The sequence below is a fragment of the Aulonocara sp. 'chitande type north' Nkhata Bay genome, linkage group LG7, assembly GCF_057382095.1.
Source record: "Aulonocara sp. 'chitande type north' Nkhata Bay isolate Kocher_YH1m ecotype deep benthic linkage group LG7, A_spYH_male_GT1.1, whole genome shotgun sequence".
Classification (NCBI taxonomy): Eukaryota; Metazoa; Chordata; class Actinopteri; order Cichliformes; family Cichlidae; genus Aulonocara; species Aulonocara sp. 'chitande type north' Nkhata Bay.
This window is the reverse complement of record NC_141350.1, coordinates 39081483-39369840: the sequence shown is the minus strand read 5'-3', so window position 1 is coordinate 39369840 and position 288358 is coordinate 39081483. Positions and strand designations below refer to the sequence as shown.

General features: G+C 39.2%; 6 protein-coding genes, 1 long non-coding RNA gene and 1 pseudogene across 16 annotated transcripts; 5 read left to right on the top strand and 3 right to left on the bottom strand.

Annotated features, from left to right (window-relative positions):
* Window positions 1–19040: 19040 nt before the first annotated feature.
* Window positions 19041–19756, top strand: LOC147325700 (uncharacterized; annotated as a pseudogene).
* A 58654-nt stretch (window positions 19757–78410) lies between these two features.
* epha5 (EPH receptor A5) lies at window positions 78411–143319 on the top strand. 3 transcript variants are annotated; one of them, XM_086300324.1, is made up of 19 exons: window positions 78411–78692; window positions 83514–83578; window positions 91489–92209; window positions 108797–108952; window positions 109069–109407; window positions 117794–117918; window positions 118966–119055; window positions 119233–119302; window positions 119457–119559; window positions 123126–123193; window positions 123772–123897; window positions 124521–124706; window positions 126046–126107; window positions 130885–130952; window positions 131048–131189; window positions 132428–132577; window positions 134905–135098; window positions 136102–136266; window positions 137786–143319. In XM_086300324.1, the coding sequence occupies exons 1-19, from the start codon at window positions 78593–78595 to the stop codon at window positions 137895–137897; spliced, it is 3042 nt and encodes a 1013-aa protein (XP_086156450.1). In that variant the 5' UTR covers window positions 78411–78592; the 3' UTR covers window positions 137898–143319. The 3 variants fall into 3 exon arrangements, with proteins under 3 accessions (XP_086156450.1, XP_086156452.1, XP_086156453.1); XM_086300326.1 differs by lacking the exons at window positions 108797–108952; window positions 109069–109407; XM_086300327.1 differs by lacking the exons at window positions 108797–108952; window positions 109069–109407; window positions 137786–143319 and having other exon boundaries at window positions 136102–136270.
* A 1421-nt stretch (window positions 143320–144740) lies between these two features.
* Window positions 144741–149650, bottom strand: LOC147325698 (uncharacterized). 3 transcript variants are annotated; one of them, XR_015130374.1, is made up of 8 exons: window positions 148838–149650; window positions 148545–148674; window positions 146921–147052; window positions 146704–146803; window positions 146526–146585; window positions 146345–146435; window positions 146021–146178; window positions 144741–145354 (listed from the first exon to the last, which is right to left on the bottom strand). It is a non-coding gene; the product is annotated as an uncharacterized LOC147325698 (long non-coding RNA). The 3 variants fall into 3 exon arrangements; XR_015130375.1 differs by having other exon boundaries at window positions 144742–145354; window positions 148550–149650; XR_015130373.1 differs by having other exon boundaries at window positions 144746–145354; window positions 148545–149649.
* A 20292-nt stretch (window positions 149651–169942) lies between these two features.
* LOC147325697 (heat shock protein 30-like) lies at window positions 169943–170794 on the top strand. Its single transcript, XM_086302501.1, has one exon. The coding sequence runs from the start codon at window positions 170056–170058 to the stop codon at window positions 170698–170700; it is 645 nt and encodes a 214-aa protein (XP_086158627.1). The 5' UTR covers window positions 169943–170055; the 3' UTR covers window positions 170701–170794.
* A 1135-nt stretch (window positions 170795–171929) lies between these two features.
* On the top strand, window positions 171930–173577 carry LOC147325696 (heat shock protein 30-like). Its single transcript, XM_086302500.1, has one exon. The coding sequence runs from the start codon at window positions 172379–172381 to the stop codon at window positions 173015–173017; it is 639 nt and encodes a 212-aa protein (XP_086158626.1). The 5' UTR covers window positions 171930–172378; the 3' UTR covers window positions 173018–173577.
* An 812-nt stretch (window positions 173578–174389) lies between these two features.
* Window positions 174390–175145, bottom strand: LOC147325695 (heat shock protein 30-like). Its single transcript, XM_086302499.1, has one exon. The coding sequence runs from the start codon at window positions 175047–175049 to the stop codon at window positions 174405–174407; it is 645 nt and encodes a 214-aa protein (XP_086158625.1). The 5' UTR covers window positions 175050–175145; the 3' UTR covers window positions 174390–174404.
* Window positions 175146–175958: 813 nt separating this feature from the next.
* Window positions 175959–180375, bottom strand: LOC147325694 (N-acetyllactosaminide beta-1,3-N-acetylglucosaminyltransferase 2). 3 transcript variants are annotated; one of them, XM_086300321.1, is made up of 4 exons: window positions 180275–180375; window positions 179684–179934; window positions 179388–179408; window positions 175959–179155 (listed from the first exon to the last, which is right to left on the bottom strand). In XM_086300321.1, the coding sequence occupies exon 4, from the start codon at window positions 179124–179126 to the stop codon at window positions 177783–177785; it is 1344 nt and encodes a 447-aa protein (XP_086156447.1). In that variant the 5' UTR covers window positions 179127–179155; window positions 179388–179408; window positions 179684–179934; window positions 180275–180375; the 3' UTR covers window positions 175959–177782. The 3 variants fall into 3 exon arrangements, with proteins under 3 accessions (XP_086156447.1, XP_086156448.1, XP_086156449.1); XM_086300322.1 differs by lacking the exon at window positions 180275–180375 and having other exon boundaries at window positions 179684–179975; XM_086300323.1 differs by lacking the exon at window positions 179388–179408 and having other exon boundaries at window positions 175960–179155.
* Window positions 180376–180450: 75 nt separating this feature from the next.
* smad2 (SMAD family member 2) lies at window positions 180451–199405 on the top strand. 4 transcript variants are annotated; one of them, XM_086300319.1, is made up of 11 exons: window positions 180451–180611; window positions 183817–184281; window positions 188949–189038; window positions 190977–191170; window positions 191463–191597; window positions 191776–191838; window positions 192032–192085; window positions 192195–192407; window positions 192821–192958; window positions 194371–194515; window positions 195762–199405. In XM_086300319.1, exons 2-11 carry the CDS (start codon window positions 184031–184033, stop codon window positions 195883–195885), a joined length of 1407 nt encoding a protein of 468 aa, XP_086156445.1. In that variant the 5' UTR covers window positions 180451–180611; window positions 183817–184030; the 3' UTR covers window positions 195886–199405. The 4 variants fall into 4 exon arrangements, with proteins under 4 accessions (XP_086156445.1, XP_086156442.1, XP_086156446.1 ...); XM_086300316.1 differs by having other exon boundaries at window positions 191776–191850; XM_086300318.1 differs by having other exon boundaries at window positions 180452–180569; window positions 191776–191850.
* Window positions 199406–288358: the final 88953 nt, after the last annotated feature.

Below are 288358 nucleotides of genomic sequence, written 5' to 3'. Positions count from 1 at the left end.
GCTGGAAACAAACCTGATCTGCTGGTAACAGGATACAAGTTTTAGGTAGAAACATGTCTCCAGTAAAAATAAACAACTGACCAGCAGGCAGTAGAAAGATAAACAACTGGAAAAGATGTATGCGTGTTCAAACATTCAGACCCTGACACCAAAATTTCACACTCTATACACATTCATCCTTTACTCTGCTTACATTGTAACAGAACATATGTGTATACACAGACACACACAAATGAATGTGTGTTCACAACACACAGGAGTTCTACACTAAATACACATCATGTACTTTCATAACACTGGCAGAAACAAGCGTTACAACTCCACTAAGCAAACAAGGTATGTGCAGTTATCTTGACAGAAATAAAAAAGAAGAAGAAAAATCATCATATGCAGGCATGTATTCAAGGACAGGTACAATACACACTTTTGTGGTGTAACTCACTTATTCTCGGCAGCACTCTCACTCGCACACATATATACTTTTCTATATCTCTTTCATATTCCATAGGGGCTGGAGTTAATCCTCAACACAGGAGGTGTCATCACCTCACTGAGACTGTTGGATCCTGCTGACACACCTCAAGCGTAAGTCGAGATGAATTAATGTCATTTAGTTCCCTTCACAGTCAAACACTGGCATGCACTGTAATACTTTAAACTCACATATGCCTTAAACACGAAGTCAAATATTTGAACGGAATTGAATTCACTGTTTTTGTCAGCGCTCATATGTGCTGGGCTGTCATCTCCAATATTACAGCCGTTAGCTCACATGCTATTTGTTCACGTTCAGACTGTTTACATATTAATACGTCTGAAGAAGTATGATTAGTGGGAGTCCCTGAAACCTATTTGTGTTTGAGGAGTGTGGGGGGAAGAGGAACAGGAGCCTTTTGAGCTCTTTCTGTCTACCTCTCTCTGCATGTTTCCCCTCAGTTATTCTCTCTCTGTAAATATTCATTAGAGCTCTTTGTAACACTTAGTTCAGCTTTCTTTCCCTGATGCATAACCCTAAACACTGCTGCATGTGATACATGCTGATGAAGGTGACATCGTTTCAAAAAAGTTTTGATCCACTTTTGGGAAACAGTTGAGATTTTTCTTTAATCTGCAGAGATGGCAAAGTAGGTAGGATCATTTGCTTTTTTTCTGTATTATTTTAAGTGCAGACATATGATTTCCACTGGTGTGTGATATTCTAAAGGTTCTTCTGAGTCACTGATCAAACTCAAATTTAGGTTGTTCAGAGTTTGATGGTTGTCATATCTCAGTTTTTTGTTGTCCTCTGACAGAGTCTGAAAGGCGTTTCTCTGTCTGTATTGAATTATCTTGCCTTTTAAAAATCACTGGGATAAAAAAAAGAATATGAAAATTATATGAACGGCACAGGTTTAATATTTGGATATTTAAGAGACAGAGTTAGTCTTAACCAAAAGTGAATAGACGCTTATTAAGAAATACAGCTTTGGCTTAGTAATTTCCCTCATTTATACCTTGTCCTCCTAGGTGGCATGCTGGTAACACAATGTGCAGCATACATGTAAAATTGTTCTCTATTGTTTTGCAAGGAGTTTATTATTGTCATGGTCCGGGTGTGTGCCAGTGTGTCTCCCTCCGAGCCGGCGTCTCCACCCCTGGGAGGGGCCTCAGTGTTTTTGCTGATCGCTTACACCTGTGGGTAATTTAGCTGGGGACTCAATCTCTCTTCGCCAGATTCTCTGCTAACATCAGTCAGTGCAGGCCACCACCATAATTCCCTACGTATTTTGTGAATCTCCTTGCCTCACTGTATGTTTGTCTTTTGTGCGCCTCTCTCTTAGCTACACCTAACTGCCAACCCCTGCCGAAGAGCTCCTACTTGGATGCTGGACCATCTGGCAGTCCCACAGGCTATTACCCGAATCACCTACCTGCCTCTCTGCCTCCATGCCAGGAGTTTTTGGATTACACATCCGGACTACTCACCCCTTTACGTCATCTCCGACCACCTGTGGCAAGTACGCAGTACGAAGGAGGATTCTGAACCAACAACATATTCATATGTCTCCTTATCCGTATCTGAACATCTGCACTCTGTTACAGTGACCCCGACCTTTTCCTGGATCTAATGTGACTTGCTTTCCAGTCCAATCCCCGGAATAGCTGTCCCCTCTGACCCGGACCAGATTGTTACTTAGTTTCAGTGGTGGAACGTCGTACTTGTCTAACTCACCTTTTTGTTTATGAATATTTGTGGAATCATTAAACATTATTCTTAAAATCTTCTTACGAGCTGTTCGGCGTCCTGCATTTGAGTCCTGTCACTCGTCTAAGACGGTCTCGGCCGTAACAATTATGTACCAAGAGCAGGTTTTACACTCTTTTCAGTTCCCTGTGGAGATTGTTGTAATTATAATGGGGCAAAAGAAAGTAGATGGTTGTGGGAAGCTGCTGTTCTATGTCACTCTGCAAACTACAACTTTATTAATAAAATCAATATGACTCAAACCATATTTTAGCACAAATCCAAAACTGTACTATATTACTGTGACATTAAAAACATTTAACATGGCAGCTTGAGTCAAGGGATAAACTGTCAGTTGCAGCATTTACTGCTTCACTGTGAAAGAGTTTGAAAACGTCATCATAAAGAAGAAACCTCCACAGTGCTTTGTGCAACAGGGTTAACGCTTTGTGTAAGCACCTTCCACCTCAGGCTGACCATTACAATAAGCCTTATTATCCCTATCAGAGAGGGAAGAAACACAAACATACATATGTAGGCACTTTTTTGATCATCACTAATAAACGATAGTAATGGAACATGTATGAAGTTATTTCTTGCCTTTGAAGTGATTCATGGATTTGCATCATTTTGTTTATTTGATATAACTTTGTGCATTTTTGCTCAGCTCCCATTGTGATAAGATGACATCTTTCACTTGAAACTACGACACACATTTTTTGGGTGTGTAGAAAAATGTATGTTTGAAAAACTGGTTTCAACGTGTTTGCTCTTTTAAAAAAACAACTTATTGATCATCTAGTGAAAATAATAAGAAATGATGAGTCAGAAAACACCACATAATTATGGTGCAAAGATTTGAGTGTAAAGTGTAATGACATATGCTGATTGATTAAATGCAGAGCACATGCCTCAGGAATAAATCATTTCAATGAAAAGATGAATAATGTCATCACGTATTCTGTTTCAGAGGACATAATCTCCTTGACCTGTAAGACCCAAGACTGGTAGAAAATGAAATGAGTGGGGAAATGATCAAGACAGAGTGGAATTAAAGAAGAAACGGATTATATTTTAAATTAGAGATTAATCATTTACAGAAAATGTCAATCTCTGCAAAAAGTGTCATGGTCCTGCATATTGGACGCACGGCTCTGAGTTTCTTAGACTTTTAAATTCTTGTTTATTATAAAATAAAAGCTGTGGCACATTTTCAAATTCAGATTCAGCCATGCCTCATTACCCTTCCCTAGTTACCTTGTGCATTTATAGGGCTGGTCTCCCTGCGTCCTCAGCTGCATCATATTGTGTTGCTGATTTGTAGTTCCTAGTGTGTTCTGTTCTGAGTTTTCTTTGGATTTGGACCACAATAAAGGCTCAACTTTTGCTCTGACAAGTTAGACTCAAAAGTCTTCATTTGGGTCCCACCTCCATACCTCCACCTCATGGTAAAAAAGACAGTTGATGATTTCAAATGAATATTAGTATAGCTGAAACAAACTGTCACATTTTAAAAATGGACTCATGCAATTAAATTACAGAAATAAATTGTGCTGTGTTTAAAAAAGCACATATGCTGCTTCCTGCTGTCTGTGTAAACAGTTGTTATCCTGACTTAGTGGTTAGGAGTTTGGCTTCTGCAGCTAATACCAGCTGGTAATTTAGAGAGAGATGGATAATTAGAAAAGACAGAGTTGTAGTTGCATGTGTATGCCTGTAAACTTGTAGTTCTGGCTTTCAGTTTCACTTGCAACACTGGGTCAGTCAGGTATATTGTAGGGGAATACATACAAAAGTGGTGCACAATAGGTGTACAGGTTTTCTGTTGGGTTTAATGGAGCAGCCAAACAAGGTTCTTTCCATGTGTGGCTACTATTTTTCAAACTGTGGAGAGTTTCAATTTATACAGCAGATAACATTGTAAGAACACCCCTTTGCAATAATAAATCTATTAGTAAATGCCATCACTTGTTCTTTGATGTTTCATTTTCAAAATACCTTGGGAAAAATGTTTCTCTCCTCCTCTTTTCTTGTTTCTCCTCCTGCAACCTCAAGTCTCGAAGTATTACTAAAATACATTTTATCATTACATCACCTTTCTCACTATCTTTTTTTCTCTCCTTCCTTTGTGGTTGTGCTGGTGATGACGTTTATCATTTATTTTACCCCACACGTCCCCATGTGCTTCACATGTAAGGGATTATCATCATCCCTTACATGTGAAACTCTCAAGATTTAATCCTATCAGGACTTCCCTTCTGCACTGCATGCAAATTCACCACTTGCCTTTGCACATGTTGTGTAGTCAAAAGTAAATTGTGTTTTTGTGCCAGGCAAGCACAGTTACTCTGAGAAATTAACATAAATAAATTTCAAATAGGATGGAAGCAGTGAATTGATTTCTTGGAAGGGAAGTGGGTATCATGAATAATGACTTAGCAGGGGCTAGTCCTTGAAGTCCCTGATGGAAACCAGGCCAATGTTTTGTATGCCTTGTACACTAAATACACTGGCTCTTTCTGACATCTAGTGGTGACATTATCAGTTGCACTGATGGTAGTTAGTATTCCTATTTGTAGGCTGAATGAATGACAATGGATAGATGGATAAATTCATCTTGGATGGTTGATACCTGATGCAAAGCTCCAATATTAGAAAGGAAAACACATTTTCATCTCCTCTCAAAATGGAAACTTTTGGCTAATATAATCAAGCAAATTACAAGAGATACCCCTCTCTGAAATTTAGTTATGACGTACCATTATTAAAATTTAATTTGTACTACTTGTGCTGTAGCTTATGATATCCCCAGTTAAACCATTGACTAAGGAGCAGGGATATCTTGGAATAATAATAAAAGTATGCACAGTATAACCTTAATAACAGTAAATTCTACTCTTGGTGAGCAGTAGACAGTTCATCCAGTTCACAGACTTGGACAAAGAACCTTAAGCCATACTTGACTGAAGAAATTTTTAGAAAGAAATATTTTCTCTGCTAAATAAAGGTAAATGTTTTTTATTGTCCCATATTAGATCTTCGTAAATCCTTGGTGGGGAAAGATCTTCAGTGAGCTGGTAAATTAATTTGTTACATCTTCCCTCCATACTTACCTTAGATCCTGTTATCTAAAGCATGAACAAAAAGCATCGTGCAAAAGAATTTGTGGTGACAGAAAAGCAGGGTAAGAAATCTTAAATCTCCAGTGATACAATATTGGATGAAACTCAATTGGTGTCATAATACTTTGATATGGACTAAATTTATTTAGCATATCGTTTCAAGCTTGGCAGCAGGGCTACTTAAATTACATCAGTGTAACTCACTAGAGAAGACAGCAGTGTAATTAAAGACCGGTGCTCACTGCTTCAAGGGACATTTTAGCAAAAAATTACAAAATGTGCTCTTTGTAGGACGGTGGCCTGAAACAAGAATAAAACGGTGCTTGTGTTCGCGTGCGTGCACTCTTTTATTCTTGTTTCAGGCCACTGTCCTACAAAGAGCAAGGTGTGCCTTGTCAGGGTTCATTTCTGGAATTTCTTCTTAATGGGGCTGGGATCATCAGTTGTGTTGTGCAAAAGTCAAGTTGGCACACAGCTGACAGCCCTATTTGACAACTGTTAGAATTCATATTATAACAAGAACCAGTCACTTAAGAAAAGAGAAATAACAGTCCATCATCACTTTAAGAACTGAAGGTCAGTCAGTCTGGAAAAGTGCTAAAACTTTGAATATGTTCCCAAGTGCTGTCGCAAAAACCATCTAGTGTTAAACGACAAAACTAACTCACATGACTCATATGAGTGGCTCACCAGCCTCAGACATCGCAAGTTAACAGCACCTCAGATTAGAGCCCAGATAAATGCCACACAGAGGTCCAGTAGGTTCAGAGGAGACTTTGAGAATCAGGCCTTTATGGTCAAATAGCTGCTAAGAAACCACTGCAAAAGAAAAACAACAAGCAGTTGACATTTGTTTGGGCCAAGAAACACTGTGCTAGATGGTCTGGCCTCCACAGTCACCTGACCTAAACCCAATCAAGATGGTTCAGGATGAGATGGAATGCAGAGTAAGGGCAAAAGGGTCAACAAGGGCTCAGCATCTCTGGGAACGCCTTCAAGACTGTTGGAAAACCATTTCATGAAGCTCATCGAGAGAATGTATGCAAAACAGTAATCAAAGCAAAGGGTGGCTATTTTGAAGAATCTGATTACTACATAATTGCAAATGTGTTCATTCATACTTTTCATACTTTTGATGCCTTCAGTCAGACTCTACAATGTAAATAGTCATGAAAACAATGAAAAAACATTAAATGAGAAGGTGTGTCCAAACCTTTGACTGGTCGTGTTTGTGTGTGCATGTGTGTGCATGTGTGTGTTTATATATTTTAATTTAATTGAAACAATTTTGCTTTTTAGTCTTTAGTCAAAAACAAAACTGATGTTACTGTTTAGATATGATAATCATTACCTGCCAAGACAAACATGTTTTCATTTGATATATGTTAATTATAAGGCAGCTTTGACAACTTTACATTGGGATTTGCATGGTAAAAACTATTATGATAAATAGACAATTCTTCACTGAACAAAGCATCAAATAACATTAAAATTGCACCTCCTTATTTATAGCCCAAATACAACAGAATCATTATTCTGCCAGAAGGGGGTGCTGGTAGTTCTTCAGTGACCCAAGAAATTCCCTGATCAGGCACATTCATCTGCTACTTCAAGAAGTGGCACATTAGTGACACAAAAGAGTTTGTTTGTTTTTTAATACAGATGTTTCAAAAGTCTTTCTCACTTGGTAATTTTCATTTGGACCTCAATTTATAATAGCAGACAAGATTTAATAATGTGATTGTCTTCTAATGGAAATTTAGTATCCTAGCATCCTGACAATAGAATTAAATTAGTTTGCGGTTTTTAATTTATTTATTTATTAGAATGAAAACATTTTTCATAATCCATTCCCACTGTAAATGTAATCACTCAAATGCATTCATATTGCCCTTCCATCCAGTGGGACTATCATTCAGTTGAAATTCAGTGGTGTTTGCAACATTTCTATGTGTGAATTCAAAGAATGTAATACTACCATATCCTGTGATTGTTTTATTGCATCTTTTAATCAGTTTGACTTTTCTATTCTGACTTATAGTAATTAGGGGAAAAAAGTGCTAGTCAAATGCACATTTCACTGAAATGAGAAATGTGTGACACATGTATCCAACACTGGAGACACACCATTTCATTGCAATGAATCTCACTGGACTGAGCTAATTAATGAATGCAATTAGTATTTAATGGTCAGGTCAGTGGCTGATCTTCTAAAGGACTTGAATGGACCATTATCAGCATGTGTATGGTCTTAGGAGGATGCTTCAATGTTGTCTCAAAGTGGTAATAATGCATTTTTATATATAAAAAACCCCATTAAGAACTCTCTATGAAATGAAGTTATGGTCAAAGCCCACAAAATTGTCCATGAAATCTAATCTAACAGCTCCTGAACAGCCTAAGATTTTCAATCGTGTTCGATTTTTTTCACAATAATTACTGGTCTTTGGCACCTTTTCTTTTCAGGCATATTCTGCCAGAACAAATAAAACACAAACTGTATTCATCTTTTGGCTGATTAGATCACCTTTCAGGACTGCGTGGTTGACGTCTTCTGTACTCTTAGTTTTTTACTGGTTTACACCAACACATCAATAAAATTATCTTATGTTATACTACTGATTGAAACACTCCGCTTTTCCTATTTGTTACAGTGGGGCAAAAAAGTATTTAGTCAGCCACCGATTGTGCAAGTTCCCCCACCTAAAATGATGATAGAGGTCAGTAATTTGCACCAGAGGTACACTTCAACTTTGAGAGACAGAATGTGAAAAAAAAAAAAAATCCATGAATCCACATGGTAGGATTTGTAAAGAATTTATTCGTAAATCAGGGTGGAAAATAAGTATTTGGTCAATAACAAAAATACAACTCAATACTTTGTAACATAACCTTTGTTGGCAATAACAGAGGTCAAACGTTTACTATAGGTCTTTACCAGGTTTGCACACACAGTAGCTGGTATTTTGGCCCATTCCTCCATGCAGATCTTCTCGAGAGCAGTGATGTTTTGGGGCTGTCGCCGAGCAACACGGACTTTTAACTCCCGCCACAGATTTTCTATGGGGTTGAGGTCTGGAGACTGGCTAGGCCACTCCAGGACTTTCAAATGCTTCTTACGGAGCCACTCCTTTGTTGCCCGGGCGGTGTGTTTTGGATCATTGTCATGTTGGAAGACCCAGCCTCGTTTCATCTTCAAAGTTCTCACTGATGGAAGGAGGTTTTGGCTCAAAATCTCACGATACATGGCCCCATTCATTCTGTCCTTAACACGGATCAGTCGTCCTGTCCCCTTGGCAGAAAAACAGCCCCATAGCATGATGTTTCCACCCCCATGCTTCACAGTAGGTATGGTGTTCTTGGGATGCAACTCAGTATTCTTCTTCCTCCAAACACGACGAGTTGAGTTTATACCAAAAAGTTCTAATTTGGTTTCATCTGACCACATGACATTCTCCCAATCCTCTGCTGTATCATCCATGTGCTCTCTGGCAAACTTCAGACGGGCCTGGACATGCACTGGCTTCAGCAGCGGAACACGTATTGGCACTGCGGGATTTGATTCCCTGCCGTTGTAGTGTGTTACTGATGGTGACCTTTGTTACTTTGGTCCCAGCTCTCTGCAGGTCATTCACCAGGTCCCCCCGTGTGGTTCTGGGATCAAAGCTCACCGTTCTCATGATCATTTTGACCCCACGGGATGAGATCTTGCGTGGAGCCTCAGATCGAGGGAGATTATCAGTGGTCTTGTATGTCTTCCATTTTCTGATGATTGCTCCCACGGTTGATTTTTTCACACCAAGCTGCTTGCCTATTGTAGATTCACTCTTTCCAGTCTGGTGCAGGTCTACGATACTTTTCCTGGTGTCCTTCGAAAGCTCTTTGGTCTTGGCTATGGCGGAGTTTGGAGTCTGACTGTTTGAGGCTGTGGACAGGTGTCTTTTATACAGATGATGAGTTCAAACAGGTGCCATTCATACAGGTAACGAGTGGGGGACAGAAAAGCTTCTTACAGAAGACGTTACAGGTCTGTGAGAGCCAGAGATTTTCCTTGTTTGAGGTGACCAAATACTTATTTTCCACCCTAATTTACGAATAAATTCTTTACAAATCCTACCATGTGAATTCATGGATTTTTTTTTCACATTCTGTCTCTCACAGTTGAAGTGTACCTCTGGTGCAAATTACTGACCTCTGTCATCATTTTAAGTGGGGGAACTTGCACAATCGGTGGCTGACTAAATACTTTTTTGCCCCACTGTATATTAGCAATGTTTATGTTAATAGGTGAGCATACATGTTTTTATTACTAATTTTAGAAATTAGCAGTGCCCATTTTACAGCTAATGCCATTTTGCAAATCAAACAAAAAAGAAATATAAGACATTTGAATGTAAATTGTATTCTTATAGATGCATTTTTATTTTTGTTGTTGAGTGTGCGTGTGCGTGTGTTTGTATTTGTGTGTGAAAGTCTTCCCATGTGTTTATGGTTTCAAGTGACAGTTAAAAGGCAGAGTGAAGAGGCCCATCTGGAGAAGTGAAACATGAGCCATTATTTCACTCTCTTTGTCAATGTGTGTGAGTGTGTGTGTCAGCATGTGCATGAGCGACTGTCTGTTACTGACAATTCGGGTCAGTTATTGGCCAGTTAACATGTTGTCTTACACACTTAAGCAAAAACTGTATGAACACCTGCACAGCCTTACAAACATTTGCTTTGCTGCTCTACACCATAGACAAAGTTTCCATCCAAGTCTGAAGATGAAGAAAAACAGGCCATTCATCAGGAGACATGGGATATGGGACTGAGACATTGGTGAGCTCTGGAGACAGAGATGCATGATAAATGAAGAAAACCTGTTATATTATCTAACTATTAATATACCTTTGATAGGATATGTTCCTACCTGCTCATCCACCCTACTATCCTGAGGGGTTGGAAGATAATTATGTCTTACTGATGGACAATGTGATTGGGAGTGGAGGATCACATGAAAGAATATGGGGAGAGCACAGAAAAAGAAATTCAACCCTTTTGGGTATCGGGACATTAATGACTACTGTGGTCACTCAGAGCCAGATACCACTCTAATATAATGTAATCTACCTGGACACTAATCAGACTACGGTCTCATCATCAGTTGATGAGCCTGTCAGCATGAACTCTTAATGGAGTTGACCCAGAAAGGAAGAAATCTTTGTAGAACATCATTAACGGTGGATGAACAAAGTTTTGTAGTCTGGAGTTAAGTTTAGTTTCACACTTGTACATGCCATTTCTTCAAATTGTTAGTGGCATTTTTAACAGGCAAAAGTTTAACATCGTCTTGTGTGTGCACTGTCCAGTATCTGCAGTGGAATTACATTTCATTTTTACATGATAGCAGTATACTGCAATCTTCCAGTGTTACAAAATGTAATACAATAAAACAGCTCAGTCCAACTGCTGCTTCATTGCCAGGCGATTTATGGTCTCCATCCAAATGATCCAGGTGATCTCTAAAATGCTGGTAAAATAAAAATTAAAAAAACTAAGGCAATATCAAAGTTCTTTTAAGTGCCACTTGACTGAAGGTCGGGTAGCTTAAGAGCAGAATTACTAAGTTAAAAAAAAAAAAGTTGAATGGCATTGGCTTCATACCAGTAGATATGGCTTCATCTCTTTGCAATCTCCTCCAAGACCATCAGTTACTGACCGACCAAATATGCACACAAGTACACTTATAAGGTTTTGGGGCTCTAGTGACAAGAAGTGCAGGTTAGTTATATATTTCCAAGGCCAGTATTTGCAATCAGCACATTTCTGATGTAAGCATGTGTGTTGAACAGATAACAGCACAATGCAACATCATCATTTATCACTATCCAGGTGTTTTCTGTCATCTGGGAAATGCCTGTCAGCTCTCTGGAGTATGATCACATTGTGCACAGACACAAAAGACCCAAAACCTCAATTATGAATCTTCTTAATTAGATGTGACCAAAAATAAGCTAATAAAATGTCTGTTGTCTGTTTTGCTGTTTATTTATATAGTTAGAACTGAATTAGGTGGTAAAGAAAGTTGTCTTTTAGTGCCTGAATTTGTAGCATGACTCAAAAACAGCCCATGGTGAATTATAAGTTGATTGGCGGCAAGCACCATCAACCCTGATTTGTGTGCGTGTGTAACACATTGTAAAGTGTTTTGAAGAACCACTGAGTTTAAAAAGGAGCTTTATATTACAACAACATTAATTTGAACAATGATAGGCAGAAAAAATATATTGTTAAAGTTCTGATGTAGAAGACAATAGAGAATATAAATGATGATGTTTTATATGCACATTATGCAGTTTAATGTGTCTTACATGGCATTTTCTATATACTGTATCAAACTTTGTCACCGTTTTTAACATATATAATTGGTGAACAAAACACTATTTTGTTATTTTGGCAAGACAGTGGCATGTATCAATAATGATGTGTCTTTTAAATAAAGAGCGTTTTTGAAAAAGAAAATACACAATAGAGAAGCAATTACATGCGGGTCCACTTCAGCTTTCCAGATAGTAAAAACACAAAGAAAAAGGCATTATTTCACTGTGACTGAGCATCTGTTATGGTGAATACAGGCCTATTTAATGAACACTGATCAGTGTCCAGAAGCAATTAACATGTTCCCAAAGAGAGATGGAGAGCCTTACACAGGATGGGGAAATTGAGAGCTCATAGGCAATTGCCAAGCCTGCAGAAGGAGGCAACACTCACCTGAGACACAGCACAACGTTCTATGGTGGAAATTCACAGTTTTCTTCACAGAAGCAGATAGAGAGGCAGGGACGGGGACAAAAAAGGATGAAACAAAGGGAGGAGAAATCGTCCCCAGATGGCAGGGCATACGGTGAGATGTGTAGAAGACAAAGCTGGCATGCTGATGTGACTTGGAGAGGAATAAAGGGACAAGGGATTTGTGTGTGTGTGTGTGTATCTGTGTGTGAGTGTGTGCTGGTGATTTAATCACTCCTCAGAGAATCATTATTCGCTGTTGCACAATAAATGATGATCTCCACGGGAAGAAAAAAAAATCACAGAGTTTACAATTACGAATAATGCATCTAAAAGGTATAATATATAATATCTGTTCAACTTATTGATGAAATAAACGGTGTAGAAGTTATAAATTTTCTTTTAAAGTGTTTATAGCAGCCTGTAGAGGGCAATCACAGTCTATTCTTTATACATTTGTTCAAACTGACAAATTCTTGCACATATAAAACTGAGAGGCAAGTGTTAAGGTGAAAGACTCAAACGTTTGTCTAGACAGTTCTCTAAATCAGCAATGTTTCCAGAGAAAAACCAGTGGAGAAAAGTCATGGACTGGAGATGTTATTATTCTTACTTTTCACCTTACAGTTTTCCTTTGTTGACCCAATTATTCTTCAGCCAGCAACCCTGTTTATTACCCACTCGTGCAGGATGTATTTATCAGTTGATGATGTCCTGCTGTTCTGTAAACAGAATATTTATAGACTGAACATTGATTTAACAACTGGGTAATTAATAACAGTGGTTGACTGCCGTGCTCTTAGGTGTTCTGGTTTGATAATTAGAAACAGATCTTGAGACCTGAAGAGAGAGGAATATTTATCATCACCAGATCCCCTACTTAGCTTAGTAAGACCTTTATCTAAATATAGGTCAGGTGTGTGTGAGGCCACTATTATCTGCCAGTCGAAAAAGGATACACGGCTCAATTTCCATGGTTCATACAAAATGTCTTGTGGTGTCAAAGAGGCCAGAAGACAATTAAAGTCAATTACTGATTAGCACAGGGAATTGGTAGAAATGTAGACACCCCAGACTGTGTTATGAAAAAAAAGATATGCACATTAGAAAAAGATAAGAGAGAACAGCTGTTTTGCTGTTTGTTTCTTGTATTGTTGACTTTAGTAGCAATGTTGCTCAGACATACAGTGACAGTAATGTCTGTAATGATTTGATGCTCTTAATGAGTAGCACTAACAACAAGTCTTGGTACCAACCCTCCAATTTGAGAGCTGTTTGTTTAACAAAATTGCACACCAGATGGAAGAACATGCGATTCACAGTGCAGGTCTCGCACACATATATTGCTGGTGCATATCAGCACGATAGTCCAACATCAGTCTACACTGGAAATGAGCAGAGAAAATTCCTAAAAGTCCCACTTGAAAATTTCAACCTATCGCATATTTCAGTTTGTGACTAATATGAACAGCGCTGAGATTCTGAACAGCTGTGCTTGCAGGCTGATGTAAAGCTAATATTTTCTGACAAACCCAGATGGTTTCACACCTGTTTCTGCAACCATGACAGATTTTATTTTCATGCCGTATTTGAATGGACAACACGTTGTAATTCTAATCTCAATATTAAACAAGCCCCAGTCAAGGTTTCATTTTTACAATGGGAAAGCAAAAGATGAGAAGACGGAATTTCATTGTTGATGTGGGCCACTGTACGTATGACATTAAAGTGTGGCTAGATGTGAAGATGTTTCCATAGGCAGAAAATCAACATGTATTCTGTCAAACTGAGCAGCTGTGAACATCATGCAAACTGTTCAAAGACATTTACAAATCATGAAGACCAGTATGTGAACAAAAATGGTGGGCAGGGGGTTTGTGGCTGTACAGTATTTGTGTTTCTGTTCAATTCATGAGACATCTGGCATCCCTAAACCCCCCACCCTCTAGTGCAACATACCACACACACACACACCAAGACCTGAATAATGAGGTGTCATGTCTCCCTCACACCCTGGGACCTCCATTCATGCCTCATCCATTCATGTCATCTTCCAAATCCGTCTCTTGTGCACCAACTCTTCCGTGTTATACACTCATTCTCTTCTTTTAACGCACATGCATACACACACACATACTCACAGTGTCAGGATGGAGGTCAGGTCATTGTGATGAGAGATGAGGCTTCTATTGAGAATAATTACAGTTGAGAGTTGGATGCTCCCTGGCCTCTTCAGTATGAACAGCTCCTATTGGTCAGTCTGGCCCATGTCTAGCCTACCAGCTGCCCTGTTTGTTTCGGGTGGTGGGAATGATTATTATGAATGATGAAGATATTATTTATCATAGCAGTTAATTTGACAGCAGGGCTGGCTCTGGCTGCTTTGCTACAATGGCTGACATTGTTGAGGTGGTCATTATTCATTTTGTTCATCTGTCTTTCAGTCTAGTATGAAAACACTGATGTGAAGTACAAATAATGCAGACTTGACAACAGTCATTTTGTCTTCTTGCTGCTCAAAAGTGATTTTTTTAGGCTTATTTTTACTTTCCACAGTTCAATAATGATAGGTTTGTAGCTTGAACCCATCCGCTGGAACGTTGAAGACAATATAATTACACTGCAAAGCAAGACACAAGTAGGCAAGCTTCTTCATGTTTCTCGTGCACGGGAGAGAACCGGACAGGCACCGTTCCTTCGCTTGACCCCAGTTGCTCTCGTCCGTTCTCCCGTACCACTGTTCTTTTATTGAGGTTACATGAATATGCATAAGTTCATTAACATATGACGTCTACATACACACAAAGAGTACCTTGCCTGTGTGTGTGTGTGTGTGTGTGTGTGTGTGTGTGTGTGTGTGTGTGTGTGTGGACTGCTGATCAAAGGGTCAAACATCCTTGGTCAGGAAGAGGGTAGCCTCCCCCTCACCCTAGATGGTTCATCCTAGATAACACGGTGAGGAAGTCCTGCAGTTCATCTAAACAAAGAGCACTTAGACTAGAACAGACGCAACTACGTTAATCCTACCATAAAACAATAAGACACGGTATGACCTCTCATGCTCCCAAAGTGCTGTCTAATACACACAAAGTTTGCAGACTATCAAGGATCAAAACCTCTACCAATCTACAACTAATTACAAAACTCTAAGCATATATAAGTAAATATTTCTAAGCATAAATGACAATCAACAATACAAATCTAACAAATAACAAGACATTTGTTAAGCAGACTGAGACAGCAATTAGAAATATATTATTTCTCTGTTGTATTAGAAGCTATTCCAAATATATATAGCCTTTTGTGACTGAATAACAAGCTGATGTGAATAAATCAGATACACTGTTGTACTAAATTGTGATGGAGAGACGTAAATGTATATCAATGAAATCTCATGTTCTGGTGTTTTATGACATATAATAAAATATAACTTTTAGAATGTAAAATGTAACTTTTAGAAAATGTTTATGAGCAAAAATGTGTGAAAAATGTTGCAATAAACTTTTAGAATGGTGTTGAAAGTTTAAGCGTTTATCATAAACACAGAAAAGTTACATTATTAAAGGAATAAAGTGTCATCAAAACCCACAAAACCTGCTTTGACGCACGTCTCATTGCTACCTTCAGTGATTAAATATTCAGTTTTTTCAACATCAAAAATTCACAAAGAAAGCACAAATAATATATCAAAACTATGTCAACAGTGAGTAAGAAGCCATTAGATCTCAGCATTTTCTCCATCAGAAAGGGTTTTTTTTTTACCCATTTTCTTTTTAAGTATCAAAACTGTTTACGTTTAAGAGTTAAGACTTTGGCTCACTGACTAAGAAAGCCGAAGTGTGTGTGTGTGTGTGTCACAAGTGACACGGTGTCACTATAGTTAGGTCATCATGTTTAGGCTCATTCACTCCAAAATTATTTAGGCCAAATCTTTCAAATGGTGTCACTGCATACACATTTTCAATTCATTTCAATCACACAAATGCAGAAATAATTATTTGCAGTATTTTATCTGATTTATTATGAGAATGTCATGCCTTTGGTGCTTAACTTAAATGTACCAAAAACATTTTTCCTGTTTTGCCTTCACAAGTCATTATATGTTTTGTCTATCCACATTCACTCTGATCCACATACTGAACACATAAAAGTGGTGAGCATACTGCATGCCTCGACTGTACATTTAATTCAGTTAGTTGTGAAGCTCAGATGAGCACAGACCTTTTAGATATTACATTCCTACTTCTTGAATACTATATTCAGCCACAGCTTCCACCTGGTGCATCTCTATTTTATATAGTTCTACAATATGACAACCTGCCAAAGTATCTTTGTCACTAGTTTGCTTGGAGTTATTTTTTTTCATTAAATCAAGCAAAAAAGGTTGTTTTCTTTACCCTCTTTGTTATGCCCTTTAGCTAAATATAGATATCTTTTTATTAGATACATATTCTTCAAATAATGCTCCCTTTCATAAAATTAGGATAATTTAAAAAACATGTATTATAGCTCTATTATGTAGAAAAAAACAAGTCTTCTTTCCAGTTGTTTGTTATTGCAAAACCAACATAACATTAGGGATGTTAGTGGAATTAATTTCTTAGTCGACTAAATGGGGTGGGGGGGGGGTGGACTAACCAACTGGTAAAATAGTAAGTTAAATTTGAAAACAGTTAAAAAAAATATATATCCCCATTTCAAAATGTAATGTGATCTCATTGGCTTACGCAGTGATGATGTCATAAGGACACCTTTAGAATCTTAAATCCTTTTAAGTTTTTGCATAAAGAGGAGTGAGAAGCAGCAATTTTTAATTCGTTTCTTCGCAGCAGTTGTGTTCGCAACCTTCAAACGTTCACCAGAGAAACATTTGGAAACCTTTTCAGAGTCATCGTATACAAACTCCAACATGTATCCAAGACAACCCGAACAAAGACAAAAAGATTATGCCACCTCTCCTTCCTGGCGTGGCTGGCCAATTTTCCCAAATGGCATCTTATCCCTCCAAAAGGCATTACAGGAAAGTAGGAAGGAAACTATCATCTCCAGAACAAAATTAAACAAACTGAAGACAAGAAACTTCAACTGGAGGAGAAGTGCAGACAAATCGAAAACCAAAATAAACACCTGGAAGAAAGACCGCAACACCAGCCTGACATTAAAATTATTAATGAGAGCTGGGGAATAAAGTTTGGTCAAGCCCGAGAGCAGATTGTGTTCCTGATTAAAGAAAACAAGCAAAAGAGCGCTGAACTAAAAGAAATGTCCGACCAGCTTCAAGACAGGAAAGCTACTATTGAAAGATCCAATGGGATCTCCAATACAGGGAGTGCAGAATTATTAGGCAAATGAGTATTTTGTCCACATCATCCTCTTCATGCATGTTGTCTTACTCCAAGCTGTATAGGCTCGAAAGCCTACTACCAATTAAGCATATTAGGTGATGTGCATCTCTGTAATGAGAAGGGGTGTGGTCTAATTACATCAACACCCTATATCAGGTGTGCATAATTATTAGGCAACGTCCTTTCCTTTGGCAAAATGGGTCAAAAGAAGGACTTGACAGGCTCAGAAAAGTCAAAAATAGTGAGATATCTTGCAGAGGGATGCAGCAGTCTCAAAATTGCAAAGCTTCTGAAGCGTGATCATCGAACAATCAAGCGTTTCATTCAAAATAGTCAACAGGGTCGCAAGAAGCGTGTGGAAAAACCAAGGCGCAAAATAACTGCCCATGAACTGAGAAAAGTCAAGCGTGCAGCTGCCAAGATGCCACTTGCCACTAGTTTGGCCATATTTCAGAGCTGCAACATCACTGGAGTGCCCAAAAGCACAAGGTGTGCAATACTCAGAGACATGGCCAAGGTAAGAAAGGCTGAAAGACGACCACCACTGAACAAGACACACAAGCTGAAACGTCAAGACTGGGCCAAGAAATATCTCAAGACTGGTTTTTCTAAGGTTTTATGGACTGATGAAATGAGAGTGAGTCTTGATGGGCCAGATGGATGGGCCTGTGGCTGGATTGGTAAAGGGCAGAGAGCTCCAGTCCGACTCAGACGCCAGCAAGGTGGAGGTGGAGTACTGGTTTGGGCTGGTATCATCAAAGATGAGCTTGTGGGGCCTTTTCGGGTTGAGGATGGAGTCAAGCTCAACTCCCAGTCCTACTGCCAGTTTCTGGAAGACACCTTCTTCAAGCAGTGGTACAGGAAGAAGTCTGCATCCTTCAAGAAAAACATGATTTTCATGCAGGACAATGCTCCATCACACGCGTCCAAGTACTCCATAGCGTGGCTGGCAAGAAAGGGTATAAAAGAAGAAAAACTAATGACATGGCCTCCTTGTTCACCTGATCTGAACCCCATTGAGAACCTGTGGTCCATCATCAAATGTGAGATTTACAAGGAGGGAAAACAGTACACCTCTCTGAACAGTGTCTGGGAGGCTGTGGTTGCTGCTGCACGCAATGTTGATGGTGAACAGATCAAAACACTGACAGAATCCATGGATGGCAGGCTTTTGAGTGTCCTTGCAAAGAAAGGTGGCTATATTGGTCGCTGATTTGTTTTTCTTTTGTTTTTGAATGTCAGAAATGTATATTTGTGAATGTGGAGATGTTATATTGGTTTCACTGGTAAAAATAAATAATTGAAATGGGTATATATTTGTTTTTTGTTAAGTTGCCTAATAATTATGCACAGTAATAGTCACCTGCACACACAGATATTCCCTTAAAATAGCTAAAACTAAAAACAAACTAAAAACTACTTCCAAAAACATTCAGCTTTGATATTAATGAGTTTTTTGGCTTCATTGAGAACATGGTTGTTGTTCAATAATAAAATTATTCCTCAAAAATACAACTTGCCTAATAATTCTGCACTCCCTGTACATGGAACAAAAGAATCGAGTCCTCCAAGGAAAACTTGATGAAGCTGTGGAAAAAACTAAAGAGATCCTCCAACAGAAGGAAAAACAGGATATCAAGCAAAGAGACATGCAGTGTCAAAAGCATGGAGGAAAAATACAAAATGCTGAAAATAAGGTTGGATTAAACAGTGCGCAAAAATCAAGACCTTCTTCAAGAGAAAGAGGAACAGCAAGAAAGACTGAAAGAAGAAGAACCTGTTCTCCAGAACTTTTTTATAGTAAAAATCTGAAACTGCAAGAATTTTGTAATGACTTGAAGAACAAAACAACTAAACTGGAAGGAGAAAAGGAAAAACTGGAAAAACGATGCTCACAGATGGAGAAAAGGATCAATCTAATGGCGAGAAACAACTCAGAGGTCATTAAGGGGATATTATTGTCCTTCAACAACTTGAAGCACGAACATACTGAAATGCAGGTGCAAAAGTAACAACAAGACAAAATACATGAAGACCTGCAGTGTACGCTCCAAGAAATCCAGAGAAGAAATCAGCAGTTAGAAGACATGCACAAAGAAGTACAACAGAGTAATGCAGACCTGCACAATGCAAAGCTAACACATGAGGCAACATCCAAAGAACTGAAAGAAAAGCTTGAAGAAAAACGAGCAACATTAGAAGAAGTGGAACAACGATGCGAGAAACTTGAGAAGCAAAACGCAGAAACAATCGATGAGTTGAAAATCCTCATCCTGGAGAATAAAGCGCTCATATGAAAAAGAAGAAAAAATGCTTCCACTTGCTCCGGAGGAAGAACACTGCTGCTTCCTTACCTGATGTAGCCTCGTCTTCCTCCCCCTCTGTTCACCCCCCAACCAGTCCCGGCAGTTGACCGCCCCCTCCTGAGCCTGGTTCTGCCAGAGGTTTCTGCCTGTTTAAAGGAGTTAAACAGGACCAGTGTTGCCAACTCCTCAGTAAGGAAAATCGCTATTGGCTTTCCTAAAAGTCGCTAGAAGTCGCTAAATGACGTCATCGCCTAATTTGCATAATTGGTCATGCTAATCTAATTGTAACCTATGTTGTTGGAGAGAGAAATAACATCGTGGAAGAGACATAAAGTGAGTAAAAAAAGTTTTAAATGCATTTAGAGTTTATTTAGAACTACAAATTAAATTTCTTTTAGCAATTATTGTTTTTTTTAATGTCACAATTCCAACCCTGCTCCTTTACCCGGGCTTGGACCGGCAAGTGACCCAAAATAGGCACTCTGGTGGAGTTACTTTGTGTGTGTGTGTTTATAAGTAGTTTTAAACCTTGTGATCCACAAAACAGCATAAGTATGCTGCCCTCACGACACGTGACCCTGTGAGGTTAGACAGCTAGCGAACAAATAGAAGAGGTCTTCCACACAAGGCTTGACTTTCTTGTTTTTATGTAACTAGAACATGAGAAAAAATGAAAATGAATCGCTGGTTAACACACATCTTAATAACAACTTGCCGATTAGCCTAGCTTAACATGTACATTACATCAGCATACAGTTCGCTCCATGTAAACACACATAACGACTGTCTCTACACATGTCAATACTCACAAAGACGAACGTTTTCCGAGGTGCGAACGTGTAGAGCACTCTTAGCGTGAACATGAACTAGTCCCTATTTAATAACTGCCGGAGCACTTTTTCACGACATCATAAACGAAAGGGTACATCAAAGATAGGTTAGTGAACAGAGCGCTCCCTCGCTCCATTTCCGCACATAGGATACAAAGATCTCTTGTGGCAATGATGTCTCACTCTGAGCTTATTTATCACTCTGCTTATGTGGCTCAATCAGCACACACACCAACCGCTGACTTTTGACTCAAGGGCATAACACTCCCCGCTTGATATACACACATTATATCACAATAAACATCAATACAACATATTCAAACATCATCTAGCATTGAAGAATATTCATTCAGTCTCTGCAAGCAAAACAACAATCTCTGAAACTGGTCTGAGAAACATTTTAACAGTCCCATCTTTTACAGTCCGCACTTCCACTTTTCGGACCTTCTTGTCGCTGCTGGGGAATGTTTTTACTATTAGTCCCATGGGCCATTCGTTCTTGCTGGCTTGGGGGTCCTTTAGCAGGACCACATCTCCTATTTTGACATTAGGTCTAGTCTCTGTCCATTTTGCACGACCTTGTAAGGTGGATAAATACTCTCCCTTCCACCTTTTCCAAAAAGTGTCAGCGAGGAGTTGAACATGTTTCCATTGTTTCCCAAACAGCTGCCCTGATGAGAAGTTCCCAAGTGGGGCGGACACAGCACTCATCTTCTGCGTTAGTAGCACTGCTGGAGTGAGTACTGCAGGACTGTCAGGGTCGGTGGATATGGGAACAAGAGGCCTTGCATTAATAATTGCCATCACCTCGGCCATGAAGGTGCACAACACTTCATGAGTAAGACGTGTTTGTTCAGTTCGTAACAACATTGCATCCAGAATGCGCCTGGCAACGCCTATAAGGCGCTCCCACGAGCCTCCCATATGAGACACATGAGGGGGATTGAAAGTCCAAACACACCCTCTCTCTTGCAGGTACTTTCCTACTGCTTTGTTTCCTGAGTTTAGGTCTAATTCCTTACAAGCGCCCACAAAATTCGTGCCTCTGTCCGAGCGCAGAAACTTGGCCGGGCCCCGAATAGAGAAGAGCCTTCTTAATGCATTGATAAAACTATCAGCAGACATAGTCTCTATCAGTTCGATATGCACAGCCCTAGTTGACATGCATGTGAATAACACAGCCCAACGTTTGTTCTGGGAACAACCACCTCTTGTACGACGCGTCACAATAGTCCATGGCCCAAATACATCTAGGCCTACAGTGGTAAAGGGTGGTTCAGGGGTGACTCGGTCTGCAGGCAAGTCTGCCATTTTCTGGATCTGCATTTTGCCTCGCAACTTGCGACATGTGACACACCGATGAATGACAGATGACACAAGCCGCTTCCCTCCAATTATCCAGTACCCAGCACCACGGATAGCTCCTTCAGTTATGTGTCTTCCTTGATGAGCCACTCGTTCATGATAGGGAGTTACAATTAGCATGGCGATGTGGCTGGTAGATGGGATAATCAGAGGGTGCTTTTCATTCTCTGTGAGATTGGCAGCGGAAAGACGTCCACCGACTCGTAAGAGACTGTCTTTGTCCACTACAGGATTGAGCTTTTTGAGTGCATCAAATATGCCACTGACCTTCCTTCCTTCTTTAATGTTTTCAAGCGTCCCTTTGTAAGCTTCTTGTTGGACGGCTCGAATAATGACTGCTTGGGCTCGGGTGAGTTCTTGGACGCTCGGTGTCTCACTGAAACCTTTCCATCCCCTTTGTCCACTTGTCTTTTGTGCAAAGGATGTAACTACATGAATGAGTCTGGCTATGACTCTGCAAAGAGTGATCCAGTTTGAGTACTTTTTGAAACGGTCAGAACCCAACTGTGGCTCTGCTACAGTAGTTTTCATTACTTTTATTTCCGGATGTATCTCTCTGTCTTTTTCAGGTTCGATGAGCGTGAAAGGACCAGTGTGTGGTTCTGTGTGTGGGTCAGAGTACAGAAAGGGTGGACCTGAGAACCAGGTACTGTTCTGCAGGTCTGCTGCTGGAATGAACCGAGTGGCCTGGTCAGCTGGATTTAACTCACTTGGTACATAATGCCATTGACTCGGATGGGTGGATGCTCTAATGCGCGTAACCCTGTTGGCAACATACATGTAGAATCGTCTGGAGGTGTTGTGTATGTACCCCAACACAATCCTACTGTCTGTGTAAAAAGTCACATTGTCTACTTTAATGTCTAACTCGTCTCTGATGAGTTCAAACATTTCCACCGCGAGCACAGCAGCACATAGTTCCAGGCGTGGTACAGTGTGTGCGGGGCGGGGTGCGAGTTTAGACTTCCCCATTACAAACCCAGTATGACACTGTCCTTCACTGTCAACTGTACGCAGATAGACTACTGCACCTATAGCGACAGTGGAGGCATCACAGAAAATGCAAAGTTCTTTCACTTTCGTTGTGCTTAACGTACCTGGGCTGTAGCACCTTGGTATTTGGAGGTTCTCAAGGGCTTGCAAAGAGTCTTTCCATAAGTCCCACCTCTCCTGTTTCTCAGGGGGTAAGAGTGTGTCCCAGTCTTTTCCATCAGATGACAGTTCCCTGAGTAATACTTTGCCCTGCATTATTATGGGAGCAGCAAATCCCAAAGGGTCATAGAGGCTATTAACTGTCGACAATACTCCCCTCCGTGTGAATGGTTTGCTCTCATTTGACACCTGGTAAGTGAAGCTGTCAGATTGTAGGTTCCAACAGAGTCCCAAGCTTCTCTGAACTGGAAGAGGGTCTACTCCTAGGTCTAAATCTTTCAGGTCCTTTGCACGATCCTCAACAGGGAAAGCTTCCATGACTTGACTGCAGTTTGATGCTACCTTGTGGAGGCGCAAGTTAGACTCTGCCAACATGTTTTGCGTTCTTGTGAGCAGGTTGATTGCTTCCTCTGGCGTGGCGACTGATGTGAGACCATCGTCAACATAAAACTGACGCTCAACAAACTGTCTTGCATCAGATCCGTGTTCTCGTTCTCCCTGCTGTGCTGCCTGTCTCATGCAGTAGATGGCAACAGCGGGTGACGGGCTGTTTCCAAACACGTGGACCTTCATTCTAAACTCAACTATGCTCTTTGTAATGTCATTGTCCTCATACCACAGATAACGCAAATAATCTCTGTGGTCTTCGCACACAACGAAGCAGTAAAACATTTGCTGCACATCGGCTGTCAGGGCTATGGGCTCTTTGCGGAAGCGCAACAGCACTCCCAATAGGGAGTTGTTCAAATCAGGTCCGCCAAGAAGCACTTGATTGAGCGAAATTCCATCACATTCTGCACTTGAATCAAACACGACTCGTATTTGTTGTGGCTTCTGTGGGTGGTATACCCCAAACGTGGGCAGATACCAATGTTCTTTACTTAGTGGCAGAGGAGGGGCAGGCTCGGCTTGGTCGTTATCCAACATTTTCTCCATGAATTGGATGTAGTGATCTTTCATTTCTGGTCTCTTTTCCAAAGTCTTTCGGAGAGAGCAGAGGCGTTTTAGGGCTTGTTCTCTGTTGTCAGGGAGCCTCCTTCTCTGTGAGCGAAAGGGTAAAGGTGCAACCCAGCTGTTCTCTTGGTTTTGATAAACTTCACTGTCCATTATTGTCAGGAATGCTCTGTCGTCGATAGACATGGCTTGTTTGTTATCACCCTCAGATCTAACAAACACAGAGTGTCCCAAATTGTCTGTGATGCAGGTTGCATTCATAGTGACCCCATAATTCTCTTTAACGTGAATTGTGTTTGGGCAAGGCTCAAAATAGGATGCACGTCCATTATCTAAGGTGTGTGTTTTATAGACATTGACCTCTGACTGACTGTGCACTTTTCCTAGACACACCTCCCCCACAATAACCCAACCCAGGTCTAGCCTTTGGGCGTATGGTGCATCATTGGGTCCGTTGATTTGCTCACGTACCTTATGGACCCTGATGACGTCCCTTCCAAGGAGTAAAAGGATTGGGGCGTGGTGGTCGACAGGTGGGATGTTATCTGTCACTGGAAGAAGATGTGGGTGATGCTGGGCAATCTCTGGAGAGGGTATTTCAGATCTATTGTCCGGCACAGAGTCACATTCAATTAAAGGGGGTAGCTGGATGTTGACTTCTCCATCCAAAGACTCGAGGAAGAAGTTTACAGCTCTCCTACCTGAGGTTTGTTCTCTGCCAGAGCAAGTCTTTAAGGTGTATGGAGTGGGTTTGGCATTGATTTTGAAAAGGCTGAAAAACTCTGACTTAACCAGTGACCTGTTGGACTGATCATCTATTACTGCATACATTTTTATAGCTCTCTCTTTTTGGCCTGCGGGATACACTTTGACCAAACTGATCTTAGAACATGAACGTGGGCTATCACCTTGGCCACATACCTCTGTGCACTTCGACTCAACTGAAGGTGAGCTCTCGATTTGTTCTTCATTGTCGTTGTTTCCTGGTGTAGTACTCTTAGGGGCAAGAGTAGGACCAGGATGCATTGCAGATAAGTGTTTGAGGCTGTCACATTCAATACACTTAACCATTGCTTTACAGTTTTTTGCAATGTGTTGGACAGACCCACAGCATCTGTAGCATATGTGGTGCTCTTTGAGATAGGCTTGTCTTTCTTCAATAGGTTTGTCTCTAAAGAGCTTACACTTTTTGAGTGGATGTGGTTTTTTGTGGATTGGGCACTGGCGATCCGGTTCCTCCATTTTCTTTGGACTGAGATTATTCTGGTCCGGCTCTGCCGTAATGTCCATTTTGTGTGCTGACACAGTAGGTTTGCGACTATATGACCTCAGTTTTTCTGTGGGAGAAGGGACATGGGTGTTGGCCTTGGACATAGCAAAGCTTGGGTCATTCCTCATTTTCGCTTGCCGCTGGACAAATTGTGTGAAAACTGAGAAAGGAGGAAATGACACACTATGAGTCTCCTTGTACTGTGTTCCTACAGTTGTCCACTTTTCCTGTAGGTTGAAGGGAAGTTTTTCCACTATTTGCCTGACTCCTCTAGCTGTGTCCAGGTAAGCAAGTCCTGGGAGCGCGCCATCTTGTTTAGCACACTGAAGCTCCAATAAGATGTCACTAAGTTCCTGCAGCTTAACATTGTCTTTGTTTGTGAGTTTGGGAAAGTCCTCTACCTTTTTTAAGAGTGCGTCCTCAATAGCCTCAGGTGAGCCGTAGCACTCTTCAAGGCGTTGCCAGACCATCTTCGCACCTGCAGCAGGATTGAGGGTGTGTACAGCACGAATGCGCTTAGCCTGTTCGGATGATGTTGGACCCAACCATTTTGTTAGCAAGTCTAATTCCTCTCTTGGAGACAAATTTAGGTCTTTGGTTGCGCTGATGAATGAGGTTTTCCATGCCCAATAGTTTTCAGGTTTGTCATCAAATTGCAAAAGACCTGTGCTAACTAGTTCTTTGCGAATTAGGTATTTTGCAAACTGTTGCATTTCACTTGATTCAGGTACGCAGTTGTTAAGGTTGGGGGTGTGCTTTGTGGAGTTGGACCAGTACGTGTCGACTACACATGTGTTCACTGTTTGCTCCTGTTTCCTTTCTCTATTTACAGGTGGTGTTTTCGTCTGAGTGTTGGTTATAAAAGGATTAGTTATTTGTGTACTGTCTTGTGCATCTACTTCATTGCAATTTCCTTTAGGAGGCTGTGCTGAGTCGTGCTGAGTGTCTGGGTAGAGTAACTCACATTGTTGTTGAACATATTCGTTAGTGCGGTGCACTGTACTGATGGGCTCAGCTTCCTCACAAAGTTCTCCGTAGAGCTCCCCGCTCTGAATCTCTGCTTCTTCATAGGCTGAGGCCTCTGCTTCAGCTGCGGCTATTGCTTTTTGGCACTGGAGGACATGTAGATGAGCATCCAGTTCAGCTCTCTGTTTCATTGCATTAGCTTCCTTTTCAGCGAAGGCCAGTTGAGCTCGTGCTGCTTGAGCTTTGGCGTAGGCCCTTGCAGCTGCAGAAGCTGTTGATGAGGATGTCCGTTGAGAACGCCTTGTCGAGGTTCTGGATTGCTGCGACTTGGTGTCGAATGGTTGAGACCGTTGCTGCGTTGTAGCTGGTTGAGTGGCAACGTCTGGTTGCTGTTCACCACCGGCTGCTTCGTCTAGCTCTTCAGCAGCGTAGTCTTTTAGGTAATTTCTTCCTGAGCGTAGACTCATGTTGCTTAAAGTAGCTCTGTATGTTTGAACCCGCTGAGTAGGCGTCTTTTCCTTCGTCTTTTTACTATGCTGCCCTCACGACACGTGACCCTGTGAGGTTAGACAGCTAGCGAACAAATAGAAGAGGTCTTCCACACAAGGCTTGACTTTCTTGTTTTTATGTAACTAGAACATGAGAAAAAATGAAAATGAATCGCTGGTTAACACACATCTTAATAACAACTTGCCGATTAGCCTAGCTTAACATGTACATTACATCAGCATACAGTTCGCTCCATGTAAACACACATAACGACTGTCTCTACACATGTCAATACTCACAAAGACGAACATTTTCCGAGGTGCGAACGTGTAGAGCACTCTTAGCGTGAACATGAACTAGTCCCTATTTAATAACTGCCGGAGCACTTTTTCACGACATCATAAACGAAAGGGTACATCAAAGATAGGTTAGTGAACAGAACGCTCCCTCGCTCCATTTCCGCACATAGGATACAAAGATCTCTTGTGGCAATGATGTCTCACTCTGAGCTTATTTATCACTCTGCTTATGTGGCTCAATCAGCACACACACCAACCGCTGACTTTTGACTCAAGGGCATAACAATAAGAGTAAAAGAGTAAAAGAAGAACTAACTGCGTTACAGCACCCGCTGCTTGTTGAGAGTAAAAGAGATACGCGCTTTCACGTCTTTTTTTAGCGGGTCTGAAAACTCGCTAAATATAGCGACAAAGTCGCTAAGTTGGCAATACTGAACAGGACTGCTCCTCCCCACTGTCACCTAGTGCTTGCTCAGAGAGGGATTGTTGGGGGTTTCGCTCCTCTTTCTCTTTTGGTTTTTACCTCATTTTACCTTGTTCCTCTATTTACTTGTTTCTTTGTTTAACTTTATTTTTTTCCAACTTATCTAACAAAATAATAAACCAACCTTAATTGATCTTTTGAGTATTGTGAGAAAACTCATAAATGGTGAACTAAAAACCCTGGAAAATGGTTTGAAACACAGAAATTGTTTCAGCTGAAACCGGCGAAGTCATACGTGCCTGCCTGTGCCTTTTGCTCATCAATAATAGCCATGCTTTTGGGTCCTTACCATGACAAGGACACGTGTGGACTCATATACACACCAGCACGTACAAGGTGCCATGTATCTTCTTTTCTATAACCTGGTTACCTGCTGGCTTCATATTGCTGATGACTGCTTTAGAACAGAACACTGCAAAGATCTCTCATCACTGTATGTGTCTCTTGCTCCATTACGGTCCATATTAGATCATAGGCTATAATCTAAAAAGTCTAGATTTTTGTTAATTTTTTTTATTTTAAACAGATAAAAAGCAAAATGGTGAAAATGGTAATAAAGACGGCAGGAAGTAGAATGTGCGAATGAAGATGTGAATTACAGATAAAGGGAAGAAGGCAGCAAATGCAGGTGTAGGAGGGTTCATAGCTCTGATGGCAACGATGAAATTTATTCAGTGAGTATGTAAATAGTGTGAAGTATAATGCTATTAGCTGTGATTATATTAGGCAGCTATTCCAGAACGAATTCGCACCCAGCTGCTATCACAGATGTTAGAGGAGAGTAGAGGAGACCTTTGACCAATCTTTTAATGAAACAGTTTATTTACAGTTGCAGGGAGAAAAACTTAAATATGCTATAACATACAACTTACTTAACACTGTTGTACATTTTCATGACCTCACCCTATACCTGCCAGTAAACACTACAATAGAACCTTTCAGAACAAACTAGTGATGGGATTTCCAGCTCTTAAGCTTTAATTAATTTATTATTAACAACAATATAAAATTATGCACAAAAGGAATTACTAATGTAAAAAAAAGTGGCTTTATTTATATATGTTTATATATAAATATATATGGTGGCCCCTAGAGACAAAGCACGTACCAACTCCAAAACACATTTCTAGCGTTAACTGAACTTCCAAAACAGAGCTACCTAGATCACTTAAATTACACAATTGAAAGCATATGTGTATTGTTTGTGTATTTATACACAAGCATTCATTTATAGTCAAATAATTTTAAAAAAAATGTTCATTTACCTGTTACTACCACACACCAAATCCAGTCGTTGGTACTTCCTGGCTTGTGTAGCCACTAGGTAGCAAAAGCTCAACACTGGGCCTAGCATCCTGGAGCACTTCTGTTGTCTTTTATACGTGTTTTGGAGTTTTTACGTATTTTGGAGTTTGTACGTGCTTTGGAGTTTTTACGTGTTTTGGAGTTTTTACGTGCTTTGTCTCTAGGAGCCACCGTAAATATACTTTTATTTATTCACTCCACATAAAATGTAATAAATAAATCATATAATACAAAAACCAGCTATTCACATTTCAACTTTTAACTATTTAAATTTTCAGCTTTTTCCTTTTAAACAAATTAAAAGTGAAACAACACAAAACACTGCAAACCACAACACAATTAAATATAAATTCAAATATGAAAACAAAAAGAAGATGCACATTCTCTGTCATATGGGCCCGCATGAATAAACTTTCTGAATCCTTTATCATCCGCAACTGAAAATAGTTGTGGATGATTACTATACCTTTCTAATGTGACGTTGTTGTCCCTGGCTCGCTTTCTCTGTCTCTCCCTCCGGCTCTGTTCCTGTGCTACTGCGACTGTAACTACCGTCCTCCCCCTCTTCCCAGCGCAAGCACAAGGCTCGCGTGCAGAGTGAAGCGGGGAAAAAAGTGCGAGAGGGAGGGTGAGAGAAAGAAAAAAAAAAAACCCCACGGCTGGCGTCGTTCACGTCAAAGACCCGGCTCTAAGAGCCATTTCGTTCGCAACCGACACATCACAAGTCCAAACCAGTGGCTGAGTTTCTGCAGAACTTACAGTTAATGCTCACCAAAAGACACCGGGAATGCCAGCCATACCGTCAATTTTTTTTGATCCCACAACCAGAGATGGGCAGTAACACGTTACAAGTAATGCGTTACTGTAATCAGATTACTTTTTTCAAGTAATGAGTAAAGTAAGGGATTACTATTGCAAAAAAGGTAATTAAATTACTGTTACTTTCCCGTAAGCATGTTGTGTTACTGCGTTACTAAAACCGTGATTTTTTTGCGAGTGTCTCATGACAATGATGTAAGCGAGTGCGACGTTCGTGACAACAGCTGTGTGCAGATCAACAATGGATAATATATCGAGTGCAGGAGAAAGTATGACCGTGCAGCGTTTAAAGCGTGGAAGTACTGACCTTACTTTGAGTTTGATTCTGTAAAAAGTGACAAAAACATTACTGTCCGCTGTTCACTGCGTGGGAAGAAAACTTCGTTTTTACAGCGAAAAACCCCCTGAACATCCGAGCAAGCACCGACAGTATACTGCCACGGGAATGTGAAACTCACAGATTCTTCCACTGACCGCTGCGGCACACCTGCACCAGGGCAAACCTCCGCCTGCCCCACTCGTGCTATACAGGTGAAACTAGAGCAACAGGACTGCTGAGTCTTTGATTTTATTTATTTTCTGCTGTGTTTTACTTGCATTTATTTGAAAGACTGAGTGTAAACACAAAAAACTATTTTATTTTATATGCTGGAATGTGCAGAAAATAGGTTTAAATGTTAAACAAATTTCTTCCAGTCAGAGAATGTTGCATATAATTTAATGTTTGCTTCATGCGTAAAGTTAAAAGACTAAAACTAATAAAACAAGTTTCAAAAAGAGACTTTTTCATTTGATTACATTTTATATGATGGATTATGCAGAAAAATAGAACTGGGCTGAAAGATCTATTGCTTTATTACCTATTCAGGTTGTAAATCATGTTTTTTAAAGTAATGAAGTAACTAATTACTTTTGAAAATAAGTAATCAGTAAAGTAACAGGATTACTGTTTCAGTAATTAGTTACTGATTACTTTTTTAAAGTAATTTGACCAACACTGCCCACAGCACAGAAGCTGTTTCAGACCAAATCTGTGGGTTGTGGTACAGGAAATGCTGAGCAGTCCAAAGACAAAAAGCTGTGATGCAACTACAAATTTCAATCACTTTGAAAACAGTACTGCAGATTTAATTTAATGGTAAGGGTCCCCAAATTGTCAACCAGTTTCTTATTTTTGTCCTGCACCAATGCATTTGGAGGTTTAGTGCAACCATGAAGCGATACCAGAATTTCAAGGCAGCCAGATATTGCAAATTGTCCGTTTTTGCATTTCCCAGATTTAATAGGTCTAATTGTAATCCTTTCTGTCTATTTGAGAGAAATTTTACAATGATTTTGTTTCATTTGCTCAGAAGGGAAACACTGGTGTCCAGTTTTTAAGCAAGCTAAGATCTCCCCTTTTTTGGAAGTAGTGACAAAACTGCCCTTGTGCAGCTCAGTGATATTGTCCCAGAGCCCAGTGAGTCTCATGCAAGTCTTTTTCTTACACAGATCAAAATCATTTGTAGAACTCTGCAGGAAGTCCTTTGAATCCCGCTGGACGGTGACAATAAGCTGCTGGACACCAACAGACATCTGCTCAAAAAAAGGAGTGACTCTATGGAAGGCTTCTGAGATCCATTCAAGTTGACTGGTTCATCCAATATGATAACTAATTAAAGTAAAATTTTCACATTCACTGTAGATCTGTATGGTCTCCTTCACTGTGCTAGATTAGTTGTTATGGCTATCAGGAAGCTTCGGGTGTGTCACCAAATTATGACTTGTTTTCTAACTTAAACCCATATATAGCTGGAACTATGTTGTTAATAGAAGATGCTCTGTCTATCTCTTTAATTAAAGATCCCTTTAAAGCTTCCTTTCCTACTGTTGGTCTTATTGTCAAGCAATAATCGTATCTTTCTACTACCTGTGTTCTATTCCTTATTGGTCTTTCTTAAATTGTGTCTAATCTGGCTGTCTTTCCATTACTTTCTGTGACTTTGACCCATGTCTGTTCTTTAATATGTGGGTTAAATTTTATAAGTAAGGTTATTTTCTGCTATGACAGAAGACAAATTGGTAAAAGAAAGTAGGTGGGTTTCCTCAACTGTTTAATTTTTGTTAACTATAAGTCAGTGATCCAATTCCAGTCCCCAGCTACTTTTATTAGTTGGGGATTGGAATTAGATGAGAAGATGATAGCCACACCTGCCCTGAGGTTTGTACAAAAACTTTAAATAAAAATAAATCCTTTCCAAGCCTTTTCCAAGTCAACAGCATAATTATGAGAGCTGTGTGTTTCTTGTAGGAATAATATGTCTATGTTTATAGTTTTTATCTGTTTAGCTACGATCGCTTGCTTAATTCCATCTCGGTTTGGTCATTTTTGTTAACCAAAATCCTTTCTATTTGCCAAGGTGCTTATAACCTACCATCTTTTGACTTTTTGTACAGAGTTTGAGTCTGCGAAACATGTTTAAAACCTTGCTGATCTACTTTAACAAGTAACATTATTGATCATCTTGTGATACAATGTCTGAAAACTGTCTGTTTGCTCTAACTTTCTCTCTGTACCACTGGAGTTTGGCCTACCACCAACTCTACACATTCACCATCCACCACTGAAATAAAAGCACTAAAATGCAGGACTATATGAGGTAGTGATACATTTGTACTGTATTTATCACAAATACAGACAATATCCAGAAGAATGCTCACAGGATCTTTGACGGATACATCTTTGAGAAATCTCTGTAAATGGAAAGGATTTGGCCTGTAAACTCCAGATACCCATCTGTGAAATATATGTGTAATCTTAGCTAATATTTAATCTGCTAAAGATCTTTTCACTCATCTTTTCGCATATCATTTTGATCACTTAATAACACAAAGGGAAGCAAAATAAAACACAATGCAGATGAGACAAGAGACTATCAAAATAAAACAGGAAACCAACAAAGAGATAAAGACTGAGACAAACACAAAGGGAGAATTAACAGAGACACGACCAGTGTTGGGACTAACGCGTTATTAAGTAACGCGTTACAGTAACTACGTTATTATTGTGGTAACGAGCACGGTAACTAGTTATTATGCCAAAATCAGGAACGCGTTACTCGTTACTGGGATTTAGATAGGGTCGTTACTCGTTACTTCGTGTGGTGGCTATCGCGGAGCTTCCACAGATTCAGTAACATTAGCAAGTGGTGGAGGCCAGCAGGTGGATGAAGGGAAAGGGACGCAGAAGGAAAAGAGACCCGAGGCGGCCGCCGGTCCAAGTGTGAACTGAACTTCAGGTAAGAAGTTATGACCTGCAGTCTCTCTGGGTCAGATATAAACCAAGTTTAGGTGGAGTTTATTTTCGTTGTGCTGACTTTTTCCGTACTGCGTGCTAGCTAGCATGACGGAGTTTCTATACAGCTGGGTGGTGCTATGAAGTTAATGATGTTGAACTTTATTTTGTTCATAAGTTATTAGAGTTGCCAACCGTCCCGTCTGGTATTCAGAGAAAATATTACGCGTTTCGTATTGAGGTGAAAAGGAACAGTTTGTCCCGTAATTCAGCTACAATGAAAAAGACACAAAGCTGGAGTTACTCTGTGTCTTTGCTGCACAGCTGCCTCTTCTTTCATTCTCCCCCTCCCTCTCCTGTTTCTACTTCAATCATGAAAACTGATCAATGATCAGCTGATCGTCTTTTCTCTCTTGTTTGTTTATCGCTCACTTTGGGCCGAAAGAGGAAACCAGCGAATGTCGCGCTAAACAACAGCAGCACGTTTAAGCTTGATCAGCTATTGTTAGAATTTATTTAATATTAATTTCTAGTATCAGCTGATGTTTGCTGGAGCCACAGCTGCAAAAAAGCTGCTGGTCATGATGTCGGTTTGGTTATGTGATGAGAGGGAAACATGAAGATGAAACCAGGAGATGTCCTTACTGAATCATCAGAGCTGAACAGGTGATGGAGAAACAGGTTTACCTTTTAGGTGACATGAATGAGTTGAAGGGAAGTTATGAACTGTTTCTGAGAGACAAATAACACCAGGATCCTTTTTTAGGTAGCTGACAGCTGGTAACTGTGCAGGGGCGGGTCTAGCAAAGTGTTGCCAGGGGGGCAGGTAGGGCATTAACAGGGAGAGGTGGGCACAAAGAAATACTTTTCTATCTTATTCTCATTTAAAATGTCTCGCTTTTAAAAAATAATTATCTGAATCTTACAACAAACGATTGATAGATTGATGCATATATACCATCAAAACAGTGTACATCACTGTCACAACAGCGTTTGTTTTCATTCAAAGGCTTTATGATTTTTCCTATAATGGTGGGCTAGTCAAAATGCCTGGGCCAATTTTCTGTCCCAGTCCAGCCCTGTATGCAGCTCATCTGCAGTCTGGTGTTGCCTACATCTTCCTATTCAGAAGGCAGAATTTCCCAGTTCTGAGTACAATCGAAAGCACCACGACTGCAGTTTTTGTGTTGGATGTAAAAGGCACACATGACGCTGTGACGTAGGCTAGAATCATGGCAGCAGTCAATGACGGTCCAGGCGTGGGATTTCTCTCGTGGAAATATGCACATTATCTTTTCCTTTCTATTGGTAGGTGGCACAGTGCAGTTGTGGCAAGTAAGCAAGCTAGAAGACTGGCAAAGTTATGGAAGCAAGAGAATTCTGAGTAAAACCAAAGTTACTTTCCCTAGTAACTAGTTACTTTGAAAGTAACGAGTAACTTGAAGTAACTGAGTTACTTTTGAGAGAAGTAACTAGTAATGTAACTAAGTTACTATTTTAAAGTAACTTACCCAACACTGGACACGACTGACTACATAAATAAAGTACAAAGGGACCAGACAGACCGAGACATGACTGGGGAAACAGACTGAGAAGACAATTCAAAAGTTAAAAACCACTATCATAAATCTTTAAAAACAGTTAAAGAAAAATACAAAACTAAGGATACTCTTAACTAAGACTACAAAACTGCAACTGAAAACACTGGGCCAGGCTCAGGACCATGGTTATGGCGATAGGGCTTTGGAGCGTGATGTCACGGGGGTGGGCGTGGAAAGGATTTTGGCCCGATCCGCCATTTTGGGGGTCTAGCGCAAGTGAAAAGGGAGCGAAGGCACACACAACAGCCATGGTTCGTATTTGCTGTGTGGTCGGCTGCAGTGTTCGATCACACGACCGGCAAGAGAATAAGGTTGAAAATGGTTTATCTTTTCATTCTTTCCCAACCTGGAAGCAACATGAGGCAGCTCGTGTATCGGATGTTACCAAATGAAGGCGTCTAGCCTGGATAGCAGCTGTGAGACGAGCTGATATCCTGTTCTCTTCCATCTCCAAATATCTGTTGGTGCTCCAGACATTTTCATTCCGGTAAGTTCTAAATATGTTCATATCACTCTTTATAGCCTATTAGTTTTATTTTCTATGCACTCTGAGGTCATAGCAAATTAGAACAAACATCCTACTGAGTGATTTTGCAGAACTACCTTCTATTTATAGAGTTGCTAATTATTTGGCATTATTGCAGCAAACCAGCCAATGAAATGGATGAAACATCATGACTGGGTTCCAGCGCTACACAAGGGACCTGCTTCAAACATACCACCATGCCAATCAGATTACTTCTTCCATGTAAGGGTGAAGAGGTGACCCTCCTGGATAAGATGGTGAAGGTTTGCTGAGTTTTGGTGAACAGTGTGATAATAAAACCAGGGAAAATGAAACCTGCTCCTGTTAAATATTCTTAAGTATTGTGCTGTTAAAATTGCTGTATTTTTTCAAAAGATACAGTAAATAAAGTAATGTTAGTAGTGGGTGATGTCATGTAAACACTCGTGATTTTGTGTAAACATTTTGTCCTTTATAAACTATAAATGACATGGATTCTACACTGTAACTGATGTGATGTTCTATAAAGTGGTTTTAATTAAAAAAAAGAGGCAAAAATTAGTTTGTTTCTTTATTCAACTTTTGAAACGTGGTACTCAGTCAGTACATATTCAGTAAATGCAAATTATTTACACGGCAGTGCACTACAGGCATAAATCTAGACCCCTAGATAAAACATTATGGGTCATTCCCACAACCCACAGCTTTACTGTGTTCCAGCAAAGTATCCAATAGCAGTGACAACTCCTCCACAGTAGCAGGTGGGATTTTTCTGTTTTGAGGATGGCAATACGGATGGTCTGTTTATGTTTTGATCAAGAGCCTTTTTTTGGGCAGCTGAAGAGGAGAAGTCTATCTTATGGCCAACCTCTGGCTGTATCTTGGTCATATTACCCAGCAAAACCCAGTATACAGGTTTATCTGTAACAGTCCTTGTGCCACGGATCAACACTGTTGCTCCTACATTAAACAGAAGAGCAGGTACAGTACATGGGTGCAGGTCTCCGCGACTCTGGCCATACAGGTGCGGTGGGCGGCTTCAACCTTCCCTGTGATGCTCACAGTGACCCATGGCTGCAATGCTGGTTCATTCAGTCTTTGAGAGTGCAGGACCTGAAACACACACAGACAAAGTTCATTTAAAGACAAGAACTATGAGCCATGGCTGACGTAAATGTGTTTTATCTACTTTATCATAAATGTAACAAAGTGTTTAGAAAGTTAGCACATACATGTAATTTTTCATTTTTTTATGTATCCATCTATAGAACTCTGCATGTTATATTCTAAATCTGCCTGTTCTCTGTCAGAAACCTGCCTGCCGAAAATGAACCTAAAGTATGTAATCAAATCAAATCAAATCAAATCACTTTTATTGTCACATCACATGTGCAGGCACACTGGCACAGCACATGCGAGTGAAATTCTTGTGTGCGAGCCCCACAAGCAACAGAGATGTGCAAACACAACAACACAAACGAGCAAAATACAAGAATGGCCAACCTGAAACTAATAAATATATGTACAATATATAATAGTGTATGCATTTCTGGATGTGTATACTAAATATTTTCCTACGTGTGTGTGTGTGTGTGTGTGTGTGTGTGTGTGTATACACATTTTTACAAATTAAATAGTAAAAAAATAAAATAATAATAATAATAATAATAATAATAATAATAATAATAATAAAATATATGAAATATACAGAGTTGAATATGTGCAAAACAAGTGGCATTTATATACAGTATGGAGTGCATAATGTTGAAGTTCCAGTAGTGAAGCTGAGGTGTCTATGACGTGTTCAGCAGTCTGATGGCCTGATGGAAAAAGCTGTCTCTCAGTCTGCTGGTACGGGACCGGATGCTGCAGAACCTCCTTCCTGATGGAAGCAGTCTGAACAGTTTATGGCTGGGGTGACTGGAGTCCTTGATGATCCTCCCCGCTTTCCTCAGGCAGCGCTTCCTGTAGATGTCTTGGAGGGAGGGAAGCTCACCTCCAATTATCCGTTCAGAGCACCGCACTACTCGCTGGAGAGCTTTGCAGTTGTAGGCGGTGCTGTTGCCATACCAGGTGGTGATGCATCCAGTGAGGATGCTCTCAATGGCACAGTGATAGAAGGTCCTGAGGATGCGGGGGCTCATGCCGAATCTTTTCAGTCTCCTGAGAAAGAAGAGGCGCTGCTGCGCCTTCTTCACTGTTTTGTTTGTGTGTACTGACCACGTAAGATCCTCAGCCAGATGTACTCCAAGGAACCGGAAGCTGCTCACTCTCTCCACAGCAGCGCCGCTGATGGTGATGGGGGTGTGTACTTCTCTGCACCTCCGGAAGTCCACTATCAACTCCTTTGTCTTTGCGACGTTGAGGGTGAGATGGTTGTCTTGACACCAGTGGGTCAGGGTGCTGACCTCCTCCCTGTAAGCCGTCTCATCACCGTTGGTGATAAGACCCACCACTGTAGTGTCGTCCGCAAACTTCACAATGATGTTGGAGCTGTTAGTGGCTGTGCAGTCGTAGGTGTAGAGTGAGTACAGGAGAGGGCTCAGTACACACCCCTGTGGAGCACCAGTGTTCAGTGTGATGGGGGATGAGGTGATGCTGCCCAGTCTGACCACCTGGCGTCTGTCAGACAGGAAGCTAAGGATCCAGCTGCAGAGGGAGCTGCTCAGTCCTAGATCCTGCAGTTTCCTGTCCAGCTTCGAGGGAACGATGGTATTGAATGCTGAGCTGTAATCTACAAACAGCATCCTCACATACGTGTCTCTCTTCTCCAGGTGTGACAGGGCAGTGTGTAGTGTCAGGGCTATGGCATCATCAGTGGACCTGTTGTGGCGGTATGCAAACTGTAGAGGGTCCAGTGAGTCGGGTAGTGCAGAGCAGATGAAGTCCCTGACCAGCTTCTCGAAGCATTTGCTTACGATGGGGGTCAGGGCTACAGGTCGCCAGTCGTTCAATGAGGAGATGGTGGAGGATTTGGGTACAGGGACGATGGTGGCCATTTTGAAGCAGGCTGAGACTACAGACAGAGAGAGGGAAAGGTTGAAGATGTGTGTGAACACTCCAGCCAGCTGAGCCGCGCATGACCTGAGGACGCGGCCGGGAATCCCGTCCAGACCAGTAGCTTTGCGTGCGTTCACCTTCCTGAAGCACTTCCGCACATCCTCCTCAGACACAGTGTGCGCACTGACGTCATCCGCGGTGCGCACACTGTCCGGTCTCATGGTGTTCGCTGTGTCGAATCTAGCGTAGAATACGTTTAGATCCTCACATAGAGAGGCCGTGGTCTGCGGTGTGCTGGTTTTCCCTCTAAAGTCTGTGATCGTGTTTAGTCCCTGCCACATACTCCGAGGGTTGTCAAACTGTTGCTCCACCCTGTCCCTGTACTCACGTTTGGCTGCTTTGATCGTCTTCCGGAGTTGGTAATGTGCGTGTTTGTAGTCCGATGTGTTCGCGGAGGCAAAGGCGGTGTTCCGTGCCGCGCGAACATCTCCGTTAATCCAGGGTTTTTGATTTGGGAAGGATTTGACTGTTCTGGATGGGACGACATCTTCCACGCATTTCCTGATAAATCCACAGACTGAGTCTGTGTATTCATCAATGTCTCTGGCGGCCACGTGAAACATTTCCCAGTCCGCGTGATCAAAACAGTCCCGCAGCGCAGACTCCGATTGGTCCGTCCAACAGTGCACCGCCCTCCAGGTTGGAGCTTCCTGTTTCAGCTTCTGCCTGTAGGCGGGCAGGAGCAGGATGGAGCAGTGATCTGATTGGCCGAATGGGGCGCGGGGGAGGGCTTTGTACGCATCCCGGAAAGAGGTGTAACAGTGGTCGAGTAGCCGGTTTCCACGTGTGTTGAAAAGGATGTGTTGATGGAGTTTTGGTGAGACTTTCTTCAGGTTTCCCTTATTAAAGTCTCCGGCTGTGATAAACGCTGCCTCTGGGTGTGCGGTTTCCTCGCTGCTGATCGCGCTGTACAGTTCCCTGAGTGCACGGTCAGTGTCGGCTTGTGGGGGAATGTAAACAGCCGTAATAATCACTGCTGTAAATTCCCTCGGTAGCCAGAATGGCCGGCACTTAATCATCAGGTACTCCAGGTCCGGTGAGCAGAAGGATTTGACCGGGTGCACGTTCGCATAATCACACCAGCTGTTGTTGATCATGAAACACACACCACCGCCTCTGCTTTTCCCAGTAAGATCCTGTGACCTGTCCGCGCGGTGCACAGAGAACCCCGGCAGTTGTATTGCGGAGTCCGGTACTTTGTCCGATAGCCAGGTTTCTGTGAGGCAGATCACGCAGCAGTCCAGCATCTCTCGCTGGAATGAGATCCGTGCCCGAAGCTCGCACAGCTTGTTCTCCAGAGACTGCATATTAGCCAGTAATAAACTGGGTAACGGTGGTCTGTAAGTGCGCCGTCTCAGTCGAACCAGAACGCCAGATCTTCTCCCTCTGCGTCGGCGTTTGCGGCCTCCAGGGCCAGAGAACAAAGGCGTCTCAGGTGAGATGAATGGGGGGTCTGCAAACGGAGCGTCCGTGTTGCAAAACTTGAACTCCGGAAAGTTATAAGAAAGACCGTCTTTTATGTCCAGTAAGGTTTGTCGGTCGTACACAAGGAGACAAGTGCTGCTCGTGAAAAAATAAAGGAAAAGTAAAATTAAACACGCAAGGATGCAAGGATGTAATCACTTTCAAGATGGAGAAAGCATAAAGTGACAATTATGAATCACTTAATATGATAAGGAGATTCTGCAGGTCATTAATCAATGTATAAAAGTAAAATAAAATTTATTTTTAGTCACACAGGATACAAACATGGAAGCAAGATGCATAATTAGGATTATTTATAATAAATATGAATAAATTAGTGCAATTTCTTTAACCATAAAGAATAACTAAATTCTTCAGGACAATGTCACATCAATGCACTGAACTCACTATGTTATCCACCTAACAGCCTCCACATGTTCTCACTGTAATTTCCCCTCATGAATGAATTTATGCTGCACTAATCTGAATGTTTGCAGGGAAATCAAACGCATTTCACACGCAGTACTCAAGCTGATTTACCTTTGCTTGAATGACGACTTGTACGCGCTGACTCCACAGACAAGGTACGAAAATATGTCAGGCTACATCAATAGCGGTTGGTCTTCAGGGTTTCTACTCCACGGCCCTATTTCATACGGGTCCACATTTCCAATGCACGTTATTTTCTGCAAGTACCGCTGCTTCGCCTCTGGACGCAATCGGTCTCTATACAGTTCATTCTCTTTTGAGCTGCTTTTAAGCATCTTTCTTGTCGTCTTCGTTCCAACACAGTGTGTTTGTTTTGATTCGTAGACCCCGAAAATGGCGCTGCGCTCCCATAATGCATTGCGCCGTGACGTCAACTCCAAAGCCCTATACTGAAGGAAAAATACTCCTGTAGCAAAAACATCAGACTGCTGTATGAACATAAAAACACAATAAATAATGAGTTCCAAAATATATTTTTTTTCTCTTGAAATGATAATCATAAATTCCGAGCAAGACACATTTCATCCCTTCTCCATTTCGTTAAAGGTAGTTGGTATATTGGTTGTTCTCACAAGCTGACAAGCTTACTTTGCTTTGTACTTCTCCTGCAAAGGTCAATCCTATGAGACCTTGACTGAGCTGGTTTAGGAGGGGTTTAATGCCCAAAGCATACAGCATCCCAGATAGAGGGCAACCTCTCTGAACAGGAACCGGTCAGCTAAGTCCTCCCCCACCTTTAGCCAAACAGTGGCACGTGAATACAACACATTAATCCAAGAAATAAAAGCTTTTCTAAAACAAAGTCTTCAAATGTTCTGAACAATGATCACTCTATCAAATGCTTTTTCTCCTGGAGTTTGGACAGATCAATAATGTCCCAGATAAAAAACAAGTTGTCCATTATAGTCTCTTCCCTTGTGCAGCTCAGAGTTAAGGTTTCAGAAATCAAGCAGTCTACAGTATAAGATAAAGCTCATACAAATGCTTATAAAGAATTCAGAATTTGTTTTAAAATTGTGCAGGAAGTCGATTAACCCCAGACAATCAGCAGCAGTTATTTCGAGTTATTTCGTGTGTTCACTTGGTAAAATGTTATAATCTGTGTTTTGTGTACAACCAATGATGATCAAGCTAGATTGTCTTGTCTCTTGTACTTAGTCTTCAATGACTCCAGAAGTCAGAGCAAAAAAAAAAAAAGAAGAAAAAAGCCATGGGCCAGTTAGCTAAATAAACCAATGGATAATATTGCTGCATTAACTAAACTATTATTGTATGCTTAACTGACATAAAATCTGTCTTGCCTGGCAGCCATCAAACTCCTTTAAGAGACATTTACATGTATATACTGTCTATAATGTGAGACCATTTTCTGCAATGATGGTGGATATCAGGGAACCTAAATGTCAACATCATCAAATATACAGTTGAAACCAGATATTTACACACTCTTCAGATAAAAACAGATACACTTTTTTAATTATAACATCAAATCAGACTAAATGTTTATTTTTTTTTAGATTGATAAATATAAAAAACATATTTGTTAAATTTAAGAGTAAAGAGAGAAACTCTGTATTTCTTAATTGCAAATTGCACCCAAATTGTATTCAAAATTGAGCCACACTTTTGGAGCTCCACAGTTCTTTTACTGGTGTTTTGATTGATATCTCATGATTTTCCCATGTCAAAGAAACAGGCTCTGTGTTTTGCCTTATATGCATCCACAGGTGTGCCACCAATTTACTCACATGGACTCTACTAACCTATCAGAATGGAATCGTCGTTTTCTTATTAATTAACAATAAACTAAGTTTATATGTACTCCTAAATTTGATGAAAGTGATAAAAAATAGACAGCTCTGTCTCTCTTTATTCTGACATTTAACTAATTCAAAAGATATTTCAATATTTATTTATCTAAAACAAAACAAGTTTACTCTAAATTGATGTTTAACCGAAAAAAAATGTTTTTATGTTTTTTCCCTAAAGTGTATGTAAATATTCAACTGTGAATATACTGCTGTGTGTTGAAATTCCTCTTGTTTTGCATAGAAATATACTGAACAACATACAAAGAATAATATATAAAATAACATCTCCCTGAGTTTTTTCTTTGAAAGAAGCTCCTTATGTCCATTGTTGTATATCAGTACATTACTGAAACCGATTTAGAGGGCTTTGTTTAGCCATGGAGGGTAACAACTGAAAATATGAAATAAACACATATGTAAGCTAAGAGTGTCTAAAAAAAAAAAAACAGCATTGTTGCTTGTTTTTTCATTTCGCCATTTGTTGATTCACTCCAAGAGCAAGTAACGTAATATGGGTCAAGTGATCAGTTTGATATCAATCTTTTGCGATACACCGTCATGTTTACATTATTTGTACAGTACCAATGATTTGCTTTGGTACCTGGTCAAACTTAAGCTCTCCTCTGTCTGCCTGGCTCCGCTTCTCCTACAGCAAACTCGCAGGCAGCAGCTTCTCCCCCCTCGCTCACATGTGTAAGTGCTGTGCTCAGTGGCCTAGTGCCTGAGCTCGGATCATACCAAAATTAGGAGGAATTTACGACTGTACGCTATGTGCTTCGAATATTGTGTGTAGTTTTTGTTTTATACAGTTGTCAGTCAGGCATCTAACTATGAAAAAAATTGCACTCCAAACAACTCCGGGCTTCTCATAAAATGACTCGGGCTTAAGCTCAGTAAGCCGCCCCCCCAATTTGAACACCAAATTCAAAACATGTCATACTACTCGAGCTTGCATAAATAGTGTTGTATTTTTGTATTTAACTATGAAAGACACCCCCAGTTCAATAAGGCAGACCTGAAATCATCTGGCTGCTTTCCTGGCTTTTAGTCTATTCACTCCCTCTTTTCCATGCTTTCAAACTCTATATAAATACTTCATTACTTCATTACTCTAGTCCAATCATTTTCTTGCCTGCCTTCTGGGAGCCAATCAGCCTCTATTCTGCACGATTTAAATTTCAGTGCTCATCACTGTCAGCATCATCAACACCAATGTCTAGGCTCCAGAGGATACTGTTCTAACTCCTGCTAGGATCCTGTTCTGCTATGATGGGTCACCTAAGCCTAATAGCCAAATAACTTAATTGAATTCTGTATCTGAATAAATCATGTTCAGTTCTACCAAATGGCCTCTCCTTATTGAAATGTTTTCATGGTCACGAATGTGTGTGTGAATATGTGATTGGGTAAATGACACTTGCAGGACAGTACGCTTGAGTGCTCAGCTGAGTAGAAGGGACACTAATAAGCAGTGTTGGTCAAGTTACTTGAAAAAAGTAATCAGTAACTAATTACTGATTACTTCCCCCAAAAAGTAATCCTGTTACTTTACTGATTACTTATTTTCAAAAGTAATTAATTACTTAGTTACTTTTTAAAAACACGATTTACAATCTGAATAGGTGATAAAGCGATAGAGCTTTCAGCCCAATTTTACTTTTTCTACATAATCCATCATACAAAATGTAATCAAATGGAAAAGTCTCTTTTTAAAACTTGTTTTATCAGTTTTAATCTTTTAACTTTATGCATCAAGCAAAAATTTAATTATATGCAACATTCTCTGACTTGAAGAAATTTGTTTAACATTTAAACCTATTTTCTGCACATTCCAGCACATAAAATAAAATATTTTTTGTGTTTACACTCAGTCTTTCAAATAGATGCAAGTAAAACACAGCAGAAAAGAAATAACATCAAAGACTAGCGGTCCTTTTGCTCTATTTTCACCTGTAAAGCAGGAGTAGGGTAGGCGGAGGTTTACCCTGGTGCAGGTGTGCCGCAGCGGTCAGTGGAAGAATCCGTGAGTTTCTCTGTGAATTTCTCATTACGTCGTAGCGCACTCGGTGCTTGTTTAGGGTTTTTTTTTCGCTGTACAAAGAAGTTTTCTTCCCACACACAACGGACACTAATGTTTTTGTCACTTTTTATGGAATCAAACAACGTCGCACTTGCTAACGTCATTGTCATGAGACATTCTCGCAAAAAAATCACGGTTTTAGTAACGCAGTAACGCAGCGTTCCTACGGGAAAGTAACGGTAATCTAATTACCGTTTTTGCAATAGTAATCCCTTACTTTAATCGTTACTTGAAAAAAGTAATCAGATTACAGTAACGCGTTACTGCCCATCTCTGCTAATAAGTACCACTCTGATTACAATTTACAGTTCATCAAGAAGCAGGTGTAAAGAATGAAAGTCAGAAAAAACATGCAGTCCAGATGTCCCAAGTCATCAGCTCCACACACTCACCAACAACCTTCATGCACTCACTCACATTCCCAGCATGCAGTGCAGTAAGGAGAGGAGAAGAGAGATTTATGTAACTTCCCATGCATGCGACCGAGGATTTATTAAAGTCAGATAAACCTCATGCAGAATGTATGAGTGTGAAAGTTTTTTATTGTGTCCATGCTACATAAAAACTGACTGTGTGCTTGCATCTCTTTGAAGAAAAGACGCTCTTCCCTATGGGTAACTGCATGTGTGTTTGCATCTTTGTTCTTATGTGTGTGTGTACTTAATGCAAACGCCCATCTTTTTATAACAAGAGCCTGTAAAATTGTATCCGCACATAAGTCTGCAGAGCCAGATTTGGTGTGTCTACGTGTGTGTGCATGTGCGTTGGTGCACCCTCACCACAGCTTCCATGCTCTCTTATCCCCCTCAGTTACTGCGTTGAGGTATCCTTGCTCTCTGTATTGTGATGTTTTTATCTGTGTGTGATTGCTACAGTTCCCCTCAGCCAAAACACACAGCTCTCTGTAGGCACACACAGTGCCAGCTTTAGCCGCCCTCTAAGGAGTTTACGTCAATAAAATATGAACATGAACTCCGCCATACACACAATCTAACAAACACTAACGCTAACCCGACGACTGTACACACACCGAGGCATGCCTTAGCCTGTGCGTTTACACTGCTGTGAACATCAACACTAAGTGGAAGTTTGCACGCAAACATGGCGGCCACGGGAGTTACCTCAGGCCAGCTGCTCTGTCATCTGGTGAATCAAGCGGCCCTCTGTATTCCTGATCTCTTAAGACCTTTGCATCACTCCCAAGCAAGGAAGACAAAAGGGGAGGAATGAGGTAGAGGTATGGCTAGGAGGAGGGAGCGTTTTTCTTTTTTCACATGGGAATGAGGGTTGGTGTGGGAAATTTAGTGCATCAAGTTCACGCTTGATTATGTGAGCAAAGTTTTCCTAATATAAGTGTTATCAAATTGTTAAAGGGATCATTGTTTTCAGTGACTTGCAGTGATTAGGACTGCTCTGGTGACCTGTCCAGGGTGTACCCCACCTCTTGCCCCATGTCAACAAAAACAGGCTCCAGCTTCTGCTGGGACTCTAAATTAGATAAGAAGTTAAGAAAATTGATGGTTGGATGGATGCAAACATATGTGATCCTGTCAAAGAACAATGCCCCCGACTAAGCGGAGCTCCTAATTCTGTTCATTTTCACAAGATAGACTGTCTCAGAGGTCCTGCTGCATGAATCTCCAATGCTGGGATTACATTTGCTTACAGATGTACACTGCTGAAGACACCACAGTAGTTCTTTTTTAAGGACCAAATACTAGCCTCTCACCCACCCTGTGATGATGAAATTTACATCACAGGGACTCAAGCAGACCATAACATACTCAAGGATATGGCGATGGTGAGAAGTCCAGGAGAAGATGAGAGGTTTTCTTTACAAATACAAATACTGCTGGGCTGATTACTCTACTGGTATACACATTAAACATACTTACTGCACAAGCATCAATGAATTTCAAATACAAATACAGAAGAACATGGTCCGCACAGTTGATTGTGTTTGCTTAGAACCCACGGCCAAGTCAGAACCCATGTGCGATATTTATTTTACACCTTAAACTTACAATCTGTCTTTCTCAGACCTATTTAAAGGAAACTTTAACGGCTCACACTTCACATGCATGACTGCGATCTGAAGGAGAATTTAAGGCTTCAAGTCAATTTTTTATGTATTAGAAAAACTGTGAATTTGATTTTGACTTCAAAGCATCTCTGAGTTTAAACTGATTTGTAAATAACACACCCAACACAACAAACTTTGAAGCACAGAAATACTTTGCCTTACTCAAGTTTGTGGCTCTTTGTCCTGTAACAATTCTGTCAAACTTTGCTAATTAGTATTGACAAAGAGAACTGGATTTGTATTAATGAAGGTGTTATCACTTCGGATCCAGACTATTGAGGTATTTAATGGTCTGGCTGGAGTGTCATGAAGCGTGGACTGACGTCATGTCGTGCATGCAGGCTTTTGTGAGGAACAGTTGTCCAGCTACATGTAAGATTTAATAAGACACTAAACTTTTTGCTCCTTAAAGTTATTATTGGTCAAGTTTTTAATAACAGCCACATTCCTTCGTACCTTCTCTTCCCTTCTCTTTTCTTTCTGTCTGTCTTTCTTTCTTTATTTCTTCCTCTGAATGGACAAGGGAGCTCATTAAAGCCATTCTTTATCATTTAATGAAGCCATTGGATTAGAGGTGATGCTTTGACCAGTCAAAGGGGAGAAATGAGAGGTGAGGAGAGCAGAGAGTAAAAGAAAATCAATTGCTGGTAGAAACAATTCAACAAGCATTTGGCTGTGTATCAGTGTATTTACAGTTTCCAGATTATTTTAATCTTCATCATGTACGATTATTGCACTTCTTATTCCCCCATTATGTACAAAGTTCTTATTAACCTTCCTTACCACTTTTTTATGTACCATGATTATACTACACATTACATCCCTTCTGCCAAAATTATTCAAAACAAATTGCTTCAAATACACTTTAAATACTGTAGCATAATACACTGAATACAACTTACATTAATATATTGAGTAAAACTGTAACAGTTAAACAAAACTCTTACTTCCAAATACATCAAAGGTGAACTTTACTATATATATTAGAATCTCTCCTTTAGACATATGCTCAATCTTTAACATTGCAGATGAGGTGGAAAATTAGATCTTAATAGAAAGGACAGAGTTGTTGCTAGTTGCTTCTAAGGAGGTGAGGTAGAGGCCAGGTATCTGATCTGATTTTCATATTCAGGCCACATAAGAAAGAGTTTTAATATTCGGTTTGAAGAAGAGTGAGACTTCAGGCTTTGTCCTGATGTCGATCCTTGGAGGGATAAAAACATCAATGAGGTGTTCGAGCTTTAAAGTGTGGATGCAAGCTGCGGTATATCTTCCTGACTCCATCCAAGGAGACTGTTCTGTGTACACGTAGCTGTGTCAATATTGAGATATCTCAGCCTAAAGAAACAAGAGAGCAGGCAAACTCTAGCCTGCCCATGATTGCTTTCACTGTATTTTCTGCTATTTCATCTCTCATTTACTACCTTCTCTATCCATTCTTCTCTCTATTGCATTTTCAATCTGTGTCACTGTAGCTAACCCCATATCGCTGATCATTCTTCTTTCTGCCATTCTACACCCGAGCCTTTCCCCTTTTCTTTTTACTGGGTTTTTTCCACTTCTGATTGTTTATGTCTGACATTCAACTCTTTCATGTTTTTTCTGGTGCACTCTGTTCTTGCCTGGCTTTCACTTTTTACTATTATCTTCCTTCCTCTGTTCTTTTCTGTTTTGTACAAGGAGATGCACAAGTTCATCATCCTACAAGTAACCTAAAATGATTTCTACAGAAATTTCTTGGATCCATTAGCAATCAAATTTCAGTGAGTTAGCTGAAACCAGTAGGTTTTGAACAAGCTCTTGCCAAAATTCAAGATAAAAGCGAAACAATCTTTTCTTTTTTTTTTTGCCTGTCCCGTTTGTATCTTTAGCCATCAGAATTGTTGTCTGAAGGCCAACAAAGATGCCAAGTGGATTTACTTTACCAAGTGGATCATCATGGCCTTGCCATATTGGTCCATTTGGTTGACCTTTATTATAATTATGTATTTGTTTTATTTTCGTTTTTTAAAAGATGGGACAGACATGACTGGGGGATAGGACAGGGAGAAAGAATGAAAGAAAGAGAGGGAGAGAAAGAAAACCAAAGGGGAGAAGAGACGGTGAGAAGGGGGGGAAGAAAGAAAAAAAAACAAAAAAAAAAAAACACCTGGGTCACCTGTATGGAGAAAAAAAAACAGAAGAGAAAGCAAACAACAAAGAGCAACATAATAAAAAAAACGGCACCATCACAATAAACTAGCTAGCAGTAGATATCAGTAGATACTAAATAATAAACGATATTGTGCAGCACGCAAGATAGACAGCGTACAATGTGCTTTGAGGCAGCAGCCAAGAAAGCTGTAGTCCGCGTCTGTGAATACCCATGTGTGCATACCTGTGTGGATCAGCATGCTTGCATTCCAAAGGTTTCTCCATGTAACGATCTGCTAGGGAGTGTGGGGAGCCACAGCCCCGTCCTCCAGGGTATGAAGCAGGTATGGAGGAGATCAGAACTCCAGACATCCAGAGGCCCCCAGAACACAAGAGACCAAGGAAGACCAACAGAGGGGCAGCCGCGCCACTGTCCCAGTAAGAGCTGAGGAGAGTCCCAGATGAGGGCTCACTCAGCAGCCGCAGAGCAGAAGCCAGGGGCACCCCACCTCCGAAGTGGCCCGAGTGAGCCCCAGGCTCCAGGCCCCGATAAGCGGCTGCCAAGGAGTGAGCCCGGACGCCCACCCCCAGACACAAAGAGCCACCAACGCACCGACACCTGAGGGAGTCCGCCACTGGCAGGGGAAGTGGTGGTGGGTGGAGATAGGCCTCCAAACCTTGGAGGGCCTGAGATGTCCCCAGAGAGGTGGCGTCTGATACCCAACCTGACATATAGACACAGACATACAGGCACACACAGATACAAACATTCATTCCCGCCCTCATGCTCTCATATGCACTTCACACTCAACCGACGTGGAGACAGACATAAAGAGACGCTGTACACACGATCACACTCCCCAAGCGTACTCTACGAACTGGGTCTAGGTACCCTTGCCCCTGGAGGGGGAACTGCACCCAGACCCAGGTGGTGTTACCCTTTTCCCTGCGGTGGGGAGAGGCAGACCGCCCCGACTCCGCAGCAGTAGGGAGGCCCCACACTCCAGACCGCAGTCGGACGGCCAACTCCTCCTTGCCCCCCCGCTCCAGCAGGTCGCAGAGATAATAATAATTCTGCACTCCCTGTAGTCAACAGGGTCGCAAGAAGCGTGTGGAAAAACCAAGGCGCAAAATAACTGCCCATGAACTGAGAAAAGTCAAGCGTGCAGCTGCCAAGATGCCACTTGCCACCAGTTTGGCCATATTTCAGAGCTGCAACATCACTGGAGTGCCCAAAAGCACAAGGTGTGCAATACTCAGAGACATGGCCAAGGTAAGAAAGGCTGAAAGACGACCACCACTGAACAAGACACACAAGCTGAAACGTCAAGACTGGGCCAAGAAATATCTCAAGACTGGTTTTTCTAAGGTTTATGGACTGATGAAATGAGAGTGAGTCTTGATGGGCCAGATGGATGGGCCCGTGGCTGGATTGGTAAAGGGCAGAGAGCTCCAGTCCGACTCAGACGCCAGCAAGGTGGAGGTGGAGTACTGGTTTGGGCTGGTATCATCAAAGATGAGCTTGTGGGGCCTTTTCGGGTTGAGGATGGAGTCAAGCTCAACTCCCAGTCCTACTGCCAGTTTCTAGAAGACACCTTCTTCAAGCAGTAGTACAGGAAGAAGTCTGCATCCTTCAAGAAAAACATGATTTTCATGCAGGACAATGCTCCATCACACGCGTCCAAGTACTCCACAGCGTGTCTGACAAGAAAGGGCATAAAAGAAGAAAAACTAATGACATGGCCTCCTTGTTCACCTGATCTGAACCCCATTGAGAACCTGTGGTCCATCATCAAATGTAAGATTTACAAGGAGGGAAAACAGTACACCTCTCTGAACAGTGTCTGGGAGGCTGTGGTTGCTGCTGCACGCAATGTTGATGGTGAACAGATCAAAACACTGACAGAATCCATGGATGGCAGGCTTTTGAGTGTCCTTGCAAAGAAAGGTGGCTATATTGGTCGCTGATTTGTTTTTGTTTTGTTTTTGAATGTCAGAAATGTATATTTGTGAATGTGGAGATGTTATATTGGTGTCACTGGTAAAAATAAATAATTGAAATGGGTATATATTTGTTTTTTGTTAAGTTGCCTAATAATTCTGCACAGTAATAGTCACCTGCACACACAGATATCCCCCTAAAATAGCTAAAACTAAAAACAAACTAAAAACTACTTCCAAAAACATTCAGCTTTGATATTAATGAGTTTTTTGGGTTCATTGAGAACATGGTTGTTGTTCAATAATAAAATTATTCCTCAAAAATACAACTTGCCTAATAATTCTGCACTCCCTGTATTTTGAATGAAACGCTTGATTGTTCGATGATCACGTTTCAGAAGCTTTGCAATTTTGAGACTGCTGCATCCCTCTGCAAGATATCTCACTATTTTTGACTTTCCTGAGCCTGTCAAGTCCTTCTTTTGACCCATTTTGCCAAAGGAAAGGAAGTTGCCTAATAATTATGCACACCTGATATAGGGTGTTGATGTCATTAGACCACACCCCTTCTCATTACAGAGATGCACATCACCTAATATGCTTAATTGGTAGTAGGCTTTCGAGCCTATACAGCTTGGAGTAAGACAACATGCATGAAGAGGATGATGTGGACAAAATACTCATTTGCCTAATAATTCTGCACTCCCTGTACAGGCACACACAGATACAAACATCCATTCCCACCCTCATGCTCTCATATGCAATTACTCAGCACTCACCCAACGTGGGGACAGACATAAAGAGACACTGTACATACATTCACACTCCCCAAGCGTACTCTAAGCCCCGGGTCTATGTACCCTTGCCCCTGGAGGGGGAAACTGCACCCAGACCCAGGTGGTGTTACCCTTTTCCCTGGGGTGGGGAGAAGCAGACCGCCCCGACTCGGCAGCAGCAGGGAGGCCCCACAGAGAACGGGGGTGTGTGAAGACTCCAAACCTCCCTCCACCCGCTCTTATGTAGTGTTGATGCATGTGTGTTCTAAGGTGCCTTTAAAACCCAGGAGGGCATGGAGCTACCTGCCAGAGAGCAGCAGGTAAGCGCATAGCCCCTCCTGATAGCCCTCAATGTCTACGTGTATTTAAAATTGAGAGGTGGGCAACGACGCCAGGGGTGAGGTGTACACCCTGATGGTCTTTTGGATTCCGTGTAGCGTGCCCAGCACCAAGGTCCTATATGTATGTGTTATGAGAGTGTGAGTAATGTGAATGTCTAAGTTGTGGGATAAAATTGAGGCACAGGCAGCCAGAAGGGGACAGAGGGGGGGGGGGGATGCCTCCCCTGCACCTTGGTGACACATCTTTACCCCAAGGCCCTGCATGTGTGGGTGATTGTGGTGGAGCGGGAAGGGGGAGGAAGCTGGAGATGGGGAGGGAAGGAAGGGAGGGGCAAGTGACCCCTCCCTGGGGCCAGCTCCCGCGCTGACCCCAGTAGGCACCCCCATACTCTGCAACCTGCCAGGGAAAAGGGGGCCCAGGCCCCTCCCGACCAGGACCCAGTACAGCAGTGCCGCCCGGCCCCACAGAGCCCGGGAGAGTCCACCCAACCCCACCACAGAGAAAACTGCACCCACCCCATCTTCCAAACTGCACAAGACAATAGACGCCCAGGCTGAGATCTTCCTCCACCTCTCCTGTATCTCCCCCTCCTGCAGAGTGAGTTCCTGAAGAGAAGAGAGCTCCTGCAAGATGTAACAACCTCCCCCACCAGTTGAAGAGCCCCCCAGGTGGCTTGATGCACCGGCGGCACCCTGCGCCAGGACTGGGGCCCCATACACCCACCCGCCCACAACCCCGGCAACACACCAACCAGGACCCAAGCCCCCGAGGCCCAGCCAGGGCCCCAGCCCAGAGACGGAGCACCCCCAGAACCCCGCCTGCCCTGGACACACCCAGAGACAGCCAGGCTCCCAGGTCAGTAACCCACGTCCGTCAGCACAGACCCTCCCCTAGCCCCGCTGCACGCAGCCACGAGGAAACCGTCACCTAAGAGCCAACAGAGCCCTTAACAGGCCATGACCGCAACCCCGGGTTGAGCCCTCCAAGGAAGACGCTTCTGGGGAATCCCCTGACGCCCCAAGCCTGTCCCTATCCCCACACCAATCACAACAGCGAAGGTGGGACCAAACTATGACCCCCCACCCCCACTAGGTGATGGAGCTGATCAAAGGAGCCCAGAGCAATTGATGTGGTGGCAGAGGCTGTATCAAGACTAATGTAATCTAATAGATAATTTCTATATTGACTGGAATCAAGATTATTTTTATTTTTCCAGTTCATGAGGACTGTTTTCTTGGCTATGCATAGGGCAGTGAAAACCATATGGGCGATATTCTTTTCTGTAGTGACATTATCTAAGCTGCCCAACAAACACACTAAAGGGGAAGTTGGAATGTTACATTTCAGACACTTTGATAAGTCTTCACATATCTCGCGCCAAAACTTCTGAACTGGTGGACAGAACCAAAGAGCGTGCATATAATTGTGAAACAATCTAAGGGAAATCTGTTTATGATGAAACTATTATCTCTGAGCACTTTGTTACATAAACAGCAAATTAATGCCTTCAGTGTTGCTATTAAGACACATTATAACTTTTAACAGCTTAAAAAATTTGAGTAAAACAAATGTTTTTTTTAAATAGTCCAAAAATGTCAAAGCAAACAAGCAGAATTTTAATCAAAACTAACTGAAAGTTAAAACTATTTCTTACCACCTACAACAGAGAGATGTAAATTACACACTGACATGAGTTAGGTGGAATAGACTGATCATTGATTAAATTTTCACACCGCCCTTATGCAACAGTCTGGCTGCATAATATTAACTTGATAATGGCATGATCAACAGCACTCATGTGTCAGGAGCATAACTGAGAGCTGGGTATGACAATTTCTACCCTGTCTTGTTATCTTGCAAAGTGTGTCACAGCCACCATGTCACACCTCAAAGGGCCCAAACAGATGGACAGCTTAACATTTTTATACACATTCTCTCACCTTGTTTGACAATGTAATGACAACCCATACAACACATAGCTGCTTTCATGATCCCAGATATCTACAGTATGTGTGGCTGTCTGATTCTGTCCAATCTGCTATAATAAGGCTTTGCTGTGTTGTCTGATATTATTCCCTACAAAGTTAGGCTGCATGTCAAGGGACTATGATAGGAAGACTTATATACCATACAGTATGACCCTGGTTTCATCTGGGATAAGGTTAGTAAGATTTATCTCTTCTTTTTTTGGTCAGTATTGTTTAAGAAAATACTTTGCCACTGATGAACCCAAGATATATTATTTGTAATAAGGTTATGGCAGACATGGATAATACAAGCAAAGGCTAGAATGTAGGATCTTTTGGCAATGGGTCTGAAATTGTCCTTAATCCTTTTGGTTGAAGCTTGAGTCAGTATGTGTGTAAGACAAACAACCAAAAGACAAAAAAAACATAGGCCAATTTATTACAGGCCCTATAGAAGGTCAGAGTACCCGCAGTGGTTGAAATTATGTGTGCCCTTCACTCTGGTGGATAATGAGTTCATACATTGATATTTTTAGTTATGTCACATCAAATGGTGTCGTCACAGAATGAAAAGCCAAATAACTGACAGGTAGAAAAGTGCAAATGTTAAAAAAAGAAGAAAATATCCTTAAATGATTATATGATCATTGTTCTCACCTCCCCTCTTTCTACTTCCTACCACTCCTGTTCGCCCTTCCTTTTTGCACTTTGGTTCTTCCCGCTGATCTACTTTTCTGTTTCTCCTCCCTTTCACTTCTCTCCCAAAGTCTGTGCTCTCTCTCTCCGCTCCTTCACTCCCCTTGAGTCTCCCTCTTTCTCCTCTCTACTGTCTTTCCTTTTTCACCCCCACCCCCAATCTATAGGGATAGAGACTCAGTAGAATTACCATCCTCTTGATCTATAATTACCACACAACTCTCTCTACCCCTGGCTCCCTTTCTCCTTGCTTACTTGCCAGACAGTCTCAGATTGTACACAGGATACATGCATCATTGTTGAGCATATGTATGACAAGTGTGTGATAGAATAACCAACATATTGAATAAACAAGAACGAATACATGATGTCTGCCATCACATCTTTTAATTTTCATAAAAGCTCACAAGGTAATGTTCTGTGCACAGGGAGCCTAATTGTCTAATTGCATATCCAACTGTGCAGGTCTTATATCTATGGCAATGTTTTGTGCCTTTTCCTTATTTAACTAACGACTTCTAATGATAGCTTGTTATCTTAGTGTAACTTTAGTTACTGCCCTTGGGGTATTGGGGAGATCATTGAGTAAAATTTTGAATGCACACTTACCTGCCATGGTGGTGTTTGTTCTAGAAAATATTTTTAAGAGAAATGTAGCCATTCACCCACAACCCAGAGAGACCAGGGAGCGCTACCACAACAAGAAGCTAGCTTGCCAAAAATGTCTTGTGGTGTGTGTGAAGTCCAGCTCTAATTCACTTTCTTTTTATAAGGGAGAGGACTTTAGTGTTTCAGTCATATAGTTTTGTCACAGCTGTATTGCCAAACTTCAAACATTCAGCAATACAGTGGCCTGGAGACCATAATATTGCCAAAATTATTGCAACCATGCAATAAACTTGCAGACTCATTGCCTTTCATTGCCAGTCATTTCATATCTTCAAAGCAGCGTTGGTGTTTTCACGCCGGTGGTTAAACAACAGTAAGTGCCATCAGTCTTTTATCAGTTTATGACTGAATAGAGTCAAGTTAGCACATACACACTATCTGCTTGGAATGATGATCCTTATAAAGTTGCCTTATAGTAGGCCACCTGTGCAATCGCCTTGTGGTCAAAAGCGGTAACTCGCAGATTGAGTGAGCAACATCTGGAAAAGTACTGTTGGCAGGTTAGATGCCACAACTACTTCCAAGAAAAACTAAATGCAATCACTGCTCAACTACTAATTTTCCTCAGTCACAAGGAGGTTGCCATCCTGTTTTTTCTCTAGTGTGACTAGGCCCTAAAAACATCTGCAAAACCAAAAGTAAGCTATAAGTGAAGAAGCCAAACAGAAATAGAAGCAGCACACAAACCACTGGCTAGAGGTTCATACTGTTGATCTGCTTACTTGCCTATTTGTACATTGCCAATTTAAAATAATTCTCATGAATATCAGCTACAACTTTGTAAAGAATCAAAATTATGCTGAGAGATAACTTAAAAAAATCTACTAAACACTTAGTAAACATAACTGAGTCGTTATTGTCAATATTAAAAGAAATTTAGCAAATAAACTTTAACGAGCTAACAATGTGCCATTATTATGAAGTGTTACTATGTGTAGCATTTTGTTCTGTTTTAGACATATATAACCACTGCACTTTTGAAAATTGTGGTCATTAGGCCTGCAGACTCTCTGTTGGAGGACTTTATAATGCTCTCAACACTTAACACTAGTTGGTAGTGATGTGCGATACCACTGATTTCCTTTCCGATCCAATACCAAGTAAAATTCAGGGTGGTATCAACGATACTGATCCGATACCGATACTTTGTACAAAAACTTATTTTATTTACTGTATCTCAAATTTAAGTGCCATAATGATTAAAGGACAACAGATTACTTGTTCTTATCACTTAATAATGCAGAGTTCATCATATAGAAATAAAAAAACTGAAGTTGTGCGCTATTTGAACACCTTGCTTGCCTGCAGCACTAAAGGACTCCATGAGAGACGTCTGTCTCGCCCTAGCAGCACCTGTCCCTCTCCTCCTCTTCAGTTCGCCTCAACATAGGCTTTTCGTATTCTGTGATATGATTGACTCTGAGGTGTTTGACAAGGTTAGTGGTGTTGCCACAACACCTCACTTTTTTGCCACATGTATCGCAAACCAGCTCAGCTGTTTGTGGAGGTAAAATACATGACTCCAATTACGCTCAGCCATTGTTGTGAGTGCGCATGCCAAGGGGCTGCAGACATTTATGCAGCCGTATTTCGCACATTACTATGAAAGGCGGAAGAGGAAGTAGTTCCTTCGAATGTAGACAATCTGAATGATATGGTTACTTTCCACTGTGTTCATGTTAATGGTAAACTACAAATTTACCCTAAATTACTAAAATATCGATATTTTAATGTGAGAATCTATTCTAAAACATAAATGACTGGTATCGGAGGAATCGATATTTCAGGATCGATCCGCACATCACTACTAGTTGGTCTGGAATAGCACTTAATGTAGCAGACTCTCCATACAAGTGTGCAAACGGAGAGGGAGCGGGTTGGGGGAAGGCATGGGAATGCGTTGAGATTGAGTCTCTGTGTGCCTTTGATACCTAGTGAGATGGAACGTAATGGTGTCAGCCTAGTCTAAGTCCACATACAGAAGACTATATCTTTCATTCTGACAAGTCTGCAGTAAATGTTCACCTTTTCATCCACGATAGTGATGAACAGTGGGGATCACAGTGTTAGCTGGGCAATTCATTCATTCATTCATTCTATACCTATTACTATGTGGACTGAAATGTTTCTTGGGATGAAACTGTGTAAATCCCTGAAGTCAGAATCCTATTGACCCTACCGGTTCTCTGACTTTTACTTCACTAACATAATTAGGTAATTTTAAGCTGTCTTGTTTTATTGTTTTTTTTGTTTTGTTTTTTTTTTTTCTCGTTCTTTAGCCGTCAGAATTGTTGTGTGAAGACCAACAAGGATACCCAATGGATTTGCTTTGCCAAATGGATCATCATGGCCTTGCCGTATAGGTCCATTTGATCAACCTTTGTTGTTATTATTTATTTTATTTTATTTTCAGTTGTTACAGACGGAACAGACATTACTGAGGGATAGGAAAGGGAGAAAGCAAGATGAAGGAAAAGAAAAACAGAAGGGAAGAGGGACAGTGAGAAAAGGCACTTAAAAAGAGAAAGAAGAGGGGAAAAAATCTCCTGGATCACCTGTTGAGAGAAAAAGAAGAGAAAACAAGCAAAAAAAAAACTGAGCAACATACTAAACACAACACCATCACGTTAATCTAGCTAAGTGTAAACAGCAGTAAATACTAAATATTGAATGTTGTTGTGTAGCAAGCAGGACCGACAGCGCACAATGTGCTTGGAAATAGCAGCCAAGAAAGGTGTAGTTTATGTCTATGAACAGTGAACACCCGTGTGCACACCTGTGTGGATCAGCACACTTGTATTCAAAAGGTTTCCCCATGTAATGGTCTGCTAGAGCAGCGGTCTCCAACCTTTTTTGCGCCACGGACCGGTTTATGCCCGACAATATTTTCACGGACCGGCCTTTAAGGTGTCGCGGATAAATACAACAAAATAAAACTAGTACAGGTACCAAAAAAAAGAAGATTTATTTATAACACATGTTATAAACCCCCGGGCCTCGGACCGGTACCGGTCCGAGGCCCGGGGGTTGGGGACTGCTGTGCTAGAGGATGTAGAGATCCTGTCTTGTCTCGTTTTATTGTACTAATATTTTGTTTTTAAAAATTAATTAGAGTGTAAACCTTTTATTTATTTTTTTAGTGTATTTCTACCTTCTTTGAGTTTGAATACTGAAATATGCAGTAATAGTGGGAATGCCATGCAGTACAGGTTTCGTGCCATGCACCATAACCATTTTAATGGTAGTTATCAGCCATGACCAAAATCTTTTCCTTACCTTGAATGAACATTTTAGTTCCCCTGTCATAAATGTTATAATTTTATAATTATGTTTTTTCAAAACTGTCAAATATTTCTGTCCCATTACTATGAATGTGCATGAAGAAATTTAGACTTCTCACTCTCACTCACTCCTCATACGGATATACACTGAGACATTCAGCCAATATTTTAGGGAAGGAGAAAATGAGTAAACACAGGTTTGTCTGATATAATACTTAACTCTGCAACTGGTACTCGGAACACTGGGAATCACAGCATTAAATGGAATATAAACTCAACTGAATCAGTCAGTCCTTTATATGATGAAATCAAAGATGTGTGAAGCAATGACCCAGTATACTAGCCCTACCATCTATAGCAGATTTGAGTGCATAGTGGGTTCCTGTTCTTAACTAGCATTAACAAGTCATCTAAAAAATGAGTCAGTTATCCAGTTGTTTAACTACGATGAAATTAATAAGGCAGTAGATGAGGCAGTGAGGGTAAACACAGTTTGTAACCTACACTTCTATTCTCCTCAACATCTATTATTCATTGGCCAAGATGATTCTTTCATGAGGCAAGCTAGTTGCACATAATTCATAACGCAGGCTGTGGAAACTAGGACAGAGTGAGATACAGGCAAAGAGGGGGGAAATGGGTAGAGGAGGGGGGGAAGGATGAGGGGGCTGAGTGAGAAAGAGGGTGACGAAAAGGATGAAGACAGAGGGTGTCAGGATGAGGAGGTGAGAGAGAAGAAGAGAGGCAACAGGATCTGGGTTTACAGAAATGTGGGGAAACATGCCGCATAGCCTGTTCCAGTTCACCACAGAGAAAGAAAAAGATGGAATTTGGAAGATTGAAATACAGGAGAAGAAGAGCAACAGAGAGATAGGGATGAGGGGGGGGGGGGGGGGGGGAAGGAGGAAGAGAGCTTAAAAGAGGGGAGGAGGTTGCGTCTAGCTGATGTGACAGACATCTTTATCAGGCAAAGGGGGGGTGGAGCCTAGAGTAAAAAGAGAAGTTTATCATTGGTGCTTCGTTTTACCAAAGCAAAGGGGCAATACATTTGTTTGAGCTTAACTGCTGTGGTGGTGAGACAAATGGATTTCCTGTGGATTTTTCTCCACAGAATCTATACCAAGGAGAAGCCATCTTGTGATCTAATAGTCATGAAAACTCCATTATTATTCTTAACTTGACAATAGGTTGCTCAGGAGAAATTCTCCTTAATGCAGTTGCATTTAATTTTCGTCTTTAGAAAGCTTTGCTAGCAAAGCTTCTCTAACACATCTGACGTAAAACAGTTCAATCTTCCACTTGTGGTCAGTGCTGTCTGAATCTCCAAGAAAGAGGAAGATGAGAGACGTAAATGAAGAAAGAGACAGGTGTAATTATCTGATTGAAGAACGAGACGAAAGTTTAGCCCACTTCGCTTTGGTCTGGTATTAGGAGCAAAAAAAGATCAGAATTCAAACAGCCCTGTGTGTGTATGTGTGTTTGAGGAAGAGACGGATGACAGGCAAAAACAGAGAGAGAGGGAGATCACAGAGAGTGTGCACTTTTTCCCCTGCTATATAGCTCTGAGCCATGTACACAGCAGAAAGTCACGACCCCAAAGTACATGCATGATCTGAATTCCAATGACTTTTTAGACTGAGACAGAGCAGCTGTGACAGTGTGTGTGCATCTTTGCTTGTTGGGTGGAAGCACACCAGGAATAGTATTCTTGTTCAGAACCTACAAGAAGAATGCACTGAGGTGGTGGTGGGGGAACCACAGCACGACTAAGCAAACTGACGGACGCATTGCAGAGCATTTTTACTATACTGGAGGCTCGGTCATGTGTCACTTGAGAATTCCTAGAGGAGCTGAGGAAAAAGGAACAGAATGCTAAATTGTGGCAATGACATACCACCATGGTAGCATACACACACACACACACACACACACACACACACACACACACACACACACACACACACACACACACACGGAAAGCTAATCACTGTGCAACCTTCTGCTTTATAAAGCAGAAAGTTGCACAGTGATTAGCAAAACAACTGGGAAAAAAAAATTGACTTTAGAAATTTACACAGACAGACATGCTAGAATATGTTTTTAAAATGAGTTTAGAAAACTATAGGAAACACCATTATGACGTGTTTTTGAGCCAGCTAAAATCTGTGTTTCAAATCCTTATTATCTTTCAAACACTGGTAAACTGAGTTATCTATGATTAAAGTCCTTCTACATGCAAATTTTACCACTTGGTACCTATCTTGGAAAGCATTCCAGGCACTTTTTATTATATTTAATTTTTTATTTTATTTGATGTCTAATGTATTAATTTTTTAATTTGTAGTCTTCTGCGGGTGTTATTTAGATAGTCCTTCTTTATTTACAAAACAAATGCACCGTTTTTATTGCTGCCTCCATGTGGCCAATAAAAAAATTATAAATAAGTACACAGTTTTCTAAACATCCTTCTTATTGTTAAATCTTATATTAACTTAGATGTTGTTCTGGGTTCTTTTGTGACTTCGTGGATGAGTCATCAGTCAATTTTGGAGTAATTTTGATAGGCTGGCCCCTCCAGGGAAGATCCACCACTGTTCCCATTTTTTTTCCATTTGTGGATAATGGTTCTCACTGTGGTTCACTGCAGGCCCAAAGCCTTAGATGTCAATGGCTTTATTTTGCATCTGTTATTGAGTGTCTTTAGCATGTGGCATGATGTGTTTCTTTCCGATATCCTACTAGCCTACTTCACTTTGTCAGAAAGTTTCTATTTAACCCTTGTATGGTGTTCGGGTCTGTGAGACCCGTGTTCAGTTTCTTTCAAAAGAAAAATTAAACAATTAATTATTTTTTCACGTGTAAATGTGTTGTGTCTTTCCACTCACTCCACTTGATTATAACTGATTTATTTATAACATTTTATATAAAAGAAAAACGAGAAGCACATTAATTCATAAATGTGATCTAACAAAGGTAAAGGGAAAAAATTAACCATGTTTGCTGTTCATATGTCTTGTAATTGGGATGAAGTAAACATCTGTTGAGTAATTTAACATAAAATTGTTTGATAGTGTTAATTTGGAAAGCCAAAACTCTAGCGGGTCCACCAGACCCATGAACACTGGCTGAGTAACAAAAATACGAACACCACACAAGGGTTAAGCGATTTCTTGATTCAACAGGTTTGTCAAATAACAAAAAAATCGGGAAGAGGGCAAATACATTTTCACAGCACTGTATGTCAGTTTTCTACCTGTGTCAATGTATGTTAATAATGTTATGTTTTTTCCCCAATCCTAACCTGGTATGTCTATGTGAGAATAAACAAATACTCATTCATATATTTGATCACTGTTGTTTCTCTTTAATACAGTGATGTACTTTGTCTCTCATATTACAGTGTATGTTACACGCAAAGTAAATCTGTAAGGCCATCAACACATTGCAAAAAAAGAAAAATTACAATCAATACCCTTAAAGGCAGTGAAGTAATCTTTAAGCATGTAGAGTACTGAAAGCAGTTACATATTTTGATACGCTCCAATCTGAATTAAAAGCAGTGATTTTATTGAAAGTCAAAAAAAGGTCTGGCAGGAGTGATGTAATGCCCGTTGGTGTGTCATTTACTTGGATATGTATACTTACCATTTATAAAAAAAGTAATTTACTCTAATTCACAGTTCATCTATAAGAGAGGTAGAAAGGGTCATCTTGCGTCGCAGATCATTGGAAAGCGGGGTCACCCAAGGTCAGAAGCAAAATATATTCCAACTTGATTTCTTAAGTATGTTATTTAAGAAGTAATATTTCTTTTTCACTTCACCTAAAACCCCTGGATAAGCACTCAGCAGAAACTTTAGAAGGCCTTGGATAGGAACACACCCATCTGAAATCAATAGTGTGAGACAGTGCCACCTTTAAAGATCAATAGTATCACTTAATGGAAGTGTTGGGTTTTGTCATTGTATTTTGTAATTTCTCATTATATGCAAAGAAAAAAGAATATGCCCCTAAAATTTTAGTAGGTCAAAATGATGCAAAACTATTAGAGACTTATTTCTTTTAGGTAGAACAATTAATTGCTGTCTGTCTGATATATTTGATATATACAGTTTTTGAGACTTCTACATCATTAGTGGGATTGTTTTCCCCAAAATCCTAATTAAATTGCACAAAACATTTTTAGGCAATTTAGGCTAAAAATTGCTACATCCAGCTTTTAGGCAAAGCCAGATGTAGCTAATATGTTGCAAATAAATTTTTTTTTAAACAAATTTGTCAGATGGTTAGTATATATATTTAAAATATATATACATATATGTTTCTGACAGTTATTTTATACTTCAGGCTTTAAGGTGTTAAGAAAAAAGACAGATAGACAAATAGTGAGCTCACCTGGATTTAAAAATTGCATTGTCCATTACACTTTCTGTGGCCAACATCTAATAATACCAAAGTTCACTTAGATTAATTTAACGATGTGTTAGATGATATTGGCTGACTTCCAAAACCAGGTCATGTCTTCAACTTGAGGGAACACTTTTAATGCCACATCCCATGTCAACAGAAGGTATTTACAGAACCTTGATCACTTTTGTGTAAACTAATTTGCAAATATATTTACAAGCTGATAGTAAATACAGTGCATGATTAGGTTGTTCGAGAGTTAAAAGATTCATGGAATGAATGTTGTAAATTACAATTCCAGAAAAATAGAAAATCCCAGTCAGAACCCCCCTTTTATCCATACCTCAGAGAAATGACACACTGGTATTGATTTTCTGCAGAAAGGAAAAAGAGGATATGGCAAATCACAATATAATATTTAAAGCTCCAGAAGAGTTGATTCGCTTGTTTTTACCACAGAATCTTATTCTGCAGCTATAAATAAATAGCAAAAACACATTTTGGTGTTGCTGGGGTGTGATTTGTCCAGTCGGTAGCAAGCAGCTAATAGATCTTTAGAGTCAACATGATTTTTTCAAACTGAAAAAAAAAACCCAACAAAAAGATGTAGAAATAATCATATACTCTTCTGTCTTCCTCATAAGACTAGAAAAGATTCTCACATTGTTCTCACTTTATGTCTACAGCAATGCACACACAGTAATAATTTAGAACTCATTTATTTGACAGGTTTGAGTTTAACTTGTGGCATTGTCTGCTTGTTTCCTCCGTCTTTAATGTCTCGGTCTCTTCTTTTTTTAACACTGTGAGGCGGTAGGTTGACAGCCCCTGTAAGAAAATGCCATGTAGCATTTCAAATGATTGCTTAGTTATTGGAAATACCTGTCTGTCTCTGTATGTGTCTTTGAAAGCGGCATGGGTATTATGCATATGTCAATGAGTGCATGTAAATGTATCTGTGTGTCTAAGCGTGCTAATTGTAATTAGTCGTTTCCTGTATCAGGCTGTTTGCAGTTTGAAGCTCAGGCTCTGCCAAGTGCCCCAAGGGTGTGTGTGTGTGTGTGAGTGTGTGTTTGTGTGTGAGTGTGTGCGCGTGAATGTATTTGACACTGGTGGGTCTTTGTTTGTATTGGGGTCAACTGACATCACACTTCCTCTGCACTAGTATTCCCTGTCTGGCAGTCTGTGCTTCTGTGTGAGTTTGTGTAGATATTACCACTGGCAGAGTCACAAAACCCTTAATAAAGCTGTCACCAACCCAGTGACTTCCCCCCTCCTTGCTACTTTGCACTACTTTGCTGTATGATTCTTTTATGTCTTCTTTCTCTTGAAATGAATCACAAAACCGAAATTGTGTTCTCTTGCACTTCCCCCACCCCTTTCTGTCTTCTTATATGTTTATTTATTTTTGTCTTTGTTTTTTAAGTTGTTACATCTCTCTTTCTCCATTGTTGAATTTTCCTAGTGATTTCCTCCCCTTATCTTTTTTTCTTTCCTTCACCTCTTTTTAGGAATGGAGGGTTTGCAGAGTTTAAAATGTGTGTTGTTAGGAACAGGGCCTGTCTGTGTACCACTGGGTTAAAAGCCTCTTCCCCCCAAATGGTGAGCGAGAGCTGCCTCACCAGGATAAACAGCATTTAGCTACCAGACTGTAAATGGCATTTAAGGGAACCTGCTGTATATACATGTAGCTATACATGTACATAGGGTTGGGAATTAGTAAGAATTTAGTGATTCCAGTTCCATTATCGATATCACATATCAATTCAATTTCTTATCGGTTCAATTCTGTTATTTAATTACTCTCAGGAAAAAGTAATTAATTATACTATTCTTTACATTAGTTTTGTGTTACCTGTTGAAGTTCAGGATCTAGCTGCCGTGCTAAGATTAGCATTCCCTCGGCTTTGATATTAGTATGGATTCTTGGCTAGCTTAGCATTTGCATGCCGTCTGCACACATGCTTGCAAAGAGCCTAAGCTGTGTTAGCAGAATAATGCTGCACCGTCCTTTTGTGGAATAAAAATATGTCCATATCCACGCTGTAGACTGCTCTGCTGTTGCCCTACTCTGACACACTAACTGAAATCAGCTGATTGTAGCTGAAGTGCAAGTAGAATCCATAAGCGGTATTGATACTCAGGCACAGGGACGTGCAGAGAGGTTTAAAGGGGCGGGTGCTCAAAGTTAAAAAGGGGCACATTGAACCAGGCTGAATAACAACAACACACATTCATCAAGAATCTAATATGGGAAGGGCAGGGCTGTGTTGATCTGAGACTGTAGACATTAAAAAGTCCACAGGAGAAATGGTAGCTGATTAAACAAGTGTCATGAGATAATAACAAAATGCAAAGATTGGTGACAGCGCTTAGAACCATAAGGCAACGAAAAACTGTGACATAAACTCGGCTCTGCCTGTGAATCACTCTTTGCTTCTCTTCTTCCTTCCTTCCCATCATTTCATATATCACTCTCCACTTGCTGTCTATCTGAGAACAAGGCACAACTTGCTATTGCAATAAACTATAATCTAATTATCCACACCTAACAACTCTTGCACTTAATCTATAATAAAATGATGACAGAAAAATGTTATAGCCCTGCCTTTAGTAGCCTCATACAGCTCCTACTGTTTCCTCCTCATGTCCTTACCAGCCATGTCTGGACAATGTTATATCATGAGTAATATTTTTTTAAATCCAGCTAAATAAAACACACACATGCACACACAGTGACATTTTAGACCTTCTTCAGAATACTGTATATACTATGGGCATCCTTACATTATTATTCATTACTAGAGCTACAATAATAAAGCAATGAGGAGCAATATGAAATAATGTATTTATGATGATTCCATTTGTTTCACTATCCACTCTGTGCAGGGCAAAGCTTATTACATTTTTAAACTGTAGAGATACAATCATTTTACTGCTGTAAAATCCAACTTTTGTCTTATTTAAAATATAAATCTAATATAATCTGCTTCTTAATGTATGTTCTTTAAAATACAGCGTGTGTTTTTTAATATATTATAATTATAATAATTATTATGTGGACATGCATATTAGATCGTTTTTTAGTGAAATATAATCCCTCCAGAAAGGCAGGAAATGCCCAGAAACTTACTTTAAAACTAAATATGTTCCCTAAAACGGTGACAGAGCTACAGACCCATGACAGCCTTACACAGGTAGCCAGCAGCTGTGACCAGCACTACTTGTGCAGTTAATAAAAGGACAGGTAATGTTTGTCACGCTGTTGCACACACAGCACGCTCATTTGTTTCAGTTCGTCAAACTGCCACAAGACAACTTACCAACGTGTACGTAATAAGCTAATACTCCTGTGTGCTACACACTACAGTGTACGCTGTACACCTACTTACTGGTTTTGTCGCATCAGTCTGTCTCTGAGTTAACTTGTGTTTCTCCTACAGCTCTGGACCGCAAAAAATGCGCGTGCTCTTTGTGAGCTCGTTCCCGGCTCGTAACCAGCGCGTTCTGCCGTCGAGGGCGATCATTGGTTAAATGTGATCATGTGACTGATGCAAGCCAGATCCTTTTATTTAGCAAAACTATGATTAATAGTTAAATATTATTGTTGAGGGGCACAGACAGGACTCCGCACGCACACACACATAAAAAAAAAATAAAATAAAAATAATTTTTTTTAAAGTTGCCTCAACAAAAGGGCACTTTGGGCACTCATCAGGAAAGGGGCGGGTGCTCAAGCCCCTCTAGCCCCCCCCCCCCTCTGCACGTCCCTGCTCAGGAAGATCGATGCCTCAGAATTTGACTACTGGGAACTGATTCTCTACAAGAGTCAGTCCTCGATTCCCATAACTGCCCATAACTATTCACTGAAATAAACCAAAATATACATAAACACCTTCCCACACAGAAATATCTAACAGAGCTGTCATAGTGCTGGAACTAAGTAGATGAGGCAACTACCAGGGGTGCTTTGTGCCACAGAAGGAGGTTCTGCTCTCTTTCTTTTTAGCCTATACTTCTTTGAAGTTCCAATTTCCCTCTCCTCATGTTTACTAGTTGTGTATGCTGTATGTGAGAGAGGAAAACACAAGAAATTCAAGCAGTAAATGTCGTGATATTCATTATGTTATGTTACAGTTAAAGTCTCAACTCATCTAATGCAGTACTTTCCCAGCCAATAAAATGCATATATACTTTGTAAACAGGCACTGGACTACAGAAAGTAGACTTTTTTAAACTGACGTTCCAAAGAACTGTGGATATAAAGCAAAGATACTGCCTTTATGATGTCTAATGGAAACTTGAATACTGATCTTTATGAGATTCTTTTATGCAATAAGAGGACTTCAAATTAAAAAGCTAGCACTTTGGAATTTGTGTATTTTCGCTCAAATTATGATGTAATTATATTTACCTTCAAAAACTTACCAGGCGATACACTAGAATTAGGGAATAAGAAATAACTGCAGTGTAAATAGTTTTAAGTATTGTGGATTGTGATGTTTTTATGATTTATTCTGGGGGAAAGGATTGGAAAAACAAGCTTATAAGCCACTTCTTTTATGTAAGTATTAGCTGGATATCAGGCACAGGTCCCTAAAGATTTGCAAAAAGCGTGTTAAAACTTGATTCTATTGTGCATTATACAGTTTTTTTTAGAACAAGTACTCCATCACTTTGTGGAAGGAGGAGACAACTTAAATTTTTTTTTTCCGTTCTTCAATTTTTTTATATGATGTTATTTTTAATATATTTTAATTATTTTCAAATTGTATATATTTCAAAAAAAATTACCATATTATGAGTCTTATCAATTTGCGATTGTCTGCTTCAAAAACCATTGACATTTATAAGGTTTTATCAGTGTACAATCAGAAATCTGTCGCTTCAGCATTTTTTGGCCACAGTGCCTGCAGTACATGAAAAACACATAAAGCCATCAGGTCTTTTTTTACGTCTCTTTTTATTGCTATCCTATATGTCTGTCTGCAAGCTGGTCTCCCAGCTCCACTGTAGTGTTGCCAGCTGTGCAATTGCTCCCCTGACAGGTAAATCATGAGGCCTGATGAAACAAGCTAGCAATGTAATGTCAGCTTTTTAAATAAAAAATGTGTTTTGCCTCCCAAATTCTTGCTCTTCACATAAAATATGAGTACTGTAATGTGTTATGACCATGGCACAGACAACATCAACCATGAGATTTCTTATGGTGTTGACCTTCAGGAATCCTTGGCATGGTCAATAAACCAGACATTCAACACAATAGACATTTAGTGTTTTCACCTTAGAGGATAATGTAATAACTCTCACTTTATATGTAATACGTATTAAGTTTAATATGAAAAATGCTGCCAGATTTTGGCTTCTGAAATAACTTTTTTTGATCCCTAACAGTTTGTTCAACTACTGGATTCATTATAAAGCCAGTCCTTGCCAAAGGATGTAAATTTGAGGGTAATAAACGAGCTATTAACCAAAACTGATTTATTTTTGCATCGTTACACTATGAAGATCAAGTGAGCCCATCTACAAGATGTTATTTAGAGAACCTCTGCAGTGTCTACCAGCTGTGCCAGCTCTTTCCTGGCAGGCAGCATATTCACAAAACCATCTGTGTATGCAGGCATCAGAGAGCAACACCAGCGGAGTATATATGTCCTCCTTTAAAGTGACATTGTACCTCTGCTTTATCCACAGATATGAAGAGCAAATGCTTTAATCATGCTTCTCAAAGAAGTTATCTGGTGATACACTGAACCCATCCATCTATATTTTATTTTCCTTTTTTAAAGAACAGATATTTTAACATCATTTTATGAAATAACGTGCAGTCAACGGGAATAAAATACAGCCATTCTCCTTCTTTCTTATTTCTAGCAATGCAAGGTTGGCTAAAACATGCAAAACTGTAAGACAAAAGATTTTTTTTCTTTTTCTTTTCTTTTTCTTTTTTAATAGCAAGGTAGGAAGTGATTCTGCTGAGAAAGATTGCCCCTGACCTGGCTATAGTGCCCTTAATTACTAGCATTTTATACTGCATAGACGCACAAAGAATCATTTCTGCAAAGTATGGAAAAATATTGGTCCCTTGTGAAAATGAGGGACACCCTGGATATAAGACCATAGTAAAATCCCAAAGTGTGACAAATTGTAGTCAGTTGCACTAGGGGGGAGTCTCTAGTCTGAATAGCACAACCACATACCTTGTCAAATTTGTATTTTAAAGAAAATTTCATGGGTTACTTCTTCTCAGAAAGATTTGTTGTAAAAGCATTTTATTCATATACGTACAAATGCAAAATACAGTGTTATTATTAACTGCAAGACACCACAGTCACTGAAGAGCTCTGGCTCTAACCCCATTTCTGCTGGTAAAAAAAATGTATATTTTGTGTAGTGTATTTAATGCTCATATGCCTCACTTCAAAAAAAAAAGGGGGGGGGGGGAATAGGCATTAAACAGGCTTTTGAAGTTTATTGGTAATCAGTAATTTTTTTCTGTTTGGTTGATTCAGTTTTTTCTTTTCTTTTTATCGTTTTGTGCTTCGTTTATGTTTTTTTTTTAATATATATATATAAATCTTACCAGCTGTTTAGGTTATATTAAAGACATTTTAATTCAACAGCCATTTTCAAGAGTCTAGACCATATATATCAAATATAGATATTTAAGTCTACATGTATAAGATTTATTTCATTTATTAAATGTAACAGGAAAGCAGGAGTAATATATGGTAATTCTCCAGGGAACGTCTTTCATGTTACCTCATTTATATGCATCTACGCATGCCAGCAAGTTTATTTCTGCTCTATAGGGGCTCATTCCTGAAACATTCAGATTTAACATTACGTGTACATGTGTAACCAAGGGGTTGATACTTGTTTCTGTCTTAGTTGGTGGTAGTAGAACGGAAGCAGTACAAATGTGAATATTCTAGTGAACCTTTGTGATCCAATCCCACATGTGACTGACACTAGCTGGAGCAAAGCCATAAATGTTTCCCATTACCAATTGTTAGAATATTAACTTCTGGTTAGAGGGTCGGAATGAATCTGCTATTAATGCAGATATTATTCATAATTAATGAAAATGCTAATAGCAATCTCTGCAGTTCCATTTAACTGTGCTCTTATTTAAGGCCTGTGTCAATGTAGTTACCCAAAATTCAAATTAATAATTAGTCATTGAAAAACAAGTCAGGAAACCAGGACCATGGCACGTGCTGTATTGATGGTGTTGCCATAATCCCCTTCCATATTGGACATAACCCCACTAACACCTGCTGACATCTGGTTTCTGTTGTCGTGGGGAAGAGAACAGTCAGCATTCTTTCCCAGGTCAATTGATTCTTCTGTGGTCAAAGGTATTCATGGGCTACGCCCCCAATAAGCAATAATGGAAACATAAAATTAGGGTCGACACAATTTCCACCCCTATTCCAGTGTAACGCTGTGATGCAATTTCAAGAGGCGACTCTCTGTTATCTCATTTACCCTTTTGAAGCTCATTTGAGAGTGATTTGTTGCTTTCTGTTCGCTATCACTTCCACACTGCACTATTTCATCTGTCTGGTATGGCAAAAGAAAAGAAGCAGCATCATTTTTTTGGGGGTTTTTTTTAGTGTTTTGTATTATTGTAGGGTCTACCTTACAATATAAAGCACCTTGAGGTGACTGTTGTTATGATTTGGCGCTGCATAAATGAAATAAAATTCAACTGAATCATTTTCAGAAATTCATTCACAATTAATCTTTAATCTACTCAAGTTTTTAAAACTGGCATTAGTTATTTTTAAGTTTGTACAATATAAACATAAAACACACCCATGATAGGATATGGGAATATACGTAATATACGTACGTATAAGAGGTTTGCTGAACACATTTTTGTTGTCTTATTGTTGTTCCGTAGATGGATCAATGCTATTAATACTGCAGTATGGGAACCCAGTGGCAATTGTCTGAAAACGCAGCCTGTGGGCATAACAGTTAAAGCTTTGGGGCTTCTGATGAAAACAGTGGATGTCTGGATAATGGATAACTGATATCCGGGGCAGCACTTCCTGTTCCGTGCACTGCTTCCTGCCTGTGATTTAAAGGTTGCATTCACGCCAATGCATTACATTAATGTTTGCCTGAATGCAGCTTATTCCCTCTCAGACATGCCTGGATACTTCTACATGCCTAAAAGCTAACAGCAAATTAAAAGAGAGAAAGAAAGAACTTGTCCTATGGGTACTGTAATGCTAGCGCCTCTGACTTCATATTGTTTAAACAGCAGCATTCAGTCATGAACACACGTTTTGTCACTGATATAATGTTCAAATATATGATCGCACATGATTCTGTTAGTGGCAAGATTTTCTGTGTGTTTCTATATCAGAAAATCTGACCCTCAGGTAGCAGCTGATAAATTGTGTACATTGTATTTTGGTGGAAATGTGCAAAAGGAACAGAGATAAGAGATGGACATAAAATGAAAGAGAGACGGCAGCCTTTTGTTAACGCCACTGAGCTGGACTTACAATTGATTGGATTACCCTGGATTCTGTGTGTGTGTGTGTGTGTGTGTGTGTGTGTGTGTGTGTGTGTGTGTGTGTGTGTGTGTGTGTGTGTGTGAGCCTACATCATCTATACTTCTGAAGGCTTCATGTCTATGCAAAGCTCAAACAATGGGGTGCGATTTAGAAGTCATTTACTTTTTACATTTCCCGTTTCTTTCAGAAGTAATTGAATTTCTATATCTTTGGTCTTGCTTTCATAATTCTAAATTCTTAACTGATTACAGAAACACAGAGGTTTCGAGACATTGCTTATGGTTATGTTTTTTAATAGAATCTTTGGAGGACCACGTTTGAAGTGTGGTGATATGACAATGAAGTGTAGGAAGGGAAAAGAAGTGAGAAAGTTTACCACCAGAACAAAGTAAAGAGAAAGAGAGTAAGAGTATAACATAGGATGTATTGGAGAAAAAGCTGTGGGAGAGGAAAGCAAAGTGACAGAAAAGTGCATGGACTGATGTGGGGTAAGACTGACTGAAAAGAGAGGGAAAGAGGGGGTAGACTGGAAAAGACAAAAAGGATGAAATAGATAAAAGAGGATAGGGGAGCTGGGTGTGCCTCTGGGAAATGGAGAAAAGCCATAGTAAAAATATACCAAAATACTGAGGGGTGAGGGAGTGGGGGTTGTGTTATGTAACTTCAAAATGGTAGCTCTGATTTTTAAAATAATCTGAATTCTGAAGCACCCTCATGTATCCTCCAAGCTGATTTTTGTATAATCAGAACAAAGACACTGTGTCCTGTGACTTAGACTGCATGAAGTTGAGGTGAACTGAAGCCTCCCAAAATTTAAGGGTAAAAACAAATGAAGAAACAAACAAACAACAAAAGGAACCTTCACAATGAAATCTTTTACCATCTACTGCTTCTGACTGCTTTATGGAACGTGGTACACAATAACTTGTATGTATTACATAATGCACATGTTTTATATTCATACCACATTATGCATCTGGCCACTTCTCCCAGCATTCGTTCCCTGTATGCAGCCAGAAGGACTCACCCGCACTACGGCCTGACCACTCTTGCTTTGCATCTGCTCTGGAAGCGATTGGGAATGACATCTACTCAGCCACCAAGTGGTAGGCCATCACAGAGCGGGGTCAGTGGATGCTGAGGCTCACTGTGTGCCTGCAAAGTCAGTGCAGACATCAAAACTTAATGTGGCCTTCAGATTAGCTCAAGAAGAGTAAGAACAATAGTAAAAACCTCACCAGAGAGAATGCTGTGAAAGTATTTCTCAAAGTGTGGCTGGTTGCTAATTTCTTCCTGTGCATTAGCCCTGGTAGTTTGGAGGACAATGCCGTAGCTCCCACCTCCTTCTGTCTCCTGTGCTTTTTCAGCAATACGGGTGTTTCCAGAGTACTCCAGACTTTGGAAAATCTCTCTGAACTTCAAAGTTTTGCTCCCCTCCATCCCGTGATCATTTGCTTCATCAAGCTTCACCTGTAAACACAGGATAAATAACATAGACATATATAATGATTGCTGTGAAATCAAGTCTTACATAGGTTATATTTTTTCAACATACAGTGTTGTTGCTTTCCTTTTTTGTTTCACTTTTAGTCTTACTGCATTGTAAGACTTACACCAATACCAAGACCATAAATCAAAGTACTGTCTTTATTTAGTGTTTATGCAACAGCTCATCTTACAGTAAATCCTTGAGCCCTTTTTTCTCTTCAGTCTTCACTAGGAATAAGTTCTTCCTCAGCCTCTACATACACTTTTTAATATAAAGTATATATTCTGTAGGTCCTGAGTTAGGAGATAAAAAGTGTGAAAAGAGAGCAGTAGGATTTGGAGCAGCATGCAGAGGGGAGCAGCCAAAATAGAGGGAGAATATCAGCAGCCCTGCCTGCCAGCCTCACTGAGCTGCTAAGCAGGGCTTAACGATGCCCAGGGGGTTGTGTATGTGTGCGTATGTGCATGTCAGTGTGAGTGTGTGTGTGTACATTTTTTGTGCGCTTTCCTTCTTTATAAGCCCAAACAAGAGCTCCATGTTTCGGGGTCAAAGAGAGGCCAGAGAATTTGAAATGTATAACTTTGTTTGAGGGCAGATAACTACTCAAGCAGTTAGTAAACTATGAAAGGCAATGTAGGTTGTTTTATTTGCATCAAAAGTGCAGAAAGAAGAAGCTCTGTTATTCCTTATTTCTCCCTACACTGGAGTCCATTTGTGGTGCTTGAAGGTCGCTTGACAGTTGGATACTTAACTGTCTTTTAGACAGCACGGTGCCATAAGGAAACATCTGTCAGACCTGCCCGCTCTTTCTACAGAGTCATGATGATGTTGTCAGCTTCTTTTTCTTACCTGACAGCAAGGAGGTTCACCGTGAGAGTTGAACAACTAATGATGTTGACACTATCTCCCAGATTGTTTGTCCTCTCCTGAATGAACAGTCAACCTGAGCAACCCGTTGGAGCTACCAGTGCATCAGTTAGGACAGGTCTCTTCCTCTATGGAACCTGTAGCAGACCTGGGGGTGTAATATGAAAAAAGATTAATGGGTTAGGGAGCTATGGTGAGACTAAACCCAGAATATTCTCTTTTCACATGACTCCAGCAGTAATGTATGTTGTACCTCACCTGTTCAGGTGGAGGTTATTTTCAGTTTTAAAATTAATTCAACAGTAAAACGTGCCAACTTTAGAAAATTATATTTGCAAGCCTGTTGAGTTGTACATTTGTGAGGCCGTAAATGGAAGTAATACAATTACAGCAGTGCAAATGTGTGTTTGACAGGGGAATTAACATGCATTCAGTAGATGAACAGAATAAATATTTCTGATTGGTCTGCACTGTGCTGATGTTCCACATTAGAAAACTGATACATATTAGTTAAGTTGTAGAAGTAAATCTAGCCATTTTCTTAACAACTGATCCAACTTCAGATTGTAGGCAAGCCACCAGGCTATTGCAGGGCTAACACAGAGACACAAACAACCATTCACACTTGCATTCACACATATGGCCAATTTAGAATTACCGGTTAAACTAACGTGTATGTTTTTGGACTATGAGAGTATCCAGAGTTTTCAGACTGAACCCGAGCAGACACAGGGAAAACATCAAACTCCACACAGAACAGCCCAAGCTGGACTCAAACCCAGGACATTCTTGCTATAAAACATTGCTAACCACTTCTCAGAAGCAACAGAAAACCAACTTCCAAATTTACAACATTTTTTTTCCAGCCCTGTGACCAATTCCTCAGAGGTTGATCAGTCCATATTGTGCAGAGGACAATAACATAAAAAAATACCTTGGTTAACAAATAAATTGCGGATTCACCATTGTAACTATAACTTTGGGATCTAATTTACTTACTTACTACTTTGTTGAGCCAGCTAATGCAAAGAAAACCTGTCTATTTTCAGCTTGCTTAGCAGTGTACCCTTCTGCAGTTGGGAAAGACAAAGTTTAGCTGTTAACATGATGGTGCCTCTTTTTCATGGTAGGTGCTCGAGTGTGCCAGCATGCACAACAGAAGGCCTCTGGAACTTTGCCAAAAAAGGCAGCCAAAATTCATGATAGTAACTAGAAATACTCTTGCTGTTGTGAAAAGTAAAAATGTTCATCATTCTCTTCTTGAGCCCTAAACAGAAACATTTCTATTCTCTTACAGTTTCTACACATCATGGTGGGAATGTTCTAGAAGGAATACTGTAATAAAGTTGAAATATCCCTTTAAAGCCAAATGTGTTGTAGTGTTTCACTATTTAATGTCATGGTATTCTGAAAAATCCCAGAGTTCCCTTCAACAAGGGGCCAGCTGGTCAAGTCCAAAAGCTGATTATTTGGGGAACTGGGTGATAATACTGTATGTGTGTGCATGAATCTTTGTGTTGGGGTTAAAATACACAGTAATGTCATGTTTGTATATAACGTGCATGCATTTATAAACTTATTTTTTTATGGTTACACCCTGGGAAAAACACATCAACATTATATGTTCTTCATATTAGTAATATGGCGAGAATAAAAGAAATCACTGCAATTATAGGACTGCATGTTCATATGGGTAAAAGGCATTTGGTTACATACGGACAGCTTAAAAGGTTGAAAAGCTTAGATTCCTTCCAACCGGATTACTGTAAATACTAGAAATATTATGCCAAATGGTCCGGCAGTAAATATGTACAAAAAAGAAGACCTGCTAGAGTCAGCTATTTAGTTGTAAAGTGAGGTCTTCTCAGCTGGAAGGCCAGGCCAGTCTCGACTCCCTAGGCTTGCAACAAAGGTGTTTAATGTGCACTGTGCCAACAAGACGCTCACTGCAACAAGTGTGTGTGTGTGTGTGTGTGTGTGTGTGTGTGTGTGTGTGTGTGTGTGTGTGTGTGTGTGTGTGTGTGTGTGTGTGTGTGTGTGTGTGCGAGAGAGAGAGAGAGCGGAGGAGACAGGCAAACCTCTACAGTATTTACAGTGTGTGTGTGTGTGTGTTGCACTGACCCTCTCTGACCTTGCTTTCCCTTTCCCTCCCCTACTGTCATGAGTGAGCAGACACAAAATCCCAGCTGACTATTCAGCCCCCAAGGTACCATCACATCTGATTGCACCAAGCCACTGGTTTTGGAAAATGCTTCATGGTGCTCTACCATGTAGTGATAAAAAAGACATTCTGCCACCAATGAACAAAATGGGAAATGGTTGTGGTTTTCAGATGAATGGCATGCCTATTTATTTATTTATTTTAGCATGTGTATTTACTAATATGTGTAATTTGAACTTACTGGCCATACTGTTATTAAAGAAAACTTCACAAGACATCAAAAGGACAATATCTGCAATTTGTTGTGAAGCAGTATTGTCTTTTTCTATATCTTTAACTGGCCATATATACATTTGCTAATAGGAAAAGCACAGATACTCAGAGTCACATAGAGAGTTATTACTCTGCCATGCAGAGCCCAGCCTGTCACAGGCCGCAAAACAGCTCTGATGAACTGTACACTGCCTGTCTGGCACGAAATGGAAGACACACAGAGTCAACAAATGGATGGTGAACTTAGTGGTGTATTTAGCAACTAAAAGGACAGAGCTAGTAGAGACCCACAAAACATAAATGTTGGAATGAATGCTGCATCCCCCAAAAGAAAAAAAATATATACAAATTCTTTTTTATTATTATTATTATTTTCATGGCTAATCTAATCTTGTTTGAGGATCTTAGTCTGAGTGCAGCTGTTGTATCCTAAAACTGATACATCTGGAGAATGCCTACCACTTCCTGCATCGTCTATTTTAGGGAATTCCACCTGTCCATCCTTGCTTTTATATAACTCCATTATTGCTGACCTAAAAATATCTAAAAGTGAAACCTCACTCTTTCCACCCATTTACCAAACAGGCGTAGAACAACAAAAATGCATTCTCAACCAACAAAAATGGGAAGATTCATCTGATGGTAAGGCTCCTTGCGGGGTGAATTTTTCTTACACTTTCCTCCGCAGACCTTTTATAGAATTAAACCGACACCTCTAGGAGACAACAACAGTTTCTGGCATCCCAGAACCACCTCCACACCCGCTGTCACTGCTGATCAGACCCCTACACGTCTACAATACACTACCACCTTGGAATTACACCTACAGTTGCATTTGTGCTTGGCAAACAATTTTTTCACATATTTAAAAGGATGCAATATTTAAAATCCGAGGTTGTTCAATTTCTGTAGCAAAAACAAAACGTGGGGCCCTGTGCGCCTATCAGCGAGGTCACTGAGTATCTTGATGTGTTTCCAAGTTGGGGTGAGAGAGAAATCAATACCTGTGTCTATCCATGTGTTATATATGCGTAGATCTGTGTGCATACACAAGGAATGTAGGAGGTGTCAGCAGGGTAACACATGTGAATAACACCACGAATTGCTTAGTGATTAAAGAATGTAATTTCACCACAGAGAACGAGAGAGAGGAAGAAAAAGTGAAAAGCAAAACACATACAGAAAACACAAATAAGTAACAGAGATAAAAATACAAAGAGATACGGCATTAATTGGTCTAAATGGATAAAGGTAACAGAGAAAATGTAGAAGATGGTCACAAAGGAAAGGAAAGCTCACATCACAGAATCAACATACAACTTCTTAAAGTCTCACATTCAAAAATTATGAACTGATTTTAGGCAGTTTGAGGAATTATAATCTTACAACACAGATTATAAGAAACTAAAACTCAAATACACCAAAGCACATTTAACTGGAAAGCAAGACAATTGTACCGAGATGGCTGATGGTGCACTTTTTGTTTGTGTGTTTTTAGTTGGAGCAAATAAACTCAATAAAAAATATTATGAAAAATGAAAAAAGTATTTGGAGACTGTTCCAGTTTGTCTTAGTACACTGAATTGACATTAAAAGATAAGATAAAAGATAAAAGTAAACTGAAAGCCTTGAATTAAACCTCTTAAGAAAGAAGTCTTCATCTAGATGGGATAATCAGTGATTACACAATTAGTATACCTGTAGACTCATACTTTAGGTTTATGTAAAACTAAGTTGTATATTTCTATTAAAAATCGGGGTTACAAAGTAGTTTCTTTCTTCTTTTTTAAAAAAATATTTAATTAATTTTTTTTTACTGCTAAAAGCGTTGCAGAACACAGAAGAAATAAGAAGAAGACAGGGGTGAGAAACCATCAGTTAAAGAACCCTCAACATTGATGGATACAACATAGATGTATAGCTCTTTGTCAAGAACTGTGTTGCATGCCAAGCATGAAAAAAAATATAGTGTTAAAAATATTTTCTTCCGCAGATCCAATCCAGAGTCAACGAGTGTGGAGGATCCTATCCCAGCTATCACAGGACTAGAAGCAGTCACTGGTCTAACACAGGGCTACCACAGAGCGAGACAGACCATCATTGTCAGCTGTCTGTAGCCTGAAAATGATCTATAAAGTCCACAAACCACAGTGATTATATGAGACACAGGGGCTGGAAATGCTGCCCAGAGGCAATATTTATTGGAAATCCACATCCTGTTCACTACTACAGAAGATGTTAATACTACAATAACTGTATTACCAGTAAATTATCCTACTAAATAAGGGTTGCTTTTGCTTTTACAGTCTGTTGTTCCCTGACGTGATACACCAAGAACTACTGAAAGATAATAAAGCAAACACTGCTGCAGCAGCAGTCAAATAATGCGTCTTTAAACATTCTCTCAGTAGTTAAAACGGCAGTTGTTGCGTTATAAACATGTTGTCAAAAACTGAATACAAGCACTGATAACCCACATAACTGAAAGCAATGCAGCTGGACTGAAACAACGGGGATATGTTTTTTTTTTTCTTTTTAAAAAACACCTCAAAGTACCTGCGCTCTGTTCTTTACAAATCCAATTTTGTAGCAAGTCTCAATCGTGCAGAAACGCAGAGCAGGAGAGGGCAACTTAATACGAACGGTAAGTAATGCTTTTACGGTCAACAGAGGTAGTAATGAGTGAGGGGTAATCGATTATTGGAGAAATGAGTTCAGCGGCAGTGGGGTTCACCTGTGGAGGGTCTGTGATTGGAGAGACTGAGCTTCACTCCGCCTCCCGACGCGCTGCCCGCCTTCCCAAAACCAGAGCGCACTCGGCTCCTCATTGCCTCCTTCTTGCCGCCGCATAACATGATCCCCATCTTTCTGAGCGGACTCATAACGCGACAGATGGTTTCACTACGCTTTCCCCTTCTGTTCTGACCGAAACTGCTGTTGTTTAAGAAAAAAATCTTGTTGCTGGTTTTGGGGTTTTTTGGATGCGCCATGCAATCTCGTTGGTGGAGTTGTGGCATTCGGTTGGTGACATGGACATGGATTTGGAGCCTGGCATTTCTTGGAGCGTGGTGCATTCCCGCAAACGAAGGTAAACTAAAACAGGAAGGATTTAGGGTTACTGACAGCGCTGTTTGGTTAGGCTTTAACGGGCGCCGAAAAGCGGTTAAAGGTCTGCTCGTACCACAGCTGGTGCCCAGACCATCGGTCTCAGACTCCTTGGCTGGTCTATTCGTTTCTGGAGCCGTTTGACGGCAGAAAGAGGTCGTATATAATATTAATACAAACAGATTATCTTTATGACAGCTGTGTGCCCCGTGTGTGCAATGACTCTGTGTTCCCAAACTGTAAAGGGTCGAATAAAAAAAGACCTTTGGACAGAACATGTCTCTTTCTGATAACCATTCCTCTGAGGACATGGCAGCGCCAACAGACGCACAGTGCGCTGCAAAAATCTCCGTATCACTCTTTAGCATTTTTGTCTTTAGCGTGTAAGGTGCTCACCATAGACTGGACGAAGAATGCAAATTCACATTTTTATTTTTGTATTTATTTATTTTCTCTCTCGGTAGTTACTGTAAAACGACTCTAAAATTAAATTGACCGCTTGGCTTCCCACTTATTAAAATGCTGACGTTTAGGTGTGACAATAACTTAATTTCCCTGAAAACTCATTTAGTTTGGGCTTGCCTTGTTCCTTTATAGGTTTGTTCATGTTTGGTTCTTTCAGCACTTATCATGTCAGATTAATCTGTGACCGCTCATAAATTTCCTCAGTTCCACAGTATATTGCAAAATACCTGCAATATTCTTATCATCTGAACAAATGCACACCTACACTGTCCTACTAAATGTGAAAAGTGGGCAACTGTAAAGTGGCATAAAATAAGGATAAATATTTGACAATGTAGGCACAAAAAACTGAGTAAGAAGTGTAAAATAGTCTGCCAAATACTGTTCCCACGCCATTGTCTGCATGAGCAGCATTTTAATAGCTCCAGATGAATACCATTGTTTGGAGCTATTAGACAGCATTATCCGGGAAAGAGAGCACATTCATCAAGCAGCATATTCTCCACATGGCAGATTTATTTGGTAAAAGTTTATATTCACCAAAGTTCTCAATATTTGGCCACAGGACACTGAGGGGTCCTGGAGCGTTTAGCAGGGCGTCATTGGCCAGCACATGAAAAGTTCACAAAGATTGTTTATATTATATCTTTCTTTCTTTTCTTTCTTTTTTATTGAATCCAGGAAATCATGATGTTTCGTGTTCAATCTATGAATATATCCTTAATGTGATAAGGTGCACTGTTTCATTAAATAATGAAAATATGCATGTGGTTAAAATACACCTACATTTATTCGTCATTAGTATCAAAACCTGCTGTCAAAATACTTGAATACCCCCCTTTTTTAAGCCAAAGCCTTTTTAAAGCCAAGCTTCAGGATGGAGTCAATGAAGTGAGTGAAGGGGAAATAAAAAAACATGCCAGCATTTGATCTTTCACATCTGGCATATACGCAGACATTTGTTTTCTTTGTTGTCTTCAACTATCAAGTTAAAACCTGTTCATCTCATTCTAATTTGCAGAGAAAAGATATTAAACTTTTACTTAACCAAACACCAGAAATGAAGCTGTTCAACACCCAGCCAGTCAAGAACCATTTACCAGAGGTTAACCATTTAAAACCAACGTTAGATTCATTTGACAGATATTTGCATTGCAAAGGATAATCACCATAGCACTGCATGCATAATTGGAGAGGTGAGTGAAGCCCATAATTAAACTAGCCTCTTCTCTCATTTGACTAATTAATTGTAATTAGTTAAAAAAAAAATACAATTAAGGAATTTATTTTTTGCTTGTGTAGACAAATTTGAAAAATATTTGGGTATTTTGGCCACTTGCCCATCTCAGGTTTTGTTTTGAAAAAGAGGAAGTTCTTATCTGACAGCATGCTACTAACCTCATGTAAATGTTTGGTTTTCACTTATTCGCCAGTCTCACTAAGTACATTTAAATGACTTACTTACTAAATCAGGATACAATTGTTCAAAAATTAAAATAAATAAAAAGGAAGTTGTGCACATTACCATATTGAAAATTCCGTCTCTTGAAACTAATCAGCTCATTTTTAAAAAACTAATGAAATTCAGAGTACATCCCAGAGCCTCACATCTGTTACATTATTACTGTGTTTGATTAATCATGATGTGTGACACGAGGAAGATATGGGGTTTTGGGAGCCTAAACGGATTTTAAAAGCTTTCACTTTACTTTTTGTTGGCTGTGGCATTGATCAAATGGAAATGGTGAATCTGGAGTAATTACACCAAATGGCTTGAAAGAAAGAATATTTGTCTGCCTCTCTCTGTGTGGGAGGAGAAAACAGACCATTAATCCCAGAGAACTCTCAGCTAACACGTAAATTGTCAAAATCAAACATCACAAGGTACACACAGCGAAAAAAGAAAAAAAGATGAGGGGACTGCATTAATTAAAATTGCGCATTTCATATGTGCAGGTAAAAGTAACAGGTAAGATATGGTTACACACGAGACTGTTAAAGATAACTTAGGTCAAGGAGTAAAACTGCATAGTTTCAGTGTAACTGAAAATAAATGTCCTTTGTCTAACAGCAACAACACTTAACTTGAGGAGAATTTTATCAGTATTTCCAATGTTAAAAATCCGCATCCTTCAAAGGATTTAAAATATGTATCCTTGAAGTAATGTCACTCAAGACTTTAAATCACTACATTCATTTAGCTGAGATGACTTTTAATAATAAGTGCTATAGATCATTGTCATAGCCGAGCTCTAACTTGTTAGGTGGTTTAATCCTTAGAGAGAACAAGAGAGGGAAAGAGGTAACATATCCCTTATGATCTAGTTCAGTATCACTTATCTCTTCTTTATGGCCTAATTAGTTGTCTAATCGCCTCCTAAGGACATCTTTTATTATTCTCTGTAGAACAGTGAAGACAGTAAGACAGGAGGTGTGTCTACGTCTGTGTGTTTGTGTGGTGCTCGGGGTTGCAGAACGTCTGTGTCTGAGATATTGAGCAACGCTGCATACACCAGTACACCTTGTGATGCAGATTATTTATGGATGCCTATCATTTTGTTTACATTAGGGCAGGGTTCATGTGTAGTTTGGTTGTTTTATGACAGCACATGTAACTGTAAATGTTACACTCAACAGCTGGTCAGAAAGTCACCAATGTTTCTGAAATTGTGTTTTTGGATAGTTGGCTGATTTTTTTTTTTTTTACATACATTAATGGTTGGTTTGTGTAAATGTTACATGTGAAAACCTGTTTTAAAGAACAGCAGAAGTTTTACCTTATCCAAGATTTTTAGGAGGTTAAGTCTTAAAGATTTGTTTTTACCAACCTGGCTAAGCTGTGATGGGTTAAAGAAAAATGTCTCCTAATGCATAGTGTGTCCACCAGTCCCCTGCTAGACTCAAATGCAATTTCTGTTTTTCACTTCCAGTCTTATTTTTTGTTGTTCATCATCAGATTTCATGTTTACAACATAGATGCAAAAAGATTTCTTATGAAGTTAAACATGTGACAGAGCTTAACCAAAATAGAATAAAGGCTTCAATTTAGACATGAACTACTTAGTCATAAAAACAGGTAGAGAGACGCGGCAAGGAGAAGTATCCCCTTTGTCTGCTGTTGTAGGTAGATACAGATAATGTTTGCTTCAGTTAGCAATATTTTCTAATGTCTATCTCTTAATCTGCTTCAAGTATAAAAGCTTGTCTATGGGTCACTTGGTTGGACTTTTCTTTTATTGTTTGAGTACACATTGTATCAAACAAAGAACAAGCTAAATGTTATCGTAGAGGAGATAAAGAAAACTGAACTCTGCTTTAACAGAATATGAGCTCAGTTTATGACAGCATACGGTGTTGTAAACTGTGTCACATCATTAATATACTACGTGTTAACCTGCTTTGTTCTCGCCCAGTCATGTGGCCACAATGATTTAGTCAGATTCTGCACCTGGGTGTTAACATCTGCCTATCTCAGCCATATCCAGTATGTTTATAATGAGAGCTTAGGTTCAGTAAACATCTAATATTTTCCAGATGTTGACATGTGCTTTTGTTGAGATAAAACTAACAAGCCACTAAAGAGAATATTGTTTAGTGCCTCCAAATATGTCAAAAAACTGAGATGACAATTGCCTTCACGAGAGGCTCTTTTGTCAAGACCTGTTGTGCATTTGATGCGGAAGAAGCATGTGAAGGCACACACGCAACTTGCGAGATTCCGCTGTTACCAGTCTTGCACAAGAGTTGATGGAAACACACTTTAAGGATTTGAAGTGATCAAGTAATTGCACTTGACAGCTTTCAGCCGGGAAGCTGAGCAGGGAGGTTTTCCTTTTTTTTAATGGATTAGTTTGAGTTTGAGTTGTGTTGCAGACACTGAATTGTGCGTACAAAGTTGTGTGGGAGTTTTTGGTTAGCAAGATCCCACATTCTCATTCACGCACACATTCTAATTCAATAGATTTTATATGTGGAATTATTTTTGACAAATGAATGTGGATAGAAATCCTTTGACTTGGGCAAATATTTGCTCTGATGAATGAATCTGTAATAGGTATAATGTCTGGCTTCTATTTTCTTAAGCATTTCTTTGTGACTAAGGTGTCATCAGTTCTTAGCACATCCAGTTGAGTCTATTCACCAATCAGGCTTTGTGATGCAGCAAGCCCTGGCCTTCATTAGCTGAATATGTGTAAATCATTTTATCTTGGTGACTTGGTATAATAAGGGAGGGGTAAACAAAGTGAGGATTTATATTTCTTCTTCCTTTTGCATTTCTAATGAATCAGCTTGTTGCTCATCTTTACTAACAATTCTTTGTATTCCCAACCTTCAACAGTGAACCTGCTGGATTCCCGCTCTGTGATGGGAGACCTGGGATGGGTGGCCTACCCTAAGAATGGGGTGAGTATACCTCTTTCTAAGATGTATCGAAAAGGTGTTGATTTATAAAAGTGTGGGTGAGATTAGACAAATACTAAATCTCCATTTTTACAGATGCTGCAGTCAGCTGTTAGCAATTATGATGTTTTTGATTCATGATTAGTGATCTTTTTTTTCTTACCCATTAGGAAAGTAAACTCATTTGTGTGTAAATCAAAAGACACTTATAATTATAGTTTACACTGAAGCATACTGTAAGTTATTCTTTTGTTTTATCAAGGTGAAAGATCATTTTATTTCCAAGAACTTTCAGTTCATTATCAGGGTAAATTGAATTCATGAATAATATATCGAAAGTCACCATGGAATATTTTATTCTCAAGCCAGGAGTTGACTTTCCATTTCCAAGTATTCCCAAGGTGAAGGCTAATTAGAGAATGACTTACTAGACTTACTAAATTGTTATTTCATGGTATTATATAGTGTATTTTAATGAGGAAAAATGGTGCTTTAAAAATGATTAATGTCTTTTCGATTTTCAATACTACCTTAGAACATCAGACATTAAGCTACAACTGAGTCTGTCATACTTACGTGAAAAATGGAAGTGTGGAACATCTGGGGGTTTACAGTGCCGTGGCTTATTTAAACAGAAATGTTTTGTGCATCGATTTGATCCACATTAAAAATCTCCTACTGGCAAATCTTCTCTGAAAAGATGCAGCTATACACACCGTACCAATAGTGCTGACCATAGCATTTTCTTAGCTTTGAGTATTCAAATCACAGCCCACTCTGTGGCGGTATGTAGATGGGAAAGATAGTGCTGACAAAAGCAGCCGTATGTGCAATCATATTAATGAAGATTTCATTATGGCGTGCGGGTTTTTAACAGTACAGCTGCATAAATAACTACGTTTAGGGGAGATGGAGAGAGGAAATAAAGGACTTCATTAGACAATCCAAGGATCCCTTAACGATGTCTTAATTAGTTGTTATGTTTATATTCAGCTGCTTTTTAAGACGACTCGTTTTGGGGGGTTGTCTAACAAAGACACACCAAACATGTCTTTATTTCCCAGTTGGCCATTATAACGTGTTCAGTGTTGGTACAACAGCACACTATTTGCAGTCTTGGACTTTTTTTCACACAAGCACACACTTTCACACTTCAAATTTTGGCTAAATAAGTACTTGAAAAGGCACGAAAGTTATTTATTTAATGATTTTTTTTAAGTCTCATGTTCCAGATGGCTTGATTTATTCCTGGTTTTCTCCTCTTCCCTTCATCCCCATCATTGCCTTTACTTCCATTCTTCCATGTCCCTGAACATGTGCAAGACTCCTCATCTCCAATTTCTTCTTATTCTTGTCCTCTACTTGCCTTTGACTCTTACTCTTCTCTTTGCTTCCTTTGGCATTGTTTTTTTTTAAAGTAAAGATTTGACAGTTTTTTAAACTTGAATTTAAACAAAAGGGATTAAAATAAGAGCTTTAAATGTGTCTTAAAATGTGATGGATGACCTTGAAAAACTTGGACAGATTTCAGAGAATGCAGTAACACCAAACACAGCATAATTACTGTAACAGATAAATGTCTTGAAGTAGGAGAGTGAAACACTCTAGTGATTTACATGGTAGCTTGAAATTGGATACTTGGAGTGGAAAATCATGAATACTGTGTTATAAAATCCTGTTTCTAAAAGCTGGTTTGTGTTTACGATGAGTTCCTTGAACTTTGTTGTTTAGAGTTGTTGTTTCTTCGCTTCTTTATCCACATCTTTTCTCTATACACAAGCTCAACATTAACCGAAGTTTAAAAAGACCTCTGGAAGTTGCTGTTTCTAATCTAATTTGGAAGTCTAAGTGGAAAAAAATCACCAGGCCTCGCTGGCTGGTACCCAGAGTTATTTTTGTTTATTGAGACTTGGATCTTTATTCTGGCAATATGGAAAGAGAAGTAGGGAGAACTGGATATATAGAACGATAAAATGGGATTTTTCCAGATGAAGATATGCATGAGAAGCATGAGAAACCAGTATTTCTTTGATCTCGAGAACAGAATGCTTTCATCTTAAACTATTTTTGATAGAGGAGAAAGTTCCCGAAATAAGGACAATAGCAATTGGAAATTGGAAATCTAAAAGGTAAAATATAGTAGCTTTATTTTCACTGGGATGTAATCATAGGTAGAGAGCGGATGATAAGGCAATTATTGAACTTGTTGTGGTGTTGTGTGTTCATGTGAATGGGGGAAAGACCAAAACAGCTTTTTAAAACAGGCTGTAAACATGCTACTTTTTTCTGCTTATTTTACCCTAAGTTCTATTAGGATTGACTTGAGGCCAAGCCTCATCTGGCCAGTGAAGAAACTGCACTATTTGGTTTCATTTTTCAGCACCAGAGACTGACAATTGTTTGCACATGAAAAGACTGAGCAAGAAATGCTGTCGTAATTGAGGCTAAACATGGAGGAGTTTTGATTCATCAACATTTGAACTTTTTTTCAATGTTGATATCAACTGTATATCTCCCTATTGCCAGTGGAGGAGCATTTACTGATAGTTTGGATATGACTTTTATGTTTAATTAATTATGTTTAGATGTTTAGGGTCATATAATAAATTCTAGTTATGTGCTCTACATAAAAAAAGACCACCACGCACAGTGCTGTTCAAATATCTTGGGCCACCAATTCTTTATGTTTTGCTAGGAAAATGGGGAGCGTGTGCAGGGTTTTATTGAAATGTGCAAACATACATGCATTATATATAATGCAAAAGCAGAGTTTGTACAATTCTAATGAGCTGGAAAGTCAATATTTAGTATGACCACCTTTATTCTTCAATACAGCCTCAGGCAAGTTCCCTTGTAATTTCTTTAAGTAGTCTGCAAGAATAGTTCTTCTGGGTTCTTGAAGGACATTTTAAAAGTCCTCTCATGCTTTCCAGATAGTATTGATATTTCTTTGTTGATAATTCCACACAATTTTGACAAGATCTCCAACACCGCTGGCAGAAATGCAGCCTCAAACTATGACAGAGCTTCCACCATGTTAGACACTCACTGTTGTACCTCTCTTCTGACCTCGTTCTTACGTGTTGACTGTGATTTGAGTCATTTTTTTATAATTTGGATTCATCACTCCATCAGACCCATTTCTACGTAATTCAGCCCAGTTCCTTTGTAATTTAGCATTCTTCAACCATTTCTCCCTGTTTCCCTTCCTTAAGAATGGCTTCTCTACAGCCACCCCCGGGAAGGGCCTTGTTCCATATTTCTTAAGGACTTTCAAATACTGTTCATCTGCTGTTGTTTCCTCTAGTTCTTGTTTTACTGTTACTATTTTATGCCTGTCAGACTGTGTTATTGTTGACATTTTTCATAGCTTTAACTAAATAAATTAGAAATTTGTGTGTTTTTGCAACAGGGTGCTTGTAAGAAAGTGTCTAAAGGTAGAATTTAAAGTTAATTCTTTGCTAAATGATCTGTTATGTGTGGACAAAACACTGGTCTATTCCTCCAGATAGGGACCTTTTTTGCCTGAATGATTCATAGGTGAGATTTAAGTGGCTAAAAAAAACCAACAACAAAAAAAAATCTCTGACAGTGGTTAAATACAAGAACTGGACTGAAAATGTGTGAAAAGGTATCCATTTTCCAAATAAAAACTTTCAGAAAGCCTGGAGAACAATTGCTCAAGACCACTTTAAAAAAATTACAAGAACCTCAGACTCCTTGGAAGCAAAATATAAAGGCAGGAGGGGTGGTTTCAGACTTTTGAATAGGACTGTAACTTTGGCACATAATAATTAGAGAAACTGGCCAAGATATTTGTGGTATCCTCGACATAATTAACTGCTATTTAAGTATATTTATTACACCCAAAATTACTGATACCTTTTATAATTGGCTTGTTATAGTGACAAAATACTTCATTTGTTTATGTGTTTTGCAGTCTTATGAAATTATAAACAGCTTCAGTACTTGGAACTCTGAAGTTCATGATTCAGAACTTTTCAGTTTCTAACAACACACTGTACAATTAATCTTTTACGTTTAACTGCTCACTGATTAGGTAATCAGAGAGTCATTCAACTCTACCATACAGTTTCATTTATGAGGTGAAATTTAAAAAAAGCAAAACCAGACTAAATTGATGTAATCACTGATTCCCTTGGCTGAACAGCCAGTTAGAGAGCTCTTTTTCATCAGCTGTATCCACTGATTCACTGTGCTCAATTGACCGAAGATAAAGACAGGCTAACGCCAAAAGTACCGAACAGACTTCAAGAACTGTGGCTGAGCACAGATGCTAAATGATATCCCAATGACAGCTTACAGCAGGCTTGTTTTGTGCAGCAGATTATATACTATTTAGCTGATTTTCTTTCCAGTTACAGTAGAAAGATGAAAGGAAGACAAGGTGAGTTAGAAAGAAAAGAAAGCGGACAAGTTGAAGTGAATGGGGAAGCCAAATAAGTGTTGCAGTGTTGCAAGAAAGACAAAGTAGTTTGAAAAAATTAGAGAGGTTAACTGAAATCAGGGAAATATTGGAAGATGAGAAGTCAGAGGAGGAAGAAGGCAACCTGCATTCACTTTGTTAGACTTTAAGATTGTATAATTAAAGTAAGAATAAAGGACACAAAGGGAAAACGATGATAGACATGGGTGAAAAAAAATAAATCAGGGGAATGAGAGAGGAGGCCATAGATGGAAAGAGGTGTGTGTGTGTGTGTGTGTGTGTGTGTGTGTGTGTGTGTGTGTGGGGGGGGGGAGTAGTGGCACTGGTAGTGTTAAGAAGAAAAAGGGCCAGTTCTATTACAGTGTCATGATGGTCAGCAGTAATGGGTGATAATAATAAGTTGGTTACAGCGTTGTAGACTTGCAGCCGGAAAGGCACTCAGCACAACCACAGGGGGTCTTCAGACTAGATGTGACACACAAAAATACACATATAACAGTCCAAAAAACCCCAAAACTAAACACACACACTAATGAGGAGCTAGAAGGATGCCTATAGGGGAGTTGTTTTTTTTTTTAGTTTGGAGCAAAGTGGAGATGAAATGACACACAAATGAAAGAGATCTTAATCTCTTTAGACTGAGTGTTGGGACCATTTGCACTCCTACAGGAATAGCAGCTTTTCCAAATTGGCAAAAAAATTCCAAGTCATGCAGATAGTTGTGCTTTAGTGTGACAAAGTAATGACATATATGTGCTTCTCAAAACCCTGCTGCTTGACAAAATATATTGTTGTTAGCTTACCATTAGCTTTGTGAAAATAGATTGAAAACCAATGTAACATAAAGTTGTCCTGATTGATGTAATTGGTCACAGTTGTTTCTGAGGTACTAGGATATTGTCTAAGTCTTCTGAAAAACATGACCTGGTAAATCTACTAGTTTACTGTCGGTGGGGATAGAAAATCATTCCCCTTTCACATCATGAAGAGGCAGTCTGCACACAAAGTTAGGTCTATGCACTGAATCGAGAGGTTATTTCTGGAGTGATTGAGAAGGAAGAAAGTAAAGTTGAAATAGATCTAGCATTAGGTGAGTTTATTGTGTGATTAACTTTTAGACTGACTGTTTCAATACATTCCCTCACATTATGAATGTGGTTCTGCAACTGCAACCTTACTGCTGTGCTGTTCTGTGCACAGATCAAAGTGTGTTCCTCCAGTAGGTGCAACTAAAAAGTCTTAGAGCAGTCTGTTTCTACATCAGCGGCATTTTTTGGAAAGCCAAAGGATGAACCTTGGTAACATTTTGTTACTCATTTTAGTGGCTGTTTGCTTGTAAATGGGTTATGCTAAATAATTGTTTGATTATTCACTTTAAAGTGTTAGCTCAAGTATCATATCCTATTTACATTAGTAATTAAACTCTATAAATACAGTTGAGCTACAAAGTGGGAGGACTCCCAATTGCAACAATGGCAACACCACTTCCAAGCACACATGCCGAACCAATTTGTTCAAGGCAGAGTGAGAGGAGGTCGTCTGTTCAACTCCCCGCTGGGATACCAATAATGACGCTGTGTGGATCTGTGTGTGTGTGTATGTGTTAAGCTGTGTAAATCTCAGAGCAGGCTTGTGGATCTGTGCGATCTAACAAGTAAGAGGCTTAATGTCTGTACTGGGACTGACTGGGCTGAGGTCTGGTGGAGATGGGGACTGGCACACAATTAAAAACAGATATCTTTGAATAGTTTGCACTCCATATATGTGAAGACCCGCATTAGCATAATACACTCAAACCACCAATCAAGACCTAGGTCTAAGCCGAACTCAGGAACAAAGTTTAAATCCTCAAACAGCGTTTTAGTAAATCGCATAAGATGATTCGCTTTCCAACAATTTCAGGAAGACTAAAAGTGAAATTGCTTGTTACAAAGATAAAGGTGCAAGACTATTAACACACTGCGTGTGCACACAATATCTATAAATACTTAAATGTCTGCATCCATTATCAAATGATTCTGAAACTGAATAATTACAATCAGAAAACAAAAGAGACAAAACAAAAGAGACACACTTAATCAGGGAAAGTGTAAAAAAAAAAAGACAGCTGGAGAACGAGACAGGGAGAAGAGAGCGAAAAGATAAAGACAGAGGGTTGTATACAATGGATCAGCAAGGATAGATTAATATGGGCTATTAAGCCATAACACCAGATCATAGTCTGGTCCCTCTGGCCATATTACAGTGACATGATGAAGCGCCTATATTAGTCATGAGAGAGGGCTAGTGATGCAGATAATAGCCATCTCCCACGAGACCTGCAGAGGGAATTAATGCTGCTGTCTGACACACGCACACATGCATGGATGCATATGCTCACACACACTTGAATGCTGACAAGGTAATTTGCATATATGCACATGCAGAAATGGATTCACACAGACACACACATTCTCCTTTAGAGATATGGTGCTACAGATGAACACACAGGTGCAGGTTAAATCCTCTTTTTTTTTTTTTTGCTGACAAGAACGCCACCCCTCACTCATGGTAAATGCATATGTACCCTTTAACACGATCTCATTCCTTTCTCTCTATTGCAGTAGGAGGAAATGAGGTGGAAGTGATGAGGATTATTTTGCTATCTATACCTTGACACACACACACTAACATGCATGCACACACACACAAACACACCGTTAAAATTTCCACACCAGCGTTAATCCTTTCAGAAAAGCATTTCTGTTGCTCATTCTTAAAGTATTACCACGGTGTCAGATTCTCTGTATGAGTATAATTTCACATTTTTAAACAATACAGGCAACATACTAGAATTTACTGTTTACTTCATTGTTATATGTAGAATTATAAGCATGCTTAATTAGACAAGTTTGTCCTAGTAGACTGAAAATGTTATGATGTAATACTGTAAGTGTGTTACTAAGGATGACTTATGGTTTTGAAAAAAAAAGTGTTTTATACTTTATACATTTTGGTAATATTGTACTGTGTGTTACACTCTTACATTTTTAGAATAAGATGGTACATTATTAATATTAATATTAAGTTTAAGTTTAAGACTAAACTGTAGTTGGGCTGACTGTTGGTAACTGTTAATGGATTAATTTAAAAAATCAGAATGCTAAAAACTACCGATATAAATTTGAGTTTTAAAATACGATTATCCCCACACACCTATTAAATTGATGTTGTGACTCTTTGGAGGTTCAAGCAGTGACCATAGTAAAGTAATATTCACACATTGATGCATTAGCTACTAAATATTCTTGTATATAACAAATTTAAAGCCATTTCATCAAAACATTTTTCTGTACTTTAAGCATGTTGTAAAATTGACTTTAGTGATGTTTTGAATGCAGGATGTGCATGGGAATATTAAGCATTTAATCATTTGAAAGGAACAAGGTCTTTCCACTAATATTTTGGGTTTTTTTTTCTTTTTCAGTGGGAGGAGATTGGGGAAGTAGACGAGAACTATGCTCCCATCCACACCTACCAAGTATGCCGTGTGATGGAGCAAAACCAGAACAACTGGCTCCACACCAACTGGATCCTGACTGAGGGTGCCCAGCGGGTATTTATTGAGCTCAAGTTCACCCTGAGAGACTGCAACAGCCTGCCAGGGGGTGTCGGGACCTGCAAGGAGACTTTTAATATGTATTACTATGAAACAGATGGGGACGAAGAAGAGATGGAGGAAGGAGAGATGAGAGATGGTACCAGGATGACAGAAGAGGAAGACAGGGCAATGAAGGAGAGCAGGTACATCAAAATTGATACCATAGCAGCTGATGAGAGCTTCACTGAGCTGGACCTTGGGGATCGTGTGATGAAGCTTAACACTGAAGTCCGCGATTTAGGTCCTCTGACCCGGAAAGGCTTCTACTTGGCATTTCAGGATTTAGGGGCCTGCATTGCTTTAGTCTCAGTGAGGGTTTTCTACAAACGCTGCCCATTCTTGGTGAAGAGCTTGGCTGAGTTCCCTGACACAATCCCAGGCTCAGAAGCCTCACAGCTGGTAGAGGTAGTGGGCCGCTGTGTCAATAACTCCCTGCCTTTATACGAGCCTCCCAGGATGCATTGCAGCACAGAGGGAGAGTGGCTGGTGCCCATTGGGAAGTGTGTTTGCCAGCCGGGATTTGAGGAAATCAACGGATCTTGTCAAGGTGAGAGGGTAAAGTTTGTTGTGAAATTGAGCTAATAAGATCATTTTGAATAAATCAGCAGCTTTTAAGATGATTAATTGAAGTTAAAGATCCAGTTTCTTAATCTGTCTAGTCATCACATTATTTTGTTACCTTTTTAGGGCTGTGGGTGCACATACATGTTTGTTTGTTTTGGTTGCTGTCTTCATCCTGTGTGTATTTTCATATCCATGCACATGTTTATTTTTAGTATAGTGTGCTTGAGTGTGTGCATGGATCTGTTTATTCTTTTAGCAAGAGTGCTTCTTACGCTGTTGCTGCGTGAGTCTGTGAGTGTTTCTTTCTAGCTTAGTGGAGGGTATTCCCCTGTGGCCTGCAGCACTTTGCTGCTCTCATACTGTTCTGCTCCAGCTCGTGCCCAAACATTCCCACCACTGACCTTAACTGCTATTTCCATGGGTACCTAGGGTCTATGTATTTTTCTCTCCTTTCAACCTCTTCAGTCTTCCCCTACGCTGCCTTTAAATTACTCAATTATTTGCACGCTAAACTCCACTTATGCAACTGAGAGTAGCTTTGAACGGCATGGTGGACTTTAAGAAGAAGAAATTTCAGAGAACATTCGTTACAATGGCACGACGCTATGTGATACAGTAAAGTGAAATGTGTGATTTGGTCACTCTTTGTGCTTTTTATTTTCACACAGTCTTCTCCCAAGTAAGTACCAGTCTCTAGTGATTAAATACATGATTTGTTTGTGAGCTACTGATGTGGAAGTTTTATTCTTTAGCTTTTCTGATTTAGATATGTGCATGTGGAAACTGGATTGAATGTTAAAGGAGGGTGATTGGCAGATGACAATATGTGAAAGAGGTCTAATAGTAGGGTTTTTTTTCTTTCAGAACCAAAAGAGAACTAAGCTTTGATTAGTTCTCAATAATCAAATGGTAAAAAAGTGAACCATCTCTCCAGTAGCTCTACAGTAGCTTCACTTTGTCAGATATGAAATATCTGTGGGGAGATCATTAGGAAATAGCTGTCAGTAGACCACTGGCCTGCCTGAAGTCATTCTCCCACAGACTGTACAGACAGCCAGACTACTGTTACGGTTACAGGCTGAGAAGGCAAAAAAAAAAAAAAAGTTCCAGAACAGCATTTTTGTGATCATGAATATTAAGAACCAATTACTGTCTCAGTATTATTAAAATAAAAGGATCATCTTTGAAGCTATACTGCTGTGTACTACTGCATGAATACTGACTGGAATGCACATGCAAAAGATAAAAGAATGGCTCTACAGTACTGTGATTACCACTCATTAGCTTGCCACCTAATTATACACAGCTAATTATGCTTTACAGACTTCTGCCATTTGATAACTTTTGATTTGACCACTTGTGTCAGCTGAAGCCTGGAGAATATTCAAAATTACTGTACACTGTAAGTACAGCAGTTTCGCTGAAAAATGACGCAGACTTTTTGTGACTTCTTGTGCCTCGTTAACATATTTTACATGTTTTGATGCTTGACTCAAGGACTTAAATTTTTTAACACCTACTTGCACATTTACTTCTGTTTTCGTTGTTGGTCACGCTAACGCTTTTAGTTTATTAAACAGACTGCAGCTGTGTTTTTGCATGCTAACAATGCTGCTGTTGGCATTCAAGTCGGTTCTAAAAACTTGATGGATTGTTAAATAATGATGTGAAGACTTGACTCAGGATCTGCTGAGTGGTGTAGTCTTGATTCCTTAGTACCGTCTATAGGCAAATATTAGCATGCTAACTAAGAAAGAAACATTATAAGCCTTGGGTTAAACGGGCCCTCACCAAACATGAGCTTGTACTTTTTTTGTCTTGTGAGGTCTCTGGTACGAGGCCTGGCTACAAAGGGTTTGTCATCAAAGTACTTTGCTGCACCTTATGCTGGAGGGAAGCTCCCAAACTTCTGTAGCCTTGTGCACTTTCTCTACATGCTATGCATATTCACATTCATCATTCTGCAAGTAAAACAAAATGCAAAACAAAGGAAAACTTTTTTGATGACTTTTTTAAAGTAACAGGACAGTGACATCATTACAGAGTATTAAAATACAAAAAAAAAAGAAAGAAAGAAAGAAATCTATGAATTCCAAAAGGTTTCCACCCAAAATGGCTTGGCAAGCATATAACTGCAAAGGGATTTGCAAATGCATGAAGCTTGCCTGGACAGCACAAAAGATTAAAACGGTACTTCGGTGGTGTAGACTGAGCTATAAAGAGAACAGTCAAAAAGCAGCACTCCCTTTGTGCACTTTTGTAAAGGGTTGTGAGGTGTTATTTTGATGTCACTGTAATAAAATCTGACCCTGCCTTGTCTTGCAGCTAACTGCCTCCACGGGCTCTTTCTTTCTGCCTTCTTGTGCCAGAACAAAGTTACAGGGTTTACCTGGTTTTCATGGTGTCTTTCCAAGCTCCAAGGAGTGTTCTGAATTCTTAGGAGATGAAGTTGTGTGATATGCAAATTTTTGCCATTAGTTAAACCTTCTGGAATAAAAACAAATCTCGGGAGCTCGCAGTAATATCATTTATCTCTTTTTTTTCGCAAATTGTAGTCCATATTTACAGCAAGCTGAAGTGAAGTGAGTAGAAAAGATTCCTCACTATTAATTAGGCTACAGGGGGATGTTTTTCGTCTTTACAGTTTTGTATACAGATGAAACTGTTAGAGTGACACGTACCCTTTGAAAATGTCTACAGAGAGAAACATGGCAGGGTTTCCTCAGTAGCAGGTTTGTAACCATATGTGTTCTCTGCCTTAGTAAACACTTTTTCATGTGTATTTCAGTCAGTCACATTGGAGTGTAAAGTGTTGATTTCTGTTTTTCAGACACTGAAAGAATTCCTGGACTCCATACTGCTAGAAGTCATATTTGGTGTCTTTTTATGGACAGCACAGGAGTAGTTTCTAGCTAAGAAATGGTTGTCGTACAGATCTGTTGAGCTGGATTTTTAGAACCTTAATTTTAATTGTATGCTCTTTCAGTGGATATGTGCTATTAAAAACGAATAGCACTTTTTAAAGAGAGATGCCTCATTGGTAAAAACTACATTTTATGTGTAGACAGTGAATCAATGGATTGAAGGTCAGAGGACACTACAGTGAGTGAGAAGATGTGTAAACCCTGGCTGTATTGGCAGTGTGTGTGCTGCTTAGTAGAGCATGATTTAATGTTGCCTTTGTGAATGTAGGACAAAACTCATTATGGACAGCTCTTCATCCTCCTTTTTGTCTTTATCTTTCTCACCTCTCTTGCTCTATCTCATTCACACGTCCATTTTTTTCTCACTCCTTTGGTGTGTGTCTTTCTCTGTACCTTGGTTTGTCCATTACCCGGTCATTTTGCTCTTGCATTTCTTAAACCCTTCATATGTCTGCTTCTTTTTCTTCTTTGACTGCCTATCATTCATTGTTTCTCCATCCTACTTTTTTCTTTTTCAGGTTCTGCTATCCAGTGCATTTGCACTCTCCTGCTCTTGCAGCTGTCTTTGACTCTTCCCTCACTTTTTTCCTCAGTTTAAAAGATCTGCCTCTTTCACTATCAACACATCACACAACTGTCTTTACTCTGCATCTGGGAGATACATACACACAGCACCCACACATATACTTTTCTCTCAAAAGTTCATCTCTATTTGTGGAAATAACTCAGTCACCAAACAATTGTAGCATGTAAAGGAGAATCTGAGCTCTTAGGGATTTATGAAAATGGTGCATCATCCCTGTGGAGCAGCAACTGTGTGGCCATGCACTGCTGGATTTGTTGCAGTTTATTTATTGTTCCATTCTGCTACCGTCCAACTTTGTGCTACGTTTGACAGCACACTTAATATCATTAAATTATGCATCATCGTGCATCATAAAATCCAGTTTTTTTGTTTTGCTTCTGCACAAAAAAATGAAAAATACATATAAATACATATATATATATATGTATACACTCTATAAATAAATGTCTTGTAAAAGAACAAATTTTGTCAGATACTCATACATATGGTATATCATAATAAATATGAATGTACATTCAGCCTTTTTGCTGCTATCCTGCAGCTTTGTAAGCCTAATAGGACTGAAGGGAGGAGGGCAGCACATCCATGGGTAGATGGTTTGATGGATAGACAGAGTGATGAGAAGAGTACAGAGAGAAGTGAAGGCAAAACAAGGGGACACAAGATAAATTGGAGATTTCTCACCACAGGGTGTGAGGGCATGGAGACAAAGAGATGGATGAGTGTTGTTCCAGGGGTGATGGGGATAGAGAATGGATAACTGTGGATAGAAATGGCAGATGGATGAAGAGAGAGAAAAGAAGGAAGAGGGTGTAGACTGACTTAGTCTTTAAAATGAGGCCTGTTTGATTGAATACTAGAGAGAATAGAAAGAAACACTGGAAGAATGCTTGAATTAAGGGTTAACTAAATAAGAGCTAAATAGAAAGGCAAATATATTAGCTTTGTCAGGACATGTCACACAAATCGGGTTAGTAAAATTAACATTTTCCTTTTTTACATCAACTCAGCCCTCAGATGGGTTAAGAATAAACCCAATTTATATTTAAATTATTTAGTCTACAAAATGTCAGAAAACAAAAATTACAAAAAAGTTACACAACCTTAGAGTCTGCGGTCTTGTTTACAAAAGATACTATTTTATATGAGAGTAACCATACAAAAAAGAGGAGGCATTAAATTCTCACATTTGAGCCGGTTGGCTATTGGAATATACAATGTAGCAAAATATTTTTGATGTGCATTAACAATGTTTAACATTGAAAACGTTACATAAACAAATGTTTAAATTGGTGCATTAATGGCCTTGTCTTGCTGCATTACCATATTGAAATGGCAATGGAAACTGAATTTATTTTTCAGAACAAGTCCCAAGAAAGTTTGACATCATCAGAACAGTTTGAGAAGCCTCCATGCTAAACCACTATCAGAGCAAAGGCCTGCAGAGGCTAATTGGACGGCCTCAACCTAAATATGTAGATATGTTGGCATAACTTATTGATCTGTCAGTCTTATATAAGATTTGTTTATTTGTTTATTTATAAGGAACCCCATTAGCTTCCACAACAGTGGTTGCTAGTCTTCCTGGGGCCCAAGCCATCAAATATCTCCAAATAAAATGTTACAACAATTAGATCTACAGTAAAGTTTTACAATACTGAAATGTAAACATGTGAATATTAAAAATTATATAAAAGCAGAAAACCAAAACAAAACACTCAAACAAAATACACAATTTCCATTACAAGTGATATTACCCTCTACAATTTTTACAAATACATTAAAAACTGCCTAAATAGGCTTTTAGGTGATTTTTAAAATTATGAATTGAAGCCAATTCTCTTATTGCCTCAGGCAACTTATTCCACTGAAACGATGCTCTGAATATAACAGAGTTTTTCAAAAAGTTACTTTTAACACGAGGAATTACTAAATTGTGGTTGGTTGAGAATCGTGTGGCATGATTATGAATTTCATCTGGATACTGCAACTGAGCACAAAAAAAGGGTGGTGTGTTTAACAGTATTGTTTTCTTTAAAAATACAAGTAAGCCATAGTATAATTTAGCTTGTACAGAAAGCCAAGAAAGATGATCAAAAGTCCAGTCACCAATATGGTGGACACATACTTGAAAACACAATCATGATTGAATTGTTGATGAGAGATGTTGAAATGGTGGAATAAGGCCTGAAATATATTTGAATAAATTGTTTTTGGAGTGAAATTCATATAGGAAGAAATTCATCTACAGCTGCAATGATTAGAGATTGACTGGAATGTTGGCTGCATTGAAAGTAAATAATGGAATAATGGTATATGTGAGAGTAAAATGATGAAGTGGAATGATGCAATAAATATTGAAAGAAGCGTGCAGTGATAGAATAAGGGCTAGATTCAATGTGGAGAAAAGGGAATTCAGGATGACCAGGATGTTGGATGTTGAAAAAAAAAGAGCTAAATGCTTTGGATTCAGAATGAGGGGAAAAAGGTGGACTGAAGCAGGATTGAGCCTTTGTGATGTTTGGATTTGGGCTACACTGATTTCACATGACAAAAGAAGAAAGACTTAGAGGTACAATACGGGCAGCAATGTTGGGGGAGAGAGAAAGGGATGTCGGGGGAGGGGATGAGGAGAAAGACAGCAGATACGGGATGCAAATTAAAACAAGTGTGACTACTGGTATCCTTAATTAACAGAATTACTTGTAATAAAGAAAAAAAACCTGGTTGTGACTGGAAGGATATTGCATCTTCAGGATACATCTCAACATTTTTTAATATTTTGTTTGGAGATAGTTGTCTAAGTGTCAGGGGTAGAGTTGGATTTCCCTTGACGATTCTTTGTTTCAGTGCCATGGCTCCCCTGATGTTCCTCTGTGTTTGCCTGCCTGTCAGACGTCACTGCAGCATATGTCAAACTTGATCTGGCCACAGTCGTGATGCTGCCATCAAAAACAGTCTCACTGGCGTAGTAATGTGAAGAAGCTTTCTGCCTTCTCCCTCTAGGGATTTATGGGGATAGTGAACAAGCAGCTCACACTTACAGTGTGAGGCTTGTGGTTGATGCTGTGGTGACAAGGGTATTACAGTCTCTTGCATAACACAGAGATACACACATGATCATGAAGCATCTGTCATTTTAGTAGAATTACCATCATGTGCCGATAAGGATCTGAGTGTGACATGAGTGTTTTATTTTTTTCTGTGTATTTTCAAAATTGTTCAGTACATTACATTTTTTCCACTATATACAGGGAGTGCAGAATTATTAGGCAAGTTGTATTTTTGAGGAATAATTTTATTATTGAACAACAACCATGTTCTCAATGAACCCAAAAAACTCATTAATATCAAAGCTGAATGTTTTTGGAAGTAGTTTTTAGTTTGTTTTTAGTTTTAGCTATTTTAGGGGGATATCTGTGTGTGCAGGTGACTATTACTGTGCATAATTATTAGGCAACTTAACAAAAAACAAATATATACCCATTTCAATTATTTATTTTTACCAGTGAAACCAATATAACATCTCCACATTCACAAATATACATTTCTGACATTCAAAAACAAAACAAAAACAAATCAGCGACCAATATAGCCACCTTTCTTTGCAAGGACACTCAAAAGCCTGCCATCCATGGATTCTATCAGTGTTTTGATCTGTTCACCATCAACATTGCGTGCAGCAGCAACCACAGCCTCCCAGACACTGTTCAGAGAAGTGTACTGTTTTCCCTCCTTGTAAATCTCACATTTGATGATGGACCACAGGTTCTCAATGGGGTTCAGATCAGGTGAACAAGGTGGCCATGTCATTAGTTTTTCTTCTTTTATACCCTTTCTTGCCAGCCACGCTGTGGAGTACTTGGACGCGTGTGATGGAGCATTGTCCTGCATGAAAATCATGTTTTTCTTGAAGGATGCAGACTTCTTCCTGTACCACTGCTTGAAGAAGGTGTCTTCCAGAAACTGGCAGTAGGACTGGGAGTTGAGCTTGACTCCATCCTCAACCCGAAAAGGCCCCACAAGCTCATCTTTGATGATACCAGCCCAAACCAGTACTCCACCTCCACCTTGCTGGCGTCTGAGTCGGACTGGAGCTCTCTGCCCTTTACCAATCCAGCCACGGGCCCATCCATCTGGCCCATCAAGACTCACTCTCATTTCATCAGTCCATAAAACCTTAGAAAAACCAGTCTTGAGATATTTCTTGGCCCAGTCTTGACGTTTCAGCTTGTGTGTCTTGTTCAGTGGTGGTCGTCTTTCAGCCTTTCTTACCTTGGCCATGTCTCTGAGTATTGCACACCTTGTGCTTTTGGGCACTCCAGTGATGTTGCAGCTCTGAAATATGGCCAAACTGGTGGCAAGTGGCATCTTGGCAGCTGCACGCTTGACTTTTCTCAGTTCATGGGCAGTTATTTTGCGCCTTGGTTTTTCCACACGCTTCTTGTTGACTATTTTGAATGAAACGCTTGATTGTTCGATGATCACGCTTCAGAAGCTTTGCAATTTTGAGACTGCTGCATCCCTCTGCAAGATATCTCACTATTTTTGACTTTTCTGAGCCTGTCAAGTCCTTCTTTTGACCCATTTTGCCAAAGGAAAGGAAGTTGCCTAATAATTATGCACACCTGATATAGGGTGTTGATGTCATTAGACCACACCCCTTCTCATTACAGAGATGCACATCACCTAATATGCTTAATTGGTAGTAGGCTTTCGAGCCTATACAGCTTGGAGTAAGACAACATGCATGAAGAGGATGATGTGGACAAAATACTCATTTGCCTAATAATTCTGCGCTCCCTGTAATGCATAGACCTACATCCTAAAAGGAGAGGAGAACATTTTCTTTCATCTCCCATGCCATTTCAAGTAGTACTTTTTTTCTCTTAATGGTAAGATTATAAGAAAAAAAAACTACAGGAGAAGAGGGAATGCTACTAGCAACACATTGCTTGTACTAAGTTGGTCCCGCTATTGCATCAAAACTACCTTAATTTTTCATAACAGAAATTCAAGCAAATGCTTGAAATATCCTTCAGAGATTTTGGTCTATATTGGCATGATAGCATCATGCAGCTGATGCATATTTATTGGTGCACATCAATTATATGAATCACTGCTGTATCCTTAATTAAGATCTGGTGACCGTGGAGGTCATTTCACTATAGTGAACTCATTTTCAAGTTCAAGACAGTTTGAGATTATTTGAGGTTTGTGACACGGCACATTATTCTTCTGGAAACAGCCATCAGAAGATGAGTACACTGGTAATAACCAGATGGACGTGGTCATCAACAATACTCGTTTAGGCTGTACTCAGTTGGTACTAACAGGTCCAAAGTTTAACCAGGAAAGATCCTGCACATCATTACACCATCCACCACCACCAGCTAGAACCCTTTATACATTGATGGTAGGATTGGCCTTACTTAGGTGCTTTCATGTTGTTTACACCAGATTCTGATGACAGACAACATTTTTCTTAACTTCTGTTGTCCATTTTTGATAACTAGATCAGAATTCACTGGACCCAAAACATCCAGTAGTTCAAGTAAGATACTTTCCAGCCTGTATCTATGTCTTTTTAATTCATGTCATATGAGTTTAGAGTATTCAGATTCCCATACAGAAATGTTCTGCCATCCCTCATCACAGTCAAAGATAAAGAGTGCAAATATCAAGTGGCAGGAAACCATCATCCCCTAAACTATGAATTGACTAGATTCATCAAGGAAAGAGCCACCATTATTCCTTTTAGATCCTGCTCAACTGGAATCTGCTAATGGCTTCTTTCATTGAACTCTTTCCTCCTGCATCATGCTCTCTCTCCAGCTTTCTCCCCACCCCCTTCCCCCCATCATCTCCACGTGGTGATGCTGTCATGACAACTAAAGTGCTTCCTGAGTGCTTGTTGGGTAAACTGACTTTCCCAGAAGAGCTTCCTCTCTTTTACCCTTGCCCCTGTTAACATGCATACACACCCACATGGTTTTATCTATACTTGTGAAGACCTTAATTGACTCATTGTCATTACCATACCTCTGACCCGAGCCATAACCAGCATAGCAAGTTGCATAATCCCATTTGTTACACTAACAGACAAATGCATCATCCTCACTCAGACAATACCCCTAAAAGAAAATCTCTTTGAAGAAAATGGGCCAGCCATTTGTCCTCACAAAGATGGAAGAGCAAACGCTCATGCACCCACACAGACACGCAGAAACACACGCACGCATTCCTGCAGTTACTGAAATATTCATAAAATGCTTCATTCAGCAGCAAGGTTCTTTCCATGAAAGCCTGGCCATCTCCAGAGTCCGAGCCAGTGGAAGCTTAGTACTGATCATTTTGGCACTATATTACCCATAATGCATTTAAGAAAGGTGATGAGTTTCACCCGTTTTATAAAACCATCATAGCTCTACAGCAATGATGCAATGCAGGCATGCTATTTTTTGTGTTGAGTCAGGTGGATTATACCATACATGCAAATTTGTGAATTAAAAGTCATAAGAAATTCACAACCTAATTTTATACACGTCACATATCACTGTCCTATCCCCTTTTTGCAAGAGCATGGTTGTACAACTGAGATCCCGACCTTTGTACACCTAGTTTGTGGATCTGTGCAATTTTTCTTCATGCTTGTTGGTCCATTGATGGAGTCTAATATTTGGAAGTAAATTAATGTCAGCTAAATGGTGAAAGGGCACTATAGTATGTTTTATGGCTAGTTAAATTGTTTTCCCAAGACATCCAGTCAGCATATTATGATTTATCACACATTTCTTATATTTACTCTTTTTCTCTAGACACTTACTGAGCCAATACATTGGGTTTGGTTCGAAAGCTATTGTGACCTGGATGCTTGACCTTTGGGTTTCTGCTCGTGGTCTGATTGTGAGAATAAATGAGTTGTGAACAATGGCCTCCTCTGTCAACCAACAGAAAGGAAAACCCCATTCACTCGATTGTGTATTATTACGGTATTATCATCCTTCTTTGTTTGTGTTCACATAGAAACATGCACAAATATGAGCATGCATTGGCACATGCACACAAGCAGAGGCACACAAACACAGCAATACAAAAATAATAAAGGTATGAAACATCTCATGCATGCACACCCTGAAACACGTGTTTATGATTGTTAGGCCAGTAGTTTGCTGTGGGACAAACACAGGAACAGGATATTTACTGTGTTTCCTCAGCTGGTTTTTTAGTTCACAATAGTATCTGCTAACAATATAGGCAGTGCATTGAAATTCAGCCTCGTGAGTATTTGGATTTCTTCAGTCAAAGTTTACTTTTTGGTCAGTCCTGCTGACTGTGTGTGCTGTTGGAAGAGTGACGGGAAAGATGGAAACGTAAGTGGTTGTCACAGAATGGTGTGAGCCATTTGTGTTTCCATCCTCATTTCATCTTTTTATGGCTGTTTGGTGGTTCAGTGGTGCAACATAACTGCAGTAAAAACAACTACAACAGCTACATATACAATTTACTGTGTAGTCCAGTATGCAGTGTTCTCCAGCAATCTGATGCATTGGTATGATCAGTAATAATCCATTAACATACTATGTAATTATACATAAGAGATCTTTTTTTTAATATATTTGCATCCATACAGTTTTCTAAGCCCATATAAATGAATTTAAATCCAGTGTTCAGACACAGTATGTGGTCCTTAACTTTAAATTCTCTTTCATTTTAGTCCTTATCTCAGTACGTCTCCTTCTCTCTGCCTTAATCGCTTACTCGCTCTAATCCCACCAAACGACAGACAGTCATATAAATCAACATGTTTACAGTGAAATGTTTCCAATTAAAGAGGACGTTCGTTAAGAAGCATCAACGGATACCGCTGGATCCTTAATTGCCTGGGATGCCAGTGTATGATGCATATTAATTACGTATTAACCTTACAGTCAAACACACACAAATGCACATTAGTGTGTATTGCATATTAATTACCTATTACCCTTTGTTCTGTGCATTAAGAGCTGCGTGGCATCAGAAAGACAGCTTGCCCAAGGGCAACACATACTCGTACACACGTACATTAATACCACCAACGCCGTCTATTCAGGTTGCATTCACAATGAGGAATGAGCTATTTCAGTCAGCCAGGCATGACCATAACTAATCTCACTGCAGGAAGTGTGTCTGTTAGTGTGTATACATATGTGTTTTCGGTTATTTGCGCATTTAAGATGGTTAAAGAATTAAAGCACCTCATCCGAATCCAGCTGCCTGCATGTCCCTCGCTATTGTTGTGGAAATACAAAAGGTGAGTTGGTCAAAAACAGACAGTAAATGCAATGTAAAATAAATGAAGTGAAAAAAAAATCACTTAAAAATAGCACTTATTTTTTAATAAACCTTTAGTAATCAAGCTGCCATGTAAAGTTAATGTAGACCGCTTGCATGTTATGCAGTCCTATCTAGACAGTTGTACTGTGGATCTTAAGGCTGCCCCTCAGCTGTTTCTTGCTCTCAGTGTTCTTAAATTTACTCTCTGTGGCTTTTTAAGCACTTAATCCTATTTCCAACCTCCAGTTTGCTTCTCTGACCTTCACAAACCTTTGCATTCAAATCCTTTAACACATAATTAAGTGAAGAGAGTGATATTGATATGTAGTCATGATATATGTTGTCAGCTGTACTCATACAATTCAAAAAACGCATCTATAGACTTAATTTCTCTGCATGTTCTTTGTTCATTTGCATGTAGAGCATGGGTAATCTATTTATCCTAAATGGAAATGGAAATGAAGTAGAATTAATGATAATAAATACCTTAACAAGTAGTGATTAGTCAACTAGAATTGACTTTTATTAAAGTGGCATCCAATGGATTTTTTTTCATGCCAGTTTGCACATTTTAATTGCAAATGTTTATATCATTTTCATAATCATTTACAACTTCCAGGGGAAAGACATTTCCATACATTAATTTAATTTAATCAGAGCGCATCATCTCGCCTTTGACGCCACACTGGGAGCAAAAGTCTATCAGTCTATCAAACGTGGAATAGGAAAAATATATCTATTTTTCAGCTAACAAATAGATTTATTTTGCATAAGCAGTAAATGTCAAAGTAACAATGATTTATTTGATTTTCATTATGGTAGAGTGGTTTAACTATTTCCCAACAATTAGAGATCATATATGTGTGTATTCTCTTGAGTGACAGCTGGCCACAACGGTGGCCAACAGACAAATTAAGATGAAAGAAAGAAAAAACCATCCAGAATGTCAAAACGAGTTGAACAGGAAATCCAAGTAGGGAGCCATCATAGTACCACACTGTGCCCACACCATACTGTTTGACTGACAGGTGATCTTTGGGGAGCGCCACATACACGCACACAAAGTTACAGACACGCACGCCTGATGATGAGAGCTTACCAAATCAAAAAGAGATGAAAAATAAATAAAGATAATCCATCATCTTGGCATTATACCTGAATGTAGTATCAGAAATTATTAAAGAAGTTTTTCTTTTCTTTTTTTTCATTTATTTATTTTCTGCTTTGACTCTACTCTCCAACACTCTACTTCACTGTTTGGGCACAAATATGCTTGTCTATGTATGTGAAATGAGCTGCCATCCCATTTTTATTGATTTGACCATGGGGGTTTGGAGGATGAAGCCAAGGAGAGCTAGAGACCAGACAATGGCAATAAATCTATATGCAACCACAAGTGTGTAGGTGTGTGTGTGGTAACAGGCTCACAAAAAGATTAGGTGTGTCCTACTGCCCTGGCTCGCACACCCATGTTGAGGGTAGTACATCATTGGCCTAACAAAGCACATTAAGTAAGGGAGTAACCATCAGTACAGAAGCTGAAACATTAAAATGCTTCATGAAACAAAAATACACAAAAATGTAGCTCATGGAATAACTTTCTTAAACACCTGAATGAAACAAGCCATACAAAGGCAGTTAAGCATAGAGAATGTCACCAGATGTAATCCTGTCCTGAAGCTTCGCCAGCTTCATAAATGTGTCAAAAACATTATCTTGAGCCCCAACTTATAATTACAGTATGTGAGGCATTCGAAATGCCAAACAGATTTTATAAAAGGCCTGTTTCCGTGTGTGTGTGTGTATGTGTGCGTGTGCGTGTGTGCGTGTGTGTGTGTGTGTGTGTGTGTGTGTATCTGTGTGTGTGTGTGTCTGTGTGTGTGTGTGTGTGTGTGTGTGTGTGTGTGTGTGTGTGTGCGCGAAGCAAAGGTGAGACTTAGAGTGATCCAGGGCAGAGGGAGAATTTTTCAGGCCTAATGTTCCATGACAACAGACCAAGGTTCCGTCAAGGTGAATCAGAGCCACTGCTGCCTAACGACTGAAACACACACACACACACACACACACACGCACACAGACATACACACAAACCATCCCACCAGTCTTCCTTTGTCTCGTCCTTTCTTCTCTTCTTTCTCCTTGTCTCATCCTTGTAAGCTTGGCTTTTCTCCTCCTATCATTTCCTTTTCTCACCTTATCTCTGTTTTTAACCATCACGTATTGTTTCCGTTTCCTAGTTTTTGTCCTCCTGTCCTCCTACCTGAGGTTTAATTATGTAGTTCTTAATAATAGCTGTGATCTGAGTGGGCTTCACAATAACTGGGGAAACACCAGCTCCTAAATTTAGAGGACAAGTCTTTTTTTCCTCAATTCTCCCCCTTGTCCTGCTTAGTGATATAGAAATATGCCACTGACTTTGCAATAACTTATAGAACTCCACTTATCAGAACTTATCTGGATGACAACAGCCAACTCGTTAAGCTGGTTTGTGAGACTGTTGATGTATGAGTACCATTTAACATTCACAGTGCATCAGCATCCCGTCTACCTGCCCCACTTAGATCAGCCTGAGATCTGTCTGTGTGTGTGTTTGTGTGGGAGGAAAGTAAATTTTGCCTGTTTGCCTTGTCGTATTTGTTTGTAAATGCTGCACATATGGCACCGATATTGGGAAGCAGATGCAAGTCCAAACTTAATCAGGTGCTGGTTATAAATCATTGAACTGAAGATAATACAAGAAGGGAAATCCTTCAATGAGGAAAACTTTTTGATTAAACAGTGAAACATGAAAAGCAAGGTTATACAGGTTGACTAAAAGAAATAAGCCCCGGAGAGATACAGTGGGGCAAAAAAGTATTTAGTCAGCCACCGATTGTGCAAGTTCCCCCACTTAAAATGATGACAGAGGTCAGTAATTTGCACCAGAGGTACACTTCAACTGTGAGAGACAGAATGTGAAAAAAAAATCCATGAATCCACATGGTAGGATTTGTAAAGAATTTATTCGTAAATTAGGGTGGAAAATAAGTATTTGGTCACCTCAAACAAGGAAAGTCTCTTGCCCTCACAGACCTGTAACGTCTTCTGTAAGAAGCTTTTCTGTCCCCCACTCGTTACCTGTATGAATGGCCCCTGTTTGAACTCATCATCTGTATAAAAGACACCTGTCCACAGCCTCAAACAGTCAGACTCCAAACTCCGCCATGGCCAAGACCAAAGAGCTTTCGAAGGACACCAGGAAAAGTATTGTAGACCTGCACCAGACTGGGAAGAGTGAATCTACAATAGGCAAGCAGCTTGGTGTGAAAAAATCAACTGTGGGAGCAATCATCAGAAAATGGAAGACATACAAGACCACTGATAATCTCCCTCGATCTGGGGCTCCACGCAAGATCTCATCCCGTGGGGTCAAAATGATCATGAGAACAGTGAGCAAAGATCCCAGAACCACACGGGGGGACCTGGTGAATGACCTGCAGAGAGCTGGGACCAAAGTAACAAAGGTCACCATCAGTAACACACTACAACGGCAGGGAATCAAATCCCGCAGTGCCAGACGTGTTCCCCTGCTGAAGCCAGTGCATGTCCAGGCCCGTCTGAAGTTTGCCAGAGAGCACATGGATGATACAGCAGAGGATTGGGAGAATGTCATGTGGTCAGATGAAACCAAAGTAGAACTTTTTGGTATAAACTCAACTCGTCGTGTTTGGAGGACGAAGAATACTGAGTTGCATCCCAAGAACACCATACCTACTGTGAAGCATGGGGGTGGAAACATCATGCTATGGGGCTGTTTTTCTGCCAAGGGGACAGGACGACTGATCCGTGTTAAGGACAGAATGAATGGGGCCATGTATCGTGAGATTTTGAGCCAAAACCTCCTTCCATCAGTGAGAACTTTGAAGATGAAACGAGGCTGGGTCTTCCAACATGACAATGATCCAAAACACACCGCCCGGGCAACAAAGGAGTGGCTCCGTAAGAAGCATTTGAAAGTCCTGGAGTGGCCTAGCCAGTCTCCAGACCTCAACCCCATTGAAAATCTGTGGCGGGAGTTGAAAGTCCGTGTTGCTCGGTGACAGCCCCAAAACATCACTGCTCTCGAGAAGATCTGCATGGAGGAATGGGCCAAAATACCAGCTACTGTGTGTGCAAACCTGGTAAAGACCTATAGTAAACGTTTGACCTCCAACAAAGGTTATGTTACAAAGTATTGAGTTGTATTTTTGTTATTGACCAAATACTTATTTTCCACCCTGATTTACGAATAAATTCTTTACAAATCCTACCATGTGGATTCATGGATTTTTTTTTCACATTCTGTCTCTCACAGTTGAAGTGTACCTCTGGTGCAAATTACTGACCTCTGTCATCGTTTTAAGTGGGGGAACTTGCACAATCAGTGGCTGACTAAATACTTTTTTGCCCCACTGTATAAGAAGAAATCAGACTTCAAAAGAAACAATATAAGTGTGCCAAATGCTTCTTTTAATTTCAACTATGAAACTGCTGTATATCTCTGATGAGGAACCTCAAAACAACCGCAACCACCCAGGGAAAATTTCCTACCAGTGTGATGCTGACCTCCTTTTTTTTCAAAAGAAATAACCATGTCTTTTTCTCCCCCACTTTTTTTTGTATTTGTACCTCTCTCTGTGACCCCTTTTCTCCTTTCTATTTATATGTCCACTTTTATCATCTCCCTATCCACCCCCAAACATCCTCTCTCCTCCCTGTCTTTCAGTCTGCAAAGTGGGGTTTTACCGCTCGCTGCTGGAGTCTTTGGCCTGTAGTAAATGTCCACCTCACAGTGTGGCCAGACAGATGGGAGCCACTGCTTGCAGCTGTGAAGACGGATACTTTAAGCTAGACTCTGACCCTTCTAATATGGCGTGCACACGTGAGGATATAACCCCTTTATATTTGCTCATGCTCACTTTCAAGGCTTTTGTTTATCCAAATGCTTCTTTGTATTTCTAGCTGTATCTTCTTCTAAGCCCTTTTCATCTCCCTCAGGCCCTCCATCTGCTCCTCGTAATGCTATTTCTAATGTCAACGAGACCAGCGTCTTCTTGGAGTGGTCCATTCCTATGGATACAGGTGGCAGGAAGGATGTGCGATATAACGTCATCTGTAGACAGGTCCTGCCAGACGGAAGGGGCTTGGAAGAGTGCGGTCCCAATGTACGTTTTCTGCCACGCCGCACTGGCCTGTCGAACACCTCAGTGATGGTGGCTGACCTGCAATCACACACCAACTACAGCTTCTTATTGGAAGCCGTCAACGGAGTGTCAGACCTAGCCAAAAGCCATGCAAAGCAGTATGTGTCACTTAATGTGACAACCAATCAGGCAGGTATGTTCCGCCAGATTTGACTCATCATCACATTCACCATACCTGTCCACTCCTCCATTTGAACTTATCCTGAATTCTCCAGCAAAAGTCAAATGTTTTGTCATAACTGCTTCTTCTCCACGCTTATTTAAAATGCCACAGACCAACTGGCATGCTAGATTCATCGCATGACAATCTGGGTTTGATAACAAAGACACCAGATGATCAAATTACCACAGTATTTGTCCAACAAATCTGTTGCTGTATTAATTTTCACTTATGCATTATCCCTGCAGCGAAGGAGAGAACATGACACAGTGGACAGCCTTTTTTTTTTGTTTTTGCATCCAGCTATGTCATCGAAAAAGCAGCTTGGTCCCCTCAATTAGGCGCATCAATGAGATTCACAGGAATCTGTGGCATAATGAAAGCTCTGTTATGTGTATGGGCTGTCGTGCGTGGCAGCAGGTGTTATTCTGCATGTCTATCAACAGTGATGGATCATGCTGATGCCATACAAGTTTACATTTGAATTTTAGGTTGGTGAGGGCTATGTTTGCTCAAGTGTGAACAAAAAAACAAAACCTAGGCTGGTGTGATGTTCAGCATTCATCATTTTTGGGAGTATGCATTATATGTGATGCCAGAGCAGCTTAGCAGATCTTTGTAACCATGAAGTCAGCTTAAGCACCAAATGAAAACCACTAAAGTGGCCAAACACATATTGGATAATGAAAGAGTCCAGCTACTTCACATAGCTGTAAATACTGGATGCTTTGTTAGCTTCCTTTTAAATGAAGATTAGGATTCACACTCCACTGGGAACCTATTTTTTATGGGTTAAGAGTTATGTGCTTTTGTTAGTTTTAGTTTTATTTGCTTGTAATGAAATGGGTAGCGCAAAGCATAATGCAATGAGAAAAATGTAAAATTACTACTCTCTTCCCCAAGGCTTCTGTCAGGAGAAAAGGCAAGAGGGGGAAAAAAAGCTATGTCGAAAGAATGTGTTTGTTCCATCCAAACAGATGGTTTACTGGCAGCCAAAGAATAGCAGTTATTATTAGTAGTATCAATGGGAGGAGCTGTACAAGTAATCAGGAAGGTACAGTTTGTGTTTAGGAGGACAGGAAAAAGAGCGAGGCAGATGGCTGTCTAACAGTCAAGACTACTGGCATTCCTCTAAATGTGTTGTCACTGTGGCTGTCAGCACACTGAGTGGATTACACCAGACTACACAACTCAAATGCAGTTTATTTCAGTTGTAGCTGGATTAAAGTTAGGCAGTCACTGGACCAAGTGGAGATTAGGGATTACGTTAGATTACACATGGCTGACAGAGTCACAGACCAATAAAGTCTGCTGTACTTTGGCTTGTATCTGGTACATGCTACTGTAAGTGAGGGTGTTTTTTTAACATTACCTTGAAAACAGAATCGTGTGAGCATACTGAGAGCAGCTTGGTGGTTAACAGTTCTAATTAGTACAAATATAAACAAGCATGAATGTACAACCTGGCCGTGCCATCTGAAATGCACTCTAAATGCCTTACTCTGTGTAAAAAAAAAATAGTAGAAAGTAGAAAATAGTAGATATAACACCTCTTTCCAGTGTTATTATTCAGCTAATTATTATCTAGATTCATTAGCCAACATAGCAACATCCTATTCTGAAAGGTGGCTCAAGCGTGAACTTGTGCTTTCCCAGCATGTGTAGGGTTTTCCATTTGAAGTAGTATTTAAAGGTGCTGGGAAAAATAAAAAAATGAGGAAACTAGTAGGCTAGTAAAGAGAGATGGCCCTAATGCTATAGATGTCACCAAGACTCACGTATACCATTAACTGTGCAAAGGTTATAACCCAATCTTCATTTAATATTTTTCTAGGGAAAAAAAGAAAAACGGTGCAACAAATTATTGAAGCATGTGTAAACATACATAGAAATACAATATATTAGGCAAAAGGCAAGGCAGTTTTTCTTTTTAATGTCCTGGCTGAAATTCAACCCCATTCACTTTTATATTTCCCCCCTGACCTCCTTACATCTTAGACAAAGACGTGAACCAAAGATTTCATACAATCAGACCTGTTGCCACTGCATTTCAGTCCAATTCTTGTGTAATTTGGCATACCGCAGCCTTTTCCCCCTGTTTTCTATCCTTAAGAGTGTCCAAAGACCTTCAGAAAGCCTAGGGAACTACTACACTACAATAAACATTACAAGAAAGGAAGAACTCTGCTTGGAAGCAAAAATATAAAAAAAATAAAGAGGGAACTTTTGTCTTTTGATTGACAAGTAACAGGTCTGTGTTAGTGAAAGAATTTTAGTTTTAGGTAAGAATCCACTTAGAAAGCCATCTTTGTTTATGTAATACAGTGTATGATGCTAAACACTGTGAAACTGTGCTTTAAATATTGCATTTTGGATTCATTTACAACGTTTTTCAATGTCATGATAATGACACAGCCACTTGTGTAATTGTGCTATGTCATTGTACTTGTGTAAAATAATAACAGCAGTGAATGTTGCCTGCAGCTGCTTTGGCTGATTTTATGTAGATTATATTGACTTAGGAGTGAAAACTTTCTAAGATCTTCTAGATGTTGCATCTGCTTTTAAAACCAAAATTATTTGTGAATCATTTCACAACAAATGAACTTAAGAGTACTAAAGTTAGAAGTAAGTCCACCCCTAGGAATAAGAGATCCTTTTAGCCCAAGGATGTTTTTTGAATACAGCTCCTAGCTCTTTGTAGCAGTGTGCACCAACCGCTGTTTGTGTAATGCGACTCACAAAACCAACAAAGTGAGCACTTCAACTACTGGAAGGCTGTGTATCAAGTGACTAACATTATTTGGAACAATCATTTTCACAATAATCCTGAGGCAGTAATTGTAATGACTGATTTAAAATGTTCTGATCCATCTGCTCTTTAGTGACAGATGTAATTACTAAGTGAAAACCTCAATCAGCAGTTTAACCACCTGCATTTTTGTTGTGCTCGTATGTGACTGGTCTAGAGTGTGCTTCTGCTCTCTGACAGTAAAAACAAGGTACTGAGACAAAACTACTGCTAAGGCTTAGGCAGGGAGAGAGATAGAGTCAGAGGATCTGCTGTTTGATGTGTGAAAAGTGTCACACACGATAAGTTATCCGTGAAATAGGTGATTTCACAGTGTCCCTGCGAAACCCTGCTGAATAATAAAGTGTTGGTTGTTGGGAAGAGGAGATCAGGAGAGGTGAAAAACGGGAGAAATGTACGACAGAGAACGAGAGAACAACAGGGCAGAGGGGGCAAAATGTGGAGGGAAAATGATAGGATGCTTGTGATAAGGAAAGAAAAGGTTACAGCAAAAAGCTGTAACAGCAGGAAAGATAAGCAGAGGACGGAAGTAAAGAGACAATAGTGAGAGTCTGGACATTAACTGCTTGTATACATTCAAAAATACAAAGAGCACTGTTGGAGCATGGAAGCCCACATATTTTTCACTGCTTTGATGTTCCTTGACACACTGGTATATACATTTGATAAGGTGGCTTGCTAGCACCTGCCTTTATGAGGTAGAAATTAATTTTGAAAAGAAAAGTAAGCCACCAAAATGCTCATACAAGTTTCCCTGCAACCCAGTGATTGTTTCCCATATGTTACATTTTAAGCTCTGTATTTGCTCAGACATTGATGAATGTTTGAGTGGAAACAATTAGCATATTGCTCTTTCTACACACTCAAAAAGGAAGCTTTGAAATCTAAATAGTTTCTTTTTGTATTTAATAAGCACAAGTTTTACAGCTTTGTTTTATTAGGATAGCTCTGTCTGTTTTAAAATATCTTATTTCAGGTTATTTGTTCCTGCTGTAGGCACATTGAGTGCCACTTGCACAGTAAATGCTCCCAAATACGTTTTTTCTGCTATTGGCTATTAATCAAATGTACCATGATACATTAGCTTGCGTGTGGTAAAAATGTGCTGCCTGCCACTGCAGCTATTTATTTTACTTTGATGTGGAGCGTGCAATACTGTGCAAAAGTCTTGAACCACCTTTCATTTCTTTAGATGTTTCTAACAGGGAGACAGACTTCCCATTCAGTCCTTGTGCATGACTATTTTCATATGAATATCGTTTTTGTTTGTAAGCCACTTACACTGACCTATGAGTTATTCAATTATCAAAAGACACCCAACTCAAGGTATGAGCCAGTGCGTTTTCTCTACACATAACTTTAAATTGTATCTTTAATCACTTTGTTCCGAACACTTTGTTGCAAAAACACATCATTTGTTTCTATTTCTTTAGTTGAAACTATGATTAATGCCATAGATCACACTGTTTGACAGGTATAACATAGTATTTCTTCACCCAACATTGTGGCTCCCAACAATCCCAACACTATCTTAGCAAAGAGGTTATATTGTTGGTAGCATTGCATTCTTTCTGTCTGTATACATGATAGCTCAAAAAGTACTAAATGAATTTAGATAAAAGATTTGTAGGGTTGTAGAGTGTGTTTATTTTAACAATCCATTCAAATTGGCTAACATCCACCAAGGTCGTGAAGGTTAACTCAAGGATTTAGTGGTTTAAAAGGAACAAAAGCCTTCTAACATATAACTTAGGAAACTGAATCTTATAAGTGTGGTGTGTATTGTCAAAATATAGAAAGGCACCAATAGCTCAGTTGTTTGTGCATTAATTTTCATTTACTTCCTCTAATTAAAAAAAAAAAACCATTTATATCCTAATTAATCCAGCAACAATAAATAAATGTTATAAAATAAAGGGAGAGTGATGGGAATGGTACAAATGCAAATTCTGTAAATACACCAAATTGGAGCAGTTTATGGTCACAGCATTAAATCTCCAAGCCACAATTTAAATATTCCAGCTATTATATTTTTTTGTCAATATTGATGTGCTGATAGGGAAGTGGATTGTGGCAAGATGCTGGATTGGTGCAAAGCCACTAATCGAATGTATTGCATCAAAAGAAAAGGCAGATTAAAGTTTTAAAGTTCCTCGCAAAATAGATGATAGCAGTTTTTGTACTTTGCAACCCTAGTGAAGACATCTCTGTCCCCTATCTCCAATTCATTCTGTCTCAATCTATCTATCAGTCATTCCGAGAGGGTAGTTATAAGATAAAAACGAGATCGTTGAAAGCCGGTATTGATTTTGGTGATGTGCAGACAGATAGTGGTCTGGGAGATTTATGTTTAGCACTGTGATAATGTTGCTTTTATTTGTTACATTGGATAGCTGTATTCCTCCAGTGAATGGGTTTTACCTTTTCTAAACTCACTCTTTGTAGAAAAAAAAAGTATCAGACGGATAGCAAATAGAGCATTACCAGCCACCAGGCATAAACACCAGGAGTTCATCTTCATTTGCGTTTTCATTGGCATACTGTACGTGCTCATTAGCAGTTATAACACGCAGTGGAAGTGTTTAAAGCTAGAAGTGTCATTACACTGTTTACCCTGTTGTTAAAATAAAAGTGTTGCTGGGTCCCGTCTACACTCTTTCAACATGTCTCCTCCTCGTCTTTCATTTTTCACTTTTTTTTGCCTCTTGCATTCCCTCCTCCTCCCCGTCTCTCTCTTCTATTACCTCTCCTTCTGTCTCGATTGAAAATCTGGGTTTTAAAGCACTTGTTTGAGTGTGAGTGCTATTTTGGTATATACAGATATTGTATATATCTGTATTTGGTGATAAGGAAGAGACAGAACCAAGTGAGCCAAAAAGTGTTTAATCGCTGTGTTTGCCGCAGACCAACATTTCCTGTTTTTATGTGTGCTTCAAATGTAAACCGACTTTGCATTAAGTAAAGCAACAGCTCAGTGAAAGCATGTAAAGTAGCTTGCACATACTTCCAACTAACTAAAATAGGAATGGCTATAGTTTGGATTATAGTCTAGAAAAAGTCAACAGTTTTAGTTTGTCTAAATTGACAGAAAAATTATTTTTTAAGAATTACGAGTTTGCAACCTTGTCGTGGTGGAGGCATTTGTGTGTCCCAGTAATCTCAGGGGCTATGTTGACAAGGGGCTTTCATCCCCTGGTAGGCTCTCCCATGGGAAATTAGTCCTGGGTGAGGGACCAGAAAAAGAGTCATTCAAAAATCCCTATGATTGAAAGATCTAGGAAACAGTTCACCCTGGCTGGGATAGGGTTACCGAGGCCTGCCCTGGAGCCCTGGAGCCAGGTCCATTAAGGGTGCCCAACGGTGAGTGCCTGGTGCCTGGGCCTTAGTCCATGGGGCGCGGCGAGGCACAACCCGAAAAAGAGACATGGGTCCACCCTCTTGTAGGCTCACCACCCGGATGAGCCACTTATGTGCCAAAGGACAATACAGAGTACCCAGCCATCTTGGAGTCCCTCGGTGGGGTACTTGAGGGTACTCCCCCTGTGGACTCTGTCGCCTTATTGGGAGACTTCAAAGCTCATGTGGGCAATGACAGTGAGACCTGGAGTGGCGTGATTGGGAGGAACGGGTTTCTGACAAGGATGTCTCCTAGATGCCTCCTGGGTATGGTGTTCCAGGCATGTCCCGCTGGGAGTAGGCCCCGGGGCAGACCCAGGAAATGCTGGAGAGATTATATCTCTCAGCTGGCCTGGGAACGTCTTGGTGTTCCCCCAGACAAGCTGGAGGAGGTGGCTAAAGAGAGGGAGGTCTGGGCTTCTCTGCTGAGGCTGCTTCCACCACGACCCTGCCACAGATAAGTGGAAGAAAATGGAAGGATGGATGGATTATGATGATAAATAAAGATTTTAAAGGCATTAAAGGAACGTAACCTCTATAATTAGTGTCCTTATTGTTTCTTTGTGAAAAATAATGTTTGACAACATTTTTGATGACAATTTTGAGACAAAATCCCTACTTCAAATCTAAGAATGATTTATATAACCCTAAAAATCACTAGCTTTGGTAAAAGGCTGTACCCTCTTTACAAATCCTTTTCAAAACATTTGATTAAATATAGAATGGAAAACTGCATCCATTTTTGGAGGGTGTAAACTTAGATTTTGGTGTATTGTTACCCATAAAGCTGCTGGGAAAATAAACCCTCTCTCTCATCATTGAATCCAGGCTTTATACCATTTAAGCATTGAGTGTGTGTATGTGTGTGAGTTTCGGTCTCTGGTTTCAGGCTTTTAAGATATTCCAGATAACACTTCTGTGCAACCATCCACTCAAGATACAGTTACTGTGTTTGTAGCGATGATTTATTCTCTGTGGACTTCTGCTGAGGCCATTGAAACCTAAACGGTGTTTAGCATTTGCAGTAGCCACACATTCACATGCACATCCACGCGCATCAACATTCACACACACACAGGCTATAGGGATGTTGCCTGAGGGAGCATTTTGCCTAGTTAAAAGCTCTTTATGTGTCAGAGACTCTCCAATTGTCCCTCTGAGAGATGAACCAATAGATCAGGTTACACCAGGATGGCTTTGCAATTGATGTAAACTTGCAGAACAAAGCTCACTTCAAAACTGAAAGGATAAATGACAGAAAAAAGACATAAATGAAAATATAAGCTTTAAAGAAATACAAAGAAAAGAACGAAATACACAAATATCTTGTGCATAAAAGTGACACATTTATGTCGTTATTTTGTTGTTTGTGTTGATTCTACATTAGAAGAGTTTTACAGTGTATTTCGTAACCTTTAATGTGTGCCAAATTTGGTACACTAGACACTCAAATGTGAAGACTTAAACAGTTGAATTCATATGCTTCTCTGGCAGCACATGCTCAGCCAGCAGCAAGACATAAAGGGATGGTTTAATTAGACACAGGTGCACCTTGTTGCCAAATTGCAAACATGCTTCTGAGGCAGAGCTGCTTGGTAACCAAAAATAACATTTTTTGAGCTGGAGCTTGACAGACAAAAGCAAACAACCTCAGAGAGGAGCCTAAATTCCAAACATGAAACTCATAAGAAAAAACATGGCAAATTATGTCTTTGAAAGAAATCACCAAACAGCAAAGATAGATATCCGTTACTGTGTAAGTTGTTACATGAAAAACCTCTTCCTATTGTCGCCAAATTTAAAATCCTCTTTAGGTTTTTTAATCTACAGTTAAATTTTTCATGATTTACAGCAATCACAGCATGCATGACAATTAGTTATGTGCATGTAAACATCAATGGATGAGGTGTCCTCAAAAGAATGATGTCTTGTGAATGCTGATGGGATCCAGCAGATTTTACAACATTGGCACACTTTGCCACGTGCCTTTGTGCCACGGTTTATTAGAGTTTTATGCCTGTGTTATTTAGTTTTAATAATGTGAAATGCAGTGAGAAGTGCAATGGGTTGCATCATATTTAACTGCTGGATTGTGCTATTTATGTTGATACTTCAAACCGTACTATTTTCTTTGAATCTTTGTTTCTGCAGCACCGTCCCCTGTGAGTGTGGTGAGGAAAGGTCATACAGGGAAGAGCAGCATTGCCCTTTCTTGGGCAGAGCCTGATCGTCCCAACGGCATCATCCTAGAGTATGAGATCAAGTATTTTGAAAAGGTAAAAATCTTTTCACAAAGCTGTGTACCTTTGTCTACTGCCCTTGGGCCAGCTGTGTTTTCCTAGTACCTCCCTGAACCTCTCGTACAGTAGAGGTTTCAGTTTTAAAAGCACTGGTTTTCCAGTTTAGTGTTTTAATGTATACAGTTTTGAACAATATGTACTATGAAATTAAATGTACTATACAACAGAAAACTCATTTGTAGGGCTATTCTTGTTCAAGCTTTTGCTTTTAGTTGTACAATAGATATCATATTGACTTTAGTCCACAGACACACGCACATCATATAAACATTTCTGTTGATAAATGTCATTTTCAAAGTACATAGCTAGTGACACTGGTTGTATCTGGCCTTTTTAAAGAGTATGTATATATATATATATATATATATATATATATATATATATAAGAAACTGACCATATATAAGAAACTGACCATGCTTGAACAACCTCTAGCAGCACTTCCCCTTTGCCCTGTATAACACACCTAATTTGTTACAGCTACAGATGTGTGTATCTTACTGAAATTGTGTTTTAAGCCGGGTCCAGTGAGAAAACTTTGACTTCAAAAGTCTTTGTAACAGCATAATAGCTTTTTTTCCCCCCTTTTTTTGTTAAGTTGGACTTAAGTAGGGACAGCAATTTGATGCTTCTGTGCAGATCATTGTTCCTGTGCCCTTCCTCTTTTCTGCCTGTAATCCTCTGATGTCTTCTTTTCTAAGGTCACAATAAAGGTACATTGGAGAGCAGGGTAGGGTTTGTGGTCAGTGGTGAGCTAATGGCATCTGGCTAATGGAGGCAGCATTTAGCTGAGTTAAAACCTGATGTGGTTACAGTTGGAAAAGTGATCCCTACACACAGGCATTTAGACACACTCATGCTCGCATATACCACAGGTAGCTGCGGAGAGAAAGCAGCAATAAGCTATATGCATACAATTTGGCAATACAATTATTGGGGCAACACATTTTTGACAATCAAAAGTACAAAAATGTTAGTAGAACACATGAATAAATTAAGCTAACATTCTCTTTCTTCAACTAAAGGAACAGGACTCCAGTTACACAATAATAAAATCCAAGGATACTGAAATGGTGGTGGAAGGCCTGAAGCCCTCTTCAGCTTACATCTTCCAGGTCAGAAATGGGTTTCACAAATTAAGAGAATGATAATGGAACTGGATGACAAAAGGGAAGGAAAAAATATTTAAATATGTAGCAATGACAAAATAGTTTGTCAGTATTGCCTAAGATCAAGCAAATCCAAATGAATTAAATTGAAGTATGGTGCATGAATGATATGATGCATTACAGGTACGAGCCAGGACCTCAGCAGGCTATGGTGCATTTAGCCGGCGCTTTGAATTCCAGACCAGCCCTTACTGTGAGTACACCAAAGAGAAGGAGAGAATGACAATACAATGAAGTTTAACTTGTACACAACTCCCACCTGTGTTCTGGGGCTGTATCAACAACAGATGCCAGGTGTGGTTTTGTGTTTGTGTACTGTGTGTAATCCCATGTCTTGTCTTTGGCAGTAACTGCTACTAGTGAGCGTGCTCAAGCTTCGATAGTAGCGGTGGCCATCACACTGGCTCTGGTCCTGCTGGCAGTGGTTGCTGGATTCCTGCTCAGTGGGCGGTAAGGCATAACCTATATACCTGCAAAAGAAAATATGATATAAAAGTATATCCATGTGCATGTGCGTGTATATCACCAATATACACGCACATGCACATGGCAATAAAAACAAATACAAAATATTAGCATGAGAGTGCTACTGTGTTACTTTTAATAATGTTCCTGTTACTGGAAATATTGAATTAAAGTTACGGTCTGTAAAATCTAACCAGTAGATGTCAGTAGATTGCAGTCAACGGAGTTCTGTTTTCTTCCCAATTTACCTGCATAATCCTAACTACGGTGGTCACTGTAGGACAAACAGCTCTGGACTTGAGGTGGCTGTAAAATTTAGGGATAGGAGTCCGACAGCAGTTGATGAGTCAGCGAAGCTCGCTGTTGTCTGATGACAGGGATATTGTGTTGAGTTGTTGAGGATATCCTGAACTTTTCTGGTGGCAAGTGCTGTTGTTTTTGACGGTGTTGGCTCCTGTCAGTGGCATTAGTAAAACTTTTTTGGAGTGGCTCAAACATTGTTGAATAAAATGTGAGAAGGCAATCGAACTGTTTATCAGCATGAAAGTGTGATATTTTTGACACTCCAGCCTAAAATTATCTGGCATGGTGTTAACTTATTACCAGCTGTTGTTGATTAGACGGGAAAGTCACATGTCAGTAATTAATTGTGATATCAGGAATAAATAAGTATGTTTACGTACATTATGCATGTTTTCATGTGTTTGAGCCCTGAGTTGGGTTCAGAAGATGAGGCTTGGACATTTTCTAGGACATTTTCTCCAGATGCCAGTTGGATTGTATGTTTCATTCACATTTTTGCTTCTTTCATGAAGAAGCATAGGTATGATCTTTCATTTCATTTTAATTTTAAGGGACAGCTTAGATTGAGCAGTTTGGAGACAAAGTTAGAGAAGCAAGGCTGAGATCGCCTGAACGTGAGGAGGAAGGATAGTGGATATTAGGCGAAGGATGCTGAATATGGAGCTCCCAAGCAGGGGGAAAAGGAAGACCACAGAGAGATTTGATGGATCTAGTGAAGAAGGACATGCAAAGGGTTGGAATGGTACAGGAAGCTTATGGGATTGGGTCAAATGTAGGCAGATGTTCCACTGCGCTAACCCCTAGATGGAGAAGTTTAATGCTGAGGTTAAGTTTGTTGTTACTGGACTATGAAAGTGCAGTTTAAGAATTTGAAATGTTCAATGGAAGAAGAAAAAAAGAGGTCCAAGAGGTCAAAGACAATTTTTTCTTATTTTCTCCTTATTTAAAAAAAAAAAAAATAAAGCAGATAATAGTGCATATTCTTCTCTGTTTATTTTATGTACAATATTGTACGTTAGTTCAATAATGGTCCCTCATCACTTTATCCATTTCTGACCTTATGCTGAGTAAATCTCGTTTCTGTCCCAGATATTTCTCTGTGGTTGAGCAGCATTATGGGATTAGACACATAGCTTGAAGTAAGACTTTTGTGATAGGTCAGGATTAAGGGTTGCTTTTTAGGTTATAACTACAGGCTGGATTCATATCAGTCAAGTGGATTTTCCTCACATCTGGTAGCACAACCTTGCTCATAAGCATTTACCATTTTTCAGTCTACAAGTCTGTCACATTCGCATGCCCCCATGTGCATATGACCTTCACTTTATCAGTAAAGTCAAATTTTTTTAATTATGAAAGAATGTTCCCCACGTGCAGACACAAAACTGCAGACGGAGTGATAATAGACAGTAGAGAAAATAGTCAAAGCCAGAGTAAAAAATCATTAGAACTCGTGTATTCCTCTGTTTCTTCAGGGTAGTTAAGTCAAAGCTCACATTTCAGTTTCTCTACTATATTTTGAGGTTTTCTAAGAATGAAAATACATGTTCGTTTTTCTCCCAGATGCATATTGTTGCTTCATTTACGAAATTTTCTTCTCTCCTTCAGTATTAGGTCATCATTTAAACAGTTTAGGTTTGGTAAATGCACAATTTTAAAAAACTGTATTTAATGTTGAACATAAAATTATGATGTTGGAAAGAATTCAGAAACAAATCAGAACGATACAGAGTTGATTTCTGGTTTAGCCGAACAGAGATGAGGATTGCGGATCATTCCAGGGTTTTGTGTGTGGGGGAGGAGAGATGGAAGAATGCCAAATTTTCCAACGATGGATTTAGGGCACAAGCACCACAACCCCCTCCCACCAATGCATCTCCCACACACCCACTCATACATGACTCTCCAGACTACACACGCGTGCACAGAACACATGTGTGGAGCCTAGCACATACGCACTGGTGTATGCATGGGTTAACACACATGTACGCACACACGCAAACACATGCATGAAGTTGGAGGGCATGCTCAAACCCCTTGACTCAACAAATCCAGCAAACTAAACACCCTCCAGGCAGACACACAAAACACGCACACGCACAAATACAGACACACAGAGTCAACCCTCTCCAGCTGCCCATACAAACCCCTCTAGCCAAGCCTGGTTACCCTACAGAGAGGTCCGATGGGAAAGACTTGGACATGGCCCCGCTGTGTGTGTGTGCGTGTCTTCATCTGTCTTCAAGAACTAAAAGATAGGAAAAATTCTACCATCAAAAATACTTGTTTGACAAATGACTAAAATAAAACAGTAAATTTACATTGCAGATATTTTAATTAGTTACTCTGTATCTGTTCGTTGCGTGGTGTGTTTTTGTGTTTGCATATAGGATCAAGTTTAAATTCATTACACATGTTTAATCTGGGTTATCTGTGATTATCTCTGATGCCAGTTGTAAAAATATTGACTTATAGAAGCGTTTTAAGCACAAACACACAAACATACAAATGAATGTCGGTTTAATCCACCAGGCTTACACAGACATAATGGAAAAGAATATGATATAGACATAAACATAAGCCTTGCGGCTTCAAAAGTTCTGTTTTCAGTCTGGCCTTTCTTAAAAAGTGACAGATCTCTTTTTCCTGTTGCAAAAGTCAGAGTTGATATGTCGAGAAGGGCTTTCTTGGTTATTGATATTTTGTGGAAACTGCATTCCTTTGCTGACATCTTTTCTTTTCAGCAATATTTTTGAACACCTTAAAAGATGGGTTAGCAGATTCAGTGAGAAAATATAAAGCTTATTTTGCACTTAGATTCTTGGGGGAGGTGGCAGGGTTTGCTTTTCTTTGCTTGGGCTATTTTGTGAGATCACTATTCAAAAAGTATATTTTCCTGTGTTTTTGTACTAGTTTGTACTAGGAAATAGTTGCCAAATGATATCACTTTGAGAGGAAACCACAGGGATCATTTCTTTTTTACTGCCTTCATCTCAAACTGCATTAATGCTGGAATTCATTCAGTCTACCTTGGAGACGGTGATAAATGTTAAAATACTTGCGCTCTTTCAAAATAAAAGTCAGATTCTGAGAAATATCATCAGATTTAGTTATTCCCCCTCAGTGTATGTGTCATTGAGACAAGTATCATTTGACAACATTGCTTAGTCGCTGACTTTACATGTGTGTATTTAACAGCACTTTGACATGACACTGACACTAATGTTTTTGGATCACTTCTTCCTTAGGCGCTGTGGCTATAGCAAAGCAAAGCAAGATCCCGAAGAGGAAAAGATGCACTTCCACAATGGCCACAGTAGGTTAAAGCCCAGACTCGTTCTGTATGTGTCTATGTATGTGGGCTTAAGTTCATCCAAAGTTTACAGTACATGTACAGTACAGGGTTCACACAGCGGTCATGTCTGGTCATGCTATCTCCTTTGGCATGTGCGTACTATAAGTACAGTTGACAGTGTTTTGCTAGAGTAGCTATTCACTGAATGGCACTGCCACAAACCAGGCTCATAGCTACCAGCAAACACACAGTTGGCAGACAACACATAGAGCTATGATGACTTATAGATTGTGACAGCTTAATATATTTGTCCACATTTTTGGCATGACACCCTCTATCCATCTTTTGGTATGGAATCAAAGCCAACAGAGTAGTCAGGAAAATAATACCATGTGGGATAGTGTTATATTGATTTGGACTGTGAAATAAAATGTTTAAAATTAGCGTTTATTATCTGCATGCCAAATTTGCAGGATGGATGAAAAGATGGTTGTCTTCTGGGAATAATTAATGGCACTAATTAATACATGTATCTTTTTTTTAGGCGTATGAATCTATTGTACTCAAATAATAATGTTGCTCTGTGTGTGCTTCTGCAGTAAAATTTCCAGGGGTGCGTACTTATATCGATCCCCTCACCTATGAAGATCCCAACCAGGCAGTGCATGAATTTGCCCAGGAGATTGACGTTTCATACATCTCCATTGAAAGGATCATTGGTGCTGGTGGGTAAAAAATAATGTCTGCATCTGTGTGTGTACACCTTGGAGATCCACTGTTTCATATTTGGAGCATCAGTTTAAGCCTGTCTGTGTTATCCTTAATTCAGAACCACAAAGGTAAACCTGTTTAATCGGTGCCCTGAAACAGCTTAACGTCACAAAATGCCTTATTAAAACACATAGACTAATAGCATAATGACTCGAGCCTAATTCTGCCTTCTGTAGTGTTGAAACATTTTCTCATTAACACTACTGCAGTGTATCGTATTTTCTACAACCTTCATAAACCTGTCACATTCATAATTGCATAAGCTTACATAAGCATAAGTTAAGAGTGTGCTTAAAAGCAACATTGTGCACAGACATAAATAATGTTTCCACTGACAAAAATTTTGACTGACCACATTTATTAGCTTCAAGCGCTTTAGCCAATTTCAAGATTGGCCCCTTAAAGTAAAGAATATAAGCTGTACAAACACAGTGTGTCAGGCACAAAATTTCAGCTTTACTTAAAGAAAATCTATCTGTATCTTCAAGGTTGATTTGCCATTTCATAATAGTTTTTACAGGTCAGGTTTAACTGAAATGTTGATGCCACTCTTAATGTCTACCTTTTTTTCCCTCAGGGGAATTTGGTGAAGTGTGCAGTGGACCGCTGAGGCTGCCCGGGAAACGAGAGATCCAGGTTGCCATTAAGACCTTGAAAGCAGGCTACACAGAGCAGCAAAGACGTGACTTTCTTTGGGAGGCGTCAATCATGGGCCAGTTTAACCACCCAAACATCATCCGTCTGGAGGGTGTGGTTACTAAGAGTGAGTTATCAGCATGTGTATCACTATTTAAGTTTAATACACTGTGTTTTGTGTGAAACTGCATCCTGTAGGATCTAGCACATATTGGATGTCACAATGTAAGTAAAACTCACAGCAGTTGTTTGGTGTAGATATATAGGAATCTTAAGCCGTGCTATGTCATTTTAAACTTGCATGCTGTACTTAATCAGTCCTGTAGTTTAACAGGTTTTCCTTTTCAACTTTTTTTCTGACTTACACTTAGTTAATGTCATAGTCTGCTTGTCAAGTTCAACAGTATCTAATATATTAACTTTTGAAAGCAACTGGAAAGCTGACAATTCAATTTCAACCCTATAATCTGTTTTACCTTCATGAAGATTAACATATTTCTTTCTTCTTCTTTTTTCTTTTTTGCATAACTGAGTGTTGATCTAGCTGCTAAGTTTATGGTGGCCCCGAGAAGCCAAACAGGCAACTTAAGAAAACACCAGCAATAAGAAAAATGATGCAAAAGCACACAAAACACAACGGAGATAGGGGAAAAAACAGAAAAGGAAAAACGAAAATGGAAATAGGAGAAAACAGATTTCCAAAAGCACAAGGGAAGTGTTTCTGGGGAGACAGAGTGTGTGTTTTAATCTCATGATTCATATAATACTAATGATGGATTTTTAGGCTAATAGTTAGGCTAACACACTTACCTCTCATCTTTTCTTTCCTCACAAAACCGATAGATCCTCCACTTCTTTTAAGTGTCTCCCAGCACAATTCTTAGCATATTTTGGTTCCTGCACCTGGTCCATCAGATTATTGTCTCCCCAGAAACACTTCCCTTGCGCTTTTGGAAATCAGTTTTTTCCTATTTCTGTTTTTGTTTTTTTCTATTTGTGTTTTCTTTTTTCCAGTTTCCGTTTTCATTTTTTCTATTTCCATTGTGTTTTGTGTGCTTTTGCAGTGTTTTTCTTATTGCTGGTGTTTTCTGCAGTCCGTTTGGCCTCTCAGGGCCACCGTATAAGTTGCTGTTAAGGGTTGTTCTCATGCGTACAAATGTTTACATCTCAGTTTAAATTTTGGAAAATTGCATGCACAAAGTCAGATAAAGAATTGATTATTTTAACTGAGAAGTAAGCCATATTTCAAGCAAAAATTGGCACACATGATATGTCCTTATTCTATTTTTTTGTTTTGTTTGTATATAATATAAACTTTGGAATTAGATCATTAGAGGATATTTTATTTTGTGTTGCTATCTAGATAAATGGTAAAAACAAAATCTTATGTCAAAACTATGATTTCAAAATATTTGCTTATTAACGTGAAGTATTTTATTGTTGATTTTGTTTTTTCTTCTTCTCAGGCAAGCCGGTGATGATCATCACAGAATACATGGAGAATGGCTCATTGGACACTTTTCTCAAGGTAAACTATACAGGAGAAGGGTCTGAGGGAAGAAATACTTAAAAAACGACCCTGGATAAAATACAAACCCACTCTGATTCTCCAAAAATCTCCAAAAAGTTTTTTAAGCAGAATTCGTAGCTTCATTAACAAGAAATTATATCATCTCAGTTTTAGTGTTGTCTGTAACATCTCAATGGACTGAAGGATGCTGGAAACAGACAGTGGTGCACACATTGAGACAACAGTGGTTCATAACAGAAAGATGGCAGTTAAAGCAGGTTTTATAACAGCTTTTAAGCAGAAAACAGATACAGATGTGTTCAGGCGATGAAAGTAATATTTCCTACTAATAGTAATGTATTTTGTATAGCACTTTTCAAAACATAGAGTTAAAAAGCGCTTCACAGTTCAAATAAAAGCCACAAATTGAAGATAAGTATACATGTTCAAACATGCAGACACAGGCATACGGTCAGGATTTCATTTCAACATACATGCAAAAAGTCGCAAATTATGGCAAAAAATTAAAGGGTAAAATTAAAGGAACGCTAACCTATACACAGTTTTCAGTAGTCATTTTAAACAAATAAGAGTCGCCTGACCTGACTGACTGAGGAAGTCTGTTTCACAGTTTGGGTGCAACAACCTCAAAAGCACGGTCAGCTGGTTTTAAAATCAGAATGAGAGACAGTTAGGAGACCCTGGTTAGACAACTGGAGAGGCCAGCTGCATTGATAAGGTCAAGGAAGGAAGATAACATGATGAGAAACACAAAATAGTAGTGAATAATCAGAGAATCTGAGTTCATCTGCATGGGGCAGATTTAAGGCACATTTAAATATTGAAATGCTTTCTCACCTTTACTATGACACAGATCACCTCACCAGAATATATAAAGTCACTAAGCCTTCAGAGTTGGAATAATGCCTTTCCTGCGTTAATGAAAGTACTGCCTTCATCGCGAGTAGAATGTGGAATTTAATGAAGAGGCAGGCTGAAATAAATATTCCCTCTTCAGACCACTTAACAGTCTGTTCACTGCCTACAGTGGCACAACGCTCAGGTAGCAGACAAGTCTAATTCCTGCATGAGAAAAACTATAAATTTCTTCAAGAGTCTTGCTAATGAAGAGATGAAATACATAAGATTCAATCAGGATTCAGCACTGAAGAGAGTTAAAGTGTTTTTTTAAAAACAAAAAAACAACAACAACGGAGGAAAGGGGAGAGTAAAATGCTTCTGGTTTGAGGTGTCGGTTTACTTGCTTGAAAGGCATTGCAGACAGGAACAATCAGAAATCTCATCTGAAGGGAATGATCTCATTTTGGCTGCATGGAAAAGGGGGATGCTGTGAGACAAAAAATACAGATAAGTGTGTGTTACAGAGCTGTGGTGAGTGAAAACTGCTGATATGACTGTCCTGTGTGTCATGGGGAATAAACCTGAATGGCAAAGTGGAAGCAGGGAAGATGGGCCACCAGCAGACGGTGCAGCACAGAAAACCCTTAGAAGTAATTACATGGATGGCTGGTGTACTGAGGCCAGTATAAATGACACAGCTATTTGAAAACCAGAGGCTGGACTGGGTCCTGGATTAGCTGTCACAGCTATGGACAATGTACTGTGAGGCTGCTAACTCACATCTTTGGCTTAACATCTCATTTCACATGTAAGTGGGATGTTCTGCTGCGAGTGGATAGAAAAAACTATTTGTTGAAACTGTGAGCTGCATGTCTGCTGTCAAAATGTGAAGAGTGGATGAGGGGAATGTTGATAGTTTACATTTGGATTGGAAGGAGCAAAAGCTTAAACTAACAATGAGAGCCTACCAATGAGAGGGGAAAAAGCTAAGAGGAAATCTAGTGAAAGAGTCTTCCATACCAGGGAAAAAGCCATCACTGTGTATGCAGTTTTCAATATTAGCTTAATTACTAAGTGGTAATACCTTACCACCTAGTAATTAAGCTAATATTGTCATCCAATGCTGTTGCTTGAATTAATTATTTCTTTGGCAAAAAGCATGCTTCATTTTTCTCAAATCTTGAACAACCGATTTAGCATCATTCTTCTATACAGATTGGGAGAGTACCAGAAAGGTTAAGTCGGGTATTGCAGGGAGGAAGGGGAAAGATGAATTACTTGGGGAGACACGCGTCTGTACAGGAGACAGTCATTTCATAAAACATGATGTGATTCAAGGCAGCCGGGTGACACTGAACTCTGGGCAGGATTCATGGAAATATTAATGCTTTAGGTCATTTCATAGAGCAGGAGGTCTGACTTGAAGTGCATAGTTGATTGGATGACCATCACTGACACTTATAGAGGGAAAATGGTGAGCTCCAGAGCTAAATACTAGAAATATATAAATGTAAATTAAGTGTATTTTCAGAGTAAAGTGCTTATGGATATTCTCTATAATTATCACATAAAACTAGAGCATTAGGGTTAGATAAGCTGACTTGCCTTGCTGACACAATAGGCTAATCAGATCTGTATTGATCAGTGATTATGTGGCTACAACCAAACCAATACTGGAGAATATATTTCAGCTTTTAATCTTTCTTCCTGCTTCACGATCCACAACCTGTGCTGTTGGTTGGCAGGTGTTAGAGAAAAACAGAAAAAGTAATCCCAACATTTGCTGCAGTGGCACCATAACAGCCATTGACAAAATCCAGGGGGAGAAGTTGAAAAGGAGCCTTTTCCCATCTTTCTTTATATTATCTTGTAATTGGCCCAGGTCTGCAGGTTTACACGGTTTAAAATCAACAGAACATATACAGGGTTGACCAGTAGTTAAGTGCTAAAGTTCGATACAACATGGGTAAATAATTTGTGCAGATGCTGCCTGGGTAGCATTTGCTAAATGTCATCCCCCCCTGTGCTTACTTCTGCCATTCTTCCCACTGTCCCTATCAAAATAAAGTCAGAAATGTTCACATGTTTTATTATTATTATTATGTGGTGCATATATAGAGTTGTCCCTCTTGGGGGGATACTCCCACTGGGTTTAAATCTGGGACTCTCCACCATTTGACCCTAGAACTGAAGAAGCTTCTCGGATGAGAGGTGAAACGTCTTCAAGCAACTTCCAGACGCTTTTCTTTCCAAACTCCTTAGACTGCGATGACCTAGATTAGAGATTAGATTAGATAGATTAGATTAGATTAGATAGAACTTTATTAATCCCTCGGGTGGGTTCCTCTGGGAAATTCGATTTCCAAAAAAGCACAGCACCGACAGAAGTTACAGAGTTACAGAATATTATACATATATATATATATATATATATATATACATACATATATATATATATATATATATATATATATATATATATATATATATATATATATATAAAATACACACACACACACACACACCTATATATATATATAAATACAGAGACAATATAAATAAAATATACAAAGGGGATAAATAGAATAAATAGGAATAAAAATAAAAATACAAGTGAATTGCACATTTCAAGTATTGAGTCTATTGCACCGTTGACTATTTACAAAAGTATTGCACAAGGTATTGCACAGTGAGGTGAAGAGGCACTACAGCTTAGTTGTTCCCCCCTCCTTTGTCCTCCTGTTTCCCCTCCCTCTCCCCTCCAGGGAGGAGTTAAACAGTCTGATGGCGTGTGGGACAAAGGAGTTTTTAAGTCTGTTAGTTCTTGTCTTTGGGAGAAGCAACCTGTCACTGAACAGACTCTTCTGGTTGTTTATGGCCGTGTGCAGAGGATGTCTGGCATTGTCCATAATGTCCATCAGTTTCTTTAATGTCCTTTTCTCTGCCACTGTCACCAGAGTGTCCAGCTTCATGCCGACCACAGAGCTAGCCCTCCTGATCAGTTTCTCCAGCCTGGATGAGTCCTTCTTTGCTGTGCTGCTCCCCCAGCACACCACAGCATAGAAAAGTACTCCAGCAACCACTGACTGGTAAAACATCCTCAGGAGCTTCCTGCAGATGTTAAAAGACCTCAGCCTCCTGAGGAAGTACAGTCGGCTTTGGGCTTTTTTATACAGGTGCTCTGTGTTGCATGACCAGTCCAGTTTATTGTCCACCCACAGCCCGAGGTACTTGTACTTGTTGACCACCTCCACCTCCTCCCCCTCTATCTGAACCGGCAGTGGACCTGCTCTAGACCTCCCGAAGTCCACAACCAGTTCCTTAGTCTTTGAGGTGTTGAGTTGCAGGTGGTTTGTGTGACTCCATGCGACAAAGTTCCTCACCAGACTTCTGTACTCCTCTTCCTGATCATCCCAGATACACCCCATGATGGCTGTGTCGTCTGCAAACTTCTGAATGTGGCATAATTCAGAGTTGTAGCAGAAGTCAGAGGTGTACAGGGTGAAGAGAAGAGGGGACAGCACAGTTCCCTGTGGTGCTCCTGTGCTGCTGACCACTGTGTCAGACGTGATGTCCTTCAGCCTGACGTACTGTGGTCTGTCGGTGAGGTAGTCGGAGATCCAAGCCACCAGGCAGGGGTCCACCTGGATGACTGAGAACCTTCACAGACATATATAGAGTTACACTATCCTGTCCTGTCTGGCAGCTTTTATAAGGCCAGCTCTATAAACTCTCTATAGGCCCCATTTTTTAAGGTTCATCTGTTTATGTCTTCATTTCTATTCGTGTTATTTTTTGTTAATACATATGTGGTACATCGTATGTGATACATTATAGACTCGATTTATTTACACTATATTCAATTGTTTAGATAAAGATACCAAAGCAAAATATTAAGATTGTCTTTCCACCTTTGTCCCTTCTTTCTACATAGAAAAATGATGGCCAGTTTACTGTAATCCAGCTGGTTGGTATGCTGCGTGGGATTGCATCTGGCATGAGGTATAAAGAAAACCAACAAACACACTGTGTTTTCGAACTCATTAACGTGCAGTGTTTGTGTTTAACCCTTCTTCCCTTTGTGTTGACAAATGTAGATACCTGTCTGACATGGGCTATGTCCACCGTGATCTAGCGGCTCGTAACATCCTGGTCAACAGTAACCTTGTGTGTAAAGTGTCTGATTTTGGTCTATCCCGAGTCCTGGAAGATGATCCGGAGGCTGCATATACCACGCGGGTAAAGCTGCACAAATTTCTGAAGCCAGTGGTTATTACATATCTTAAAGTTGTTTGTCAGGCTAACTGCCCAAAGTCTGTTCAATTTAAATTACATAAGACTGTAATATATATCAGAGCAAAGATATTTAAAAGGTGCATGCAAGCGAGTAGCATTCACTTAACTTTCTTTTGATCAACTAATAAATTAATCACCTGACTGCCTCGGTGTGGGTGTTAGGGAAGAGGGCAGCACACTGTTGTCTTTAAAGTTATTTACATTTAATATGGGTTGTGTCAGAGCATGACTCTGCCTTATCAAACTTTGGATTAAGTGAAAAACTGACACACAGAATAGTCTTCCCACTAAATACACACCTAGACACTTTAACTAACACACACTGACACACACACACACACACACAGACAACAGCAGCAGGCCTTAAATTGAGCTGTATATCCCAGGCTGAGTGGCGTTCTGTCAGCCAGAGATGGCCTGCTTCCTGCTGGAGGAGGTCCAATTAGTACTCAGCTCAGTCTCTGCAACACTCAATTAGCGCTGAGTCTTGCTGCCTTAGTGCCAAATATCCTGTCACTCACCTCTCACTGCCAGGCTACATCTCTTCTTGCTCTCTCTCTCTATCACTGTCTGGGTCTCCTTCCCTGACAGAGCAGTGAGAATAACATAATTCACACCCTTCAAATAATCAGAGCTTGAGATATCCTGCTGCTGTGTTCATCAATACTGCATCAAGCTAATTTCACTACTCATCAGCTGAAAACACACTTTCCTGTGGAACTCAGCAGTCTTTCTGTGAACTTTTTTTTTTATCTTTGCAATGAAAGCATGATAATGAAGATGAGTAAAAAATAGAGGAATCACAGGGCCCCCGACAGTTAGGATAGGGAATTTGTATAAGAAAGTGAAACTTGGTATCATGAATGTGTTCCTAAATTGGTATCCATTAGGGGAAATTTGGATTGGACCACATGCGGAAGAAGTGTCTCAATTAAGGTCTGTTCTTGGTTTCCATCCTCATGACACAAAAGATGAAAATGTTGAATGACGGCAGCTGTATTTACTGCTGTAGCTCTGGACAAGCGTAGCTCGAGTCTATTTATTTATGTGAACATATCAGATTTCTTCATAATAAAGCAGCACAACACACGAAAATTTGAGGTTCTATTTTCCAAGCCCCAGGTTCTGTTAAATGCTTCAATGTGTTTGGATCATCTGGTAAACACTGCATTTTATTACAGGGCGGAAAGATTCCCATTCGCTGGACGGCTCCAGAAGCAATTGCATACAGGAAGTTCACCTCGGCTAGCGATGTGTGGAGTTATGGGATTGTCATGTGGGAAGTGATGTCATACGGAGAGAGGCCCTACTGGGAGATGTCCAATCAAGACGTAAGTTTTAAAGACATTTTAAGGAAAAGTTAGTTTTCTTTAATCTTGTGAGTAACGCATGTAGTATTTGCTGGATTTTACAACTGCAGTCGTATCAGATGGTGATGCGTGAGCTTGCAGTACTTGATTCATCACCACACACATGCATCAATTTCCCACCCACCCACTCACACAGGCAACATATGCACGCACAGCCCTCCAGTGACCTCTCCAACTCCTACTTCAGACTCCACCCTCCTTTTGGTTGTTAGGCTGTCTGTCTCGAATCTAGAGAGGGGAAGGAGAGGAGGATGAGAAGGAGAGGAGAGGAGAAGACGTTTGATGTTTAATTGAAAGCGTTATGCTGGATTTTCTCTGATCTGCACAAGAAAGTGCAGGCTCTCACACTCTCTTTCTCTCAGCTATCACCTTCTGTTGCCCACTGTCTCCTCTTCCTTCTCACTTCTTTCTCTTGTCCCTTTTTTTGTCTCTACAAAATGCACTTTTTTGCGTCTTGTCCGCCCTCTCTTTCTTCCCCCACTTCGTCTCTCATTCCCTTCCTCTGATCTTTCCTCCCTGCCAGTCAGTTTTTCTACCCCCTCAGCACGCAGTGATTTGCTGCTGTGCTTCTCTCTTATGCTAGAGTGCAAGAGTACATATGCATGCGCTTTAATACATGCAAGCGTATTGGAGTGCCATCACATCTGTCTTCTGTGTGAATTTGACACAAGTAAAGGCTGTCATAAACTCAACAAATCAATTCCCTGTAGTGTCTTGCACTGGCAGAACTAGGCTGAAAACTGCAGCCTGCTTTCCACTGCAGGATCTAACGGAGGGAGCTAAGGTTTATTTATTATTCATCCAATTCAATTTCCCCCACCAAAACATTTCTGTGATTCAGTACTGCATCCTGTTACTTGCAGAAATGATTAACGGGGTTATGAGGCATGTGAAATAAACAAAGTTGTGTTAATGTTGTGTTATTTTGCTGGATTCACACAGGCCATTGGTGTTGGGTTGCTAACTTCATGGATATTTGAGTATAAGGTCGGGTAGAGAGCAAGTATCAGAATTCAGGATCTTGCTCAGGAGAACTCAATTTGAAAGTAATCTTGCCTTGCTGAAGTGTGTCATGGTTCTGCCTTTAAAAAAATATTGCAGGATACACCAAACAGGATGTACCCTCTGCATACTTCAATATATATCCATGTTATAGATTTTCATTTTATAGTCGCTTTGGAGTCTTATTTCCTCGGGGACAGCATACCAGAATCTTTTGAACAAACCTGATTATGGTGTTTTGAAATTATTGTGTCTTTTACATGCTCAGTGCAATAAGAACAGAAACTGAGAGCATAAAAACAGCAAACTAAATCTCAGTTACTAAAAATAAAGACACAAAGACAAAAGTTTGACATATAAACACAAATAAAAGTATCAGCAGCAGTACAGGAGTGCGCATAGGCACAAAGTGGAACAGTGTTAATTATATTAATGCCATCAGCAAACGCAGTAAGTGATAACAGAGAATAAATTACAAGTGATACTATGGTAGTAATACTAATCCTTCCATCTCGTAAAGAACAGATGAGAAGGTATAAAATTATAGTATTATAGAGTGTTAATGTTGTTAATGTGTAGTTGTTCTTTTTCGCTTTTTTTGCTCTTTTTGGGGTATTTTCAGTGTTTGAACTATCAAAACAGATGGGAGTTGGATAATCTAATAGCCACAGGTAGAAAGGATCTGCTGTAGTGCTCAGTCCTGCACCTTGGGGCAATGAGCCTTTTCCTGTGTGTGCTGTGGTGAGCAATCAGAGAGGAATGTATAGTGGGATGGATTGTACATAATGCTGAGCAGTTTCTTTAGCAACCTCCTTTCAGACACCTGACATCAGCTGTTTTCACCCTGCTGCCCCAACACACTGCCATATAGTCATATGTCCAACCTTAGAGTAACAAAACATAGACAGCATGGGCATTTGGCATTGCAGGACCTGAGCCTCCTAAGAAGATACAGGCAACTCTGGACCCTTCTTAAAGACAATATCTGTGTTCCTGTACAAGTCGAGTTAGCTGTTCATGTGTAGTCCTAGGGATTCATCCGTCACCCCAACATCTGTTCCCCTGATGATGATAGGGGAGGAGGAAGAAACTGCTTCCTAAACTCTACAATCAGACAATAATCATGAAGTTAAAGCAACCTTTAGCTATGCTACTCGCATAGATGATTGAAATTTATCTTTTGCTCTTACAGTATAACTGTTTGTACATTATACACAGGTTTGTTTTTTGTTTGTTTGCTTTTGTAAAGCTAACCTGCCTGTCTTTCTTCATCTCTCTATCTGAAGGTAATAAAAGCAGTGGAGGAAAGCTATAGGTTGCCAGGTCCTATGGACTGTCCTGAGGCCCTGTACCATCTTATGATGGACTGCTGGCAGCGAGAACGCAGCAACCGTCCCAAGTTTGATGAGATTGTTTGCCTGCTAGACAAATTCATCCGGAACCCCAGCTCGTTAAAAAAGCTTGTCAACTCCTCACACAGGTAGGATGTAACACTGTACTTTGCACACCATTTAAAATATATATTAGTTATAGTTTATTCCACAAGCACACACACATACAGATGATATCATCTAAATGGCTGGTGTTATTGTCTTTGTTAAGAAATGATGTTAGCTTTCTGTTAAACATTTCTAAACACTTATTGATGATGCTTCTGCTTCTTGGCTCTTAAAAATGAAGTGTATTCATTTACACATTCATTTTTAAGCAAATTAGGCTCAGCACTCTAAGCTAATAGACTTCATCTTTCAAGATAAAATGTAAATAGAGTCTTACTGAAGTCCTGTGTAGCAGCATAGTTAAAATGTAGTCTTTGGCTGCTGCACACTAGCAATAAAGAGCAGAGAAATAAAGTGGCTTAATTTTCTTAGAATGAAGCATTAGTCTGAAATGTAGTCAGTGGGGTGTCCTTTGATTGTCGTAACATTTGAACATTCAGTTAGTATTTCCTCTCCATGTATGTGCAGTGCATTAGTACATAATGGTATGAAATGGCAATAATTGCTCTGAAGCAGACATTTATGCAGACACTTCATTATGTTATTGTCTTTGCGGAGATAATGAAATAATGGTAGATCTTTTGTTTTCCTCTTTCTTTTTGTACACACACACACACACACACACACACACACACACACACACACACACAAACACACACCGGAACGCATTTAATAAAGCAACACCTTATCTAACAGCCATACAATGACATATGACGGGCGTCAAGATTAAAATGACTCAAGCTATGCTTGTCCTTTTCTCACACCACACGCCTCTTCTAGTTATAGTGTGGAGAATGTTGTTAGTTGGCATAAATATTTCTGTTTGATAAGAGAGAGCCTTATTTGTAAGCATGAAGAGTGAGCCAAATGACAAAGACTTTTGAGTGGACAACATTTGCAGTTGTGTAATGGTGCATAAATAGCTTCATGAAGACTCATGTTCAAACATTTTGCTTTCTCTTTACCTGTTTTCCCACGTTCCAGAGTTTCCAACCTGTTAGTGGAGCATGCCAGCGTAGAAGGGAACTGTAGCACTCGAAGCCAGACTGTAGGAGAGTGGCTTGACTCCATCAAGATGGGACGTTACACTGAACTGTTTATGGAAGGAGGTTACTCTTCACTGGAAACAGTGGCTCAGATGACATCAGAGTAAGAGTCTTATGCACATGCACACATACATATAAATGCATAGGTGATAGGACGTCTACCTTAAGGTTTAGTTTCATTCCCCCTGGTTTTAATATAAATCATTTGTAAGGCATTAACATGGGTTTTATCGCTGTCCACTGGGTATTTACAAGTGGACACTTCAGAGTATGTCAGTTCATCTACAGGATTAGAATGTATCTTTGAGTTACATCAGTGACCAATTGTCATTGAATCTAATATATCTGTCATTTGTATCCAGTTGTTTCTTTACTGGTGAGAAGCAGCAAAGCACTTCATGTGCCTATTCTGCTATAGTTGTAAGTTATAAGAAGAAAACAAGATTAGGTCTATTCATTGGCATGTTTCAGGAAAAACCCAGTCAAACATGCCAAACATGCTTGAAACGCATCTTGGTGATATATGTCTGTTTACACTTGAGTAGTACGCCAGTAGTGCATAAACAATTACCTACAGATTGTGCTTACACAGAAGACACTGTGGTCCAGTACTGAGCCCAGTCCAAATCCCATATTGTTTGAGCGATCTGATTTGAATGCATTGTCAGTGTATACTGGGTCTATTCACTCATGTCCTTAGCTGACATGTTAATGCCAGGTTTAAACAGCATCACAGATGTTTTTTCCGTAGACCATTTAATGTAATGAACACTCTAATGAACACACAAAGTGGTGTGAAGGTTATCTACAGTGCTTAACAACTTTATTAGACCATCACCCAATGTAAGTTTTATTCCAGTGCTGCCCTAAATGAAAGGTATTCATAATTACCCACATTTTTGTATGTTTCTATGCAGAAGCTCTTTAATCAAAATTATATTTTTAATGCTAAGCTATAATTATTGTTGTTTTCCATTCATTTTCAAATTTAGTGTAAAGCATATTATAGTAAAGCCAAATTACAGTTCTTTACTTGCATTCCTGAACAGGAAAGTTTATTTTCAGCACTTGAATTTTAGACTTGGTTAATTTCTGACCTCTCAGAGAAAAGTTTGCCGGTTCAAATTTGGATAAAAAAATGTGAGTTCAGTTTGTTATTTGCCTAAAACTTTTTTTTTTAAACATGTTTTTGATAGATTTCTAAAATATTTGTGTTTTCTCATTTTTATTACAGGGGGTCTAATAAATTTGGTAAGCACTGCATTACAAGATTGCAAGTCTGTGCAAATACTTCAAAATGCTTTTTCTCTTCATTGAACTAAGAGTTCATATAAAGATAATATAACTACAGAACATTGGTAAAAATGTCATATATAACTCGAGGACGATTGAGAAATTGGTTTAACAGCAAACTCTCTTTAGTCAGTGTGTATCCAAAAGCCCAAACACACAATAATTTCTAACTTACAAAAAAGACTGGTTATCACATTCATTAAAAATGAATTTATTTATGTAAGTAATCCAAAATGCAGGCTTATTTTTAACAACTTTCTCATGCATTGCCTTATTTGTTAGCAGAATGCTTAAATATAGTGCCCTGTTTTCTGTGTGCTGTTTTTCAGGGATTTGCGAAGAGTAGGCGTGAACTTGGCTGGACACCAGAAAAAAATTATTACTAGCATTCAGGAGATGAGGGTCCATATGAACAGCACCAACTCTACTGTAAACATATGATGTGAAATACAAACATACAGACACATGCACACTCGTACACGCGCACACAAACACAGAAATACAATATATGGACCTACTATGTACTGGACCTAGAGTGGCTTAGCACTTTCTGTGGACGAGGATACCCAGTGTTCTACCGATCTAAACTGGAGGATCCACATGTTGTTGGTTCCTGTGTGTGGAGTTTGCGTTGGTGTCATTGGGAATATTGGATATTGCAGCACTAAAACCAAACTGAACTGGACTGAGTGGTGCTACTTGGAGGGATGATGATGGTGAGCTCAATATGAACTTAAGTAATGGTTTTACTTTAATTATTCAATTATATGACTCTGGGGATCCTCTTGGCACTGTTTTGGATACCTAAATCACAGACAGCAGATCTAACTCTGAGAGCAACCATAAAGTTTTTGGCTGTATCACAGATGTGAGTTTATACACTGGGCTCGAAGGGAACCTTTTCAACCTGTCTCAGGTGAGCTGAGCCCCGTGGAACAAAAAAAGTACTTGCTGATTCTTTGGCAACTTTCTCCATCGAGATTACCGTTCCATCAGGTTTCACTGAATTAATTTCCATATATTGAACCATTATCATTATTTAAATTAATGTCAATATTTGCTTTGACATGCTGATGTGCTTGTGGTTTTGATTTTTACCCATTTCTACCACATCTTCATGTGCAAAACTGAAGCTAAAATCTATTTTAATCATCCATATTCATATTCACTGTCATTTACTTAATTATCTTCCAAAGCAATGAAAGACAAGAATAGATACTTGACCTTTGCTGTTTTAAAATACTAGATCTTAAGAATGGTTCTTACAGAGCCTAAAAAAGAGAAGTGAAAACAAACAAATAAAGACATGAAGATTTACACTTAAATATACTCTCTACAGCTGTTCTTCTGGATGAATGTATAGCACTGCTACAATGTGGCAATAAAACCATTCTAGTCCTTAAAACCAGCTTCTGAATGAGGCCACTGATTGTATGTTATTCAGCTGGCTTTGCTCTATGTGTAAGACCTTTCACTTACAGTGAAGTTACTACAAAGCAATGCATATTTTAATTGTAAACTGTTCTATTAGCTGAAAAATTCACACATATTTTAGTGAAATATTCACTCAGATTGCAGGCAAGCAGCACATGGAACACTGAAATCGCTTAAAAACCTTCACTTCAAAGTCTAGGAGAAGATTTTACTGAGATTCAAAGGAAGCATTTGCTTATGAGTAAATCTTTCATCCAGATTCCAAATAACCTTAAGGTAGGATCCACACTGGAACTGGACATTTTTAATTTGACATCCATTCATCGATCGCGCATTTTCAAATTAAACTCCACTTCATGTTTAAATGTGGTTCCAGTAGAATACAACTGGAACAAACTGACACTCGTCAAAGGTTCATTCAATCCTGATGGAACATTTGTTCATGTAATAATGGAACTGCCATTCAGATTCTCATGGAAGGGATCACAAAGATTCCAACAAGACTGTTTACTGGTATTCTAATGGAACATTTTCCTCAGATTTTAAGGGAACTTCTACAAGGATTTCAATGCAGCCTTCTCTCAAGAGTGCACTCGGATCTTCATCAAGCCTTCACTTAGAACCAACAAACTTCAGGTACCGCAGAAACCCATCAGCACTCTGTTCAGTTTACCATGCCGCGGAGAATCTCTCACACGCATGTCTGCAACACCACAATAAACCTCACTCTAACAGGACTGCTGAAAATAAGGAGGCAATATTCATCTACTTGATAATCGTTTATTTATTTCTACTTGTTTGAAAAAAGAGCAAAAGTTATGTGGACAGTTTGTGTTTTATAATAATACTCTCTCTTGGACTACTGAGCAGCTTTGCCTACATGTCTTTCATGTATATAATGTATTATATATTTAAAGCAGGGAGCATTGTTCTTCTGTCTGCTATCATGTGGACAAGTGGATATTGACCAGTCATCTCAGAGTAGAACACATTAGTAAATAGTGACACATATTCTGAATCGGCATTCCTGCTACATAGACCTGGGCCGCTATCGAGTGGGGGCAACCAGCACAACTGTCCCCAGATAAGGGTCCCCAGAAGGGTATGCAAAAGAGCAAATATTTATCTTATGTTGTTGGTGATTATGTTTCATTTTACATTTTTTTTGGTGCAAGACCTAGAAATATTTTTCAGTGGCCCTAAATGAGAGCAGCAAGAAAAGCTTTGTTGACACTAGAAGTAGATGAGAATTATGAACAGGGACTGATGAATTTCTGGTGTATTGTATGGTATAAACATATACAATGATGTCAATGATCAAGCCCTTGCTTTACTTCTCTTTGGTATGGTATGTTATACGTAGATTGCTACTCAGTGCTTTATTGCTAAAACTTGACCTTTTTTCACTGCATTGTTCACCTAAAGAGAATCTACGTTCTCACATTATATCTGTGCTCTCTGCAGATAACATGCTTATATTTGTATCAGTTAGTGTACTGCTAGTGTTGGGGTATACAGATGGAAATGCAATGAGATTGTAGAAGTAGGGTTTCTTTTTTTTGGGGGGGGGTTCAAGAGGTGTTATCACCTGATTGTATGAAAGGTATAGAAAAGCACACAAGAAGAATGTAAAGGTTTTAAAGGGGCATTTCACTTTTTCAAAGAACATGCTTTCACTTTGAAACACTCAGACCCCCCACAGAGTTCAAGATGAGTAAAAGGGATAAGTCCTTAATGGTGGTAAGGACCCTCTTAGGTAATGGCATTTAAGCTTTTCCACCTGCTGTCAAGATCAAACTTCTTGACTGCTTCCATAAAAGATTGTAAAGTGGGGAATGGTCACAGGTTAATATTCTATATTATTATGTGTTTCTGAAAGTCATAGTGTTCTAACAGAGTGAAAGTCTGGTACAAGATAAATATCTGCATAGCCTCTTTAGTCTATGGCTTGTACATTGATAAACTATGTTGCTATGTTGCATATTATTGGGGAACTGTATGCATTTAGTGATGTCAAGCATTTAACAGCAGGCAACATTTGGCAGTAAAACTGGCATCCATGCCTATGTAGATTATTGTGGCTGTGCAGGTATTTCATTCAGCAGGGGAAGGCATCAGTAACATGGTGCAAAATATAAGGCATGTACTGTACAGCAAAAGCAGTTGTGTTGGGCAGTTTTTATTTACGACCCAGCGAGTCATAAGGCTTCCTCAGTCTCACGAATACTGCTTTTAGTTTGGGTTTCGCAGTGTTTTGACCCTCCCTAGTTGTCATGTTATTGGCTTTTTACAACCACCCTTTCAGCTTACTGGAATTTTCAAACTAAAATTTATGCTTGGGGCATGAAAAATTAGTGAATACGACACCCTTATAAGTGCCTCTCATCTTTTGAGCACCGTTATTTACTCCCCTGCCAAAATGCTATGCCCCAGCTGTTCAACTTTCTATACATGTTTGCCAACAACGTCTACAGGCAATAAGAAGAATGTCAGATAATATGCTTGTTGGAACTAATTTAATTTGCACTTTATGAGAATTCTGTTGCCCTTTGTTTGACTAAAATATCGATAGGTGACTGACATGTTACTGTCAGCAAGTGTATCCTTATTATTTACTATTTAATTATTAAAATTACTGTGTTCCCTTCACACTCCCATTGGTCACCATGGCATAATTTTTTTACAGTTAAGCACAAGAATTAATCATATTTGTAATACAAATCAAAGTTATATGAGCATCATTGATGTAGAGCACCATATTTTCGAGTGTATGGCACAACAATACACTTTCATGATGTAAACACAGGGTTTGACAGGCATCTTTTAGAATAAAGGTGAATTATTGGCTTTTTAACAAGAAGTCAACAGAGCACTAATCCTTGATGTCAAGGCCTCAGCCAGTCTTGACAGCTTTTTAGCATCAACACTGTTAATTCCAAAAGTGTGAGAACAGGTATTGATTTCTTGGCATTGCAAACCATAGTAAATATACAGTCAAGCTAATTATATGCTCTGCTCAGATTATCAAATCATCAATTCAAATACTTTATTCTCAGCACTTTTTCCAATAGCATGACTTTATCTTTTGCTCACATTTAGCCAAGAAAAAAAAAGAAAGCACAACAAACCAGCAAATACTAAAGATTTATGTGGTTTTACTCTTCAGTAACTGTCAGCTGAAACTCCGTCAGCCATGCAGTGTTTATGCAGGAGACAAAATTGTTGCGTCAAATTACATAAGACAACCGGTCTTATGTAACATCTTTGTTGTTTGAGTTTGAGAAGATGTAATCTAAGTTAGTCACACTGGTCCAGGCAGAAATGTCCATTAGAAGTTGTTGCACTCATACATGAGTTTTTGGGGGGTTTATTCCAAAATTACAGCACCGCTTAAAGGTAGAAAAGCCAAAATGGCTGCTCTCTGGGGCTCTGAGTGATAAACCAGTAGATACCAGTTTGACTGGATTCTATGAAAGACCCAAAAGCAATATGTGACCTGACATTATTTGCAAAATTAATTTTTGCATACACAAATGCATGGGAATGTAACAACAACAAAAGGTTGCACTAACTGATTAAGTTTTTTTGGGGGGGTTGTCAGACGTGAACATACTGAAAATAGGTTTAGGAGTCCTTGAAAGTGAGTTGAATTGTATCAGGGCCCACAGTTCTAGCATTCTTCCATTACTACTATTAATATTAATATTACTACTATTTTTGATTAGTCGTTTCAGCATTTCTTATACTTTGGAGCAACTGTGCAAATAAAGTCAAAGACTTTGTACAACTTATTTTTGGTTTAAAAGATGTTTGGAATAAGCTTGAACTTATTCCACTTCTTTAGTGGGCAGCTTCATCTTAGCAACAGCTGATGAAGTGCATAGGATTTGTATTTTGTGCCATATAGAAAACCACACTGACGGGGGAAAAATGTCTCCTAAAGACTAATGTGGGTCAATAAAATTACAATTGTAATTCGAGACCACGGCATTTGCCTGTTGAGTAACATTTTTGAGAAAAAGCAATTCTTCAAATGCATATTTGCAGTGGGACAAACACTGTTTCCAACGGCACTGTCTACTTGCATTTGTGTTTTTAACTTCTCAGGAAGTGGAAAATAGGTACATTTATTTGATTATCACGTATTTGATCTTAGAAATGATGTGCAGCTTTCACAAAGTGTTAACATACAAAACAAGTATGTGATTAATCAATTGTCCCCAGCTCAAATGTAATTATTTTATCAGTTCACACATACAGTTTTAAGCGACTGAGTAACAAATTCATTGTGATTTATTGAAAGCACAGTAAAAATACTCAGCTACTGATGTGCTATTGGTTTGTTTTTGAGACTGTCATGTATTATGTTTGTGTTGATGTTTTTGTAGTGTGTTATCAAATCTATATTTTTGCAATAAAACATGAGTAACATCAACTCTTGTTGTAACAATCATTATCTGTTGACCACACACAGGCACTACACATTACAATAATTATTAATAATTGTTTTATGTTTTATGCTTTGCTCCTGCACTGCAGTGATTTGTTTGTGACCTCACAGGAAAAAGCAGTGCCATCATATTATGTTACTTTCAGTCATTCTGAAGGTGTAACTGTAGCAATATCATCCAAGGAAAATTTTTGAATTTTGGAACTGAGTTTTTAGATTGTGCATAACTTTAGTGAACAATGAGGCCAAATTTTTAATATACAGTGATGTGCAAAAGTAAGTACACAACACTTGTAGAAACGCCTTCAGCAGTAATAACTTAAAGTAATCTTTTCTGTATGACTTCTGTCACATCGTTGTGTGAGGTTCACAGATATTCATTTATTCAGCTCTCAAAGAATCAAGCCAGTTATGAAGGCAATAATGGATATAACCTGGTGCTAGCAAGGTAAAAGGTGGTGTCCAGTGAGAATATAAATCTTTCATATTATCTCGTTTTATATTTTTCAATTTTGACTAGAGATGGATCGATTCGATACTGACCTAAATTACTGGATCGAATATCAGAGAGAAATAAAAAATGTAATCCGATCCATTAAATATCACAAAAGCAACTCACAAAACTTGTGACATGGCGTAACTCAGCTCATAACCTTAGCCGTTGGAGCAGTATGCTTCACGTGATAGAGCGGCTGTGGCGTGCAAGACCTGTTGGGGGTCTGGTTGAGCATTTGTAGCCTCGCTACCAAACCGGCATTTCATCTCAGAGAAAGGTTTCCCATAGAGAAGTAAAGCAAGTGTGTAAGTTCATCTCTGAATGTTTATAAAGCATTCCCACGTTAAGCTTAACGACCGATATATGGAGTGACTGCCTCTTCTCTCTCCCTCCCTCTCCTGCTGCTACTTCAATCATGAATCTAATCAATGATCAGCTGATCAGCCGATCAGCACCAGGATCCTTTTCTAAGTAGCTGACGGCTGGTAACTGTGCGGGGGCGGGTCTAGCAAGATTTTGCCAGGGGGCCAGGTAGGGCATTAACAGGGAAAGGGGGGCAAAAAGACATACATTCTTTCTAATTGTCATGTCTACACTGTAAAAAAAAATCTGTCAAATTTACGGTAAAATACCGGCAGCTGTGGTTGCCAGGAATATACCGTGTAAAAAATGTGGAATCTGTAAAAGACAATACGGTATACTGGTTTTGTAACCCTAATTTTTAAGGTAGACAACGTATTATTTTACCAAAATCATGATAGAAAAAACCAAATATATTTGTCAATTATACAGCAATTTAATGTAAAAAATGCAACTTTCCATAGCTTTTTACGGATATTTGCAGTAAAAAAAAAAGTAATAATATAATAATATTTACAGTAATTTGTTGTTAATTTAACAGTAATAGGATAGACCCTATTATTGTAAATAACTGTAAAAATAACAGAAATATGTTAAACCTTATTAAAACCTTTGACAGTAAAAAACACAGTGAAATTGTATAACAAATTACAGCATTTTATTTTGACCAGATACATTTTACGGTAAATTCCTGGCAACCACAGCTGCCGGTATTTTACCGCTAAAAATACAGTACAATATGAGGAACATAAATGGTTTACCGTACATTTTACATTTGCAACCGCTAAATATAGAAAAATCTAAAGATGCTCATATACAACCAAGGTAGAGAATATTACTGATAAACAATGAGAAAATTTGACATACCATTTGAAAACAGACTAAACATATTATTTTCTCTATTCCTACAAAACAGCATAGATCTTGAGAATACAGCATGTGTCCATATATATGGCTGGTAATCCATGGAGGAATGAATAAACATGAAACAAAATATTACCTGCCCCTGACCTATCAACAGTAATGAGTCACTGGGTCCTGCCTTGGTGAAGGAAAGGACTCGGTGGAGTTTCTAATGCGCATGGTGTTGAAGATACAAGCTCTGCAGGAGTACTTCAATGTCCATCAGGAGTTCACTTTGGACTGGCAGGATCCCCTCTGCAGCAAAAAAAATGGACAAAGTTTGATCAGTGCTTGAGCAAAATGCACAGAAATGAACAAAACGTGCTGCCAAAACCAGATCTAATGATAAATGATTTCTTAAGTGTAAAATATACAGTTCTTAAAGGATAGCTATTGTCAAAATGCAACCTGGGCTGTTTTTTTCAGTTTTGTTTTTTTTTTACTGTAAACGAGACAAACATATATCTAAAAGCATAATTACGACAAACAAGCCGTTTTTGAGATTGACCGTGATTTTGTTTTGTGGTCAATAGCCAGTGAATGGGAATACTAGGGGGCCGGGGCATAAATTTGAGCACATCAAAATCGATACAGTAAAAAAAAAAAAACAAAAAAAAAAAACAGCCCAGGTTGCGTTTTGGCAATAGTTATACTTTAAATCTACTTATGTAAAAGTTATACATAGACAACGCAGCCCTAATCACAATCATAATTTGTTGGAAAACGTATTTAAGTTTCGTATTGATTTATCATAGAACTTGAAGTTAATGGCTGAATGCATGGTGATGAGACCTATCATTCAATCTACATTTTATAGCGTATGAAACTGCTCACCTGGACATGAACCTGAGCTCGGCTGATTAAGATTAGTGTCTCCTGTCCATCTTTCTTTAGCAAAACTTGAATAATACCACTGCTTACCTCTTATTGAATCTTTGGGTGCAGACTTAATTGAAGAGCCTCGTATAAACAGGCAGGGTGTGATGTTTAGGGAAACCAAAGAATACAGCCGCCATCATTTCTGCCAGAAGACTCATTGGGTGCAACGAAGCTTTCATTGTGGACTGGCTAGATACCTTCTGCATTCAGAAGGAAAACAAGAAGGGCATACACCATAAACAATAATAACTGACAAAAATAATGAGACAAGAAATTAAAGTAACAAAATAAGTGCAAATCAAGTTTCCCTGTGTTACAGTGTAGCTGAATGTTTTTCAACAATTTGATTTACGGTAAAACACATACCAAATATTTCCAGCCAAGGTTTGTTTCAATCTTCAGCATTTTTTTCCTGCCATTGTCTTGAAACTGTTTCATCTGTCTCTCTCATTTGATGCTGTTTACAAAAACAAAACAGCAATATTGTAAAGGGAAAAAGGAAAATTAATTTAATGGAAAAAAAAAAGATTATGACCTGAAATCTCACCATTTCCTGAGAGTCACAGGTCCTTTGAGTATCCTTATGGTTTCTGCTCAAATTCAGTGTCTGAAAAGGGCAGGAACAAAACAAACCTTTTTAATCATAATAAAGACAAAATAAGATTTAGAGACAGACGACAAAGAAATATGTAAAATATCTTCTTGAATCTGTTTACTTTACTAACCTTGAAAGAGACTCTTGGGTCTTAGCTGTGCCACCACCCTTAAACCTTAAAACAGATGGAGATGATATGCTGGCCTGGCTTGAAATTTCCATATTTGGTGCTGTAAAACAATATCACAAACAATAGATTAATTGTACTTTTTGGACCTTGGCCAAAGCATAATAGAAAAAACAGAAAGTCCTTCATGGCTATTGTGCAATGAAATCATAATACTTACTGGTTTGTTTCTCAGATGTCTCCACTCCTAATGATTGTAGTGCCTCCAGTACAATTTCAAGGATTGAGGCAGACAGGTCCGGCAGCACCTTAGTAATGGAACTCCTTATGCTGCCCCCCATTTCCAAGATGTCTGATAAAAGAATGTGAATAAAGGTCAATTTACACCAAGTGGTACCTTTGGTCTTAAAATATGAAGCTGATCTTGCTTGATACTACACTTTTATACAGTGTTTCGTAAGTACCAAACTAACAGCACCATTATTGTGACAGCACACTGTGTTTCAGTGGAACCATTTGGTACCCATACTTCATGTAAGATGTTAATGGATAGAAATCAATTAAGTCAATGGGTTTTGACCAAAAAAATCATTTTATTTAAAACAGCTTACTATCACTTATGTCACACAGAACATCAGCAGGAGGCTCAGTAGAGGGCTCTTCTGATTTCTGCCACAGATCAGACTCTAGCAGACATCTCAAAGTCTCTCTTAAAGGCACATAATAGGCAAACCTATCTTTTCTGTTTTCATCTCTCCCTAAAAATATTTTCTTTGGTTCCGCATAGTTGAAGGCTTTTTTAAAGATCTGAGCTCTGGAGTGCACTGTCCTCAATGGCCCGGTATGACATGCAGAAAAAAGATCATAGCTTTTGACAGACTCACAGACTTTGTTGATGTCCTCCTCTGATAATGATGTGTCATCTTTTAACAGTGATGCAAGTTTACCCAAACTGTATGTCTGTCCCAACTCATGCATGTTCTGCATTTCCTCTACAATGTTCTGTATGGTTGAAGCAGGCAGTAGAAACTGACCCTGCAATTTTAAGTAGAATAGTGAAACGTTTCTCAGAAAAAGATCACAGAATTCAGGGGGCATTTCCATGTTATCTTCATGTGTAATAGACTGTGCAGCAGGCTCGGAAATCAAGGGTACAAAGTCATCTGATGTGGTTGGAACAGATGATGATTGACATGCAGACTCTCTATATAAATCACCAATGCTGCTGTCTGAAAACTCTGTGTTTACGTGACATGTGAGCAGTAAAAGATGATTCAACTCTAAAGGTATTTGTGCATCCTCTTACTGGACAAGTGACCACGTGTCCTTCCACAATATGGCTCTTCAGATGAGCTATTAACTCTTTAGAGTTCTGACACTGACGTTCACACATCGCCATTGCACATGTAAACGAAGAAACCACCGCCACACCAGTGACATGGGTGGGGGCAGTGTCTTCGGTAAAAATGAGCCTTAAACGCGCCATACCTGGTGTATGTCTGCTTGCAGCCTGCTTCAATACACCGAAAGAAACAACGTGGCTCATTCCGATGCAGTTTACAATGAAGCACGTAGCCCCTTGATGACTGAACTACCTTACCACAGAAATTACACGTTAACATAACTCCATGTACTTTGGTAATTCCTCCCTAGCGAATTAAGCACGCCATATACAGAAACTAATCCAGAGCAATGCTTCCCTCGCAACAGTAATGCTAACTCAACTCACAAATGCTAACTAAATTCACAACCTCACTCATAAAAAACGAACTGCTAAAATTATCTATAAACGCTGGGCTGGTGGATTTTTATAACAGAGATAACTTGAAGTTGCATGTACTCACCTCACCTCGAACTAATTGTAAGCTGCCAGGATGTCTACAAATTCCGAAGATGCTGTGGTCCAAGCAGCAATAAATGGCGCTAATATACGAGTTCAAAACTGTGTCCGTTAGCGAAGCCAACTTGAGTCTCCTGCATGAAAAAAAGAGCGGTTGGCACACAGCTCAGCAGCGCGCCGCGCTATTGGTCATTTTCAGGTGACGTCATCCCGCAATGTAACGTCGCTCTTTGTTTCTTTAGGAGGTTCGAATTTGATCAGAAGTCACGTCTGCAGACCGCTGCAGCCACGTCTTACCTTGCTTCCCCTTTTTTTGGTGAAATGGTTCGCTCATACTGCACAATGTTGCTACCAGATTTTTTTTCTCTGCAATTCGAACGTAAAACGTCTGTACACAGTTTACCAGCAGTTTAGCTACCAATCAACAGCGATCACACAAATTCAAAATTTAAGGCCGACCCACTTAAGGTGGTCTGATAATATGGCGTGAAACACAACAACATAAAGTTGTTTTAAAATAATAATTAAAAAAGATTATTGAAATCAATTTTATTCACAACCATAAACTTTATTTTTAACATCTTCTTTTGCTGTTGATTTTTTTATCAGAAGGTTAACAATGATATACTGCAGGCCTAACTTTTAATCTGTATATCAGTATCTGAATTTTAAAATAAAAAAATACTATCAGTTTTATTGTCTTTCACTGCTGATATTTGCTTTTTTTTTAATGGTATGTACTGGTTGTATTATTACGGTGGACCCTATTTTTTAACATCTTGTTTCTGTAAAAATGAATGTTTTTGTTTGCTTAAAAATCTACAGCTTTATACTGTGAATTCCAATGTGCACAACCCCAAAAGATGTAGTTTTACTCAAATAATACCGTAAAATCTAAGTTTTTCAGACATTTTCAACATTACAATATGTAATTGTAAAATGTATGCATATTTATTTGTTTTCACAGAAAATATTTATAATTTCAACATTTTATTACAGTAAAAAACAAAGTTTTATCCAGTCTCACAATTAACGGTTATTCAATCTATTTAATACAGTAAAAGGAAGTTTTTGGTTTTACGCTCCATTACCGTTGGAATTTGACGGTGTTTTGCTGTATATTTTACTGACTTTTTTTACAGTGTAGCTTTTAATAAACAATTATCTGAATCTTTTTTTTTGTGTCCCGTTTGGATCTTTAGCCATCAGAATTGTTGTCTTAAGGCCAAGAAAGATGCCAGGCGGATTTATTTTACCAAGTGGATCATCATGGCCTTGCCATATTGGTCCATTTGATTGACCTTTATTATAATTATGAATTTATTTTATTTTCAGTTGCTACAAACGGGACAGACATGACTGGGGGATAGGACAGGGAGAAAGAATGAAAGAAAGAGAGGGAGAGAAAGAAAACCAAAGGGGAGAAGAGACGGTGAGAGGGGGGGGGAGAAAGAAAAAAAACAAACAAAAAAACAAAACACCTGGGTCACTTGTATGGAGAAAAAAAACAGAAGAGAAAGCAAACAACAAAGAGCAACATAATAAAAAAAACAGCACCATCACAATAAACTAGCTAGCAGTAGATATCAGTAGATACTAAATAATAAACGATATTGTGCAGCACGCAAGATAGACAGCGCACAATGTGCTTTGAGGCAGCAGCCAAGAAAGCTGTAGTCCGCGTCTGTGATAATTATCTGAATCTTACAACCAAAGTTTTCATGTGATGTCAAATGTATAGAAGTCCATTATTGTATATCAGAACTATTAAGTCAAATTTATAACATAGTAAGCTATAACACTTTTTCCTTTGGGAAGATACCATCTGTGCAGTCTGCAATTCAGTTGAAGAAAGATATAGAATCTATTTAATTATTGTAGAAAAATAATTGATTTCTGTGCATTTTTTTTTCTTTACACGTGCATTAAATTAAGGTTGATTACGTCAATTAAGCATTGTGAGGCGGAGGGCAGGGGTTGGTTCCCTATTTTTTTTTCTTTTTGCTAGGAGTTGGCAACCCTATTAGTTAGGTTGCTTAATATTTCTACTAAGTACTCTTTAAAATACCACAATAGGAAGGATGGTGTAGGTTTAAGTTTATTAGATTGATCAGTGTTGCTGAACCATGAAATATTTTGGGTGCAGTGTATTTTTTGCACAAGGTATAACAGAATAGCTTTAGTTTTATTTTGTTTTTTTAAACTTGAGTATGAACTTATACAAAATGCAGCAAGATATTTAAAAAAAAAACGTTTTATTGATTATAAAATACCCTATATATAAATATTTATATCGGCAGATATCCAAATTTCTGATATCGGTATTGCACATAAAAAAGTGATATCGTGCCATCTCTAATTTTGACACAGCATGTCAGACAGCATGAGATCTGGACTTTGACTACGCCACTGCAATATGTTTATTTTTTTTCCTTTCAGCTATTCTGTTGTAGAGTTCCTGATACATGACATAGTCATACATCATTATCCTGTTGCGTGACACAGTTGTGGCCAAGCTTTAGCTTTTGGACATATAGACTCACATTTGACTGTGAATGCTTTTTGGTATTCAGAGGAAGTCCTGGTTGACTCGGTGAGATACCGTAGTCACATGTCTACAAAAGAAAACCAAATCATCAAAACAGCAAAAAGTGCCACCCTTTGATCTCACCAGATATTTGTCTAAGTCAAGATATTACAATTTAGTATTCCCCCTATTAAATACAGAAATGTCTCAATGAGTATTTAGTTCATAGGTTATTGCAAAATGTCATCATTAATTTAAATGGTTAATTCTCTGCACTTTCTTAACAAATCCCACAAAATAGGAAACAGAAAACGCAGCATAAAGAAAACTCCTCCAAAAATATGAAATTTAAATTGTTAGCACCATGCTGTATCCTCCTGTTGCCTTCATGACCATCCTGATTCATTGTGCATAGATTCAACAGCATGCTGGAAATATTCCTCAGAGATTTTGTTCCATTTTGACACAATAGCATTGCATGGTTGCTGCAGATTTGTCATCCGTCCCTGATGTGAATCTCCCATTTCAATACATACCAAAGATGATTGACTGGACTGACATCTGGTGACTGTCGAGGTCACTTAAGTTCAGGGAACTCATTGTTTGTTCAAGAAGCCAGTTTGATGTGATTGTGAGTTTGATAGCATTGTGATATGCGGTGTTACCTTGCTGGAAGCAGCCATCAGAAGATGGGTACAGTGTGACGATAAAGGGTGATTGGTATGGTGAGCAACCATAATAGCCAGACATTGTTTTTCATCCTCCATTGTCCAGTTTTAGTGACTTTTAATCTCAATTCTCTGTTTTTAGCTAACAGGAGTGGCACCTGGTGTGGTCTTCTGCTGTTGTAGCCCATCGGTGAGACCCCAGAGACTGTAAATATATTACCATGCAGTTTGTGAGGTTACCCCAAGGAAAGTGGCAAACTGCATATAAAAACAGTCAGCAGCAATAAATGAAACACGTTTCTCTTACTAATTAAATCACAAGGATGTCACTGCGTGTTTCCTAATTGTATTATAGTTGATATTGACCAGTTAAATTGACCAAATTGCATTTACTGCAATGTACTCTGTTTTTGTCTGTGTTTTCATCGCTTGCTGGTTTGATTGTAATGGGCTACTTTCAGCGGACATGTAATTACTCCAAGATGTTTCCCAGCAATGCAATTAGACATGCTTTATTTGTTAAGATACCAACTGACAGGGTAACAAGGGAGCTAGTTACCAGTCTTTTTTCTCTTTGTCTAGGTGGAGTGTGGGGGGTAGAAACAGATGGATAAATGAATACATAGACAGTTGCTGATCCAAGGAGAAAATCAAACACTGCCCAAGTAAAGACAGGCATCCTAAAAAAAATCACACCTGCAGTCTTTGTACTAAGCTATTGACAATGCTACATCGTAGGCTGGGGAAAGAATCCAGCAAAATGCAGGTCATTGCCAGGTTACAGTGATAATGAGCTGTGAGGTTCTGTAAAATGTATTGTGTTTTTAAAGCATGATGATGCAAGCCTTGGTAATGATGTGTCTGTTAGATGCAGTGAAATTAGCTGCTGATGTCAGCAACTCGTTTTATTGTGTGATTACTCTCACACAAAGCAGACAATGATATGAAAGCCTTGCCAGCAATTAACATAGTGAAATTATTCAGTAAGCATACCTGTTTGCATGAGAATGTTTTATCCTCAAAAGTCTACTGTAGACACAATGGTTATTTAATTTAATTAACACTTGAGGTCAATTCTTCAGTAACACAAGCTTTTTTTGGAGAAACTGTGAAATTAAAGATAGAACCTAAAGACAGGTAATAGCTCAATATCCTAATCCCCTACAACAGATATTGTAAAACATCCCTCATACGCCTACGCACTATTAATAATTTTTGTGATAACCTTGCATGGCGTGTGAAGGTGATTCTCAGTTCTAACAAAGCCACGCTAGTTTATATGTTAATATCCGCACTAAAGTGTTGTGTATGTGTGTGCATGTGAGGTGTGTTATGTCAAATCAAACCGAGCTGATCTCTGGGGGAAATCCACTACCTGCATGGCTCAAGGTGATTATCACACGCACACACACACACCAAACGCATGAAGGTGAAATTAGCCATCACACCATCAGCATGGCTATTACCAAAACCTCTGTATCAGCGGCTTGAAGAAAAGAGCTGCAGGGTGTGTGTGAGCGTATGAGTGTGTGCTGGGATTGAACTAGGGCTATATTCCCACTGGTGCTGACTGGGATTGTTCTCGGACTGGATGGATGGGTTTCTGGCTTTGGGCTAGTCCAGGCTGTCTCTTACGTCTTTGTATGAATGCATGTCTTCACATACTTGCCCTTGTGTTCGTCTGTCCCCCCTCTGTGTTCTTACCAGCTCAAGCTTACCCACCACTACACCCCTACACATTTTCATATCATTCATGACATTATGTGCATGACTCTGTGTGACTCTCCCTGTGTTTTCATTTGGCTTTACGTTTTTTCCTCCAGTCTGCTCTTAAATGCTTATATGTCTGTTAGACTGTCACTGTGTCAGTCTAAATTCAGGTGTCCCAGGGCACGATAAAGTAATTTTCTCTTGAAGAGGTGTCAATGGTCACAGTGTCCCAAGGGTCATTTAAAAATCATTGCAGAGATGCCTCTTTAATCATTATGAATGACCTTCAGCAGAACCTTAGCTGTCAGCGTAGGTGTGATTGCATGTGTCTGTGAATGTATCTGTCTAAGTATGTAGCAATGTAGGCATGTCTGAGGGTATATGCATATATTTCTATTTAGTCTGTAAGAGGGTCTAAATGTGTCTGTTTCTGTGTTGGATATTTCATTGAAGGTGATGTTCCCTTTCCCCAAAGGGTCTAATCCTCAGAACTGAAACCTAACTACTTGAAGTTTTTTCTTTGTTAAAGACTTTGACATGTTCATTTTATATTTATTCCCAAATAATATGTGTGTGCTGTATTTGTAAACATTATTATTGTGGGGTCTTTCTATTTTACCTTACAATTGAAAGCATCTCAGAGAATTGAATGGAATTAAACAGCAGACTGACGGGGGCACAGATACAGCTGAATGCAAAAATGAATGATATGTATAATATATTTCTTGGTGGTTAAAACTTTTTTTTAAACCACTTCCCAGGCACATAAAAACACACACTGTGTTGTATATATGTGGACAGATAAAGCTGCTCTCCTCCATGTAGCAGCCACCCTCAACACCTATTAAACTGTTACTGGAGGTCTGACCCTGACCAAATAAGATGCTGGTAAATAGCCTTATCCATTCTGCTACTGATCCGAGAAGCCTGCCACGAGAGGGCTGTGTGATGTCAAGTGGCTGGCAAGGACACACATTTTACATGCACACACACACACCTACACAAGCACACACAAAAACCTTGCCAGTGGTAGCCGTCTGGCAAGTCTTTGTGTAGCACTGGAGATAATGCACCACACACACACACGCACGCACACACACACACACACACACGATGATCTCTTTCTCTCTACCTCTCTCTTTTTCTCTCTTGCTCCATCACACACACACACACACACACACACACAGTGTGTGTCTCCTTCATACAAAGGCAGCCAGGGGGGCATATTTGTCACTTACCCAGATGTTTTTCCAAGGTCCCTTATTCAAAGTAGTCAATCATATGAGCAGAAATGTCCCTAACGTGAGCTCCCTTTGGAGTACTGTCTGTGCTCAAATTTGTGTATGTTCACCCATGCATGTGTGTGCAAGGTCAGTAAAGGACACGATATGAAAGTGTTGTTAACCTAAGACACATGGAGGTAATGTATTAATAACAACTACAATACCACACATGCACAGCAGCCACAACAAAGGCAGAAGCCATTTTCCAGGTCTAATAAAGTCCGTCACTCAAACAAACTCAATTTAACTGCTCACACACTTTCTGAATCTTTAAAAAAAGGTTTATTGACAAGTCTCTTAGAAGCACATAAATTCTATGGGAAAGGATGACACTGACTGCAATACGTTAACCAAAATACTGTATAATAAAAGAAAATCTACTTATCTGTATTTTTTTGTTAAATTATCTTATCTAGTTGATTGGTATTAACCAGACGCATGTTTTTGTTTGTTTTTTAAATGATACCCCCTTTAAATTGCAAGGTTTTATATCTCAGTACAGTAAACCATACAGGTACAATACAAATAAACTGGTACTTAACTTGTCTTACAATTAGTTAAATACAGCCTTAGAAAACTAACAAAACATGAAATATTTGTGTTATTTATTTAGCAAATATTAAGCCAAACTGCAGAAGCCGTGTGTGAAAAATTAAGTACACCCTTACTGATTGCTTAAGTATTAAGAGCGTAAATAGCACATAATTAACTGATCATCAGCAAATGTGAGCGCATGTATAAAGAAGACAGTTCTGGAGCCAATGCAAAGGAGGTTAGACATCAGCAATGATCCTTAAAAAGGCAATTGTTGGAGCTGTGTGGTATTAAGGCCATTTTCAAACAGTTTGAAGTCCAAAATTCTGCAGTAAGAAAGATTGTTCACAGGCTGAAAACATTCGAGACAGTTGACCATCTTCTGAAAGTGGCCATCCCAGAAAATTCACCCCAAAGACAGATCGTGTTTATGCTTAAAAGAAACAAAGCAAAACAAAACCAAGAGCTGCATCTCAGATTCTACAGGCCTCAGTTGGGATGTTAGATTTTAAAGTTCATGACCGTATACAATTAGCAAAAGACTGAACAAGTATGGCTTGTTGGAAAGGTGTGCCTCCTCTCTCTAAAAAACCCCATAACAGCATGGCTAGCTTTGCAAAATTGTATATGACCCAACCACAAGAGTTCTCATTTGTCATTTGAACCAAACGTGGTCCAAATGACTCATCACAATAATTAGTGTCATGTTTGGTGGAAACCAAACACAGCATATCAGCACAAACACCTCATACCAACTGTCAAACGCAGTGATGGAGTTGTAATGAGTTGGGCTGGTTTTGCTGTCAACTGAGCACCTTGCAGTCAACCATGAACTCCTCTGTATACCAAAATTTATTTGGTTTTTTAAACATATAAATACAGCGTGTAATATGCAATGCGTTGTTGTTCATGTCAGACCAAATTTATTTTATTTTCTAAGACCCAAGAACTGACCAAGGGTGTACTTTCTTTTCACCATGACTGTACATTCCCATGTGCTATTCTTTTTCTTCTCACCCTCATCCCATTCTGGTCCACATTATTTGGTGAGTTAGTCATGTAAGAGAGGTGTATTTAAAAAAAACATTAAAAATGAGGATTAAAAATGAAAAAGATTTAGAAAGTTACATGTTGGACCTTGTATAGTGTATACTACTACATTTGGAGGTCGTTAGCCTCCTCAACCTTACTCTATAATGAAGAGGTGCTGCCTGCCTACTGAGCTGTCTCGTCTGATAATTATTTTTGACATTACCTGCTGAGAGCTGGAAGGGAATTATCCTCCACAGCGTCTGCTTGCCATACATTTTCCATGTAAATGACCTTAGTCACTTTCTTTTTTACTGTAATAACAGTAGAGTTAAGTTAAGTTGATCTGTATGACTGCATCCATCACAATTTTGCAAGCACTGATTTAATAAAAAACTTAAAGAGATGAATGGATCTGTTATTATTTTGTCAGTTTCTCTTGCCTGATTAGTTGATCTAGGGACTACAGTTAGCCTAACAGTTTAATTGGAATATCATGAGAATTTTTCACTAAACAGTGTAAGGCAGTTCCTTCCTGTTGTAATCAGGGCATGCATGATTTTTGTATATAGAGATTATCAATAAAGTGCAATAACTGCACATTTGTGTATCAGTTTCTTACTTTAAATAAGTATATTAAAGTGTTGTTCTTTTTTTTAAATTGACCAGGTTTATATCTGGTCATTAAAAACAATCAGATTGCTCTAATGTGCCCTATCATTTTTTTTCCAGAAGTTTTTGGTAAGCTCAGTTAGAGTTCACAATTCAGAACTCGCATTCAATATATAAAAAAGAAGAAAAGAAAAGTCTACAACAACAGTAGCAAACTTGCACTGCACCAAAACCCTTTATAGTACATAATATGGAAATTTGTGATTTTTCTTGGATATGTATAAACTGGAGTAAATGAGTGTGAGAATGCCTTAGTTTGGGTGAAAAACAACCCATCTGTCTTAATATTCCCCATGCTCAGCACAGACAGACTAATGACTATAATGCATCACCTGGAAATTGTATTTCAATAAAAAGTAAGTGCACATGTGTGTGTCTCCCATTTCTGTTTGGAACAGTTTTTCCCTCACTCTGTTTATCCGTATGGCAACAGCTGTTAATTTAACATGCTCTACACGCCACGCGTCATATATGTCTAATGAATTTGCTCTCTTTCCAATCCTGTCTCTTTAATGTTCATACAGTGAATTTGATGGGTGGGGTACGTTCACTTCAATTGCCGTTAAATTTCCATTAAAAACATGTAGATAACACCAGCAGTGCAGTGTGGCACACTGTAGTGGATGGAAGAATGGATAGGTAGATAAATTGAACCATCCAAAGGTTTTCACTTGAACCACCTTAGGTAGAGGTTTGTATTTCATCTTAAAATTTAAGATGGAATTGACGTTACTTCATCCAATACAAATAATGATTACAAAGAAAACAAACAAAAAAACGATTGCCCTTATTTTTACTGCCACATGCTTACTGTTTACACTCACTGTACACTTTATTAGGTACATCTTGCTAATAATTGTTTGGACCTCCTGGGGTTTTGCATTCAGTGATGCTCTTGATTGTAACAACTGTTTATTTGAGTTACTGTTGCTGTAGTTAGAGTTTAGAAGTATTCTGGACATTCTCCTCTGATCTCGGTCATCAACAAGGCACACTTTCTCTGAAGTGGCTGGTGAGTGTATATTGCATTGTTGTGCTCATCTTGACTGACACAGAGCCAGTCATTCCAACCATGGATTCAGGAGTCAGTCTCAGCTAGTTTGCCATTCCAGGTGCTTAAACATGATTACTTTATCTTCTTTAACTATATTTTTAACAAATTTCCAAAGAATTTGAAAAGGTTAACAGCGAGCATGTTTGAAACAAAGGTTTTCTTCAGTTTCCAAGAATAATGGCTAGTACAAGTTACATATGAGCATAAATCTAAAAGAAGTGCTTGTTCAGTCTTTGACCTTAATTCAACTACTGCTCACTACAGTGTGCAATAAGTCATTATTAAGTCATGTTTCTAAAATGACTATTGATTTTCTCACACAGCAAGTACTAGCCAAGAGCAATGACAAAATGCAGAAGCAGAGATAAGAGTGAAGTTTCTATGAGATCAGTCCCTGCAGACGATTAGTTATTATCCACAGCTGCTGATGAATCGCTCATCGCTGTGCTGCTTTGATCACTTTGCTCAAGGTAATTTCCTCTTATTTTGTAGTATCCCTGGCAGAAAAATCAATGACTGTTTGAATTACTTTGAATGGCTGAATTTGTATGAATAGATAAGTAATGACTGAATGATTTATAAGCTTTAATGGGGGGGGGGGGCACTTTCTGGGCACACAATTCAAATGTCTTCGTGAGGTTTAACAGCTTGAACTGAAATACGAGAATCCCAACTTCCTGGCTGCTTGACCTCATCTGCCGCCGTGGCAGATTCCACGCCACGTTGTTGAATGTTACTACTGTCACATTTTAAATACAGTTATTAAAAACACATATTGTGTGCATGTTTGTGCATGTGTATGAAAACCAATTAATCTCTATGTCAGAACATCTGGAAGTCTATGCGTTCGAGTCCATTAATGCCTCAGAATAGAAGAGAATCCGAAAGAGGAAAGATACTCGTCCATGCATGCACACACGCAGAGCGCTGTATGTCTCTGATAGCTTCTATTATCTAGGTCTCCCTCCTGGCTGCACATCAAACATGGATGAGCTCCAGCCATAAAAGGCTCCATTTTCCTTTGATTTATACAAGGAATAAAAATCGGAAAGGTGAAAAGTCCAAACCATGCATATTTTATCAGCTCACTGACACCAAAGACAAGACAGACCAAAAAATTTAACATATAGCTAAACCCAAAATAGACCATGATAGGACCAAAGACAGGAACTGCAATACTGAACCCCATTGATCTCAGTGACCAAACACCTTCTAACCTGATGTGTTACAGACTAAACTGGTAATCAAATTTGATCAACATGGAGATGAAGTAGATGATATGTTTTATATTTGTTCTAAATTATGATGGAGATGGAGTGAACAGATACTGTGTTAGGATCAATAAACCATTCCTCTGGGTCCTGTTTGTCTTATATCTTGTTAAAAGACACCAGTGATACCATCAGTACTGTGCCAAAGAGGGGCTTTATCTAGGTGTCCCTGTGGTTTTAGTTGTTATGAGAGAGAGGGTGAGGGGTTGTGAGGAATGAGTTTGTGTGTGTAGGTGGGGCTGGTGGAGGCTTGTGTGTACTGATAGAGTTTTGGTCACAATGAACATTATTATTATATTTTGTTTCATTGTCGGCCTTAGCAATGGTGGTATATTTGCAGCAGTATCTAGTATCTAAGACAGTTGTTGAAGTGGTTAGCATTGTTGCCTCACTCGTCATTTGGAAACTGTCCTTTGTGACCGTGACATTGAATGGTTGGCTGTCTCTCTGTCTTGGCCCAGTAATGGACTGGTGATTGGCTGGGAAATGCTCCTGCTTCTCTGTGACTTTGGTTAAGCGGTTAAAAAATGAATGTATGTTGAATAAAATTGTACACATGACATTGGACATCTCTGCTTAGACTGCTGTCCCATGTGGCCAAGACCTAGGTAAGGGTTAGAAAATGGATGGATGTTTGACTATAGACAGTCGTCAGAGACAATTCCATCTCCTTTCTTTTTGTTGGTTGAGGTCTTAAATATCTGTTAGCCCTATCACAAGCTATATGTATCTATGCTCCTTCCTTCCACCAGTCTATTTTCATATCTAAATTGCTGCACACCTAGCCCTGCTCCCATTCCCTCCTTCTCCTCTCATCCTTCCTTCCTGTCTCCTCTTGTTCCTACTTCCCATCTTCTCCCCTTCCCCTTCTTTCTCCGTTAGCCATCCTGTCTGAATAATGCAGTGGCCACACAGCTGCACTACCATTGTTCCAGCTTCAATGTTAATGTTGTGTCCTTGTCACAATTATTAGGTCACTATCATCCATCAACGCTAATCATTGTCATACAGATACGAACAAACAAAACACATTATGGAGAACAAAGGCACACACATGTAGAGAACAAAGGCTTGTATGGAGCAAAGAACCACGTTGTGGTTTATGACACTCGTGTTAAATTAAATGATGCACTTTGAAAAGGCAAACACAACAGGCACTTTATCATCAGAGAGAAATGAAAAAAGGAAATTAATTTCTGTATGAAACCTTGATCTGAATTTAATGGCAGCATCAAGTCTCAAAAATGCTGGGATGGGGCACCAAAAGAACAGGACAACATTAGCAACTGGTTTCCTCAGTTCCCAGAGGTTTACACTCTGTTGCTAAAATAAGGTGACCATGTCCCAACCTTTTGAGACATTCTGTGTCATGGATGGCTGTGTGGCAGGCAGGGAAGCAGGAGTGGTGGATCCAAAATGCAGGACTCAGACACAGAAGTACAACTTAAAGCGCAGCTTTATTGCTGGGAAAACCTCTTACTAAACTAAACTCACCAAAAGACAAACAAAAACGCTGGTGGACTAAAACACTGTAGCAGAAATACTGAACTGGCACTGGAGACAAAACACACACAGCTTGTTGAGGATGAACAGACATTAACGACGCAACGCTGACACAAAGACACACTGGGCTTAAATACACTGAGGGAGTCATCAAGGAATTAGAGACAGAAGGGGGACACAGCTGGGAGAAATAAGACCTAACGAGACAGGGAGAGCAAAGCCGGAACACTGACATCAGACGGGAACAAGAACCTTCAAAGTAAAACAGGAAACAAAACACACTTTACTAAGACACGGACTAGACAGAGAGAGACAGACTTGACACTGACCAAAGTCTACTAAATAATCATCATAATCAAAACAGTATCACTGATAAATCATAATCTAGAAAAACACCAAAGCATGAAAAACAGAAAGCTGGGTCAACATGACCCAGAACCGTGACATTCTGCCTTCTGTTTTTATTGACACTTTGCAATGTATCCCAGCTATTCTATTACTGGGGATTAACAATGACAATGTTTGCTGCCACACAAGCAGACTGGGTGAGAATGGGAATTTGAGAGCATTTTATCAATAATAAAACTTCCGCATCTTCTGTGTCGATCACATCGTTGGGGTCTGGTTTTGCTTTAAATTTCTGGATTTCAAGAATGGAGAATGCTTGGGACTGAGCATGGCTCTTTTGCAGGGTCATTTGTTCATCAGACAAATCCTTTTTCCTTAAAGGGTTATGTATAGATTTGGCCCACTACAGGGCTGAGGATGAAGGCTAATATGGATTAGGTTAAATAAGCCCATTGAAACATGAAAGGCTGCTGATAGCTGATGTGGGAGTATCAGACATCTACTTGTAGAGACCTGAGGCTTTGGGGTATTGGCCGAGTGTGTGTGTTTCTGTGTGTCTGAGTGCTGCAAATGAATCGATAGCGATTAGAGCAGGCTGGGTTCTATTGCCTATTTAATTATCCTCCATCAAACAAACACGGTAGCATGTTAAGATCACTTGGGCTGCAGTTCTTCACATACACACACCCTCACAGAGAGAGGGCAGCAGTCAATTTTATTTTTCAAATAGAAAAAAAAATGAGAGGATCAAGGTCACCAGCAGAGAAGGACAACGGCCCTTAACCCCTGTTCTCTGTTAGGGGGAAATCTTTAAAAAGGTAATCAGCGAGGCTAGTTGGCAAGATAGAATTGAATATGAATTAAGTAAGAAGAATCTGATTTCTCTGGGTTTACTTGATAAGAGTCAGTGTTAGTGTCTTTCCTTTTGGAACTGGAAACTTGGGCAATTGATCTTACGTACTGTTCATCAGCTCAGCCTCATCATACATAAAGCTTTGTCTGTTTTAAAGCATCTGAGCTGTTGTGGTCTACTGCCACCATCTGACTGCATGAATAATAAAGAATGGCAACATGTCAACGTAAAAACAAAACAAGCCATTTGGATGTCACAGCTTGGAAAGAGCAACATGGCCCCTGTCAGCGTCTGACAGACAGCTGTGAGAAGTGTGTGGTGTCTGATTAGTGCCTCTTTCTGTTTCTCTCTCTCTCTCTCTCTTTGGCATGATTACATAACAGGGTATGTCTAGTAAAATCTTGTGTTGTGTATGTGTTGTTACAGTATGTGCTGACTGACTCAGTACATATGTGTGACATAGATTCATCCAATAGTCTCTCAAGGATTTATTAGAGCGTCGTAAAAGTTTATAATCTATCTGCCCATTTATAATCTATAATGGGCAGCCTGCTCTTTCTCTTCTTTCTGCATCTGAGCATATCTTTTAGTAATCTTGGGCTTCTTGTGTATTTGTTTTTTTTCTTATTTCCCTTTTCACCTAATCTTCTCTCTCTGTCACTCACTTGGCTCTGAAACTATTTCTGTGCACTCCGAATTCCAGATTTTCTTTCAGAAATAATCGAGCATTTGTTTTGAAAGCAATGTTTTGGTTGCTTTGCTTTAGCTGATGAACTGTGACCTGACATCATGATAAAGATACCACTGTTGTACGAATCTTCATAAAAATATCTAGTGCTGGGCGATATGACGATATATATCGTGTGGACGATAGAAAAGTGTCTATCATGCCATTTGTCTTCTACCGTTTCTAACCTAATTTTATAAATTATTACATAAAATATATCATTAAACAGCCTGTGGCAGATATATTAGTGTTGTCTTCTCACTATACATACTCTTAACTTTATGCAAGAGAAAATAAAGTTAAAAAAAAGATATTTTTTGCAAAGAAACTCCGTCTTGTGGTTTTGCGACATGGTGCTGCTTTATGTGCATGCTTTACGGTAACTCAAAACGATGGACGTGCGACAGGTTGCAGTTTCATGCCTGGACATGCAACAGGAAGAGACAGCTACACAGGCAGCCCAAGAAGAAGCACTTTTACCGAAAAAAGAGGGGGTACGTCTGTGATTTGGTTACATTTTGGGTTCAACAGCACCAACACGTAGCAGAAGACGCCCATTTGACAACAATTCTGATGGCTAAAGATCCAAACGGGACACAAAAAAAAAAGAAAAAAGAAAATGTGGTATCGAGGCCGATAAAAAGAAAAAAAAAGAAAAAAAGAAGACGCCCATTTGCAAGCTATGCTATAAAACTATTCCTGCACCCAATGGCAACACAACAAATCTCTTCTATCACCTACAGAAGGTCCACGAAGAAGAAAACTCAAGAATCCAGAAAATCCGAGCTAAACCAAGTTGTGGAACGATGGGAGCAAGTTGGGAAAAGAAAAACTATAGCCAGCTGAAGATACAGCAGTCTTTCGCACAAGATATGCCGTATGAGAAAACGTTCCAGCGCCATAAACAAATCACAGGAGCCATCTCGCGTTACATTTGTAAAGGCATGGTTCCTGTTTATGTAGTTGAGAAGGACAGCTTTCGTGACCTCATCAAAGTCTTTGATCCGTGGTACGTTATGCCCGGTCGTAAGCACTTCAGTAAAGTTGAGTTGCCTCGCTTATATGATGCATGCCGGGCCAAAGTAGAGAAGGATGTTTGCAGTGTCGTGCATTATGCCTTGATGACTGACCTATGGACGAGCAGAGATACACAGCCCTACATGAGCGTAACCATCCCTTTCATTAACAAAGACAGCACCCTCTGTGCTCGCTGTTTACAGACTGCATACTTTCCAGATGACCACAGGTCAGGTGGTATATCGTGATATATATTGTTATCGTGACATAAAATAATTCATATCGTGATAAATATTTTTTCCATATCACCCAGCACTAAACATATCTGTACATGACTATATATACAGTGGGGCAAAAAAGTATTTAGTCAGCCACCGATTGTGCAAGTTCCCCCACTTAAAATGATGACAGAGGTCAGTAATTTGCACCAGAGGTACACTTCAACTGTGAGAGACAGAATGTGAAAAAAAAATCCATGACTCCACATGGTAGGATTTGTAAAGAATTTATTCGTAAATCAGGGTGGAAAATAAGTATTTGGTCACCTCAAACAAGGAAAATCTCTGGCTCTCACAGACCTGTAACGTCTTCTGTAAGAAGCTTTTCTGTCCCCGACTCGTTACCTGTATGAATGGCACCTGTTTGAACTCATCATCTGTATAAAAGACACCTGTCCACAGCCTCAAACAGTCAGACTCCAAACTCCGCCATGGCCATGACCAAAGAGCTTTCGAAGGACACCAGGAAAAGTATTGTAGACCTGCACCAGACTGGGAAGAGTGAATCAACAATAGGCAAGCAGCTTGGTGTGAAAAAATCAACCGTGGGAGCAATCATCAGAAAATGGAAGACATACAAGACCACTGATAATCTCCCTCGATCTGGGGCTCCATGCAAGATCTCATCCCGTGGGGTCAAAATGATCATGAGAACGGTGAGCAAAGATCCCAGGACCACACGGGGGGACCTGGTGAATGACCTGCAGAGAGCTGGGACCAAAGTAACAAAGGTCACCATCAGTAACACACTACAACGGCAGGGAATCAAATCCCGCAGTGCCAGACGTGTTCCGCTGCTGAAGCCAGTGCATGTCCAGGCCCGTCTGAAGTTTGCCAGAGAGCACATGGATGATACAGCAGAGGACTGGGAGAATGTCATGTGGTCAGATGAAACCAAAGTAGAACTTTTTGGTATAAACTCAACTCGTCGTGTTTGGAGGAAGAAGAATACTGAGTTGCATCCCAAGAACACCATACCTACTGTGAAGCATGGGGGTGGAAACATCATGCTATGGGGCTGTTTTTCTGCCAAGGGGACAGGACGACTGATCCGTGTTAAGGACAGAATGAATGGGGCCATGTATCGTGAGATTTTGAGCCAAAACCTCCTTCCATCAGTGAGAACTTTGAAGATGAAACCAGGCTGGGTCTTCCAACATGACAATGATCCAAAACACACCGCCCGGGCAACAAAGGAGTGGCTCCGTAAGAAGCATTTGAAAGTCCTGGAGTGGCCTAGCCAGTCTCCAGACCTCAACCCCATAGAAAATCTGTGGCGGGAGTTGAAAGTCCGTGTTGCTCGGCGACAGCCCCAAAACATCACTGCTCTCGAGAAGATCTGCATGGAGGAATGGGCCAAAATACCAGCTACTGTGTGTGCAAACCTGGTAAAGACCTATAGTAAACGTTTGACCTCTGTTATTGCCAACAAAGGTTATGTTACAAAGTATTGAGTTGTATTTTTGTTATTGACCAAATACTTATTTTCCACCCTGATTTACGGATAAATTCTTTACAAATCCTACCATGTGGATTCATGGATTTTTTTTTCACATTCTGTCTCTCACAGTTGAAGTGTACCTCTGGTGCAAATTACTGACCTCTGTCATCATTTTAAGTGGGGGAACTTGCACAATCGGTGGCTGACTAAATACTTTTTTGCCCCACTGTATATTCTATGCATGGTCACCAGCCTTAGCTTTGATACCAGCTATTGAACAAACATTTGAGTTTTTGCGCTCCACAATGACATTCAAACAGAACTGTAAGGCAAAACGTACTAAGTTCAATTTTGTAATAGAGTCATCATCACCCAGAAGTGATCCGGACTCTGAAAGCGAGCTAATTTAAACTGCTAAATGTTTTATCAGATATCTGTAGGTTCCTCTCAGTAAAGAGCACTTAACACAACTTCATCTGCTAACAGAGACTAAGTGAATTACTTTTTCTGACTGAAATGAGCCTTTTCAGTCTTGCTTGACTTATGTCCTTGTATGTGTCACTTTTTCATCGTGGAAACAGATTTTTTTCCCCCTTTTTTGAGCACAGTTGCACTGCTGTTTAATCCAGGAGACTGTCAGTTCTATGTGAGCCAGTCACCTAACAATGTATCTGCAGGAGATGAACAGGACTCCCACTGCTGGAACTCTACAGCACATACCTAAAATACTGTCTTCTACTTTGCAACTCTATCACAGTGATAAGACAGGCAGTAGAGTGTATGTTATCTGCTCTAGGTCTCACACACAGGACCACTGCAGTATTTCACTTCTTCTCTCTCACTCTCACTTCTCCTTCCTTTTTCTTTTTTTTTTTGTTCTTTGCCGAGTCCCGCCTCATCACCTCTCTTTCTCTCTTCCCACTCCTCTGGAGTTCTCTCATCTTTCTCCCCCCTGCTGCATCCTCTACCCCTCTCTACCTCTTTCCCCTCCTCCCCACATGTCTGTCTGTTCGAAACTGGAGCAACGTCTTAATCGAGGCTCCCGGACGTGACGGGAATTTCTAAGCAACCCCAGCTCTGCAGTACAGACACAAACACACATACACACACAAAAACACACACATTCTGCTTGGCAGCCAATTAACAGCCTGCGATCCCGCACCAAAGGAATAACTGCATGTTGATGAGCTGGCGGCCGTGTGCGCTTGTGTGTGCATGTGTGATTATGATGAGCTGGTGGCCGTCAGAGCCACTTACACAGATAGAAGGATATGTCTTTTATGTGTTCAAGGGAACGAGGGGGATTATGGTGCATTAAAAACCATCTCCGTGAGGGACAAACTAAGACAGTAACAAGGAAGTGTGAATTTGTGCCTGGGATTCTCTTTGTGTGTGCGGCACTGTCCCGACACTTTCAGGATATGTGGGTGTCGGTGCGTATAAGAAGCATTAGGAGAACAATGCAGATGATTTACTTGGAGCGGAGCCTTGCTTTCTCCTCCTCTTCCTCCTCCTCATCCTTCCTCTATTTTTGTTACTTTTCATTCTTCTCCACCTCCTCCTCACTTCTATCCTGCCTCCACTTTTGAGAGTTCATCCAAAGGTGAATGCTTGACAAAAAAGAAAAAGAAAAAGTATCTTTCCCACTCCAAAAAATCATATATTCTCTTTATCTGTCAAAAATATTGACACCAACCATGACACAATATCCCCGAGCAGCAAACTGCTGTATTTGCCAGTCGAGGTTTCATCATCCGTCTTGTTTTCTTGAGAGACACAGTAAATGTTGAAAAGACTGTGGGTTTAAAACCTGGCTCCATGCTGTTTCTGCCCTACTTCTCTGCATCATCATCATATTAGTCTTTGTTCTATACTCTTAGGAAAGGTAAAATAAGTAAGGATAGATGAGAGGTATAAACTGCTATTAGAAAATCTGACAAAAATAACATTCAGTGCTGTAAATTATCAGTTGCAACATATTACAAGGCATGACAATAATTAATTGATTAAAAATATATCTTTACATATTTTGGTTGGTGTGATTGTTTAGTTTGACGCATAAACAGTTGTTAATTTGTTTCTATGTGCAGAAGTATACATCCAGATGAGGGCTTTAATGTTAATTACCCTTTGGAAAAAACATGGAGTACATCTTGGATTGTGTAGTCTAGAGTCAGTATGTTACAATTATATGTGTATCATTACATCACATGGTTGTGTTATTCATTTCTAATCATAAAACTGTAAAACCACTAGTAGGAAAGTATTATTTTAACAAAAGGAAAATGCAAATTAAAAGGCAGGAAATCACAAAGCAGGTCTGCAAACAACTTGAAAAATAACAAGGAAAATTAATTTATTTATGTATTTATGCTTAGTATTTAATACCAAATATGGTATAATAGAAGACATATTTCAGAGGTATTTCAAAAGTTTTGGGAGTACATGTATGAGGAAGGAGATCCTGCCATCTAGTGGATGAAACCTCAAATTACTGTTGGAAGAATAATAAAAAGGCCCTATGTATAGACGAGGTGTTTCATACTTTCTTCATAGACTTGTGAAAAGTCGTCGATTTTCAAAAAAAAAAGAAGTCTGGTCTGTATTAAATGATTTCCACTAAAAATTGAGTTTAACTTTCGCACCATAACTGAATATTGCTTCCCTCAAATCTAAGCTTGGTAGTTTTGTAGTCTCTTATGATCACTGGTAAAAACTTGTAATGAAGAAATCATATGAGTGATGTCAGAAGTCCTGTGAAACCCTGGAAGAGTTCCCAGTCTTTCACAGGGAGCTGAGATGAATGCTGAGAGAATGAATGTCATTCATGTTCACATTATGCAATCTATAAAGAAAGCATATGTTTGGACTGTGGGAGGAAGCCTGATTACCAAGAAAGATACTTCAAAGTATCCATGATGATGGTGCAGTACTTAGCACAGTTTCTTCACTCTGGCCTCACAGCAACAGCGAATCTACAGCTGGCTGGTTCAGGACTTTATGTGTGTAGTTTCTCACTGAATCTATGTCGGATCTGTTCAGCTGCTTCCTCCTGCAGTACAACAACATGCAAGTTAACTTTACTGGCGATTCTAAATTTGACAAAGGTATGACTGTGTACTTGAGTGATCTTCTGTCTTTCTCTGTGTTGGCTCTTCGACTGACTGTAAACCTGTTCAGGCAAACAAGTCCTTCTTTTGCTGGAGTATGCTGTCGGCAGACACAAAAGCTGTGTGATGGATATATAATCTCAACTTCACTTTAGCAATTTAATGGAAATGAACAAATTCATTCTGAGTATTTACTCATGATGCTAAATTAAATTAAGGGGATATTTCAGAAATGATTATTATTTCATTGCTCATTTGGTCTTCAAGATAAACACACTTTTGTCTGACAGATTTAAAGATACACATATTTATTCAGTCTTACAGTAATGAACAGATTAAATGATTTCAATTGATTTTTTTCTTTACTTTTAATTTTGGCTTTGTCTGACATTCATATTCTTGTAGAAACATTATTGTTGTTTCTTTAAAGAAAAAAGCAGACATATTTAATCGTTTTATTTCTTCTGTCAATCTGGAGAAATTAATAAAAATGGGATTTGATTGTGCAGACCAAAAAAAAACCCACTTAATATTTAACTCCATGTGGGTAGTTTTAATTTTGTGTTGGTTCCCAACAAATGACAGCTCTGCATGTCAAAGTGAACAAGAAAACGTTTATCAGCTCAGGTGTTAAAAAAAATTTAAAACTGTGCATTTAGTTTCCACAAGGTCTATGTGAGCTGTGCTTTTTAATATCCAGCAGCCTATTTTACAAATGCAGTGCTACAGAATTCAAAGAAACATGAAGAACAAAATAAGTATCGGCTAATACACGCAATCATTTTACAAGTCAGATCATTTGAGCTGAGACTGAAAATAAATAAATAAATAAATACTTTAAATCTGATAATTATCAACAGCCAACTGTAGCAATTTAATAAAGTATGTTAAAGATTTACAGTTCTGATCCTACATTGAACATTAACTGAAGTCAGTATTCTTGAGAAAAAGCCCCACAAATTGGTTATATGTGATAAATGCATCAAACTGCACTATGTTCTGCAATTACCGTGAAAGAGTATCTAGGCGTTCTTGGATTTTGGATTTCTGGTTGTGTTTTTTTTAAATATCACATTTGAACAAAAATTTAAATAATGTAACTGAATATTTACTTAATCAAAGTAAACAATAAAAACTTGATGTCAGATCTGAAATATGTAGCATTTACGCTTATTACACATTTATATATTTTACATGTTTTTGTCACTGAGGCAGCCTATATGGACATTAGTAAATACATGCGGTAATCAAATAGTTTCACAGAAAAGAAGTGATGTCATAAATCCTGTAAAACAGCTCCACCCAGTGGAGATCTGTGGCAAAGACCAGAACATTCCTGAAGACTCTGGAACTCCTCCACTTAGTATATATAAACTGGGACAGTCTCACTGCTGAGACAGAAAGCAAGACAAGCAACACCAAGAAGACAACAGACACCTGAACAGTGTTTCATCTCACAAGAAGAGGACTCAACACTAAACCCACTGAAGATGCTGTGCTCTCATGGAGTCCAGTCTGCACTCAGTCCATTCATGGACTTCTACTGGCCTGTGCGCAGTCTGTGGCCAGAGATCAAGCCTCTGTTCTACCAGCAGGATCTCCTGCAGAGAAACCTACAGGAGCTGTGCAGCAGTCTGGAGCTGATGGATAAACTTCAACACAGGATCCTGGAGGAGACAGATCCTTTCCAAAGCAGCATGGCTGTGCAGCCAGTTACCGTCCAGCTGGAGAAAGAGGGAGACAAGTTTGCTCTGATGCTGGACACTCGAGGCTTTTCCCCAGAGGAGCTGTCTGTCAGGCAGGTGGGCAGGAAGCTGAGAGTCAGTGGCAAGACAGAGAAGAAGCAGGAGGATGGGAAAGGCTCGTACTCTTACAGACTGCAGGAGTTCAGACAGGAGTTTGATCTGCCTGAAGGACTGAACCCTCAAACCATCACGTGCCACCTGTCTCCAGATGGGAAGCTCCACATCCAGGCAGCCAAAGCTCCGTGTGTTGAAGAGGCTGAGAGAGAGCTGACTATCAAGAGGAGCTCAGAGGACAAAGCACAGCAGAGTGTGTGTTCACAGGCAGAAGACAGCAGGACAGAGACACACAGCAGCACACAGGACAAACCTGAAAACATGGATATGAAATGATACCAATGTAAAATAAATGTTTTTGTATTGATATTCATTCAGTTTTCATGTGTTGAGAAATAAATGTTATCAAAGCTTAACTATGTTTTCTGTGTCTTTCTTTCTAAGTCCTACATTAAAAAGAAAGAAAGAAAAAAAGCACAGAGGAGGATAGAAGGAGTTTTATTGAGGTCCTGTGATCCATGCATCCAAGTTCTCCAGCTCTAAAATTCTAAACTTTATGGCTTTTAAAAATAGAAACAAATGAGGACAAATTGAATTTGGTAGTTCAGACTGAAAACTGTTGTTTAATTCAACACCATCTGGGTTTGATGAATGAGCTCCTGGCTTTATCTGAGTTAACACTTCATAGACCAGGTGGTTTCAGAGTAGTTCATGCAATCTTATTGTCTGTTCCAAAAATGTGACAACACTCGATGTCAAAGTGAACAACAGAACATTCAGTTCACAAGTAAGAAAAATCAAATACTGCGCAATTAGTTTCCACAAGTTCTGTGTGTGTGTGTTGCTTTTCAATTTCCAGTAATCTATTAAACAAATGAAAGTTACAGCCTTCAAACAAACATGAAGAATGTACCAAGTATTGATAAATTGAGCAAATATTTTACAAGCCAGACTATTTCACCATATAATTTAACAACAATTATATACTGCACATGTGATAATTACTAACATCATGCTATTTGAAGTTAGCAAAACACATTTGCAAAAACATATTCTTATTAAGAATTATTAAGTGAACTCGGCACTCTTGAGAAACAACCCATCCTAGTGGATATATGTGGTAATGGCTATATGTTGAAACATGTTCACCTGTTTCTCTACACATTCTTAGAATTTGGAGTTTATGTTATTTGATTTTAATAATATGTTTTGGATTATAAAATTGATTTGAACTAGTGTTTAAAAAATATCAGCATGAACCCAAACATTTTTTGATCAGTAGACAAATAGCTTTTCACATCAGACATGAAGTGCATTCAGTTCACAAGTGACGTCAGAAGTTCTGTGAAACAGCTCCACCCAGTGGAGATCTGTGGCAAAGACCAGAACATTCCTGAAGATTCTGGACCCCTTCTGGGGAAATGGTGTACATCTAAGGCTTACCTCCGATGTTTGCATTTAAATTCGTATTTAAATCAATGGACTTGTTAAAAACAAATTCACTGCATATATGGTTAGAATGGATATTCCAGTAAATATTGTATTATATTATACTTCTCAAGTAATGCGGAGTTTTGTTCTTTATTTTATTTTTTGTATTTTTCAGTCTTGGTGAGAGCAGGTTGAGGGCTGAGGAAGAAGAGGTCAATTTCCTGCTCGTCTTTCATCAGCATGAATCAGATATTTGTTTAGTAGATATAGTTTTTCTTCTCAGTCAAAGCAAATGAAAATTTGGGGGAAAAATAGTACATATTTCAAGTCATGGATGGGGATTTAAGTTTTTCCAGCAGCAAAAGTGAGGTTCTGTTCCTGGGAAACAGCTCCACCCAGTGGAGATCTGTGGCAAAGACCAGAACATTCCTGAAGACTCTGGAACTCCTCCACTTAGTATATATAAACTGGGACAGTCTCACTGCTGAGACAGAAAGCAAGACAAGCAACACCAAGAAGACAACAGACACCTGAACAGTGTTTCATCTCACAAGAAGAGGACTCAACACTAAACCCACTGAAGATGCTGTGCTCTCATGGAGTCCAGTCTGCACTCAGTCCATTCATGGACTTCTACTGGCCTGTGCGCAGTCTGTGGCCAGAGATCAAGCCTCTCTTCTACCAGCAGGATCTCCTGCAGAGAAACCTACAGGAGCTGTGCAGCAGTCTGGAGCTGATGGATAAACTTCAACACAGGATCCTGGAGGAGACAGATCCTTTCCAAAGCAGCATGGCTGTGCAGCCAGTTGCCGTCCAGCTGGAGAAAGAGGGAGACAAGTTTGCTCTGATGCTGGACACTCGAGGCTTTTCCCCAGAGGAGCTGTCTGTCAGGCAGGTGGGCAGGAAGCTGAGAGTCAGTGGCAAGACAGAGAAGAAGCAGGAGGATGGGAAAGGCTCGTACTCTTACAGACTGCAGGACTTCAGACAGGAGTTTGATCTGCCTGAAGGACTGAACCATCAAGCCATCACGTGCCACCTGTCTCCAGATGGGAAGCTCCACATCCAGGCAGCCAAAGCTCCGTGTGTTGAAGAGGCTGAGAGAGAGCTGACTATCAAGAGGAGCTCAGAGGACAAAGCACAGCAGAGTGTGTGTTCACAGGCAGAAGACAGCAGGACAGAGACACACAGCAGCACACAGGACAAACCTGAAAACATGGAATGAGATTTAAAATGACGTCAATTTAAAATAGATTTTCTTTTCAATGCAAATGATAATTTATGGTCCTATATGTTTTGGGTTTTTTTTGGTTTGTTTTTTGTTTTTGTTTTTTTGTTTTTTTAATGTAATGACGATTAAAAATGTTTAAAGCTGAACTCTGTTTCCTGTGTGTTTTACTTAAGTCATATGTTTAAAAAAAGGCCTTGCCTGAATGGATAGAATGGACATGCCAGTGAACATATAATCGTTAGTATGATTCTGAAATGATGTTTTTTCCCCACTTTTTTCTTATTCATACATTAGTATTATTTTAATTTTACAGAAATCACCAAAAATGAAATTTGATTATGCAGAGAAAAAAGCACAAAGCTTTCATCAATGCCACATGGATTATTTTCATTCAATTTTGATAGTGTTTCATTTAACACTTTAAACTGTTCATCTTTTGTGTCATGAAGAGTATCGATGTTAAAGAAAAGAACCATCATCAGTTCAATAAAATCAGATACTGTGTGATTAGTTTACAGAAGGTCAAGCTTGCTTTTGAATTTACCAATACATGTTGAAGAAATTACTTACTGCACCATTCATGCAAAATGGAACAATAAAACAAATACTAACAGAAACAATTTTGAGTTCAGGTCATTTGTCTTTAAAAACTTAAAACAGTAAACACTTTTGTGTAATCTTTTATTTGCCAGATGTATTTATTTTATCTCAAATTAGGGAAATACTATACATCTATTAATTACCTGCATTAGAAAATCTGAACAAAACATTAAAAAAAGACTTTAGTACATTGGGATTAATGAAGTCTGAAATCCTGATAAAAAGATTCTCCAAATTGAGATATATGGGTATTGCAATAAAAAACAAATGCTAGTTTATAATCTGAAATCAAAGTTAAAACGTATGTTTTACTTGTTTTATATGTACATTATCCTATTTTTACATGTCTTTTTTTAAAGTGACACAGCCTATATGGATATTAATAAAAAAGGCCACAGTGCAGTGACCGTGCTAACGACTGCACCACCATCATGGTTACTTTGAAGTATCTTTCTTGATAATCAATGTTCCTCCCACAGTCCAAACATATGCTTGATTGTAAGTTGTATAATATGAACATGGATGACATTCATTCTCTGTATGCCACCTATGGCAGCTGGGAGCTGGAGAACATGAATGGATGGAATAGATTATATTATTTATCACTTTCTTTTTCTATCATTTATGTGCTGTATTTTTTTAATGTATGAAATAGAAAAAAAACCCCACACAACATGATTCAGTGTTTGTGATGTTTATTTATCATCAGATATAAATCACAATTACACATATAAAAAGAAATTAATATTATTTAAAAAAAAACATTTATTTTACATTGGTATCATTTCATATCCATGTTTACAGGTTTGTCCTGTGTGCTGCTGTGTGTCTCTGTCCTGCTGTCTTCTGCCTGTGAACACACACTCTGCTGTGCTTTGTCCTCTGAGCTCCTCTTGATAGTCAGCTCTCTCTCAGCCTCTTCAACACACGGAGCTTTGGCTGCCTGGATGTGGAGCTTCCCATCTGGAGACAGGTGGCACGTGATGGTTTGAGGGTTCAGTCCTTCAGGCAGATCAAACTCCTGTCTGAACTCCTGCAGTCTGTAAGAGTACGAGCCTTTCCCATCCTCCTGCTTCTTCTTTGTCTTGCCACTGACTCTCAGCTTCCTGCCCACCTGCCTGACAGACAGCTCCTCTGGGGAAAAGCCTCGAGTGTCCAGCATCAGAGCAAACTTGTCTCCCTCTTTCTCCAGCTGGACAGCAACTGGCTGCACAGCCATGCTGCTTTGGAAAGGATCTGTCTCCTCCAGGATCCTGTGTTGAAGTTTATCCATCAGCTCCAGACTGCTGCACAGCTCCTGTAGGTTTCTCTGCAGGAGATCCTGCTGGTAGAACAGAGGCTTGATCTCTGGCCACAGACTGCGCACAGGCCAGTAGAAGTCCATGAATGGACTGAGTGCAGACTGGACTCCATGAGAGCACAGCATCTTCAGTGGGTTTAGTGTTGAGTCCTCTTCTTGTGAGATGAAACACTGTTCAGGTGTCTGTTGTCTTCTTGGTGTTGCTTGTCTTGCTTTCTGTCTCAGCAGTGAGACTGTCCCAGTTTATATATACTAAGTGGAGGAGGTCCAGAGTCTTCAGGAATTTTCTGGTCTCTGCCAGAGATCTCCACTGGGTGACGCTGTTTGACTGGACTAATGACATCACTCGTCAATTGCTCATCCATCATGTCTGACTTCTTTTCTGTGAAACTATTTGATAGGCTGCCTCAGTGACAAAAACATGTAAAATATATAAATGTGTAATAAGCTTTTACTTCAGATTATAGGTTTGCATTTCCATTTAATTGCAATACCCAAAAAATCACCACAGGTGACGGTTCATCAGGAATACAAACTTCACTTGACTATTCCTGTTGGATCAAAGACTTATTTTTGAATATCTTGTTTGGATTTTGTAATACAGGTAATTATTTGGTGTACAGTGTTTCCCCAATTTGACTTTATTTAAAGTTTATTTAAAACAATCTGTACCAAAAATTCTAGACAGTGCGTTTATTATTCCTCTTCCATCAAAATTTATGTTTTACAAATATTTTTATTCTACGTTTTTCCATGAAAGCTGCATTAATAAACGTCTTGAGCATACATCTGTAAATTCAAAAGCAACCTTGATATTGACCTTCTAAGAATTAATCACACAGTTTTTGATTTTACTGAGCTGATGAGGGTTCTTTTCTTCATGTACAGATGTTCTTCCTGACAAAGAAGGTTACAGGACTACTTGAAATATACTGTCATCAATGTACACAAATAATCAAGGATGTATTGTCTGTAACGTTGTGCCTTTTTTTCCTATGCGCGATCAATTTCCACTTAAAATACTAGTACTAAAAATAATACTAATATATAAATATAGAAGTATTCTCCACTGTGGTCAAAGAACACACAAAAATAAAAAAAAACAAGGAAAAAAACATCTGTCATTTCAGAATTATATTAACGATTATGTATTCACTGGAATGTCACCTCTATGCATTCAGGCAAGGCAATTTTTTTAACAAAATGACTTAAAACACACAGTTTAGCTTTTATGATATTTATTCATTATCAGATAAAAAATACTAAAGCACACAGAATCATAAATTATCAGCATTGTTGAGATGCAACAATGTTCAAGTGTCTGTTCTCTTGACTTATCCCTTCTGTCATTCTTCTTTCTCAAATATAGGACTGTTTATCGTCTTTTGACCTCTTTTATAACTAAAAGAGGTCAAAATTCAGCAGGAACCTTCTGGTCACTACCACAGAGCTTCACTGGGTGGGGCTGTTACTCAGGCTTACTAACATTAAATCATCACTCCTGTGTTTTCAGGAACTTGCCTTCATTTGCGTCACTGCAACACTAGATGCCTGTCTAAACTATCATGAGCTAATATTGTCAGATCTAATCTGAGTATCATCTCAACAAAAGCACACATATAAACACATATAAATGTATATGTGTACACATAAACACAATTAGGGTGTTTGTTTTTATACAATGTTTTAAAAAATATATATTTTGTGTTTAGTATTCATCATCTTAACAATCTTTCCTGTCTTTTCTTTGGATGGACTCCTCCAAATGCATTACTCTGAAGCCACTGTCTGCCTATTAGTACTAAGATCAATAACTGAGACCAGACAAGAATGGGCTACTAATATAATCAAGAAGAAAGAAGAGACAAGCGCGCCAAACACTAGAGTTATCCATAAACATTTCAGACTGCAAGTGCGGAAATATTTACTTAAATGTGATCTCTGCTGTTTGTGCCATGCTGCTGATTTATAATGTGTCTATTAATGCACTTAAACTCTTACTGAGTATTTTATCTTTCAAGAAATGCTAAAGTTCATCTTTTTTATTCACAACCAAACTCCAGTGTTACAACATCTATATACCCATGAACATTGTCCATGTTTAAGGCAACTTATAGCGTTTTGAATAACAACTGCATAATTTTACTTTATCAGTGATTTTCAGATTTTCATGACTTGAAAGACGTTGTTTTATGCTTTATGATTTAATACAAGAAGTTGGAAGTAGTTAGCATCATAGATTGACACTAAAAAAACCATTTTTCTGGCAGCAGAGAACATAAAAAAAAAGACAAAGTTTTTTTCAAGGATTACAACCATGTAGATACACACCTTTCAAAGTCAAGCATTGCTTTTTTTGAGGTACAGAAGACATCACATGAAAATTATACATTTAATCAAGCTGTGTTGCAGTTTCGAAGTGAAAGTTAAACATCAGAACATTTTAAGAGAAACTGCTGACTTAAAGGGAAGAAAATAGTGCCAAGAAATTTAAGAAAGGGGAAAAAAAAAAAAAAAACTATGTTCACCAGCCATTGTATAAATACATCTAAATCATTTACAATGGTAAAATATTTTCTATAGTCAAGAAAATAAAACCTTTAAGTTAAAGAAGAGTAAATAAATACAAATGGTGAATAAGGGGCCAGAATGTATGCCCTTAATCTGTGATGCCTTATTAACAAACCCTCTTTGAGGTAGATTGGTCTTCTATTCAGTTTTTAACTCCACACAGGAAATGTCCATTATGTGACCTTCCGTAATGTGACAAAGCCTGATTGATATGAAGATGAAGCCAGTGAGTGTGGTTGTAGCAGTCATCCTGTACTCACTGAGTCCTATTTGGATGGCAAATGAGCCTTAGCATTGACCAGGCAGGTTCCGGAGCTTTTTCCACAAAGTAACCATCTCCTTGGGACTCCGTTTGTGAACAAGCAGAACAGATCTGTATGCACAAGGATTTTCCCTTTCTCCTGCTGGGAGGTCAAATGTTAAAAAACCCGGGTGATGGGTTGGAGAAAGCCCGAGTCTGTGCAGGCACATTCCAAGATACACATCATCAATAGGGAAAAGGTGGACCCTCTCAGACACCTCTTTCAAACGTAATGCAAGTGATCCAGAATACACCACCCCTCCTCCACCAGCATAGGGTGGATACACTCCTTTGTAGAAATTTTCTGGTATGTAGTATTTTGTGGACGGTTCACGGTTTGGCATTGCATTAGTAATCACGTCCCCGATGAACATATCCATCTCAGTTTTCCTTTTTAAAAGTAGCTGTAGTTTGTGTTCCTCCTCGTTCTTGTGCAGATAATCCAGAAGGGCATTTGTTCTGACAAAGACGTCATCGTCTCCTTTGAAAACAAAGATGGCAGTGGGACAGTACTGCTCGAACCATCGCCAGAACAGCAAGTCCTTTAGGGTCAAATTATAAAAAGTATCTCTGAAGTCCCACAGTAGAATATCCCCATACTTCAGGTTCTCTAGCTCCAGGAGATTTTTTAGGTCTGGGTGTGGACCTGTACCCGAGTCCTGCCTTCCAAGAAGAAAGACTGTGCGCACCAATCCACCTTTTTTATTTGATTCCCCTTCCACCAGACCACTGCGTCCCCATGTTTCACGGATTGCCTGCCTATTTTCAAAGTTTCCCACTTGAGATTTGATAGCCATGAGGAGCATGGGAGAGTCCAGATCAAAGCTACTGTTGTCTTTCCTACACATACCGGGTTGGTTGATAAGAAGGGGGTACTCCCTGTAATACATTGACCTGATAAATGCCCTAATCTGTTCTGGCAGCTTGTTTATATCTTGCATGTGAGGGACTGAACACTTGTATGATGTGTTGTCAGAAATACATTCATTGTTAATCTCTGATAAAAACTTAGCTTTGGGCTTCCTCTGTATGCGAGTTGTGTTTCCTATCAGTAGTGGATTGTGCTCACGGTCCCAAGCATGCTGAAGCTGGTTCCACAGAGCACTGTCCTCCAAACGAAGGTTCCAGAAAGGCCCGAGTGGATGGGAGGCCATAGTTGAAGAATTAGCAGAAATCCCTGGAGCAATATAGTGGATAGTTATTTTTGGCGGAGCGTAGGAGATGGTGATGAATATGGAGATGCCAATATAAATTAAAAGATGGCCAGTCATCATACAAGGCAGCAGACACAAGCACAGCAGTCTCCCATTGCGTTTGCAGCATTTTCCCATTGCCTGTGGTATACAAAGCAGACACACACCTGCACACAGAAAAACATGAGGCTTTCTTTTAAAGATAATAATGCAAAGCAGAGAAAGAAAAATGGCACTGCCTTCACTGTACAGATTTATACAACAGAACGAGTCTCATAAGAGGTTTTATAGCAAACACTGCCATCAACTCAAGGGAGGTTTTTTGTCTCCTTAGTGATGGTCCAGGGAGGTTTATTATCTGTTCTTCTCTAGACATTCACAACATCATCTAATACCTACCTGTCGACAGGTACTCAGCCCCTGTAGGAACAATGTGGAAAATGTATTATGAAACAACAAGGATTATTTGCCTCTTTCATCAGTTACTGCTTCCATATTGTATTTGACTTGAAAAGAATGGCCTATTGATTCTACATCTATCTATCTAATTCCAAGGATGGATGAATAGACTAAACTTGCCTGCATCTTTTAGTCTACAAAATACACTTGTTAGAACTGCTACATGTGTTTCCTACAATTCTGTCAAACTCTTACAGGTTTAGGCAAGGGACGAGAGGAAACACAGAAGTACTTACAAGCGAGGGAACTTTCGTTGGTTATGGCGAGTGGGAAAAAAGGCACAGTCACCTGTGGTGTCCACTTCTTGTTTTAGTTTTAGCATCCGGCCTCGTCATGAGCTGGTTATTAAGCCGCAGCTGTGTAGCACAGTTTGTATTGTAGTGCATCATTTGGTCCTTCAGCGTATGGGACTTTCAACCGCAGCTGAGCAACGTGTCCCAGGTGAGTCCCATGCGCATCGAGCATGCGCTCCTTTGGCTCTTTGACGCTTAAGCATAACGAGGGGAAAAAAAGAACAAAGGGATCCACATGATTTGTTGTACTGTCTCCTGCCAACACATTGATTTTATTTACATGCGTTGCAGGTGTAGAGGCTATTTGCATGATGTAGCCAGATTGTCTGGACCCACCCAACCGCAAATTATAAATGATTAGTGGTTTAAGGTTTCACTTAAGTACACACATATACATATATATATATATATATATATATATATATATATATTCTGTGTGTCAGTATGTTTGTGTGCGTGTAGATACAGAGATACAGTTAGTGTACAAGTGTATTATGCAATTTTATAAAGATAATCAAGGTAACACCGACATACCTCCATGCATAACACCCTGTGACGGACACTGCCTCAGACCAATAGAGCACGCGTCTTGCAACAGGTTACGGGCTAAACAGTCGAGGGCTTTGGGGCTAAATCCCCGGATGTGACCAATAGAACCAGTTGGGGGGCGGGGCATTGTGAAGTCTTCTTACGTTTGTTTTGCGTGAAGCAATACATGTTTGGTTGAGCTTTGAATGAGGAGCCATCATCCCGGCGGCTAGGAGGTGGAAAATACATTTCAAAGTATCTCTGGATGAATTCAAAATGAGCAAGCAGGCTTTTTTCACAGGTACTCCAGTGACTGTTAAGCTTCACTTTATCTCGGTGCTGGGTAAGCGTGTTTTTTTTTTTTTAAATAATGAAAGAGAATTGATTTGTAAGCGACAAAACATGCCACAGACCTGTTTGTCTGTGACAAAGTAGCAAGGTTGCTAGCAGATTTTTTCGCACTCTTGTTTTTTTTTTTTGTTTTTGTTTTTTGAGAGAGAGAGGGGGGCGAGGTGAAGAGGATGAGGGGGAACTATCAGTCATTCCGAGACAAAAGAAACCCTAATATCTTCACCAATATGTGGCTGAGGGCAAATGACAGCCAGCAATGAGACCAACTCGCCTTTTGTGGCTCGTTGAAGTCTACATCCCCTTGCCATTAAGTAGCGTTAGCTTATTCTTCGAATCGCGTGTGTTATGCAGGCGATCTCGGAGAAGAAGTAACCCAAACAGATCGTTGCAGACATATTATTGTTGCTTATTCCCTTCGTAAGATCCCGATAGTATGCCAGGATTTCGAGTTGACACGAATCAACGAATGGCCGAGGAGCAAATAACAAACGGCCTAATCGGCACGTTTTGTTCTCCTGACTCCTTAACTTGCATTGAGACTTTGTGTTCACTTTGAAGGCTCTCACACTCGCCAGCGGCTTGTCCCTGAGATTTTGTTATTTCGAAAAACCATTGCTTCTCTTCAGCATATTAACCACAACGCTTAAGTGATCATTCATGTGGACCAAATAATTGCTTTTCATTGAACTCAATCCGTTTATTGAAAAAGCCATTAAGCTTTCATCCAGTAGCTGTTATTTTGCGTACTGCAGCTAGAAATATTGCTTGGCGTGCTTTGCTGTTTGGACAGTATCAAACAAACACAGAATTAAGCTTGTAGTTAATTATTTTAAGGAAAGGTCTCTCTCTGGAAGCTGCTCTTACTGTAGGAGTCCAAGGGTTAAGCATTAAGTGAAAATAATTCTTAGAAGGAGCTTGGACTTTCAGAGTAACACACTAAGGATATTTATCCTTTCCACCTGGCAGCTAACTTGAGAAATCTGCATCTGCCAGTAGTTCTGTCTGGATTTATTAGAGTCCATTGATCTGTAGTGCAGCTGTCTAATCCAAAAGCAATGGAGTATACGTCTTGGCAAGACTGAGTCCGCAAAGAAGATGTATTTTCAAATTTCCTTTAGTAATTCAATTACAGTTGTCTCTGGAGGTCCTGTTTGAATTGCACAGTCTGAGCATGTGTGCTCTTCCATCAATAGGCTAGAAAATGGCTCTCTGCAATAAAAAAGACAGGTCTAATACAGGAGGAGGTTACACTTGCGAGTCAAAGCTCACATCAGTGTCCTGAACTTGGTGTTTAGTGTGTGTTCCACATTTCATGAGCTGTTTTCTGCTTAGTTGCTAGTCCAATTGAGGGTGAGGTTGAGGTTTAGAATTGCTCCACTCAGTTGTAGTGAAGGGGAATATCAGATTGAAAGTCTAAAGAAAAGCATCCTGGAAGCTTAAGAGTTTATCAGGAGTAGGTGGGCCAGCAGGTTTCATCTGAAATTCCCTCTAGGAACCTGCTACTGACCAGGATTAAACAGTCCTCAGTTTCCTTATGATAGGGTAATAACAGGTTTTGGTTACAGAAATGCTATAGATTGCTACCTAAGATGGGTGTTCTTCCCTGTTAAGTAAAAACAATACTTTAGCATAATTATATACCCTTTAGTTGTTTCCAAAGCCGACTATATACTGGGGAACAGGATCAAGTGCACCATCCACCATTTGGAATAACAGATTTATATGGGTTAGGATCCTTCAAAAGTTTAGTATTGATTTGTCTAGAGCTGCATTTGTATGAACAACATGCATGTGATGCTGAATAACTACATTAGGGACCAAAAAATTTGGTGTAAATAGTGAAATGCAAGGGGGCTGTACTAACAAGCAAATCCAGTATACCAGGATGAATTGTGATATTTGGGTTCACTCACTCTAACATCGGCAGTCGGGCTAAGTGGTCACACAACGGTTCCTATCAACTCGATAAGTCAAGCTAGGCTTTTCAAGTCTAGCTATGAGCACATTCACACAGTGGTGTTGGCCACATATGGCACAAACATGCATACATTTACTGGTAGCGGGGTGGCCTATTCTACTTTACAATAGAAACAATAATAGAAAACTACAATAATAGAAAATATGAAGTGGTCAAAGACACATGTCAAGCTAAAAGTAGCACATTTACTGCAACCAAAGCAGCATTGTATGTGTCTGGTGGGCATTGTATGTAAATGATATAAATAAGAAGTATATTAATGTGTGGTTAGGAAGACTGGAGCAGCACATAAAAACTCTATTTAAAGCCCAGTAGAAAACCAGCAAGTAAGCTTTGTATATGTAAGTTAGTAGACTTCTCAGCACCACAACTCTGTCATAGAAGCACAGGTTGAGCATTAGCTTGGTAAGATGGATGCAACCCTGGTGGTTTTAGACTGTGTGAGAGCAAGTAACGAACAAAAATATAAACAGAATTTAAACTGGCAGGTAAGTAGAACTGCAAATTTTATACAAGGTCAAAGCTTTATACCAGCCTTAGCGTTCTTTTAGTGTTATATAACTATTTTAAAGGCTAAACAACAACATATAAAATTGCTTAAAAACTGCTAGTAACCACAGGGTATGTCTAATTAGTTGTTGCCAGAAAATGACAAAAGTGAAAGTTATATTAAGTTAATAAGTAGGCAGTGGGTTTCAAAACTTGGGTTGAACCTAAAGTCCCTCCACTAAGCCCCAAATACTGCTTTGTAATATAGGACTGTCATAAATATGTATAAGTGTTGCTCTGTTGCCTGTACTTGAAACATTTTTCTGTAAATAGTGTATTGGTGGCATTTTTTTAGGCTATGTCAGTTAAGTACTCAGATTTTCAAATCAAATGCTGTTCATCATTTCTATATATCTTTAAATAGCCAGTGAAATGACCTGTGAGTGTTGTAGTCCTAAAAATATGTCTCTGTTTAAAGTGTTTGCAAAAGTTAGGTGTTAATGGCTTTAATAAAAAAAAACAATATATGAGAGGTGAGAGATGGTTGTTAATACGGATGCATCAAATTTTTGTGCTTTGTGTGCAGTGGGAGAGGTGATAGTGGAAAGCTGTGATACAAATGATTAAAAAAAACAACAACTTTAAGTTTAAAAGAAATACATTCAATTGTTCATCTCACTTAATATTTTTGTGCACAAATGTTAATGTGTGTTTTCTCTCTGTTTTCTAGGTTTCTTTGGATTTATTCCCCTTCAATCCCTATATTTAGTTTGACTTCTGAAGACCAATGCCTTAGTTCTGATCAAACATTACTCGTAAAAGACATACATACGCTGGGTATATTAACAGTGAGTTCAGACCAGTCAACTATATCACTCCCCCAAACCCTTCTTTCCCAACTCAAGACAGATTAAGAGGGGCATCAGAACATTCAACAAGCTACCATGTCCTCCATCCTTCCCTTCACCCCACCTGTTGTGAAGCGGCTCTTGGGATGGAAGAAGACTCCAGCGGGGAGCGGAGGAGCAGGAATCGGAGGGGTTGGGGAGCAGAATGGAGGTGGACAGGAGGAGAAGTGGTGTGAAAAAGCAGTTAAAAGCTTGGTAAAGAAGCTTAAGAAGACGGGACAATTGGACGAGCTAGAGAAAGCGATCAGTACACAGAACAGCAACACAAAGTGTGTCACCATACCCAGGTAAGATAGGGACCCAGAGATCCTGTATTTCTATGTTTTGTTTTTTTTGTCTCTGAACTGTAGACGCTCATTCACAACAGCTTTGTGCATTAATACATTTATATAAAGCAAATTTTTTCATTTCCACTGAATGGTTAAAAATGAAGACTACAACAGTGAACAATGCAGTTGCTTTTTTCAGCACTGTCACACTTCCACACAAAAACAAATCTGCTGGCAGCATGGAATGGTGTGCCACAATACCGCAAATTAGTGAGTGCAGTGAGGTATATCAACACACATGAAAGTAAGAAAAAGAGTGACAGGCACCCACACATTTGCAGAAAGAAGTCTCCGTTATGCAACAGTGGGTCCACTTCCCCAATACTTTGTGCCATAGGTTAGCAAGGCAGCAGAAGTGAAACCAGGTTGGAGGAAACAGATGTCCTGCATGCATTGCCAACCAAAACCATCTTGTGCTTGCTTTCATTAGAACTCACTAACCTATATGCAGAACTCGGGGGTGCATTCACACCGTCTGCAGAGTTTGCTCTATATTGATTTTTCTCTGATAATCTTTGATTGCATCAGCCTTGTGGTCTTCTGCACCTTAAGAATATGAACTGCCTGAGCTGATTTCAGTGTTTCCTTTGAGAACATTATACCGATGACTGATCATTCGGATGAATTTGATCGAAAACAGTGAAAAGATTAGAATAGAATAGAATAGAATAGCCTTTATTGTCATTGTACAGAGTACAACGAAATTGGAGTGCCACTCCCTTGGTGCAAGTTTCAATAATAAATATAAATGTAAAATATAAAAAGTACAAAAAAAACAATCGTAAGTACTCAAACAATAGTATGTACAATATATACAGGATAGCAGCATTAATATAATGACAGTATGAATAGCAGCATAATATAATGACAGTGAAAACAGTGAAAAGATTAAATTTTTTTTGTCTTGCGCCAGTAGTTTGCACCATCTCGTCTCCTAATTCTATAAAGTTTATTTTCAAATCAAAGATCTAAATGTTATTTAAGTAATAAACGTCTCTGGCTTCAAAGGTAGGAGCATAATGTTGTTGTTTAACTGGTAGCATACTTTTAAGTACTTTCAGATAACAGCAGGCGTTACTAATTAAATAGCTGCTTTTTTTAATTAGCACTCTGCATTGGCCACTTCACTTCATGAAGCACTTTAAGTCCAGTAAGTTTTGTAGAAATTATGTTATTACAACTCTCAAGCAATAAAGTAAGAGACAACCAAATGTGAATAGCTGTTGAAGCAATGTCCAAAAACTTAAGAATACCTTTGGTATGTAAAGCATTCTGCACCAGTTAACAAACTGTTTGAAATATGATGAACATTATATGATTACAAAAGTTGATGAAATTCTATTAAAAAATGAGTTGTGCAGTTTGTTACAGTGAAGAATATTCTCTTAACAAATTGCAGTTTTTGCAAACAAGTGAAGAAAAAACAAAAGAAAATGCATCTATTTATTCTTTTCATTCTGAAACTGTTTGCCATAATACCTAGTTCAAATAGTCGCTGGCTACCTCTCTTACATATGGCTTCAGTAGATTTCTGTTTGTCACATGAGAAGGTGTTGGAAGTCTCCAGATGAGGTGAGACAAAAAAGTCATGGAAACCCAACAAAGTACACGTGATCACCTTTCATTAATTCACTGAGGATCGGATTATTAGAAGCTTCCCTTCTCAAGTGTTTTATGCAATGTAGTCTTTCTCTCCTTTCTGTCTTAAGCCTCATGTTAATTACAAATTATAATTTGGTATTATTTTAGTACCACACTACGTACTTATGCTGACCATAAATCAGCACACTCAGACTGGCCTGTCACTGAATTGATGGGTGCTATTCTTGATCACTCAACCCATTGCTTTCTATTGGTAGCTTTTGACAGATATGGAGAAGAAAAAGAAATGAAAATTCAGATCTAATTTACATCAGGTGTTCAAAGCAATTGGCATTTCAATAACATTTTTCTAGTCCTACATATGTGCTTTAGACTACAGGCCACATTTAACCATACATCCATGCAAGTGTCTTATTCTGTACACTAAAAGCACTGTATCTACCTCTTATCCATGGCCAATTAACAAAACAAGCTCACCTTTTGACTGTGGGACGAAGCTGGAGTATTGGGGTAGAAACCCATATAGTCACAGAGAATGCTGGTCAGATTTACCGAGAATATAATGGAGTTGAAACTAGCATGTGTCTGGTTTGGCAGACTGGTGCTTTCCTGCTTTCCTTCCATTTTTTGTAACTTAGTTTGTGAAACAATTGAGGGCTTTGTGAGGTGACCAGAAATGTAAATGCAGCTAATGTGATGGAGTTTGCACTGTATTTCTTTTTTCCTTTTTTTGGCCTTGTAGCACACACAGGTTCACCTTCTGTATTAAGGAATATTAGACGACGTCCTTGGTGGGCAGATAGTTTCTCAGCAGTGCACTCTGGTCAGATTTCTGGCTGAGGTCAGACAGACATAATTACATTGCAGTCTTTAATGCATTTGTGTAGATGTACTCTGAATGGATGAGCGCGCATATATATAGATAGATAGATAGATAGATAGATAGATAGATAGATATAAAATCAGTACTTTGCAAAAGTTTTAAGGTACCCATCATTTCTTTATATTTTGCTAAGAAACTGTAGAAATATGTGCAGTGATGTATTCAAACATGTAAAAACCTAAATGTAAATACAGTATAAAAGGCAAAAACAGGGTTTGTACAATTGTAGTAGACTTAATCTAACTTAGGCAAGCTTTCTTTAAGTAGTCTTCAGGAATTGTTCTCTTGAAGGACATTCAAAGTTCTTTGGATGCCAGATGTCTTTTGTTTTGTTCTCTGTCTAGATGATCCCTTACCACTTCAATAATATTGAGGTCCAGGCTCAGGGGAGACCAATCAATAACTGAAACTGACAGTTTTCCATTCGAGTGTGTTTGGGATCATTGCCAGACTGAAAGTTGCAGCCCATCAGATGCTTTCCAGATGGTATTGTGTGGTGGATCAAAATCTAATGATACTTTTCTGTAATCATGATACAATCAGTTCTTACAAGATCCCCAACACCTAGGGCTGAAATGCAGCCCAAGCCGTCATAGAAGCAAGATGCAAAGAAATGAGGGCCAGCACAACATTTTTGCACAGTATTGTATGTGGTTATGTACTGTATTCTAAACAGTGCATCTGAAAGTGGTCTAACTGTTGAGGAAGTTGTCAGAGATTTTAGCACAGATGAGAATGGCTCATCATATGTTGTCATCCATGTCCTGTAAATGAAAAAGACAAGACTTGCATGATGCTAAATGTCTGCTGTTTTCTTCTCATTGAGGAATGTAGGTTAGATTGTAGTTTCTGATATAGAACTGATAAAATCATGATAGTTACCGAAAGACATTTGTTTAGACAGTATGTTTTAAGGGTTGTAACTACACAGCTTGGATTCTTTTAGCTGCATAGTACGTCACATCGCCTCTAATTTCCTTTAAGCTCAAGAAAGTGACGATAAAGTCTAAGATTTTTTTTTTTTTTCTTTTGGTCTTTTTGTGGGTGGAGTGAAGGATGTGGAAAAAGGTATCTCGAGTATTGCAAGGTGTTTGTAGGTTTCTTTCTGACTGGAGGTAGGAAACACTGTAGCAGCTCTGCTATTTCTGGAGATAGTTGGTGGTAATGGAAATTTTAAATGACAACAGCCTAATGTTTTGCGCATACTTTGGTTAAACTTGCAAGAAGACGCTTTTAAAATACAGTTCTAGTTTTGTGTCAAATTATCTCCAGTGATCAATAGGTGAATAGATGAAGATCAAGGGTTCCCAGACAGGGGGCTTTTTGACGATGGACTCAAGAGACCTTGTACTTTTGACCTTTTTAAGTAGGAAAGGAAGAAGGCAAAGTGCTATCTGTGATTCTTGTAGTTGTAAAACTATGCAAGTAGGGTGATAAGCTTCGAGATAGAGAACCTTGCACAGACAGGCATGACAATCATTTTGCTCTAATCAGACAACAGGATCTCTCACACAAACTCCTTATATGCAGATACACATTAGTGTTGTATCCTTTTTTTTCTTTTTCTTTTCTCACGTCTTTACACACAAAGTGTTTAGTGATTTCTTTTTTTTTTTTTTTAAATGTCCTCATTCACATATCATTCATGTTTAGATTAATATATTTCTTCACATCACACTTCTCATGTTTTTGAAAAAAACATGCCCAAATGTGTGGTTTTATTTTATTTTTACTTGTTTGTGTGTTCTTTGCAGTTGTGCATTTTAGCGGCTTATTAGCCACCTAAGTCAAGTAAATCACAATTGGATGCATGCCTGGAATTGTATTATCTTACGGAGCCATTCTGTGTCACCTGATTGCACCACATCACTATTGTCTGATTTGGATTTGTCTTGCAGTCATCTGTCATCTTGTTGGTCTCTTACTGGGAAACTGAAGGTGGAGCTTTTTCCTTCCTTCATGCCATTGAGTTACCAACTGTACATATCTGTGATTTCATCGTACTAATTTGGAATGAAACGCCTCATGTTTACCATCTGTTTGCTTTCATTTTGTATTTTTTTTTCTTTTTCCACTTGTGTGCGTGTGTATGTGTATGCATGTCTTTGGTGTGCGTGCCTGTGTGTTTCTGTGTCTGTAGCAATTGCTCAGACCTTTGGGGTCTAGGCTCAGGCCACATGATAGAGCAGTGGGACTCAGCAGGCATGTACGGATATCCTGACCACAGCAGGTGAATATACTCACATGCATGAAAAATACAGTGATCCAACAGATTTACTACATATGTCTTCATTATTGCAAAAGTTGTGCAGAAAAAAGTAATGCCTATTGTTTTTTTAAGATGGGGTCATTTCTGTTGTTTTTGTTTTTTAAACCAGATGTAATCACAACTTGTGCTACAACTTTGCATTTTTGGTTATTTAGTAGAGGTGGGAATCACCATACATCCCGCGATACGATATTATCACAATACTTAACGCACGATACGATATTATTGCAATTTTTTAAAATATTTTGCGATATTCAGATTCTGTACATAAAGGTAAACTTTATCAATATTCATTTTATCTGATATCAAAGTCTCACACTCAGTCTTTCTCTCATTTCAGTCAGTTTTATTGTTGACAAACTGAACGGTTTGTTTTACAGTCTAGTCCAACTTAACTGAATGCAACCATCTGGTACAATTATAGCTATTCTGAACTATGCAATTTATGAAAACTATGCAGCCCCTTCAGCAACTGAAGAATTTGAAAGTAAATTAAAACAAAATATAATTTTACATTAAATAAAAAAGTTTTAAACTTAATTAAAATAAAACATGTCTTAAATTAAAATAAGTAAACTGTCATGTTTATTGCTGCCAAAAAACAAGTTAAACACATTTGGACAGTGAAGGAATGATTCTTGCTCAGAAAAAGGATCAACATGCTCTGAAGTCAGAGCACAAAAACCTTTTTGTAACAGAATATCGATTTCTGCTGTCCCTGTATCGATACATAATTGGCAAACAAAATATCACCATACTACACAGTATCGATTTTTTTCCCCCACCCTTATTATTTAGACGATAAGGAAATAATGTAGCTGGTCATTTCCACTGAAAAGCTTTCTTTATAGCTTTTTAAATAATCAACTAGCAGGTAGGCTTTTAAAATAAGGTTTAGCCATGCAACATATCCAGTAACTTTTAAAAATATATACCGTATTTCCCGGACTACAAAGCGCACCCGAATATTAGCCGCACAAGCTAAAATCAGGGGAAAATCCTGTTTTGTACATACATTAGCCGCACCTGACTAAAGGCCGCAGGTGTTTCAATGTTGACTTATCATATGTAAGAGAATATGCACAAAGGGAATTGTCAGGAAAGAGATGGCTGTTTGGAGACATCACTTTTATTAATATTTTGAAAAACAAGTTATGGGTACATATTTGCATAACCTTTTAGGTATATGTACAAGTAGCGGTAATTACAAGTAGGAAACATGTACTGTGCTTCATAAATGAGTAACAAATGTAGTACATAATAACCTACAGCACACCAGAAAAATAGATTCGGACTACCTTTTAGGCTCAGGTGCAGCGACACGGCTTTAACAAGAAGAAAAGTCAGTCATTCACCACCATCTTCCTGCCCACTAAAACCACCAAAGTCCTCTTCTCCAGTGTCGGATACAAACAGGCTCAGGATGGCTTCGTCATCCACTCTCAGCTTCTTTCCTTCGTTGTCACTTTCAAAACCAAAGAAATCCTCGTTGTCAGTGTCAGAGTCGAACACCCTCAGAAGGGCCGTAGCGGTGTCCTGTTTTTCACGCTACTTGTACGGCACTATGTTGTCTGGCGGATGGACACGTGACCAACACACCACTCTTGAACCCCGATACTGTGTGTCTGATCACATGCCCTTCCGCCAGGCAACGTAGTGCCGTACAACAGCGGAACAAACAAAACAAATCGTCTTACGATATGACAAAAATCATGGACAATCCATAGAAAAGCCGCACCTGACTAAAAGCCGCAGGGTTCAAAGCTTGTGGAAAAATTACGGTATATATTAGTAAGCACTTTCAAACCAGAAATGACACAATCACCTTTCAGAGTTTCTGAGAGTTTTTTGTGAAGATCTTGGCGCATTATGAGCTGCTTTTCATCTTCTCTCGCTTAGGTCACTGGATGGCCGTCTTCAGGTGTCTCATCGTAAGGGCCTGCCTCACGTCATCTACTGCCGCCTGTGGAGATGGCCTGACCTTCACAGCCACCATGAGCTGAGGGCCATTGACACCTGCCAGTATGCATTTAACCTTAAGAAGGATGAAGTGTGTGTCAATCCCTACCATTACCAGAGAGTGGAGACACCTGGTAAGGGTCCTTGAGAATTGTGTGTCCTCTTACTTCAAGTACTTTTGGTTCTGGTGTTCAAGATGTCCTTGAACAACCCTATGAGCATGGTAGTCATAGCAAAATCATTGTTTTAGATCTCGTAGTCTCTTTCCGTTTTGTGCTGTTAAAATCAGTCTAAATGTGTTTATATTAGTGTTCATTCGTCTTTTTACAAGATTATATTTAGTGGAAAAATGCATATAATTATATCATATTAATTGGTATAACAATTTCCATCTGTACTTGTCAATAACACTCCTTTTCTCTTCAGTGCTGCCACCGGTGTTGGTCCCACGTCACACAGAGATTCTGACAGAGCTTCCGCCTCTAGACGACTTTACAAACTCCATTCCTGAAAACACCAACTTCCCTGCAGGCATAGATCCTCCTAATAACTATATACCAGGTATGTATGTTTTCCTTCATATTTCAGTAGTTTCACTCATTTGTTTAAAGTAACAACTGATCTTTCTGTGCTAACTCTTGAGCTTTGGTTTAGTATAAAAACCCCTTGGCTTTGTTTGGGTTTTAAGCAATGGTTGCTGTTAAGAATACACATCTTATTTAATGTTCCTTTTTTACAGACACTCCTCCACCTGGCTATATGAGTGAAGATGGTGAAACCAGCGACCAGCAGATGAATCAAAGTATGGAATCAGGTAGATTAGTTGAGTTTAGCACTTGGAAATATCCTTAAGATTATACTCGCATGTAAACTTCTGGATTTTTTTTTTTCCTCACACATGCACGTCATTACAGCAGTGTGTTTTACACAGGCAGTGTTTAAAATGCAAAACAGAGTACAACAAGATGTAATGTGTTGTATGTTTTTGTCATCAGGCTCACCAGCAGAAATGTCACCGAGCACCCTGTCTCCTGTCAGTCACGGCCTGGGTAAGAGCGATTTATTGGTTTATTTATTTATCTTTAGTTTCCTTGGAAATTATCAATAAATGATTCAATGAAAACTTTAAACATTACCACCTTGATTTCTTTCTTTCAGACCTTCAGCCAGTCACCTATAGCGAACCAGCATTCTGGTGCTCTATAGCTTACTACGAGCTAAACCAGCGGGTTGGAGAGACGTTCCATGCCTCACAGCCATCCCTGACCGTTGATGGCTTCACCGATCCCTCCAACTCTGAACGCTTCTGTTTAGGGCTTCTCAGCAATGTTAACAGAAATGCTACTGTTGAAATGACAAGGAGACATATAGGTACAGCATACACTGCCACACACTCAAAAATAACATGGTGTAGCAGCTACTCTGTGTGGGAAAAGCTCTTTTTAAGGATTTTTACAGTGTTGCGGCACTTTAACAATACCTGCACTATGACTCTCAGATTCATTACACTGACGTCCTTGAGCTGTAAATGTGTCTTTACAGAGATTTCAATTGTAAAGGTGCTGTGAGAAATACAGCAGTTCTTTCAGTGATGGCTTTAAAAATCTATCTGATAAAGACATGTTGCTGAATAGGTGTGACTGATTTAAGACTTTCCATAGCACTATGTCCACTGATATTTCACTCAAGTTCAAGCTTTGCTCCAGAGTAAGCCTTTGTGATTTTTTTTTTCCTGTCTTTTTTTCGTTAGCTTCACATTAATTTTTCTGTGATACATTCTGCAGGTCGTGGCGTGAGATTGTATTATATCGGAGGGGAGGTGTTTGCCGAGTGCCTCAGCGACAGTGCCATTTTTGTCCAGAGTCCTAACTGCAATCAACGATATGGCTGGCACCCCGCCACAGTCTGCAAGATACCACCAGGTTTGTACATGTTTTGTTTTATTTTTTAAATAAAGCTGAATGATTCTTATACAACAGTTTAAAAAGGTCCTGCCTGGTTTGCTTACAAGATACAGTATAGAAGATGTACTTTATTTATCCTAAAGATGTGAATTTTGCAAATGTCTCAGAAAGGTAAAAACTAATCTGGGATCAAAATGAGTATTAAAAAATGTTAAATAAGTAAATGTTTGGCTGACAATATTAGGTAGTAGCATACAATACAGTAAAAAAAAATCTAAGTTTATAAAAAAGTGACTTACCTAGTGTAGTAGAAACAGCATAGCAGATATCAGATGCTATTAAAGTTTCTCAGTAGCAGAAAGTGCAGTACAGTGAAGTAAATCAGTAAGTGTTAAGTGCTGTGACACTGCAGGGTTGAGATAAACTTTTGAGAGATGATTCTCTGCTAGGCATATGTGTTAATTTGAACACAGTTATGGCATGAACCACAATTTCCTGTGTCAGTCAGTCTGGAGCTGAATCACTCTTAGTAAAAAGTGCACTGCTGCCTGTACAGTAAGTGGTTCAGAGGGCTTCTAACGTGTCCAGCTTGTATCACAGAGGTGGCCTTCCAGATTGGTTTGTTTAGTCTGTTGGCGTCCGACTGATAGAAAATCCCTAGTGTTTTGCTGTACACATTGAAGGATCTCTGCCTTCTCAGGGGATACAACCTGCTCGTGCCCTTCTTGGGGAAAAAAACAAAAAACCTTAGTGTTGGTCCTCCTCCAATGGAAGTATCACCAAACAAAGATTAAGAAAATGATGGTGCGTGATGGCTGTGCTTTTTGTTTTTTGTTTTTTTTTTAAATTAAAATAGCTCTGATATGTAGACCCCCCCCCCCCCCCCCCCCCCCCCCCTCTGATATTGATGAAATTGAGCTTGAAGAAAGGGAATACAGTGTGACAGTCTTTTCAGACACTCACCCACACTCTGACTCATCTGTACCCATGTAACTTTGAACATTTCATCCCTGGCCAAAAGAGCAGTGTGAACGCTATCATTACTGAAGCACACAGTGGTACTGAAATGCACCACAAAGATCTTTTGAACATTCAGGGGTCAGATTTGTAAGGCTTGTGTAGAATAATTCCTAACATGCAACACACCCACTCCTCACAATGGTTCAGCTTGGTACCTACAAATATAGCACAACTGTGATCTTGCTAATTCTAATATTCAGCTTACTGGTTTTGGAAATGCACATTTATTTAATTTGTTGTTAATTTGGCTTTATTTTTGTAAAATGTTACATGTGCACAAATGTGAAAAATGAAATGTCCTCGGAGTATTTGCATTAACTAAATTAAATCTTTCCTGGTGGGGATTATTAGTCCCACACATCATTTTGTTCGTTTCCTTTTTCTAATGTATTTTTTTTCTGTTTTGATAGGCTGTAATCTGAAGATTTTTAACAACCAGGAGTTTGCCGCACTGCTGGCCCAGTCAGTAAATCAAGGGTTTGAGGCTGTATACCAACTAACCAGGATGTGCACCATCAGAATGAGCTTTGTCAAGGGCTGGGGAGCTGAGTACAGGTGAATTTGTCTCTGAAGCACATGTTCTCTTACACTGCCATCCATAATGAATGGAGGGCTTTCTGGTCCCCATCAGACCAGAGAGTTGCTCAGTAAAACTCAGTAGTGTTGTCTCTCTCTCTCTGTGGACTGCTCAGGAATATAGTGTTTGCAATTTCTGAGCCGTTTAATTCATTTATTTTTCTCTGTAAACTGTTAATGTTGCAAATGTTGGCATGACTCTGATTGCTAACAATATTTTTCTGGTTCTATGAACTGAAAGGCTTAGGCCTACCTTCCCTTTTTAAAAACAACTTTTGGTTGTAATTTTGTGTACACATCAGTGTCCATCTAAGTTCTTTATGCACTAAAAATGAGCTTGTGGGTAGAGGCCACATACGGTAAGTGTCACAAATAGTTGTGACAAAGCTTGTGGTTCCCTTCACCTCTGCACATTTTGCTTGCCATGATGTGATGGTTGAATAGTCAGCAATAGAAGTTGTATTAGTTCTCAAGATGTTCTAGGGGGACTTTTCTGAAGCTATTGGACTGTGCATGAAAAAGACTGTAGTTTCCCTTAACACTGACTCATAGCTTGTATACCTTCAAGTTAATGGACTGAACCTAAGTAAATTAGTCTTAAGGAGAAATAGTGAATCAGCAACCTAACTTGAGAAAGTGATGAAGGACTTGAAATTCAAATCTAGGTACACTCTCACTCTCTATTGCGGTGTCAGCAGTATATCTTACATGCAGGTCGTAGAGAAGCAGCTCGTGCAAGATTTTAAGTGGTCATAGTTTGTGTGTGCACGTAAAATGTTAAGTTTTTAGGAGCTAAATGCATGGAACATCATTAACAAAGGATGAGGACTGACTTTTTGCCTTACTGCTCCCCAGTGTTCAGTGGAAGGTAAAACGGGTGCTTTTTACACCCCAAACAGTTTTGTATTTAAACAGAGTAGTAGTTGGTTGGCATGTCCCAAACAGACTGTGAGTGCAGTAAAGGCATCCTGCCAAGAGTAACACACAATGTAACAGTCTTGGACAAACTGCAAACTCAGATGTACATTTTAGTATTTTTAATCACACGTAAGAAATCTCATAATAATGTTTAACATACTGGGTTTTTTTTTTTTTTTGTGCTTTAAAAAATAAAAAATGAATATTGATATGAAATCCATCTATAAATGCTGCTTATTATCAATAACAAATCACATGAAATGCTACTTTTGTCCCATACCCATGTGCTATATTTTTATCCTTGCAGGCGTCAGACAGTCACCAGCACCCCTTGTTGGATTGAACTGCATCTCAATGGCCCCCTCCAGTGGTTGGATAAGGTGTTGACCCAAATGGGTTCACCCTCAGTGCGCTGCTCTAGTATGTCCTAAACAGTGTCCTGCTTTTGCAGATACAAAGTCAGACATTTCAGTGTTTGAACAGTGTATCCTAAAGGAGAGCACCATGCAGTCTTAAGTGATGTACAAACAACAAAACAAAAACAAGAAGAAAAAACCCCCACACACATTGGACCCGGAGGACAAGAGCTTGACATCACTAATTGACAATAGTGGTTTATTAAGTGATGCCACAATAGACCCTGTGATCTCATCAAGTGAGATCACCTTGCAATATCAAAATGACAAGAGAGTGATGTCCTATTGGGCGAGCCTACATTTCTGATCTGAAAACCCAAAGCAGGACAGAGCTTTATTATCCTCCTCACTGACACAGCATCAGCTGCTTCGGGCATCGAGCATGTGACCTTCTACTTGCTGGACAGTCTGTCCAACTACTCGTTCAGATCGCATCTTCACTACCTATTTACCACAGCACAACTTTGATCCCATGTCAGTATTTCCGTTTACACGACGCTGACTAACAGTACTACTGCCACTCCAGGCTCACAATCGACCAAAGCCAACTTCACATCTTCATTTTCTGGCGACCAAACTTCCATTTGATTTGGGATGCTCCTCTCTTCTCCCAGTCAGTCATGTGCTGTTGTTATCACTGACCTCACTATGTTGGAATGCAAAGTCTTCTGCTCTTAAAGGGGTTTAATTACTCATGAACCCCATCTTCGCATTTTCTCATGCACACAAACCATATGCGCTTTCCTTTTCCTTTGTTTTCATAATGATAAAGTGTCTCCTCTTTATACGAAGTGTGGACTGGTTGGTAAGGAGTTTCCATTAAATAGTAGTAGTCATCACTAACCACCTAGTGTAGATGATTGGAATTAAAGTTGAGGATTACTTGAAGCAAGTGTCTACAATATGTCACACTAGGCCAAAATTTGTTCCTCCCATGCACCCTCTCTTACATTCTCCTTATTTTATTCCACAGTTACATCAGCTTGTTTGTGAAGAGGAGCTCTGTATAGACTTTGAGATGCACAGGCTTAAGATTAAACACAAGGCTTCACTATTGCTTACGTCTAACAAGAGGAAAAGATAAACACCTATTCCCTATGTTTCACATTTGTGGAAGAGGCATAAATCTCTGCAATAGTGTATCATTATTGACATTTTATCAGTAAGTAAAGTCCTGCAGTGTTGGACTGTAATTAACAAGCATCCTCTATTCTGCACTTGCACTATCCTAAATTAAAAATGGTTGCCTTTCATGTAAAATATAGCAAGGTATGCTTTTAAATTGAAAATATAGAAGTGTTGAAAAGCCTACTCGATTCAAGATAATCACAGAAGAAGATTATTATTTTAGACTATTTACTGTAAAGATTTGGGCCCTTACATTGCATGAATTGGTGTTCATTTGATTTGAAAAATGAATAAATAAATAAAATTTCCTATCTGAAAGCCAGCTGGTACCGACATTGGCGTTTGAAAGCGTTTAAGTATTCAAGCTTTAAGTACTCCACAAGCTAGTTACTCTACAGTTATTTTCTTTACTTGTTTCCTTTAGCTACATTTTGTATTTTCTGAGTATTTTTTACATATAAATATATTTAAAATCTTTAAAGCTTTCTTCCTTTTTATTAGAATTTATTTTTCTTAGAACATACCTTCAGTTTGAAAATTATTACAGCTTGATGACTATTTGTGTGTGTGCGTGCGTGTAGCATAGGATATACCATTATCACTGAATTTACCACTTAAAGCACATTTAGTTATCATTGCGCTCAATGACTGACATTGTCCTAATTGATACCTTTCTTTCTTCAACGTGTGAAATTTGGAGACTTTCACCATATTTAGGCTCTTACAGATGTCATCTTAGTGATACCAGTATTTCATCTCAGAGTCTGACCAAAGATCGGCTTAATCTTTAAATTCACCAGTGGCTGTTTGAGCTCCACAATTAAAGATGAGCATTTTATGGTTAAGTACCACAGCTATTAGAAAAATTAAGGTGTTTCGATGACTAAATAACTGACCTTTTGGATATTGATGTATAATCCAACCGCCTCGCAATGGAGTATACAGCACATGGTATTAATTAATATAGCTCTGTTGCTGAAAGGTGTATTTGTGGAGTTAAGATTCCAGTGTGCAGTGAACAAACTGCATCAAAAGCTGATTGAGTTCCGTAATTCAACACATGCACATTAATTAACAATGAGTGTGTTTACTTGCACACGGGATACTAAGTTGAAGTCTCTGTACTGTAAGTGAATTCTTTACTTGGGATTTTAAGTGGGACATGTAAATATATAATAATGGGACTCACTTGCCTCATTGTTGTGGCTCTTGCTGTCACATTCCCAGTATCCTCATTTTACATTCTCTAAATAAAAGCGCTGTTGTTGGTGTGCACGTAAACACATTCCCATCTTCTACTTGATCAGTGATGCAGATGTGACATATTATTATTGCTATTATTTTATTTTTTAAGTAAGGACACCAAAATGAAGGTTTAGCTTCTCACATAATGAGGGCCAAGACATGAAGTCCAGAAATCCTGGTACATGATACATTATTGCATATTCAAAGATGTCAAACTTCAGTAGGTGGGTTTTAGAGCGCACAGTTGATGGATGACGTCTCTCATTAGGCAGTGTACTTCATTGCCTTTATTTTTATCTTTACTTTAGAGCCCTGCCTGTCTTTATACTGGTTTGACCCAGGCAAATGTTGACCTATACTCTTCACCTAACTAATGCTCATCTGTAACCAGACTAAAACCAGCTCAATGTGGTAAATGTTGTTTATCTTTTTGTTATTTATCTGTCAACCTGTCTTATATTTTCTTTTTTTATTTATTAGGGAAAATGTTGACTGGAAGTTATAGCCAGACTTTCCAAATGTTAAAGTGACGATATCATGGTGTATTATTGCTAACCCACGTTTGTTCTATGCAGAAACATTGATAAGGTTTTTGTTTTTTTTTCTTTTCGTTTTTTTTCTGATGGCTAGTCATACTGTTTTGTGCGTATTGCCGGGATCCAGCAAAAGCCTTCGCTTCTATTTGTTTTTAAGTGCCACCTAAGACTTTAGCCTGCCCTACAAATTACCAGCTCTCAGAGGGAAGATGAAACCAAATAAGGTTTCATGACGGCTGATTCAACACATTCTGAAGGTCCACATTCCTATTTAAGGATCACGTGTTGTATTATTATTGTTATTATTATTATTTCTTTTTGTTTCCTGATTGTGATGACAATTGTGTATCTTCAAATAAGCCTCTTTCAGGTGAATCGTCAAGAAGGTGGTTCTTTGGAGACAGTGAAGTTTCTACATGTCACTAGTGATGTGTTGTTATATAGTTGTACTTTTGTTTTTATCATACATGCTGTTCCTTTTGCTTGCTGTCAATGGAGCATATTCACTTAGACAGTCTCTTAGAATTTGTCTTTTCAAACACTTCACTTCATAGGCTTTCCAACTACCTTGCATATACAACTTCTTACTGTGTACACTAATAAAGCTGTTTTAATTCAACTGAAAATAGTGTCTTGTGTTGCATTGCAAATAGTTCTAGCCTTTGTTAGGCTGAGTGTTCTACATAAATGAATAAAGCTTATGTTGGTGTAGTCATCAGTTAAAACTGACAGTTTACCTGAATTTCTTTAATTTAAAATACTGTCCTTTGTGGTGTTTTCGCTCTCGGCATAAACAGGCTGGTTCTTGTACCTTCAGAGCTGCCTTAATTCTTCTTGGCATAGATAAAACAAGGAAACAGTCCTCGGATGCAGAATTGTCGGCTGCACATCCCAAACTCATACCGCATATCTCAGGTGGTCTGCTGGATTGAAATTTGTGATTGTGGAGGCCATTTGCGCTTTGCGACATGGTGCGTTATGCTGAAAGGGGCCATCAGAAGATGGGCACACTGTGGTTTTAAAGGGTTGGACATGGTCAGCAACAATACTCAGGGAGACTGTGGTGTTTAAACAATGCTCATATGATATGAAGAGGCCTAAAGTGTGTCAAGAAAAAAATCCCCCACATGACTACACCATCAGAACCAACAGCCTGGAGAGTTAATAGAAACTAGACATGATCCATGCTTTCATATGGTTTATGTCAAATTCTGACCATACCCTCTGAATGTCACAGCAGAAATCAAGGCAACGGTTTTCTGTGTGTTCTGTTAACCAGTTTTGGTGAGCCTGTGTGTAGCCTCAGTTTTCTATTATTAGCTGACAGGAGTGGTACCTAGTGAGTCTTCCTCTATTGCAGCTAATCTGCTTTAAGACACATATTGTGCATTTAGAGATTTTCTTCTGCATACCTCAGTTGTAATGACTGTTTATTTGGGCCATTGTTCCCCTTCTATCAACTTGAAGCGCTCTGCTCTGAACTCTGTCATCAATGAGGTATTTTCGCCCCCTCACTGGATATTTTCTCTTTTCAGACCAAGCCTAGAGATAGTTGTGCAGGAGAATGACAGCAGATTGCAGCAGTTTCTAAAATACTCAGACCAACACCAATGTCACCCCCCCCTGATGCTCAATTTGACCTTCACTGAGTTGCTGCACACATTTTATGTGCACATAAAAAAAGTGTGTTTTTTTGTTTTGTATAATGAGACATGTTTATTTGCTCTCCCCAGAAGCGAAACTGATAAATATTAGTGTATTAGACCAACCAAATTATGATTAATTAGCTTAGGCCACCGTGAGGACACTTTTAAAATGGATTAGCTGCAAGATTTAGCTGGAATAAGTATTATCTCAACCACAGCTACAACAAGGACGGGCTCTTCCAGCTCAACACTGAGTTCTTCGATGGATTCAATTAAACAGTAACACTTGAAGAATTTGCATTTCGGAGGTCCAGGTACTGTCTTTGGCTAATGTCCATCCTATAACTCTCGAGAGATATAAGTATAGTAAACTGTTTAAATCAGTAAGTTGATGCACAGACGTCTATTGAAGTTAGCTTTGTTTAGACTGTCTGTTAGAAGTCTTTTAGCTTGTGTTTGCTTTTAAAGCCTCGCTAAAGTGTATTTAGTGAGGCTTATGTGGTGTTTATAGTGTATTGCATGTAAACTGAAGGGCTTTGGTGGTTTAGTTCAAATACTAAAAAGGATGGCATTACTATTAAAAATGTAAGCAAATCACTAGCCTAGTAGCCTAGGTTGTAGAATATGGGTTGGTCCTGATGCTAGGTGTCTTATGATTGTCGGTAGGGGGAGGTAGAAGCAAACTAATGAAGCGCCCCAGGGGTGTGAGGCGCAATAAAGAAGCTCAAAACCTACTTTAAAATTTAAATTTGATTTTTGTGTTTATTTATTTATTTGCATTATTTTACTCCCAGTTCACAACAGTATTATTAACCTGTGCACGTGTTAATTTGTAAATGTGTTTTAAGGAAAGCCGGACTGTTACACAGGTACACTACCTGTCTACAAGGACACTGACAGTTACTTAGCGTTGTAATGAAGATTTAAGTAGTTTGTATATTTCTGTAAAAAACTGACCAAACCAGTTTGATAATAAATGTTTTCTTCTTTATGTGCACACTCACAAGCATATATACAGACACTGGATCACAACCCTGAAACAGTAACTGATCTGTAACATAAATAAAATGGTAATCTCTCCCTCCCTGAATTATTTATATTTGTTTACTGTCAGTGAGTGAAACCGTCTTTTAACCCCCTCCCTTGAAGTGAAATAGTCTACTTAGTGATATGGTGGTTTTACAGTTAAACATCCCAGACACATTAAAACACATTAAAACCTTTGCAGTTAAAAGGCTGGGTGGAGTAAACAGTCTAGAGAGTGGAGTATCTTTTATATGTGTTATAGTATGTACTGTTGTTGTTGGTTTTAGATAATTGGTGTTGTGATAAAAAAAAAGCAGTAAAATATATTTAGCAACACATTTTAACCTGTTTCGTGTAAATACTCAGCATTTTGGTCTTCCCAGTTAAATTTATGCCAGTACACCTATTACATCTTTTTTGCCTGCCTGAATGAGTAGTCTTTCTAAGTGACCCACTCCATTACCAGAGCATCATTAGGGTGTTGTTGTTGATGCTTACCCTCCTTCCTTATGGTTTGGCCTTGGATCTCATCCAGTCCCCTGAGTCCTCTTACAGTACAGAGCAGTAAGCATTTCCCAAACAAATTAATACCATATCCTGAGTGTGCCTAAACTTTCTGGAAGTGTAATATAGACTATTAATGGTGGCAGTCATGTTTTTTTCAGTTGCGGTGGCAGAAAAGATTTCAATTTATATTTCCGATTGGTTAATAGACGCAAGAACGTTAATTGTTGTGACTGTGGCGTCTGCTTTATGGACTAGATATTGATCGGATGTGCTGGCTATTCATGCAGAGGTTGCAAATGCAAAATATGTTTCCCAGTAACTATGAGAGTAATTCGGCTTGGTAAATTACAGTCAGCAGCAAATATAGTATTTTGCAACTGTGATCTTACTCCAGGCTGTTAGTATGTGTAGTGTATTATGGATTTCACGTGAGCATGAAGTTTATTTGAGTGTAGTTATGACATTTCATTGGTTTTACGACTGCTGCTCTTAACAGTATGGCTAATCTACGTAATGCGTACCGACAAGGGTCTCTCTCAGCTGGACTTATTAGCTTGACTCCTCATCATACATTTCAGCACAGCTATAAATAGCTGTCTTGTAATTTGTTTATCTATTGCTGTCCATGTCTCTGTCTTTGTTTATGTCTATGCATCTAAGGCAAAAAAAAAAAAAAACCTGACACAGGCGGGAGGATTTTTAAGAATACCTTTAACTCTCTCTGTCAGGTATTTTTTAATACCTGGTGATGTTGCAGCGTAGGTCCTGACATACAACCTGTGTGCTGACCCCAGACTGACATCTATCATTAATATGACTTTTTGTTTCTGACGTTGTGTTTGTGCCATTTGACATCCCAGTGTAAGATTCCTTTCATGGGTTCCTTACATTTCACTTACCTGACCCCTTGAATCTAAACCTTATACGTGCTGCTTGATCCAACCGTGTGTGTGTGTGTGTTTGTGTGTGTGTGTGTGTACACGAATGATGTGTGTCTTTCCTGGACAGGGTTAAGTGGATGGTTCCTTGGGAACAGTCGATACATGTGTAGATGAACCCTTCTTACTTCTTGGCTTTACATCTTAGAAAGGCACTTTGTGTGTATTTGGGCACCATAGGACCCGAAGAAGGTTGATCATGTATAAGTTATGTTAACTAATTAAGACTGGGCCCTAACCTATGGCTGACCCCAAGGAAATAACAATGAACCATCTAAAAGCCTTTGTACCTGCTTACCTGTGGCCTCTTGGCCACACTAGAGTGTTGGATATCCTGTGTGCCTGTGTGTGTCCATGCATGTGTGTGTTTTGGCTGGCTGGTAGCAGAGGGCTACTCTGACCTGGTAACTGGAGCACGATGAGAGAAGAAACGAGAGAGCAAAGAGAAAAGGACAGCGAGAGAGCAAAGAAGAAAAGAGCCATCTACCCCTCTCTTACTTTCTTTCACCGAAGAGGGGAAAGAAAGTAAGGGGGTGTAGACGGCTAGTCCATGTAATTAGGCCTAAATGAGTTTTCCACTGACTCAGTGGGTCGTGGCAGCGCTGGGACAAAGATATGCTGGAGGTCAGGGAGTCATCAAGTTTGGGGATGGGGCATGGTGTGGTCACATGAAGAAATGAGTGCAGCGTGGCAGGCGGTAGACCTCCTTTGGTCAAGGTTTTTTAGGGGAGACTGACACGACTTTTTTTCCCTGTTTCTTTATGGTTCTAAAAAAAATATCAGATCTTACATCTGAATATGAACAACATTTTAATGTGGGGGAATGCACAACTTAATTTCCCAAATGAAAGTGCATTCCTATGTCCACCCACAGAATTTCACATATTATCAACAGTTACAATTATTCTCATGAATATGTACAATAAGGAATGAGTGACAATTATATATCTGTAATCTGTTCACATATAAAAGTCCCAAAACGGAAGCAAAAGCCATACTTTCTGCTGCCTATTTGCCCCATAAATGTGTAATACATTGTCACCACAGGTGTAATTGTGCAAAAAGATTGCAAGGATACATTCTCTGCTGGAGGAATAACACGATATTGACAGTAATTAATCATATTAAATGACTTGTTTCACTTAAACAAAGAAAAAAAAAGTCTCTCCACTGCATTCCTGTAGCATTGAACATGCTGCTTAACCTGATATTCTATTGACCGTCTTGCTTACTTAACAATCAGCTATCCTTCAATTTCCATTTAACTGATTTACTATCAGAAATAGACGAATCATAGACAGCAAAGCACCTAGAACGCACTTGTCTTCAATATGGATGAAACTGGTGGCAAAGTTACCCTTGAAATAGTCTTTCTATATGAAAGGAATCAACTCAAGAACTCTATTCAAATGTGTTTGTCATTCTTATTGGTGAGTTCTGCTTTAACCCCAAAACGATCCCTCCAATTATGAGCTGTTATGAGCTCTAAGAGTGTTTGTGACGTCGTTATATCATCACCTCAACCGAGTTCAAAAGGTTACTCTGTAACAGAAATGGTCATTAAGGGGGAATTTTTACATGAGATTGTATGGTGGGTTATTTGTAATTAAGATCCGCTCATTATGTGGATGGGAAATATTACACTTAGCTGGGAACACTGAATATCTCTTGTAAAATCTAAATATACTTTCAAGGTTGTTCTTCTACGCTTTCTTTAAAATACAAGTGTAGCTGGTGTTAGATGGTTCTTCAGGTTGAAATGTCCAGTGAGAATGACAGCACAAGCCGATTGCTTCTTCTCATACAACTGCTTAATGGTACAAATTGGAAAAATGAAATTTAGTGCTGTGCACAGATATTCAACTATGCATATAAATGTTTTTGGGGATGGGTATTTGGCTTCAGATTTTGAAATTATAATTAATTTTTAGGTGATTTTTTAAGGCGCTGAAACACACACCATCTCAACCATTCCTTTCCTGCACAGCAGTGATCATGACGCTTCATTTCACCTCATTCTTGCCATCTTAAAGAATTAGCAAGTTTTCATATCTTCACAGCCACTTTTCCTTAAAAAATTGCATAATGATAAATTTAGTGCCCTGTGAGCGCGAGGTCTTGCTCTCCCACCACAGGCAAACCTGTCAGCATACAGCAGCACCTGTAAATGAGCTGTTTGTGGGGTTGTTTTTACAATGATGGAGGCTGTTTGAGCGGAGGGGGAGAAGACATTCTGTCCCTTCTAACCTTTTCACGTTGGTTGAATAAATAAAATTAAAGCACTAGTTGTTCTTTGTTTAGTTTAACGATTTTTTTACTGTCACTTTTGCAGTTCTGAATGTGGCCTGTAAGCTGCTTTTGTCTCCTTCGCTGATCTTCAACCTTTTTCTCTTATTTGTCTTTCCTCCCAATATCAATACATTGTGTGCAATAATATCAGCTAATATTATTCCCTGTTTGTTGCGAAGCAGATCATATTATGCATGTTTGTCTGTTAATTCTGTGTATTAAGTGTGCAGCTGTGTACACTGTGTATTTTCACATCATCTCACATTACTTTTTAAAGCAACGAGCTACTGAAGGCCGTGCGCACAAACAAACACGCACGTGCCTGTGCTCGCACAAACACACAAACTCTCCACCTTCCTAATATTCTCCGCCTCCCCCTACATGTGCTACATGGCGGGGTGTGTGTGGGGTTATGAAAACAGTTAGGCTTAATAATTGATGTTCTGCATTTCAATCAATTTCACCACAGTGTTAGGCTAATTAAGGTTAGCGCTATGCTCCCAGGGGCTGTGTATGTATGAGGGTGTGAGTGAATAAAAAAAAAAAAAGTGTGTGTGAGATGGACGGTATATGTGTGTTTTCCTGCTCCTGGGGGCTCCATGCTCCATTTTATATCTCAAAATACATGGGAATTCTCTATTTCAGGAACAAGAGATGAGAGACGGTCCTTTTCTCTCTCTCTTGCATGCGCGCTCTCGCTTGCTGTTTCTCTTCCTCTCTTTCCCTCATTTTGTGTGTCTCTCTCTCTTGCTCACTCCTTCCCCTCTCTCTCCCCAGGCAGGATCCTAAATGCAATTAACACAGCCGCTTTACTGCCTGCTAATTATTAACACACACACACACACACACACACACGCACACACACACTGGAAATGATTATTTTATGCTGGACTAATTTAAAGTTCATTGACAATTGTTTTAATTAATTAAATAAGAAAAGCACACACTTTAAGAAACACAGGCTGCCAGGCAGGCACTGCAGACGTTTGCATATGAATGTAATAATTATCCTCAGTGTGTTTTCGGTGGCTCACCTAAAGCATTTTTTTTTCTCTTTTTGTGTGTGTATGTGTCATGTATAGTTCACCCACAACCTTAAGGTGTGTAAGTGTTAATCTGCGTGTGTGTGTTAATGTGTCTCTAAACCCTTTCTGTCAGTATTTAACATTAACTGGAATAACTAAAGAGTGCAATTAAGAAGCAAAGACAGCTTTATGTGCAGCGATTTTTCCCCCTCTGTCATTAAATAGTCAGGGATAGGCCACACTTCCCATAGGAGGCTGGACTGCTATTGCTGCAGATCAGCTGTGTTTGTGTATCAGCACTAAATGCCACATGGTCGGCTTTTGAGGTGCAGGGTCAACCTACACAAATAACGATTGCCTCTACACTTGACTGCACAGTGGTTTTGATATTTAGCAAATCGCTAAAGTGTCAACTTTCAGGTACATTTATGTTCTGAGATAATTGACTACCTGTGTCACAGGGGAGGTTTTGTCTGTACAATGTCACGTTCTGCTCTTTTATTTACAATGCTTGACAAAACAGTATTTGTGATAATGAAACATCAGCTTAGACTATAGGTTGCAGATCCTCGTGTCTAACTCACAGCTTACATTGCCTCTAGTAAGTTAAATAGGTGCATTTGAACTTGAATTAGAAATGCAGTACAATGCAAAACTCTTCAGCCTTTTCCTTTATATTTTGCTAGCAAAATTAGAAATAGGTGTTTTTTTGAAACATCTAAAAAGATAAATGTAAATAGAATAGAATAGAGTCTGAACAATTCTAACAAACTTGAAAGTCAATATTTCGTCTGACCGCCTTAATTCTTCAACACAGTCTGAAGTCTGGGGCAAGCTTTCTTGTAAAAATAACAATTCTCCAAGCTAATTTAGGCAGTTTTTAATCTTTAATTGTAAGTTTAGATGCATGTTTGATTTGTAACTTTCCAGGATAACTATGGCCTTACACAGGATAACAGTCTGAGTATAAAAGAAAGACACCGATTGTATTCATTGGAGTAGTTTTGAAGTTTTGAAAAGTGCATGTCCAACAGAACCAGTCAAAATACAGGGTGTTGTTTCAAAATGTGGGACCAGGGGACAAGAAATTTCACATTTGAATTCATCATGCCCTCATCAAAAGCCTGTTCCCGCTGATTTTCAGACCACTTATTGTGTAATCTGGCATAACTCAGACTTTTCTCTCTGTTTTTCTTCTTTAAGAATAGCATCTTGACAGCCACTCTTCCACTGAGACCATTTCTGATGAGGCTTTGGTAATTGGATCAACTAAAGGGGCAGATGAATCTCTTAGAGCTTGTTCAGGTCTTTGCTGGATTTTTTTCCTGTTTCTTAAGGACGTGACTTTTGGATACTGTTCGTCTGCTGTTGAAGTCCACTTGTCCAGTATAAAGAAATATAAATAAATGAGGGGTTACTTAAGACTTCTGGACAGTACTTAGAGTCCAGAGTACTTTAGAGTGTTTTAATTATATGCAGTAAACCATAGTTTGAGTCCTCCTTAGATAAAAAATATTTCCTCTCCTGAAATGATTTTTTGGGTTTTTTTTATAAGCTAAATTTACGATTGATTGGACCATTTGTGGACAGCCCTTCAGCCATCATTCTGGACTTTAGTATTTGTAACTACAATGCCACTGAAGTGGGCTTGGACTAAGTCTTAAGACTGAGACATCCACCATGGTAAGAAGACAGAGATTGGATATGTACTTTGAAGAATTAATCTAGTACTGCTCTTGTGTTTGATGAGTGAACAGAAGCCACGTGTGGCCTCAAGTAGCTAGACACCAGGTGTGTTTGTTTAATAAAGTCAGAAGAAAAGAAAAAAGGAGAGCCAAACAAAAGAAACAGAAATACTATAATATAAGATGAATATAAGATGAAAGACTGAATGGAAAGTGAAGGATCTCATATGAAAATGTGTGCGCTTGCTTTTGGTGGACTCAGGTGTTAAAGTACACTCCCATTACACTTAGGAGATGTCAGCCATGAGACTGGAGACACAACACCACCATCTTTCCACCACCCAACCACCTTTTATTAACCTTCTTTGTCTTTTTAAAACCTCTTTCTGCTCTTACCTCACAGTCCATCTTCAGTTCAGTTTTCAACACTGATTGAAATTCAGTATTAACTAGAAATTGTCTGAACTAAATTCTGTTAGTTAAAGCTGAACTTTATTATTATTGTCAAAACTACACTGTGGAGGGGGAAATGAACTCCACCTTATAGAAATCTCCATGACTTTGATTTTTGTTGTGCTTTATAGCATAAATAACCTAAATAAATACATTCTTAGCCATTCTCTGGGTGATGTGAGGCATCTTAAAGGAATGAAATATTTACACTTACAGTTGAAACAGTACTGATAGACTGGAATTGTTCATTTTTAGTTCATGAATTGTTTGAGTCACTTTTTTTTGTGAATTTCTTACTTTCTAATTCCTCTTTATCCCTTCTTGTGTTACCCTTGCTGGCTTTTACTGTTTTCCACACATCATTTGTTCACTTCAAATGTATGTTTCTAGGTCTAGCAGTATTCACAGTTTATTAATAATCTCTCATTTCTTCTTCTTTTTGCCTATAACCACACAGAGAGGAGCTGCAGGAGGGCATCAGGAGGACACAGGGTCCTGAGTAGGGGGTAAGACCTTAGGCCTGAGGGCACAGAACCATATTGTGGGGTTAATGTGTGTGTCTGTGTGTCCAATTTATTCCTCTGTTGTTCTCCTCTAGCCTGACCATCATGTGTGTTTGAATGAATGCATGAATATGTGAAAGAGAGACACATATGGGGGTATATTTGTGCACATGCTTGTGTGCATGTGTGAATGAATGAGTGCGTGTGTGTGTGTGTGTGTGAGTGAGAGTGAGTGGAAGCCCCTGGCCAGGCCATTCGTTATTGATGCTCCTGCCTCAGGGTATGTCGGGGGAAATGGATGTGCGTGTATGTGGGAGTGTGCTCGTGTTCGCTTGTGTGTGCGCGCAGCTGTGTGCATGTGTGTGTACAGGGGGTCATGTTATGTCGTCAAACGGCGGCTGGTGAAAGATGGCCAGCACTGATATGATCAGTCATCTGTTGATCAAGATGTACTGCTGCCTCCTCATCGCAGTTTCTCTCTCTGAATTTCACAGTTAAGTCACTCTTGCGCTTCTCTCTTTCTCTCTTTGTCTTCTTCCTTCTTTTTCCCCGCTTTTTTCTTAAAAATGTCCTTAATTTTGCTTTCTTAAGCAGGTTTCAGAAGCAACTTTTTCTTTTTTTTCTGTTTTTCTTTCTACATTGCTGTATGCAAAGTGTCTTTGTGGCTTGGCATTATCGATGTCCACATGTCTTGCTTTTTGTGTCCCCCTATAGCTTGAATTTTTTGCGACTTATGTCGTTCAATATTCTTCTCTGTCATCTTTCTTCCCATTTTGCCGTTGTCTCTTCCACCCTTGTCTTTCTCTTCCTTTCATTAAAGTGTCGTGTTACATGTGTACACACAGACAAACAGCCAGGAAATGATAAGATATGCTCACATGCTCAGTAACTCACAAATGTTAAAATGCGCATACACATAAGCTAACCTGAGCCTGGTGTACATACTGCACAAGAGACACACAAGCATTCACATATACAAGTACACACGAGCTGTGGTAAGTAGGTAATGTGCTTCAGATACTGTGGTTAACTGTATACACCACCAGTCTAAAGTGCTCTGCCCTGCGGTGAATAGCTAATGGGCTTCAGAGAGTTTGGTTTTTTAACCTTAAGGCGCTGTTGTTTTCTGTGGTTAAAAGATAATGGGGGTTTTACTGTGTGGTTAAGAGCTGCACTTGTGTTTGGATGTGTGTGTGTTTATGCATGTATTCATGTGCATTTGTTTCTGTGCTAGGAGAATAGTCCCCACCAGTGATTTCATTTGTACCGTAAAAATTAAAAATTTAGAGTTTACTCATGCTAAGTTGGAAGTGCTGTGCATTTGTGAGGTGTTATTTCAAGCGTAATCCTGTGGGTTGTTTTTTTTTTATTATGGAATTAAAATAGGAGACAAACAGGAAAGGAATCAGAGTTGTTACTGCGTGTGTGATTTCTCGAGAAGCATTTTGGGAAATGGTCCAGCCTCAAGTTACGAGAAATAAGCAGAATGGATTTCATGTTTATGGGTGCATGTGGAATGGAAAATAACTGCTCTATATGTTCAAATCCAATACAGACTAGCTGTTGTGGAAAACTATCTCTTCTCCCTGCTTAAGCATGCAAGTTAGCGTTTCGACAGTCATTCTAGTTGTTCCACCATCTGCCATTTTAGCTACCAGAAGAAGTGTGCATAGTTATTGAGGAACACAAATGTAACGGTCCTGATGGTAGCGTAGTGGTTTACACATTTGTCTAACAAGCAAAAGATCCTCAGCTTGATCCTGGAATGAGGCACAAATCCCATTGACAGATGTGTCACAAAGAGTCTGTGGTATATAAAAACGTTCAGTGAAATCAAGCATGTACCTGCTCTGGTGACTCTTTGCGAATAAATAAGCAGACAAAAGCAGCATCTGTCTTCTTGATTTGGTTACAGTTGGGGCTTACGTTTTTCCTGGGGATATTTTGCAACCAGCACTGTAACTGCAAGACTTATAACAATCTCAACAGTTATGGTGCCATTATTTTATAACTGTTACATTGTACAATAAACCTTTCCTGCCAGTCCTCCTTTCATTGCCATTTTTGATGTTTGTTTGGTTTTTTTTTTACTTATTTTTTAATTCATGTTTGCTCAGCCAAAATGCAGAATAGTTTGATAAGCAGTAAATAGTCTGTCTATTTCCTCAGATAACAGATTTTTTTGTTTTTGTTTCAGTGCATTTGTGAGGTGATATAAAGTCTGCAGGCCTGTGGCATGTGCTGTGAATGTTGGAACTATTATCTGACTCATAACTATGCTGACTTGATTGAGATAGCTAATTTGGCTCTTTAAGGTGTGATTGCCTGTATCATTGTTGCAAATGGCTGTACAGTACCTTCTTATTTAATTTTATTAATCAAAGCTCTTTTTCTCTTTATAATAATACCTTTCTGTAGCGTACATGTAGCATACGGACATAAAACTTTGAGTATGAATGTATATATGTGTAGAGTATTTGCTGGCACATCAGTGCATGTCTTCTTAAATCACTCATCACATTGTCAGTGTTGTTTTCTGTGGGAAATGGATAATGCCTTTACAATGTGTGGTTAGAGTCAAGACCAGTACAGTTCACTGTGCGCTGACCCCAAACGATGCATAATGTAACAGCACTGACCACGCTGATGTATTAGTGGACTAAGTGACTGTATTAATGGTGCTCAGTACAGGGAGGGAGGCACTAAGAGGCCCGAAAAGTGCTTTAAGTGAAGGTGTGGAATGGTGATTGGCTGCGATAGGTGTGTGTGTGTGTGTGTGTGTGTGTGTGTGTGTGTGTGCATGACTTTTTGGGAGCTAATAGATAGATTAGGAAATCCATCACATTTAAGGACAATTTTCAAGGATTCTTAAATCTTTTTTTCTCTTCCTTTAATGGAGAAATTGCAGTTTCAAACAAAACAGAAGGTGTTTTCCTGTAGGATGCTGAAAGCCTGTCTAAACATTTCATTAATCAACCTAACATAAATGTTTTCAGACTGTGGGAGTGTCCAGAGAGAACCCACGTAAGGAGGGAGAACATGCAAAAACCCCAAACTGACGGTACCCACCCGGCTGTAGAGTCAAATCTAGAAGCTTCATTCTGTTAGGCAACAATGATAACCATTGCACCACTGTGCTGCTATAAATGTGATGCAGTACATCAATACAGCCACTGGTATTTCTCAAAAACACCATCCATTACTCAGCATAGTCTCCCACAAATATGAGAAAAGGTTAAATCTTTCCAGTGTACTGATAGCCTCTACTTATGGCTTCCACCAAACTATCATGGATTTGATTATAAAAGTGGTAACTCTGTTAGGTAAGCGATTATATGAATAATACTTTGTATTTTACATAGATGTGTGTGTGTGTGTGTGTGTGTGTGTGTGTGTGTGTGTGTGTGTGTGTCTTTTGTTAACTTTTCATTGGTGTAGTTGACACAAAATATGAAAACATATCTGTGGTCCAAACAATTTTGAGTGATGTGTACTGTGTGCTAACATCAGCAAGTTGGCAAGTATCCTAACTTATGTTATCCCATCACAAATAAATTTTGCATATTTGGGGGGGCCTTATAGTCAATTTCCCCAAAAGCTGGCGGCAGTTTAAAAACAAACAACAATGTTTATGGATATATGTGAACTTTAAAACATAGGAAAATTCAGTCCAATCAGGATCTATATAGAAAATAAGAAAACATGCCATAAAAGTGACAGTTACTGTAATCAAAATCAAAACTTTTGACTTTTGCTGGGAAAGATCAAATGAGAGTCACATTGCTTACTCAACAAGCGTAACTATTTCCACAGTTAAGTCTTATCTAGTGCCATTATGTTTTATGCAATCACAGCATTCTTGCTAAGCAGATTTGAATGAAGACTTACTGCTAGTTTAGGTTGATGCCTGTCTTCAAATTCCTGTGAAGTTCTATGCAGACTGACAGAAGGTATTCACTTTCTTTCTAATAGTTATACTTGCACTCTTCAATCTTGAGGGGGAGTGTCTAAAGTGGGAAATATGGGGGCACGGCCCCTTTTTTGATCCATGTCTGAGAGGATGCCAGTCATCATGACATGTCTGCCTGATTCATGTTTTTGTACTCTATGTAATCTAATATTCATTACTTATACAAGTAACATCATCATTAACTCCCCCTCTTCATCTCCTTTCTTTTCATTTTTTTTTCTTTCTACCTCCCTTACATCCTTGCATCCCTCTTCCTCCTTACCCACATCCATCTGTCATCCTCTCTATCCCCATGCGCCTTCCTTACTTCTTCAGTGTCTGGACCAAATTGTAAACAACTGTCATATCTGGCCTTCTTAAATAGCATTCAAAGAAGGTCCAGAGTGTGCACACACACACACAGACACACACATAGACACACTCCCATGCATATCTCATCAATGTTTCAGATCGAGGGCTGAATATCAGCTAGCTATACTCCATGCCTAGTCCTCACTTATTTACATCCGGCTGCCCCCGAGCCACTGAAACCTCAACACCAACATCAATGATTCATCAGCCAGTGTTTTAGCAAAATGCATACCTCCTCTGTCGATACTGAGGAGGAGAAGAGGGAAAGAAGAGGAGAAGTGAAAGGATGGGACCATGTAAGGAAAGAAGAGAAGCTAGAGAGAGACAAGTGGAGAGTAAAGGGAAGGTATTAGTGGCATCAGTGTAAAAAGAAAACTTGGAGGAAAAGATAGTGGATGAGGAAGAGGCAGGAAAAACTGGACAAAGGAAGAAAAGGAAGGCAGGTAAAGAGAGAAAGTCATAGTGGAAGGTAGGAAAAGACAAGGAGATTGATAAGGAAGAGAAGAAAATGCTGTTAAAAAACAAAAAGAGAGAAGCAATTAAAACATACCAGTGCATCCACTTCTTCCCTCTGCTTTTCTTTCTTTCTGCCTCCAACACTTGATCCCTCTTTTATGGATGAAACACGGTCTTTTTTATCTTATTTTTGTTCGAAATCAATGACATTCTGCAGGCACACTGAGACACAGGAGTCCGATATGTCTTTTACTCTTTAGATTTCAGTAGAACATGAACCCACTTTCCTCTTTATAGATGTTCACAGACATTTCCACATTGATTTTAAAGATGTACTTGCATTTTGAAATTGTGGTTTTATGGTGTGCAATTGCTTAAGAAACATAAAAACAGCCCTAAAGCCAAATGAACAGAATTTCCACAGTTGGAAAAAACAAAAGCAAAAAACCCCTTTTTTTTTGACTCACATGAATCCTGTATTTAAAAAAACCCTACAATTTACAACCGTTTACAACAGCTGCTTTAATATCAGTTTGTAAGAGATTCAAACTTTTTAACTATTAACTATTTTATTAACTGTTATTACATAAATGATGTACCTTAATTACACTGCAACTGGAAGTGCATAATAATACTAAAACGGTTTGATTTGTTACACTGTCTTATAGATAGATGTCTTCCTACTCCATTCAATGATTGAGTGGTCACTGAGATGTGCTTGAGCGTGTGTGTGTATGTGTATGTATTGCTTTGTTTTTATATGTCCAAAATAAAAGGTTATTATCAGCATATTTTTTAGCTAATCAGAAACACACAGTTAAATATATAGTATTTACGAGTATCCGAATCTGAATAGCTTGATTATTAGCAATTAAAGCAAATGCACAAAAAAGCAAAATGTTAAAATAGAAGAAAAAAATAGGACTGAATAGAATAGCATAGCTACTTTACTGTCATTCAGAGCATTATGTATTTTAAAAAATACAATCTTATATATGTAGACATAAGAATATAAAAGAAATTAGGCACATGAAGAACAGCACGAAAGGAACAGGGGCAGAAACAGAGGCTAGAAGGGATAACTGGCCTTGACTTTGAGGGAGAATTGTTTCATGATAACAAGGACAAGACACTTCTACTGTGTTTTCTCTCTTTCTTTCTCCTTTTCTGTCATTTAGTGCCCAGGGTGAAATTATGATAATAAGAGAAAGGAAAAGCTATTACTGTGGCTGCTCTCTCATTATGTAAATGATATTAAACAGGCCCTCTGTGTGTGAATTTGTGTGTGTTTCCAGTGTGTATTCAAGCCTGAGCAGCTGAGCATGCAGGTGCGTGTGCATGAATGTTTGTGAAGGCTGCCGTGTTTGTGTGCGTGCATGTGTGTGTCTTTGTTTGGCTGTTTGTTCTTGTGTGGACGGGCTGAAAGTGTCTTTCTCCATTGGTGTGTATGTGTGTGTGTGCACGTGTATGTCCTGGGGCTAGGGTTCCTCAGTGCAGTGATTACAAGGTGTCAAACTCCCCCACATTGATTATGACATGTTAATTACACACTGTTTCCACCTGCTTTGATGACACAACACGCACATTAAAAGATGTCCTGCACACACAGTGTCTTGGACGTTGTGTTGGTATGGGGCCCTTGTGAATTCAAGCGAAACTTTGGACATGCCAGGATAAGAATAGGTTTCCTGTGCTTGTTTAAAAACAGCTAGAAGTAACCTAACTATTGTAGCTGTGTTTACCTGCAGCCAAGTGATGATTAACACAATAATTGTGACATGCATGGAAAACTGACTTTATTTTATCTGTATGTTACACACACACACACACACACACACACACACACACACACACACACACACACACACACACACACACAAATAATAAATAAATAATAAAATAATTAAAAATACATCTTCAAATAAATATGCAATTTAGCATTTTGGACAGTTTGATGCTTGTTTGGGAACAGCCCCCTTTCCAACATGACTGTGCACCAGTGCACAAAGCAAGCTCCATAAAGACATGAATGAGCAAGTTTGGTGTGGAAGAACTTGACTGGCCTGTATAGAGTCCTGACATCAACCCAGCAGACCACCTTTCGGATGAATTATAGCAGCTGCGAGCCAGGGCTGCTCATCCAACATCAGTGTCTGACCTCACAAATGCACACTCCTACTGTAAACCTCCTTGACTCCTAAACCTTGTGGAAAGCCTTCCCAGAAGAGTTGAAGCTATTATGGCCACAAACATCATATTAAATCCTATGGATTAAGAATCATGTGCACACAACTCCAGATTTTGTATGTTTTTTTTATTTGACAATATCATTGTGACAGTAATAAGATGCTGAATGGCATTGACAATCAATACTCCTGTTTCAGGTGATTTCACATAAAGCAAATCGCACTGGGAAGTATTCTGAGACCCCATTTATAATATTCCTTATGTGATTATGAACACTTCTGAAAAATATTGACTATCTGCTGAACCACTGTTTTTTTCTAGATATCCTTCTGTCTTGCCTTCAGTCTTCTGTTAATGTGTTTGATTTCAGATGCACTTTAATACATTCTTACTTTTATGTGTGTATGTGCGTGTCTTTTTTGGTGGTCTGTCTTGCTCTACTCCATTGCTTGTTTATATGCTTTATACCACAGGTCCTCGGGGGTTTATAAATATTGATTCTTACAAAGGATGGATAGATGCTTGATAGCTTGTCCAAGCCCTGGGAATACACACTTGAGTACATGCGCGCACACACACACACACACACACACACACACACACACACACACACACACACACACACACACACACACACACACACACACACACACACACACACACAAATAAGACACACACACACGCATTCCTAAATCCCTCTTTCCAAGTACCAGCAGCCCAATACAATCTCTCTCTTATGTGGTACTTTGATACAAAAGCAGTATTTTTAAATGAGAATGTGTGCAATACCTCCATGAATAGACTGTTGTATTGTGTTACAATATCTATTCTACCTCAACTTTGCAAAAACACTAAATAAAGCACTTCCACATTTTATGTTCTTATCTAGAGTTCAAAATCTTGCAGGAATCAAATGTTTGTTTGGTGAGTGATGTTTGTGTAACTATAGAGGTGGCCACATATAGTTAAGATAGATAGCACACAGCTAGTGTCCATGGTTACATCAACAAACAGCATGATTTTCCATTATTTAGTTTTTTACTAAAGGCTAACAGAATAAGATTTTTTATGGCTATTATGAATATTTCTGAGAAGCTGGTAGTGTTTGGTTCCTTAATCAAATGCTCTGTTTGAGCCTATAAATATAAAGATTTTGTGATTCAGAACTTTATTAATGTACAGTGAGGAGCACAAAATCACCATCCACTTTGTTTGGTATAGCACACACCTAGTATCAGGTTGACCCTAATTTGTTAGAGCTAAATTCTGACACCTCAAAAATTTTTGTTTATCAGACCAAGCAATCTTCTGTTGTCTAGTTTTGGTCAAACTGTGCCAATTGCAGTCTCAGTTTCCTGTTCCTAGCTGACAGGAGAGATACCTGATGTGGTCTAATGTTGCTATAGTCCAAAGTTCAAGGTTTGACATGTACATTCAGAAATACTGCGTACCTTCGTTGTAATTAATGATTTGAATTACTGTTGCCTTCCTTTCAGCTTGAAGCTGTCTGGCCATTCTCTTTTGACCCCTGGCCTCAACAACTTCTGGACACTGGCTATTTTCCCTTTTCCAGACTGTACTCTGTAAACCCTAGAGACAGTTGTGTGTGAAAATTGCAGTGGAACAGCAGTTTCTGAAGTCCTGAAACCAAATAACCGTGCAGTGTTGAAAGTCACTTAAATCACCTTTCTTACCAGTTCTTATGCTTAGGTTTTCTTGAACATATCTACATGCCTAAATGCACTGAGTTCCTGCCATGTGGCTGGCTGACTAGAGATTTATGATAACAATCAGCTGAATATGTGTACCTAATAAGGTGTCCAGTAGTTCCATTGTTATGAACATGACCCACAAAATTTGTCAAGCCTACTAAAACATTTGATAACAGAAGACCCTCTGGTTCAAGTACATCGGGAGATAAAAGCTGTAGAATCAAGTGGCTTTATATCATCTACTTAGTTGATGAAGGTTAAACTGTCTCACAAGACAACAAAAGAGAAATCCCATATTGTTCCATATGGTACCTTTTTACTTGCTGTTTCTGTAATCTCAATCAGAAGAACCTGGCAGCAAACATCTAATACTTTTTTTAATATTGTTTTGGAAACTTGACAGTTTTGTGTTCTTAGATCACAGTCTGTCTAAAGCATGCAACAGAGACTCCTTAAGATGTAATTTTATATTCTCCATTAGTGCTAGAGTGTTCAAAGCTAGAGAAAGAGTGACAGGATGGCCCCTCAGAGCATACAGCAGATTGGAGTGAGGCTTGGCTAAAAGTGCAGCAAGACCACTTGAAAAGGTAGAGTGTATGAACTGGAATAATGGGAGACCAAGATCAGACGCTGTTACCCTGATCCCATCTGCTATGCCAGATACTTCTGAACACTCTATAAACCACCTTTCTTACACACTTGTTAAAAGGTCCCCTGTTTGAGCGAGAAAGTGAAAGAGATGGAATAATGAGATGGAAAGATAAAAAGACAAGCTGTATTTCCTGGTATCCTACTACTGGGTTACTGGACACTTGTAAACACTCAACGTTTCACACACATTTCCTCCTCACACATAGTAAATAGTGTGTGTGCATGCATGTGTGTGGTTCGGTATAAAGATGGATTTAGGGCATCCTGTCTGCATTGTTCCTTTGCTCTGCTATACTGCAGGTATATCTTTGGTGACTGTGTGTGTGTGTGTGTGTGTGTGCGTGCGTGCGTGCGTGCGTGCGTGCGTGCGTGCGTGCGTGCGTGCGTGCGTGCGTGCGTGTGTGTGTGTGAGGGGTGGTGGTGGGGGGCAGAATATCGTATCTATCTTAAGTCAGTAAGGCTCTGGCAAAAATACTTTTTCTTCCCCCAAAAAATTATCTCTCTTTTTTTACTCAGTGCTAGGCTGTATTTTAAAGATGGTAGTTCTGAGGCAAATTACATAAGGGCAGCTAATCAATCATCTAAATGTTTATTTAAACTGTGCAATTAAATGACAGAAGAGGTTTTTTTTGATCTACTATAGATTTTTTAAGCCCAAAGAGTTGATATATTTCAATTACTACAGCAACATTTCTTTATCATGTAGAAAAACTAAGACTCATGGTTAAAATTACACTTCTTTTTCTTATATTAAATAATCTCAGGGGTTCTTTACACTGACAGAAAGGCGAATTTCACTGGTCTGGTACACTTGACATCAAAATGTGCTGTATGTGGCCCATGATGTGAAATGACATCTCTGCTATGAAGCACAGCAGCTTCACAACATTGGATCCAAACATTTAGGTCGATGTACAGTAGCCTAACTGGAAAAGATAACGTGCATCTTGTGATACTGAGGTTTTTCCATATCCCCACATAGCACACAGGTCTGGCCCGGATCTGGTGTCAAGCTGGCACTGCTGGCTGACTTCTGGCATGGTAAGTGGTATGTCATCCAGATATGGGGCAGGCCTGGCATAAATGGCACTGTTTATGTGATGGCATGCCATATCTGGCACGATTGCGGTTTGGTTTATGTGGCTCAAGCTCATAGAAAACAGGTCTGGCTCGGATCCAGCATCAAGCTGGCATTTCTGACTGACTGGTGTCATGACAGGGTGTATTTCAACCAGATGTGGGCCAGGTCTGGCAATGATGGCGCTATTTATGTTCCTATTTTCCTATTTTAGTTAGAAGACCCAAATACTATACTGCAATGGTAGCCAACGTTTCAAATGCAGATTTGACAGGTTTGTGAGTGTACACTTAATCCAAAATCTGGTGAGGGTTTACTCATGTTTCCCACCGGATGGCTGTAGCTCAGGAGGTAGAGCAGGTCCCCTACTGATCGGAAGGTTAGTGGTGTGATCAGTGACTCCTCCAGTCTGCATGTCAAGAATGTGTATGAATGTAGTTAGGAAGCACTAAACTTTCTCAGTTTAGAGAAAGTGTGTGATTGGGTGAATGTGTTGTGTTGTATAGAGCACTTTGACTAATCTGGGAGAGTAGAAAAGTACTATATAAGAATCAGTCTATTCACTGTCTGAACAGAGTTTTGTCATGTCACTTTTGGACTATTATGTTCCGGCACATGGTATTACATGGCTTGATTAGGGTACACATTAGGGTAACGTCTGGGACCAGAGCTGAAACTGTTCTGGGCCAGCACAGGGCCAGCAGTGTGTCTGCAACTGGCCTTGTGCTGGCCCATGTGTGGGCCACTTCTGGCAAACCAGCTCTGGGCCACCAAAGGGCCGTCATTCTTTACGGTATGTGGGCCATGTGTAAGCACATTGTGTGGGCCAGATCCAGGCCATACCAATTTTGCTGTGTGGTTTGGATGTGATACAGTTTACAATTTTTCAATTAACCTTTAATTTATTGCTATAGAATACTGTTACAGCCCAGTATGTTTCTATCTCTTAGCAACAGAAAAAAATAACATACCTCCTGTGCACAAAGCAAAGCTTATGAAGAAGTTAGTTTCCCAGTATAATGTTAAAGATCTTGCAAATGAACACCAACTGTATGCCAGATCTTGCCACATAACATTGATGGCTGAACTTAGTAATGCCCTTGTGGTTGAAAATTCCTGCAGAAAAGTTCAAAAGTATTGTGCGAAAACTACCCAGACACTGTTTTAAAAAGCAGTCTGTACTGTTAAGTGTGTGTATGTGTGTTTATATGTATATGTTGTCCACATACATTTGATCATGTTTATATGCGCACATATATTAGGCAAAGAGAGAAACTGGAGTTTATGTGGGTGTGTTTTTGCCCCAGCTTCTCTCACAGTGTGTGTTAGTTTCTAATTCCCAGTGACAGATAACTGGTTGGAGCAGCACCGTGTCAGCTCTGTTTACTCAGGACAGGCCTCCTGGAAATTAGACTTAACTCATAACCACAGGCGCCGATTGTCCTCCTCTACCACACATACTCACAAATATAGGCCAACACAAACACATCCTATGGAGGAAACTATGAATTCTAGATAGATGGGGCACACAAAACAGCATGTAAATGCATACACGGGTATTATTGTACAAAAACAGGCACACACAGGCTCAATCAACACTCACACGCACACACATACACACTGTACCTGAAAACAACTTATTCAGTACCTGTCACCTCTGCTTAATAAATAAGAATCTGGTTTTGTCTTTGTGGGGGATGAGAGGTTAAGGTTTATCTGAGTGCATTCATTTGTATGTGCTTGTGTTTGAGAGAGAAACAGAGATAGGTTGAGCTGAGGAGCGTAGCTGTCTAGATTAACCATCTAGTCGGTGTGGTCAGACCCCTTAATGAAAACCAATAGAGATTCACTCGTCTTTAATGAACAGCACACAGTCCTCACAGCCTCAATTTAAGCTTGCAATAAGACACTGTCACTCATCGTGTATCAGTTTGTGTGTGTGTGTGACTTAGAGAGCAACTGAGTGGGCAAGGGGACGTTTTGTCCTTTTCCCCGCTTTGTTTTGCTTTCTTCTGATTTCTTTCTATTTCTTGTTTCTCTTTCTATCTTAACTTCTTTCTTCCCTTCTCTCTGTTTTTCAGCTCCCGCTTTTCTCTGTAAAAGATGGGAGTGTTAACTGCTTTTTGTGTGTTGGGCGTGACTGTATGTGAACCTCATGGAGTCGATCTGGCAGGTGACACCTCTGATCTGGCTTCTGCAACCAGTAAGCAACCCTGGCAATAAGAAGCCACCAAATTAATTACCCTGTGTGTATTTGTCATTGAGCTAGAGAGGTTACACACATCCACGCTTACGATCTTGACTATATTCCAATTTTCTTCTTGCTTTCTAAGGCCAAAAAAGTGTGCGACTTGACCAGTGATGTAATTATTTTTTCAAAATTGATCCTCACAAATATATTTTCTTTAATTGCCTTCAACTGTCTTTAGTTCTAATTTAATTCTCACACTTCTGAACCGTCCTTAAAGCCGAATGTCCTGGTGAATAAACAGTTTTTAGTCGTAGGCTCATTTCTGGTGTGGGAACAAAGTAACAAGTCAAAAGTCATTTAGGGCTTTTTCACAGTATTCTGTCCTTATTGTGCTTCAGTGCATTTGGCCTCCAAAGTTCAGCTGATTTGACTCTAATGAATACTTTGCACTACCAGGGTATGATTAAGTGAACTATGCCCTGACTAGCTTGAAAACATGTGCCCAGATCTGACTTGATACACATGTAGTGTTATGGCCACCACAGCCAATCCCAGATCTCTAATGATTTCTCAATAATCAACAAATACGAGAGAGAACAGTGTGCCACTGCTTCTCTATTAAGCCACAAAATGCATAAACCCTGCTGTGCTCAGCAAAAATGGTTTTCAAGATTGTGAGTTACATGACACACAGAGCATTCATGAGAGAGGAGTTGAGATGCAGAGACAAATTAAAGCGCACTCATTACCTGATCTTTAAGGACATTGATGGAGGGCAATAAGGCTTAAGCACGGCAAAAGACAGTCCATAGTGTGAGTACACACCTTACTGGCATGGAAAGTAACACTGGCACTAAAATAATAAACCAAATAACATAGTTTAATATTAATACACTTTAGCCAAAGATTTATCTTACATAGTAGTTAAATCTAGTAGGAAAAAAAACTTTTTGATGTAAAATGTGCCGGCTTCAAAACTTTTTTTTCATTTTGTTATAAATATATAACATGTGTGGCATAAATCCTCTGAACCAAGGATAGAGCATTGTATTAGCACAGATGTAAAACAAGGATGATTAAGAGACAGCCCCTCATTAAATATTGGTTTATCATAAAGTCTACCAAAGGCTAAAGAAATCACAAAGAACAATAATGCATTTGAAGATCCTTAGTCATCCAAGTCATGCTAACACAAAGTGCTTAAGCAGATGGCAACAGGGCTTGAGAAGTCTACCTGCTTTCTACTTAAGCACTTAGAACGAACAATAATGCAACACTCTTTAGAAGACTTTGGTACTCTCACCATGTAAATTGAATCGCAGCTGCAGTGAACACAGCTGTCTACTACTACTACTCTATTATGTGTGCCACCTCTTTTCTAAACTCCCAAACCATGCAAACTTATATTTGTCAGATTTAATACATACTGTTTTTTTCTTTTATGACTTAAATCTGGTTAACCTAATGTAACACATCAGATTATCATAATGTTAATAATTAAATAACATATTTTCATATTAATGTTGGTATTCAGCTTTGGTACCACTTACTTAGATTATAGTCTGTGTGTGACCCAGACTATTCAGTAATTTATTAAATTGACTTAATCTCACCTGAAAAAAAAAAGACTTTTGAAGAACAAAAATCATTTTTGAATTAGTGGTGGTGACCTCGCCAGATGTCACTTATTAGGTGATCAGACTGATTTAGAGCTATGATAATATGTTTTTATTTGTGTGCTACTGCTGGTGTTCAGTGCAGTTTAACTTCTGGTGGAATAATAAAGTGTGCGATTTGTTCTGTGCTGTCAGGCCACTAAAGGGTAGGAGTGTAAAACTGTAACACAACTTTTTGGAGTATTTGATGCCATGTTTATCGTTTACTGATAAACAAAAGGCTTTCAGATCAGATACAGCAGGTAGCGAGTGTTGGCAAGCTGAGGTAAAATAACAGGTCACACTGTGTTATTTGAACAGCTATTTGACCCGTTTGACCTGACTGTGTTACAACTTGACTGGCAACATGATCTCAGCCTCACTAGACCTGTGTACCATGACTCGTTAATTCAGCAGCTAGACTCACAAGGATAATGAGGGTACTTCCTCTGTGTGTGTGGGTGTGCGCGTGGGTGTGTAAGAGTGAGAGGCGAAACTACAACACCACCACCTTTCCCGCAGTATCAATTTACTACACACAATCCGACTTCTGCGATAGATGCGGTGTTACAGTACTTCTTGAGTTCTTGTTGTAATGTCACCTGTAATTCCGCTAAAACCACAGTTAATTATAGAGATGTGCCAAATTATCCACGGAGCATCAGGATTGGGAGATAATCACCCAGTTGACTCTCATTGGGTAAATAAAATGACATACAACAATGGCATTCATGGAATTTATATACTGGGTCCCATAAATTTTGTGCCCGTAATATCTTGGATTCAGTTTCATAAATTTGTATAATTGCATTCACACCCATAGTTGCGCAAAATTACAGGACCTTTAATTTTATAATAAGGTGATCCAGGTTACTTTATAGAGCATGTTTGTACAAATTACACAAAAGAATTTAAATTCAGCAAGCTGTACCTGCAATATTGCTAGCAAAATCAGTAAACGGTAAACAATAACAGCTACAGTATATTGTTTTTTACTTATGTACAGGACTGTGCAGAAGTCCTAGGTCAGCCTTCGTGTATTTATATTTTGCTATGAAAATGGGAAGTAGGTGTACTGATTAACTGAAACATCTGCAAATCTACATGTAAATATGTTATATAAGACCAGAGATTTTTATGCTTGTTCTAACGAGCTTAGAAATCATTATTTGGCACCTTTATTCTTCAACACAGTCCGAACTCTCGTAGGTAAGTGCGCTTGTAATTTCTTTGAGTAATTTCTTCAGGAATAGTTCTCCAGGCTTCTTGAAGACATGCAAAGCTCTTCTTTGAATTTTGGTGGCCTTTTGTTCCATTCTCTATCAAGATGATCCTACAGGGCTTCAGTAATATTGAGGTCAGGGTTCTGGAGAGGCCAATACATGACTGAAGGAGGTATGTTTTCAATGGTGAATCAAAATCTATTGCTCCTTTTCTGCCTTCGTAATTCCATTAATTTTGTCACGATCCCCAACACCACTGGCTGAAATGCAGGTCCAAACCATGACAAACCTTCCCCCTTTTTTACTGATGTCTGTAGACACTCATTGTTATGCCTTTCTCCTTACGCTTGATGATGACCTGAGCCAGTAATTTAAAATTTGGATTCACCACTCCGTTGAACCTTTCCCACTGATTTTTAATCCAGTTCTTGTGTAATTTGGCATTTCTCAGCCTTTTCTCCCTGTTCTCGTCCATAATAATGGCTATCACTGCTACACACAATCCTACCTGTAGCCTCCCTATTTGGAAAGCTCTCATAACTCTCACCCCCCCCCCCCTCCCCACACACACACACACACACACACACACACACACACACACACACACACACACACACACACACAGACACACACACAGAGAGAGCGAGAGAGAGAGACTGACTTTCACCTGCACATTTGCATCTTAGCTACATGGCCAGACAGTGGAAACAGATACCAGCATCATCTGAGCCACCCTTGGTACACACTATTACTTTCCACTCTGTTACCTTACCTTCACACAGTGTAACCTTTCTTAGTAATTACCTCAGCTTACACCAACACAATGAGACCTCAAATGCAGTTACCTGTGCAGTGCTGCACGTATAACATCCCAGGCTAATCAAACATTTTATGGACACATCTATCTAAAAGGGAAGTGATTCGTGAGCACAAACAGATAGAGTCAATTGCTAAAATACACTGTTTAGCACAAGAAAATAAGTCATGCCTAAGGAGCCTTTGTTCCTTCACTTAATATTCTGAAGGCTTTACTCCATGATGACAGCATGCAGAGTGTAAACAACTGGCACAAATTCAAAATGTCAGTTGTCAAAGTGTCCCTTTTTAACAACTCTGGCACATTATTTGTGACATGACCACTAGGAAATACAACTAATGGCATCAAGGTCTAATTACGAGCCAGCTCTGACTGTGCTCCAGGCATCATCCACTGATACAGTCTTTGCCCATAGAAATGTTTCCGATCATGTGCTCTGTCTCAGGTGCTATTTGTCATCCTCTGGCTGAGCATGTACTAATCACTACTATTACATTTTAGCACACTTAAGCAGTGCCTAACGGCTTAATTGTTTCTTTGTTTATTTAGTTTACTTATCAATGAATTATGTAATTAATTTACCCAAAGCTCCAAAAGTCCTTTGAGGGATACATTTTAAGATATGCTTTGAAATTCTTTAGAAAATCTGTTATTAAAAAGGAGATTGCTCTTGATTTGGGATTTATCCCGTTCCAGTGATAGTTCATCAGTCCATCCTTTTCTTATGATCTTATTGGTTCTACATTTGAAAGTTATATTCATACACAGCAAGCATGTGTTAACAGGGCTTTTTTAGAGCTCACAACAAACAATGTTTTTCAGAGATAATGACAAAAGTAATATTTTTATGTGAGGATAACTGTTCTGTGTAATTGTGTCTGTCTGTTGTAATAAGTAATAACACACAATAAAAATGCAGTGCAGAAATACAGATTAAACAATGTTCAGAAATTTGTGTATCTTATGATGACGTCAGTTGCCCATTTTTATATCCTTGTGTAACAGAAAAAAACACATGAACATTTACTTTGGAAAACAGGATTTACAGCAAACATGAGGATGGTGGAGTGGGCGTAAACTGCAGAGCATAGTGGGAACTCTGTCTTCTAAGTTTTTATCGCTTCCTTTTCCCTCAGTGTAACATGGAAACTTGTTCACCTCTCTTTCTTTATGTGTCCTCAGCCCACTCTGTCTTCTTCATCTTCCTCCATTGAACCTCTCCATTTCTTTCATCACCTCCAAATGCCCGAGGTTGATCGCTCAGTCTGATGCTCCCGGCAGGAGGCGTCGACTCAGGGTGTAAGACTATTGGTAACAAACAGAGTGCTACCAAATATAATGGTAGCGCTACATGATTTCTCTAGATTAAATAAATAACATTCAAATGTTCCTATTCCAAAAACAACCACTTTTTTGGGTGTGTTTTTTTCTTTTGCTTCTGTTTCGCTTGTTGGTGTTTATTTATACAGTAAAGCACTCTGAGCTTCTTGTATGCAATAGATACATAAAGTGTAGTTGAGTACACAAACTTATGCGGACATTCCTTAAATGCCGTGCAGGAAATATACTAAATCAATAAATAAGATGAAGTAAATCTGTTCATGTCTGTCATGCATGAATACTAAACATATTCAAAAATGAGATTTTTCTTTGTTCATTTTTAATCTATATTACACTTTTCTTCATTTTAGTCAACAGTAACATGTGCTAACAAATGTATCTACATGAAAATAAATATAAAAGTAAAAACTTCATTAAGTATTATTGAATGATTTATGTAAGCAGAATTTTGTATTGGCATCTCTTACAGTTTAGAAGAAATCGGTTATTTAATGTGTGACAAAATAGAAAAGCTAAAAGAAAAAAATAAACATCTTTGCGTGAAGAGCACTTCGTGTCTTTATCTCATTTCTTCAAACCCGAGCCTTGACTGCGTTGCAAAGTAATAAAGCAGTGCATGGTTTTCACAGAGAGCTAGTAATTATGGGGGCGCTGTGATGAGAAGGTTTTCTCTAGATAGACTAGATTGGCCATTCATTACTAACCCTACACGTACACACAAACACACACAGCAGCGTCAGAGAGACAATGGAGCACAGGCTGATTCAATCTAGGCTTGTAGTTACAGACAACAATGAGATAATCAAGTAGAGCATTACACTGCACAACACAGGGCTAGCTGTGGGAGTATGTGTGCATCCCCACATCTTAGCTACATGTCCTATTACTTTTTTTTTTTTTTTTTGCGCAAAGTGCATTTGGTTTCCACGTCAACTTGATAAAAATTGAAAGATTTTTAGAGGCACAGCAGATTAAATGGGAGAGAGAAAGATGGGAGTTAAGAGCAAACATGTAAAGAAATCAAAAATGTCTGGAAAGTGAAGGAGAAAGAAGAGCAGTAGGGAAATGAAAAAAGAAGGCAAAAAGGTCTGTAATGCAGAAAGGTCTGTAATGCAGACCTTTTTCAGGACCTTTTCAGTCCTGTAATGCAGTGTGAATGTATGCGGGATTCTGTCTCCATTTGTTTTGCCCTCTTTTTACCAGTACTTGGTTTCCCTTTTGCTTCTCAATTGATATGTGCTTGATTTCCAGAAACCCCCTCCGGCACCCACTGGGGAGTCTTTTTAGATTTTACGCTTGGATATATCGGTTTAACTCCCCGTTTACCCTTCTGACAACATGACACACACTACACGAAGCGATATGCTGAGCTGCCAGTGGAGGATGTGTGAGAGAGGACCCCATGGTCCTCTGGGAACTGGATATAATACAGTACAATAAAAGAAAGGCATGGGATTGTGAGCTGGATGTTTTTATTGTGGCCTAAGACACCTATCATTGATGCCTTCATATATATATATATATATATATATATATACATATATACATATCTGGTTAAAATGTCTTGTAAGTGACTTTAGAGAATACTTGCCTATAAACGTACATTTACCCTAGAGCAGGCGTGTTTAATTAGAAAAAATGAGGGTTTTTTTTGCAATGATCTTAATTTAAGTAATATCAGTGTTTTATGCTATATTCTATCCATGATATTAGATTTGTGTATATGGGGTGGTGTTATGCTAATGAGACATTAGATGGTTAACACAGTGATGCTGTGGGGGTTGGGGTGGGAAGAGGTCTATCTAAGTAACTGACAGCCAGCAGTAAAGATTAGTGTTTATCTGCACTTTACTTTTATTTAAAAAAATAATGCTGAAATATTCATATTACATCAATATATAACTGTTAAAGGCATAAAGATATGGAAGTAAAAATATATCAGAGAGCAAACAAATTAAAATGTAACTAAATAGATATCTGACCCAAGTGATCTTTAATGCCTTTCATTCTGCTGAAACGGTTGACTGTCAGAACATATCTATCGATCCACCTCATCTCTCTCCTCTCCACCCTTCTCGTGAACCTTTGACCACGATCGCTAAAGGTCAAAGGTCAGGGCTTTGGGTCAAATTAGTGACATTGAAGCGTCGAAAGACCCTCCTGACTGTTTTTCTCCGTTTAAGCAGGCGTAAAGAATGCGATTGTGCAGTTAGATTGATTGGTGGTGCATGCCTGAGACTCGCAGTATTCGTGTGCGTCTGCGTGCGTGTGTGCATGTTGTCACAACACCAACAATGCATTTCAATAGGTCTAATATGAAAGCTGTCAATACTGTTGATCCAAACCACAATGCTTCAGAGGAGGTTATTGCCCTTTGGCTGGTAAAACTGTGTGTGCATGTGTATGTGGATACAGACTGTGTATAGATATGGTATATGTTTGCCTGTGTGTGTGTGTGTGTGTGTGTGTGTGTGTGTGTGTGTGTGTGTGTGTGTGCATCTGCTAATTGACAGATGTTGGCTCTGACACAGCAGCCAGAGGGAAGTAAAGGAACTATGTATTGATTGGCCTAGTTATGACTGTCAGCTACCTGTTCTTGCATCTGTTCTCATAATGATCGTTCATTCCTTTTTTCCTAGTTTTTGTCTTTCATATGTGGGTTTCTCTGCTTACTTCACCTGTGAGATGAACTAGTTTTTGCCTCATTTTACCCTTAATCTGCTTAATATTGACTGTGTCACAAGAAAATGTACCGCCGGTGTGAAATATTAATATTTCCAACTGGTCTCCAAAGACCGCCGCGAATGGGTCTAAGCTTTGAGAAATGTAAATGAAGATGAATTGTAATTTAGTTCCACTTATGTATTCTGAGTGTCAGCTTGTTTATTTTTGTACATTCTAGGTTAAATGTGATTTTCAATACCTATTTATTTAATATTTGGGTCATTACTTTGTCCCAATAGTGTTTTTACCTTGATAAATTGTCCTTGTTGTTGCACAATAATGGAAGGCTTCATATTCACTGTTGATTTAAAAAAAAATCAGGTCTTTATATTACTAGGAAATTACACAATTATTACTGAGCAATAGCACCCTAGTGGTCGTATGTTTTCTTTGTGTGTGTGTGTGTGTGTGTGTGTGTGTCACCTGTGCGTTGGTCTGCATGTTTAAATGTCTACAACAATTTCTGTTTGTGTATGTGTGTGTGTGTTGTGAAATTAGGTGCTATTGAGGGCCTCTGTTTGAAATATCCCTGTGGTGCCTCTTCTCACAACTGGAGATCAAACGGTACACTACACAAACACGCAGACACACACACACAAATCCCTGTAGTCATTATCAGATCCCCTCAGATCCTCTGAAAGCCTCAGACTGAAGTGGAATTTACTGTTCTTTTTATTTATTTACTGGCTATGGAAGGCCTGACACTAGCAACATAAAGGAACCTTACATACACATGTACACACACACATACAAAAAAAGTGTTATATTGGCATCTCAAGTCTTACTAGGATGATCGTAGTGTTATTTTTTATAAATACTGTGTGTACCTTATCGCCTCTTTGATGGGTGGGCCAGTCTGAGCAAAGACTTGCACGCACATAGTAACACATACAGCAGTTATTAACATTTATATATAAAGATTTATTATAAATACAAATTATTTTCATATTCATATATTTTGTTATCCCCGTGTGAATGTGATGTTACTTTCTCTGTTTGCGTTTGTTTTATGCATCACATTCAACACATGTCACCTGTACACAAAAAACGTCACCAGAATTTGCATCTGTTGAGGAATTTTGTTCCAGAATTGCAACTAAAGTCCTTAAAAATCTCAGATAATTAGCTTAACAGATGACAATTCAGTCCAGTAAAGCTGAAGATGTTTTTCACGAAAGCGTTGCTGCTAAATTTTATTTAAAACTTTATTTTTATTTTTAAATGTTTTGTGGTTGTTATTTATCATTCCTGTATTACATATAGATATCATGCAGCATGGTGGTTAGCACTGATGCATGTTTTTCCCGTGGGTTATGTGGGTTCTCCGGCTTCTTCCCACAGTCCAAAGACATGCAATTAGTGGGGTTACGTTACTTGATGATTCTTAATTGGCCCAGAAGTGTGAATGTGACTGCAAATGGTTGTCTGTCTCTCTGTATTAGCCCTGTGTCAGATTGGCAACCTGTCCAGTTTAGAGGTGTACCCTGTGTGTTGCTCCATGGCAGCTAGAATAGGCTTCAGCGACCCAGCTGTCCTGATAAGGATAAGTGGAAGAGAATGAATGGATTTATATTCATATTAAACTTTTTCTGCTGTTGTTGTTTTGCATTGCTGCTTTGATAAAGTCACCTGGTACCTCTAAAAGAGCCCTTATCTTTAGGAGGGAAAGCACTCCCGTCAGTTCGTTTAAACAGATCACACAAGTTATTTTCATTTTATGTGTGTGCAATTCACAATATAGTGATGTGCTGCACTGTAATACTAGCAAATGTAGCTGTGTGTTTTGTCATATGAGCCCCTAAACATGTAATACCTCTAAAACAGCTGGATCTGAAATGATATTACCTGGTATTGTATTACCTGTGTGTATGCAATCCATGTAGCCGTGTGTGTACCCGGGCCATACACACGTGTGTGTTTCTCTAACTGATCATACTTGTCTTGTGAATGTTGTTGAATGTAAATCAGGTCTATCAGATTCCCCACAGACAGGCAAGTGTAGCAATATTATGGGATTTGTGGAGGTAAACTCTCTATGACTGTGTGTGTGTGTGTGTGTGTGTGTGTGTGTGTGTGTGTGTGTGTGTGGTTAGAGGCATTATGGAGATCAGAGGCAAGCTGGGAGCCTCCAAGGCTATTAGCTCATCTGTATTGTATTGAGACGAGGGTATGTACACATCTGCTGATGACACTAGAGGATTGAGCACTGTGTGTGTGTGTGTGTGTGTCTGATATACACACCTTTATTTTTTTTCTCTTCCTGTGTGTCCCTGCATGCGCCTTTTTGAAACTTCCTCATGTTTGTAAAGTTCCAATATTATTATAATTTGACAGCTATGTTTTTGCCGGCAAATTGTTCAGCTGTGGTAAAACAAATAATAAAAATATAGACACATAATATAAATCCTTTTTTCTCTTGCACGATCTGATCTATCAAGGGAGTTATTGCTATCAAAATGTAAAGCCTTTCAATTTGTGAGTCATAAAATGAAGAAAAAATATGTGAGAAGGAAGTGTTGTTTAAATCACTCCATCTGTGCCCAAGTTTGATATGACCCATTTTGTATACAGGCTTCTTTTTTATTTCATTATTTCAGTATATCCTTGTGCCAGTGACAGTCAGCTGTTATAGCGTCCTCTTTTATTTCATTACAGTTTCTTCCTTTTATCAAAAATTGGTTTGTTCAAGTGTCTGGCAGGTTAAACCAAGTACTGTATTTGAAATTAACCTTGAAACACTTTGTTTCACAATCCAGAGCCTTCTGATCTGCCTCTTTTTTATGTTATTAGCCTGAGCTGCCCTGATTCAGAGTGCTGACTTTCCTTTTTTGTCAACCCACTGAATCTAAGTCAACTGATGAATACAAATGTCACTTAATGTTCCATTAACCAGACAAAAAAGTCATAGAGAGAAGACGTTGATGAATAAAAGGAGAAGAATCCAGCTTCTGTTCTTTTGTGCCAACGTTAGCAGATTTTAACCCACTTTGATTGATATGGCGTCAGAAGTTACTCGATTAAACAGTGTTTCACACTGCATAGATTCCTACTTAAGAGTCTCAAGACCTCTAAATTATTTATTGATGTCTGTTCCAATCTACATCTGACTAAAGAGGACTGTGCTATGTGTGTGGGTGGAGAAGAAGAATTCGGGGGGGGGGATTGCTGGTCTACAGCGCCTAGAGGAACTTGTTTTCTATGTGCACTTGTTCACCTGCCCATCTTCTCTAATGGGGCTCAGCAGGGAGGGATGAATAGGGCTGGAAGTGGCAACACTGCAATGAAATTGCATCGTGGCAGCTTTGCGTGTATGGGCCACTGTTCTCACAAGTAAAATCCCACCGCTGTCTGTTCTTTTTCAATTCCTACTTTCACCCATAGGAGAAGAAAAATGAGAAAACCGTGTGCAGGCACATATACAGTAATTCGCCAATGAACAAACTATCAAGCAGGGAAGAGGAGAAACACGTATACTCACATGAACATTCTGATAAGGTACCTAGCCAAGTAAGTAAGAAGATATTGGGTAAAATCCTTGGCAAGCAGTTCAAGAATCTTTTTAAAGTTCAGTGGCAAAACAAAGCAGTTTCTTATAAGGTTGCACTCTTTCCCTAGAGCTAACGGATTGGGAAATATACAAGTCTGATTTATTGCAAAGCTGTTTTGAGGCATTTAGTCTCCCAGTGTACCAATGATAAGGGCTCAGTTGTAAAGTGTGGGGGGGAAGTGGTGGAGTGATTGAATACTTTTTACTTCTAAGGTGTAAAACATTGCAATTTATTGTTGAGTTCACAAAGGTAAAGATGTGAAACGTTTACCTACACTGTAACTTGTAACTACGACACTTCAAAATAATATATATGAATATTATATGCGATTGACAGTTTCACTGATTGTTTACAATATTAAAATCATTTGCAATCAACGTGGATTACACTGTTATAATACAATACAAGACCGAGCACTCGCCTTTATAACAAAACCCAACAGCAGTAGCTGCAACACTCAGAAAAACTGTGCAGGGTGAGGAACAAGACAAAGAACCAAAAACATTTGACCTGTGTCTAATTTCTCCATACGCCTAGATGTGAATATCCCAGACTGATCAAGATGTGTCAGAATAACTGGATCCGTGTAGGCTCCTCCTTGCGTCTAGCAGGTCACAAAGGGTCTCCTATGATGCCCTGATAGCCGATACCACAGAACACCACCAGATACGTGCTCGCCTCAAAGGTTCGGATTTGTTTTGGAGAAACAAAAGTAGGTAGTTTTTAAAATTGCGGTCAATCGGTGTATGTTCATGCTGCCTAATACTCATTTTTAGCGATAATAATGAACTACATTTAACAGGTTTTACAGATAACTTGCTGCTGATGAAAAAGATAAAAAGGGGTGTCTGTGCCTCAGCTGGTGGAGTGGGTCGTCTACCAGTCGCTATGGTCGGTGATTCGATCCCTGGCTCTTCCTTGGGCAAGATACTGATTCGTTGGGCCTCTGATGCAGCCACAAGCACTATATGCATGTGCATGTGATTGGGTGAATATAACTTGTAGTAGAAAGTGCCTTGAGTTCTCAAATTGAGTAGAAAGGTACCATATACCAGTTCATTTATCCTAAAATCTGGTGTAACAGTCAGCCTTTCTTAATCAAGATGTATATTATATATGTTATATATGCATATTCTGCTGAGCTTTTCAGTATACAAAATGTATATTGTAGCACTGTTGCTTTCTACATCTCACAGATTATGCAAAGCCAAGGGAATGGATATTTATTTCCTAACGCTTGCACAAGAGTCAAATACGGCTCATTATCATAAATATTGCTCACTATTTTTTGATTCAGTATACAGTAAAATCTCTCTGGCTGAAGTTGAGGGTATACTACATACAACTCTGATGCACATGCACTCATCTATAGATGCACATGTTAGATTGCAAACTCTTAAGTGAGTGTGAAAGTGCATTTGAATGAATGATGGCTGGGATCAAAGCATCACTGTGACCTTGAGGCCTGAAACACTGGATGGAGGCCTCTGCTGCTGGTTGGATGAAGTTGGATGAAAAGTGGTGAGGTAATTTACTTTGAATTGTGCGGGAAGTGAGCACGGAGCTTTAGCTCTGCAGGTTGGCCCATGTTTCTCTCCCTGCTGTTTATCAAGGACCTGTCTCAGGGGCCAGGTATTGATTTCTGCCTGGATGAGATGGGATAGCCCTCGAAGACTCAGTGATGGATGGATGAGGAGGAAAGAAAGGGATAAGTGCAGGAGTTACTTCTTGTTCCAATACAAAAGGTTTGTAGAAATGTTTGCCATGGGACATACTTTTAAGTTTGCTTGATCCTTTGCTCCTAGTATAAGCATTAGCCAGAGGACCACATGGGTGTTAAATTTATGTTTGTTTTTCTTCTATTGGAACAAAATTAGTAACTTTCTAACTGTCTTATTAGCCCTGAATTAAAAACAAGTGTAACAGACCGTCTCAGGGATCAAATAAAGAAATCTGAGAATCAAATAAACTCACAATATTGTGTGTATCATTTCCAATATATCAATTTGCTTCCATTTACTTCTTATGTTTTGCCTCCTCTCTTTTTCAGATTGCATGTGAACTCCTGCCAAACTTGGACTCTATATTTTATTTCAGCTGGATTCAAATTATGCTTTTTTTTGGGCTCTCTATCACATACGCACAGTCTTCACTCTGTCGAGGTTGTATAGTTGGTTGTTCCCCTTTTAAGTGCCTAGTGAAAATCACAAAGCAGACACACACACACCTCCTAGGCCCTTTGTCAACTTAACGGCTGCCGATCAATGGCAAGGGGTCAGCCTGGTGATAGAGATGCTTGAAAGTGGATGTGTGTGTCTGTATATTGGTCTCCTTTCATTTGTGTGCTTTCATGTGTCTGTGTGTGTGTTTATTTGAGGGTGTGTCTGTATGTGTGTGATAGAGAGCGGGGCTTAGGACTGCCAAGCGATTTGGGGGATTGGCGGGGGGGTAGAAGGAAAAAGTGGCCAAGATTCATTTTTTCTCATCTGGTACAGAGGGAGAGGAGGGAAGGCCGGTGTGTTATTTTTCTTGGCTTTAGCCCTCACAGCTCTAAGTGGGTATTGATCAGGTGCCTTAATGCAAACCTGTCAAATTAATTTTGCAGGGAGAGAAGGCTGTGACTGCTGCAAGATTGCTTCACCATTGAAAGGGGTAAGATTGTAAGGTGGTGGTGGTAGGGGGTGCGATGGATGGATAGAGCAAGAATGGAGGAGGTAAAGAGATGTTGGAGGTGAGGGGACTGAATTTTTATAATCTAAATAGGAAGTGAGTTTTCCAGTATTTTCATCCTTTTACTCGGAGAGTGTTTTCTTTTACTTGACAACTTGCCACATTTACCTTGTTGGTTCAGTAGTCGATCCTCAGACAAAGGCAACTTATATTTAAGGAATATATGCACAATTACTTACACAAAAATCCACATAAAATCACGAGATGATCAGTATTTGTTGGTGGTTATTGTCAGATCATTTGACTTGTAGTGGAAAAGCCACAGGTGTTACCAGAAAGTGAACTAGCAGGCACAATGCCAGGCATTTTCAGTTTTATTATGTACATCTGTGCTTTACATAATTGGCCTTTAACAGTGTTTTATTTAAGCTTTTGGCTTCAAGCCCGTTTTACACAAACTGTATTGTAGCTACATACTTGAGAGCTCAAGGCCAACACGCTGCTTCATTTTTAGGAAGCACTTTTGTTTTTGTCTTTCTATAGAGTATATTACACTCGGTCTGTATTTTTCTTTACAGTTGTGAAGTCTCATCTTTAAACAGCTGCTTGAGCTCAGGCTTAACTCTGGCCTGATATTTTAACCTGTTCGTTAGTGAACAGCCTGCCAGAGTGTTTCTGAACTGTTAAAAAACAGCCAGTCCTCTGCGTGACTGAGGACATCGGCATGTTATCGACTGCAGTGTGTTTTCTCCAATTTTCACTTCTCTCTGCTAGTTTATCTGATAGCTGTAAGTTTTACACAATAGGCTGTAGCCGCTTTCCATCGACCATCTCAGCTTTAGGTGTGCTTTATGACCCATATATGTAGCACAAAACGAAGACAAACACACCCTCGCTCTGGCTTGAGACACACCACAGTACATGAATAAATTCACGCTAGGTCCTGTATGTACTTCCACAGATGTATGCACATTCAAATCCATGCAAGACTACAAGCACGGAGATACACTAATATCTCAAATACACACACAGACACACACCTATGCACACTGGTAATATGGCAGCGCTGCCTTGAACAAATCATTGTAATAACTTTCTCTTAGGGAAACAGAGCTGCATGACAGAATTATAGTGCTAAGTATTATGTTGATTCAGAATGAGCTTTACAGTGGAGATTTTAAAATATTTCATATTGCAGATGACATTTTAACTATGTTTTAAATTCATCTTGATGAGGTTGTTTAGAGCAAGACGGCGCATCACTCCCAAGTCGCTCATCATCCATCTGACTCACAGTCTGGGGCTTAAATGTTGCTACAGATGTATAAAGGCACTCTTATTGTGATGTGTAAAGTGAAAAACTAATGTGAAGAAATGTTTGCAGTCAGCAGCATCACCAACCCCACTCTCCTTCTTCTGACTATTGAATAGTTAGCTGATATCTGTTTTAAATAAGGTTTGGAAGCTAGTGTCATATATGAGTGAGCTATTGTAGTTAAGACAAAACATTCTGAGAGACAAAACATAAACACAGTGTGGAGAAAACCACGAGCAGCTGGGTGCATCAAAGATACTATTTTTTAAAAGTTACTTAACTTCTAGTCTGTCAGTTTGTATTTGTTAAAAAGCAGTGAAATACAGTGGACATATTTGATTAAGTATGTTCTATATATACTGTTAGGTCCATAAGCATTTGAACAAGTAATATGTTTTTGTAATTTTGCCTGTTTACAACACCACAGTTGATTTAAGTCAGATAAGAATTTGCTAGCAAACTCTTTCACAGCCAGGCGAGGTCTGTTCCCTTCTGTGGTTGATTCTGTCTTGCACAACCAAACAATTTTGACCCAGCGTTTGGAGTTTTAGTTTGTTTTTATGTTTAAGTCCTTTAGGTTTTCTGAGTGCATTTCTATCATGCCTAGGTTGTCATTATAGTTTGTTTATTACACTCAACAAAAATATAAACGCAACACCTTTGTTACTGCTCCCATTCCCCATGGGATGGACGGAGAGACCTAAAATTCATTCCAGATACACAATATAACCATCCCTCCCAAACAGTGGTCACAAATCAGTCCAAATGTGTGGTAGTGGGCACATCTGCTATATTGAGATAATCCATCCCACCTCACAGGTGTGCCACATCAGGATGCTGATCTGACATCATGAGTAGTGCACAGGTGTACCTCAGACTGCCCACAACAAAAGGCCACCCTGGAATGTGCAGTTTTTTGCGCTATTGGGGGTCTGGGGACCCAGAACCGGTCAGTATCTGGTGTGACCACCATTTGCCTCATGCAGTGCAACACATCGTCGCATGGAGTCTATCAGATTGTCAATTGTGGCCTGTGGAATGTTGGTCCACTCCACTTCAATGGCTGTGCGAGGTTGTTGGATATTCGTGGGAACTGGTACACGCTGTCATATACGCCGGTCAAGCACATCCCGAACATGCTCAATGGGTGACATGTCCGGTGAGTATGCTGGCCATGCAAGAACTGGGACATTCTCAGCTGCCATCTGCCCTGAACAATGTGAACCATGATTCATCCGTGAAGCGCACACCTCTCCAACGTGCCAGACGCCATCGAATGTGAGCATTTGCCCACACAAGTCTGTTACGGCGACGAGCTGGAGTCAGGTTAAGACCCCAATGAGGACGACGGGCATGCAGTTGAGCGTCCCTGAGACGGTTTCTGACAGTTTGTGCAGAAATTGTTTGGTTGTGCAAACCAATTGTTCCAGCAGCTGTCTGGGTGGCTGGTCTCAGACGATCTTGGAGGTGAACCTGCTGGATGTGGAGGTCCTGGGCTGGTGTGGTTACACGAGGTCTGCGGTTGTGAGGCCGGTTGGATGTGCTGCCATATTCTCTGAAACGCCTGTGGAGACGGCTTATGGTTGAGAAATGAACATTCAATGCACGGGCGACAGATCTGGTTGACATTCCTGCTGTCAGCATGCCAATTGCACGCTCCCTCATTGCTTGTGGCATCTGTGGCATTTTGCTGTGAGACAAAACTGCACATTCCAGGGTGGCCTTTTGTTGTGGGCAGTCTGAGGTACACCTGTGCACTACTCATGATGTCAGATCAGCATCCTGATGTGGCACACCTGTGAGGTGGGATGGATTATCTCAATATAGCAGATGTGCCCACTACCACACATTTGGACTGATTTGTGACCACTGTTTGGGAGGGATGGTTATATTGTGTATCTGGAATGAATTTTAGGTCTCTCCGTCCATCCCATGGGGAATGGGAGCAGTAACAAAGGTGTTGCGTTTATATTTTTGTTGAGTGTAGTTTCCCCTTGTGTTTTACCCCTGTGTTAAGTCTCCCCTGTTCTTTATGTGTTTCATGTCGACACGTCATTTGTTCTCAAGTTCATGCTGTCATGTCTGTCTCATTATGTTTCCTGTTTTATTTTGAAGAGGTCATGTATTCCTGTGTTCATTGTGTTTAGTTTTACTCTTCCACTGTGACGTCGTTATGTTTCTCCATGTGTTTCCACTTCCCCTGATCACCTCCTGTGTGCTTTTAGTCTGTGTGTGTTCATTCATTCCTTGTCCGAGCGTCTGTCATCCTACCTTGTCTCCAAGATTATGCATTCATGCCAGGTCTCTATGTCTATGTCCATGTTCCAGGGTTTTGTTACGTTTAGCTCACCCAGTTTAGGTTAGGATTTAGCTTTGTCTTTGCTTTCGTTTTTTATTGCTAAGATCAGCCTTCAATAGACGGCTCGTGTTCAGTTAATATAAAGTCTTGTTATTTTGCGTGTCCGCACTTGGGTCCACCTTCTTCACTCCATATAGTCTGCCTCAGCGAGACTGTGACAGATTCCAAATGTAAACTTGGGACGAATCCATTATAAAGCGAGAGAGAGAGAGAAAGAAAAGTTCAGGAGTAGCCAAGTAAACAACCTAGAAAATCCTTCACAACATCCAGCCAAGTCAAGAGCTGTCTTGACGAGGTTGGCATTTCTTTGTCAAGGTCTACAATCAAGCGATGCCTTCATGAAGTGCTTCATGGCATTTTGGCACAAAATGTCTGAAAGATCCTGCACAGTTCAGAGGAAAAAATGTTTGGACAGATAAAACCAAGATTAACTTGCAACATTATGTCGGGAAGAGAAAAGTCTGGAGAATGATTTTTTTTTTTTTTGATGATGATGTGACTGCTGATAGAAGCAGCAGGATGAATTGTGCAGTGTACAGGGCTATACTCTCTGCTCATATTCAGTCAAATGCTGCTAAAGCGATCAGAGGGTGCTTCACAGTGCAAATGGACAATGACCCAGTGCAAACTGCAAGAACAACCCAAGAGTTTTAATAGTAATAATAATAAAATAAAAAAACCTTTTTAAGTGATCAAGTTTTTCAGTAACTGAAGGCAGACAGACCCACAAACAAGCAGCAACTAAAGGTGACTGTGGTAAATGACTGGCAGAGCATCTCAAGGGAGGAAACACAGCATTTGGTGAGGTCCATGGGTTCTAGCCTTCAGGTTGTCATTGACTCCAAAGGATTTCCATGAACGTATTAAAAACAATCCTTGTATTCAAATGTATCTTAGTTTGTTTAATAATTTTGCTTATAAAAAGTCGCTGTAATTCATCCATTTAAGGCTGAGAGTCTGCACTTTAGTCACATTTGAATTGTTTGATTTAAAATCTGCTATGGTCATGTACAGGGGGAAAATTACAAACATTGTCTATACCAGCAAGCGGTTCTCTCTCACTTTCAGTCTGATGGTTCAGCTAAGATTTGTTTCTTTCTTGTTTTTTAGTCTAGTTTTCCTTAGTTTTTTTTTTTAGTGTTTCTTTGGTGTTTCTTTGAGCCCCTCTGGCCCCAGTTTAAATGTAAACATCAGCAGAAGCAAAACTTATTCAATTCACATCAGTGAAGCAAAGTGATTGTTGATTTAAGCTCCCCAAATAGAAAGCTCATTTCAAGAAAGATTTCCCATGCAGAGCAGAATTTGCATATTCCTAAAAAACCATTCTCTGCTTTTTTCACTCTCCGGGGCTCACACAAACACTGCCTTCATTTGAATGGTAACCCGAATTGTCTCACTAGCTAGCTAGCTGCTTTGGCACTTGAGATGCAAATGTATTGGGTAGGCGCACGCGTGTGCTTGTGTGTGTGTGTGAGAGATGTATTTGTGCAAGCTGCAGATTGGCTGGCTCATCTCAACAGAGGTTCCATTACCTCTCAGTGGCTTTCATCTGCTCATAGGCGAAAAAAACTAGCATCTGAGGTGAATGAGACACAATCCAACATGCATAAACACACACGCAGACAAATGCACACACAGACACACATAGGCAAATGTCCAACTTGGCTCCATACAAAAGTATAGAGCCAAGTGTGTGTGTGTTCATGTGTGAGGCAGGAATACAAATAGATTTTATCACAGAATAGAATAGCAATCGCAGCTTGTGCTGGTGAGTGCAGCCTAAAAGCAGATATTTTCCTACTCCTCATCAAACTTTGCTGTTCAATTAAATAGCATTTCTGTTTCAGACCACATTCACCTTTGTATATTTAATCGGTATTAAGGACATTTTGCCACCATTACAACCTTACAGGTTCACTCTGACAGATTCATTGTCTTTGTAAAAAATAAGGCTACATTCAGCGTTCATGGACAAATAGGGTTAAGTAGAAATAATGACCATCCTCTTATAAATGTAATACCTCATCAAACTTTGAAAGTCAATGAAAATAAATAAGAAATAGTTGATAATCTCTTTAAAAGTCAAGTAAAAGAATAAAAAGTGGTGGCGAGATCTGAGTACCTGATCTTGGTTCTTCTGCAGAATGACTTCAAAATACCCAAGAAAAAGAACAAAGCACAGTAGCTAATGAGAGAATGAGTTCAGCAGCACATGAAGCAGCTGACTTAATTGTCTTCATCAAAGTAGCAGCACACTGAAACTTTATGCATCATCAGATAATGAAGTAATGTCCTAAAAGTAACTGGGATATTTATTCCCTCAGTTAAGAATGATATTTCTTGTAGGAAATGAAGGAGTTTGTGTGCATGTGGCAGACAGATGACGTGTACTAGGAAGGCAGATGTAGACTGTCACAGAGCAGGAAATTCAGACAGGACTGATTGTGTTTAGTCATGACTGACATACACACGCAGGAACAAACACTTATGGAGGGCTGGAAGTTTTGCATATTGTTCTTAAACCAATTCTGTACAAGTTGGTTTTGGAAAAGGAAATGTGTGCCGGATATCTGAGAGGACCATCTGTAGATCTCTTATTAGTGCTAGTAGTTCCTGACTGCAGTGTATATGTCTGTATGTGCAAAACTTATGCCTCAAAGGAGGCACAAAACCGGAACTTTGTGGAAACTTGATTGAAAGTAAAGAAAAGTTGGCAAAGTTGTTGAAACAGAAAAGATGAAACCAGAAATGTTTACATTGCAAGTTTGAAATTATTTTAGGTTTTATGGTTTTTAAATGTTATCAAACTCAGTTGCAAAATTATGATCCTTACTGTCTTTGACTCTCAGGACGTGTTTTTAAAGTGGAAAAAATAGGACAGAAACAACTGAAAAGTTTTGTGTGTAAGCAAGCTCTTCACCAAAAAACATGCAGTGTTTTAACTTTTTATTGCGTTTCTTATTAGTGGCATCTCCTGTAAACTTGGTAATAGGATGTGTACTGAAATGATCTTCAAAAACAGAGGTAGACATTATATGAAGAGACCAAAAGACACGAGGTAAGGGAGTGAAGCTCGGTGATGGTGTGATGAAAAGAATGAGGGTGAAAATGAATAAAGTGCTGTGTGTGTTTGTGTGTGTGCAGAGGGCTCTCCTGTCAGTCCTTATATCCATCAAAGGCTGCATCCCATTCACAACAACATGACAGAGACGTAAAGCAATCTGCCAGAGCAAAAGCATTTAATTTTGAAATGGCTGCCCAATGAATCCCCATTCAGATGAACAGGGAATAACGCACACGCATATGCACACAAATGATTTTGCATGCATATACTCAAATGTGCACGTATGCATGCACAGATGCCATTATGCCCCCCCATTTATTACCTCAACCCCCACAGCCTCGGGGGGAAAGAGGAAATGTCTTTTTTAAGGATTGAATACAGCGGGATGAGCTTCGCCACTTTAACCTTACATATGCAAAATCCGGAGCTGTGTATTCATGCAGAGAGACACAAAACAGGCACTACAATCCAAAATGTCATTTCCCTGCCACTGTGATGGCTGAGACTCTTATGCTGAGGACAGAATGCTCCCATACCTAGTGGCGCAGAGTTTCCTCACCAGTGTTAAAATGGAAAACTTCAGCTGAATCGTATTAATCTTTGTAAATTTTGATATTCTGAAATTTGTTTCAATTCCTTGGACATATTACCTAAATATCTAGAGGGGTTCTGATCCCAAAGTTGAGAATCTCCAAATGTCATAATGGTTTTAACTTCCTGAAGCCCCATTTTAAGATCAAAACTGCCTTAATACTTCATGGCAGAGACTAATAGATTGTTGGCATGATACCTGCAGATTTGTCGGCTGCACATCCATGATTTGATGTCCTATTACACCGCATCCCAAAGGTGTTCTGTTTCAGTATTGTAAACTCATTTTCATGTTCAAGAAACCATTTTGAGACCATTTGTGCTTTTTGACGTGATGTGTTATCCTGCCACCAGAAGAAGGGTACACTGGGCAGTAGATCAGCAGTTTGTCACTGCAATCACCTCTCTTCCCCATTCTGATACTCAGTTTGAACTTTAACTATGTCTGCCACCTAAATTAATTTAGCTGATGACATGTAATTGGCTGAATATATATTTGCATTAACAGTTGAACAGGTATTACCTACCATAGTGGCTGGTGACTGTATTACAATTATTCCCCTAATGTAAAATGAAGGATCTCTTCCGTGATCTAAAATTTTAAAAGAAAACCAGAAGCTACATTTATCATTTTCTAATTCAATCTCGTAACAGCCGCCTGTTTCTGTGCTGAATGACCATACCACAGTCTTTTGTTTTTTGTTTTTTATGAGGAAGGTGCTGTGCAGCATGGCCATGTACACACAGATATAGTCAGGTTAGGTTATTTTTTTTATTTCTTTAAAGAAATTGTTTTGCAGTTTTCCATCACCTAATTACTCAAATGAAACACAAGTTTATGTTACGTTAGGCACATCATTACAGTTTGGTTTCTGATCCTGAAATATGGAGAAAGCTCATCATCAAATGGAAATGGCATTTGTCTGCATTGAGGCACCACGGACGCTTAATGTGTAAATGTAAAAACGCAGCTCAACATGACTTCATCGAAGCACACAAACATGAAATACAATGCACCATAATTGAATCCGCGGTGTGCTCTCCTGTTGTACTTTTGAAAATGGCACTATTGCCTGAAAACTGTTGTTACCGCTAGCCAGATGATGTGAGCTTTTAGCAGCATTGTGTGGCAGACAATGAGGCCACTATTGCTGCTAGCATCAGGTGTGTGTTCCTGATAGCCAATACTGAGATCAAAAGATATATTCCAGTGTATCTTAATTGAATTGAGAAGCGTCTGCAACAGGGCTGAATATCAACTTTAAGTGTGCATGTGTGTGTGTGTCTGTGCCATAATTTTTGTATTAGGTGATTGGTTGGTGGTTGGATGGATGGGTTTGAGTGCATATAAATGTGTGCATGTGTCTGCCTGTTAATTGAATTGCGTCTTCTCAATGTCTGAGAGGTGTGCATAACAGAGTGCGTTCATACCATACACCTGTGACAGTGCGAAGAGGCTGATTGTGTGTACAGGTGCTGCGAGTGCGTTTGATGTGAAGTAGCTGAACCTCAGCAACACATGTTTTATCACACGCACATGAGGGAAGAAGGGGTGAAAAGAGGATCATTTTCATTCGGTTTCCTGAGACAAACAACAGTAAAACTAGTGGTACAATGAAGGTTTTTTAGAGAAATTATAAATCATTTCTAGAACTTTCTTTTCTCAATTAAAGGTACTCAACATTTGATTACCTAGGTTTCTCTTTTCTTTGGTGAATGGTGTGATTTGAACAACTTGACTGCCAACATGCAATAACAATCACACATTGTGCAGCGTTTTATTGTTTAGAAATTGCTGAAGATATTGTCACCATCTATTTTCTAAGCACATGTAGGATTTTCACTCAGCTTTTTTTAATCTCTCACTTACTTTTTTTTTCTTGCTCTCCAGTTTCTTCAACTGAGCATTTCCAAAAGAAAGGTGCCTTGGTGTAATAGGGACTTTATTTAGCTTTCACTAAGTTGTGCTGCTAACTGTGCATCTCCCAAATCCAAGACTTTGGACATTCATACATATGGGACAGGGAGGAATGACGGGTGAAAAAAGAACATGAAATAAAAGGCTATTAAAACAGAAAGACGAGAGATAACAGAGTTGCGCCAATTTCCCTCCACCATCTCTGCTTTCCATCTATCCCTCAAGCCATCTCTCTCTCTCTCTCAATTAGGAAATGAAAACTGCGATCGTCTTAAGAGGTGAGAGATTACTCTCTGACCCCGATGTGCATCATAGGGTAATTCACAACAAAATCCCCACTTTATGACTTTTACCATAATTAAGAAAATTCAATTCACTTACGACTTTTAAACCATCTTATCGATCTTTGGATTTGTGCAGTTTTCCACTTTTGAAGTAAAAAAAAAAAAAAAGCTCGTATTAACTTCTACAACTAAGATAAAGTCCTAGAGTGTATTAATGTTAAAAGCTTTATAGATGTTTGAGAGTGCATTAATGGTATAATGTTGATCACGGGGGAATCAAAGTGATGCATTTCCATTCAGTTGTTCATCTCCTTTTGCAGACAAACAAATGAATGGAAGCCATAAATGCAAAGGGTTCTGGGTCTCAAAAGTACAGGTTTTGACATACTGTGTATATAAATTTTTACAGATTGCCTTTTTCTGATTCTGTGAGATACGCAGCATGTGTTACTAAAACCCTGATAGCTCTATATTGATTAATCCATCCACACAAGGACTATTTCCTTTTGTGTTTCTTCCTTCTTCTGTCGCACATCCTCCACAAGACAGACGGTTGATTATTTAGCCTGTCACTTGCAGAAAACTTTTCTTTTCTTTCTTTTGAATTAATAAATGAAAATAAAATGCTTCTCGCTCTGTGTGTGTAGTACAACAGTGGGAGAGGTCTGGCGCTCCGTATGTTCCACTTGCCCCCCTATGGAGCATAGAGCCCTCCATCACCCATCATCTCCTTTACACACACAGTGCCTGTATGTTTCTGGTTCTATACTTGTGAGGACCATAGATGGCATTATGTCCAATTCTGTTTGGGTCATTCACAACATCCTATCTTTTAAAAATGTTTCCACTGGGCACCATCCTAAGTTTTCGGTTGGTGTTCAGTGACATCTGGTTAGGTAAGTTAGTATAGTGGGTAAACTGTTATCTTTAATTATCTTTATTTATTTATTTTGTAAACAGCACTGAGTTGTATGTATGAAACCTTTCTTTTTTCTGATTTTTTAAAAAGTGAAGCCTAAAATGAGTTTTTCAAGAGTGATTTTTATACGAGCCAAACGGACTGGTTTCTAAAAGGTTCCCATTTCTTATAACCATTAAAAGTTAATGTTGTTATCTTGTTGTAATCTTAGCAACCTATTCAAAGCAGTCATATTTTAGGCATGAAAAAAAATGCAGTGATTTTTCTATGATTAAGATTGTGTCGGAATCTACTGGTAATGGTGTCAAATCAGAAAGCACTACTTACAGGTACCGCTAACAACGTTTCTACTTGAAGAGGATTCAGATCACAGAAAGGTTTTCATTAGAAGTTCAGGAGGAATATGACATTTTTCTGTTGATTTTGAAGATTTTACTCAGCCTCTGTGTGTTGTGTGAGAGGCTAGGATCTGAAAAGTATTTGTAGAAATCTATGAATTATACCAATGAAGACGTCCAGCGAGGAGCACGGACGAGACAAAAACAGGAGAATTTGTGTGTCTGTGCTTGTGTGGATGAGAGGTAGTCAGAAGTGGTTAGAGGAACAGTGGCCTCCTCATTGCCCAGAGGGTGAAAAAGCCAATGATAGCCTTTTCTGCTGCTGCTTAGGTGATAACACATAGTACCACCACCTAATGTCCTTTCTCTTTTCTCTCACACTTTCTCCCTTACCATCTCACTTTACTATCAACACCGGCTTGCTCACTTTCTCTCCCTGCCCTCTACGTATCTGTCTCGCTCGCCATTTATTTCCCCCAGGCCCTCTCTCTGTCTCTCTGCTGCTCTTGTCTGCAGGAATGAATCAGACATAAGAGGCCAAACAAGATTTTCAACCCATTGCTTTTGATTAAGTGACTTAACACAGAGGTCTGCGGCCCGGCAATATCACTAATGGTCCGAAGAAAGAGAGATAGCGTGTTTGGGGGAAACAGAAAAAGACAGAGAGGTAGGGCAGGGAGGGGAGAGAGACAGACGTAGGCTAAATCTCCCACAAGTAGTGCCATTATCCCTGGCTAAAGGAGAAAGTGATTATGAACTTAAAAGGAGCTTTGCGCTCATAGCTTTCTCCACAGCAAGTTTAGTTGGAAAATTACGATTAAGCCGGATTTAGATCCACGCAAATGCCTTTTTACACACAGGAGGCAGAAGGAGAGGAGAGAACCCCCTGTACCGCAGAGTGCAAGAAGACAAACAGCTTCTTTTTTTACCATTTCAGAAAGGATTCATTTTTATAAATCATAATCAAGCGCTGAAATTCGCTTCACGCAGAGCAAAAATTACTTTATAAAAAAATAATAATATGAATTTTATTGTATTTTTGTTCTTTATTTTCTCCTTTTGAAGTTCACAGGAGCACAGTGAGGATTCATAAGTTTCTAAACAGATTAACATTGCTAAATTCCTTGTTTGGGTTTTACAAGCAGATAGTTAATTCTACAAATGTTGCTTTTATGGAAATACTAAACATATGTTTCTACTTATCTGATTTCCTGCACGATATCAAAACAATTTGGCATATGATCGGTGTGGTGACAGGATATACTGAAAGCATCATTTTAAAACATGGAAAATACAATTTTATAATTATCTGTTTGCTCTTTTAGATGATTATTTCTGGAAATGTGATTTTTTTTATGCCGTGAATGCCCTCAAAAACCTGACCTAGGTTTGTGTATTTCACCTTTTTTTGTGTGCTGTTTGTTGGAAAACTTCCATTTGTGTGCTTGTATCATCACAATCAAGTAAAATTAAAATAATGTACTTTCAGAATTACAAATGTTCAGGGGAAAACAACAGTAGGTCTTAAACATGCCATAGACATCACTCACATGATCCAGGGGCCAAAATTTTAGATGTGGGGATGTGATGAGCTTTAGAGGACACCGGTGGGACACAAAGTGACATATGAATACCATTACAGGAGTTTGGCTGCTGTGAATTGCAATGGTTAAATGAGGTAACATACTGAAAATGAATTTAGTTGCCTAAATTTCACGGTTATTGCTTTGTGCTCCAGTCACAGTTTCCAAGAAACTAAGTATCCTCCTGGTGAGGTGTGTCCATGTGTTTGTGTGAGGATATGTGTGTTCAGGTGCTTAGGTACTACCATTCACCTGCATGGATGTTTGTGTACGTGTGAGGATGTGTGTGTTGCTCTCTGCACATTAGCGGTAATTATAGTCAGTAATAACCCTAACGAGGAGAGAGGGACAGGCTGCGTTCAGAGCAGCAATTACAAGTTAATCAGCTACCATGTTGTTTGGAGTAATTAGGCAATGCTGTGAAGAGGATTTAGATCTCAGATATTTACTGCTGCAGTGTGAGAGAGGGTGTGGTACGCATGTATGTGTTTGAACCGGTGTGTTTGTGTGTGTGAGAGTTACTGCAGTCAGCCATGAATTGTGTCTGTTAAACTGTCATCCGTTTAGTTCATGCTTGTAAAATTGGTTTTGCTGTTGTGCTTAAAGATAAATCATTGCCAAAGTCTGTAGTACATTTTACATTTCATTGCAGCCTTTATTTCTTTTACCTAATTAAAAACATAAAAAAATAATTTTGAAACCTGCTATAGCACAAGTGCCGGATAGATCCACTTAGCCCAGGTGTGAAATAATCAGAATGATGCAATGATGACTGGCTCTTTACATGATGGGCATCTTTGAACTTGGGCTGTCTACAAGACTTTTTTCTCTTTTTAGCTGATGTACAATTTTGGGCAACCATGGGTCTAAATAATGAACCAGGAAACTTTTTTTTCCTTAAACCTAAAGATGTAGCTTTGGTTCATAAACTGAACCAAATGGCAACTGAAAACAAAACAAAGCAAAGTACAAAAAAACAAAAAACAAAAAAAACAAACCCTAAAAGCATCTATGGAAAAAGAACAGGCAACATGTCCTCCCAGTGCCTTTGAAGAAGAGCGTGCATTTAGTACAATTAGTGGAATTTGTTGCATGTAGGTACAGCGAGCATTGCTATCACTGAGTAAGTCAAGTCTCCTGAAGCCGCTGTGTGCAAACCTGCTGTGATTCAAGATTCAAGAAGACTTTATTATCATTGTACTTCAGAGGAGAAGCAACACAATTAGATCGGCATCCCTTGGTTCTCCATTAAGAAAAAACAAACAGAAAAAAAACATCCATTGTAAATTAAGTTATAGATAGTAAAAATAGATTAAATACTGCTCATGAGAATTTGAAACAGTAGCAAAATAATAAAAGTGAAAAATTGTCCCTCACAACCAGGTTTCGAAGGATGTTCAGGAGAATGATCCTTTTTATTTTTTTAACCAATAATAATAATTTCATTTTCTACCATACCATCAAATGTCATTACATTGTATATCAAGGTAGTCTTCATCACATAATCCAGATCTATCCTAATCTTATGTCCTAATTACATAAAAGAAGTAAAGGTGTGAGGGAAAAAAAGCAGTTTAACTACCATCGTAAGTGACAAGAGCTAAATGTCAGTCCACATACAAGGACTGCAGCTGTATTGTTCTCTACTATGTCAACCTCGTTGTAGCTTCTGATTGCTTGGATAAGAGGAGGAAGCTGGGATTCAGCTCTCTGCCAAGTGCCATTTATGCTGAGGTGCTAATAGTAAGGGTCCGACGCCGATACACATACACATGCTTTAATTGTACTTTGTGTTAATGAGATGCAGAGAGGCGAGGAGGAGGGGTGAGGGAGAAAGAGAGGAAAGGAGGATGGAGAAAGAGACAGGCAGAGAGAAAGACAGACAGGGATCAGCCAATGACCTGTGTGATGAAGAGAAACTGCGCTGACAGCTCATTGCCCAGTGCTGTCAACCCTGCTGTGTGTGTGCATGTGTGTGTACTTATAGTATGGAGATGAACATGTTCTAAAATGCTTGATTAGAGATACGATACACAATACACACTGAAATTATGCATCAAATTACCATATTGAGTGTGTTTGTGTATAAGCTTTCATTCATTTATTAATATTTAACAATCCTGCAATTTGGTGAAATGACATGTAATTACTAATAGGGCAGTGAAGACAGAATTGCTTGTCTTGATAATTATGGCTCTATTATTACAATGTGGAACTCTTATTTATTTACTTATTTGTTTGTTTGTTTGTTTTTCAAAGATTGGGTCAGAAGAGATAAGACGGGATCGAACCTTTACAGCAACCCGCAGTAATTTTCACAGAGCACACATATTGCAGATTTTATAATCCTTTGGACTGATTTGTTTTTAGAGAACACTAAAATTTTATACATTTTAGTGTTCAAACTTCCAATTTGGAAGAAGCATTTTTATTAATCTCAGAACAAAGCACTTAAATGAATCTCCTGTGCAAAGTCACAAATGTTTATTCTAGGTTTATTGTATTGGGGAAATTCAATGATTTACTGATATATTTTGCTCTCATCTGGTAATTTGTTGCTTCTTTTTTAAAATATAAAAATACTCGTCAAGCTGCCAATTTTATGTATTTATTTTTTATTGTAATCCAATGAATATGTCACAGTTTTGCCATCAGAGATGTCAGTAAAGTGTGTCCATGTGTAAATGATAACAGAGGGTTGGATTGACCTCCTAATTACCACAGCTGTGATGGGAGGAGAGACACAAGGCCAGAGGTTAATAGCGAGCTTGTCAGACAAGAAGGTTGAGAACGCAGGGGGGATAAGCAGAACAGGGAGGAAGAGGATGGCACAGCAGACGAGAGCAGGAGGTTTAGAGGACTAAAATCAAAAGGAGCGAGCAGAGAAAAGAAGAAAAGAAGAAAAATGGGGATATTATGTACATGGCATGATAAGAGAGGACTGAGAAAAGTAGAAGGATGATCAAGAAAGATTATAAAGAAGAGAGGAACCAGTATTAAAACTACTGGGAGTTCAAAATTTCTGAATCACACACTTGCAGTGATTCCTCTATACACAAAAATACACACTCAAAAGGTCCTTTAAAACCTTTATTTGCCAATAGACTTGTGCTCCTCCCATTCTGTTGTTGAAAGCAGTTTTTCTAGGCCAATGTTAACATTGTAGTCGACTGTTGGAGAAGTTAAGGCAAAAAAAAAAAATCACAATTAATTTGGTGAAGTCCGCTCCAAAACAACAGCAGTTTTCCCTCTGTGTTCATCTGGTACAGTTTTTCTTTTGCCTGGAGCAGCGAGAGGCGATTAGGACGCCTGAAAAAGGGGGTTAAAAGATGGAAATATGGAACAGCTCTCTGAGACAGAGACACACCAAATGATACCCATAACCCAGTTTAACAGGAGCACGTGAGAACTGAACGGAGAATGGCTAGAAACCTTACAAATAAATCCACAGTGTTTACGGGTTGGGTCCTCAAAACCAAAAGAAGTTACTAAAGATTCAAAGCCTGCTTCACTGTGGTGTATAAATATTGCCCAATGTGGGATTCCTGGTTTGGAAACTGTGGTAGTTAAGTACCTTGCTCAAGGGCTGCCACTATCTTCATCTATGAAATTTCCCAAAGCAGAAATCTAATCTATTTGTAGATTTGGCTTTAAGTGGGTCTTAAATTCATTTTGGTTTAAAAATACTTTTAATAATACTTTTAATAATAAGGATTATATTATATATTTACCATGTTTATACTTGTTTTACACTAGTCAAACTTTTTGTTCCATAGAAAAATCATATTAAGAACTTAACGACTCTGCTTTATCTGTTTCAAATTTTTCATTAAAGCTACAAAGCATGTTAAAATTACAATAAATGCCAGTAAGATAAACAGTAAAAGAGACACTCTTAGATATATTTATAATTGAAAACTAAAAATTGTATCTAGTACATTGAACGAAATGGGGGAGAAAATGGTCAAAACTAATTAAATCAGCATTTCAAGTAATTTAAAATGCTGTTTTGCTGGTCTATGCTCCTTAGGCAGGGTGTTCCAAAATACTTTATCTTTGAAAACTACAAAAATAATTATTACGTTTTGCCCTGGGAACACAACTCATAAAAAGATAGCAGAAAACATGTTGGAAACCCACCACTTGTTCCCGGTCTGGGCCTGCAGTCTGAGAGGGAAGTCAAGCAAGAGCGCTGCAAGTTGGATTGTAAACATTATAGAAACACTGATGGTGGTTTTCACGTTTGTAATTAATTACCTTGATTGATTCTGACTGCAGCTTGCTTTTGAGTGGCATTTCATCATGATGTTCTTTAGTTAATACCCTCACTCCCCACTAATAAGGCAACAATTAAAACAGTCATTTGCATCTAACATTATACCCTCTATTAGCTTGCAAAGGAAAAACGTAGCTAAAGGGGGCAGAGGTTGCTGGAAAAACAAACAAACCTGAAGTTAAATTTCTGTGTGGATTATTTGTGGACATACACAAATGTAGCTGCCTACACAAAACAATATTGCCAACTTAATATAAGGGAACGGACTTCTACACTCTGTGCCTCTGCGCTGCCCAGCTGATTTATGGGAAATGTGACTGCCAGTTCCATGACCCTGCGACAGTACTCGATGTCTGACCCCTGGTATCCTGACGCACACACTCTCGCTCACACACAAGCCGGCTCTCAGCCATCATTCGTTGGAATATGAGTTGCCAAGATAAGGAGGCGGGGGGGTCCATGGGCTGTCCTTGGGGCTGATTGGCTGAGAGTTGTCAAACGATCACGGCAGTGGCGAGCAGGGGGCCTCACTCCCCCCAAAATCAATTTCAATCAACGTGGAGACGCAATATTATCAAATGTCAAGACTACAGCGGCCCTCGGCCCCCTGCTGCAGCAAAAAAATTATTCCTGACAGCCACTTGGTGACTTAATTAAGTGCAAAAAAGGGGAAAAGAAGAGAAGAGGGGTGGAGGCGATAGTGAAAGTGACCGAAGGAAGGCAGTAAGGAGGGGCGAGGTGGGGGATTAAGACTCAAAATACCTCAATTGGTCAGTTGGTCTTTTTGTTTGGTTGACTGATTGTATTGACAAGGCCTCAGAATGATAGCCTCACAGGGGAGCAGTCAGAGAGAAAGAGGACTGGAGACGGCTGCATTCAGGGAGAAGGATGGAGGGAAAGGGAACAGGCTAAAAGGAAGGGAGCGATATTAGAGAGAACCAGGAACATAACACTGGGAAAAGTGTGGCCCGTTAATGGTTGCATAGGAAGAGAGTGAAAAGCAGAATGAGAATAGTGTGGAAAGATGCATAAAAGAGGGAGCTGGAGAAGACAGACATAGTTAAGGATGAAGGCAAGGAAGTACGAGTGGAAAGAAGAAGAGAAGAAGTGAGCAAAAAGCAAAGGAAGAGTGTGGAGACTAAATAGATGGATGGGCTGAGAGAGGGATACAGGAAGGAGAATGGAGTAAGTGGTAGTTTATTGACAAGGATCTCCCTTCAAACACACACACACACACACACACACAGATACAGATACGCACCCTCCCATCCGCTTGCTAGCAATCTTGATATTGAAATGATTCCTTGGGAAATAAATCACATTTCGATTGGCTGGTAATTGCTGAGGATCGATCAACACGTTCAGCTCGGCTCTCCCTGGGATTTTCTTCCTTTGTCCACATTATCGCACACACACATTTCTGGGATGTCGATGGGGACCGTGAACCTCAAGGGATAACTGATAGCTGATTGAGCGAATCAGTAAACATGAGCTGCTGATTGTTCCTATGCAGATTAATATGAGGTGGTTGATGGAAGAAAAATGAGAGCTAGACTCAGTGATAAAAGGAAAGACGGGATAAAAGATTGATGAAAAGAAGAATTTTAAAAAATAATCTAAAAAGGCACACAAGTTATGCACTAGATAAAGTCAGAACAACATGAAGCAAAAGAACAACCAAAGTACAATATTTATCGTATCATAACCTCTGTTTTATTTCCCATGTGAATGCTTTACCTTTAAAATGTTTTGAAAGTGCTTGGCATCCTGCAAACCCGGTTCTCTGACTCATGAATGAGTAATTCTGATCAATTCTTTAATCAGTCAGCGCTTAGAGGTCCATCTCCCTCATGTTAAAGTATGATTTATAAATGGCTAGAGGTCATTATGACGTTACGGGCGCTTTATCAGGCTAAATGAGAATGGCCTTTCTACTCATGTTCTCTCTATGACAGGGACAAGCAGGTTGTCAATACAGAAATGATCCCGCTCGCGGGCTGGAAAAGGCACATGCACGTAAACACTTGTACACAAATGCAAACAGGGGCAAAGCATACCTGTCTGAACACATTTAACATAAAATGAAGGAACAAGTTCACACAAACTTGTGAGAATAAGACGAATGGGTGCAATTGCAATGCAAACATGCAAACAAGTATATTACAAATGTACACATGTTCCCACACAACTACGCACTGCGCGCGCGCACACACACACACACACACACACACACTCAGTAGTATATATTCACAACCAGGGAATGGATCAGTCAATATGATTATGTTCTGATTTACAGGAGCAGCGAGCATTGTAAACAGAGGCATGGATTTTTCTGTTTCCATAAAATACATGAGCAATTTATTCACCTTTCAGAGGCAAATCAATGTGATTCTATGACTGCAGAACACATTTCTCTCACTTGCAGTATAAAAATTGGACAGGATTGTTATTCAAACATACTTTAAAACTGAAGGAAAGCTGCTGCTGACTTGTGAAAGAAATTGTTAGTGCGGCAGATTTATTTACAGAGCTGCAGAAGTAAATGTAAATCTGTAACAAAACGTTCAATTAGACTTAATGAGACCAAAAATTCCATATTAACTATGTTTAAAACATAACACCATCATTTCAGATATTACTTGTGTGGGTTTACGTTTCCATTTAGGAAAAGTGTTGTCACATTTCTGAGGCGTTTTCATGTAATATAAGTGCATCAACTGCTTTAAGAACAATTTTGGTTGCAAGTTTTATTTAAAACTCTGCAATAGAGTCACTGTCTATCACACCCAGTGGTGAGCACTGTCACCACACAGAAAGTCAAAGTGTTTCCTAAAAGTTTTTTAGAAGTTGTGTTGCAATAACACAGAAGCTAAATCTAAAAAGGCTAAAAGGGAAAAGGGAGTTTTCACAAATACAGAAAACTAATCAGTGACAGGATAGGGTGGAGGTTAGCTACATTGCTGCACACCAGATTTCTTTATGAATCTCAGTTTGTGGAGATTATTGTTTGTGTTTAAGGCCTTCAAAAGAACCAGTAATACAGACAAAATGCCAATAATCAACAGACTATGAGCATGCACCTGGCAACAGGAAAAAAACCTCTGGTAGAACGTGGGTTTGGAGAGGTGCAGCCATCGGCTGCGACCTGTTGAGTAACAGTGGTGTATAAACACATGAAGAGTGAAGAGGTGAATGGTGCTGTGGGGTCTTTAAGATAAGATGAAGCCTGATTATTCAAGATCTTATATATGAGGAGAAGGATTTTAAATTATTTTCCAATTACTTCTGAGACTCTGAAAAGGGGGACTGTGAATAAAAATTCAGCTGCCTTATTGTACCTTCAAAGAGGTTCGACATTCATTATTTTTTAACTGTCTTAGAGGGTCTTGTTCAAATGTGTGACCATACAGTTTGTAATACTGATGTGGTGTTATTAAAGTCACTGAAAAAAAATCACCAAAAAAGATCAGCCAGCGAATAAAAAAACAAACAAAAGAAAAAAGAAGAAAAAAGAAATTTAGTATTTAAGGCTGTTGCTCTTTGTAAGACTAAGTTCAGAGGTTTGTATCTCACACACCCACCCACACACACACACACACACACACACATCTACACACCTAAGGGTGCTTTGTGTAAATAAGCGTACCTGCACCCCTGTAGGGAGGTCAGAACACTCATCCATCTAGCTCTGCCTTGGGTCATCATACACACATGCACTTACACACTGTTCCCTCATTCACACACCCACAAACATCTTTTTCCCTTTTCCGTTTTATGTGTCACTCTTACAAACACACACACTTCCACTTCCACCCTGCAGCAATCATTTACTGGTTTGTGTTCAGAGTCTGTTTTGGATGTGTAACACTAGGGATGACATGAAAAGACACAGAATGACAGAACACTGTCCAGAGGTCACTGTGGATGTGCGTGTATGTGAGTGTGTGTGTCACTCTAATGTAGTCCAGCTACAGAAGCAGCCAACACCTGCGGACTGCTGCTCACTTCCTAACGTATTTGTCAAAAAGTACTACTTGTATTTTAAAAAGTTTTTTTTAGACAAATGAGGCTGTTGTCTATTTATGTATTTATTTTTATTTGATGAGTGGCAACCTAAGAAGGGTTTCTATCTAATCTCTTAAACGCAGCTGAACTAAAATATCTTTTTTCTACCTGCTTTGCACCACATATGCCAGATTTTTCGAGAAATTTTTTGTATCATGCTATTGTTAAATGTTTATGCATATACATACCACTGTCACTGTATAATACTCTCACATACTCACAAACATCTTTCAGTTAGTTCAGTTCTGCTTAGACATTTGCTACCTGGATTGAGTTACTGTGGGAACTGGCCAAAAAAGATATCAAGAAATGCAGAGAACTTTGAGTCTAACCAGGCTTCATATGGGCTTTAAAGTTATGTAAATATTAGCTTATTCATCTTTTGCAGTGACTTGTGATGTAAGAGTTTGATGTATTTTCAATTTTTAGATGCTTATCCATCAACTAGTAGCATCAGCGTGCTATCTATATAGCTAGTATATAGATACATATAGCTAGTAAAATGTTTTTGTTTACCTTTCACCTCAAGAAGTAATACATGGCAAAACCATACTGAAATATAACTGTTTTGGTTATATGGGCAAGGATTTTAGTGTTTGAAGTATTATCCTTATTTGAATATAAGAATAATATAAAATGATTTTTCTTTAATGAAACAAAATATGCTTTGTGGTTGACAGTATAACCACAGAGTTAGCGTAACAATCTTTTTTTGTTAACCTTTGTTCTTTAATGCAACTTTAAATTCTGCTGGAATAAGGAAAATACATGACAACAATAAATACAAGTATAAGATGGAGATTCTTCATAAATACATAATGTTTCATTCTTTAACTTTTCCTATTTTGTGAAGGAAATTAAAAAAAAAACATTGATACCTGTGCACACATATGTAGTAAAGACATGTCTGACTTTAAAAAGTGCAGACAGAATAGACATAAAACATGCGGATGCATTTACATGTACATTCATGAATGCATGAATCCACACATAAAGATAAATCAGTGCATTTTAACCACAACATAAAATAAGTTTGCTGTGGTTATGGGGCATTAGCAGTTGTATTTACCATCACTTAACAGAAGTCACTTTGTGTGTTTGTGTGTGTGAAAGCTTTTAGTGAACCAGAAACTGAGCAATTCCTCTTCTCTAACTATCGGATAGACTTTATCCTGTCTCTGATTGTTGTTCTGTGGTTCTAGCAAACACACACACACACACACACACACACACACACACACACACACACACACACACACACACACACACACACACACACATCTCAATAGTGCAGGTCCCTGCTGATTTGCCCTCCCTACAAAGAGAGCTCCACACCCCGCTCTCACACTCCTTTTATGTTCTTAAATATTGATAAGTAGCTTTGCAACATTAATATCTTAGATGGCTTACAAGAACACTTAAATAAAATCTCACTCCCCCTCCCTCTTCCTCCCCCTCCCTCCATCTCTTCCAGCCTGTCACTTGTTTTTCATTTGTGTAATGTGTTTGTGTGGGAAGCAGTGCAGGAGGGCTGTGGGGAAACAAGAGGATTAAAGGGAGTTTGTGTGTGTGTGTGTGTGTGTGTGTGTGTGTGTGTGTGTGTGCACACATGTTTCTATAATGAAAGTGGGTACTTTCTTTATGCATTATAACAATTATTTGCAAAAAAAATGTACAAAAATCAACAATGTGGTGCTATGTGTGGCACAAAAAACAGTAGTGCATCATGGCTACGCATGACTTTAAAATTCTTATGAACTGACATTTGATTGACTTGTAAAACCAATCCCCTTTATAGAGACAAATTTTTTAAAATGCAGGATGATTTAAACACATTTTTCCGAGCTTAATGAACTAAAGACGTCCCAAAAGAGAGACTTGCACAAGCACACATGCACAGAGACACACACAAATCTCTTTTTCATTCTTTCCTTAGATGATGTCTGCTAATGCCTTTTCAGATCACCTCTCAGCTCTACAGCGATGACCTCTGGTCTGGTGTGTAGTTAATTCGTTCAAGCATTTATCCACATCCCTCTGGAAGCACAACATATTTGACATTTATTATCTAATTGTATAAACATCTACTTCTTTAAAAACGGGGGTCAACATACAGGAAAAAGCAAACAACGATGACAAGTGAAAAGAAGAAGAAATGAGGGAAGAATGAAACCTATAACCTGCTGTGAGATAACATTGATATGATTTCATGTAACAAATGGAGGGTATCTCATTTCATCGTTTCACTTAGAAAAGAAAATGTGGCTCGTTAAAACTCCTGTAGTACAGGTGTGTGTGTGTGTGTGTGTGTGTGTGTGTGTGTGTGTGTGTGTGTGTGTGTGTGTGTGTGTGTGTTTTCCAGTTGTGTAACTTGACAAGATTTAACTCAGAAGAGGTCCTAAGAGGCTGATAGACAGTTTTAAAGGGATTAGAACAGGATTAGAGACCAACTGGGAGGGATTAGCCCCCTGACTCTAATAGCTGCTCACATAACAGTTATCACAGACACATCTGTGACTCACATACACAAATGTGAGGACTGATCTCCACAAAAGATGTGCAAATCTAGAAATGTTTTCTGCAGGAGGAAAAATGGGGCATATACAGGGGTTTGTGCGTTAGCTGGCATTAGTAGTGAAAGTCCTGCCTATAGTCACTGTAGCGGTAGCAAAGCAATGTGAAGGGTACCAAATGGAAAAAAAACAACAACCACACGAGCCTTCAATTGTTTTTCAAAGCTTTGAATGTATTCTTTCCTCTTTCTGGTACAGAGGCTTTGTCATGCTCACTGGCAACACATCTAGAAATAACCACCTGAGCCTCAACAAACTCCTCCTTAAATAGATGCTGGTCATACCATCACCAATAAAATTTAAAAGGTCCCCCACAGCCCGGCTACAAAACACCCCCCAGCTAAACAATATCCAAACTAACTAAATCAAATCAAACTGAAAATCCCCCCCCAGCTCTCATCAGATGGTTCAACCCACTGATTGGAGAACTCCTTTCAGGTGAACATCATTAGGCTATAATCATGTGTGCACTCCATGACTCAGGCCTTCAGGAAGTTGACTGAGAGAGAGAGAGAGAGAGAGAGAGAGAGAGAGAGAGAGAGAGAGAGAGAGGTTAATGGACTTCAAAACAAAAGCATAACAAAATCAAAACTTCCTATCAGACATCGTGAGTGCGTACATCACTTAGTGAGGGAGATGCTCCCCAGCACCCTCACAGTCACCCATCCAGATTTGCTGAAAATTAGAAATGTCGGGGTAGTTAAATCCTGTAATAGCTGCAACTATGTAATTCCGTTTTTATGAACTACAAAGCTTAACAAAGGAATTGTTCATTCCAAACCTTGTACATGTTTTGGAAGATAACTTTACTTACCTTCAGTGACTTTTTAGTTTCAAAGTCAAATCATGCTTTAATAGATCTGTCCACAAACACACACACAGGTGCACACACAGACAAAAAGGCACTCTTGACCACACATTTAGCCAAGCACAGCCTCTTCCTTCAACAAGACAAATATTTGGTCAAGACCGTTCTCCACTTTTGTGTGTGCAAGCTGCGTATATGTGTGTCGCAGGGCAGTTTTTTTCGGGGGAAGCCAAATGGAGAAGAGTGATAGGCTGACGCACGGTGAGGTTCATCAAAGTCACAGTGAGCAAAGGCACTCATTTTTCATTGGCTGAGGGGTCCCACGCACCTACAACCTACAGCAGCAAGCCCACCTGAGAAAGAGAGAGGAAAGAGAGGAGGAGAAAGATAGATGGCGACAGAGAAAGAGAGTAAGAAACAAACATGAGGTAGAGTCGCCACAGGAGAAAGCAAGAGCGTGAGGGAGGACGAGAGCAGGAGACACTGGTGGTTGGGACAGTTTGAACGACAGCGTTCTCCCTTTTACATTTCACACCCGGACGCTCCTTGCACTGCCACGGGGAGGAGGCAGGGAGGAGGTGTGGAGTAGGTGTGTATGGTGTGGGTTGGTTTGCTCAAGGGAGAAAGACGGGGAGATATATTCTGAAGATGTTATTATTACACGTTTACCTTGTTTTGGACTCACAAGGGGACAACAAAAAAGATGCAGAAAACATGCAGAGACACACAGAACACATATAAACATATCCACATACATACACCAACATATGCACACAAACAGACATGCTGGGAATTCTTTTTTTTTTTGAGTCCGTTTGACTCCTTTGAATCAATTTACATAAATAGCAAATATTATACTGCATCTTCCAAATAGATTTACTTTAACGATACTATCTTTATTTGAAAAGAGATGACAAACAGTGACATATGTTTGAAGCAGAGCGGTGAAACAGAGAACACGGGAGAGGAGATAAACTAGCACAACCATAAATGACAGCCCATCAACTCTACGGCTCGCAGTTGGCACGGCTGTGTTTTGAGCACTCAGTGAACTGGCTGTTCTGAAAGGCACAAGACGGAAAAGTTTGTTTAAAACAAAGCCAAAGTTGGGCAAACTTACTGGGTAACAATCAAGTTGTTACCCAAACCAAACTGTTAAAAAATCAGCCACTTTATTAGTTAACTGCTCATTTGCATTCAAGCATGGTGACCAAATCACTCCAGTAAATATTGTTCCCAGGTCACATATGTAAAGAGCTCTTGGACATGGGACTGACCCCATCAAGTGTTGCCCATGACATGAAAAGTTCTTCATAGTTTGCAAATAGCAAAACCCGCTGGTTGCAATTACCAACATCTCAGATATTGTATGCTAATGTGCAGTTCTGCCTTAAAAATAATGTGGTGCTGCAATAAAATGACTAATTGGTTTGTTGCCCATTCAAGCTTAGTGTTAGTGATCATGCACTGTGCACAGATCTTAGGACTTATTTGATGGATTCAGTTTTGAATTCAGTGATGCACAAAATCTCCAAAAAGGTCCAGAGTGTATGCATTTAATAACCTGGCTGTTACTACATTTTATTGTATTTTTTTAAAGGGTGAGGGTGTAGGGTGTATACACTTGCTCTTTTTTGGGCACTCTTTTATGTTACCACTCTAATCTTTAAGTAGAATTTTTCTGTGCTTTTCTATAGTAAATTAAAAACTGGGACATTTGTTCGGTTTGTGTGTTTGCGCTGCCTGGTTGTGCAGTGTCAACTGAATCACGTGGAGGTCATCATAAAAGTGTGATGTCCATCGTACCTGTCAACACATGTTTGATTGTATACACACCTCGCTGTTGCCCCTGGCCACAGAAACCCTGCGTCTGTCTGCTATACTACACGCTATGCTGGACCCATCCCTCAGCTACTGTCACACAGAAACACGCAGTCAGAGACATGCACGTGAACGTAAAGGCACATATAAATAGAGTCAAGGCAACAGAAACGCATGCTCTCTCTGTCCAGGAGACACACACATCACTTACACACTCCCTCCTGCTGCTTATGTTCAAGCATACACACTTTCACTCACTTTCACAACAGACGGCTTACATTGGAAATGAACCTAATCCATCACTTGGAACGCATACACACACAGCAAGCTTCGTCACCTTCACAGCTCACCTACTATCACTGTGACATGCCTGCTGGACACTGTAGCTGCTGTGATAAATTCATAAATAGAGAAGTGTCTGCATATACACCCACACATGCATCTGAATTTTACAATACTGACTTTTTTGGTTGATGCTCACAGACATACTGTATGGCTTTCATTCCTTTGTTTTAAGCTACTTAAAGAAAATAATAAACTTGAATTTGTAGTGGGTACACATGCACACAGACACACACAAAACAACTCTTATTTTAATTATATTCTCTTGAGAAAAGGCTGCAGTTGATGTATAAATACTGCACCAATGGGTAGCAGATAAATAGGCTTTTATGACTTTTTAACCTCAGAGAATATTTTGCAATAGTTTTGGAATTTTAACAACAAACATTAAGCTCTTACTTTTCAGGAAAATTACACCAACAGTAAGTATCTTTATCGTTACATGCGTTTAATTTATTAAAACTTTTGCAGAAGGGATATGACTGGGTTTAATTTAGCTTTATTTTAGTTTAAAGGTTACTGGAAATTGTAAACTTCAACGTAACTCTTAATTGAAAATTTTTAAACAGGGTGAAAATTGAAAAATTACTAAATTCGCTGAATTCAGTAGACACATTTTTAGTCAGTACACTAAACCTCTTTGAGAGGACAAAAAATCAACCACTCAAACTCATTTTGCATAGTAAAATTGTCATTTACCAACACAATCAAAAAATATTATGTGCTTTAATATATTCCAGCTTTTTTTGTAAAACAGTAAAAAATGAAAATTCATGGATAACAACAATAATTAACGTTTTATTTTGATTAAAGACATTACTATTAATTTAGGCTACACAAATGTACGTATACAATAGTACTATGTATGTATGTATATGTGTATATATATATATATATATATATATATATATATATATATATATATATTTTAGGGGTGCAACGATATTCGTATCGATATTGAACCGTTCGATACAGTGCTTTCGGTTCGGTACGCATATGTATCGAACAATACAACATTTGTAATTTATTTTATCAACTTTCCTTCTGACGATGCTGTCTGTGTTGAGCGCTCAGTGAATCTGCGTTCGACTACTCCGCCTAGGCTGCACTGTCGAGCGCAGATCCACTGAGCGCTCAACACAGACAGCATAGTCAGAAGGAAGAGCGCAGGGCAAGCTAGCAAGACAGAAGTTAAGCTCTCCTTACAACATGGACCTCCCCCACCCTCATTCAGATCTGGCGTTTGGAATTATTTTGGTTTTCATGTGACGTATGACCCTGAAGGTAAGCGAGTCATGAACTAAAGTAAAACAGTATGTTGGATGTGCCATGCAATGCTCAATTACATGGGTGGGAACTAGTGTGTTAGCGCAGTTAGCTCGTTAACGTGTTGGCCGTCTAGCCCCATGCACGGGGCGATCGGCGGTAGCTCGTTAACGGAGATTTGCCGTGTTGTGGCGTTAAGGTCATTTCAACGAGATTAACCTGAAAGCACTAGTGGGAACACGACAAATATGACTGCACATTTACGCCGACATCATCCTAGTGCAAAGACAAAAACAACAAGCATGCTACTAACTTTAGCCGAGTCATTTAGACAGCTGTTAGCACATGATTCTCCTTATGCTGCTGAGAATATAGCCCAGAAGAAGCGGCTAGTATAGCTTTTATTTTGGAAAGAGACATTTCTCTGTAATAAACTCTCTTTTCCAAAGATGAGTGATTCCTCAATCAGATACAGGGCTTGCAATATCGCTAGCCCGACGTCCTGGAGCTAGCGATTTTTTTTCAGTCGGGGTACCAAAATCTATCTCTGCCCTGCCCGTCGGGCTATTGTAGGAAGGAAAAATATATGTCAATGCTTTTGCATTCTTTCAGAAACGTAGCTGGGTAATTATGTCATTGGCATCGGTGAGCCACTGTCAATATGTGACATATTGAAATCGCGTTTGAATTTGCGCTTGTTTTTTTGCTTTCACTTTGCAATCGTGCGAACTGTGTATAGAGAGCGACAGCACTGATCTGTGAGTGATGATAATTTGTGCACCAATTCCTCTGACATCGTCTTATTAATCGTTAGCTTACTATGCAAACATGACAAGTGAAATCTCCCGCAGCAAGCTTAAACATGTGAGCGGTTGATCGCGCAGAGAATCGCTGACCGTTATGTGTGTGTGTGTAAAAGCAGCAGGATATATATTTTAGTTCTGCTGAGCCAAATAAGACAGGTCAGGGTGAAGAAGTGACAGCCAAAGAAAAGCTTACCACAAAACGGAGAAGTTATGACAAATCAGACTATAAGGCAAAAAGAAAGTGCAGCTTTATGGTTTCATGGACAAAAGAACTTCTGTGGCTGCAATATGACGAGCTAAATAACCAGGGCTGCACATAAGTGGTCCGCAGGTGCGCATTCGCTGTCAAAATAAAAAACACGCACAAGGGTTAGGGTTAAATTTAAAAACTGTACTTTTGAGTTAAAATATATATTTATAATTTTAATAAATGACAAATTAAAAAGGCATGAACATTTTTTTTGTATCGAAAAAATATCGAACCGTGACACCAAAGTATCGAACCGAACCGAACCGTGAATTTTGTGTATCGTTGCACCCCTAATATATATGTGTGTGTATATATATATATATATATATATATATATATATATATATATATATATATAGTGCTATTGCGTTGTATTGTGCTGGCTCACAGAAATGACTCACTAAGACAACTAAATGGAACAGAGCCACTGGTAATGTTATTAGTTCACCTGTGCTCTTCCCTCTATGATAAATCAGAATATCTCCTTTTGAAATGGCCTTTTATTCATTCAGATGAAAACACTTTCACAACAAACACAACCAGAACACCGCCCATAGCTATGACTGATGCAAAACTCAAACTAAAATTATTTCCCAAAACAACAAGAACACAAAAGTCCTCTGAGAATCACTGGTGTGCATGTTTGACAAATGCTCGCTGGCAGCGCTGCAGTCTCGTCCAGCAGCTTGCTGAAGGCTACAGCAGCGTCGTTTCATGGCTCTCTTGTTACTGGGCTGTAAATTCAGCGGATGGCTCCTGTCTCTGAGTATTGATCCGCTCCGTCACCTTGAACCTCGGTATTGACACATGGGGCGACGCTGAGCAGGGAAAAACGGCAATTTACCGACCCTCAATTATGACATTCATAGATGATGTCACAACAGGGGCATGGGGCTTTGAAACTCGCAGACAGAGACACACGCACACATGAATACACAGTTCGTCAAGGGATTGAATCCATTTGTTTGAGCTTTGCGCACCAAAACACACACCAGCCAACCCTTTCTATCCTAAATAGCATTTAATGGCACCCTGTGTGCTTGTGTCTGATTTTATGTGTGTCTGCGCACATGTACACTATCTCTATTAGTGTGTGCATCACCTCTGACAGCCGTTCTAATGTCTGTTGTCCTTTCATTCCCCAGACAGATGGTTCACCGGACCATGTCATTAGCAGAATACAGTTGGCAATATGTCATATATTACATTAATAGTAAGATAGCGTGAGGCAAAACATTCTGTGCTCCCTGCTGACACCTCTACATGCGTCATCCAGACACATCAGGCACAAAACTACAAGTCATGTAATTACTACACAACAGTCAGGCACATTTTTAACGCCCTACATGAACCTTCAATTTTGTATTTGTTTGCAAATAATAATGACATTGTATTGAACTGTAGCCTAGAGCACCGTTAGTCAGATTTGTGACTGGGAAAATCTCTTTAGGGAAAATTAAAGAAGAAATTATGTCAATTTCCACAACAGTAACCATGAACAGGAGCTGCCTTGAGCAGTGATCACCACTGTTGTTCCACTGTGAGCTGAGGGTGCCAGAGTCATTGGAAGCTTATCCCTGATGCTGCAGAAGAAAACTGCAAACACAAAACAATGGCCTGGACTTTACATGAGAAGACAATTTATGAGTAAAATTAAGACTTTTAGAAATCATAGCTGATTGTTATCATAACTTTAAAGCTGTGATATATCAGTTATCAGTGCAAGAGTTGATTGGGACAGCGTCTCAGGAAAAGATAGGACACCCAGCTTATATTTGTTGTGATAGTGGTGATATTAAAGAACAATATTATAATAGTATTACTTGCAGTTTAGAGCTGACAAAGCATTACCAATATATGAGTTGGTTGACAAAAAAAGAACACATGAAACCTCAACATACAAGCTTTAGCATTTAGGCAAATGCAGAATTAGAAGTATAGCACTCACGTATGTGCTTTCAAATGAAAAAAAAAAAAAAGAGTGAATTGTTATTTGAGGCCATCCACTTATTATGATCTTTCAGTGACCCAACTTTGGGTCCTGACCCTCACATCAAGTACACCGCTATATTGCATTACAAATGGATTTCAAATTGAAGCCATATCAGATGTCACATATCTGATTCAGTAAGTAGTGGCCAGGGGCTGCCCAGCCATCGTTAATACTGTATTCACAATCCATTGATGAGATCATGAAAAACTGTGTATGTTTTTGTATGTGTGTGTGTGTGTGTGTGTGTGTGTGTGTGTGTGTGTGTGTGTGTATGTGTGTGTGTGTATAGCTGCCCTCCTAAGACTCACTCCTTCATGTACTGAAACTCATAAACACACACACACACAAAGAAATAGAGACACGCTCCTCCCCAGGGCCTGAGTGCTCTCTGTGTTGACCGCTGAGGATGTGGGTCAGAATAAGAGGGCAAAAACAGAAAGGGGCTCTTAACAGGACACACAGATGGGCCAGACTCACAAAGACATGCTCACATAAACACACATTCATATATACTCCCTGAGGTCAAGGTTCACCTGCAGAAGCTCTGGTCACTGTCCATCCATCAGTTTTATTACAGAGACAAAAAATGATATGCAGGGTATGAACTGATTTTATTTTTTTGTTTCTCTCCCTCTCAGTGGTACAGCCCACACTAGGTCAGCTAGTGAAAATGATCTATTGTATAAATAACTGTATGAAAAGTGCGGTCACTGTGACTGTTTGCATCTTGTTTGTTTGTTTTCTGAACCTTGAGCGGCCAATGGACAGTGGAGTACTAAGCTGTGATCTGACACTAGCTAGCTTGGATAGCAAGGTGCATTTGTAGTTATATGGGTGGATTACACAGGCACAAATACCTGCTAATTTGTGCTAACATTTATATTCACCAGACTCTTTCTTAGGCACACATTGCTAGTACAGGGTTGGGCCCCCTTTAGCCTTAAGAGCTATCTGAAGTCTTTCATGGCATAGATATGTAAACGTTACTGTACATTCCTCCAAGACTTTGGTGAATATTGGCATGGTAGCATCAAACAGCTGGTGCAGAAATATCAGCAGCACATCCATGATTTGAACCTCCTATTCAGCCTCATCCAAACGGTGCAGTCATCATAAGATGGGTACACTGTAGTCAGAAAGGGATAATGGTCAGCAACAATGCTCAGTGTGCCAAAAAAAAAAACTCCACACAACAATTACACCACCAGTAGCAGCACCACCACTGGAACCACAAAATTTATTCATTATGTTTTCTTTTGCCAAATTCTGAACCTACCACTGTCAGAGTAGAAATCAAAACTCGTCACACCAGACAGCATTTTTCATCTTCTATTGTCTATTTTTGGTGAGCCTGTAAAAATTCAAACTGATTACAGTTTATATGATACAACATCTACAGGTCCTCTTGACCATGTTTTACAGAGTTGCTGGAATGTGATTGGTTGATTAGATAGTGGTGTTGATGAGAAGTTGAGCAGATGTGTCTAATGAAGTGGAAGGTGGGTATACTTACTATACTATACTGACTATACTAACAGAATACTAGGATTTCCCTGCATAGACATCTTGGCATTCTGTTAGTACAATTATTTTATTCAGTAAATTATTCGTTCATTGATTTGTTCATGTTTTTTAGGCAGTAAACATGCTTTCTTCTTCTGTGACGTTGAGTATTTGATCAAAGGTCATCCATGAGGACTAACTCCTTTTTGGAGGCAGCCTCAGATGGCCATTTTAGGAATTTTTGGGAATTCTGTGTTAGCTTCATTTTTCAGTCTCTGAAGTTGCTGCCTGTATGTGTTTGGGTCATTACTCAAAAAAACGTAATGTATTACACATTATTCTTATTCTACGTTACTTAATTACTGGAATTTCTTCCACTACTCTTTTCATTACTCCGTAAAATATTCTGAAACATAATTACCAGTTAGCAGTATAAACCTTGGGCTTCAGTCGCACACACCAACAACCTAATGAGGACACATATTGTCAGGGTCCTGGGTCTGAGCAACCCAGGATCCCTGAGCAGTTATGAATTATATTATTATTATTATATGTATTTTGGTGTTGCTGCTGCTCTTCTCCATGCTTGTAGATGTGAGTGTGTGTGTGTGTGTGTGTCTGCGGGTATGCTTGGAGGATGGAGCTCAGCCACCTGCAGGCCTGAGGGGTGTGGCCCTGCGGAAGGACTGGCCACACCCGAAGTCACACACCTGCTGCTGATCAGGCCTCGTCGGGGGAGCTACTTAGGAGAGAGTTGGAGCTCCCACCGACGCGGGATCATTTCCTTGAGACTCCACGTTAGTCGTCCCATTGAATTGAGTTAATGTGTGTAAGTGTATGCCCGCGGTTATTTGTGTCCTGACGGCTGCGTCTATTGTTTCCCGCAGGAGGAGCGTGGAAGGCACGAAGAGCAGCGAGCACCGGGGGGTGCTGACACGGGAGCGGAGAGCACAGAGACACGAACTATTCACGCAGAGACACGACACGGGAGTCTGGGAGAACACGGGGATTTATTGTTGTTTTTGTTCCACTCTGTAAATAAACACACTGCTTGAACTTTGAGCTCCGCGCCTGGGTCCTCCTTCCCCACATCCCCACGGTCTGCCAGCTAGACCGTGACACATATGAACACAAAGTTGACAACACAAAGCAAAGATGAAACCCAGTCTAAAGAGATTTCAAAGCAATCACCACAGTGAAGCAGAGGCTTCAAGTTTGCTCATTTGTTACCTGTAAAAGTTCCAGTTCTGGCTGCTGGGCGGGTTCAGCATTCACTCAGCTTTACTATCACTCTGGGTTCTTGGCTAGCTTTGCGTTAGCATGCTGTCCGTGCAGATGTTTGAAAACAGACAAAGCTCTGTTAGCAGTATAACGCCTCTGTTTCTCTCCTGGACGTGTGTTGCACTTTACAGCATGTTCATGTCCTTTTGTGCAATAAAACATTTCCCTTTCTTCTACACATGAACTGTAATTAGCTGACTGTTGCACAAGTACACAGGAAGAAAAAAGGACTGTTTGATTTGCTTTGTCTTTCGATCCAAGCGGCATGCAGATAACTGAAGACCACTGAAGAAATATCAAATTAGTGATTACTGAAGTAAGTACAGTAACTGGTTACATTACTGTATTGCTGAAAACTGTAATGAGATTATACATTAACACGTTACTTTGTACTTTCTGCTATTTGTATCCTGTACAAGTTTGTCATTTTCTCCCCAAGGGCATTTACTGCATATCAGAGAGAACTGAGCCTTGTTTCCCCCGCACATAGACCGTATGTAAAATATTTCTGGAGCAACACATGCACAGTCCTCAATAAAGAACGAAATAAGATGAGCGTACAGTCAAAATTGTAACTTTTCACATGACTATCACTTTGCACTTCTGACAGAATTCATGCGCCACAGTTCAGAGCGAAGTCTCTGTGTGTTACTGTGTGTGCGTATGTCTGTCTCCCCTATTTCTCAATGTTTTCCCATGGGAGAATGGCAGCCATTTTGTCCTGTCACTCCTCCATGCTTTTTTTCCCCTCTTTGCCTGTCCAATAATGACAGTTTAATTTGCCAGCCAATTACACCTGAGCGGTATTTAAATGAGCCAATAAGGACCTCTGACAGCATGACTTGTTGCTCTAGTTAGTACTCAGACGCAGAGGTCGATTTACTCTCTGACTCACAGAGTGATACTGTTTGCACTGTTTGGAGGCTTGCGTTTATCAAATTGATACTGTTTTATTCTTAAAAATGAGATGAATTGCTTTTTTTAAATAAACGTTTTGTTGATTGTTTTGTTTTTACAGTTATGTCATAGTTTTGGTTTGCTGAAAATTAGAGAAGAAAATAGTGTATAGGAAAGAAGCAAGGCACGGTGAAACCAAAAGGCTAAGGGATGGGCAGGGGTTGATCCTAATCCTCTCTTGCCGTGTGTGTAAATAATTTCTAAGCGTCTTATCCTGCTCATTTATATAATGGTGGACTAAAGCCCTGGGTTTGCTTCTGGAGGCCTGAGATATAGTCAAACAATCCTGCCTATACCTCTGAGTGATGACCCAATTCTAGGGGTACATTTACACAACATGTGTAATGGTATCTAAATGTGTACCTGTACAAAGTGTATCTACCTGGTATACAAGTGACTTTGCAGTCACCACTCTATATGTCTATGTGTGTCTGCACTCCTTGATTAAACAGCTGTTTTAATCTACTTCCTGCCTTCCTTGGGTCCTCCGCCACCCCTGCTGACCATACAATAACTGTAACTGTGCTTTTTAATACCGAGTGATGGTAAGTAAAAATAACCAGAGTCAAATATCTTCAGATTAAATACATCTTTTACAGTCTGCCTTTATCCTGCTGTGGTGCTTTAAGCTGTCCACATATACACACCAACGTGGCCATGAATTCACACACGCCGAGTGCATACACCCATAATCGACTGTGGAAATACCATACTTAAAAATATTAAATGTAGTCAGAAGCCTTTATAAATTGCACTTTTAAATATGTGACCTGACCTGAGAGTCCTTTTGGCACCCTGAAAAAATTACTCTGCTTGATGAGAATGTGACAGCATTAAATGATCAAACTAAAAACAGGGCGAACCTGTTACAGTAATGACTCTATGGTTTTGGCCAAAAGCAAAGGACTACTATTTTGAGAGTTGCAGATTTAATTACCCACAAGATGAGGAGTTTGACTCTTACTTAATATACAGTACAGTGTGCAAAAGCCTTGAGCCACGCCTCCCGTCTTTATGTTTTTCTAGGAAAATTTAAAATGGGTCCAGCAATTTATTGAGATGTGCCAACATACATGGAAATACTGTATAAAAACCAAAAACAGAGTTTGTACAATCTGGAAAGTCAATTTGGTGATGAGGTACTCCCACATTTATTCTTGAATACATCCTGAACTCTCTTAGGCAAGCTTCTTTTTTAATATCTCTAGTCGTCTAAAGTTGTCTTTGGGAATAGTTCTCCAGGCTTCTTAAAGGACATTTAAAGCTCTAACTTGGATGTTATCTGCCTTTAATTCCCTTCTCAGTCAAGAGGATCCATGCTTTCATTGAGGTCTGGGCTGTGTGAAAGAGGTCCACTGTGCATTTGTGTGTTTTTTCTTTCTCTCCAGGTATACTTTTACTGCATTGGTGGTTTGTTTGAGATTATTGTCATACTACAAAATGAAGCTGTTACTAATGAAATGCCACCGCTGGCTGACATTCAGCCCCAAACTATTACAGAGCCTCCCAAGCAAACTCACTGTTGTACGTTTCTCTTGACATACAAAAACTTCCAAATTAAGTTCTCACTAAGAACTGTTTCCACTGATTTTAAATAATTTTTAAGACTGTCACCTCTTCTTTTGTTCACTTTGTCCAGTTTCCTCTGTATTTTTTAAGCATGCTGAGATATGCCAAGTTTTTGATTAATAGTCCCTTTGGTATTATGTTATGTTTGTCATTCTGTGATGGGAACAAACTATGCACGTTTGCAACTGGCGTCTAGTAATAAAATGCCTAAAGGTACAACTGAAATCTTTTCTTTTCCAGGTTGTGTGTTAAGTGTAGACTTAGACTTCAACTATTGCTCAAGATCACTTCATAAAATTCTTAGGCTTAGTGTTTGTTGTTTTGAATCATCTAAACTTGAAGCAATCGTAGTAAATTACTCACAGTCTTTAAATTAAAAAAAATGGAGATAAGACGTTAAGAAGCAAATAAAAAATTATAGAAATGGGTAAACAGATGAAAGAGACGGTGGGGAAATCACATGGTTTGTGTTTTATCTGTTTGTTAATTATTTCTCTCGTTAATTTTCTTTTGTATTTAGATCCTTGGTTAATACTGTTCATTTGAGATTCCTGCCAATAAAGGATGGAACGGACTCAAGAAGTGTGATGAGAGAAAAAGAGCAAGATGAGAAAGAGAGAAAGATTAATTATACAGATGCAGAGGAGAAAAACATGTGAGAATGATACAGGGCGATTTTGGCAGTGGTCCAGTCATCATGCTAGGTAAATGATTTGAGTTGCTTATCAAATTGAGGGTTAAAGACTGGTAGCCATAGAGGAAAGCAGCACGCACAGATTGCTGTTCGGTAATGACATTTAGACAATTCAGATTCAGGAACACAAAAAAATGAACACAGACACACAGACCCACACACATACCTGGATCAAAGCATGCTGAGCTTTCCCAAGAGCAAGTACAACCCTGCTGTGAAACTGACAGCATCCTTCATTAACTCCATCACACACTTTGTACATGCCCATCCTTCTTTATGTCATAGACACATTTATAGGAAGGGGAAAGGGTGAGAAGAAAGGAGAATTAGTAGACAGGCCAAGATAAAAATGTCAGAGGAGAAGAAATTCATGTGAGAGAAAAGAGGACTATATAAGGATGAGAGGGAAGGGAAGAAGGCAATAAGGGTAACAAGAAAAATTGGATTAGAGGAAAAAACTGAAATGAATACACCAGATTAAAGGGGTGAAGCAAAGAAGTATGGAAAAGTAAGAACAGGTAGTGAGAAAGGAGGAAGCTGCGACAGAGAAACGCCAAAATGAGAAAAATTCATAAGGAATTGAAAATAAAGTAGTTGAAAGGAAAGGGTGAAAAGAAGGGAAAATGTATAATGGAAAGGAGGAAAGGAGGAAAAGAGATGATGGAAAGATGTGAGACAAAGTGATGAGCTAAGACCAAATAAAAGAAAGGAGGAAAAAAGAAAGAAATCATGAAAATAGGAGAAGATAATCAATAGGACAGAGGATAACATAAAAACAAAAAAGGAAAAGAAACCAGAGCAGGAAGAAGACTGGCCAATATGAAAGAGTACATCAAACGTCTCTTCATTGTTTGTGCTCCATCTGTGTTGCCGTGAACAAAACGGGCATCAGCAGCTCAGTTAGTTAGTTAGTTAGTTAGCAAGGGATTCGGTGAATACTTAGGCCCCAATTATCCACTAAATCTGCCTCTCTCTCTAAATGAGATTATTGCCACATACAGAAGCTGTGGCTCCCATTGGGTTCCATTAACTTTGATTACTTCTCATTATTTACTTACAGCTCTGCCGCTGTTATTGCTTTCACTCTCACACAAATACCAAAAGATGAGGCGAGGGGGGGGCAGCGATGTAAACAGGGAACCACACAGACAGAATTATATGAAAACACATGTAAAGACTGAGGGAGCTGCACTTAATGAAAGCACAAAGAGAAAGTAATGAAGAGTTAAATGACATGGTGTGAAGAGACATAGTGAGAGAAATGCAAAGTTCAGAGGAAAGGCAATGTGCACTAAGAAAAAAAGGCTGCAGAGAAGGAAAAAGAAGGTGAGAAAAGAGTCGAAAGACGTGCGTGCCAATGAAAATAAGGTGAGAGAATGAAAATAAAAGGATGAAAGAATAGAATAAATGACACAGAGTTACACAACTGGACAAAGACAGCCTTCAACACTGTAATAAGCATTTAATTGCATTGCATACGCACTGCTAATGCAGTTTTTTGGGAGAATAGCGTCAAACAAAGGAAGAAGTAGTTAAAACATAACAGAGACAATGAAGAGGACGTTAATATCCAGGGAAATGCAAAAGATGGGAAAAGAGGACAAGAGAACAAACAAAAAAGGAGGAAAACAAAGTTCCTTCATAAAAACTGAAAAGTCATTACTCAGTTAGGCCCTAGTCAAACAGGCCTAGCCACTGCTGGCAACCACTGGTCGCTAGGAAGAAATTAGTATTCCCCGTCTGGTTGCAAGTTTCCCATCCTGTTTCCCGATAATAATAATTCCCAACTATGACGTTTGTAACTAAGGCACTTAAAACTCCCCATCACTTAACCATAGACAAGACACCAGAGAAAAAATTGCATTATTTGTACAGAAGAGCTCCGTGAGCCGCTCTATATGTGAGTGAAGTTTTTGCCAGATTATTTTATAAGTGAGCTTCTAAGAAAAATCTTCCTTTTTTCCACTTTTTTTTCTCAGTGCTCATGTGGGTTTTTAAAAGAATAATGGCATCTGGAACAGATGCTGCTCATTTGGACTGGAAGGCAGTGAAGAACACTGTGTTTTGTCATTATGTTTAGAGAGGTTGTTGGTAATAAAATGAGAAGGAGAAGTGCATCGCATGCGTGTTCATTTTAGATCAGATTAGATTTGATCAGATTACAATTTAAATGAACTACATTTGATCCCTGTGGGAAAGCAGAATTGGTTGGTAAATGGAGTGGAAGAGAAGAGACAATATGTGCACATTTTATTGTATTATTTGTATAATAATAACAATGTGTCTTGCTGTAATTTGATGATCTCCTGAGTAAAAGGTCTGACTTTTATTTTATTTATATATTTTATTTTACATTTATTCAAGGTGGAGATGGCAGAGAGAATGCAAAAACAAAAGAAAACTGAGAGCGAGGCAGAGAGGAATTTAGTCAAACCCTAAACTGCCCACCCCCCCGTTTTTTGTTTTTTTTTGACAAGAAAATAACACTCGTGTTTTAAAGAGGAGCCCTCTCTACATAATAACCTCTGCCTCAAACATTTACTGTAGTGGAAAAAGAAGTTTGCGTGGTGGCTGGAGAGCTATTCACTTGTTTTGAGGCCTTGCCCAGCGCTTACGGCACAGTCTAATGTCGTGCACCAAGCTGCTATATAGGCCAAATAACCACAACATGAGTGTATGCAAATGTACTTTGGCGTTGTGAATGTGTGAAGTCTATTGCCACATCAGCATCTTGGGATCACAGCTGTTTTGCCTCTGAACTTTCTGATGGTGAAAAGAGAGAACACTAGATAAAAAGCCAGGAAGGGGCGGGGGAGAAAAAGAGCAAAGAGAGAACTCAGCTCTAAGGCCTAATTTCACCGACATTGTCCCTCGCCTAATTGCAAAATCCCTCTGTCTCTCTTTCCCTCCCTGTCGTGCGGCTCTGTGGCGCTCCAAGGTAAAAAAGAAGTCGGGTTCTAATTTCATTTTGGTTTGTCTTAGGACAACTCTTAGATGTTTAATTCTATCCCAATTTCATGTAATCAGGCGAAAGGCTTCCCCAGAGGGAGGGCATCACAGGCCAAGGCCAGGCATGTGCTATTTGCAAATGTAATTGGTTCACCTTTATTCTGCTCTCTGTGATGTTCGGGCTGCCTTTTCTCTCACTCATTTGTTCCCTATTATCTTCACATCCTCCTTTCTCTTTCCATCTTTTCCAGTAGTCTCGTATTCTCCATTTCTTCCCATCTCCTTCTTTTCCTACCCCCCCCGTTCCTCCCCTCTAGGCAAACACCAGTGTGGTTGTTATTGTGATTTCATATTTTCTTCTCATCCCTGCCTCTGCAGCCTCTGGACATTGACTACAAAATCCATTATCATTTGTATATTTTAATTATGCAAATGAGGATAGCTCAGCTGGCCTGTTGGAGGCTGCAGGGGAGAAAGCAGGAACTCCATTGCGGGTGATTACAATTCATCCGCTCGTCTCGCTTTAATTGTAACAAGCTAATTACCTTGTTTCCATTTAGTTTGAACAATGCCGAAAAGAAAAGGGAACATTGATAGCTTTGGCTAACTTACTTGGTAAAGCTAGCTGACAGGCGTGGAAAGGCTAGAGAGAGGAAGGGGAAAGAGGAAGCAAAGGAAGACAAAAAGATAGGAAGGAAGACACTGAAACTATTCTTAGCATGTTCTGAAATGTCAAAAAAAGCTGAATTTTTCTGCATTTCTTTGGCAAGCACCAATAATATTTCTACTAATACACACAGGTTTGTGCCCCAATTTTGTACTGTAGAGGGAAATTGTACTAAACTGTTACTAATTAGCAATGCAAAAATACAATCAATGGAGTTTTACAACCAAGCGTGTAAGCATTAGCTACTACCTTTGGACTCCAACCTTTTTTCCAACATCTGGCTTAAACAAAAAAGTCTTTACAGCCAAAATCCTAAAATGACAGTATCAAAATGCCAGTCCTCATACCAATAGGTGACATCATACTGGATCCCTCTATGGCTGACATAATGGTGTCAGTCTCTGGCCACATGTTAAAGCGATAAGAGGTTTTCTCATCTTAAACAAATAGCCAAATGATGAAAAAAAAGTGATAGCTGATTACTTCTAAACACTATGTTATGAAAGAGTCTTGATTTTCCTAACTGATTAAAATGTACACAGGTAAAAATGATACTAGATGGTAGTACATATGTGTTCAGATATTCTCTTGCTCTTTTATGTTTAGGCATATTTCTTTAAATTGTAAAATGTACACCATCTCACAAAGAAAGCTTGTCTCCTGAGAAAAAGTTGGGTTTTTGTTGTTGTTGTTGTTGTTTTGTTTTTTTTTAAGTTCCCTCATTACAGATATCAAAGACTATCATCTTGGACTTTCATAGGTTTAAAATCCTTCTGATGCCAAGCTTGCCAGAGGTGCTCAGTTTCGTATTCACTCTGTTCAGAGGTTTGTCACTGAAATGAGTCCAGGGCTTCTGGGGATCAAGACCAGGCCTCAACTGAACAAGATCTCATTATCTCTCCCTCACACAGACCCATGCGTACACATACAAAGGCACAGACTGTAACGCGTTTATGTATTCACACATGCACACACCTTGTCATGCCACACTGAGCAGCATGTCACAGTGAGGGACCATGTATGTATGTCACCGTGAACAAGATACTGAAGTATATCGCATATTTAATTGAGATTATATATTCTGCTAAAGGAGCTCAATTTGTTCTTACACTGTGTCTCTTACACACACAAACACACACACACATTTGCAATACAGGTGAAAATGTAGATTGGTATACTTGCAACCACAAGTAAATGAACCTGAACACACTTATCTGGAGAGACTTGTTTCCTCTAATTACTAATGGGCACTCCCATGCACGAACAACCAGCATGACTCTTAGAGATGTAGGGAAACACCTGTACGTGCACATCCACATCTATACACTCAGTATTCACCTTTTCTGCTGTCTCTACCAGGCACACTGGCATACTCCTCACCGACTCCCACATTCTCCATGCCCACCTACTTTGCAGTGCCATCAGGGAGAGATTTGAAAGGTATTTGAAACTGTCTTCCTTAATCATTTCCCGGATCCCGCAGGACACTGCGTGACGCGATGGAGGAAGGACTAGGAGAAGAGGAGGAAGAACGAGAGGAGAGAAAGTGATGCCAGACATCAGTCAAGCCTTCTCTAAGGGTTCAAGAGGAACGCCCACTGACACAGTTGAGTGATTGAGTGAGTGAGTGAGTCTATTATTGACCAGAAAAATGTAATGTTTTGCACATTTCTAAAGGGAAAGAATTATGAGTTCAAAATATTTTTAACATCAGTCCTAATCCTTTTGCAATGAGAAATAAGCCAGGCCATAAACCCCCTTTCAGCCATCACCTCCATCTCCTCCAGTTCTGTAACACAACTAATTATATTTCAAATAGATAACGCATCCTGTTGTGGGAAGCTGAATTTACTCCATGACCATTAAAAATTTAATAATTCATGCTTTTTGTTCACCTTGGTATACCTCCTCCTGATTTATTGTTCTTCAGGCACATTTCAGCCAAACACTCAAACAGGCCCTCATTGATCCAAAGTAATTATAACACACGCCAAGTGACCTCCCCGTGTAATTTCAAGATTATAAGCTTGAGGAAAAAGTTTTCAAAATGAAGCCCTCCCTTTGTGGTGCATCGTGGTGAGAGTGGAGGAGAATTTGCATCCAGGTGACCATTCGTCCATTTTCTTAACCGCTTCTTCAATTTGTGGGTGCGGGAGAGGTGGAGCGGTCATACACCCTACACAGGTTGCCAGTCTATCACAGGGCTAACACACGGAAAAAGAAATATGTGAAGATATTTAGAATCACCAGTTAATCTAACGTGCATGTCTTTAGACCGTGGGTGGGCAGCACACAGGCACATCAGATAAATTAGAATTTTAATTGTCATTATACAACAAGAACAAGGAAATTGTACGCAGTCCCATTCAGTGAAAAGAAAACAATGTAAATTTCACATTAAACATGTTTTCTAAATAAGGGGAAAAAAGGAAAGAGTTTGAAGCTGGTCAGTAGATTTGAGCCCAGGACATTTCTGCCAAACATCACACCACCCACCATCCCTGTGAGCTTTCAACCTTTATCAAGAGGACTTTTGTTAGGGCCACTTTTGTGGTTCAGAAACTTCATTAAAAACAAACAAAAATAAAGACAGAAAAAAGTATACTGGTACATCCCCAGATGGGTGTCTGGGTGCTTTTTGGCATATGGACTTCGCTGGCACTGAAGGAGCTGTGAATCGGGGTAAAGAAAATTGAATTCTCTATTTACCAACCTTTTCTGAATCTCTCACTTGTTGAGCTTTGGGAAGTCACTAAAGAAATATGATCACTCAGTTGCTCAAGAGCATGGAAAATTACTTTCACAGGATGTCTGGGCCTAGCTTAAGACAGAGTATGAAGCTGGGTCGGCTGATCCAGTGTAATCACAGAGCATGCATTCTTCTTAAATATGTCAGACATTTTGGGCTTGCTTGTTTTATTTTTTATTATTTTTAATGCATTTCCTATATTCTGGAAAAAAAATGAAGCTTGTAACTATGCTACAACTACTGTTAACAACTGTTTGAAATGAACATACAATGTTTAGAAAATTTATCAGTTGCCAGCAGATGAGCTGAACATGTACTATAATATATGTCACAAAGGGATGAAGCTATAATAGACACCAGGACCAGAGGCGAGGTTAATGGGTTGCTAGACTGAATACTGGTTTCCCCTATTAACTATTTAAACACTGAAAATCAAATACTGCAATCCAAACCTGAACACCATTTATGAACGGAAACTGCCAATTTACTAATCAAATCAAATGTGAAATACCAAACCAGGAAAATATTGCTTCTGTATTTTTTTTTTTAAATGAGGAGAATAAAGGAGAGATTATTTACATCTTGGAAGATCAGGGAGTATGTTTGACTATAAAACCCTGCATGGTCTATACAAACCTCTGATGCTCTTATGATCCTCAATCACTTCAACATGCAGATGTCATACTAAAAGTTAGAGAAGATGTAAATACCAAATAGTCTGTGCAGAGATGGAAATAGAGAGCATGTATTATCCTTGGCAAACAGAAAGCCATCACAGCCAGTAAAGCAGTTAGTGACTTGATGCCTATTTGACCTGAATAAAAGTTTTAACTGTAAAACACCATATGTCTAAATCTGCTGTCATCTTTAAAAAAAAACCCACATTTACTGACATTTTTCATACACAAGTGTCAGTGCTGTTACAGTGTTTGGACAGTTGTTTGAAAACTACGAGTTATTAATTACACATTATTCACTAGACTGGCTGCTTGTAAAGCAAAATAATACCTTACCCATTTTCTCCACTAATAGAATTGGATTAAGTCATGAGTTCAAACAGAGGACTCGTCTCTGTTTTTAGGCGTGCACTATGCGTGGGTGTTTATAAATTGAGGGCAAAGCACTGTGGGCAGCAAAAACACTTATTAATGAGGCAGTATATTACTCTCAGATATATTAATCAACTGAGAAATAATCAGGAATGAAATCTTTGTCATTTAATTAATAAGGTTTTGATTAGTTGCAGTTAATGTTACAATGCTGCATCAACATATTAACTAGATTCAAGGTGTGATATTATTAGATGCTGGGCTACATTTGCACACTCTGCATAGTGTGCATGATGTGCAACACACATGAAAGTAAAGCTCAGGAAAATATTTGGCCTCTGGCTGAGGATGAACTACAGACTGTACAAGCGTGTCATGTATAAAAAAGACAGGTGCGACAAGAAGGATTTGTCAGTCGTTTAAGGTTGAAAGATGCAGAAAAAAAAGTCGTTGTCATGCAGCAGTTTAGGCATCACTTGGGAAATTATATTTTCTGACAATTCTTTAATGGTTCAGGCTTTAAAGGGTTACATCTAATAAGCAAAGTCATAGATAAAATTGGGATCTTGCGGTGATCAGTGGCTGAGTAGATGAATTGGTTCCTCTAAATATCCCTAATCCAAAGGATAATCTGTAAATCCAACGTGAAACTTTTTGAATGCTCCTCATTTTAGAACTAAGCAAGAAATAAAGACGTGAAGATTGTTTCATTTTCAAAGTTCTGATCTGTGTAAGACTGACATCATTTTGGGATTTACACTTTTCACTTAGAAAAATCAACAATATTGTATTTTCTGACTGTTACATCCAGGTTACCTATTTTATTTTTATAGGCTCATACCAGCATCTCTTCAACTAGAGCACCACAATTGTATAGTTATCAACTCAGAACGCTACTACAGTGAACTACTTACCGTATCAGCATCCCTGTAATGCTTTTAAAGGCTAAACTGAGTGTATGTACTTTAGGTTTCAAGTGACTTTCAAAGGTTTATTGTAGTTAATCTGTGTCTCAATAAGACTGACCATAAGTCTTGTACTTAGCATTCAGCACACATCAGCTTAATAATATTAATTCAGGTTAGATTTATTTATTTATTCAGCTTTATTCAACTTAATAAACAAGTTCAGCGCACAAGGTTCAGCTGGACACTCTCCGGCGAATCTGGTGAACTGAACTGTTGATGCTTCTCAGGATCATACCTAAATATTTTTTTTGTTAATGGACATGGTTTAAAACAACTTGTTGAGCAGCTTAAATACTTAGGCTTTCTTACACACAAATAAATTGCATAAGAATTGCAAAGGGAAGAGCGGCATAGAGTGCATTTAAAGATCTGCTTTTTCTTAAATATCTTATTTGTGGCCTCTGTATTTCAAATACAGCTTAGAGGTTGAGCTTAAAGAGAGAGCAAAGCTGGAATGTAGAAAGAGTGGGAGATATTTTAATCTGTAACATTCACGTAGAGATCAGATACTGAGAGAGGATCAATTTAAAGCCGTGTCTCACATTTCCCTCCTGCACTCTTGGTTGAATATGAAACAAAAGAGTCACCTGAAGTGTCACTTTGCCTTCTTTTTTAAAGTTTTTATTTATTTACTCTATAATGAACAATGCTGCTGCATTATGCAAGTTTTTACATGTGTGCACTGAGCACTAAAAATGTGCCTTTAATGCACCGCATTAACCATCTCATGATTAAAGTTCTGGGCCAATCAGATCAGCAGAAGGCCTGGGATTACAGCAGCAACATCTGGGGGCCATGCTAATGGACTGCATATGTTTTCAATTTTAAGAGTTTGAAGTCAACATGTTGCTCTTGATTTCATGTAAAAGTAGGGGAGCGGGTGAGTGAGGATGGTGGGTGTGGGTGGAGCTGAACGATAACTCTCCCTCACTTTCTTTCTTTTAAAATTTGTCAATCACGACTGAGTGCAGCTGTCATCATTAACCAAAGTACCGTTGATGACAAGAGACCCTCCTAAAGTGTGTGAGTGTCCCTGAGCACTAACAGAAACCCAAATAGCCCCATCTGTCAATTTTACACTCTATGATTTTTACTCAGTGCACACGACTTCTGTAAGAGTAATATGCTGCTGGGATTTTATAAAAAGCAAATACACATGCTGAAGAATATTTATGCTCTCAGCTATGTTTTTTAATCCACATTTTAGAGCGGAAGCAGAGTATTTTAAGAGTCAAACGCAGGTCAGCAGGGCCATTTCAAGGCAACTGGTATTATACTTTTTGATTTGGGGTGAATAGAAAAGTCCAGTTCTTACTAACAATCCACTCTGGTGTGTTTATGAAGCCATGAGATTAAAATTTTAAACAAAGATGGTCTGGCAACTGATAACTTTTTTTCTTTTTTAGAAAGGGATGAAAAATAATGTTTAATTACAGCTGTGTATGCAAAGCTGTGTATAAAATGTTTAGGGGGTATTTCCTTTTCACTTTTGCTCATGCAAATAAATCTTCCGAAGCTGGTGCTGCATAAATGTTCTTAAGTCTTTCTCTGGCTTATTGGTGCACTGAAGGAAGCTGTGCCACAATAATTAGAATTTACGTTTTATAATAAAGTTAAACAACAAGGTCAAGAGTCACAAACAGAAACGGTTCTCCTTGAAAGTAATAGTTACACATTTTAAAGAACGTCAGCTGCAACAATGAATGATGTGGGACTCAAGTGGGACTGCCGCTAAAATGCTCCAAAATGTGCAAATTTATTCTAAAGGCAAAATGTTTCAGCTTTTCTTAAAACTTGCCATGAGTACACAACAAACAGGCTTCACATTTTACTGGAATACAACCGAGCCAAAATAAATAAATACATTTTAAAAATTTAAGATTTTTTTTAAGTTGATAAACAGGAAATGTCAAACACGGCTATCCATGCATAAAGTCAGCTTTAACCAAATTTCATAAACTCAATATAAAGATGAAAAAAATACAGAAATACATATTATGCTTCAAAACGGTGAATCATCTGTGATATGACTGAGTGGTTTCACAGTCAGACATGGCCCTCCATGTCATGTCCAATTTTCTGAAATGAAAACAGCAACAGTGTGAATGCTCAATCTTAGACTTCAGAAATCAGTGGGTGATGACACAGTAGCTACTTCTATACTGTGGATGTTGTACAATTGTTAAATCATGATTTAATGACCTCTTGATGAGAATCTGTTTAACTTTTTAGCAAAACTAAAGCTCAGTGTCCCAAACGCCAAATAGTTCAAGGAAACAATCACACTCAGGTCATAAAAAGCTGATCCTGTTCATCTGGATGTAAAATTTCATCATTTCACCCCCAACCTTATAAACAGCACATTTGCATAATGACTGAAACTAGCACCACTGACTGACAATGATCAATAATATGCAAACTGATCACTGGCCAACTGATCAGTTGTAAATGGCCATTGATCAATGATGTTCAATGATGATCAATGATGAGTTTTTCCTTCCCACTGTCACCAAAGTGCTTGCTCATAGGGTATTATTGTAAAGTCTACCTTACAAACACCTTGAGGTGACTGTTGTTGTGATTTGGTGATAAATAAATAAAATTGAATTGAACTGAATTGATGTCCAGATGAAAAGAATCAACTTTTAGGGATTTCCTTACCTGGATGATTGAGCAACACCAAGATAAATCACTCTCAGGCTGAGTAAGATTTTAGGGTGCATATTAAGAACTGAAGGACTTTTTTCATGCATAATAACCTACTGCAATGCATGGGGTAATTTCAGGTGCTTCTTTGATTAAGCTTTTCTATGTTTTCAGTATCTTCTTCTAGATTATCTGTATTGAGAACAATTTACCCCTCATCCTACATCTTACCTGTGAGTCTATATTACTCAAATACTGGCACTATATCTAGTGACACAGTGGCAGATCATTATGTAAATGTGACAAATCTTCACTAATCATCTATATGTCACACGTATTTAGGTCCAAGTTTATAGAAGCGTGGAATACTTCAGGCCAGGTGCCAGATTAGCTCACAGGGTGAAGAAGCAGCCAAATGCCCGAAGGCTGAAATGCAGCAGCCTGAGTTTGAGTCAAACCCGAGGCCCATTCCTCTTTCCCCACTCTCTCACCCTCCTGTCAGTTTCCACTATCTAATAAAGGTGAAGGCCCAATAATAATTAAAAATTCGGAATCTGTCAGTAACTGGCATCTTAATCTAACTTACTGCTAACTTCTAATTTTGCACAACCTTGCAAATCCTCTATCATCATTGTCTGGACACTTCTCTTTATTATAATGCCTAGTAGAACAACCACGTTGATCATTTTATTGGTGCTGATCGAATCTGGGTAGTTTTAAACTGTCAGCTGTGCCTCTGCATTTTTGCTTTGGGGAATTGAAAGGGAACTTTGGATGTGGAAATGGCTATGACATCAGACTTAACAATCAGATAACAACATGTTCTCATCCCAGTATGACTAATACTCTTGTTTTATAAGAAGCCACTGCTGCCATCATAGAGATATGCACCAGGCGTCCTTTGGGTCTGGTGCCTTGGTACACTGATGGTATCAAGACTGGATGCAGAGTTTTAAAATGTATGCATAGCAGTGGATTGAATCAAATGTTTGTCTACTAAAAGACTTTGCTGCTTGGATGCCTTCAGGGGTCTCCAATTTTAATTGCTGGTTTTCTTTCTTTATTTTCAAGTTTAACCTACCAAGTTACAATTGGGATCAAAAAGCTCATATACAGCATACAGCACTATACACTGATTAGCTATCCCAAACCTAATCAAAACTTTTGTAAGTCTTGTACTTATGTGACAATAATGAACTACATTTGAATGACCCTTAATAGGTGAGAAGTATAGCTGTTTTTATTATCTTCTTTCTGTATAACATCTGTCAGTAGATACTGAAATATCCTAAAGATTATATCAGTGTTTGGGGCAAAATAATCCATCAAAAATAGAGGTGGAAAAACATCTTGTTGGATCTCATGTTTGGCACTGTGTTTTGGGGGATACTTAAGTCAATGAGCATATCATGTGTGTGTGTGTGTGTGTGTGTGTGTGTGTGTGTGTGTGTGTGTGTGTGTGTGTGTGTGTGTGTGTGTGTGTGTGTGTGTGTGTGTGTGTGTGTGTGTAAATGTGCACATGTGGCACATGAGCTTGTTTGTCATCATCGAAAACAACAAAGGCTTATGTTTCTGTCATCATTAACGCCCTTAACTCTGTCAGATCACTGCCATGCGTCCTTAATGTCTCTCAGTTAATCCCTCAGTTCACACAATGTTGTACAAGGGTATTAGTGCATCGGTGGTACGAGATCAGGCACAATAATAATAACAATAATAGCAAGAAAAACTGTTTTTGATGCTGAGCTTTAATATGGGGGGGATCAGGACATCACAAACAATACAGATGTAAAATTGATCCATATGTGGCACTCTTGATCTCATTTAGGGGGGAGAGAAGAAGTTGTTGGTCTGTCATTAAAAAAAACGTGTTTTGATCGAGCAATTAAATGTGAATTTGTCATTTTTAGTGTAGTTGCATATTAGCTATATTATTAGTTGTGCTGAAATCGTCACATTGTTTTACTTTAAATACATTTTCCTTGAAACTAAATTTTGGGACAAGTTAATTAGAAAGTTACCAAAAAGTTATTAAAATATTTGAGCTTGAATAATTTACTTTGTAATAAAGAAAGAGTTTTCAGGAAATAACAGGCTGTACATGTTATTTCTTATCTTTAAAACCCACTGTGTGAGTTTTAATCTCTGGCTGCATGTGTACGTACAGTACGTGTGTCACATTGCCCGCCTATCTGTGTCCTGCATATGCGATTCAACTTAAGCCAACCTCTTTCACACACACACACATACAGAGGGAGAGAGAGGGAGAAAGGCAGCTAATATTCATTGTTATTTAAACACCAGAGCAGATAAGCAGCTGAACAATAATTATTTTCTGGAACAATAATTATTACCATTTAATTCTGTTGTTTACCATTTTGCCCAGTGGCCCATCTTTAAAAGCCAGCCTCTATCTATAATGACAAGCCCTTGAGCAGAACTACATTTAACACAAATATCAAATAATTAAAAATCAAATAATTGAAAAGTAAAGGTGTGGCTTTTTTTTTTTTAACATTAATTGTCTAAGAATTTGCAGGCTGGTTCTTCTCAGTAGACTGCTTTTGTTCTTGTTTGTTTTTCCATAATTTGCAGTGCAGTGAGTGCGATGAGCATCGCTGGAATCGCTTTGTGTGAACTCATATTTGTGTTTTGTCAAAAAGTGTATTGTTTGAAAAAAAATCCATAGAAGTTGGATTGTTATTTTAGTAGATGTTTAAGTAAGAGGGCTTATTAAAATGACTTGTATCTGCTCCAAAGTTAGTTGACTGGTTTATATTTTATCTAAGACTTATGGCACTTGATCCATAAGTGCAGACTGATTTATATTTTTAAATTTATTGAGACTTGCTGCATTATGGCCAATTACAAAAAGCTCTTTCTAGCGCATGACTTGACAAAAAAGCAGCAAAACAAAATAAATGAAACTATTATAACTAATAATGTTTGTGATCATGGCTGATTTTGATTTTACTGCCTCAGTTTCAGTCCTCATATTGTGCATTGTGCCTCATTGTCACACTGCTTACTGTGGAGTAGCAAACAAAGCTGAAGCCGTCATTAAAGTATATTTCAAATCCAAAAGAGATGCAGGTAAAACAGCTTGTCGAAAGGAATAAACATTTGTATTTGTGAAGGATTGCTGTATTTGTGCTTTTAGGCCTATCCTGTTTACTTTCTCTTTTTTTTTCAATAAAAACAAGAGCAAAATCTGTTGTTTCCACTTTAATCTGTGATGTGAAGTTGTGTTTGTGAGTGCCTATGGATATGATCACCCCTGTACTGTATGTTTGAAAGGATTACAAGCCAGATCAGAGGATTACACAATTAAAGCTTGCCTGGAGTGAGGGAGGCACACGAATGTGATAGTATGACAAGACGAATGGAGGTAAACTCACACAAACACATTGGCTTAGAATTATGCATTTGTTTCAAGTCATGCAAACACATGCCATTCCCCAAAAACATACAGTGTAGGTGTGTGGAAACAATAAGTGTCATAAAGACACTGTTAAATGTACCATATGTAAGTGCCACGTAAAGCTAAAAAATATATATCTCTTTTCTTTATGTTTACTATTTGAATGTGTCCCTGACATGCCTGTCCTAACAACATCTTTATCTGATGCACTTTGAACTTTGCCCATCTATTGCATGGGATCTTAGTAAGTGCAGTGCAGAGTTTTTGGTATTTAAAAGTCGTTTCTTTGTGACCTGTTTTCACAAGCTTGGCTGCTGCCATACTTTGTGTGTAGAGTTTGTCTTTGTTTAAACTCAGGCATGTATCTGTATGTGAGGAGCTAGGAGTGAGACCAGGATTGAAAGGCACTGTTGAAGCACATATTTGATTTCATTTGACATGCAGTGAGGCAGCTCAGCAAAGGGCGGTATATTCAAGTATATGCAATATTAAGCTAAATGAATTTTGTATTGAATAGCGTTCAAAACAATTATGCAATGCATGTGAAAAGAAAGTGGGTCAAAACCAAATTGTCAAGGTGTGGCCGTGAGGCAACTTAAAAAGCTTTATTGCTGAGAACCACAAACTCAATCACAAAACAATAAACTTCTGGCGTGGTAACTACGCCGCAAAACATGAAGCACACAGCACATGGGGAAACATGGCGGAAGGACATGAAGACTGGCTACACAGCATAACGAGAGGATGGGCAACAGGTGGAAACACAGCAGGAACAAATCTGACTAACTGAACAGGGGAGGCAAAACAACATAACACACGAGATAGGGTTGAAAATAAAACAGGAAGTGACACCCACTGTGAGACCCAGACAAAGACACGCGAGCTTAACAGTAGGAGAGGGACACAAAGATAGCGAGAGAGAGCGACAGAGGGAGAGAGACACTAAGGAGTGTGTTAAAGACAGAACACAGAGACAATGAACGTGAAATGACAAGACTGACAAACACAGGAAACACTGAGGGAGCTAAACCAGCACCAATAGGGATAAACAAGAAAAACTAATAAATATAAGACATACTAAATATGAGTCTAGAAACACCATAATGATTAGTCAAGAAGTCCATAAACACAAAGCAATTGATTAATGACCCAGAACCATGACAGAAATTGCTTTTAAAATTAATTTTCCTTGTGTTTTTCCATGTGGTATTTTTTTCTCATAAGGAGCTGTTTCAAGGAGGATCAAATGTTTACATTTCTTTCAAAATGACTCTTAATGTATGAAAAAGTCCAACTACACCACAATGGGATGATTTGATCTTTTACTTACAGAGATGACTAAATATTTGTGGGCAAATTCATGCTGATCGAGAACAACGCTGATCGAGGTCAATGATGGCTGTTTCCCTTTATTTTTTCTTTATTTCACTTACTCTGTTTGATTCCCTTCTTTCTTTTCTCGTCTTTTATTTATCCCCTCCATCCTCGTATCCCTCTCTATGTTGTCTGGTGATTAAGAGGTAGTTTAACCTCTAGTCCTCATTAATTATAGACGAATAGAAAAAGCCTGGGTTGTTCCACTTCCTGTCTGTAGCACTAATAGAGCCCTTAACATTCACATTAACATAGCTCTTGTTTACTCAGGGAGATGGACAGACAAGTCAGAAACATGGCTGAGTGGAAAGATGAGACACACAAATGCACCATGTCAATAGCGTAATGCATGCAAACTGCATGAACAAGCCTATGTGGGCACCTGAGTATTACACCCACATGTGTGCGATAACGCATTTAAAAATGCTCCTTACAGCAGCCTCCACTCCTCTACACTTCTGGGATACTGGATGTGACCATGAGCAGACTCCTAATTGTTATCTGTAAGTTGCAGCATATGAGCTAAAAGGAATGT

What these genes read in the sequence shown, in the direction of transcription:
- epha5 (XM_086300324.1), top strand. Translation starts at nt 78,593, where the DNA reads ATGCAATCTCGTTGGTGGAGTTGTGGCATTCGGTTGGTGACATGGACA. An exon ending in TGGCCTACCCTAAGAATGGG is followed by an intron (nt 83,579 to 91,488) that starts GTGAGTATACCT and finishes TTTCTTTTTCAG; the next exon opens with TGGGAGGAGATTGGGGAAGT. An exon ending in CTTGTCAACTCCTCACACAG is followed by an intron (nt 135,099 to 136,101) that starts GTAGGATGTAAC and finishes CCCACGTTCCAG; the next exon opens with AGTTTCCAACCTGTTAGTGG.
- LOC147325694 (XM_086300321.1), bottom strand. Translation starts at nt 179,126, where the DNA reads ATGGGAAAATGCTGCAAACGCAATGGGAGACTGCTGTGCTTGTGTCTG.
- LOC147325696 (XM_086302500.1), top strand. Translation starts at nt 172,379, where the DNA reads ATGCTGTGCTCTCATGGAGTCCAGTCTGCACTCAGTCCATTCATGGAC.
- LOC147325695 (XM_086302499.1), bottom strand. Translation starts at nt 175,049, where the DNA reads ATGCTGTGCTCTCATGGAGTCCAGTCTGCACTCAGTCCATTCATGGAC.
- smad2 (XM_086300316.1), top strand. Translation starts at nt 184,031, where the DNA reads ATGTCCTCCATCCTTCCCTTCACCCCACCTGTTGTGAAGCGGCTCTTG. An exon ending in GGATATCCTGACCACAGCAG is followed by an intron (nt 189,039 to 190,976) that starts GTGAATATACTC and finishes TCTCTCGCTTAG; the next exon opens with GTCACTGGATGGCCGTCTTC. An exon ending in TCCTAATAACTATATACCAG is followed by an intron (nt 191,598 to 191,775) that starts GTATGTATGTTT and finishes CCTTTTTTACAG; the next exon opens with ACACTCCTCCACCTGGCTAT.
- LOC147325697 (XM_086302501.1), top strand. Translation starts at nt 170,056, where the DNA reads ATGCTGTGCTCTCATGGAGTCCAGTCTGCACTCAGTCCATTCATGGAC.